We start from the raw sequence: 288358 nt of genomic DNA, 5'->3' as shown, positions 1-288358 counted from the left end.
ATGTGGACAGCATAAGCTCTACAACATAGAAAGTGGTCCAAGTACTACTTTGGACCAACAAGTTGTGCAAAATGAAGGGAAAAGAATAACTTATTGCTTACCTGCAATTCCCAACTGCTTGTAAAACCTGTATTCGAGATGGAGTTGGGGTGCTCTTGATTTGATTGGCTCCTATGAAAATGGACAATAACAAAAACTTTAGTTTTGGCAATCCTCTCAAGTTACACACTGCAATAACCTGGGTTACTGTCATTTAAAACTTCACTTCTAAACCTGAGTAAACAAACACTTCACATCTGTAATTTACAAGTGTGATTATGAAATCTCACTATAGAGCGGAAGTTCAAGTTGTTAACACCACATTGCAGTGATAAATACCCACAGTGTAAAACTACTTTTAGATGCAGTGCTTAGCAACAGACAATTACATCTAATATTTACATGCTTTGAACAGTCACAGAAATGTAATTTATGGTGTATAAACGTTTGTTGCAGGGTTTTTTTGTTTGAGGAAAAATGTCAAAGTGACAAAACACATCAACTGCAATGATGCAGAAACCATTTTAATTATACCATTATAGTCTACAAAGAAAGAATAAATTCCTTCAAGAAAAAAAAAAACGTATAAATGAGAATGGACAAAGCTAGAGCTTAAATGAAAGCCGATCACATGCTATGTCCAATCAACACAAACTCTGCAAATAGAGCAATACATGTGAAATATCGGTTTATGAATACCCAGAATTAATTATAAACTCCAACTAAATTTAAAATCCAGGATATACAAGGTTTGTATTTAACTAGAGTTTTAATTAACCTTGGATTAACCATAACAAGTGTGAGAAGTCTTAGTTTTTTTAAACATTGATTTCGCTTAGCATGAAAGCAATAAACAACAGACAAATAACTGGAGTGGCACCAGGTATGGTGGTTTTGAGTTACAAATATTCAAAAAATCCACTGAATTAGCCTAAAAAGACATCACATTAGCAACATTTGCTGTCAGTGTGAAAGTAAGAAAGCAAACCACAACCAAAAGAGAAGTCACTTTTAAACTAAGAAGCTTTATGTTGATCAACCTGAAGTCATACCTAAATGTTCCATGAAATTAAAATATAATACAAAACATTTATAAGATATAAATCTGATATAAATATCTACATCAGGGATCACCAAACTTGCTCCTGGAGGTCCGGTGTCCTGCAGATTTTAGCTCCAACTCTAATCAAATACACCTGAACAAGCTAATCAAGGTCTTACTTTGTATACTTGAAACACTCAGGCAGGTGTGTTGAGGCAAGTTGGAGCTTAACCTTGCAGGGCACCGGACCTCCAGGAACGAGATTGGTGACCCCTGATCTAAAGCTTGCAGTTTGTCACTTCCACACAAATGGATGATCGGTTTTATTCACATCGCCTCATACTTCAGTTTCTCATCAAATCGTGACCAATCAATGCTTCAAATTTGATGCGCTTGAGCTCAACCACTCTCGCTGGCAGAGCTGTGAGAAAATCTAAACGTGATTGGCTGTTTTTTTTAAAGGGGAGGGGCTACACTATGTCCCGCGCTCTCTTCATATTTCGGTTGAGATTACATCAAATTTCGAATAAAAATGCACATTTCAAAGCACTTCTAAAGACCTTTCATGCTCATGACAATCTAACTAAAATATAAAGCAACCACTGGCAGTTCAGTGACGTTTAGGGGCATGAAAATGTAACATTAAGGCCCCACTACAATAACAGAATAGCATGCAAACAAATCTTAACATACGTGTTAAAGAAATTATGCCATAATCTACGACATTTAATTTTGAAAATCCCAAATTTTGTTGATCATGGTATGTGCTGCGTGTTACAGCTATAAACATGTCAGATTTCTTGTACTTCAAGGGGATGTGCCACCAAGACAGTTGTTTCCAGACGGGCCGTTAAATAACATGGCACACATCTCACAGAAATCCAGACTTCATCCATCAGATGATGACTTGAAGCAAAACCCCAGAAGCATTTTCAATGTTGTGTGCTATAATAATATATATCTCCTCATCCACCACCAGTGTGCAGCATCCACCATATTGTGCCAGACCGCACGTCACACATTGGTGGAGAAGAGACAGAGTGATCAATTCAATTATCATATGGGGATGGTTAGGAGGCCATGATGGACAGAGGCCAGTGGGCAAATTTGGCCAGGATGCCAGGGTTAAACCCCTACTCTTTTTCGAAAGGACATCTTGGGATTTTTCACGACCAGAGAGTCAAGACCTTGGTTTAACGTCTCATCAGAAAGACGGCGCTCACTGAGCAGTATGGATTCCCCTTCTCTATACTGGGGCATTAGGACCCACACAGACCACAGGTTGGGTGCCCCCTGCTGGCCTCACTAACACCACTTACAGCAGCAGCCTAGCTTTTCCATGTGGTCACCCATCCAGGTACTGATAATTGATAAAATGCACATATCATGGTAAAATGCAAATGAATTCATCTAAAAGAAGAGACTTCTGTCATTAATATTTTTCTCAGCATGGATGATTTAGGTTAGGGCTATCTCCAAGTGATCAATACCAGTTGGTCCATTTAGTTGAAAGCTGGTTTTTACATGAATAATGTAAGTGAGAGAATGTTGTGCGTGCAGTTTCAGTTAAGTGCAGGATCCAGGGTTGAGTCATCTGTGGCACCAGCAGCTCTGAGCATGCGGAGGAAAGCGCTACCAAGCAGGAGGCAGAATGGAAGAGCCAAATAAATATATAATTAAGTACAAACAAACAGATTGCATAAAGCCCACAGGATGTATCAGATACTCAGCAGTGGAGAATGAAGAGTACAACAGGTTTACTCTTCCAGCAAGTAACTCTAAAATGAGTAAACGCTGATTTATGGGCAGATCAGGAGCAACATCAAGATACTCTACAGGTAACTGGGTGACACAGCCTTTATGAAGCTTCTTGAAATAGGATATTTGTCTGTGTTAACATTAGAGTGAGTACTAGGGCTGTCAAAAATGTTTGGAATTTCGAATATTCATGAAATTTAGATTATTAAACTTTATGTATGTATGTATGTGTGTGTGTGTACTACCATAGTACCGGTAAACCATGCAACCCTACATCCTAGTCAGAAATAATGTCTAGAATGGCGCTAGAATTCGGACGTCTGACCTGTGAACTCAGGGCAGAACAAAGAACCCTGACCTCAGCAATAAAAATCATTGGACATCACAGATGACGGCTAATTCTGCTTCAGAGAAGTTAGAGCAGAGCTACCTTATGGGTTTGTCTGTGTTTTTCATCTCTGTGTCATGAATGTAGATGTAGTGATTCTGAATGGCAGTTTGCTACTTTACATTCACATAGTGGTACAAACCATACTGTTTGTTGAAGTGTGTTTTCTCAGATTATTGATACACTTAGTTTTAATTGATTCCTAATGTCCCTTACATGCACAAAACAGCTTAAATCAATGTTACGGCATTTCTACAAAGCAACGTTTTTAACATGCATACATCTCACTTGCTGTACTCTTAACAACAAAAGTGTAATGACAATTCACAAAAGTGTGATTAAGGATCTAAGTACAGTGTGGAAAAGTTGACTAAGGAGCTAAATGACATAAGTGACACTCACTTTGCTGATCACACTTCTCTTTCGAAGCAGAACAGCTGGCAACACACGTGCAATACTGACAGAAATTAATTTCAGACTGTGATGTGGTGGCGAGGCTCAAGAGAATTAGAGTATTTACAGAATACATCTCACACACTCAGCGATCAAAACTGAGGCTGGTGTTGCTCATGAACAATGTGGGTGGCTATTAAAATGTCCCTAGATAATGTTCAAATCACTAACTCCTCTTTGAAGCTAATAACTTATTTTTTGTGTATTATGTGTATATTTAATTCAATTCAAGTTTATTTGTATTTGTATGAATGTTTCAAAGCAGCTTTACAAAATATGCACATTATTGCATTACAATCAAAAAAGTTGAAGAGTTATGAAAAGCTAAAAACAATCCAAACCAAACAAAAAAAAAAAAAAACTTACATGGAGGAAAGGCTTTTAATTTATATTCTGCATGGTTTGCACAGCCAAAAACCAGAATAAAAACAGGCATTCTTCTAAACAAGACACTAATCACCATTAATACACTATGACACCTACCAACCATACAACAATCATGCATGCAAGTTTGAGGGTATTCATCCTGAGATATTGCAATGTTTTGAAAGATGTTTCTTATTCACACAAAGGCTTAATTTATTTGATCAAAAACACTGATGAAAGTGTAAATGTTATGGTTAGAGATGGACCGATTGCAATTTTTTGGCTGATTCCAATTTGCGATTTTTTGGTAATTGTGACCTGCCAACACCAATTTTTGATTTTCTACAATATAATAATTATTACATAATATGAAATATCATTTACCAAATAACAAAAAAAAAACTGACAGCATATACAAACCAAAACTTATTACATTTTTTCATATTAAAATTATTAAACACAGATTATTTAAAAATGCTTTAAAATGTAAATAATTTTTAAAAAACAGATTACAGTTTTCCCCAAACAACACTAAAATTGGAATTTTCATTGTTTGTAGCTTTAAATGTTTCTGTTTTTTTCGGTACTGAAATTTTTGCGGGAAATGGACCTTTATAAAATTTCACAACCAATTAGTACCAAAATTGGTACGAAAATTAACACGTGATACAAAACAACACATAAAATACAAATAACAACTTAGCTGTGCGTTTCCTGAAAATAATTAGAATGTAGTTAAGCGGTTAAGGAAAACAAAATCGTCTCTTCCTGATTAACTGCTGCCAAATATCAAAAGTAAAAACAAAATTTGCTGCGGCAGGAGAAGCTGCGTGAATTTTTTCTTTATTTAATAAATGACTTGCACAGAAGACAGTATGCTAACACGCAATGAACGCATCGTGGCATTTGAAGGCGTCAGACGTGGAGCACAGACACCCTTGACCATTCTGGAGGTTATTAATAATTGAATAACGCTAATACTGGCATTTTCGAAAGACCAAAACAACATTTCAGGTGTTTTACTTTGTGAGCAACGTTTCCATCCACCTATTTTTATGCGCATTTTGGATATGCGCATAAAAAAACGGTTGATGGAAGCATTGCTTGTGATTTACAATTTGGTTTAAATTAAAAAAAAATCTATGACTCTTGTCACCAGTACAAGTGATAACATTGTAATAGCAAAAACACACACACACTACAGGCAGCAGCGGAAGTGGACAACAGTGTTTTGGGGAGTAAAAATAACCATAAATGTCCATTTCTTGAAAACGTCACCATTCACGTATCCATGTAAACATAAAAACATCATGCATGTGCGTGGTTCGTGTTTAGGAAGGTTTAGATTAAAAGCAAGTGCACATAAACATACAACAATGGCAGAGCACATGGATTTACTTTAGATTACAACCCAAGCGAAGATCTTACACACACAGCAAATTCTATGTATAAACCAGTGCTCAACCACCGACGGCATGTCGTCACTTTCTTACAGGTACTGTTAACTAACAAGGTGATGACACCAAATACTGGCCTGCCATACATAATACAGCACTTTTGCGGATGTATAACGCAAGAACGCACTGAAAATGTTCTTGTGTAGATGTGATTGTTTGAGTTTTACATCATGCCAGCTTCTATGGCTATTTTCATGGCAAGAAACAGTATACTAGAACCATAGATTATATTATAATCTATCTATCTATCTATCTATCTATCTATCTATCTATCTATCTATATATCTATATATCTATATATATATATATATATATATATATATATATATATGGTCATATATTTTTTTTTTTTACAAAAATTTTTAAGTTTATTTGGTGGGGATGCTCCAATCAGGATGTTTGCAGCCGATAAAGAGTACAGATTTCTTGTCATGGTGATCGGTCGATACAGAGAACCGATTCTGATGCTTCAAGTTTTACAATGCATAAAGCACATTTTCCCTCCAAGTATGATATTTAACTGGAGATCTCTCCTTACCTAAAAGAATAAATGAAGGATATCGTATGTAATCCCTTAAACACGTCTCTTATAACACTTTAGTGCTGATATGTCATTGTCAGAAGAAGCTTTATGGAAAATAATCGATAAAACAGATAAAAAAATTGGTAAGAAAAGACTAACAATGCAAAGTAGAAACATTGTAAATGAGGAAAGACTGAATGTGCACTCGAGATATCTTTACTGCGCTATTCGTCTAACCTAACAAATGTAATGATGAGAACATCATTGTGCCTCTCGCAATCTGTTCTCTTTCTAATTCACTCTCGTCTATATGATTTCCGAATAAAGATAAAAGGTGACCCGTACCGACCAGTACCGTACCGTATCGTACCACTCTGGAAACGGGCCAAAAGAGACCATCACTTGCACGAGTCGCACCAATAAACTCTAGAAACAGAGGCCACACCACATCTGTGTGTATCTCAGCTGCTGTGTTGGGACCGCAGCGATCCCTCCACCCCCCCCAAACATCATTTACCTCCTCACATGTTGTAGCGCTGCTGATGTCTTCCTCTGCGTATTAACCAGTTAACAAACACCTGCGATTGGTTCATGAGATCGACCAGATTGGCAAGTACTGATCGAGTCATAAAATGTGATTATCGGCAGATACTGATCTCCAGCCGATCGATCAGAGCATCCCTAGTATTTGGTTTAACACCATTTAAAAATAGCTTTAAAAAAATGCAGTGAATAAAAAAAAAATCCTCACAGAATTAAAGCCATTGCAATCTAATAAAGCAAGCTTCACAGTTAAAGTGTTGTGTAGATGCGAAACTTTTAAAACATTTTTGGACATGTTCTTGTGTAAATAAAAAGCCCTATTTTCTGTGAGGGACTTACCAGTTTAATGGCCACATATTCATTAGTGTAAAGATTCTTCCCGAGTCGAAGCTCGCCGAAATTCCCACAGCCAATCTTCTTTCCCACCCGAAAATTCGGGCCGACCATAAGCACCCCAGTGTTGTTCCCGGAGCCTCGGCTGCCCCCATGCCCTGTCCTGCTCCCGCCAGTCTTAGACATTCTCTTTCCGTCCTCCGCTTCTCCTTTTCCTCCTCCTCCTCCTCTCTTATCAAAATCCATAAGCTTGTGATACCCCGGCCTCTCCACGATTACTCCACTGCCATAAAATCACAGAGCCACCAAAACAACTAGCAACAGGGGTATGGGGAATGGGATGGAGGAGAGGAATTTAGAGAAAGAGAGAATGGAGGGAATGGCTTATCCACAATATGGCTCTACACATGAACGGCTTTTATTGATGGGGGAATCCAAGGGTGATTCAGGATGAGGACATCATATGGAAATCTTCCTTAAATCCAACCGCAGAGGAGCTCGTTCTTTGGGAGATCCACACATGCGCACGACCCTAGCTGGTGAAAGTGAGGTGCTGTCCAGCGTCGGTTTCCATCCTTTGCACCCCCTCCAGGTGGTTCTGCAGTGATTTGTCAGGCATTCCCTGTGTCCATGGATGAACACACAGCATATCAAAATTGGCGTTGAGAGGAAACGACTGTCACATCAGAAGTACATCTTCCGATATCTGGGGCAGAGAAAAGGCACAATTAGCACTAAATAGATTGCTAGAAGGTACACAGAGAACTCCACTCTCTTGACACCTGTTCTACTACGGTGGTAAGAGAGTGACTGCAAATTTATGTGAAAATTCAGTTATTTATTCACCTTTATGTCTTTTTAAACATGCCTTAAAGTAAGAAGGCTGCTGGTTCGAGTCCCGGATGGGCCAGCTGCCATATCTGTGGAGTTTGCATGTTTTCCCCGTGTTCATGTGGGTTTCCTCCCGGTGCTCCAGTTTCCCCCACAGTCCAAAGACATGCGCTACAGGTGAATGGGGTAAGCTAAATTGTCCATAGTGTATGTGTGTGAATGAGTGTGTATGGGTGTTTCCCAGTGATGGGTTGCAGCTGGAAGGGCATCCGCTATGTAAAACATATGCTAGATAAGTTGGTGGTTCATTCCGCTGTGATGACCTCTGATTAATAAAGGGACTAAGCCGAAAAGAAAATGAATGAATGAATGAATGATGGTCATTAAATAGTGTTGCTGACCTCTGACTTGTCCAGTGTTTGTCAGATGATCTTTTTTTATGTTTCACACCCTCACTGACAGATTCCTTTCTCAGTATCGGCCCTAATAACTTCCAAAAACAAAAGATTTTTATTGATTATTATTATTACAGTATTGAATGAAGCAGAATTCAGTATTATATTTTGTGCAATGCTACATAAAAAAACACACCTACAAATGTCTCAGTACATACATGTAGAGCCTATTTGATATTCTGATATCCATACCAACACACTGACATATTTATAATTATATCATTTTAATTCATATTGGCTGGCAGTGCTCAAAAGCTAATAAACAGGGGGAAGATATCATTTGCTTCACAGGCCAAACTGAAAATGTGGCAAAATCTTACCTTTTTAATTATTTATCATTTTGAGTAGAAGGCACTGGGGAAAAGATTGCCTTAGGTCCTTAGAAGAAATCTTTTTTGTAATTAGGATTAAATATATTTATGAAAGCAAATGAGTGTGAAACATTACACTTTTCACCAAAATGTATGCTGTTTGCAATAATTCAATTCATTCGTTCATTCATTTTTCTTCAGCTTAGTCTCTATTTCAGAGGTCGCCACAGCGGAATGAACCGCCAACTATTCCAGCATATGTTTGACATAGCTGATGCCCTTCCAGCCAATGCCCAGTTCTGGGAAACCCCCATACACACTCATTCACACACACAAACTCATACACTATGGCCAATTTAGTCAATTCACCTATAGTGCATGTCTTTGGACTGTGGGGGAAACACTGAAATGAAAACTAGCCCAGCCAGGACTCAAACCTGCGACATTCTTGCTGTGAGGCGACAGTGCTAACAGCTGAGCAAAATTTGAGACAAAGATATATTAATGATTTTGAATAAACACACCAAAACATCTAAATTAGAGTTCTAAATTAAATGCATGATGCTTTCTTGTATTGGTAATTACAACTTTAAAAATGAATGTGTTGTATATCAGCCAGATTGTCACTCAATGAGTAACACCTTGTAGTTCACTAATAATAAGGCAAAAGTCACTATTCAAATTTATTCTCTCGGTTTCAATCTCTGCAATCACATCATTTAGGCAGCTAAAACCAAAAATTGGGAATTTACGGACACTGATAATGAAAGTTACACAGAAATAAAGACAGAACAGCAGAATGTGGACGACCAAAGTCAACTCTTTAACATTTACACACACACACGTCAATATATAACTGCATTTCTTTTCTGGATTCCGAATGCAGCAGATTAACAAACCTGACATTGTGAATCGTTTGCTGAATTCATAATAAATCAACACTTTTGTGGTAAGATGATGATGAATAACCACATTTATACCACACCAAACACAAATCATTTTGTTTTAAACCCTCAATTTCTCGAATTAAAGACTTTAAATAAAAAGTCAGCTCCACGTTATCAGAATCTCCATGAAACGCACAATTTAGAGTCGGAAGGTTTAAGGGACACGAAACCAGAGACCATCTCCCTACAGGAAATGTTATCTAGCGTTTCTGACTTCCAGCTCTAAAAATACATCCCTCAGGAGCTTGAGATGAAGCCTGAGGTCGTGTGAAGACGAGCAAGAGTCATCCTGGACCCAGTGTCTCAGTTATGTTGTGAGCAGACTCAGAGGGAGGCACCGTGCCAGATGTTACAGATGATGCCTTCCATGGGCTGGTTCTCGAACAGAGAACAATGCTTTGAAAGAAAAAGCATACATAGGAAATTTACTGTTACTTATAAAAAATGTTTGTTGTAAAGATGGGCAGCCCAGTGAGTTATTTTTATAATTTTGATTAATTTATTAATAATTTTTTTTAAGACAACAATATTAAAATTCTAATAGGTCAGGCTGTATTATAACTGATAAACAGACAGACAGTACAACATAAAAGGAATAGTTCAAGCTGAATTTAAAATTGCTCTTAATTTACTCACTCTCAGGCTATTGAAGATGCAGGTAACTAATTTTTTTGACAGTTTTATGGTGAGTTTTATCGGCATATTGACAGTTAAAAAAAATACTAACAACTAGGCATGCATGGGACGATAACTAGTTTCAAGGTTTTCTGTTATACCTTACCTAAGGTAAATGTAAGGTTTTTTTTATGTGTTTTTTAAATGTGTTGTTAAAAAAAATCTGTGTTTTTGAAACTAATAAAGACAGCAGAAGTCAATGATTTATTTAAATTATTTAGCCTGACATGTTTACAGTTACAAAATATGTTAAATGTTTCCTAATATATCATGTATTTTGTTCAATTGGGGGAAAGCTTTCTTAGATTTTTGATCCAGAAATATAAAAAGAACTTATTATAGAGCAGTAATCACAATACCGTGATATTTTTATCCAAGACTATCATACTATCAGAAACTTATACCACCCCATTCCTACAGGTAACACAAAATTAATATACGTGGCTCTTGACAAAACCACCACCTCATAAGACTTTTATAAAACATCTCAAGCTCACTAGTGAGTTTGCCTTCGCATATCAGCTTAAGTATGATGTCACGAGAAGTGCCTTCTGGGTCCAAGCGCTCTATCAAACTGTATAGACAGACTCATCAAATGATAATAATAAACGTTTACAAAGTGATATATTACTTTTGAAAATCACAATTGCAATATATATATCCATGTCTAATATCTAAATGTGATAAAAAATGTTTATAAATTGTTACAATTGTGGTGTAATTTGTGATGCAACAACTCCAGAGACTGATGTGTACAATATGATTTGATATAAAATTCACTATAATGTGTGATATGACTAAAAAGTGGTCATAAATGAATATTTTCTTAATTTTAATGAGTAGCGTCTTGGACCCGGAAATAGTATTCCATACGTCACCGATACATCACGACTTAACAAACGGATAGGACGCTCATGCCCCAGAAAGGTTTTGAATTAATCATTATGATGTTGTAAATAATTTTCAGTTTCTTGCACAGACTTTCTGGTTCACAACAAAAGACCTCAATGTATCACCAGGAGCCGTGAGTATTCATTTGTTTACCCTGTATATACTTTTTTTTGACTCTCAAAGTGCTGATCGCCATTGACTTAAATTAAATGAATCACCAAGGACTGCAGTTTCAGCTATAATGTGCTGTAATGTTCTAGTGATGAAAAAAGCCAACAACAACATTGATGACCTGAGGGTATGGAAGTAATTGGCAAATTTGGCAGACAATCCCTTTATGAAGCATAAAGCAGAAATGCATGACCACGTGTAATGACAAGCACATATTAATTGGTTATGACGTATAAATTTAACAACAGGAAGAAAAGAATTCTGTGATCCATTCGCTGTGATTCATTAAGCGTCAATAAAGCACTTCATCATGATTAGGCATGGGATGATAACCAGTTTCAAGGTTTACTGCAGTTTAGAAATGTCAATGTTTTAAAACAGCTACATTTTTCTGTTATACCGTTCCAATGGTATGTTTTTACATGATTTTTATGCAGTAAAGTACCCTCCACGCTACTGATCAGCCCATGATTGATGAAACATTTGAAATACAAATCTCTTATACACCAACATTCAAGCCAGCTATAGACCAGAAAAGTGCAGTGGCTTAATGTACATCCAAAAGACATCCAGATATACCATAATCAAGTAGTAAAGAAATCGGTGTTTTTGAAACTAATGAAGAGAGCAGAAGTTAACGATTTATTTAAATTATTTAGCCTGGCATGTTTACTGTTACAAACTATTTTAAATGTCTATCTTAAAATAAATATATTGCGTTCAATTAGAGAAAAAAAATGATGTTTTTTACCCAGACATTTAAAAAGTAGTAATCACAATACCGTGATTTTTTTTAATCCAATGTTATCATACTGTCAGAATCATATACCGGGCCATGCCTACGGTGGCCATGAGAGCGTGCTGCAATTTAAGAGTGCAATTTAAGCGTGCGTCAATTACAAAAAAGTACCAGCAAATTAAGAAACGATCTTCATCCGTTGGACAGCACACAATGCTGCAAATCCCCACAACACACACACATTAAAAAACGTGCTGCATTTTCACACAACACAAACATTAATAAAACGCGCTGCATCTCACAACACAAAGGAAATGTTTCAAGTTGACCCAAAAACAAGATGGAAGCTGCTGTGCCCTGCCTATTGGTCGGTGAAGTTGTAGGTGATCTTTGAAAGGTGAGTTTTTTTGTCTGTTTATTTTAATATTGTCTTATATATTTGATTAGTCTAAATAACCATAACCTAAATTGCCAGGTCCATTTCCGTTGTGTTGTGTGAAAATGCAGCGCAATTTATTAATGTTTGTGTTGTTTGAAAATGCAGCTTGTTTTGTAAATGTGTATGCATTGTGAGGATTTGCAGCATATATGCTATCAAACTAATTAAGATCTTTTCTTAATTTGCTGGCGTTTTTTGTAATTGAACGTGTTTTCTTAGATTGCAGCATGTTAAAATCTCTATCGGCCACCGTACATGCCTAATCATGATGCACATATTTTGCGTCGCTATTTAAAATACCCTTTTGTGCTACAGCATACACAATAGGGCCACATAATATATCGTTTCAGCATCGATATCGAAATGTGTGTATCCGCAATGGTCACATCTGCAGAGTTAATATCATACAGGAGCCACAGTTCAAACATACACAATTTGTGGAGTCATTGCAAAGTTTATCCATACATTTATCTGCATGTGTTTTTAAGGCAGTGTGAGAATTTCAAGGCACCTTAAATTTAGGCACATGTTTTTAACTTTAATAAAGATTATATTTATGTGCATATGCAAAAGAGTAGTATAAGGCCAGTATAAGTTTGTGACGGTATGATAACCTTGGAAAAAATATCACAGTTTCACTGTATCAAGGTATTGTGATTACAGCTTTTAAATAAGTTCTTTTTAAACGTCTTGGTAAAAAACAACACATTTGTCCCCATTGAACACAATATACAGCATTTCAAATTATATAATTTTTTCAAATTTATAATTCACATTTAAAATATTTTGGAAGAGTAAACATGTCAGGCTAATAATTAAAATAAATTGTTGACTTCTGCTAGCTTCATTTTAAAAAAATGATTTCTTTAAAACATAAAAAATACAATAAAAACATTTACATACTGTATACCGTAGGAACGGTTTAACAAACTTTTTGCGGTTTTAAAACCTTGACTTTTTCAAACTGCAGTAAACCTTGAAACCGGTTACCATCCCATGCCTTCAATAGATACACCATAGTGTCACTTTACATTTGAATATTCAATTTGTGCCTAAATTGTGCCAGAATTTAATTTGTATCTTTGCTTTACTGTATTTATTAATGCTTGAGATTAGTTTATTATATTTTAGGCAGATGCAAAATCATCAAAATTAATATAAATTTGACTTTAAAAAAATAGACCCATTCATTTAGTATAGAGAAATGTATGCTCGATATTGTAATATGTATCGCAGTAAAACAAAACATTGCAATGTCAGCTTTTTCAATATCGTGCAGCCCTAGTACACAATTTCATAAAGCCATAAACACTATTTACTTACACTCTAATGCTTACAGCATTCATTCCTTCTGCACAACAAGGTAGCAATATTTGAAACAATGATTTAACGTTGTAAAATCTATAAAGTTAGCCCTCCAGCTAAATCTAGCTAATCCATCGTCTCATATCGGATCAGGCCTGATGATCAACATGCATCGACAACAAAACAGTTTCACATAGCCAACAAATGTGATATTAGGCCTGTGCACTCACTGGCGCTCCCTCTGCTTTCAGCAGCTTGCCTTATTTATATTTAAGCGATTATTAATACGCTCGAAAAATTAAAACGCGCTACATTTTAACATATTTATATGTTCAAATATATATCTAATGGGATAACTAGCTGAAAATAAACATGACAAGTGTGCCTGCTGGCCTCATGAAGCTCGACATCAAAGTCTGAGAAAGAAACTTGGGTTACAGATAAAACTCCGAACATATATCAGTACATCGTGTTCCCTTTGTAGGAGCGTATTATACGAACTTAACGGCACCAATAGAGACGTTGGTGTGAATCTTCGAGAACCGAAAGGCTAATGTTGTCAGTTAGCCAGTCAGTTGCCAACTAAGCAGCAAATGAGTGAAGCCACAGCTAGCGCGCTAACTAATGTTAGCCCAAACAAGCTAACGATCTGTGGCCTGCGCTTCAGCGAGCTAATGAGTTATTAAATCCACATAACAACACCAGCGCGGTTATCGACAAAAAACACAGTTCGTTTTCATCTACAACAACCTCATACCTTCGTTAAAGCTTTATTTGTTGACAAGCATATGTATTTTGTTGCCAACCATCAACCGGGCAACTCCTTAATCCCGAACAGTCGAAATTGTTGTAAATTAAGTACGCGGAATATTGCGTAAATCGCTCAAGCAGGAAGGCGTATCAACAGATTAGACACTTTTACCTAGATCTCTGTGGTTTTAGTCGATGACAGTCCCCATTCGGTCGGTTTTAATGCTCATTCCTTGAAGCCATTATCATTTTTCTCCCTCTTCGCTGATGTCTCTTTAAGCCTCTCCGTGCAGCTCTCGCGTTTCCTCCGCTGCCGCCGATCACATTGCTGCCTCTAAGTTGTGAAATTTGCGTAGTTGTGTTTGGAGAATATGGGGTCATAAAATTCCGCGCTCTTCGGAAAAAAAATAATGCGCAGTTTCATTCAACGTAAAACTACGTGAGAAATTGAACCGGATGACGTAGAAACTGGTGTCTTCGGCATCTACAAGCTTGTAATAATAGTTCGTCTAATGTAGATGTAAATTAGAAACATTTGGTATATATTATTTGCCAGCTGAACATGATGGCAATTTACTTTAGAGTAAAATAGTAGAGTATTTCTGAAAATCTAGGCTTACTTTTTCTTAAATATTTTCTTAAATGGCAAAACAGCTATATGCGTTTGAAAAGGCTTTTTATTTTCATTTTCTTATCAACAAATATCACGTACAACAACATAGTCCTAGCGCAACAGGATAGGCTACACTTAAAAAAGTTGATGTTTGCTATTTGTTCAAAATACTTATATAAAACAAGTTGAAACCATTCTTGGGTTTCTTGGGACAACTTAATTGTTTTGTTCAACAATTGTCAACAAAAGTCAACTTAATTTCTTCATGTTGTTCCAACACAAATTGATTTTGTGGAACCCAGCATTTTTTAGTGTATGGATGGTGATCAAATGTGTCAGTTAAATTATAGTTATAGAAATATACATCACATTTCTATAGATGATTACTGTATAATCATTACATAAAAACCATTTGCAAGTGAGTCCAATATTATTCTTGTTCAAGCATTCCTTTTATATGAAAATTAAAGAAAACATTGCAAAAGGGCTATCTTTGCTACTTTACTCTTTTTAGTTATTACCCTGACACTTGCCTGTTCAATTGTTTATAGGATAAATACATTTTTTGTTGTTGAATATTGTCAGTATTAAAATATATATGGACCAAAATAGCTAGGATAAAAATAATTCTATCGTGATGTAAACTGTAATAAAATGTTCTTAATTAAATCATTTAACTCATAGGTCTCAAACTCAATTCCTGGAGGGCCGCAGCTCTGCACAGTTTTGCTCCAACCCTAAGCAAACACAGCTAAACCATCTAATCAAGGTGTTCAAGACTACTAGACACTATTAGATCAGCTGTGTTTGATTAGGGTTGGAGCAAAACTGTGCAGAGCTGCGGCCCTCCAGGAATTGAGTTTGAGACCTATGAATTAATTAATTAAGTAATTCATTCATTTATTCATTCATTCATTCATTCACACAGCGGATGCCCTTCCAGCTGCAAGCCAGCACTGGGAAACATATATTTACTCTCGCATTCGTACACCACCATGTCTTTGGACTGTGGGGTAAGAACCCGGAGGAAACCCACACCAACACGAGGAGAACATGCAAACTCCACACTGAAAATCCAACTGGCCCAGTTGGTACTCAAACCAGTGACCTTCTTGCTGTGAGGCAAGAATTTAATTCAGGCAAGGATAAAAATAAAAGATACATTTTATAGTAGTACTCAATTCAAGCTTGTAGAAATTAAAAGGATAATTCACCCAAAAATGAAAATTCTGCCATTAATTACTCACTCTAACGTCGTTCCAAACCCCTGTAGACTTTCAATCATCGTCTGAACACAAATGAAGGTTATTTAGATGAATTCTGAGTGTTTTTTCATAATCCATAGACAGCAATGACTCAAAAGTAGGACTTAAAAATAACTGACATTGTGATGTTTTGTTTGTCTGCGATATGAATAAGTATAATTTGACAAGACGACAAAACTCTATTTGGAAAGTAGATAATTTGGGATAATTTTAGATTAATGGGGATTATTTTGTATGGGAGTATCTGCATAAAATCTAATAAACACATTACAAGCATAGATGAATACAACAAAGATACAAGTAAAATAAACTATGTTTTATGATTTATGTGGAAGTAATAATGTACAGAATTCAACAATCATGTAAAAAAAAGGTCATCATTGTAAAAATTATGAAATACATTTAATCTTTGTTAAAACGTCAAACTGTATAACTTTTGGTTAAGAACTGATTTGACTACATGCTTTTAAAAAGACTATAAAAGGTTTAGAAGTTGAAACACATAGGCTTGTAGATGTTTTGAATAGTTTGTCAGTGTGATTCATTTTAACTGTTAATAGTTTTTTTGTTTGTTAGACCCATGTGACATGTATACTGCCTAATCTTGGCCAGGACGCTCTTGTAAAAGTGATTTTTAATCTCAATGTGTCTTTCCTGGTAAAATAAAGGTTATAATAATAATAATAATAATAATAATAATATGGCTTGCAGTCTTACGTAGTCACTTAAAACATCCATATAAAAAAATCTTTAACTTTATTAGTTGCAACAAACTATATTATGTTCTGAACTATGGTCACATGTTTTGATAACCCCAACTCGACACTGCAGTTCCTGTGATTTCAGTATTGCAAATTTGCACATTGCGATCTGACCTATATATTTTGCAGTGCTAATTCCAACCCTGAAGTCCAGAAAGCAAGCAAAAACATCCTTAAACCTGACCATTCCTTCAGTCGTTCAATCTGAATGTTATCAAACTACAAGAATCCTTTTGTGCTCACATAAAACAAAAATAAAGATTTTTTCAACTGTTTCTTCTCCTCAGTGTCAGTATATTGCGCACACTGATGTATATAACCCCTAACGCAACACCTAGCACAGTGCTGTCTTGAAGAGTGCTAACTCAAGAGATGAAACCAAGTTAAAGTTGTTATTCTTGTTTTATTTGCACACAAAATTACCCTCATTGCTTCCTTATATTCAGACTGAACCACTGAAGCCATATAATGTTTTGAGGATGTGTTTTGGCTACTTTAACAAGCTGAGACCATTAGTGTCCATGGAGGATAAGCTCTCAGATTTCACCTATATATCTTAATCTGTGTTCCGAAGATGAATTAAAGTCTCAGGCTGTTGGAACAGCATGAGGGTGTATTAAAGCAAATGTAATTTTTTGAGTGAACCAACCCTTTAAAGCTTCAGTTTAAATTGCCTGTTATGTTTACGATGACTCTTTGAGGAAATATCAAAGTAACTCAACGCTTTAAAACCTATTCTCAACTTTCTGATGCTGGTGTTTCTATAATGCACTGATTGTTGCTACTTTCCAATTGTATTTAAACTGTTTTATTGTTGCCTTTGTTTTTTTGGCATTGTAACTTGTGGATTGATGACATTTGGAATACATTTTCTCAATACATTTGTTGTTTGTTGTACAGATTATTATGTTTTTGCACAGGTTGTAACAAGAACTGTTATTGACTTCAATGTAATTAAGTGAAGCACACTTTTAAAAAGCATGATTTTATTCATTGCTACACTGGTTGAGTAAAACCTGCTTCAAAAAGTGTTGAAAAGTACAATTCAATTGACTAAGTACAGCATACTCAACAATGTTACTTTCACAAAACTGACTTCAAGTTGACTTATTCATGTTCATGTTAAATAACAGCAAAATTGCAACAACAAAATTGTACTTAATGTTACTTCATGTTATCGCAGTTATGTTTTGATCACATCAGTTCTTGCAAGTAAATGTAAAATAGCCTATAATGCAAAAACAGTAGAAAAAAGATAGATGTACATGTTTTTAAAGGTGTTGTTTTAGTTAGATGACCTTTCCATTCAAACCTCCAAACTGCTTTTGATCTCAGGGGTGTTTATAGCATGAACTTATCTCATTGTTCATCAGCTGAGCCGCAGACTAGGTAATTTCCTATTGTTTTTGACCTGCAAGTTCCTACGCCATTCTGCAGAGTGCTATTTCAACTCAAACCTCAGTGTTTGGTGGCAGTTCAGCTCCAACATGAAATTTATGAAATTAATTCTGCTGCTGTTTATTCCATCAAACATCAGTGGTGAGTTTCAGAAAAGATTCATGCTTGTTCATGCAGAGCTATATCTGTAATTATTTCTTTCTAGGAGGCTGTCATCTCAACATCAGTGTTAGTGGAGGACGCAAAGTTTGCAATGGTCAAGACTTTAACATCACATGTCAGTTTGATTGCTATGGATATCAGGTAAAACTGATGAAAGGACAACAAGTGGAGTGTAGCATGCAGTCGGTTGATAATAAAGTCACAGTCGCTAAACACATTCAAAGTGCAAATGAGAACAATTCTGGACTATACAGCTGCCAAACCGAGCCGCCTGATTCAATAAGCATAGCTCATGTCACAGTGGAAGGTAAGAGTGAAATTTCTTGGATTTCATTACTCATCTTTATTCATTTTAGAACTTCTTTTTAATTAATATTATTATTATTTTTATTCAGATTGTGTCTTTTCTTCAACATCAACTGTAAATTCAACATCATCCATGCTGACTAATACAACACACCAAAGTCCAGCACTATCAAGTAAGTTTCTCCAGTTAACACATCATCCTAATTCATAATTTGGATAATTTTATACAGTATGTGTAATATGCAGGATAACCTATGAGACATTTTTCTGCCAGCCTCAAATGAAAATATAAGAAGTGATTTTTCCTACAGGGAAAGTGCACTTAAATGCATTTTTCAAACAATACAACTTTATCTTTGAACATGGGTTCATTAATATCAATATTAACTGTCATAACTGTACAATGTTTTAATAAAGCAAAATAAAATACAATAAGAATAATTTAATCTAATTTTGCTAGCACTATAAAGTGTTAAAAAAGCAAAAGTTGTTGTTATTCCTTGATGATTTTACTCACCTTTTTCAATATACACGGTAAAACCCAAAAGTTAAGGAAACTCAAACCATTTGAGGAAACCGATTGCAGCAAACCATTTAAGTTCAAAAACGAACCTAATGAGTACTGTGAAAGTAATCTATTTGAGTAAATGAAGCAATCTGAGAACAGTAAAACCCAATAAATGAGAACTCAAATCAACTGAGTACTGTAAAACCCATTAAGTTACATCAACTCAAACCATTTGAGTTGAAAAACTAATCTATATGGAGTACTGTGAACCTACGCCATTTAAGTTGAAGTAATGAGGTATTTAATTAAGTTTAAGTTCAAAACTCTTTTCAAATGAGTAGAATTGACTTTCAGTAACTTTCAGTCAATTTTAAGAAAACTACACTCATTTCATTTGATAAAGTTGACTGTTGGGTTTTACAGTGTAGTTTTATGCATAATTTCTTTATTATATTTTCATAATATTAATAAAAATAAAAATAAATCATTAAAAATTCACAATATTACTCACACATCACTCAGCTATAACAGAAATAGCCTAAAACAGTGCAGCCTACATTGTACAAAAAATTAATAATAATGAAAAATACATAATTGTTGTATTTACAACAAATATTGTGTGCTACTGACATGACAATAATGATTACAGCCGAATTAAGATCTATAAATGTTAGACATTCTTACAAATATCACTGACCAAAGGGTTTTAACATGCTGCTATAATTCTTTACATATTTGTGCCTGCTTGTAGCCTTGTTAATACCCACATAGCAAAATTTCTCTGGCCCAGATCTGGCCTACACAAGAAAGAAATCAATTTCAAATCAAGCAAAACAAATCTTTTATTTGGTTGTTCGCTTGCATGTCATTGAGAAATTAAACATGGATAACATGGAGAAAATTACTTAAAAAAGGAAAATTCCAACTATGAACTTCGGTTGCCGGTGGGCTTAAATAATCACTGAACGTGGCAAGGAACAAGGAATCAGTTCAATAGAAATGAATTCACAATTAGGAGACTCAGTGGCCAGTTAACAGAGAAGATTGAATAATAATAGATGTGGAATTGCAAACAGACTCCCAGAAAAGACATCTTAATATATCTTAGAATTTTAACTTCTGTGCTATAGTAAATGAATGCTGTGAGCTACACTTTTAGAGCATCTCCACTGTGTGCTGTATGAATGTATGTTTGTCTCTGTGTCTCCATCAGGGATCTTGGTGCCAGTGCTGATGTGGTACTTACTGTTTAAAACATCTTTTTTTCTCATCGGATCAATAACTGCAGCATTGACAATTGTGTGCCAGAGACGCTGAAAAAGACCTGCATTTCTGATTTATATTTACAAAATGTAGTATTTTTTGCAGTGCTGAAATTGTGTCTACACTCTCAGAAACAAAGGTACGCGAGCTGTCACTGGGGTGGTACCTTTTCAAAAGGTACAAATTTGTACCCAAAAGGTCCATATTAATACGTCAAGGGGTACATATTAGTACCTAAAAAGTACAAAAGTGTTCCTCTTGAATTTTTTAGGTACTAATGTATACTTTTGAGGTACCAATATGGACCCTTTAAGTACAAATGTGTACCTCTTAAGAAGGTACCACCGCAATGACAATTCGCGTACCTTTATTTCTGAGAGTGTAGGCAGCTGTGTGCTATTGTTCCCACATGTAAAGTCAGGATATAGGCTATGGAGTGTATCATGTTGGTTCTTGTTAGTAAAATATACAATTTATTTTTCACAAGATAACTTTGTAATCTCTCAGAATTTTGAATGGGTGGATGAATGAATTAATATTTAAGATTATAAATACATAATATTAATACTTTATTATTCTAAAATGAATAGTTAAAAAATTACATTCACAAACTATTTACTCATCATCAAGTAGTTCAAAACCTTTATGAGTTACTTTATGTTGAACACTAAAAAAGAGTTTAAAGAAAGTTGAAAACTGGTAACCATCGACTATAACAGCAATCGGCCTATATGGAAGTCAGTGGTTAGCCTATGTTTTCAGATTTCTTCAAAATATCTTCTTTTGTGTTTAGAAGAAGAAGAAAGAAGCAAACGGATTTGGAACACGTAAAGGGTGAATAAATGATGAGAGAACATTCATTTTTGGGTGAACTAGGCCTGTCCCTTTAATAGCTTGTCTAGGCTGCATGCATGTAACGTTAGAACAAACGGGACTCGTCTTTGACAAAACTTTTGTTTTGAGTGAGTTTTTGTTAAATATAATTTTCTATCCTTCTAAGAAATACAATAAAGCTTTTACACATTTTCAGTGAAAGTTAAATCATTTTAAAATGTAATGCTGTGCTTTGTCATTTAGCCTATGAAATTTAGCGTTTACACTAACTAATGGCGGGATTTGAACACTTGGGGGAGCTCGTGTTTCTTTAAAACCTTGAGTTTTCCAACACAGATTAACAACACCAACAAAACACTTATGAAACGGCTTCTTTCCTGTATAGAAATGGTTTAATTATCATATTACCATATTTATCAGATTATACCTTAGTAGTTATTCACGCAGTTTCCCCCTTAACACACTAAAACATGTATAGTCTAGGGATAGCAGCTAGCATTTTCAGACACTATATGACACAGTACTGTATACAGAATAGGCTACACACCTTCATTATTATATAATTATGTTTGTGAAACCACATAAATACTAATTAATTTAGTAATGCTAATCCCCATTGAGAATAATCAACAAACTAAATATAATTTTAGAGAGCTAAGTTTACTCAAACTGGAAATTTACTCACTATCCTATCTCAGGTGTAACCTTTCTAAAATATTGTTTCTGTTGAACACAAAAGAATATATTATGAAGAGCTGGAAACCTTTAACTTGACTTCCCTAGTAGGCAAAACAAATACTATGAAAGTCAGTTTCTACCTTTTTTCAAAATATCTTCTTGTGTCCCTACTGAAAAAAACAGCTTAAACCAGCCTAGGCTGGTTGGATGGTTTTAGCTGGTCGACCAGCCTGGTTTTAGAGGGGTTTTGGCCATTTCCAGGCTGGTGGCCAGCCATTTCCAGCCTGGTCTTAGCTGACTAGAAAATGACTAGCTTGACCAGCCTAGACAGGCTGGGAGCCCAGCCAAAACTAGCTATGTCCAGCTTAAACCAGGCTGGTCAAGCTGGTCTTTTTCCAGCCTAACCAGCTAAGACCAGGCTGGAAATGGCTGGAAACCAGCCTGGAAATGGCCAAAACCCCTCTAAAACCAGGCTGGTCAACCAGCTAAAACCAGCCAACCAGCCTAGGCTGGTTTAAGCTGGATTTTTCAGCAGGGGTGTTCAACAGAAAGAAACTTTGGTAGTTTGGAATATGTGAAGGATGAGCAAATGATGACAGAAATTTCATTTTGGCTGAACTTTATCCCATTAAGTTACTCTTCAATCTGGCCTATATTACCCTTCACTAGTTTCCCACGGATCACGGAATTCCTGTAATATCATTATGTCATTTTAAAAGGTCTATTCCAGACATTGAAAATTTTTGGTTCATCATTTAAACTTTTACTTCCCATTTAGGCTATCAAAAATATTTTATCAAAACTAATATTTTATTGTTTCACATATTTTTGCCTACTGTTATGATTAGACTATTTTTCACTGTCATTTTAGTCCTTTCCAACTTCTCAACCAAAGATTTCTAATTATTGAAGCTTAAAATGTCAGACTTTTTTTTTTAATTACCAGCAATATTCTGCATTTCTTGTTGTTTTGCTGTGAAAACACACAAATTTACATATTTTAAGTCTTCCTTTTTTGACCTCAAAAACCAATTGGTCTCTGTATTGGTTGAGAGAAAGTGTTTAACCTCCTAAACACATAAAGCCTTCTGAAGCCTTAATAAAAAACACACTTGCTAAAAATCTCTTCAACATTAGCATTAGAAATATCATATTAAAAGGTCTCATTTAAGCAATCGACACAAATGTCCTTGTTCAAAAAGTCCTCGTCTAAATGTGCATTACGATAATGTTTAAAGTGGGTCACACACACTTAAGTGCTGTGCTGTGTCTATAACTTAGGTATCGCACACAGAATGAGCATTTTATATGCATCAATATGATTTTGTTTAGTAAGCAATACAGATGGCATGGAAAGGGAAATTGAACAATGTTATGGCTGATCGAAATCTATGACAGTAAAAAATATGGCAAATTCTTCGAAACTTTCCATAATCTTGCATTAAATTCAGCAGTTGTAGAATTGCAATATTCTGGAGGGACTGCTCAACACAACATCTGCTGTTTTTCTTTTCATTTTAGGTCATAGAAATAATTTCTTTAGTCAGTGAAAGAAAATTTGACATTTGTCTTAGAGTGGAAAATCTGTGAAAATAAGTGCACGTGCACAGAACATTTTCACAGAAATGTTATCTCCATGTTTGTCTGACTGAAGGACTTGCTGATATGCAGACTAGAATATGTGGTTTGTTCAAGCCTCCATATTCATTAACTTGTAACTGCCATGTTCACAATGCACGTGAGCTGTATGTTATGGGATAGCGCAGTGTTTACCACACCTGCAACATCGATAGCTTATACTTTACAAAATGAAGGCATAGTGTGTCTACACACGATGGACAGACGTTCAGATGTAGGCTATTTGTGGGGGACAAGGATAAACGATCATTTAAAGTTGAACCAGAAATTCAGACACCAGATACTATTTTATTTATTTCTTCATACAGTGGAAAAGGAACTGAAGCCGCTGCAATGAGTCTGGGAAAATATTGAAGCTCAGGTTTGCTTGAACCCATTGACGGCAAACAAGAGATTGGGTTAAATGTGAAAGAATTGCACATGCTGCCTTTCTGTAAAATTTATCTCAAATTAAAGATGGGTTTGTTCTTAATAGCTTTTTCATATTTTCTTACCATTACCTAATCTGGTGTGAGAGATATCTGCATATACTGAACAGAAGCTCCTTTGGCAACATGCGGTTCCTTCCCTGCGTTTACCGCTTCATCAAACAGCAATGTTCATGCAGACGATGAGCCCTGACACCCAGCAAAACCAGTTCCTTGAAGAATGAAACATTGAATCACCTGTGAGAGACTAGTGTTGTCCAGTAAGACGCTAGTGATGAGAGACTAGTGTTGTCTGTGAAAAATTAGAGATGCTATGCGAGATTAATGATGTGCTGAATCAAGGGTTTCCACCAAATGAAGGGTCTGGTTATTTTATAGCATCGTATAGCCACAACAATAAGTATTTCCCCATTCTGAATGATTAATATTATAGAAATTAACTGAACTTTGAGAGTTTTTGTTGATTCTCGATTCGTTTTTTTTTGTCCTACAATAAAAAGTACAACAACTGTGTAGTTGAACAATTTTCCATGTTCTTTATTTTGCCCCCCATGGTCAGATGAAAAAGAAAAATGGTACAACCACATGAAAATACAAGAACATACTACACCACTGGTCCCTAAAATAAGTGTAGATTGGTCATATTCATGTAGTTGGGGGTGGGGGAGGGCCCAAACAATGCCCAAAAAAAAAAAAAAAAAAAAAAACTTAAGCAAAAACAAAAATAGCAAAGATCTTTCTCAGAAAGACTTCCCTCAGCATATTTCCAGGGTGGTTTCCATCAGAAATAAATAAAAAAAAAAAAAAAAAAAAAAAAAAACGAACTAACTGCATGTATATGCATTTCATGTCTTACTGTAAGACAAGCCACCAACCAACGAGAGGGGAAAAGTTTGTTTTACTCAAAGTGAGCAAAAGCACTTGGTTCAGTTAATGGCTGATCTGGATATTTGCTGGTGACTATAAATATATAAAAAATATTTAAGAATTGAGAGAAAAAAAAAAAAAAAAAAAAAAAAGACATTAAAGTGTCTACAGTCAACAAGGAACATCAGTAACAATTTAGAATTTTAGCTTTGGTCTTTATCAGCACTCATAGAGGACCAAAACACAAACAAACAACAAAAACACACAAACTTTTAAAAACATTTAAATGCTTTAAAAAAGGAAGATGAAAAATCTCCCTTCCTAACACACACAAATTAAAATTGAAAGGGGGCAAAATAACAGCAGCATGGCACATTGGTGTGTCTGCAGAATTTCTGCACATCTTCTCAGATGTCTGTCTACAAGCACAAAAAAGAGGCTAACAGAGGACTTAAGGTCTTTTGACGGAATGATCACCTTTATTCAAACAGTGAATATGGTCATTGACTGAATGAATGGTGAAAAGGGTGTTGGAAATGCACCTCTGTCAGTTACTTAAAACCCCAATGGCATGGCGATTCAGGACATAAAGGGAGGAAATATGATTGTGCAACCAATTCCTGTTTTCCTGAGAAGCCAAATACAGAAGCTGTGCTGCACTGCTCCATGAAAGTGGCAAACTTTCCAGCACAAGGACAAAACTAAATGTAAGACGCCAGTTCATTTACACAGAATGTGTCTTCCTGCTGTAAGATCTGCTCTGGTTCTTCATTCTGAGGTTTCAGCTCAGCTTTGTTTTGGGCAGAATCAAGTGTCATTACAGTAAAGCGGTGGATTGAAATTTGGTTACATGAGGTTCTTGATAAATAGAATCAGGATTGCAAAACCCCACACAAAATGGCTACCATTTCTGCCCTGAATGACTTGAATAAATCAAATCGCATTCTACTTAAGTTCGAGCAACAGTTGATGCAAAATTAGTCACAGTAGAGGATAAATAAAACCCCCAAAACTGTAGAAATACAATTCATTCAGCTGCTCCTGGGGTCCTGACGTGAGCACAAAAGGCAAACAGCAGAAGTTATTTTTCCTGATGCTTTGAAGGTAAATGATTTAGGTGGGGTACCAAATGAAAGCAGCTTAAATCCTTTGGTTTAAGGTTTTATGTAAACATTGTTATATATTGACAGATTCCTGGGACTCTCAGACGTCAACAAGTCTCTTTCCAGCCACAACAGCCTTTTTACCCAATCAAAACTTTGTTTGCGGGGGCTTTTGAGGTGCTTTAAGTGCTACAAGCATGCGAGTCCTTCCCACATGAGCTTTAGATCCACGAACAAGTGGGCAGAGAGGTCTGAGATCAACATACTGCCTAGTCGAAGATTCATATAGAGGTCGACAGTGGAGATCGAAGGCTGGTGAAGGTCATGATAATCAGGCACAGTCGCCCACGATCACGAGCGGGGCGAGGAGCTGGCGGAGTTCAGCAGCACACACTGGTCCTCTGTGCTGACTGCTGGCGGTCTTTCTGCGGTGGGCCAGCTTGGACCTGGATGGAGGAGACAAGAGCATGGAGCCGGAGCTGCTGGAGAGAAGAGGAGAGGACAGAGACAGATCCTCGCTCTCCTCCCTCTCCGCCAGCTGCCGGTTCATGGCTACGGCCTGCCCCGCAAAGAACGTCAGGTCCTGAGCGCTGCCGCCCCTGAGAGAGCACAATGAAGGTCAGGTGTGTGAATAGTAATCTGCCATTTATGTTTGCTGGAAAAGATTTAAAAGAATATAAGAATGGACTATACATACCTCTGATGTAGTATGGATGCAGAAACAGTGTTGGGTGCACACTAAAGAGAACAACAACAGAGGTCAGCCAAAAGACATGATATGACATGACAGAAAAGTTCCTTTATTGGAAATCGGCAAAATTAAACTCCCATTACACCCAAAATGTGATTAGTTCTTTAAGTAGCCTTCAAACCCTTGAGACTTTCGTTCATTTTTAAAACACAAATGAAGACATTTCAATGAAACCAGATTCATTCCACCACTGAAACCTACATTAACCCCAAACTTTAATGCTTCAATGTGTAAAGTCACTTTTGAATGCATGCTTTAGTTTTACTACAATGACAATTTTTAAAGTGGAGTAGTCTGTGCATTGAGACTATACACAAACAGACTGAACATTTAAATATGCATAAAATAACACTTAAGGATTTGGTGCACAACATATCTGTCAATCATCTGTCAATCTAGTTGCATGATCCATGAAATCTGCAGCTTAATGCATGAAGCAGAGCAAACACTCCGATCAGAATCATATGGTGTCTGTTGTCCAACACAATTTTTTTGTACTGAAAAATGATTTGAACTTGGTTAATTTGGTAAATATAATTTTACAAACAAACTTGGAATGGGTTTGGAACAAAATGAGTGGAAAAAAAAGATAATATTTATTTTTTTAAATATTTAATTTAGTTGAACAAAACATTTAAGAGTAAAATAAATGTCCAAGAGAGGGAAGGAAATCAACATACCCCTTTGACCCATGGGTGCTGCAGGACTTGGGCAGCACTGAGGCGGTCTTTGGCATCCCGTACCAATAGTTTGGTGATGAGGTCTTTGGCTGCAGGGGAGATGTGTGCCCAGTCTTTCTCTGGAAACTCATACTTGCCTTCCTGAATACTCTCAAACAGCATGCTCTGTGGATGCATTGTGATAAATGAGATTAAGGCCCAATCCCAATTCTACCCCTTAGCCCTTACCCCCTTGTTTTGCAAGTGCACGCCAAGGGGTAGGGGTGTCCCAATTCTCTTTAGCTTGAAGGCATAGGGTTAAAGGGAAGGGGTGTACCTGGCAGGCTTGGCAGGGCTCTCCCCAATCCCAGCCACAGTCTGTCCCACAGCGACCCACAAATGGCGGGTATCCACTCAGCATAATGTAGAGGATGACTCCAAGGCTCCACAGGTCACAGCGCTTGTCGTAGATGCTGGCTTCTTCATTAAAGGCCTCCACCACTTCTGGGGCCATGTATTCAGCTGAGCCACACTGTAAAAAAATAAATAAAATAAAAAATAAATCTCAAAGTTGGCATGAAACTAAAATACTCTATTTTTTTTATAGTATATAGTGTGACTAAATGCATCTGACACTTCATTATTTTATAAAAAAGTAAATTTTGCCCTTATAATCTTTGATCAATTACCACAACCTTTCCTCCTCCATTAAAACCACTTTAGAACGGGGCTATCAGTCCTTTATTGCGGAGCTATCAGAGTTAGTCTGGTTTCTGCCTGGTCTTCGAGGTGGGCAGTGATTTGAACAAAGATATTAAAATGAGGTGGTAAATTTTACTAAAGTAGTTATCATCTGGCATCTGAAATCATTCTGCACCAAAGAGTGCCGACGGTGATTCTAGAGTACTGTAACCCTCCAAACGGAGGACAAACTGCTACTCAAATCTTGCTCCATTTTATTAGCAACAACCATTTTTCTACGATCCAATTGTCTCCCAAAAAACTAAAATCATGCAGTCCTACATTTTTTCTCATTTCAGTTTTAATAGGATGCACTTCACAATAGGGGGAAAAGTACATTAAGTCCTCAGACATGCAAGGAAAAGTCCGCAAATCTCCCACGTGGTTTTTTTAAATGCTACAAGTACACCAGTATGTAGATGAGAGGGGAACAATTCAGCCTCTAGTTCTGTTTTCACTTCATGTTTATTACACTCAGTACCATGTTTTATCAGAATGTAACTAAATTGGACAACATGTCCTCATGGCCAATAACAATTTAAAGATGAGCAACCAAAGCTACAACAGAGTTGCCAGCACACCCTCAGCTTGGCCTCCTCTGTTTGTTTTCACCTGCAGAGGCATTATCAAGTTCATTGTTCCCAGTTAAGCTGGGGTGGCCTGATCCGATTCAGACCTGGACGCGTCAGCGGACAACTGTTCCAGCAGAGCCCACAGGCTGCTGCTGCTTCTGTCTGCACTGCGTCATGTGGAAACTAGGCCAAAAGGTTGTTGCTCGAGGGAAAGAGGAAGAGAAAAAAAAAAAAAAAAAAAAAGGATTTAAGCTTCTACACCGGCTGGGGATAAACAAGTCCCAACCCTGCTCGAGTGTTACATAACATACGCATACAAACAGATCCCTGAATGGTGCTCTAATGCTTAATGCAACAGATGAAAACACTCGGTAGGAGTGAACAGAGGAGGTTAGCAGTTTAGCATGACACAGGCGGACAGATTTATTTTTATGAAAGTGCAGTGGTCTGGTAAAAGATGGTTACACAACTACTTTATGAGTCACTGATGCAAACGGAGGAAGCTAAAGATATTACGTCCATGTTTGTGTGCAGGCCAAAGGGGAAAGAGGCGGCGTGTCCTTATTTGACATCCTAAAAATCACCCAGGACTGTCCTTTGACCATGACAGATATATGCCTGAGCCTCAGTAACCTCGTAAGAACACTCCATGTTCTCTCAAATCATCAAATCATTTATTGAAATGTCAGGAACATCACTGTCAAGGAGACACGATAACAGGCTAAAATAGAAAGTCTCATAATGAAACAGACCTATCTTTTATCGTAAGGTCAGGCTGGCTGCTCTTCTGATGCAGTGTATTTGTAATAAGTACAAGCAATTGAAATTGATGCTAATGACAGGTCAGCTGATTATTGGAGCACAATCGAAGGAGTTACTACACAAACAGCTAAAATACTTGTCTCATGTCAAGAAAAGAGCACCACTGTGATTTAACACAGACCAACGATGATCACCGATTGTCAGTTTATTGCCCGGCTGGTCCCACTTTCAGCAAGACTGGGCTTTTACATAACGCTCCTCTGTGCAGGAGGAATCTTATGAGCATCATACAAGGCCTCCTCTGTCTATTATCATGGACAGACCCGTCACACCCTCCCATCGTTAAAAAGGAAAAACAAACAACGCAGACTACAGGGTCAGGATTTGCTTGGCACAAAAGGGTATTGGGGCAGATAACGAAACGGAAAGTTAGCAGTGGCATTGCATCAGTTTCAGTAACATGGTTTATGAAGGGAATGTCATCCTGGCAAGAGAGGACTTCGGTTTTGGCAAAACCAGGGACTTTCCCTGGTCACTATTCTAGCAAGTAAAACCACAGTTGTGGGTGAAAACTTCCTAAGAACAGTTAAGGGGAAATGAATCCGTATTTTAAGGGTAAGTGCCATTTAATTACTCCGAGCAATACAAGATTTAGACTTCCCTTCTTCAGCAGAACATTACAGAGGTTTATTTTAGTGATCCATAATAAGCAAGGTCAACAGCAACCTGCAATTTGAGCAAATAAGTGAATAAAAACCAGTGGCTCCTGACAATACATACATTTATGCACCTACACAATCAATAAGCTACTCCACCATAAATGCACTCTTGGCCATTTGTATAGGCTGTGGATTAAAGGAAATGCTGAAAAATAAATGTTACCGTTTTGTCAGAAGCCACTGGTGTTCATTTTGTTTTGCTGGATTTGGCAGTAGCCATTGACTTACAATTTATGAAACACTGTGACAGTTTCAGCAATTATATTTATAAAAAATAATAATACTAATAAAAAAAAAAAAAAAAACACCTTCAAAGTATGTTAATGTTAAAAAAAAAACAAAAAAAAAACAACAATAATAATAATAGTAATTTAGGTATCTTGAACCTAAATTCAAGCCTACTCCTTTTGCCAAACCTGTTTGAGTTTCTTCTGCACATTACAATAAGTGATTTAAAAAATTGTTAGAAGACCTTCATGCTCATTACTACTGGTACTTATTTATTTATTTTATTTTTTTTAAAGTGGCTCCGTATAAAGATATGGATAATTTGACGGCAAGAAAATGTTTATTTTTGTGTGAACTAGCACATTAATTTTAAAATGAAATAGGAGTTAGCTTGTATGCTCATATTGGAAATTCTAGTATGAAATGTTTCAGGTTACTTTGTAGTAAAAACCATGACATAGTAAATACTTTAATGAAGCATAAAAGCTTTGTTTGAGAACAACTTTAAGTATATTTCTATTTGGGTTACAAATATGAAAAATAAATAAATAAATTGTTTGGAAAATAGGAAAAATATATATATTTTTTAGGTAATCTAAACCTTTAATCTTAACGAAACAGTGCCATGAATTAGGGCTGGGCGATTGGCATAAAATCAAAATCTGGTTTAATTTAACATTTTAATTCTATTTCGATTAATGAACGATTTCATTTATTTATATTATGTTTTTGCCCTTATAGTACACTGACAAGTTTTGGACAGTAAATATGCTTGTATGACAAGTGAGAGATTTTTTTTTTTTTTTTTAAATGGAGGGTGCATTACTTCACACATTGCCTAAAAATGCGACACTGTTCACTGTCGTCACCGCTACCAAACAGTCTAATCACAAAGCTTGCGAAGCATCGTTGTGACGTGCAAGTACATTTTTTGAAATGTGTGCGGGTATGAGAAGGATGCGCCAGACTGTACATGTGCCCTTGGCAGAAGTATAACATCATAATAATATAACAAGTATAAATCATAATATACCGTAAAATAAGTATAATTCAGCCTTAGAGCAGGGTCACGTGACTTTACACACCTTGACCTGGAAAAATTAGATCGATTATAAGTTCTGAATTTCTATTTCGATTACTTGTCAATTAAATCACCCAGCCTTACCATAGATCTGCTCTCAAACATTACTCACTCAAACAAACTCAAACAAGCAGTTATGACCAAAAAAAATAAAATAAATAAATAAAAATAAAATTAAAAAAAAGGTGCAGAGGGAACACCACCCGAGTTCTGACCAACCCCCTTCCCGTTAAAGAGGAAATTCCTCAGAGAGGGGAAAAAAATTAAAAAATGTAGACATCAGGAAGAAAGACCACGCAAAACCACAAAGCTTTTGTCTGAGTGTGCTTCAAAAGCATCTGAAAACCCCAGGGTGTGGCGAGCGAGGGAGGTGAAAAGACCTCCATGAGGAATTGTGTTTATGCTCTCTGGACATGTCGGTATTTACATCTAAAGATCTTTGCCTTTACCCTTCAGACATCAGGAGGGCTGATAAAACAATGTGTACTCTACTGTGCTCCTTAATCTGTAATCTTGACATAATTCAGTGACCTATGGTAATCCTTCTTATAAAAACAGATGTTCAACACTTACAAAACACCGTTACTGGAGATGATCACTTGAAGGTTTATTGGCAGTGGCTTTAAATCAACAACCTTTATCTTTGACGTTATATGGATATCTAGGACAACAGTGCAATGAAGTGGCAATAAAAACAGATTTTAAATCCATGACTAGCTTTAATGATGAAGTCCATTTAAATGTGATTGACATCTCATGGAGAAATAATAATAATAATAATAATAATAATGTTTAATGTGCAGAATTAAAATTTACCAGCTCTGTACCTACAAGTGCCTGTTCTGTAGTTTTTAAATACGTTTTCAAAAGACCCAAGACAGATTTTTTTTGCTAGCTAAAAATGCAATAGTATCAAGAAGCATAAAGTATAAGTCTGCAATATTTTGACAAATTAAAATTCTCATTGATTTTTGAAAAATGTATAAAAATAATCTGTGGTTCAGAGTTACAAAACCAGTCATAAGTGTACATTTTTATGATATGGAGATTCATTAACTTAGGTTGCGCCCAAAACCGCCTCCTACTCAGTAGGTACTGCATTTGTATTTAAATGTACTACTTGGCCGTTAAAAAATATACTATACTATATATACATTCTATACAGTATGAATGGAACTTGGACGTACAACATCAGCCATTTTGTCATGGTCACATCACACCCGCGTGAGTTGCGTCTCTTAACTCCTATTCATGAACTCTTGCAGGGCATTATGGGATAGTGCAGTGTGCATCAAATGCGCACTTCAGAATCCAGGTACTTCTCGCATACTGTTTTTCGAATTTGGACATACTACTCTGCTCACATACTGTTTTTAGTTAACTATATAGTATGGAAGTATGCGATTTCAATGCAGCCTCAGTGCTTCTCAATTGCGGTCCTTGGGGCCCACCCCTGCACATTTTGTATGCCTCTTATTTGATGCACTAGGATCGGTTCATGGATCTCTTTGTTAACGAGCTGATGATCTAAATCAGGTGTTTTAAGAAAGATATACAAAATGTGCAGGAATTGAGAATCATTGCTTTAACAGAAAGCTGACTAAAGCATTCCATAGAAGCTTCATTTGTTAATACAGTACAAAATTTGGCAGAAATTAATTTGAAAACCTGGAATCTTATTTTAGAAAATTGGTCATTTAAAAAAAAAAAAAAAATAAAAAATAAATAAATGCACACACACCCCAAATAACTAGCCTGACATCCTCAAGGGGTTAAACTCACCGGAGTCAAGAGTTCAGGGGTGGAGATGGGAGAGCTGTCACTATTTAACTTGATCCCACTTCCCAAGTCAAAATCACAGATCTTCACTGGAGAAATCTACAAAAGAAATGAAAAACAACCTCGTAAAATGTTATGTAGCAGATGAAGTAGAACAGGCATTGAATACTACTCAACCGATAACCTGGTTGTTCAACAGCACCAAAAATAAAACAAAATAAAAATTACTGTACCCAAAAGATAGTCAAAAATCTGGTCAGAAAAGCAGTGCATGTGTGTTCTCCTCAGATGTCTCATGTCTCCTCATATACAGAGAGAGACTCACCCTGTCACTGTGTTCACAGAGGATGTTCTCTGGCTTTAGGTCTCGATGTGCCATCCCTACAGCAAAGCAAAGACAATATGAGCATATGATATCCATGTATGCGTGCATTGAGACAAGACAATGTTAACACTAAAACAGGTCCTGACCTTTGTTGTGAAGGAAGTCCAGTGCGCTGGCGATGTCCTGCACCACTATGCTGGCTTCCTGCTCATTGAAGTGTTGTCTTCGGTGTATGTGAGTCAAGATCGAACCTGAGAGAATGAATGTATTCATCAAGATTGAGAATCATTTAGATTACTTCCACACACAATAGTTCAACATTTTAGGGAAGGTCATTTTTCCATAAAAGGGCACCTGTGTCTCCACAGTCATATTGGATTGATAAACACAAGTATCTTTTTAAAACTTCCTGATGTTAAATATTAAACTGGGATTAAAATAGGTGTTACAACTTTGTGAACTTTAAAAGTTTTATAAGAACGTTTTCAGAACGGAGCATGTTTGTAACAAAAGACAGTAACATCACCATGTAATTCTTAACCGCTATAAATCACCATGGCCGCATGGTGTCAGTAAATGCACATGTGTGTGTACTGCAAACGGCATTTGTATGGGACTCATTTCAGAAAGGCTTGAATAAACTCCACCGCAAATACATGAAAATCTTACTTGGTATTTTTGACTAATGAGCTGTATATCAGCTTTATCCGTGTCTGTCTTCATCACTGATGGCTGTTTATCTGATGTAATGCAGGAGAAGCAGACACGGAACGGTGGGCGGGGAGAAGCTGCTCATTTACATTTAAAGCCACAGGCTACAGAAACAGCTACAATGTACTCGGACACAAAAATGGGCAAATTCTACATTATATAATAAATAATCTGATGGATAACTTGGGCTGAAACTTTACAGACACATTCTGGAGACACAAAAGGCTTCTTACATCTTGTAAAAGGGGTAAAAAAATAAAATAAATAAAAAACTAATTTGGTGCTCAAAAACACTTACTGATTTTAAAAATAGTATCACAGCTTAACTTTATGAAAACTGATACTTCTCAATCATTTAAAATAAAGAATTGTATAATTGTCAATTAAACTAAACATGCTACTTCCATACACATTTATAAACATTAATATTAAAAGTAAAAACATAACTCACCGCCTCTCAGTTTCTCAAAGACTAAATAAAATTTGTCCTCTTCCTCAAAATATTCTACCAGTTCCAAAATGTTTCTGTCCAGAAAAAAAAACAACAACAACAACAACAACGTTTAGGCACTGTAATATGGCATTTCAAGTTTATTTATTTGACCATAAAATCATTAATGATCAATTTTAATGTTCTACAATTAGAAATGTTAAGATAACTCCAAAATACCCTGAGCGCAAAAAAGTAACAAATAATGGACAGATTATTCAAGCACCTTTAAAATCAATACTTTAGATTGCTAAATTTTAAGCAATTTATAAGTCTACTGTATTGGATTTAGTCTCTCACTGGAATGCTTGTAGGAAAAATCTAACTAATCTGAAATTCAATTAATCAAATCATTTATTTATAATGCACCTTTTTTGGAACAACAAGTGTCCACAAAAAGGCTATACAGGTACAAGTTATACATCTAAAAATTAGTTTAGATGTAAAGAAACATAAGCTCCTATAGTCCACTACTGTTTTTTTTTGTTGTTAATAACATCCTTCAGACGTCAAGGTTTTCACCTAAAAAAAAATCATGTTTGACAAAACTAAAACTTAGTGCCTTTGTAGTGTAAATAAAGTTTCCCCATACCTGTGGCCCTGACACTGGTACAGCATTTCCACCTCCCTGAAGACACGGCTCCGACTGTGGCCTGGCCTCTTCTCAATTATCTGAATAACATTGAAAGATCAACTTAAATGACCCAATATAAACTCAAGGAAGCACACAGAGTCCCGCCATTCAAGGTCAGAACGTTGCGAGTTTGTTTTGACTGGCTTTTTTATTTTTTTACAATCTGGAGACGGTATAATATTGCATTTCAAGCAGAAAAACTCCCAGACATGATCATGTCATATTCAGCTGGAGTCGACAGATCTGCGTGTCCCTTTGTTGATCACCCACACACCGCATGTGTGGGAGATTAGCAGGCACACAGATGACACGCCACTGCCCGTCTACAAAAGAACATCTCGGACCACTGATTCAGCAGGTCAGCACATGGTCATCAAGCTTTAATAGCCAGTGGACAAGACAGATGATCAGGTTTCACAACATACAGGCTGTCCAGACCTTGTGTGCACAAACTAATAGCGGTCCCCTTATTTTAAAGAATAAATAACATTGAAAAGATGAAGTAGAGAACCAAATACCTGTTACTGGGTGCAGAGCAATAATAAGGTAACAGACAACTGGTATACTGTGATACGGGGGTTTAACTAGGAATATTAAAAAAATTTTTTACAAAAATGCTACTGAATATCATATTGCGAATTAAAAATCTGGGATTGATGAGATTTAATTTTTTTATTAAAATATAATTCACCAATACAGCAGTTTTGAATGATAAAAAAAAAATAAATAAATAAATAATAATAATAACAACAAACAACTACTAAGTGTTTGGGGAACACCGTAATTGACTTTCATAGAAGGAGAGAGAAGAAAAAAAAAAAAAAAAAAAAAGGCTGAACAATATGGTTTCAGCATCAAGTTTCGTACTGCAATAATAACATCGGAGGATTTGCAATGTTGAATCAGTATTATTATGGACCAGATTTTGGAAAACACTCATGACTGATGATGAGTTTTTGCAACGTTTAACCATGAAGTTACCAAAACATTTATTATTTGTGTGTTTTTAAATTGTTTAATTCAGTTTAAAAGTATTCAGACAAAAAAATAATAAAAATTTACTATAAGAAAAATTTATTGTATTTATGTATAAATACACTATATGGTGTCATTTTACATTTGATTATTAAATTTGTGCATCTAAAAATTGCTAGGCTTCCAGAATATCATATAGCACTGTATATTTTGTTTGCACAGTGTTATTGCTGTACTATTTTTCCTCAATGTTTGTGATTTGATTATTATAGTTTATGTAGACGCACTTCCTTATATAAATCCCAATTTATCGAAATTATTAATTTTTTCCAAAAAGATATCGGGTAAAATTAAATATTCAATACAGCAATATTTTGTAGAAAATAAAATATTGCAATGTAAATTTTTCATTATCCTGCAGCCCAACTTCCAACATTTATCATCTTGTTCTGTTCAGAAGAAAACATTTTATAAAAACTGGTGAGGAAACTTTAATTTTGGGGCAAACTATCTCTTTTTTTCCCCATAATTCACCATCAGTACAACTAAGTGTTACATGATCACCTAGAAATAATTTTATTATGCTGCTAAAGAACTGATTTGGTGCTCAAGAAATATTTTAAATCAAATGGAGTTAAATTATGAATAAAAGTTCAAAAAGAACAGCAAATACTAAAAGAAACTACTACAAAATGTTTAAATCAATTTGATGCAACTTTCCTAAATAATGGAATTACATTGATCGTTTAGTTCACAAAGTGAAATTTCACCACTTACACACCCCACTACTTGTTTTAAACTGGTTTAAAGTTTCTTAAATTTAACAATAACATTTTGTAAGAATTTTGGGAACTGGTAGCCATTTACTTATACACACGAATATATTCCATTCATGTTCCTACAATGGATGTCAACATTCTTCAAAACATGGAAAAATATTGAAAGAAACATATTTGGAAAAGCGAGTAAATACAATTTTTGCTAGAAATTTTTTAATATACATAATATAAATATGTATAAAAACTATTCATTATATTATCTTGCAGACTTTTCAACAGTCCTCTTAGTCTCTAAGGAGTTTAAGCTTCTAATACTTTAAGAGTCACAAAATTAAGCGGGTTCAAGACAGTCAGGATGTTGGCCGAGGATGTGGATTATGTTAATTGTGGTAAATAAATTAAAAAGTTTCATGCACAGAGTGATCAAGCTTCATTAGCAAATTCTTGTTCTAAATTTCACCTTCCAGTGGAGCAACAGCTCATGGGTATTTAACAATATTCCATAAGATCAGCCATGTGGAGAACCTGCTGGTTTCAATTTTCTGTTCCTTTAGGGAAATTACAGAACATTTGCTATGAAATGCCACCTGACCATGCCACTCGTTTCATTTCCTTTATATATTACCTTTCCATCAACTAGAGGTCAAATAGATGAAACCAGAGGCACTGTGTTGCTTTTCAAAGATTAGATGTCCTGCTTCACAATATAAACAATTGAAAAGAGGAAGTTTCTCCGCTGAGCACGCACTGTGGTCATTTATTTTTGTTGCACAGCTGCAGCAGCACAGTAGCTGGAAGGCCATTGTTCCAGAGAGAAGTACACAACACCACATAACAAAATAACACTGGTCAGAAGAACAGCTCAAACAACTGTTAATCAAAGACAGCATCCAGCATTTCAAACACTGATTTTGTGCCAACTTTCCCAGTATAAACTAACTTTTATTATAGAACACTATACCAAGACAAGTCACATTTAGGTTTGCTTGTATGAGTTTGTCAAACACATCTTGCAAATATTTTTAAAAATATGACTATTATTTGATCAAAATATTTAAATATAAAAACTTAATGGGAAAAAATTGGGTAATATCTAAAGGAGGGGGCAGGGGTCGCACACTGGATGTAACGCAACAGTGCGCACATGACAGTTGAAAGTGTCGCACACCAGACGCGCCGCACATGCAAATGTTATTTAAAGAGCCCATATTATGGGTTTTTGAAAATGCCCTTCCATGTAGTGTGTAACATAGCTCTAAGTGAAGTGAAATATCCAGCTAAGGCTTAAATCTGTAAGTGTACAGTGTTTAAAATTATTGATTCATCTATAAAAGAGTCGACTCATAGTGCTTCAAACGAGTCGTCTTGATAACGAGTCATTAGGTGTTTCGCGATGACGCAGCTACGAAACACAAGTAGTTGGGCGCGCAAACCCGGGAGATTTGAAACCTGCGGCCCCACCCACTAACAGAAAAAAAAAGTCTCACACACACACACACAGAGACACCGGTCGAATGAAGTCACGCTGTGCAGATGGATATTATGGACAGTCTAATCAAAGATGAAACATCAGCAATATAGCCCAGCCTTGAGCAGTTCTGAGTGCTTCTGAAAACTATATGCTTTCAAAGAAGACTTCATCAGTTTGTTAAAGGAAGGATCAGTAAAGACTGTCAGAACATGCATCAGTGCATCATGGATCAGTTTCTACCCCCATTTCACAAGTATAAGTAAGTGCGATTAAAATTATTGCCTCGTTTACTCTAGCTTGCAAATTATGTATTTAGTTGTGTTTTGTTACTTGTAACTGCGTGTGCTGTATCAGGTTAATTCTTTATAGTCTCATATCGCGTGTAAAGCCACGTTGAAAACGCGACGCGTGCCGCTTTGATTACGGATCGTCAGCTGTTTACACACATGCAACGGACAAGTTTCAAAATATTTCAGCTCAATATTATTGTCTCCTCGTGTGTGTCACGCACGGGTATTCGCGGATATAACTGAGCGCCGCGCCCTCTCTATTCAGCCGGTCCTCTATGGACGCGCAGGCCCTGTGTGTGTGTGTGTGTGTGTGTGTGAAAAGAGCAAGAAGACTGTGACCTCCTCGCCAGTTCTTGGACTTTTTGCTCAATAAAATAGTTAGTCGTCAGTATTTTCTAGTCCATCGTCTGTGTTTACATTCACCCACTGGCAGCCAAAATCCACTATGAAGCGTGTGTGCACTGTGACTACTTTTATATTGTAGATTAGCAGCTGGGCATTTCACTCTGCCTCGTGCTGAAGCCTTGTCCATGTCGACCAATCGCAGCAGGCTGTCATCGGTCCAATCAGCGCAGATTAGCTTCGCGCTGAGGAGGGGTTTGAGAACAAATGAATCGCTGAACGATTCATATGGGAGTCGCTGGGATAATTAGGTAAAAATAAATGCAGATTATAAGACCATCAAAGTGTTTTTTGACCTTGCATGCATATTAGACTGTTGTTGGAGACCCTTACAACCTAAATATGACCATATTTCATGTATAATATGGGCTCTTTAATATGAAACCATTCAGATGGCAGTCTGTGGCACGATAGAAATATGAACAGTGTGCAGGGTCATAGCTGGGCACCGCAGACTTGCGTCACCGGTGTGTGTATGCTGAGAGAAATCCATGTTTAGAATTCTAAAATGCATGGCGCTGTGTGGCACGGCACATATGGTGTGCTACCCCCTTAAGGCTTTGAACCACACTGGCACAGAATAAAAATCTAAAACTAAATTTAAATCAAGTTAAACTTTCAATATCTGATCAAATGAGGTTAATTTTGCCTGACAGGATTATTTGGTATAAAAAAATAAATGTTACACTAAAAGAATATAGTTGTGTCTTCTGTACATCTTGGTGAGATGACTAAAATTTTTACATTTCACATTTTAATCTATGTAATACAAAATGCTAAATTGTGTTCATTTCTATTAACATACAAGCATAAACATTTGATAATGCCATTTTAACTTCGGTTGAAGTCCATTTCTTTTACTCCCTGTAATCGGACTGCAGTACTATTGGACTAGCTTAAAAACAATCAGTGCAATGAGGTGTAAAATCAACACTTATTTTAAAACACACTACTAAGTAGTTCACACCCATTTGGGTGCAATATGTTAAAACAGAGAATCTTTAGTAAATGGAGTTTAGCCTGCATGTAGATAAGAAACTGATTATTTGTTAACAGTATGAACACTGATTATAGCTCATTTTGCATTATACTGGATTATCAACTGATACTGACCTTAACTGCGTATTCTTTATTGGTGATCAGATTGATGCAGGTCTGTACAACAGCATAAGCCCCTTCTCCAAGGACCTCATTCTGTAGTTTGTAAACATCTGTAAAGAAAAACAGGGGTAAAGTTTTTACCACAATAGATTGTAAAGCTCAGCTGCAAGCTTGAGGACTGACAAAACAGCTTGCCTTCAAAACGTCCTGAGAAACTGTCAGTTGCTCTGCATCTCTTTTTCTTCTTATTTCTCTTCTTGGCATCAGGGATATCGATGGGCTGGCTGGATGGCATGTCTGTGAGAAAAAAAATACAACAGTTATGATGAACAATGTGTGCCAAGTCTATCACTCTAATCTGCCATGAACTTTGCCTAACACAGAATGAGTTCTTGGGGAGATACGCCTTATCTACCCCCTTCAGAATTTACGTCAACCTTTAAGTCTGATAATAGCAGTCAATATTAATGAAACGGCAGGCAAAACAGCTGTACCAGGCCTTGTTGAGCGCTCCAACGCGAAGGACGACTCAAAATGGGAATCCGAATCTATGAATTCATCTGTCTTGAAAGGGTCTTGCCCCTAGGAACAAGACGACAGGAACATTTCTGTTATCTAATTATTTCATATTCATAAAACTTTATCTACTGAACCAAACCAAGAAACCAACCTTAAAGGAGCGATGGAATCCAGTTACTTCAGTGATCTTGTTTTGCACCATGTTTTCCAAAGCTCAGATGTTGATGTGCAGATTGCGGTCCAAAAATCACAGTGCTTTATTAGTTCTCCTTTAAATCAAATGCTTATCACTTCTGGTCTGATCACCTCAAGGTGGTCGTGCAACAGATAACTCCTGAAAAACAGAGAGAGAGAGAGAGAGAGAGAGAGAGAAACAGGATCATCAGCCTGGCCCTGAACAGATGCTCTTCCACAGGAATAATCTGAAGTCTCGAAGACCGCTCAAATACAGACTTGGTAAACAACCAGACATTTAATTGAGGTAAAGTTGGTTTTATATTCGCACATTCTAAATTTGTCCTCAATAAAATAATTTCAGAAAAATATGGTTTGCAAATTCTAAACCGGAACACACATTAGCAGCTAATAACTATTAAAATACACTGTTCACAGTCAGTTAAATAGGTCGAATGTTGTTTTGAAGTCATTCTTGCATGAAATTTCAGGCAGAATAATCAGTGTCAAGTTTTCCAAGTTTTCACCGTTCAAGATGTACGAAAATAAAACCAACTTTATCTCAACTGACATTAACATGCAAGCTGCATTACATACATGCCATTAAAAAATAATATAAATAATCAACTATGAAATATCAACTAAATAATTTTCAGTGTGTTCACTTCAATCTTATTTTAAAAGTGGTCAGCGTTTTAGGATATATAACGTTAAGCTATCTGACCGAAGAACCTACCTCTGAACTGGCTGTGGTTGCGGTCGGAAAGTAATGGACTGGAGTTTTTATTGCTCAAAAAAAGTTATCAGAAACATTTCATAGGCGAGGGAAAGGGTTTCATCTTACCCCGTTACTAGCCGTGAGGCGCCAGCTTTCACGCCGTTGCTCCAACCCACCGTTTAATTACAGATTGCTACTATGCGTTTGTCAATTGTGAGCTAATCTTGAGAGCACGGCGCATATATAAGCTCTTTTCCCTCACTCCACCCATTCTTTACTCTGCATCCAATCAAAACGATGGCCATGAGAGTCAGAATTAAACCCAGAACGCCATTGGACATTTTAATTACAAGGGTGGAGCATCAAGCGCCTGACGTCTTCAATTCAGAAACAGTGTTGTTCACTGGAGTAAAAAAAAAAAAAGGTAGTTCACTGGAGTTGGAAGGCTAAGCACAAAATAATATGCAAAAATAAAAAAAAATTAAAAAAAATGTAAATGACAAAAATAATCCAAACGAAAATAAAAATATGTTTTTCCACTCTTTTATTTTAGTTTATTTATTATTGTTATTTATTTTTATTTATTTTTGTCATTTACATTTTTGTATATTATTTTGTGTTTAGCCTTCCAACTCCAGCGTTTCATGTGTATTATTTTGAGCGTTTCATGTGTGATACAAAATTTGTGAAGTTGAATGACATTTTATTTTACTTGGATTTTGTATTTCCAATAGAAAAAAAAGCATTTTTTTTTTCACTTTTGTGAATTTTGTGAAAAAACGTTTTTTTTAATGTATCCAAATGTTTTGGTTTGATGTTGAATATCTTATATTTAAACTTACAAAACTAAAAATTCTGTTTTCTTGCAAAGATATTTTTTGATATCAATAATAATAACAAAACTTTGGATCAAAATTTGTTTATTAATTTAATGATTATATTTGAGAAGTACCATACACAAACAAAAATGGTCCAATGATAAGCATAATATTTATTTCTTTAAAACTGATCTTAAGCATTATATCAAAACCCTAAAAGACATTAAAAATAAAAAAAAACATAAGGATGTATGCAATTTTAGAATTATTTTCTTATGCAATTCTTTTGTAATTTATATATATATATTTTTTTGTTTTTTTATTTTCTACTGATTTGTTCCTTTGATGTGAAAAAAATGTAAGCATTGTATTCCTCTTTTTTTTGTTCTTGTTATGCAATAAAAAATAAATAGTTTACTGGAGTTTTGGAAGTTCACAAATAAGTTTTGCATAAAAACAAAATTAAAGAAGTGTCTTAGAAAATACTTCACAGAATTTAACCCGCTGAACATGTTTAGGAAATATTCAAACTTAATATTTCATATATGTGTGAATATTGTGGTCAAGAAAAAGAAACAATATTGCATCTTTTTTCATTGTATTTACTCAAGAATATTTTGGAAATATTTGGAATTGTTTATTAACAAAAAAAGAAGTATAAGATAGAAATGTGTTGATTTGATGTACTGTTTTATTCTGATAATTAGAACTTGAACTGTAAAAGACAACATATTTTTAACTCGTAAAACACCATATATATATATATATATATATATATATATATATATATATATATATATATATATATATATATATATATATATATATATATATATAATTTATTATGTTTGAACTCACCTGACTGCACTAAGCTACAACAATTAAAATACCAGGAGTAACGTTAAAAAGTGATTACAGCTATCTTTAGAAAAACTGATATTTTTATGCAAAATAATTCTGCTGTAAATATGTTTAGGTTGACGAGTTGAAGATTGTTGGGAACTAAGCGTTTTCAACTTTAGGATGTGTGGGTATCTGCAGCCCTCTACTGGTCATTATGGTCAATTAATTCTAAGCATTTCAAAATAAATGCACAACGAAACGTTTAACAAAATAAAAAATAATATAATATAGATGTCTGTTTTGGTAGATCAAACAAATGTAGATATCTGAATAAAATGTTGAAAAAAAAAACAGCTTACCATGCATTGAAGTGATAGTTCACCCAAAAATGAAAATTAGGGAGAGGGGTCTGGATGCAGACCTGGTGCAGTGCAATCTGAGCTGCATCCAATGCTTTCTAATGTGCTCACCTAACCACACCCCTAACCCTACCCGTCACAGTTATGACGCATCTCAGCTTGCATCATAAAGGCTGCATCCAGATACCATTGGAATTAGGCTATATTTTACTTAACGTTTATTGTTCCAGATCTTTTTTGTTTGTTTGGTTAAACACAAAAAAAGATATTTTGAAGAAATTTAAAAACCTGTAACCACTGATTTTTATAGCATTTGTTTTTATTACTATGGAAGTTAGTGGTTACAGTTTTTCAACATTCTTAAAAAATAACTTATTTAATGCTAAAAAAAGGTATGTATTTTTTAATTCGGTTGTGAAAACAGGTTTTTATTTGGTCAAAGAGCATAGAAGCAATGTAAGTTTGTTTTAGTTCAACCAAAGAGGAACATATAACATCAGAGAAACCTTTGTGATTGCCTCTCATTAGTTATTGCACATTAAAAAAAGAGTGCAAGTAAGTATTGTACATGGCATGAGACCATAAGTTGCACAGTACCAAAAAACAAAGATTATACAAGCATTTTTAGCTGTCTTTTTTATTAGTTTCGGTGTTGTGAGAATACATTTTTACAATATTTATTAAAATGTGTTATAAAACTGTAAGCTACAAGCAGTAATTTTTTTATAACTAGGACGTTTAACAAGAATACAAAGATGTACACATCAGTACTGAAAAACCATCTCCAATGTTGTCATCAGTCAACAGCACCACTAGCAGGATAACGTGAATACGTGATCTCGCGATATTGTACAGATGAACGTATCGCACGTAGCAGGGTTGGAAACGGGCTCTAGCTAGATAACCACTTTGTGCAGAATTAACGTATTTTTTTCTTTAAAATAGACTCTTTGCTTCGAGAAATCCATTTATAGTAAGTGTTTTAATCAAAGTGCGTTATACATAATCACCCACATTGCATATATTCTGAGCAGTAATATGAATGTGATGTTGTGTCTGTTAGCTCGTGCGTCTGCTGATTGTTTACATTGATTTATCACTAACGTTAGTTGATTGCGTTTTGCATATACACTGTTATTGATCAATTACTAATTGTTTTAAGTCTCTCGTGATTTCCCTTTCCACACCTAACTGTTACATTAAAGTTTGACAACGTTACGTGCCATTCATGCACTGTATCGTATTTTATCTCGTTTTTAATCTGAAATGTAGCAGCTGTGATATCGAGTTCAGGATTAACTCCTGAAGCAGTCATCATGGAGGGTATGTCAGCATTACTTCGTCTTCGTTTGATGTTTCAGTGTTTATTAAAATTTAATGTCTAAGTATTAATTGTGTCACCAGCCTGCCAAATGTCCTGTTCGTTTTATGGGTGCAAGAGGACCTACAATAATCCAGAAGCACTGAATGCTCATCTTCAGGACCATCAGAAGAACACGGCTCAATCTCTTCCAGGTAAAGGACAAATGAACATGTTAACATTTAATATATTTGATGAGCTAAACACGGTTTGAAATTGCTTAATATCTTATAGAATTTATTTTTATGTGTTAACATTTTGTCACCGGGTATTTGGTTTCTAATGCTGTCTCCTTTACTCTTTAGGGAAAGCTTTCCTGTGTTCTCAAATTGGATGTGACGGCTCATTTAACAACATGCAGCAGCTCATGGAGCATATGAGACACCACTACAAGCCAAATTGCTTTTTTCTGTGAGTTCATGCACATTTGCAATCTAGATTTAATTAATTAATGTTCTTTTACGGCTTAGTCCCTTTATTAATCTGGGGTCGCCACAGCAGAATGAATCGCCAACTTATCCAGCATATTTTTTATGCAGCGGATGCCCTTCCACTGGGAAACACCCATACACTCTCATTCACACGCATACACTACAGACAATTTAGCTTACCCAATTCACCTGTACCACATGTCTTTAGACTGCGGGGGAAACCGGAGCACCCGGAGGAAACCAACACGGGGAGAACATGCAAACTCCACACAGAAATGCCAACTGACCCAGCCAAGGCTTGAACCAGCAACCTTCCTGCTGTAAGGCAATAGCGCTGCCCACTGCACCATCGCGCCGCTACATTTTAGATTTCTTTCTGTCCTAAATATGATGCTTTTAGGAAGTTGCTATTTTCTCTACTCCATTTGTTAAAGAGACCTCTTTTATTTAGAACCATATTCATTTAAAGTCTGTGAAACTGAAGTTGAGATCAATTGTAATTCAATATGTATTGTGATGAATATCAGAATGAAACAGCTCGTTCAATAAGAAAGTTATTCAATAGTTAGGAAAACCTTCCTAGGTAAACAAGAAATGGTTTTGTCCCTAAGAGTTTGAAAATCTGCCCAAAATGACTGTTTTCTATTCTGATATTTTAGTATTTGTGTTTCCTTTTTTTCTAATTTTATCTTTCTCTTTATAAATAATAAATTTAAGTCAAAAAGCATTAAAACATTTGTAAACATAATAGTTTTAATAACAAATTTTTAATAACTGATTTATTTTATCTTTGCCATGATGACAGTAAATAATATTTTACTAGATATTTTTAGCTCTGGAAAATAATAATAATATTTTAGTTTTTAGCTCTGGAACAAATAGAAAAAAAACAGCAACGCCAGTTTTTAATTTGCACAGATTCTATGTCCTGTTTACAAGCACTTGAATCAATGAAAACTGATCATTCTATGATTTTTAGCATAATAGAAAAGTGGACCTTTTAAAGAAAAAAGACTTTGATATTATTTTCTGCTGGATACCTGGACATATGGGATTCATAGGAAAGGAATGTGCAGATCAAGCAAGCAGCTAAGGAAGCCCTACAGTTAGAGATAACAGAATGTAAAACTCCTGTGTCTGATATTAAACCTGTTTAAAATCTGTATATTAATGAGAAATAGCAAAAGGAATGGGATTAATGTAGGAATAACAAATTGTATGACGTTAATCCATATATAAATGAAATAAATAATTATCAGTTTGAAAATAGACATGACCAGGTAGTACATACGAGATGTAGAATTGGACACTCAAGATTCACACATGCATATTTATTGAAAGGGGAAGAAAAAAACGATTTATGACTCGTGTCATAAATATTTTGACAATAAAGCATATTTTAATAGAATATATATTTTTAAATGAGATTAGAGAACGTTTTTATTCGGGAAATATTTTAAGTGAAATGTTTGAAAAGATGTCTTCTGGTGCAATTTTAGAATATTTATCTTTTATCAAACTAAAAGATTGTATATGACTGTTTTCAGTGTTGTTGCTACTTGTATGTTTTTTGTTGCTTTTTTTTTTTTTACAATGTATGTTTGTTAAGAAACTGATATGATTATATATTGTATATTTAGTATATGTTTTATCCATGAATATAGCCAATGCTGTTGATCTAGCATTAAAACCTAAATAAATAAATAAATAAATCTATACAGCTTAAAGTGACATTTAAAGGCTTAACTAAGTTAATTAGGTCAACTAGGCAGGTCAGAGTAATTAGCCAAGTTATTGTATAACGATGGTTTGTTCTGTAGACTATCGAAAAATATATATAGCTTAAAGGGGCTAATAATTTTGACCTTAAAATGTTTTTTAAAAAATTAAAAACTGCTTTTATTCTAGCCGAAATAAAACAAGTAAGACTTTCTCCAGAAGAAAAAAACTATTAGACATTCTGTGAAAATTTCCTTGCTCTGTTAAACATCATTTGAGAAATATAAAAAATGTAAAAAAAAAAATTAAAAGGGGGGCAAATAATTGACAACTGTATATAATATGTATAATGAGGGAGATTCAAATGTTTCTAATTTGAGATTACATATGGTAACTTTAACTTTCCCAGCTCTTCTGTTATAACATAGATCGTTATTTATATGTCCTGTAGGTGTGAGAGCTGCAGGGCCAAGCTGCGTTCCTACCGCACTCTCCTCAAACACCTGCAGACCTGTGCTAAAGTTGCTAAAAACAAGGCTGCAGTAAAGACGGAGCCTGGACCGATACTTGATTCAGACCCCAATGGTGTTTCCCTCACTGACATGATGGATCCATCTGGACCGCTCTTGGCCCCTAATTTGAAAGAGGAGATGGATTCTATGCCACTGCTATCAACAAATTCAACACTGGCAAACATGCCAGTAACCCAGCAGTCTCCAGAAAATGGTGCTTTCATTAACCTTATTTCAGGCCCTGCATCTCTACCTGTTCCAACTCTAAATCCTGCCCCAAGCCAAAACCTTCCCAGCCAACCAGAATCCCCCTACAGCCCCTTTCCACCCACCCTGTCTCCAGTTAACCCAGTCTTCATGGCGGATCAGGGCCTTCAGCAGCAGCAGAGGTCTCCGAGGTCTGGTCCTCCCAGTCTGCCTGCTTCACCACCTCTGCCGTCTTCGCCAGGATCAAACGCCGTCTGGAGGAAGAATCAAGGTGAATGGATCTCATAACACTTTCCTCTGTGAGTGAGGAAAGTCCACTTACAGCCATTATTCACAATGGGTCTCATTCGCTAGTTGTGTATGAACACAAATTTGTGCACAAAATCTAGCTGTGATTTATTAGTAGCTTTCATACTATTATTTGATACAAATGTAAAGCTATGTTAAGATAAAATTATACATATTAAGTAAATTAAAAGTCAAAGGTTTTGTTTTTATATTTTTTCTTGTGCTCAACTGCATTTTTGAGATTGAAGATAGTAAAAACAACAATATTGTAAAATATTATTACTAGAAATATTATTGTTAATGTACTATTAAATTTCAAAAACCAATTCATAATATACACAAATCCAATTCGTAAATTCAAAACACGATTTATAATATACACAAATACAATTAATTTGGCAAAAATATATTTTTTTACTTGTGAATTCACAAATTGTGTGTTGTATTTTTTAATTTACTAATTGGCTTTTGTAAATGTGAATTGTGCTGTGCATGTATGAATTTTATTTCATAAATGTATTATTTTTGAGACTGATCTGGCTCCATAGAAAACAGCAAGTCTTTCATATCATTACAAATGTGTTTTTTGCTGGATAAAAGTACTTTTTTAAAAAACCTTATCTAAACTCAAACTTTTTAATAGTTGTGTATGATGGTTTCCATTGAAATATTAAGCTGAAATATAAAAACTGTTTTCAAAATCAGTTATAATAAATGTTTTTGAGCATCAAATCAACACGTAAGAGTGGTTTCTGAGTGATTATTCGACACTGAATGCTTGTATAATGATGCTAGATAATTTTTTTCACAATTTCTAAATGCTTTTTTTTTAATAATAAGTGCAGCCTTGGTTAGCTTAAGAGATTTATATCATAAAACAAAAAATATGAACGACTACAAAGACATGCGGTCACTCGTTTAGAATAATCTAAACACTTTAACATTAGAATGATGTAGAGAACAAATTATTATGTGTATATGCATGTATAACTAGATATGTATAAAACTTGCCCATTTATTAGTGAATGAGGCCCATTGTTCCTAAAATCATCCAACATTTTAGACCCTGTTCATCTGTGTGTTTTACAGTTTGCTCAACTGATCTCACCTGCTTATCAACAGGTGTGAGTCCTTATGAAAGGGAATTTGTAAGTCACTTGGGGGGGAAATGCCTAAGCCTTGGCCATTGCCTTTTTGAGTGAACTGTGTTTTGTCGTGTTGCACTGTCCTGCCAGACCCGTCCGGGCCCCTTATGCACAGATGGAACTCTCCGAGCAGTCAGACTTTAAATAGAGATGAAGTCCAGGTGAGGCACAGAGAATCCGCACACACATTATTTGAGGGATCAATCAGATCTTCTTCCGTCAAATGATGCTTTTAGATGCTAATCCTCCTCCCCTTCCCCTGCTCTAACCGGGCTCAGTGTTTCCCTGGGGTTGCCATCTAGATGTGTGATTCGGCTAACTCCCATCAGATCCTAAACACATTTGTCCCGGTGCTTCACTAACATGTAATGAGACATTAGAGTGTGTGCTTTCAGGGATGGTGTTCCTCTACTTGTCTTACCCCCCACCCTCCCATTAGCAATTTGCAATAATCAAATGGTGATTTTTCTGGCAAGGGATGGTGCCATTTTATAATGATATGTTGAAATGTTGACATTGCTGGCTATTTCTTTTTGGCCATGTTCAACTGTCTAAACTGGGTCTAATTTTTATTTCAATTGTAGGTGAATATATTGCTATTTTATCCACCCTTTTCACATGTGACGACTGTGTCGCTGAGTTTCGCTTTTGGTTTGGGGAACTTCCATTCAAAAGAACTGAAACAAGTCATCAGGGTTTCTGCGGGGTCTCAAAGTCTTAAAATGTCTTAAATCCCAAAATCAAAATTTTAGGCCTTAAAGGTCTTAAATTCACTGAAATGTTGTCTTGTAGGTCTTAAATAATTTTCAAACTTGTCTCAATTTCGCTTTATCTAAAGCTACCCAACCGATCCAACACACATCAATCTCCAACAGTACATTTCCGTAAAAATTTTTGCAAGAATCTGTTGTGCATACATTTACTTTGAGTTTTTTTAAGTTATGTTAAAAAATAGTATGTACACAACTAGGCTCTGCTTGTTTTGACATGTTATTTACATGTCTTTTGATGAGGCAAGCGTTTAGCACTATACAAGTCTGAAATTTCATTCTTTATGGTCTTAAATTTGATTTGACGAAACCCATAAACCCTGTTTCATTGTCTTTCATAATTGTGCTGCAGATAAACTCTTCTTGTGCTTAACATTAGTCATAGTCTGCTCAAAGTATATCTTGACTTTTATTGTTCAGTAGTTTACGTGTGAGGAGAATATGCTCATCTCATTGTACCCAGTAAAAAGAAATACAAACTTGAACTGATTGTTTACAGTTAACAGTAATTATTCGCATGAATCACGCAAAGCATTATGGGGTGAAAAAGGTGGATATGATGAGTGGATGCTAATGATCACTGGAGTTCGTTTAAAGCTCAAATCAGGCATGCTTTTAATCTGTTTCTTTTAAAGGATAAGTTTGCACAAAAAATGAAAATTGTGTCATTAATTACTCACCCCCATGTCCTTCCAAACCCCTTCGACTTTCGTTCATCTTCAGAACACAAATTACGATATTTTAGATAAGATCTGAGAGCTCTCTCGTCCTCCATAACCTGCAATACAAGCCAAAAATATCCTCAGAACTGACCATATTCCTTCAGTGGTTCAATTGGAATATTATCAAGCTGCAATGATACTTTTGTGTTTGCATAAAACAAAAAGAATGACTTTGGAATAAAGTTTCTTCTCCTCAGTGTCAGTATATTGCGCACGTTCATGAGCACTGTGCCCTGACGTATACCTTGGATGTCCATATGTAACTTCCTGTGTGAAACAAAGCTCAGACGCATCCGAGGTATATTTCAGTGGTGCGACCGAGTGTGACATGCATAAAAAGCACATTTCTCTCATTTTTTGGGAGAACTAACTCTTAATGATGAAGGATTTCTGTTTTTGTCCATCTTCATTCTCAGTTAATATGTTCGCGTTTGAGTTAGTTTTGATTTTAATGACTGCCCATTGATTAAATCTGTCAGGTCAGTCCTTCAACTGCCGGATCCTATGGGAGCACACAAGAGGGCGATACAGTTGCCTACAATGCGGCCACTGCACCCCAGACCGGGGGGAGATGACTGCTCACATTGAGGGCCAGCACAAAAACCCGGGAGGCAAGGCTAACAGCGATCACGGTATGACTTTGTCTACCTCATTTTAAACATTTCAATGAATACATTCATCAAAACACTTTTCAGGTTTAAGAATTTTGCACTGATCTTTGGTCCAGTTTGCAGAATAATGTTGATTCTGTGGTTGCTGGACATCAGGGGTGTGTATTATGTATTGTCTATGATAATATCGCAGTTGTTGTTTTAAAGCAGAGATGCCCAAACTAGGGCCCTCAGGCCAAAGTTGGCCCATGGTAACCTTTGATTTGGCTTGCCATATCATTTGAGAAGAGAGGAAGAATAATGGGGATGGTTTTGAGACTGTCAATTCAAATTTAACGTAACCCTTTGTTTATTTGTTTGTTTTGTTGTTAAAAGCTAACTGATATTGAATGTTTAAATTTAATGGTGTAAATAATTAGATTTTGTTTAAATGTAAATACTGTCTGTCATCCAACAATACAGAGACTTTGGTGAGCAAAGGCAGATTCAGCTTGACTAATGTATTCCGCATTGAAATCCACTGTGTTATAAATGTGATTGTTTTTATTGCAGTAAGTTATCATTTAAAAAGTTATACTACGTTAGTTAATATGATTTAAAGTAATTTAAAGCCCCTCGGCTCTCAGTGATATTTGGTTTTTGTCCCTTCATACGAAAATGTTTTCCTTTTTTTTTAAGGAACGAGACATAAGTGTTGGATCTTCAATTAAGTGTATGTCGCCTAGTTTACCTTAAACCAGGGGTGTCAAACTCCGTTCCTGGAGCGCCGCAGCCCTGCACAGTTCAGTTCCAACACACTTGCCTGTAGGTTTCAAACAAGCCTGAAGGACTCGATTACTTTGGTCAGGTGGGTTTAATCAGGGTTAGAACTAAACTGTGCAGAGCTGCAGCCCTCCACTCGCAGAGTTTGACACCTGTGGCTTAAACTGTAGTCAGATTATTAAAAGATTGTTAGTTCTATGACATTTTGTCAATGCTATTTCAGCTGCTAAGGCCCTTTTGCACCAAGTATGATGATTTGTGATGAGTATAGCCAGGTTCACACCACAGCTATCTTGATAATTGCAAAGAGGAATAAAAATTGTTGAATCCTTTTTCAGAAATGTTATTTTTTTAAATGATGACCATTTAAGAAAATAACACTCAATTATAATCCATCCTGCCTTAAAGACCTGAAGCATGTAAACTGGCTGATTATGCTAATACCATTAATAGTGTGCCTATGCGTTTTTTGTTGCGTTGATATATTTGTGGGAAAAGACAAAATACATTGAGTCGTTTTACTTTCATGCCAAAAATCATTAGAATATAAACTGAAGATTGTCTTCTATGAAGAAGTTTGGTAAATTTTCTTGTGTAAGTATATTTAGTATATTTTTTGTATTTTGATTAGTAATATACAATGCTAAGTAGTTAATTTGGTCAGTTTTAAAGGTAAATTTTTCAATATGTTATTATATACATATTAACATATTATGTTCATTCATTCATATTCTTTTCGGCTTAGTGCCTTTATTAATCAGGGGTCACCACAGCGGAATGAACCGCCAACTTATCCAGCATATGTTTTACGCAGCGGATGACCTTTCAGACAAAACCCAACACTTGAAAACATCCACACATTATTGCATTCACACACATACACTACTTCCAATTTAGCTTATTCAATTTACCTATATTACATGTCTTTGGACTGTGGGGGAAACCGGTGCACCCGGAGGAAACCCACGCAAACATGGGGAGAACATGCAAACTCCACACAGAAATGCCAATTGACCCAGCCGGGGCTTGAACCAGCAACCTTCTTGCTGTGAGGCAATCGGGCAACCCCCTGCGCCACTGTGATGCCAACATATTATATGTTGTGATTTTTTTTTTTAAACCCTCAGATAACATATTTTCAAATAGTTGTACTTCTGCCAAATACTGTCCTATCACAAAAAACATACGTCAATGGAAAGCTTATCTATTCAGCTTTCAGATAATGTGAAAATCTCAATTTACAACAATTCACTCTTGTGACCGGTTTTGTTGTCCAGGGTTGCATTTGATGGTATGAATGGCCGTAAATCCTTTGAAAATACATTGATGTTATCTCACCTGACTGAACTTCATTTGTATTTTACAGATGCAGAGATTGGCACTGCTGCTTTACTGGCGAAAACGTCATTGCACTCTGAGAACTCGACATACACGCAGCTCTAGCATGAATCAAGATGCTAAACCTGCTAATTTGCAAAGAACTTTTGATGTTGTTCTTTATACAGAGACAGAAAAAGGGTTTCCATTTGATCAACAGAGTGGACTTCAGGATTCTCCATGGTCTGGATCTCTCACCATCATTATTCATAAGCGTGATGTGCTGCATGCCTTGTCTTTTGTTAGCATTCAAGTCTAGGCTAAGAAAATGCAATGCTAGTTTTCACTGAATAATATGTAATGACATATGTAATTTCAGTAATGTAATACCTACTTTGTTTTTTATCAGAAGTCTGTATCAACAAGAGATTTTCTTCAAGACAATTACATCATGGCTTCTTGTTATTATGTTATAACATTGTCATATTTACAGTTAATTTGGGTTCAATCAGTAATAAATTATTTTGTTTGTAGACAAGTGTTTCTGTAGTGTTTACAGTTAGCAAATAAAACGTGTCAAGAAAACTTTAAAAACTGTGAAGTTATTTACCATTTTTACAACATCTTACTGGGTGGTGTTTCTTTATTTAATACTGCTTATAATGTTTGAAATTGTGGGTTTAGGTGTAGTTAGTTACTGTAGACAGTGTCGTTTAATGAGCATAATCTTAAAATATGCTTTCAGAACTGCAAGGAAGAGTGACTGAACTTTTCGTAAATATATGCAGTAATGGCTGCCATGCCTTTAATTATTTGCATAGTATATAAGCAGATAATCGTAAAACGTGGAAGAGAATCCCAGAAAGAAAAGGAGCCATTCTGCTTTTATTTTAAAAACTGTCAGTGTCGCGGCCATTTGTTCAAATTGTTCAGTTTCTTCCTTCACACTCCATCAGATGTGTAACAGCGAGGATGCACATTCAATCTACTTCAGCGCTTTTGTAAATAAACTAAAGCGGAACACAGGCAACAATGGAGAACATGGTAATACGACTTCACCGACACTGCCAGACAGCCATTCTAGACAAATATGCATGATTTTAATATTTAAGCGTTGATATTGAAAGACGCTAGGGCCAACGTTTCTGTGAAGATGGTCTGAATGCTAACTTAGCCAGCTAGTCTCTCTTGCGAGGATTAAAAGAAGGAAACCGGCGGAAATTATTTGTGTCTTTCTGTTCATCTTAATCGTGATGATAATGTGCTTAAAGAAACCGGAATGTCCTTTAAAAAACCGGTTTATTTGCATATAGGACAGATGGAATTCGAGTTCCAGCACTCACTAGCTGTCCGGCTAGTCCGGAGTCTGTCTCCTAACCTAGTGAGCTGCCTTCATAGACAGCAGTTTTGGGTATCACATGCGCGCCAACGTTCGAACGCTTCAGACACCTAACATGCTGCCTATGTAGGGTGCTCACTGTGTTTTGAGACGGCGGCTATGAGAACATTCTTCCATTTCAGGGTTTGATGGATGTGTAATGTTAGCTGGTGTAATTATATAACAAAGCTTAGTTTCTAAAAATGTGGAGTGACAGAATTAAATCTGGTCTGTGATCTAGATAAAGCCTCTAATTTGGCATGGGACTATAACTTTGAAATCAAATGTAGTAATGTCTTGACAGTTTCATGTTATGGTTATACACTGGCTCTACAAGAAAAAAAAAAACTAAATAATTACATAAAAAGGTCAGATTGGCTTTGATTTTATTTTCCTAACTGTACTCATGAAGTTGGGTTTGGTTTAAACTATATATTAAACTATAATTGTATTTTATATTATGATGTCATTATTGTAGGTAGTTATTATTAAAAAGTAATTTATAATTATAAATGAAATATATGTACTACTTTATACCACAGAATTAATTGCCACCTGTACATTTTCTCCTGTCTGTAAGATCTATCTATCTATCTATCTATCTATCTATCTATCTATCTATCTATCTATCTATCTATCTATCTATCTATCTATCTATCTATCTATCTATCTATCTATCTATCTATCTATCCTTTAAAATGTAATCGGACTAGGCTTTTCCATGACCACATTTTCTTGGCCATTTGTCAAGGGACCACATGAACAATAAACTTCAAATAAACTTGAATGGAACATTTTTGTCTAGTTGTTTTTGTCTAGTTTTGTTCATGTGGTCCCTTGATAAAATGCCAGCTTAGTCAACACTGACAAGGAATTTATTAACCACTAAACTAGCGCATTCAAGCCTATCAGTAATTTTGTTACTGTACCAAGAAAATCTGTAAATGGTAAACCGTCACGCCCATGATAAATGTCACAGAACTGTAAGTTTCCATCCACAGCTAAACGCAGCTAAACTAAAACAGGTTGATTTCTGGCAGACAAGCTAAATGTAGATCTGACAGTACTGTTGCTTTCTTTTAGTTACATTATTACAGTTTGTGTGTGTGTGTTAGTGTGTGTGTGTGTGTGTGTGTTTGTGTGTGTGTGTGTGTGTGTGTGTGTGTGTGTGTGTGTGTGTGTGTGTGTTTGCATATACACTACCTGACAAAAGTATTGTCACCTATCCAAGTTTTAGGAACAGTAAATAATAATTTGACTTCTAGTTGATCATTTGGTATCAGAAGTGGCTTATATAAAAGGCAAAGACCTCTAGATTACGCTTATTTTACAAAATAAAACATGATCTTGCCTTGATTTTTAATTATTTAATTAGGACAGTAAGGTCTTGTCTCTTAACAGAAAAATTGTACAGTCTAGAATATAAAGTCATGGTGCAGTGGAAAAAGAATTAATATTTTGTCTGACTCCCATGAGCTTGGAGGACTGCATCCATACATCTCTGCAATGACTCAGATAACGTATTAATAAAGTCATCTGGAATGGCAAAGAAAGCGTTCTTGCAGGACTCCCAGAGTTCATCGAGATTTTTTGGATTCATCTTCAATGCCTCTTCCGTCTTACCCCAGACATGCTCAATAATGTTCATATCTGGTTACTGGGCTGGCCAATCCTGTGGCACCATCACCTTCTTTGCTTTCAGGAACTTTGATGTGGAGGCTGAAGTATGAGAAGGAGCGCCATCGTGCTGAAGAATTTGCCCTTTCCGTGGTTTGTAATGTAATGGGCAGCACAAATGTCTTGATACCTCAGGCTCTTGATGTTGCCTCCACTCTGCAGATCTCTCGCACACCCCATACCGAATGTAATCCCAAACCATGATTTTTTTCCTCACCAAACTTCACCGACTAATTTCTGTGAGAATCTTGGGTCCATGCAGGTTCCAACAGGTCTTCTGCAGTATTTGTGAAGATTGGGATGCAGTTCAACAGATGATTTCTAGGAAAAATCTACCTTCTGCCACTTTTCCAAATGATCAAGTAGTAGTCAAGTTATTATTTGTTGCTCTTACAACTGGGATCAACAACAAAACTTTTGTCAGGGATAAATAAATACACAAAGTTGTAGTACTCCTGTTCAGAATATACTGATGGTTGATTGTAGTTTTGTCTTATTTCAGTGCACTGTACAGGTGAAATTGGAGCTGGGACACAGAGCCCAGTTAAGGAAGAAAGTCACTACCGAGGGCTTCACACATGACTGGATGGTGTTTGTTCGGGGCCCGGAGGCGTGTGACATCCAGCACTTTGTGGAGAGAGTTGTCTTCCGCCTTCATGACAGCTTCCCAAAACCTAAGAGAGGCAGGTTATGTTTGAGTCAACTTGATAACATTGTAACTTTATACTCACTGAGGGAGATTTTAAGGTGGCTTTCAATCAGGATTAAAGTATTAGTGCACTTCAAGAAAGAAAATATCCTTACCCTACCCTTGTCATCCTAAATGTTAAAGGGATAGTTCAAAAATGTTACCCAAAAATGTAAATTCCATCACCATTTACTCACCCTCAGGTTGTTCTAAACACAAATAAGTGTCTTTGTTCTGCTGAACACAAAGGATGATATCTGAAAGAATGTCAGTAACCAAACAGATCCCATTTACTGCCATATTTGGAAGATAAATACTATAAGAGTAAATGGGTGGCGAGATCTGTGTGGTTACTGAAATTCTTCCAAATATATTCTGTTGTGCTCAGCAGAACAACGACATGTTTACTGATTAAACGAATAACAGAATTTTTATTTTTGGGTGAACTATTCTGTTAGTTTAAAAGAAATTACGTTTTTCGAGGAAAATATGTCATGATTTTCTCCATAATGGACTTCTTTGCTGCTTAGTAGTTTGAACTCCCAAAGCAGTTTCAAGAAGCTTTAAAATGATCCCAACTGAGGAATAAGGATCTAGCTAAATAATTGATCATTTTAGTAGTAATTTTTTAACCACAAAACTTGCATTCAAAAAATACCAACAGTTTTTTCAGTAGGTAAGACCGTTTAGCAGCCCTTTAGGCTGCATTAAAACTGCACTTTTAATGGTCAAACTACTGAGCACCTTTTTTGTTGGGTAAAGTTACTTTTTAAAAGTAAAATATTACAGTCTACCTAAAAAAGTACTTCCTAATGAAAGTAATGTAAGCATGTTATAATTGCATTTCTTTTAATAAAATAGGGTTAAGATTGTAATACATTACTTTTTAAAGTAACTTCAGAAGAAAACTTTTTAATGTTTTCCTCAAAAACTCAAAACCACACTCTCATTCACTAATCCCTATGTAGTGCATATTAGGGATGCACCGATACTATTTTTTTGGAACCGATCCGATACTAAACTTCTGAGTATCGACCGATACAGATCCGACTCCGATACTGTGCTGTTTATTATTATTTTTTTTTTAAACATAATACAGTTTTTTGTGATAAACTCAAGTAATATATCTTCTTTAGTGAAAATAACAGACATATAGACCTGCTGTATATGACAGACGACACAATCTAAAAACATGATGCTTGCTGTAAACTAGGCTACATTATTTGAGCATTGATTATGACATTGATCTGTTGTGGTTTCCTTTTTTACTATTAAGATTTTCTTTGAAACCTGTTATAGGCTACCAATATTGTCTGAGTCTGGTTTCTCTCAATGTTTTTTTTCTTCACTTTCGGCATTTAGTGAAGTTTTTTTCCCTCTCCGCTGTCGCCACTGGCTTGCATGGTTCGGGATCTGTAGAGCTGCGCATCGTTGGATTTGCTCTTCAGTGTTTGGACTCTCAGTAGTGATTATTAATCCACACTGAACTGAGCTAAACTGAACTGAACTTAAACACTACAAACTGAACTACACTGTTCCACTTTACTATGACCTTTTATGTGAAGCTGCTTTGACACAATCTACATTGTAAAAGCGCTATACAAATAAAGGTGAATTGAATTGAATTGAATATTGACCTTAATCAAAACACAAACTGGTCTGTCAAATAAAATATTGACATAAATAAAATTACAGTGAAATACTCAGAGTAGCCTATATTAGGCTAAATAATTTTCTGTTAGTGACAATCCATATTGCGCCCGTCAGTTTAACTTTTATTAATTTAATCAACTAATTTGACCACAATGAGCCAGGATTTACAAACTATTCGCAGCACTGAAAGCATTCCCCTTGGAATAGTATACTCGGTCGGAGGGATGAGAGAATAGAAACTTTTAATGTTACAGAATAATTTTACGGAGCATGTTGCATCTGCGCAGCCAGTGCATGAATTACGCGCTTGATGCATCACTGAGACACAGCACGCAGCCCTCCTGTATCTGCAGACACTTTCAAAACCGAGCAGCACAAAGGGAAGAAATCAGTGTGTTGAAGATCTGTCCAATGTATTATTGAGCCTTTTCTAATTTAAAGTTTCAGGTAGGCCTACTTTGTGTGTGAAGAGCAGGTAATAACCCTCTTTACTCCAGTGTTGCGAATGCGATCTGCTGGTCTAACAGACACAGAGCAACATGATTAAGAAACAGCAATGAACTCCTTGTTGCAGGTCAAAATGAACCCATTTAATGCAAAACTAAATGCATTTCTCCACTGATTACTTATATTAACAGAAACAATCAGAAGTTTTTTGTGTTGTCTTGAACGCGATACGCAGTTTGAATTGTGAATGAATGGAGAATGATTGACAGGCACAGCGACCACTTGAATATTCATCTGTACTTCACATTAAACTATAGAATGGCTTTAGAACATTTGGGATATAGTAGGCATACATGGCAACTTTCTAGGCCCTTATAATAGGCTATCTTCATGGCTTTGTTGGCTTATATATTACACAGAATATAGCGCATGTGCAAAAACGGATTTGGATCGGTACCAGCTGGCTGATACCCGATCCAGCAAAAATATACGTTATTGAACCGATATCCGATCCAAGTATCGAATCGGTGCATCCCTAGTGAATATGGTAGAAAGAGGGAATGAAAATTAGTGGATTAACACAGATGCTGATATTCTGAGCTGAACGTTAGTCTGTCATGACAATTTTGTCATTAAAAAAATTACATGTTGTCTTTAGCGTAATGAATTTTATGTCTTTGTTAATTTGTCACATATTCATTAAAAACAGAGACACTTGCATACTTGTTTTCCTTTTATTTACATTTAAAAAAAACAACGAAAACACTACTCTTAAATGTATTTGTAAATAAAAATGTGACAGTATATTTAAAAAAAGTCAATTACTTAAATTTTTTTTAAATACCCTACACGTGTGAACATACATTATATAAACAATTTTGCAGTGTTTCCAATCAAGTCGGCACCTTGTGTAATCTTGAATTTAAATGATTTCAATTATTAAACTTAAAGATCCCATTTCCAGTGTTGCTCTCTAATATATTTCTTCTTATTATTAAAATTTCTTTCAATATATTAAATCGAACATTCGTTTTATCGAATGTACATTGGCTGAAATTCTGAGTGAATTGTTGGAAAAAGTAGTGTGAATCTATTCAAAATGGACACCAATAGCTGACACTTAATTTAGTGAAGTATATAGTGGATAGGGAGCAGGTTAAGACTCATTTATAAATTTGTTTACTCATTGCTTTCATTTGTAAATTACTCTTTTTGAACGATTCAGTTGAATGAATGCTTTAATGAATCACTCATTAAGACAAGGAACTGCTACCACCTACTGGCGGTTGTAGTTTCATATTTATTTTTCCATTACAGACTTAAACCAGTCAAGGTAAACGAACAAATCCACACTCAGCAAAACATTAATTGAATTGTTATTGAAAAATCCCTATAAATTTGTCAGAATTGCAAACCTCTACTACTTGGTATGCTTATCTTTTAGTTTTAGCTTCTGATTAACTTGCATTAGATGTGGTTTGATACAAATAACCTGGTGATAATGTTGCACTTTTTGAACTAGCAAACAATATGCCATTTATTATAATAATTAAATATAATTATGTTTGTTTGAGGTGTGTTTCACAAAGTGTACAGCTATTAAACAAAAAGAGTATTGTCATATCTGTGATTTATTTGTCAAAAAATAAATAAAAATCAAAATAATGATCTAGATGAGTCTTTGTTAATGCTAATTTCTCTTATCCCATGTAAAATATAAGCCATTTTTAGACTTCCTAATGAAAAATAATGCAAACACTGCATCTCTGGTGCTTTCAAAATATCTCCCTGTTTGCTTGAGTGGTCTGATATGTCAACCTCTGGCTGAGCCAATGGCGTGATTTTTGTTTGGGGCGGGGCAACCAGATAGTAGCAGTGTTGCGGAAACCTGTTCGGAAAAAATGGTTATTTCTGCAATTCCATTGTGTCAGTAGTGGGAGATGTAGTCTGAATATGTAAATAGTTCATTTTAATAATTTATTCAAGTGTAAATTATAAAAAGAGTAACCATACATCTCTGACAGTATTTCTCTTTTTCTGCAGTTTGTAAAGAGCCCCCATATAAAGTGGAAGAGTCGGGTTATGCTGGTTTCCTCATGCCTATAGAAGTCTATTTCAAAAACAAGGTGAGAACATCTCCTCGTATCTACAGCAGTATCTGCATTGCTTCATCTTTGACACGAAGAACTGGTATTTCAGGCAAACCGCATTAAAAGAGTTGCGCAAAAGCCTTTTTAGATGTGTGTGAGGAAAATATCCAGCTGTGCTGTTCATAAGCGCTTTGTTGCCAGTATTGGAAAAAAACAGATGAAGAGTTTTGCAATTCAGAAAAGGTAAAGGTCAAACAACTAGGTGAATTCAGTATTTGCACTGTGAGCTAGAAGGTTTTAGAAACACACAACGGAAAATTGACATGAAGCTGCTGAAATAAAGAGAACATAAAGGTAAATGGAGTGGAAATGTGTAATCTTGTGTAAATTAATTTATTAAAATGTGTAAATGTGCTTTAACACCTTCCTATTTTTGATAATGTTATCATTTTGTATATTTACTTTTCCAGAATCAGTAGTAAACTATTCTGTGGGGGGTTTCCGTTTTCTTTTATTTCCTCCATTCGACTTTACAGTAAATTCACATTCTGTTAGATTCACAGTTTTATCAGCCCAGGTTAAATATATTCCTGTGTGTAAACCTGAAGATGCTTGTTTCTTCATTGGCAGGAGGAGCCTAAAAAGGTGTGCTTTAATTATGACCTTTTCCTGAACCTGGAGGGGAACCCACCCGTCAACCACCTGCGCTGCGAGAAGCTCACGTTTAACAACCCCACTCACGAGTTTAGACGCAAGCTAGTCAAGGCCGGTGGGGTGAGCTGGACTACATGTGTTTGCTTTTGTTTTTTGTACCTCTATAATCAGCTCTTTTCATTGGACTCTCACTCTCTTTCTCTCTTCATGTTGAGGTGTTTTTCTCATCTCAGGCTATCGTTGTTCCTGAGGGAGCGGAGATGATGCCTCGACCCAGTCCGGATTATCCAATGCTGCCGACTATTCCACTCTCTGCCTTCTCAGACCCCAAGAAGATCAAGTCAAGTCATGCGGTAAAGGTTAGTAATAATGGCATCTGTTGTCAAAAGAAATATTTATTAAATTCATTATTTAAAATACTTTATTTAAAGGTCCTAATGCAATTAAAATAATGTTTTTTTTTAGATTTTAGTATCAATATGCTAGTCTTAAGCTTATCTATAAGCTAGTGTGCTCCACAATAAAAAAATGCATTTAGAAGATATAAACATCCAAAGCTTGCAGTTTGTCATTTCCACCTAAATAGATAATCATTTTCTGACCAATCAAATGCTTTCTAGTATCTACTAGTATGCTCTCTAGTATGTCTTGCCTCTTTCAAGATGCTTCTCATTTACTTTTCATTTAATGCGCTTGATCTCGACAACTCTCACTGGCAGAGCTGTGAGAGAATAAAACTTCTGAATATTTTAAAGGGAAGGAGCTACTATATGTCCTGCCCTGTCATCATGTTTCAGTTGAAATTTCGTCAAACATTGAATAAAAAAATGCACATTCAAAACATCCTATATTTGCTTATGTAAATTATCCAGGTCGATATTCATTTAAAGGCGCTCTATATTGACCTTATTCTTCAATGCGGAAGTGTGCGCATTTTTGCGATTGTTTTAGAACTTCCGATTCAGCTGCCTATGGGAGAAATTACTAGGAATAATAAACGGCAGAAAACGGTCAAACTACATACTCTACAAACAAGTGTTTGCATGACAATACAGACAAAGTAGAATAATATAATAAGAAAATATCAGTTTGCAACACCAAGCAGCAAAACGAGCTGTTTTTAACGTCTAAAAATGAATGGGAGTGAATAAGACCGGATGTCTCAAGCCAAAATGATTCAAATGGCTTCACCCACTCGTACGTGGAGAATAAGGTGAATAGAATACAGAAATCTTTGTTATTAGCGACACCGGGGGATATTAAATGAACTGCAGCCATCCCTGTGACATTGTAATATTTGTAATATTTTTAATTGTCAACAAATGTTTTTGCTTCCAGTGTTTCCAAAATTTCTGTCATAAAAGGTTAGGAAATAATGTCATTTATAAGTGAAAGGAATCATAATTAAATAAATTTGTTAAAATACTTTAACAATTAAAGGGGAATTAAAGGGGTGGTCCACAGTGTATTTTTAAGGCTTGGTTGTGTTTATAAGAAGCAAAGCAATGTTTTCTCATGCTTCACTTGTAGAAATCACGTTATTTTTTATTAAATCTTACTTTGATTATATACAGCTGTTCAGCTAACATGAAAACGACTGTCAAATTTTCCTATTTCCTCCGAAAAACCCGCCCTCAAGAGGCTCTGATTGGTCAGCTGACATAATGTGTTGTGATTCGCGGATTGACTCTGCATCACCACGTCACGCCCCTACAAGCACAAGCGTTAAACAGTCAGTCAGAGCAGCTGTTAGCAGCGTTAACTGCCTGAATTAGACAAAAAATGAAGAGTACACGCCTTAGCACACCTCATGCTCACACCTCAAGCTCTCTAAAATAAAATCTGACAAGTGTCTTTCACATATATTCGGAATAAGCATGTGAAAGTAATGTGAAACATTTACGTATCTTTTGTGAGTTTGTTATTTGAGATGTAGAACGCAGGGAAAACATCTGCATAGAGAGACACTCATAGAGAGACTCTGCAGCGCTGGTTAAGATTGTGGGTGTTTAAAGCGGTTTGACTGATAAATTTGTAGCTAAATTATTAGCGGAGCCAAACAGCATTTCCCGTTGGTTACATCTTTGTTTACATTCTCGCTACAACACACCATTAACGCTAGAAACTGTGCATGTAATTGATCAATTTTAACAAATAAAAACACCAACAGGTTGTGGCTCACAATCCATAGCGTTGTCGGTTGCAGGAGTTTTTAGCCAAATTCAGCACTGAACTGGGAGAGATTCTAGAAGCTCCCCTTTGTTAGCTGGGTTAGCTGTTTATTTATTATAATTCTCTGAAACATAATTAAAATTAAACACTTCAGTCTTTGTGTGATGTCTTTTGGAAGCTCAAATACAGAAACAGAAGAAGCTCTGTGGAAACAGCAACATTTAGACGGCATTTTAGCTTTCTCTGCTATAACATTAAAGTGCATCTGGCCACGCCCCTTCGTTGTGCGGGGTGTATGCGTGTGTTGAATGCACATAACCTGAAGCATTAGTGATCTCACTAACCCGGATGTATTTTTTAGTAGTATCCAAACTTTGTTCGCTGTAGGCTTTGCTAAGCTAACTCTGCAAAAACCAATGTCTCCATTTGCATTGAACTTTGAACGTACAATCACATTCAGAAATGTTGTTTATGTTCACACAGCTACATTACACATCAGCTAAAGTTTAAAATATGATATCGTAGTGGAGCACCCCTTTAAAATGTTTAAGGCATTCAGTGTTGTTTATATTACAGGGTTAATGCGGTCATGGAAAACCTGGAAAAGTTATGGAATTTTGACATGGTAGTTAGTGTCAAGTACTTCAATTTCAGACATATGGATTTAAGGACTGAAGAGTACTAAAAAACAAACACCGGTCCTTAAAAGTGCTTGAATTAAATTTGAAATAAAATTTGTTCATGGTTTTATAAAACAGAATAAAAACACTGAGAAATTCTTAAATTCAAAATCTTCAATTTCAATCTTGTACAATAACACTGACAAATAATGAGCACTTTATCAGTATTTCAGAAATCGCATTTGAATATCACTAGTATTGAATTTAATAAAATTTAATTATTTTTATCATTTTAAGTTCTTTAAACATGACTTTTTGAACCGGTCAACATTTTGGAAAATTACTCTGATATTTTGAGTGTAAATATTAGGTGTAAATATTAGGTGTAAGTGAAATGTTAAGTACAGCAAGGACTTTCATGGCGCTGAATATGCTGGGGTATTAAACTTGATTTAAAATGAATGGTGTTTGAAAAGTCCTTGAATCTGCTGTTCATGAAAGAGTGGGAGAGTGTTCATATGCTGACACGCAATACAAGCTTGTACATTATATCATTTGATAGAAAAACTAAAATCCACAAAGGGGAATTTATTTATTTATTTATTTTTTGTAGGAGTCAAGTAAAGATGGAGGAAGTGGGAGCAGTAAAAACCTTAAAGCCCATAAGGCAACCAAAGAGCAACAAGAGCGCACACGAAAAGACTCTGAGAGCAAAGCCACATCCAGAGAGAGCGACCGAGAGAGCAAATCATCACGAGACCTGTCATCATCCTCTTTTTCCAAGAAATCCACAGACGGCAGAGGAAAAGACGATGTGAAAACGGTGCCCAAAGCTGCCTTCAAAGAGCCCAAACTCACGGTCAGAGAGTCCAAGATGGATGGCATGTCTCCAAAAGGTGGTGGAGGGGTGACTGGTGGAGGGGGTCAAGTAGACACTAGAACCCCAGGCAAACGGCCCTCGTCTGCCACAGAGTCGCCGAAGCTTACTACCAAGAAACAGAAGAGGATTGGCTCCGAGGGCATGAAGGGTGGAGGCTACAGCAGCAGCTCTCCCCGCATTACCTCAACAACACCCTCAAATTATCCAGAGAAGAAAACCACGAAAGATAAAGGTCACTGGACCAAGATGAAAACAGAGGTGGCGGAAGTCAAAAGGCAACCCGAGTCTGATGAATCCAACTCCGAGGATGAAGCCTCTTCCAAATCAGAGGTATGTTTATGTAGTTCCTTTAGTAAATTGTGGTTCTTGATCCGTTACTCGGTGTACATCTGGTTTCAAGATGTGTTTTGTTGATCTGATCACAAGTGGACAATGGGAAAATACAGGTGTACAGATGGAAAACTCAAGGGGTAGATGTAGTCAACAACACATTTGACCAGTTTTGTGCCGTTTTGTGTAGCTTTTTTTCATTGTTTCTTTTCTTGTTCATATGTTGCACTGGCTTATATATCAATATTAGGTTAGATTGAGAGGTTAAAAAAGACCTTCCCTCAAAGAAAACAAAGGCTGTGGTTTCTTTGTGTGGATAAAGGTATGGATTAATGAACTAGGTGTAAACAGGAATATGTCTCCCACACCTAGGCCCTGTTTACATATCGTATTTAGACGCATTTTGTTCAATAGGATTACAAGCACACGGGAGAGACACATTCCAATTCACACCTGGCATTTAAAATGTCTCTTTTATCCACTTTCGACAACCTGTCCTTGGATGGAGGGTCTGTGGAATGGTGTAAGTATAGGTTGCAAAAATATTCTTGTGCAATTTAGACATTACACTGTCAAAAAAGTGCTAAATATTTAATAAATATTTGTACATTTTTTTTTACATTTGTAATTATTGTAAAACATTTACAGTGAAATCATTTAAATATGCATAGTTAATTTACTGAGTAACGTAAGCACAAACAGATTGTATTGTATTTTCTTTCCTCTTAGCTTTCACGTGTATATACATTATTGTCTGCATTTCAATTATTTAAGGAACATTTTAGAACATGTAAATTGCTTTGTATAAAATAAAATGGTAAACAGAGCATAAATACGTTAAATAAAATAGTCGCAGAGCAGTTTTTCAACAACAAAAATCAATGGCTGCTGCTTTTTGGAATGCAAGATGCTCATATTTTTGTAAAAAATCTTATTTTACTTTTTTGTGAAAAAAGCTACATAACTCTAAACTATAGACCAGGGGTGCCCAACCTTTTTAGTATGAAGGGTCAAAAAACAAACTTGATTGAGGGCCTGGGGCTGAAGGTAAATAAATGAAACTGTAATACAAAGTTTCCATGAATAATTTCCTTGTTTATATTAAAATAAATAGATAACATATGATAGGTTATGTTAAATTAGAAATGACAATGTGTATTAAAACCATTAACCCCAACCCTCCCCAAAATTCACCCTCTCTTCTCAGATGGGATGGCAGGCCAAATCAAATGTTACAATGGGCCAATTTTGGCCCGCAGGCCCTAGTTTGGGCATCTCTGCTATAAACAAATTTAATTGTTAGATTTTAAAGGATTACTTTGCTTTTTTCACATCACTTAAGTGATTTTTCAGAGAACTTTATTTTGGTCGGATAGGTATGCTAGTTTTATGAACCCACTGAATTACTTTTAACAGTGTATGAACAGCAGCAGCTTTTATTTCTGTTCTGACAAACCTGCTGCAAAGCTAAGCTGAATGCTTTGTACATAAAAAAGGCAGGACTGGTAGAAGAACCTTAGATTTTTTACATTTATCAAATGTAGGATTATCGACATTAAAGTTCAAATACTTTTTATCTATTGCATAGGGCTGCATGAATCAATTGAATGTGATTTTCATACACATTTTGTCAGTAAAGCCAGTTCTTTAATCAGGAGTAAATGCCCAGCACTTACTTTCAAATGGAGCAGCATTTACTACACAGAGCCGTAATTCACCACAAGCTGTGCAAGTATTCACATATGATTTATTCAGTATAAAAGATAATCATTCTGTGGTTTGACAGCTGATTGTATCACTTTTCAGTGATCTATGGCAGGAGTTCCCAAACATTTCAGCCCGCAACCCCAAAATAACAATGCTAGTGACTCGCAACCCCCAATATCCTCTGAGGTGGTTATAAATATATGAACTGCGCACACAATGGCGCACACAATAGACCCAAATCTATTCCTCGTTTAAACGTGACTGCCGTAAAGGTGTCAGAAACTTTAACCTGGTGCCATAAAATTAATGTGCTGCATCACCCTAGGAGTCACAAAAAAATTGGAAGGCTGATGGCTTTTTATCTGCATGTTGTTTTTTTAATGTAACTATTACCTACATTTTTTTCTTTTGTAGGTTATTGATAACATATGGTAATTCTAATAGTTTAATAAAATGAATTGGATTTTTGAAAATCACCAAGCGTCCCCCCGGGGGGGTCCTGACCTCCACTTTGGGAACCCACTTTTGGCTCTGTTGCTCCTACATCCGAAAGTACTTGAAAATAGCACATTTAATAAAATGGGTTAATACAAACTGTCTTCATAACTTCAATAGAGTGTCTGAAATAAATCTTTCAGTAAGGTTAGTATGCAGTTGTGTGATTTTTAGCCACATTTAATCAATAAAAGCAGTTGAATGGATCTCCTCTTTGCGGCGTATTTGCAGTTTCCGCGGAAGAGCGCCCTCTAGCCTTTGGAGGAGATTTACAACTAATCGCTAAGCTGTTTTTCCCTGACAAGATGTGTATGAGAATCACAGCTTTTGCTAAAATGTAATTTCGATTTAATTTTGATTAATATTGCCTTACTAGTGCACTTCAACAACACACTCCAAAATGTTTAAGAATATAGTAAATAGATGTAGAGTGTTTGATCATATGTGTTTTCGAAATGCTTGAAAGAGGACAAGCTAAAAAGCTTCATTAACACCTGTATTTACACTTGTGATTGGATTAACTAAAATGCATCACCACGGTGTAAACAAAGTTGTACTTAAGCATGCTCTGATCAACCAAATACTCAGTAGTGTGTCTGATCAACCTGAATTGTAGTTAAGCCCAGTGATTTTGTTTATTTAGCAGTCGGCGCCATCCAGTCCATCAAGTTCCAGCTCAAGCTCCAGCTCTGATTCTGACTTTGAGCCGTCGCAGAAGCAAGGCCAAGGTATTGAGTTTAATCATGAGTTGTATTATCAGTAGTGTGCCGGCTCATTACGCTTGATTGAATGCAATGATTGGGTCCAGGGACACTGCGTTCAATGGTGGAGGATATGCACTCTGAGGGCTCTGATGACGACAGCAGCTCTGAGGTTGAGACACCCATGAAGACGAATCCATTCAACCACGACTCACGGTTTGTGCCATACTTTTTGTATTTGATTTAAAGTTTAGACCGCTTGATAACCAAAATCTATAATGCAAGTTGGTGATAAGTACTGTGCTCAGCATATATAAGTACACCCCTCACAAATCTATCTTTTAAATTCATATTTTTAATAGGAAGCTTTACAATATTAGATTAGTCAGTATTGAAGCCAAATCTGGAGCTTATCTAACAAAATAACTTACGATAACGGTCCAAAAACTAGTACAGCCAAATTTCTATGTTATAGAAAAATATTAAATACAAATTTAAAAATAAGGAAAAGTCAAGAGAAGCAAATTTTGTACGTTTTTTGCTTTTGCTTAATTTTTGTTGCAATATTTCGCTTGATTTTAATTGTGTTATCTTTCAGTTTTTAAATATGTTTGGTGACTAAAATATTATTTTAATAAAAATATCTGTTTAATAAATCTGTGTAAATGCACCAAAATACATTGCCTATATTCACTGAGAAATTGATAAATATATTCATTTTCAAAATGGGTGTACTCAATTATGCTGAGCACTGTATTTTATTCACACTACACATATTAGGGCTACATGATATTAAAAATATTTGACATTACAATATTTTTGATATTACAGAATTTTTTCTCTGGAGTATAAATACAGTTGTATTAGACAACCTAAATAGTTCTCTTTGGAAAAGCTTCAACTTATATTGTCAGGGATGATTTTGTATGGGAGTGAAATATAAATATATTTAACGTAATTTATTATATGCATATAATAAACTACAGTCACAAATAAACACAATGGAGCAAATATTAAAGTGAAACAAACAGTACTTTGTGGTTTTCTGGGGAGAGTCTAACAGTATTTAGGTACAGAAAGTGAATAATAAAATGTAAAATAACATTGCATAATATTCATTCATTCATTCATTCATTCATTTTCTTTTTGGATTAGTGCCTTTATTGTTTAGGCGTCGCCACAGCGGAATCAACCGCCATTCATCATATAAATAATTCAACAAAATTATCACACACAGTCACAGGTCTTAAAACACTCTAATATGGTCAAATTATGCGGTGTCTCTACAAATCTCACGTGTTTTGACATGTGGATTCTGGTCAACTAAAATCCCAACTCAACATTGCTTATCTTGCAATGTGACTATTGCAGATACTGATGCCGAAACAATATATTTTGCAGCCCTTATACATATCAATAAAGGAACACATTTTGTTGATAGGCTCGTTTTACAAGTCACCTACGGTTAAAGGGATAGTTCACCCAAAAATGAAATTGTACTTGCTATTTATGCACACTCAAGAGCTTCTTCAAGTCTTTATTAGATTTATATAAAGAAGATATTTTGAAGAAAGATGAAAATCTGTAAGCATTGACTTTCATAGTAGGATAAACAAATACTATAGAAGTCAGTGGTTACAGGTTTCCAACTTTATTCAAAGTATCTTCTTTTGTGTTCAACAGAATATAACAGAAGTCAAACAGGTTTAAAACAAGTCAAAGGAAACAAGTGGGACAAGTAAACCACATTAGTCAACCGTTAGTTTGCTACGAGAGAATGATGTGCAAAAAGAAAGCACTGTCCCTACTCAATATTCTCTTTCCGTTGTAAGTACATACTGAAATGAAAATTTCAGCAAATTCCAGTTTACACTGACTAAATTAATGATAGCTATCAGGGTGTCACTTTCAAGAGCCTTTCAATCAGCATAACTACAAAAAAAAAATCTAAATCACCTATACTCCCTTTATTTTATTTATTTTGTTTACTGGGGCGTCCCACATTAATAAACATAACTGTAAATATGCCACAATTAGCCCGAAAAGATGGTATTTTTCATTTATAGACCTTTGACAGAATATTAAAGGGTCACCCTAAAAACAAAGACAAAACATTAATATGCAAATACAAAAATGGAAAAGAGACAAAGATAATGATTAGTACATGGAAGTCGACTGTCAAGAATATGATATTAATTCTGACAGTGTTGAGTTGTCAATAACCATTTTTTAAAGATGGGACAAACCAAAAGTATGTCGTTTTCTAATTGTGGAGGTGTGGAGTTCCAATCCCTGCAGCTTTGACTGAAAAATACAGACAGAAATGACTTATTTTGAGAGGAATAAAGCCCAATCCCAATTCTATTTTTTTTTTTACCTCTTGGCTCTTGAAACAGAGTATGAAGGGGAAGAGCTTCAAAATTTACCCCTAAGAAAGGGACAGCACTACAGCAGCTGCACACGTCATCATATGTCATCGCGATCTCTTACTTCATATGAGATCGATGATGGCGACCGCTGTAGTTATTCACTGAAGAAATCACTGAAGGCAACGATATCATGCTATCATAAGGAAATAATGTGGCAGTAAGCTCGTAACTGTACTGTGTATTTAAACCGTGGCCATATTCATCTATGTAAACACAAGACAATAACATTAACATTATAGCAGACACTGTCAAAAGCTCATTCTCAGCCTCTAGACTTTTCTCACAGGGTATTTATGTGTCATCGAGTGAAAGATGTGAAATTGTATATTGTGGGACTAGCAGACGGGAGTTATTATTATGGATTATAGATAGTGAAATTTAGCCGGGTTTTTAAATATTTTTTTAATCATGACCGTAAAACACGCACACCATTATGAATGTATTAAAACATATGGTTCTTTGTTGTAAAAATTCTTAATAATGCCAAAAAACCTAACTTGTGCATCACCTGACTCTGTTATGCTGCTGTTGTAGCTGGTGTATTCTGTGAAAATTTTGTACCCTTTGGTTTTGAGTTTGGTCCTGAAAAATCTCTGTTTCAAGGGTTATCTAGCCCCTTAGCCCTGTGCCTTCAAGCTAAAGAGAATTAGGTCTTCAATAAGGGGAAGGCTAAGGGGTAGAATTGACATTGGGCCTAATAAAGTACCCTCTTTCCCCTCCCTTTTGTAGATTATTATCACAATCACATAAAATGGATTGATAGTCCTTTAAGTTCATTCTGAATTTCCTGTTCTCAGTTTGAGCATGGACAGTGAGAGTGATGGTAACGAGGAGTCCCGTCCTCCCAGCCAGGAAGCCCCCTCACCTTCACCCAAACTCAGCTCAGCAAACCTTAAGGTAAGTTCATATTGCATTGCGTTGAAACGTCAGACTGGTTTATGTCTGAAATCGTTGTATCCTTTGTCAGATGTTAGGAAAAAAGAGCCCTGACTCTTGCAACCGCGAGAAGGTAATCAAGAGGGGATACGACAAGGTAGGAACGGTAAATAACTCAATCATACTCATCACCGATTCAACATTTTATTGCACATAAAGCTACAATGTAAGGTTTAAACGAGTGATCTGGTTACAGGCTTATACAGAGGAGCTTATGGACCTCCATCGCAGACTGATGGCTCTCAGAGAGAGGAACATTTTACAGCAGGTAACTATATTTTTTATGTATTTGGCTATATTTTTGGAGATTTATGAATTAGGGGAATATTTTTGTTCCTGGCATGAAAAATGTCAGAAGTTTACTCCTCTAAGAAATTTGTAAAAAGCGTAATAAGCTGAAATTTCTACTTTAAGATTGCATTTAAAATGTGCGATGCATCAATTTTAAAAATAGTTGTCTGTGCTGATTTTTATAGTACAGCTGATACCTCAGAGTAGGTTTTAATCTCACTTTTTCATTAATTAATATGTCATGATATGTTTTGTTTACAGTTTAAACTTTCTTTACTTTCTAGGAAATAAACTCTCATTATTATCTGTTATCTAGTTACCCAGCTGGGGAATATTTTAATGCGTTGTGTAATATCATTGCGGCTGCTACAGCCATGGAACATGGCAGCCTTGATTATTATGTCGGCATAGTTCCTAGCTATATCGGCCTAGTGAATAGCAACTTGTACTAATATCTGTAATTTTAGTACACAATGTAACTACAGAAGAGTTAAGCTTTAAATAGGAAAATTATCAAACCGAAAAAAGATGCTAATGATCTAATCCGATTCAATTATTTTATGCTAAGCTAAGCTAAAAGTCCTCTCGCCAGACCTGGGGATTTGTTGAATGGATTAAAAAACTTTAAAATTCAGGTGACTTCTAAAATGAGAGTATTTCTCAAAAAATCTGAGTGTTTTTTTAAGACCTAAGGTTAGAAACTTTCTGTAATACACCCCCAGAAGTGAATCCTTTTTTTTTTTTTAAGATTTTAAGAGTGCATCTTCTTGCAGAACTACTTACATGTTCTACTTGTCTTAAACACTTTTATCTGCTGTCATCTGGAGTGATGGGGAATATCGATTGACATAGTTGAAGTCAGAATTATTAGCCTCTGTTTAACGGAAAGAAGATTTCTAAACACATTTCTAAACATAATAGTTTTAATAACTCATTTCTAATAACTGATTTATTTTATCTTTGCCATGATGACAGTACATAATATTTGACTAGATATTTTTCAAGACTCTAGTATTTAGCTTAAAGTGCGATTTAAAGGGCACCTATGATGAAAATCATCTTTTGTACGCTGTTTGGACAGAACTGTGTGTAGGTATGGTGTGTCCACAGTCATATTTGAGTGATAGAAACAAAACAAGTCTCTATTTTAAAATTTTCTGATGTTAAAATCCCATTTTGAGGCCCACTGGAACGCGACGTAGGAGTTCAGTTTCCCCGCCCACCGAATTGATTGACCGCCGTGTATTAACATGTCTCTGTAGTAACGCATATAATCAGATCCACAAGACAGGATGTGCGCAAAGCAGTTGGGATTAAAAGATGTTCAGATCTCTGTGATCAGCAGCACCTCAAGAATGAGTTTTACAAGTTTAAAATGTTTTTAAAACAGTGCATGTTTGTAATGAATACAGTAAAATCGCTATGTAATTCATCACCACAGCCGCATGTCAGTACAGTTTTTAAAGAAGACGCTTCAATCCCGGTTCTTGGACTTAAATAAGGTTTATTTTGTACATTAACATAACAGATATCCATACAGCAGGGGATATTAATGTGTGTCCTGTCACATTTGCCATGCAAAGTTGAATGTGTGAGTGTTTGTATGCATGTGCACGCAAACTTACTAATGAGATTGTGTGTGACTCATCGTTGCAGAAAGGCTTGGATTGTCTCCACAACAAATCAAAATAACCGTTGGGAAAGTTTTTTCTGTAGTAAGGGAGATCTGCTTCATTCTTGTCTGTCACTGTGCTGTTTATCTACATAAAGGCTACATGCACCAGAGCAATACAAACAGATCTCTGATATGCACGTGGGAATGGTGGGCGGGGAGAACCAGCTCATTTGCATTAAAGGCACAGGCAACAAAAACAGCTACAATGTCAAAACAGCTCAAATTTCCCTGGATTTAAAAAGGTATAATAAATAATCTGAGAGGTATTTTGAGCTGAAACTTTACAGACACAAAAATCTTGAAAAAGGGTTCAAATAGGTGCCCTTTAAAGGCTTAACTAGGTTAATTAGGCAAGTTAGAGTAATTAGGCAAATCATTGTATAACGATGATTTGTTCTGTAGACTATCGAAAAAAATATTGCTTAATAGCACTAATAATATTGACCTTAAAATGGTTTCAAAACAATTAATCGCTGCTTTTATTCTAGCTGAAATAAAACAAATAAGACTTTCTCCAGAAGAAAAAATATTATAGGAAATACTATGAGAAATTCTTTGCTTTGTTAAATGTCATTTGGGAAATATTTGAAAAGAAAATTCTCAGGAGGGCTAGTAATTCTGACGTCAACTGTATATGACTTATGCATTTGTGTCCTTCAGATTGTTAACCTCATAGAGAAGACCGGCCATTTCAACATCACCAACACAACCTTTGACTTTGACCTATTCTCCTTGGATGAGTCAACTGTACGCAAACTCCAGAGTTACCTGGAAGCCACGTCCACATGACACAAGGAAGCTGCTCGGCCGTGATTTGTGTGAAAGAGAGGCCCCTAAACGATCATGGGGCAAGAAGGAAAGTTATCGAAAGCAACATATAAATGCACAGGAAACAAACAAATGACAAAACGAGCAAACGAACAACAACAAAAACTCTATACTGTAATACAAACAAGCAAACAAAAGAACCAGAGGCTTAACGGGGCGGTTTTCAGGGTTTATCTAATAACAGCACTGCGCATTGCACTAAGAAACAAACTGTTGGCACAATACTGTCCAAAATGGACAAGATCTCGCATAGGAATGGATGATGAGACACCTTGTATTAAAAGTAAGTACATTTCAAAGCTGGTTTTGCACCAAAGCTGTAACACTGGTGGATCCCTCGCTCTGGCTTTAACGCAGGAGCGATGACTGAAAGACTGTGTTCGCTCTCTACCCTGTCACTTTTCTGCTCCATGTATGTCAAATGTGGAAAGAGCCCAACTTGATCAAACTTTATCTGCATACTGTCTGTGTCCGCATAGCTTCGTAGCCCCCCACGTGTTGGATAAAGTACATATTTCCAAGCTTTGGTGATAGACGCTCCCTCATATCAGCTAATGGGGGGGAACTATCAGCCTTTGTAGTGCCTTTTTAAAATATCATGTTTTTAAATTATAATCGTTTGTGAGTCTCTTGTTGGTCCTGGGGCCGTTAACATTGAAATGCCTGAAATCGACACTCTTTTAAAGACGGTTTAATAGCTGTCCCGAGAGAACATGTTATGAGAGAACCATTCTGCATGTGTGATCTTGCGCATTATTGTCTGTTTCTTGATGGTCGGCAACATGAAGTCAGTTTGTTAACCATTTAAGGTTCTAGTTTATTTAAGTACCTGTGCACTTTTCTCTGGTCACTTCAGTGCTTTGTAATTATCTGATTACTATATTTATGATTATGTTCTTTTTTTTACATAGACTTGCAAAAATGTACAGATTTTTGTCAATGTTTTTAATGCATATTATTGATTATTCGATCACTTGAGAGAATATGCACACAGAATGAAGAGGGTGATTTTTCTTTCGTCTGTATTCCAATGGTGCAATTGGGAGAAAAGAGAGTCTTCTGTTCACCTGAAGTATTATACAAGTGAATATGTATTTGTGTCAGATACGTATTGTCTGATGATATTGCTTTTTAAAAAGCATACCCGCTTGACATGTTATTCTTCATTGTCGAATGCCAGTTACCCTTTTTGATTCTCAATAATGTATGGTTGTAAAGTAAACAATGTTTTCAGTGAAACATTTGTGTTACACCATGGTTAAATTGCAGTGGTCTTTGTTTGTGCACGATTAACATGTATACTATAAAACCCAATAAGTTAAGGTAACTCAAACTATTTGAGCAAACCCATTGCAACAAATCATTTGAGTTCAAAAACTAATCCTAATGAGTACTGTGAACTCAATCCATTTAAGTAAATGAAGCAATTGGAGCACAGTAAAAGCTAATAAATAAAGAGAACTCAAACCAACTGAGTACTGTAAAAGCCAATAAGTTAAGGCAACTCAAACCATTTGAGGAAACCGATTGCGACAAATCATTTGAGTTAAAAAGTAATCTACATGAGTACTGTAAACTTACTCCACTTAAGTTATGAGGTATTTAATTAACTCATTACCTTTAACAGAGTTCAAAACTTTTTTCAAATGAGTAGAATTAACTTTCAGTCAATTTTGAGATAACTACACTCTTTTTATTTGATAAAGTTGACTGTTGGGTTTTAGAGTGGATATATAATAAATATGCATGTGACGCTCATAACCTTATACAGATTATACCCTTATACAGCTATTCTCTGGACTTTGAAAATAGAGAAGATGGACATAATATGACGTACAAGCAAAAACACTTCTAAAAGGTATCTTGGTTGTGCTTACGTCTCTGGCAAAAAAAAGAAAGTAGTACAGTGCTCATCGTAACTGAGTATGCTGAGCACTTTATATCCATAATAGGGGAAATAGAATCATTACAGTATTATTTTGTAACTGTTCATTATATAAGCCAGGGGTTTTCAAATTGGTATAAATAAATGTATGGAGTAAAATAAATAATAATGAATAAAAGACTAAAATCAACAAACATTAAAATATGAATTTCAAATAATCTAATGAAAAGAATAACTAACACAAAAATATGTTGACATTTTTTTTGAAAACAATACAGAATTTATAAAATATTTAAATAAAATAATTTAAAATGTGATCAAAATCATGAAACGAGAAGAATAAAAGAAAACACACTGATAAAATTAAGTTTAAATAATCTGATTATTATAATAGTTTTACAATAATAATCCAAAAAGTATGATTAATAATATTCAAATAAACATACAGTACCAGTCAAAAGTTTGGGGTTAGTAGGATTTTTAAATGGTTTAAAATAAGCTTATCCTGCTCACCAAAGCTGCATATATTTAATCAAAAATACAGTACAAGTTGGCGCAATAGCCTAGTGGTTAGCACCTCAGGGCATGCCGAGTTTGAATCCCGGCTTGAGGACATTTCCCTACACCCCCCCCCCCCCCCCCCCTTCTCTCTCTCTCTCCAACTTCGCTTCCCGTCTAAATACTGTCTTATTTAATAAAAGGCAAAAAGGCCAAAAATAAATCTTAAAAAAAAAAATACAATACAATTTGTGAAATCTTATTGCACTATAAAATAACTGTTCAAAAGTAGTTTATCATTAATTTAATCATTTATTCCAGTGATTTAAAGATAAATTTTTAGCTTTTTTACTCCAGTCTTCAGTCACATGATCCTTCAGAAATCACTTTAATATTAGTAATTATTAAGCCTTACTATTATTATTATTATTATTATTAATGTAATAAAAGCAATAATGACTGGAGTAATCATTTCATTTGGAATTACATACAATAATAAAGCAGTTATTTAAATTTTAATACATATTTAACACTTTTTTTTATTTAATAAATGCCGATGAACAGAATAATTTTCTTAAAAAAAAAAAAACTTGGAGAAAAAAAACTGACCCCAAACTTTTGACTAATAATGTATAATCCATACTTTGACAACGCAAGCATTTCCTGCTAATAACGAAATAATTAAATAAACAAACCAAAAACAATTTCACTGTAGCCTAATCTGCAATTGTTGGATGTCAGAAACGTTTTATTTGCTGATGAATATCTTGTTTTTCCACATTTATTCATCGCTTAAAGGTAAAAGCGTCTAATAAAAATGAGCAAATGTAAATATAAACTCTGAAATTCTTCATGCATTCTTAAATCATTTGCATATTTAAAATAATATGTCAGATTGGATGAACTTGCAGTGATTCTTTAGATTCATTGTTTTTTCTTTTTTATTTAAAGAACAGCATATAAAAGTTGAACAGTACAGAAATATACATGCCAGGGGGTAAGTATAAATAACATACTAAAATACAGAATGTACATGTAATAATCAAGTAAATACATTAGAGTTCACAAATTTTTAAAGTGCGTAGGGCTTTCTTATTTAGAGAATCTCTGATACTACTATTATACAAGCATTTCAGTCATCAATCCCTTAAAATTTGGTTTCTTATAAGTAAATTTACATTTATGAATGTAAATTTTGTTAACAACAATCATTCCTTCTTTCATTTTCTTTTCGGCTTAGTCCCTTTATTAATCAGGGGTCACCACAGTGGAATGAACCGCCAACTCATCCAGCATATGTTTTTTGCAGCAGATGCCCTTCCAGGTGCAACCCAACTACCATCTACCTAGGGTAGACTGTAAAGCTAAAAGATACATTTTCCTACAACAATAAGAGAGATTTACAACACTGAAAATTGTTATTAGTAATTTTTTGCACCTCACCCCATTAGTTGACCGAGTATGTACAATGTACAATTTACATCAATCCCACTTTAAAATGTTTGTAAATAATATTTTGCTTGATAAAATCTGTGGAGAAGTTTATAGGATATTTCTTTAATTTTATTTCTAGCATGATATCAGATGGTAACAGCCACATTTTCCCCCAGCAAATAAATTTACCCTTTGGTAAAGACATCCAGTAAGATTTATATATAAGGTACAGTAATGATTTCTTTTTGGAAAAGAGTACGAATAGCTCTATTATTACTCTCTTTTTACTGTTAAACATATTTTGCTAACATAAGATTTAGTAATATCAATTGACGATGTATCAGAAGCATGGTCATAATTAATACCTCCAAATAACATATGAGCACCCACCTGGAGGAATTGAACATAACAGTTGAAAAATCTTGTTGGGTAAATGAGATTTTTTAATGAAAGTGGAAGAGTATTCTTTATTATATAACTGACTAACCAAATTACTTTTTTGTCAAACCATTTTTTTTAAAAGAGAGATTTGCGTTTTTATAAAATGTGTCTATCATTCCACATGGAGAGAAGTAAGGTTCGTGTTACGACAGCAGGACTCGACGACTTTTATTTTGAAATCCAGAACGGGCGCGACTTGTTGACGCTTGATTCCCATTGATGCCAATGGTCGATTTGCCGGGATACGAAACGGATGGCGAGTGTGGGATTCGTGTTTACGGTAAAACTGTTATTTCACATTAGTGACCACAAATTGCAGTTAGGATAACGTGTTTGTGGCCTTCACATTCATACACTTGCAGGATTCCGACCGTTAATGGGCATCTGAGAGAAATGAGCATGTCTCGTTGAAATGACTCATACGATCTCCTGGCTACTAGCAACCGCGACTGTTTTTATTCCTAAAACTCATTTTACATAAAAGTAACAACGATTGTGTGGGCATTTACTAGTCTGTGTTTTAAAATAGAGTACATTTATGTTTTAATGCACGTTATTGATGAATGGTAAACTCGCGAACACATCTAGGAACAAAAGCTGCTAATTTTGGTTTCCTGACAATCGTTAATGTTACAGTAAGCAGCGTTCACAAACATCAACAAGAGATTAAACGCGTTTACATTGCTATTATGTGTCGTTAAATCAATATGTATTACACTATCTTAAACATTTAAAAGATATGTCACTGTTGCCCGAGTGGCCGTTATTCTGGGTAGAAATACCTTCAGTGGGGATTATTTAAATATAATAATAATAATAATAATAATGATAATAATAATTGTGTAATGTTACATATATAATGCACGGAGGGTTAACACTTTGGCCATGCTAGAAAAACTCCTCGGATTGTTTGTGTGTCATTTTTGTGATTTTAGTTTAGTGTGAGCTTTTCACTCAATCTCGTGATATTCTGCAGGCTGTGTGAGCTGGGTCTTTGTTTGAAGTAAAATCATTTATTTTTTGTATTGTACAAACTGCATTTTGTCTTGTTTATCCTCTGCTCTTTCAGGAAGAACGTGAGTGGTCGTGAAGATGAATTCTCAGCAGTATCCTCGTCCAGGACTCCCCTCTGGTCTGGGACAAGGACAAACCACAGGCAGCAACACTGCAGGACTTCCAGGAAGTCAAAAGAGCACAGGTTTATGACACATTTAATTTATTTTAAACAAACTAAACTTTCCATATTAGCTCACTTGTATTGATTATTAATGCTTAGTAAATATTGCTTTTTATATGGTCCGAGACGAGATGTTACATTTGTATGTCCACATTAAATGAATGTTTATTGTGTAAATTGATTTTATAATTTTTTTCATTTCAGATTGAATGCAATTTTAAAACATTGGTGAAATAAAGTTCTGTCTTCGTTGAGCATTGTAGATGTATAGACTGTTTCAATGTGGTCATGTTATTGGCCCATGAACATTTGCTGCTTGTTATCAAACTATTTCATAACTGTAACAAGAGGCAATTCAATCATAATTTTATGTTGAAACAGCTATCATAACATTATTTATCAATATGTGGCTCTTTTTGGATTCTCGAAACCTAAAGAAATTAGAAATGTAAAACAGGAAATGCGTTCGGACCATTGTTTACATTCCTCAAAATGGTCTATATGTAAATATAAAACATATTCTGATCTGTACTAATAAAACTGTATTTTAGACAAATCAGTTAAAACCCTGCTGTTTTAAGGACGGTTGTAAAGTATAAAGATTTAAAGTGACTTTACAAAAAGTGAATTAGTATTTTGGGGCTGCGCTGTGATCCTTAAATAGAGTATTTTACTGTTTCTTTAAATATTTCTTCTTCTAAATAGATCTAATAAAGTATATCTGAAACTTTTTTAGTATATAAATTAATGTTGCATTAAATTAGAAATTAGTGAGAGCCTTTTTAAAAAGCTATTGGATACGTTTTAACCACTTTTCATGTATGGCCAATATACAACCTTTCAGATATTTGAGAACGGGAAGTCTTTCAGAAGTCATTCTAATATGATACTTTACATTCTAATATGATACTTTACTTCAAATAATTGTTTATTATAATCTGTTGGAAACTGTTGAAAGGGCACAGAAACCCCATGAAGTACCATTCTGTTGAAACCCATTTTTGAGTGTTTGCAAAAAAAGTGTTTCTTTAAATGCAAATGAGTTGCTACTCCCCGCCCCTTTCTAAAAGAAGGTCTGAGATGTTGAAACAAAATATTACTTTTATCACAGATCTTCTTTATTGTGAAAGTGTATTATAGTGTATTATCGGCATGCATTTTAAAACCTTGTCAGTTTAAATCCTAATATACAATTTTTTCAAGTGCACAGTGAGTTTCAGAAGTGCACACATGGAAAGCCAGCATGCATGTGTTGTGAGTTTGAATTTTGAGTGTCAAGTACAAGGTTATAAAATCAAACAATCAATCAAAGTTTACAAAGTACTGTAAAAAAGTCATGATTATATTAAGATTGTTTTTAAATGTCACCAGTGTAATATCCAGGTCTTACTGCTGTCCATGCTGTTATTATGAATCAAGATATAAAAAATATTTAAAATAAATGTTTCTGACCCTAAACCTTTAGATTAGAAGAGTAGCTGGAAACTGATCCCTGTTTGAAAACCCTGATATTAATGCATACCAAACATAGTTGACAACAGCATGTGTGTTTGTATTTCCCATTTATTCTTCTATTAGGATTTTATCAGTCCAATCACAAGGTAAATAAATAAACATTGCGTTTTTTCCACTTCCAATTTCCACTAAAAGACTACTCTCTCTACACCAAATATTAAAGGCTTTGTAAGAAAGTGTGGCAAATTAGATTAGATTAGATTCAACTTTATTGTCATTACACATGTACAAGTACAATCCAACGAAAGTTAAACGCAGTTTAGGTCTAACCAGCAGTGCAATAGCAGCAAGTGCAGAATATAGGTATAAGTTATAAAGTGCAGTTATAGAAAACTCCGGTGATATTTACAGATGGATGTACTATGTAACATTGTAGACAGGTTATATTAGCTATAAACAGATTTTACAAAAGATGAATACATGTACAGGTTGCTATTAATAATCAGAGGTATGCAGATAGATATGAACATAATTACAAATGTATATGTATAGTGGGTATGTACAATTCATGATGAATTCGTGCCACTGCGATAAATATCTGTAATTTTAATTGTGCAAATATGAAATAATTTATAATAAATTAGAAATTCATATTTCATGTACCGAAACACACATAATATCATTATCAAAATTATAGTTGCTCTCCACATCCTTTTCCTATGTTTGCTGTTCTGCTTGCTCATTAGCCCTATTATAGCATAGGTTTGTTTTTTCAATCGTACCCATGCATCACACTGAGTGCTTTTACGAAAGTGATATGAAGCTTGATCAAAAAAGGCAAAGGCTGCAGATGAAATCTAAACTAATGCACTCAGATTGAAGCTGAGATGATAAATAATTTATGTTATGAGATTATATTGTCACAGAAATATTGTTATTGTTATTTAAAGACCATTTCATACCACTGATCATATAATGATTGCTTTTAATGTTATTTGTGAACGCGTGTGATTTTGCACAGTCACATTTATTGTAGTGGACTGCAGCATTAAAATAGAGCTTCACTTTTTCTACACCTGCCAGTACTATGCTTTGTAGGAGTTGCCTGAGCTAGATGACAGGGGCTGCACAATCAGCTAAAACATTGCTGACATTCATTTTTATGTAAACATGATGAGCAGTTCCATGCAAATATCAACCTTGCCTTGACTAAATAACCACCAAAATAATAAAACCCTTTCTAAGTTGTTTGTGTAGATGTGTATTTCACAGTACTTTAAAGTAATGATTTTATTTGATTTACTATAGCCTATATATTTTTTTTATTTTATTTAATAATTATTTTTTAGGAGTTTTTACTTTTATTTTTGATAGAATAGTGGAGATTTACAGACAGGAAAGTATGGAGGGAGAGGGAAAGGGCTGGCAAAGGACCTCAAGCCGGGAATCGAACTCTGGTGGCCGCGAGCTTCTCGGTGCCATATGTTGAGGCGCTAACCACTAGGCTATTGGCGCTGACACTATACTGCTGACACTATACTATTGACATTATTCTTTGCGTATGAGTGGGCACAATCATTGGACTCTTTGGTAACTGAACAAACAATGCACAATACATTTACTACAGTATTTGTTCATGTTAGTTAATGTGAATAGAGTTGGTATTGTTAGTTCATGTTATTCACGGTGCATTAACTAATGTTACCAAGCATGAACTTGGATGTTAATAATGCGTTAGTAAGTGTTGAATTATGATTAATAAATGCTATACAAGTGTTTTTCATGATTAGGTAATGTTAGTAAATGCATTAATTAATGAACATTGTAAAGTGTAAATGCAAAAAATGTTCAATATAGGGTATCCGCGGGGTCTTAAGAAGTCTTAAATCTCAAAAGCAAAATTTTAGGCCTTAAGAAATCTACTGAAATGTTGTGTTGTAGGTCTTAAATCTTAATTTTTTATTTATTTATTTATTTATTTATTTTTTTTAAACATAATTTTCCTCTGTACATTTATAGCTACCCAATCTGGCCAATTACATCCATACAATTATCAACAATTTATCTCAATAAAACCTTTAACTTTTTATCTAAAAATGGCATTTAACTACTTTCCTTACAGTAACATTTGCTTAAAAGTTCTCCATTTATTTACTGCTGAAGATACTGACCTGACCCATATTTTTAAAATTATTATATTATTATTATTGTAGACAAAAATAATTGACAGCTATGTTTTGTGCAATTCCTGGTAAGGGTTATAGGGTTTGCGAATAGATATATTTGAAAAATAATTAAAAAATATGAAAACAAAATTATTATTATTGTATTATTAAATGTATTACATTTTAATAATTTTTTGATAAGGCAAGTGAAAATAATTTCTAACTGGCATGTTAAAAAAAATCCTTGGCATTTAGCCCTGTATATGTCTAAAATTTCATTCATAATGGTTTTAAAAAGCCTTAAATGTAACTTTGTGAAACCTGCAGAAAATTTTTTGTTTCGCAGAGAGCCAAACCTTATGCTTTTGATTAATGTTATATCTTTTGGATTGTGCTGTTTAGTTCACAGAATTTTAATAATTATGTTGTAAACACACAGGGCCCTATCATACACCCGGCGCTATAAGGTGCAAGACGTGTTTGCCACGATGTGTTGCTATTTTCAGACCAGTGCAACCCTAGTTTTCCCGTTTTGCGCCACGTTGTTTAAATAGCAAATCTATTTGCACCACTTTGTGGACTCATGGGTGTGCCGGTCTAGAAAGGAGGTGTGTTAAGGTGCATGGTTGGTGTGTTGCTTTTTTGAGGAACTAAAATAGTCTGTGCAATAGACCAGCTGAAAGCAGGTCTAAAGTCCAGCGCAGAGCACGTTAGTTGTGCGCCTTAAACACGTACACATTGCTTAATACACGCAGGATGTACAGCAACACACAAATATCTTTACATTTGAAAAAGAATTAAAACCAGCACTGCCTTCATACCGAGGGGCTTTTTTTCAGTTTATTCATGGCAACTTGCTTTTTTATAATGTTGTTATTATTATTATTAGTAGTAATGGTAGTATTTATTATATGCATATTTATATTTGTTTTATTAAAAACAAGCTTAGATTTGTTCACCTGTAAGAACTTTTTGACCACACTTTGTTATTATTGTTCATTTATCCATTTGCTGGAAATTAGACCTGAATTTAGAAATAGTTTTGAAACAAATCTTTGCACTTAACAAAATAAATTAAATATGTAGGCTATTGGATGTCTTCAGTGGAGTGTGTACAACACTGTTTCCTTATCCAGGAAAGAGAGAAAAAAAAAGTAAAAAGACAGAATGGAGGAGGCTCGTTTTTTATCCTCGCTGCAGATGCTCTTTAACTGTTTTCTCGCTCGTGAAGCATTCAGTTTTTCCACCTACAAAGTTCACCATGTAAATAGCAAATGAGCCATGCTGTGATGCAACTGACTCTTAAAGGGAATGTGAGATGAGACTCTGGTTTATTCTCAAAACACACCCATAACTAATTTGGAGAATAAGCACAACCCTGTTAGACCATGCGCCACTGCGCAAACCGTATTTTTCCATCCTTAAAGCAAAAGTGGATTCGGACAGACCCTTAATGCATTTGCGCCCTGCGCATTAGTCTTTGCGCCTAGAACGTTAAAATGGAGCCCACATACTGTTTTGGTCATATCCATAATTAATGTTTGTTCCCCTCAATTAAAATATAAAACATGTTACAGATTGCTGCTTTTCTCATCTTTTATCTCTGTGGTTAGTTTTTTTTTTTGGAAATTATAAACAGAATGTGTATGTTAACAGTATATTGAAACATCTATCTCAAGTTTTTTCTGCAAATGTCACATCTATAAAGCGGCACCAAAAACTAGAGATTATATCTGTGTGTTGTGCAATAACTCCATTTATTGATTACTGTGATTGGCCTAGAAGCAGTAATGCATCACCGCTGACCACTTGTAATTGGACAACAGAAAGTGCATGTTGATACCAGATGGAAACAGGCATATGACCTAATGTATTTTTTAAACAGGACATGAAGACTCAAATCATGCACCACGTGAGCTGATGTCCAGTGGAGCCACAGTATTCAGAGATGACAAGCAGGAGACGGTAGTGGTGCGACCCTACCCCCAACCCCAAATGCAGCCCCTATCCCATGGAGTAGCCCCGACTCTGCCCCCTCCTCTCCCTCAGCACCTTCCCATTCAGCCAGGCACACCAGTCTCTGTGTCAGCAGCTCCATCCCACCTCCCTCAGGGTCTCTCCCTCGCCTTTACTGAGGGTTCTCTAAAGGTAAACGGGTTTGGGCCCCTTTCATACCTTTTATCTCTTTTGCCTTGTGAAGTTAATTAATTTCTTCATGTAATCAGGCCAATCATTAAGATCAGTTTCTTATTTTCAGTAACATGAGAATTAATATCTCATGACAGACATACAGTAGACACAGAAAGAGAACAAGAATCTTAATTAAAACAATTGTATGCACATACCTAAATATTTAAGTTGTTTCAATATACTAACTGACAAAAGTCTTGTTGTTGATCCCAGTTGCATGAGCAACAAATAATACTTGAAATCTAGTTGATCATTTGTGTCAGAGTGTCAGAAGGTAGATTTTTCCGATCAATCACTTGTTGAACTGCATTCCAGTCATCACAAATACTGCAGAAGACATGTTGGAACCCGCATGAACCCAAGATTCTCACAGAAATCAGTCAAGTTTGGTGAAGGAAAAATCATGGTTTGGTGATTATTCAATATGGGGGAGTGCAAGAGATCTATAGGGGGTATGGCAACATCAACAGCCTGAGGTATCAAGACATTTGTGCTACCCATTTCATTATAAACCACAGGAGAGGGCAAATTCTTCAGCACGATGGCGCTCCTTCTCATACTTCAACCTCCACATCAAAGTTCCTAAAAGCAAAGAAGGTCAAGGTGCTTCAGAATTGGCCAGCCCAGTCACCAGAAGTGAACATTATTGAGCAAGTCCGTGGTAAGATGGAGGAGGCATTAAAGATGAATCCAAAGAATCTTGATGAACTCTGGGAGTCCTGCTAGAACGCTTTCTTTGCCATTCCAGATGCCTTTAATAATAAGTATTTGAGATACATCTGCAGAGATGTATAGATGCAGTCCTCCAAGCTCATGGGAGTCATGGGATACACAATATTAATTCTTTTTCCGCTGCACCATGACTTTATATTCTATACTGTACATTATTTCTGTTAAGTGACAAGACTTTTGTCTGAGCAGAGTCAGACCTTACTGTCCTAATTAAATAGTTAAAAATCAAGGCATGATCATAATTTATTTTGGTAAAATAAGCATAATCTACAGTCATTTGCCTTCAATATACGCCACTTCAGATGCCAAATGATCAACTAGAAGTCAAGTTATTATTTATTGTTCCTAATACTTTGGTTAGGCGACAAGACTTTTGTCAGGTAGTGTACAGTACCTGCATAGTACACTCAATTTGTTTTGGGCAACAAAAGCAAAATGATAATAAGTAACTTTTTTGGGGGGCTACTCAAGAGAAAATAATTAGATATTTTAGTTGTGTATGAAATATTATCAAGTTGCAGCAGCTTTTGAATGTATTTCCCGTCAGTGTAACTCTACCACTGAGTCAATATTTGATGTGGATTTATATCCTGTTGTACAATATATTTAGACTGATGCACCAAAATGGAAAATCATACACTGTTCGCTGTAGCATGATACAATGATATTTCTTCAAAATCGGATTGTAGAGACATTTTAATTGAAAAATCATCCTATTGCTCACCATTAATAAGGAGTATCATTTTCTGTTATGCATCCTGTAAGGTGCATTTATCTATTAATCAGTTGAATTACTGGATAATGCAACACATCGAACTGTTCCAGAACACATGCATTTCACTTAGTGCTGTGTAAAGATTAATCGCATCCAAAATAAAAGTTTTTTTGACATAATAAATGTGCGCTTGCAAGCTTTTTTTTTTTTTTGGCGATTAATCTTTACTCTGCATTAATTACAGTATACCATATCACCAGAGTTAGTCAAAGGTAAGTCAAAGATTTTAACAATGTATTTTATTGGGTGATGTGGTAAACACAGGTCTTTATTTTACCCCCTGTTCCAGGATATCTAAACTCAGAAACCTACATTCACTTATAAGTTTTGTAAGTTTTAATAATATCAGAGGCTTTTTTAAGGTTGTAAATACAAAAGTAATGTGGTTTGGGAAAAAATACAGCAAGATGAAAAGGACATTATATCATTGGATCGGCCAAAAATTTGATAAAAAAATCAAACAAATGTTTGCCTAAATGCTAAATGTCTCTTCTGTTGGCTGCAGTCTGCCCTGAAAGCACCCATGCCAAGCCGTGTGATCGCTCCAGCTCCTGTGTCAACACCAAGCCACCTCACTCTGCCCCCTAAGGTGCCTGGTCATCTCACTGCTACCATGGAGTCCACACAGGCCTCGGGAATCCCTGTGGCCACCATCAGTGGTCAGCAGGTTGGTCGTGTTTTTAGATAATCGAGTCACTTTGACAACCAGTTTTTGAAATAAGGTAAAACCAAGGCTGCATTTATTTGAGATAAAATACAATAATATTGTGAAATTTTATAAATGAAATTTATTTTCATGACTGTTACTGAAAATGATCATGATCATTTGGAAATCATTATAATATGCAGATTTAATGCTGATATTTTAAACTTTGAATTTGTTTTGAATATGCAAATGTTTTTTTTCCTCACAAAATATAAAGCACAACAAAGTGCTTTAATTGTTAATAATATTTAGAATCTTTATTATTAATTCAACATCAATATTAAGTGATCTTAACAAAGTAGTAAATCAGCATATTAGACTAATTTATGATAGATCATGTAAAGGATATTAGCATAGTTTCTACAGGAAGAAAAAGTCCCTTCATACAGTAGTTGAAATGTATTGTTTTATTTGTAATAGTGATTAGGTAAGTGTGAGGTAAGTGAGTGGTGTTGGAGAACAGTTGATTAATATGTCTATGGTAGCAACTGTGTTTTCATTTATTTATTTATTTATTTATTTATGTATTCTTGTCAAAAGGTTTGATGAGGTTTGGTGTGATGCACAGTAGTGGAGAGCCTTTGATGATGATGATAGATTTTTACTGGTGTTTTGATAATTTATGAAATCCTGTCAGAATAATTCTTTCATAAGAGTTTCTCTAAATAAAATGCATGCATTAATGCTTTTCCAGAGTATTTAACTACCCACTTGCTGTGAATCTTGATTTGTTTTTTTTTGTTTAAATAAGGGTCATACTGGTAACCTGCATCACCTAATGACCAATGTGCAGATCATCCGCAGTGGAGCACCTGTTCAGCAGATTGGATCTTCTGCGGCTCCTCAGCATCTTTTTCCCTCCCATTTACCCAGAGGTCAGTATCTAGTATGTTCAAATGCTGTTTCAAGCTATTTTCATCTTTGCACACTGAATGTTCATTGTGTGGTCTCAGGAGCGGCTGCTGCAGCTGTGATGTCAAGCTCCAAAGGAGCCACAGGACTGAGACCAGCTGCCGGTCCCAGCTCTGCCACTGGCCAGCCTACTGTCCAACACATCATCCACCAACCAATCCAGGTTCAGATTTAATTGACTTTTAGTCAGTCTTTTGATTAAAATACCGTTTCATTTTTTTGTCTAAACTTTTTAAAAAACATGTTAAACAAAGCGATGTTAAAAATACATGTTTATTAATGTAATGCATTTCATTTTATGGTTTCAGTTTGTTCTTTATAAAAACTTTTTATTTTTATAAATACATCATCCTATAGAAGTCCCAAGAGGCCATGCATTAAAATATTTCTTCTTTCATTTTCTTTTAAGACTTCTCAATTTAATTTTCTAGTGATCTTGACATATCAAAAGTTGGTTTCTTGAGTTTATGACCTATTTTTTTCTGCGTATTCTAAAGGGGGTCACACACACCACAAGCGCCGCGTTTCAGAATTCTAAACATAGGTTTCTATTAGGGTACACACACCGGTGCCGCAAGTCGCCGGCTGTCCGCAGCACCCAGCTACGACTCAGGACCCTGTCCATATTTCTGCCGCACCACAGAGCTCCATCTGAATAGTTTAATTTTAAATAACATGTGAATGTGCGCTTCTGGTGTGTGATACTTTCAACTGTCATGTGCGCTGCGCGTCCGATATGCGACGCACTTTACAGGATGTCCTGGATATGCACACAGTAGCTTCATATCGCATTATTTGCTGCACTTTTTTATTAAGGTTTTTCTAAACAAATAACATTTACTTCGAATGTTTACATTCACCAAAAAAGAAACGAATAGATAAAAAAATTATAGATAAATAATAATAATAAATAAATAACAGTGACAGCTTAAAAAAGATAATATATTACATTAAAAAAGTGAAAAAAGATTAGATGGATAGATAGATAGATAGATAGATAGATAGATAGATAGATAGATAGATAGATAGATAGATAGATAGATAGATAGATAGATAGATAGATAGATAGATAGATAGATAGATAGATTTTTGCATAGATGATGCATTTTTGCTCATGTGATTATGGATGTTCTGGACGCCCTCATTATTATGCATAAACTCTCGGTTCGCAAGGAGGGTGCAGACACTTGTGTTGCCCCTTCATCATACACAGTCATGAAGTTACATGTGGAAGATTCTGTTTTAAAGGCCAGAGTGTCTATCTGAAAATTTTAGGTTATACATTGGGCAGGTATAAATAAATAATATAATTAGTACATAAATAAAAGCAGAAAAATTAAGTGATTACTAAAAAAACGACCTTCGATATGCCTAGATCATGAGAAAAATAAAAGTTGTGATCATGAGAAAACGAGAGAAAAAATATTTGAATACATGGCCTCTTAGGACTTCCGTATCATCCACGTCATTCAGCATTAAAAGTTTTTACAACTATTGCCGGATTCAATAAAGGTCTGACATTTTGCAGCTAACCTTGTTGCAAATGCATTTATATGAGTTTCTTTTATACATGAAATGTATGGGAGGAGAGTATTTAAATGAATCATGCAACAGTATTTGCGAAGTCTTTTTTTTTTTTTTTTTTTCCTCTTCATTTGCGGGTATTTGTACCTTTACTCTATTTGCAACCTGATCCTCGCAGCTCTTGGTAGATTTATATATTTATAGAAACCAATTGCTTTGCCCATGGTATTAAATCCATGCATTACCGATAGAATTTTTCACTTCCATTGGTGCTCCTCTCACTATAATTTGACCTGTCCAGTAAACATAACCTTTAAACTCTTCAGAATAAAAAGCAATTGTTACTATTCTATGCAGATGCAGTTTCCCCAAAATGTGTCATTCTAGAATAATGAATTCTGCTCTATTCATGCCATCATAGAGTTGTTCAAGTCATATTTTATATCAGTATTTTCATCATATGAGAATATATATGCCAGAAAATTCTAAATATCACACAGGGTTCCCATGCTTCTTGAAAGTACTTGAATTTCAGACCTGAAAAGTACTTAAAAATAAACAGGTCCTTGAATTAAATTTGGAATAAAATATATTTATGGTGTTATTTCAACAATTGTACTGTGCTGCTGTCAAAAACAGAATAAAACTAAATGGGAAATTCTTAATTTAAAAATACTATATTTAAATCTTGCACAAGAACTATGGCAAATAATGCACATTTTATCAATATTTCAGAAACCATGTTGAAATATTACTAGTATTGAATTCAACAAATTTCATTAAAGTTCTTTGAACATGACTGTTTAAAACCGCCTAAGGGCTCTATTCTAAAGATCTAAGCGTAAAGTCTAAACCGCATGACGCAATAGCATTAATGGCGTGTCCAAATCCACCTTTGCTATTTTAAGGACTGAAAAATTGGATTTGGGTTGTGCTTATTCTCTTAATGAGTTATGGGTGTCTTTTAAGCATAACATGCATTAAACTAATCAGACTCTCATCTCCCATTCCCTTTAAGAGTCAGTTGCATCACGCCATAGCGCATTTGCTATTTGCCTCCTCCATCCGGCCTCTTTTTCTTTACTTTACTTTTACTCTTTACTTTACTCCTTTACTTTCATGGAGTAAGGGAATAGTGGAAGCTCACTCCACTGAAGACATCCATCCATATTTAATTTAGTTTGTTAAGTGCAAAGATTTGATTCAAAACTATTTCTAAATTCAATTTCAATGTCCAGAAAACGAATAAATGAACAATAATAACAAAGTGTGGTTATATCTAAACACACGTCCTATTCTTATGCCATATGGTGATGCATACGTCTCCAAAACCTGACAGGTGAACAAAACTAAACTTGTTTTTATTAAAACAAATATAAATATGCATATAATAAATAAAACTGCTAATAATAACAACATTATACAAATGCAAATTGTCACAAATAAACTGAAAAAAGCCTCCAGAGGTGAAGAAGTGGTTTTTATTTGTAGAAAATATTAATTTTTGTAACATTTTATTCCTTAATTTTTTTCATATGTAAAGATATTTGTGTATTGCTGTATATCCTGTGTGTATTAAGCAATGTGTATACGTTTAGACCTGAATTGGCCCATAACTAACGGCTCTGTGCTGGACTTTAGACCAAGTTTTAGTTGGTCAGTGGTGCACTTGTGCCTTAACAATGTGCCTTAACACAACTCCTTTATAGACCAGCATGCCCATGAGTCCACAAAGTGGTGCAAATGGATTTGCTATTAAAACAACATGATGCAAAACGTGAAAATTAGTGTTGGTCTGGTCTGAAAATAACAACACATCGCACCATACATGGTATTGCGCCTGGTTTATGATAGGGTCCTAAATTTTTGAAAATGATACATTCAAAACATCATTATTCTGATATTTTAATGTAAATATTAAGTTTAAGTGAAACGCCAAGTACAGTAAGGACTTTCATGGTGCTACATTTGCTGGTAGAGTGAATTACAAAGATGCTTTATTTGAATGGTGCTTGAATCTGCTGTTTATAAAGTGAAAACCCTGATCACTCTGTCACATTTTAAGCATATTACAATGTAGCATTTCATCTGTATTTGTTTCAGTCTCGGCCTATAGTCACTACATCTACAGCAGTTTTGCCTACTGTTGTGGCTCCAGTGACAGCCACCAGACCTCAGTCTCCGGTTATCACCACAGTAGCTGGAGACATGGTACATGGGTAAGAGACTTCCACTTCAGATAAAAAAAAAAACACAAGCACTGCATTTTTACTGGATTTAGAATAAGAGGTCATCTTAAAATCCATCTGGTTTGGTTTTTTGTAAATTCCAGTCGCTCGGCTGTGGCGATCCACCCTCCACAAGCAACCTTGAGTATCCAGCGCCCGCCACCCTCAAGGGACACGCCAACACGAATCACCCTGCCCTCTCATCCTGCTATTGCTGCTCAGAAAACCCTTCCTCACTCGGTTTCACAGGTTTAAAAACACTCTGCCACTTTTTTTCGGTTTTATTTCATTTATTTATTTCATTTATATATTTATTTATTTTTCTTTTATACAAATTCCAAGTCAAACCTCTTTTCTACTGTTATATTAATGACACAGAAGCCCATTTTCAGCACTGTGACACCCGTTGCTGCTGCAACAGTGGCTCCGATTCAGGTCACCAACACTGCACCATCACCCACTACAACAGGTTAGAGATCAGTATATTCTCTACACATGTGATTCAGTAGCATCTGTGCCCTTCACACAGAACTATAATGTTCACTGATGTATTATAGCGCTAAGGAGCTGATGTTATTTTAATATCTCTTTAAAGGCTCCACCCCCCACACGCAAATATCCAGTAGTAACATTGTCACTATGACGGTGGCCTCTCACTCGTCTCATGCCACAGCAGTGACCACATCCACCATCCCTGTGGGTAAGTTACCTTCAGCGCAGCACAAAATACATTGAAATCTTTTATGAAGTTGTGTTTATTTAGTTAAGCTTTTAAATGTTAATCTCTGATGAAGTTGATTTATTTTGTATATAAAATGTTTGTTTTATTAGTGCTGTCAAATGATTCATCGCAATGAATCGCATCCAAGTTAAGTTTGTATTTGCATAAAATAAATGTGCGTATATTTATGAATAAATAATATACACACTATGAATGCATGAATATAATTACACACCATTCAGAAAATACAAAAATATACAAAAATACAGATATTTACAGGATGTTTCCCAGTACTTGGTTGCAGCTGGAAGGCTGTGTAAAACACTGTGCTGAATAAGTTGGCGTTTTTTTTCTGCTGTGGCCAACCCCTGATGAGTAAAGGGACTAAGCCAAAGGAACATGATTGAATGAAAAATATTACATATACATTTATATATAATTTGTATTTTATATCAATATACATCTGATTATAAACAAGGATTCTATACACCAGGGCTATTCAATTAGTTCATCATGGGGGCCAGTTCATGAAAAGCATCCTAAATGAGGGGCCGGAAAGATATGACTTGCAATATAAGTGATGACACAACATAATATAAGATCCCATGTGCTGTTTTTTTTTTGCTCCTTAAGACGCCTACATTGGCTGTTTCTTCATTAAAATGTTAATATGTTGTGTTTTCAAACTACATAACATCACTGCATTGTACAATGTGTTTTTTTCAAACATATTCAAATTTAGTATTTCAAAGCACAACAAAATCAGTGTATTGCTTAACTAGGCTTCTTCTACATTCAAACACATTCATATGGTTTTAAATTGCGTTACAATTAGGGATGCAACAATTATTTTAGTTGTACGATTATAGTCTGAAGAATAATCATGGTTTCATTAGATTTTTTTTATTTAAACAAAACTTTATTATTAAAGATATGATTATTTAACAAGTACATTGTTACAAAGTATATAAAAAAGATATTCAAAACCCAGCCCTACATAATTATAATTTTTTCTCATTCAAACACAAAACTTACAGGCTGATGGCTTAATAACTACTGTATTTGCACAGTGAAACAGACTTTAGTTGAATGGTAAAAATCTTAACAGATGCTTTAGCAGAAACATGTAGAGCTGTTGTTGAAATCATAACTGTTTTGGTGGCATATCTTTGACATTGTGAGTTCATCTGTGAGGAATTTACACTCTTGCAACATAGCAATATGTTTACATTGTTTTTATGATCAGATTTCCTAGAACACAGGTGTCAAATCCAGTTCCTGGAGGGCCACAGCTCTGCACAGTTTAGTTCCAACCCTGCTTGAACACACTTACCTGTAGGTTTCAAATAAAATAAAGAACCCAATTGTGTTTAATTGGGGATTTGACACTGGATTTAACACCTGTGTCCTAGAAGGTATTGCTTGTAAAATGAAAGAAAGACTTATGTGTTGTTTTTTGCAACTTCTGTTCCACTTAGCTAAAGTGGTTCCGCAGCCTATCACACACACATCACCACGTATTCAGTCTGAATACACAGAAAGAGGGAACCTCATTCCAATCTCTGGCCACCGCTCCTCTCCCAACCCCATCACCATGGAGAACCGCACTGACAACAGGTATAAATCCTCTTCATTCATGTTTCAAATAGTCTACCAATGAGAGTTTACAGTGGCTGTTTGAGTCTATTTTTTTGCTTGTGAAGAACCTTTTGTACACAAAAATCTTGTTATAGATTTAAACTATGAGAGAGGGAGAGAGTGAGTTTAGTCATACCTATACTCATAAGCTGCGTCCCAAATGGCACACTATGCACTTACACACGCACACACTCAACAGCATAGTATACATATGTAGTGTTGGAATTGGAATACTAATTTTTTTTACTAAGCGGAAGTTCAAACTGTTTCCCTGATGACATTTGGCGGTTGCCAAATTAGTGAAATGAATGACCAAACTACCAAATAATACCTGCCATGAGTATAACTAGTATAAGTATTCACCATTGGGAGGTGGTATAATCACATTTGTAGGAGAATATTTCTTTCACAATCCAAAATAAAGTAATTCAACATGAGCACCCGAAAGCCTCACTCCTTCCTCTATGTTTTTAGAGTTTTCAGCGTAAATGCACTACTTACACTATTTATACTACAAAATGGCATGGAATAGTGCATAAGTATACGATTTGGAATGCACTTATAGTCAATCACCTTATTATATAGTGTGGATTGGATAAATCACTAAAGGGTTTGGGTCAGTTGTTTTTTTCATGTAAACACATTTATTAAAGATATTATTTAACAAGTACAGTGTTATAAAAAGTATCCTATACTAAAAAAAGATAATCAGAACCATTATGTAAATAAAATGTAGCAATTTATGACATGCATTTTGAATTTTCTAATATCACACCAGTTGCTGGTTCAAGTTTGCTATTTCCAATGGTGGCACGTCGTACTAGCGTTTTCCATGTGCAGCTAGTTGAAAACATCTCAACTTTTGACAATGCTGTAAGCTCACCACGAGTCATGTGACTAGAACTAACCAAAAAGCTTCATGCTTTGCATGGAATATACACATTTCAGTAATAACGATAGGATAATTACCTCAGACGAACACAGAGCACCCAAACACTGCAGTGGTTTTAAAATTTTCTCCATGAATTAAACTTGTATCAGAGCTACAGCAATGGTTTGTCAGTTTGTCTGAACAATGGTTGATGGTCACCTAGCAAGGACTAGTCAGGTGAGCGCAATTTAATATTGATAGGACTCTGATGGTGGCATTTTATAAGGCTTATATAGAATCCATATGAACTTTTTCAATGATTTGTTGGTTTGCCAAGTAAAACAGAAGAACTCACTGTATAAGGTTTTAAATACCTGCAGCAAAGTATTAGGGGTAAGGGGTATTAGTGTCAGGGTTATCCTATTTGTATGAAAGCCAGGTGTTTAAGAACGCCCATTAAATTACATCTGATATAATCCATCCTCTTTTTGATTCATTTCAAATACGTCCTTCAGGATGTCGGTATAGGGTCCATTTGGGGACCCTATATTTGTTCCTTGTGCGATCGATTTGCTGAATTTTAATGGGAAGAGGAGGCAGTTGCTGTTTTATTAGTACTATAAATGTTGTTTAATGTTTGTCTTAAGTGTGTAGTATGATATGTGTTGTACATCTGTTACGCTGCAGAACAATTCGCCCCAAAAGGGGACAATAAATTTTACAGTAACAGTACAATAGGGTTGGGCGATGTCGACCAATTTGGCATCGTACAATGTCTAATGTGAAACATCGCAATGGACGATGGCATCGTCGTCGTAGGCGGTGGTGAATTAATTAGTTATGAATAATTTATTAATTCATAACAAATTAATTATTTGTATTTCCCAGTGATGGGTTGCGGCTGGAAGGGCATCCGTTGCGTAAAACATGTGCTGGATAATTTGGCGGTTCATTCTGCTGTGGTGACCCCAGATTAATAAAGGGTCTAAGCCAAAAAGAAAATGATTGAATGAATAATTATTTGATGCCTACCGTTTCAACTACCTGACCCGCATGGTCTTTGTTTTACCCATAACCAAATCATAAATAAAAAAGATAAGTAACACACAAATTGCCACCTGTCAATAACCTTTTTCTACGGGACTCTGGCATGAATAGGCAGAGTAATCGGTGTCGTTATAATGGCGTCGACAAACTTGGTTGGTAAAAAAGGTGCACAACCAACAGCAACAACAGTATCTGAGGTTTTCGCTAAAATTACTAAGTACAAGTGTGAAAGCGAAAGCTTGAAGCAGTGTACTGACGCTGTGACATGTTACCTGACAGATTCAAAAGACCGAAGAGTCGTTAGGTATAGTGAAGCTTAATTAAATATCATGCTTAACAACTATAGTGAGATGCAATCCAGTGGTACATCCTTGATAAACTGTCCGACGTGCACTGCTCTCTGGGGTTTTGTGCTCAAAGCACCCCCTGACTGCTGGAGCTTAGACGCGAGTGTTTGCTGCAGCGCATGACAGAGTGTGTGTGTGTGTGTGTGTGTGTGTTTGCATGTGGTCATGTGATGTGCGTTTTCAGTGGTATAGTGTGGAAGGAGGGCTTATCAAAAACGCTAGGTGAAACGCCAGTGTGCACGTGGATCGTTTTTGTTCTAAAATGCCATTTTAAAGCTAAATGTATTCATGTAAATGGGGCCTAAGAGTGTATTTTTTGCGAGCGGGTTGCTGCTGTGATGGGGGCGGAGGATTGCGATGCCTCCTCAGCATCGTGATGTCTGTCGGCCATTGGCGATGGACTATGGCATCGTCTATCGACCCAACCCTACTGTACAGTAACAAATCGCATTGAAAATGGTGAAGGAAGTGACGCACTCATGCTTTCTATGCATTTTGCACATGATATGGAAACAGCCCCTGATAATACACGTTTCTGTGCTGACAATATAATACTACATCTCCACAGACAATCTGTTCCAGTACAGTTTCAGTACTTCCTGCCCACCTACCAGTCTGCACCGTACCCGCTGACCCACACATACACCCCCATCACCAGCTCTGTGTCATCTATACGCCCTTATCCAGGTACTGTGTTGTGCTTAATTAAGTTAATATTACAAAAACATATACAGTTCCCATCGCCATAAAAATTCACTGATATTGGAGAGCTTTAGGTTATTAACACACCTTTATCATGTGGACACAGTGACTGCTCAGGCGCCCAGTGCAGCCATGCCCACCCAAGCTGGTGTAGGAGTCGCATCTGCAGTTCATCTGAACTCAATGCAGCTGATGACAGTTGACCGCATCACTCAGATCAACACTCAAAACATCCAACCGGCTGCCATGACAGCACAGGGCATCCAACCTACACCCATCCAAGCCCAGAGCCTGCATACATCTGCCCAGATCACCACCTCGAGTATCCAGCCTTCACCAGTTAACCAACAACAGCCTCCAACTGAGTCTAAAGCTTCAGGTGAGGAGCCTCAGATCAGCTCTGAGCCTTAATTTAAGATCTGGATATGAGTTCATACTAAACATGTGAAAGAAAAAGGTAGTGATGAATGTCTTTCTGTGTTGTTTTCATTTTAGTTGTACTGGCTGATTGTTCCACACTTGTGGCTAATTCTATGAGCAATGCATTCAGCAACAGTCAGCCTGCCTCCACTCTGGCCCAGACGCACAATCAGAATGCCAACACAGGAACACCATCACTTGTGACGTCTCCTAGACCCAGCATTCTGCGCAAAAAACCTGCCAATGAAGGGTGAGCATGAACTGTAAATCTCAAGTTCAAGTCAAATTTCACCTCCAAATTAAATACTTATTTTGAATAATTCATTTTGGATAAAGAAACCCTTTTCGGGAGTAATTAAGTATTTGTTTTCTTTCTTTGCATTGTGTAATTGTTTTACTCTCAGAATCTTCTTTTTATTATTTAAAAAAAATATTAGATATATACTATAATGCAGTATTAGATGTCAGCAGGATTTGTGATTACAAAAAAATCCCTACCATAATTCCTAAAGTACTACTTTACAATTGTACTTCACACTTTAAATATTTTAAATAAATGTAATTAATACATTTACAATTTCAAAATATGGTCAACTATATTAATTAAAAAGATATTTCAATTAAAATTAATTTAATTACAACTGTTTGGCTTGCATAATTGCCTTTATGATTTGTTAGCATCTGCTCATAGAGATCAGTTTTGTTTATTTTCTACTATTGGAATATTTAGAATTGGCTTTTGTTCATATTTTTACCGATTTTCATTTTACAGTTGGTTTTAGTGTTTGGACTAAGCTTTTATGTTATTTCAAGAGTTCACACTTAGCTGATAATCAATAAAGCGTATTTGGCATGCGGTCCCGGGAGAGACCCCTGAGCTCGTAATATCCTCGAGGCCAGGGCTCCCTCCCGTTAGAAGGGCGAGAGGGGAGTTCGAGCTCAGGTAGGTCTCGAGAACTCCCCTGCTTGTCGCCGCGTGAGAAGTGTAAACTAGGGTTGTTTTCGGTGATAATTTGGTTTAGTCGATTGGCTATGGTTTATGTTTTTGGACAGTGGGAGGAAACCGGGGGACCCGGGGGAAACCCATGCGAACATGGGGAGAACAAGTAAACTTTGCACAGAAACACCAACCAGCCCTACCGGAAAAAGGGGGAGGAAGTAGGGGTGGAAGGGGGGAAGCTTCAAGACGAAGATAACTGGAGTGAAAAACTCTGGTTGTTTATAATGCTTCCGTAATCATCTAATGGGTCAGATTACAGAGCTAATGAGGAGCCAGCAGTGTTGATCATAAGCACGTGATCCTCTCGAAATTAGTTTATAAATGATATGATTATGAATGATAAATGAATGATAAATGAAAATGATGTTTATTAATACTTCGAAGTGCTGCATTCAAATCTGCGTTTGACCGAGAGTGATTTGACAAACAATTAAACAACACAGAAGTACTGGGAGAACAGTTTATAGTTCAGATATAAACACTGACATTTATGGTAAAGATTAAAATCACCGTTAATGGAACTTGATGCTGGTGAATGTTGTAGCAATTACATTGTTTAACCAACAGGTGGCGACAAAAAACCATCAAAATTATGTCACTGAATAGGTTTTCAAAAATGATATACCTATAATGAAATGTTAAGTTTTATGTCTGAATTGTTGAATCATTCATTAAAAGTAAATACGATATGTTGTACAAGAGGTTAAATTTCTATGTTTAGCATTATAAACATCAGTAGCAATGATAATTTTTCGTATAGAATATTTTCCTTTTTTTCAGCTTGTTCTTTCTTGATTTTTATTTTTATTAAAATTACAGGTTCTAAGTTATGTTTGTTGAAACCATTTCTTTTTGCAGTAATATTTTTGTATATATGGAATGCAAATGACATTTGTCTCCTCCCTTTTTTTTCTGATCTGAAAAATGGTTTAATCAGTGACTCAAAAACCACAGTGTAATCCGAACCATGAGATTTGTGATCTGTTACACCACTACTATTTAGCAATCCAAGTTTATGTAATTTTTGCTCTTCAACTTAAAAAAACCTCACCTATTTAGTTATTATTCATTTTGTCATATTATTCTTTATCATATTACTTAATATTAATGTTTTTCTTATGCTTTTGTTGTATTAAAGTGCTGCTGTTAGGAAGAATCTGATCCCAACTCAGCTTGGTGACACTACAGCCCCCAGAATCGATGGACCCATCAGGAGTGCGTCAGGATCACCTCGTCCTGCAGGGTAAGAAGTATACAGATTGATTTCGAGATCTTAAGACCTATTTAACACATTCATCCTGAATCTTAGTAATGCAATATATGCAATAATGTCATCTCTGCTTTAAAAACAATAAAATCTCCAAACTCATTGGCAGAGTGAAGCCCAAACCTGACATCCACATGAGCCTCGCCCCGTCAGTGGCTGCTGCAATAGAGGCATTTCCTAGCCAGGGAACTGAGCAGCAAGCACAACACGTGGGACCACCTCCCTCTCAGCTGGCCTCTCAACCTCTTCCATCCCTCCTGGCATCAGTGACCCCACCTTCCCAACCTGCACCTGCTCTTTCAGCCTTGCCTACAGCCATGGCAGTCACTCCGCCAATCCCCTCAATGACCAATGTAGTGGCTCAACCCATTCAGCCAGCGGCTAGTAATACTTCAGTATGTGCCATCAGCTCCAATCTTCCAGAATTGAATATTAAGCAGGAGCCGGAACCAGTGGATAGTTCAAAACCAGGTGGGATCTTTTGCATTTGATGTCAAGTCTGTAGTGAAAATTATAATTAAGAACAATTTATAAACACACAGAAATGCAACTGTAAAAGGTCTTTGCACACTGAAAGCCAAAGTTTTCGTATGTGTTTTTTTTTTTTTGTCACACACACAAACCCTGCACACCAAGTTAGAAGCATATTAATTAATCCATTAAGCTTTCGTTTGCCTCAGTTACTTTTTTAAAAACTTTATGACATAATCTTTCACAAACCGTTTATCTGAAATTAGTACCTACCATCCTGATTTCCTAGCTGTTCCACAATTACATGCAACAATTGATTTTTGTATGCCATGTCTTAATATTCCAGACTTTGCTTATCATAAAGAGCTTTGTGTTGTGGGACCAAGTGGATTAGTTCCTCCAACACCATTTTGAATTTTGCCTTTCGCTAGAATGGTGGACCTAAATTGTCAAAAAAACATTTCTAAACATCTTTTTGGATCCGAAAAGCAGAAAAAGTTGTACCCGATTAAATTTTTAAGAATGACGAAAGTTTATACGATATATATATACGATATATATATATATACGATATATACGACACGATATAAGGTTGAATTTATTCTTTATCATGCGAAAATTATGGATGAAAATTTCGGATTCAGTGGTCAATAACTTTAATTGTCCCTGACTGTTCTTAGAACTGTTCGACACAACAGTATAGCTGCTTTAGTGATCTGCATTTTTCAGAGAATTTAAATCAGGTTTAGATCCGGACACTGAACTGGCCATTTCATTATTTCAGTGTTTTCAACTTCAAGCAAATGCTTTTACTTTGTAGTGAGGCTCATCGTCCTGCATTAAAATTGCAGGCTGATTGGGTCATGAATGCAGGGAAGGAACCACATGGTGTCTTAAACCTGCATTTACTAAGAGACTCAATTGTAAAGTCAGGACACCAGCTAAAAAACGTTTGTGTAAGATAATAGCAGAGATGGCAAAAGTACACACATCCTTTACTCAAGTAGAAGTACAGATACTCATGTTTAAAACCACTCTGGTAAAAGTTGAAGTACTAATTACACTTTTGTACTCAAGTAAAGAATGGCCTGGCCTGTAATATGTACTTAAGTAAAAAGTATTCAGTACTGTATGTGTTTTAGTTTCACAGTAGTAACTACACCGCACATCATGTATACATCTATACAAAATAACTTGCATTTCTAATTTTGTCAACAACAAATTAGCCAAGCAACATCGTTCTACAATATTGTCCAACAACACTGCTCAAAGTTGCCTGTATCACCACCTGGACACAAGACTTAACTATATGGCTGTTATAAACAACGGCTGCCATACTGTTCATATACTCTAAAACGTAATTCTATAGGCTGCCTATATTTTTGTAATTAATAAATGTCTTAAATTTAACACTCTGTTTTCTCCAAAACACATTTCAGTTTTTTGTACTTTTGATAAAATAAAAAACGTTAACGTATCTGACTACAAATAATTTTTGCAATATGGTAAAGCTGCTTCATTTTCTGAAACGGCAACACTTGCAAGCTCATACGATTTCACTGTTTGTTTGTTTATTGTTTTGTTAGTTTATTTTTAGAGTATTGTGTATATTTTATTTAATGGAAAAGGTTATTAACGCTGATAATACATTTTTGCATCATGTTTTTTCACGGTATAAATTTCTGATCATTTTCATTATAATTGTATTCATATATTACCCCGTATTAATACTTTTGATGTTTTAAAATATTTAATTAACAATCTAACAAATTTAAATTAGACTACAATGTATATAATAAACATGTTAAAACTATAAAAGAATATAAATTCTGTACTAGGAAATATGAACTTAAAGACAAATAAATAAAGGACATAAATCCCAATGCATAACGCAATCATAAAGTATTTCATTAGTTTAGTACTAACTGTACTAACTCTTTCACGGTATTAGATTGAAGAATCAGATGCCTCCAGTGTTCATACTTTCATAGTGTTCGAAAGTGGACAAAAGACTTTTTAATAGCATTTAAATGCCAGATTTGAACAGGAATTTGTCTCTTGTTTACTTGTGATCTGATCAGCCCAAACTCATCTTATTATCTGGTATGTTTACATCGCTGTTTCTCTCTGTCCCATCCATGTTCGTCATTCTTGCCTTTCTCATGGTAAGTTTAAAAACAAGCCCACCTGTGGTGCGTGTTCAGAAGTTGAAAAAGCCACGCACTGCAACACACAGGTGCGCGGCGACGAGAAATGTATTGTTTGATTAAAAAGGTGTTTAAATTGTGCAATGACAAGAAATAACATAGATCATGCGACAAAACACATGAAAAGGAAAGCAACGAGCCGATTCAAAAATGTAAGAAATAGAAAGTACAGATATTTTTGTAACAATGTAAGGAGTACAAACTCAGAAAAAGGAGTACCACTCAGAAAAATAGTGGAGTAAAGTACCGATACCAGAAATATCTACTTAAGTACAGTAACGAAGTATTTGGAGTTAGTTACTTCCCATCTATGGATAATAGCAGATTAACATGAGTGACTGGAAGGTATTTAAAAATGTTCTCCAAGTTTGATCAGTGTTCTTCTTTAAATATCTCATTTACATTTTAAAAACTGTGCTTCAAAATAAATAATATGGTTTATAAAGCTGCTCTTTTACTCCTGATTGGAATAACTTTTCAATAAAACTAAGCAGTTTGAAATATTTGAGAATCTTGTTTATTGCATATAATATTCTGATGACTAAGTTATTTTTAAATTAATCAATTTAGCACTGTGGCTATAGAAATAAATGAGACTGTTGAGGTCTTGCAATCAGTAGCTTAGGCAGCATTCAAATGTTTGCTTGTATTGGGTCTTTAAACCAAACGAGATGATGAAGAGAAATATAATCTTTCAGAAGGGCATATATCTGCAGCTTAACATATGAACCAGCTCCTTCTTTAACTGAGGAAGTGTTTTTTTTTTCCTCATTCTTCTGTGACCTCAGGGCCACAGATGTTGACAGTGCCTCCTACAGACCTCACGCTTGGAGCTTCACCCAGAAAGAAGCCCCGCAAACAACAGCACGTCATCTCCACAGAGGAGAGCGAGATGATGGAGACCAACAGCACAGACGAGGAAAAGTTTCCTCCCAAACCCCTCAGCCAACGAGCTGAGAAACGCAAGTCCCCTCCTAAAGAATACATCGGTAAGATTAATCAACGGTGATTTAACATATTTAATAGAAAATAAGTTGATTATGGGTCACTGGGTCGAAATTGCATTCTTGTGAATAAAAAAAGCAAGTAGGTAATTTGCATGTAATGTATTTGTAATGTGCACAAGTCACATTTTATAATGTCATTCAAAATTATTATTTAAAATAGACTTTATTGACATATTTTAGTTCCCATCACTGCAAATCCTTCAATTTCAATGGTGTTTAGAACAGAAAATAAATAATTCAAGGGTGCTAAATGTTCTTTCACATACATTTAAAGTCAGAATTATTAGCCCCCTTTGAATTTTTTTTTCTTTTTGAAATATTTCCCAAATTATGTTTAACAGAGAAGAAATTTTCACAGTATGTCTGATAATATTTTTTCTTCTGGAGAAAATCTTATTTGTTTTATTTCGGCTAGAATAAAAGCAGTTTTAAATTTTTTAGTTATTAGCCCCTTTAAGCAATATTTTTTCCCGATAGTCTACAGAACAAACCATCGTCATACAATAACTTGCCTGATTACCATAACCTGCCTAATTAACCTAGTTAAGCCTTTAAATGTCTGTGTAAAACAAAACAACAACAAAAACTTTTTTCTCCATTGAACAATATACTTTTTATTTTAGGAAACATATATTTTGCACCAATAAACAGGCTAAATAATTAAAATTATTGACTTCTGCTCTCTTCATTACTTTCAAAAACACAGATTTCTTTACAGCACATTTAAGAAAAAGAAACGGTATAACAGAAAATTTTTTGTTTTAAAACCTTGACTTTGATCGTCCCATGACTAATCCAAATCTGTTTGTGGTTTTGGCGTGTTTTGCTTGCTTGATGCTAAACAGCCTTATACGAGTGGTTTTGGAATACAAGTCACCATCTGTTTTAGATGGCAAAAGAGGGAAAAAGACAGTTCTATTCTAATGAATATGGTGTTAACAGGTTTAATAATCTTAAAGATTATACTTAAAAATAATAATGTTTTTATTCTCTACATCAAAAATGACAAAAAATCAAGTTGTAATGTATATAATGTGGAAAAAAATAACAATTATTAAATTAGTTAACACTTCATTTTAAGTTCCTTCTTGCTTATTACCTGCTTATAATTAAGATATTTACTGTTTCTTAGTAGATAAAAAGTATGATCTTAATCTACATCCTTAATCTTACCCATCCCATCCAGTACCTAAACCCAACTGCTACCTTACTAACTAATAACAAGCAGCAAATTAATACATCGAGCTTAAAGTCTTAGTTAATGGCTTGTTAATATTGAGAATTGTACCTTGAAATAAATTATATTATAATAAATGTAATTATTGAAATCATAGAAGTATGTTATAATTATTATTTTTTAATTTTGTCCTATAAAAATTCATATTTATTTGTACACTTATTGAATCTGTAAGCATGCAGTTGTTTAAAGTGATGATTTATTTTTAAAAATAAGATTTTTATGATTCCCAAGTGAAGCAAAGGCTCTATTTTTGGCTCTGGAATACATTGAAAATGCTGAAGAACACAATTTTATTATTTTTTCTGACTCAAAATCTTGTCTACAAACATTGAATTCTTTTAAACTAGAGAATCCCATTATTATTGGCATTTTTATTAAAGTGAATGAACTACAGAGAAAATTTTCCAATACAGTTTTCTGCTGGATCCCAGGACACGTTGGACTGTTTGGAAGCGAACAAGCTGCCAAAACAGCCCTAGCAGGAAAGATAAAGGAGTGCAAAATCCCACCTTCAGATTTAAAGTCACTAATAAAGGGCTGCATTCTTAACAAATGGCAAGCAGAATGGGATCAGTGCTCAAAAAATCTTTTTGAAATCCAATCTGAAATAGGAAAAAAATCTTTTTTCTTTTTTTTTAACATAAGACATGATGAGATTGTTTACAGAAAATGCCATATCGAATACACAAGACTCACACAAGAATATTTACTCAAAGAAGAAGAACCCCCAAAATGTCAATATTGCAACAGAAACCAAACTGTTAAACATATTTTTGTGGAATGCCCTATTTTTTAATGTTATCAGACAACAATTTTTATCTGGAGAGACTTTAAATGAAATATTTTTAAATGTGAATCCTTCTAAAATTGTCAATTTTTATCAAAAGTAAACCTTTATCTTGTATATTATCATTATTGTTATTTGTATAGTTTATCTTGTACATTATTTGTTGCTGTTGATGACTTAATTGTTAGAATATTTTATAAAATGTGGTAAACTTGATCTTTTTTTTTGCCATGACATAGCCAGAGAAGCTGGTATGACAATAAACTCAAAATTCTCCCTCTATGATTCCCAAGGCTGCATTTATATGATCAAAATACAGTAAAAATGTTATGCAGTTGTGAAATAATACAATATAAATTAACAGTTTAGTTTAAAGGTTTTTCGAAATGCAGTTCATCCTTAATGCTTTAAATCATTTAATGTAAAAAAAATATATATTTTTAACAACCATTTTGTAACCTTGATTGCAATTCAGCATCGCAGTTATTGTTATTATACATCCAGCAATACTTCTTTTCTTTGATTGTTGTCTCTCCTTTCAAAAAAAGAAAAACTTACCTCAGCCGCATATCTTAAGCCTCCCTCCTGCCTTATATCTGTGAAAGTCCATCAACCTTTGTTCCATATAGTACATTATGAAATGGCAACAGTGTCAGTGTCGTAACATCAGTTTGTATAGAGGCCAAATGTATAAGTTCAGGAACAAGATAAAGAGAGAAAAATGAGCCTCATCTTGGGAGATCGTAAATCACTATAGAGATTACTAGCAACTACAGCTGCTCTGATGACAGCAGTTCTGAGCAAAAAATAACAAACTGACTTCCCACTGTTGTGTAAGATGATTTGGTACTGATTTGTGTGTCTGATTGCAGATGAGGAGGGAGTTCGGTATGTTCCCGCCCGAGTTCGCCCTCCGATTACCCTGTTACGCCACTACCGGAACCCCTGGAAAGCAGCATACCATCACTTTCAGAGATACAGTGACGTCCGTATAAAGGGTTTGTCCAGCCTTATCACTTAGTATCTTATTGCCGTTTTTGTGTTTATTCAGTAATAAAGTGTCCTAGGGCTGGGGAACCATTCAGAATTTTTTATTTTTTAATTTATTTGTTTTATTTTTTCCCCAAATTTAAGAAAATTATCAGTAAATGCTTTTTAATTACAGGTTCATGGGTGCATAAAACAGATCCCACCTCTTTATTCAGATTCAATAAGTGGTCATAAACTATATTTACATAGTTAGACATAAGCCTCTTTCACACATGCAGACCTTTGCAGAAAATTACCAGCAATTTTCCAGAAAGATCTGTATGTGTGATCAGGCCGTTTTTGAAAATGCTGCTAAATTCGTTCCGGCAATTTTCCAGAAAGAGAAGATGTAATTTGCTGGAATGCTGCGCTGTGTGAGCACAGAAGTAAGATTGCTGGAAAGAACGCAGTCACGTCTAGAATGCTCTGACGTGAGACGTCTGCTTTAGCCAATCAGAACATTCAGATTTATTCACATTCGTGCTATTTATGAAAATAAAGCCTTTGAATATTTTTCCAGACACATTTAGCTGCTAAAGGTTTAAATAAAAGTGAAACCATCAAAAAAAAGACAGACCTCTTCTGTTTACAAAAACAAGTGCTGCCGCTTAAAGCTCATTTCTGGTTAATGATGTTAGAATTTGCCAGTATTTTGGAATGGATGTGTGAATGTTCTTTTCCGGAAAAATTCCGGAACATCTGTGCCTGTGTGAACACCTTTTTTATTAATTTACCGGTAAAGTCGTTCCGGAAATTTCTGGATATTTACTGGTATCACTGTGTGAAAGGGGCTGTAGACCCACACATATGTAGATATTCAGCCTTTTATTCTTTTATTTGAATTAGGTTGTTGTTGCTTTAAGATACAAGAATAATGTCTTCATGCTGTTTTCACTTCAGATGCAACTGACTGTTTAAATAAATAATCAGCAAAATGGACATTTCAACACAAGTGTGTATTTAATCACAAACATGATGTAAATTTAGCACTTGCATGCTGAGATGACTCTTTCTTCGAGATGTAGTGGGTAGGGCTGGCGGTATAATGGCCTGTATCGTTACTGAGGATTAAATGCTTTTGATTATTGAACACACTTGTGTTTGCTACACCCTCTGCTGACTAACACGACTGATTCACATAGGTGTGCTGGAAACCTTAGACTAGAAAAATGAAAGTAAAATACACATTAAAACATTAAGTTATGTCATAAAATGCTAAGTCTTGTTTGATATATTGTTTTATATATATATATATCAGTATGTCACAAAAGTGAGTACACCTCTCACATTTCTGCAAATGTTTATTTATATCTTTTCCTAGGACAACACTGCAGAAATAACTCTTTGACACAATGAAAAGTAGTCAGTGTGAAGTTCATTTAGCAGTGTAAATTTATTGTCCTCTCAAAATAACTAAAAATACAGCCAATAATAGCTGAACCCCTGGCAACATAAGTGAGTACACCCCTAAGAAAAAAATGTAAATGTTAATTATTTTGTGTGGCCACCATCATTTTCCAGCACGGCTTTAATTCTCCTGGGCATGGAGTTGACCAGAGCTTCACAGGTTGCCACTGGAGTCCTCTTCCACTCCTCCATCACAACATCATGGAGGTGGTGGACATTTGACACCTTGTGCTCCTCCACCTTCCTTTTCAGGATGCCCCAGATGTGTTCTATGGGGTTTAGGTCTAGAGACATGCTTGGCCAGTCCATCACCTTTACCCTGAGCCTCTTTAGCAAGCCAGTGGGCATCTTGGAGGTGTGTTTGGGGTCATTATCTTGCTGGAACACTGCTTTGTGGCCCAGTTTCTCGAGGGAGGGGATCATGCTCTTCTTTAGTTTGTCACAGTACATGTTAGAATTCATGTTTCCCTCAATAAAATGTAGCTCCCTAATGCCAGCAGCCCCACATCATGACACTCCCACCACCATGTGTAACGGTAGGCAAGACACACTTGTCTTTGTACACTTCACCTGGTTGCCGCCCCACACGCTTGACACCATCTGAACCAAAAAGGTTTATCTTGGTCTCATAAGACCAAAGGACATGGTTCCAGTAATCCTGGTCCATAGTTTGCATGTCTGCAGCAAGTTGTTTGCAAGCTTTCTTGTGCATCGTCTTTAGAAGAGGCTTCCTTCTAGGACGACAACCATGCAGACCAATTTGATGCAGTGTGCGGCGTACGGTCTGAGCACTGACAGGCTGACCTCCCATCGCTTCAATCTCTGCAGCAATGCTGGAAGCACTCATCCGTCTGTTTTTCAATGACAATTTTTGGATGTGACGCAGAGAACATGCACTCAACTTCTTTGGCGGACCATGGCGAGGCCTGTTTTGAGAAGAACCTGTCCTCTTAAAGCGCTGGATGGTCTTGGCCACTGTGCTGCAACATATTTTCAGAGTGTTGGCTATCTTCTTATAACCTTGGCCATCTTTATGCAACGCAACAATTCGTTTTTTCAGGTCTTCTGAGAGTTGTTTGCCATGAGGTGCCATGTTGAACTTTGAGTGGCCAGGTTGAGAGAGTGGAAGAGCTTTTATACCAAATTTAACTCACCTGCTATTTGGTGACACCTGGGACAGTGTAACACAAATGAGTCACATGACACAGGGGAAGGAAAATGACTAATTGTGCTCAATTTGTACATTTTTTCTTAGGGGTGTACTCACTTTTGTTGCCAGGGGTTCAGCTATTATTGGCTGTATTTTTAGTTATTTTGAGAGGACAATAAATTTACACTGCTAAACAAATTTTACACTGACTACTTTTCATTGTGTCAAAAAGTCATTTCTGCAATGTTGTCCCACGAAAAGTTATAGATAAATATTTGCAGAAATGTAAGAGGTGTACTCACTTTTGTGATCCGTGGAGCGATCGATTTGAGGTAGCCTGCTATTTTTATTTGACAGAAGAAAAAAAAACATATGATTGGACAAACAGCATATGCCAGTTCTTTAAAGGGTTCAGTCAGTGTTTTCGTTTTGTAATCTAAATTTGCCATTTGAATTAAAAATATTTAGGGAAGGCAGATTTATTTTGTTCTTTTTATTTAGTTTATTCTGTTTTCTATGCTGTTGGAAACACTGCAGCTGTGTGAAGATGTTCTGTTCTGTCGGCTGTTGTTCACATGTTAAAATAAATCCGCATTTTTATTAAATATGAATTTAATATTAATCTGACCAGCTAACCATTAATATTCAGTTAACGCAAAATTAACCAAAATGAGCATCCCCAGTCCTAGTTCCTGCCTGATGAGAAATTCATTCTGAGGTATTCTGGGTTTAATTTTTCACTGTGATGCTGATAAAACTGAGCTCTCTGGAATGTAATACAAATTCGTAAGCTGTTGCCATGGGAACAAAATGCTATGTATGGTCAAAAAAAAAGTAAAAAAAAAAAAAAGTAAAAAAAAAAATATATATATATATATATATATATATATATATATATATATTGCATGTGTAACCCTACACATTACCTAACCCGCTCCAAACTGGGATCGAAATGGTGACTTTCCGCATGGGAGTTGGTTGCTCTTCCAAGGAAGTCTAAAGACCATGGCTTCTAACGTCTGTCGCTAGTGCACTTTTCAGAGGTCAGAGGAGTGAGGTTTACTGGCACAGCACTTCACTAGCTGGCCTCTGCTACACTCACCCCCCTAAACCTCACTCCCATCCAGGTCACGGCACCAATGTAACCCCGCCAGTCCTACTCCACCCAACCCGCTCCGAGCTGGGATGCGACTTTCCGCATCGGAGTCAGTTGCTCTAACAAGGAGGCTAAAGACTATGGCCTCTAGCGTCTGTAATACAGAACATAGAAAAAAACAATTCATGGGTATTGATAATTTATATCATATCAATCACTTACAAAACAACTATTAACTTACATTTTTATTTTGTCCAGCCCTAATTGTGTCATTAGTTGTTCATTAACAACAGCTTGTGTTCTCCAATCAGAGGACAAGAAGGGGAGCATGCAGGATGTGGCCAATCAGAAGGGAGTTGTGTGCAGAGCCCAGGGCTGGAAAATTCACCTCTGTGCAGCTCAGCTGATGCAGCTGGTGAGACTCTCTCTGAGACTTTAGCAGTCACCCAACAATGGACATGTCAAGTTTATGTGGGAGTAATTGGGTTTTGTCTTCTGTCTGCAGTCCAATCTGGAGCATGACGTCTACAGTCGCCTGACGACTCTCCAGGAAGGCTTCGTCCCCAAGAAAAAGGCCGGAGCTGACGATGATCTTCATCGTATAAATGAGCTCATACAGGTTGGAGCCATTGGTCTTTTTAAATACAAATGATAACTTTCAAAATGGGTATTCAGCAATATTAACCCTTTATCAGACCTCCTAGTTTTTCCACGATTTCTTTTGTGATTATTATTTTTTTTGCATTAAAAGTGACGTATTTTTTCGTCTATAATTTCCAGAGATTTGCATACAATTTTGCGATTAAAATATATATATATATACATTTAAAAAATTAGGTAGCCTACTATGATAGGTGGGCAATCTGAAACAATGACACTAATCATAAAAATAAAGCTTCTTTATTTTGGTCTCTTGTCAAGACAAGATCTGAAACGGTAAGGAATAAGCCAAAGGAAGGTTGTGTTACACTTGTTTTTACCCACGATTTTACTTTCTCTCAGATTTCACTCCCCGGAGCATCTGACATCATGTCACACATAAGACATGCGCTAGGGCTTCCCCTGCTGTAATACACCTAAAACACAGATTGCTGTAAAACTCGTCAATAGCAGGGTAAGCGTTTTCTCTCGCTAACTGCAGGGAAAGAGTTAAACAAAATAATTTATAGATTTGACACATCATAATACCAGCTATACATGTAAAGCACAAATAATGTCCTTCAGTTTGGTTATGTCCAGCAGCCATCACCCTGGAACAAATCTCATCTCCACCGGTTTGTTCTATTGCTCCAACTTTCTTTTGCAGTCTGAAGCGCGTCAAACGCACAAAATGCCCAATTCGGGCCACAAGATATCTATATCTCATCTTTGCATTGACTTCACATGTAAATCACTCACGCTTCATCTGCGTCTGCTTACTGCACAAGCTGAACACTCCCCTGTCTCCCATTCCATGTAATGTAAGGATTGTGAGGGAGCAGGTGAGACGTCGTTTTTAGAGAGACACTCAAATACATCACGTGCGTTGCGTATGCAATGTCTATAAGTCATGTAAACCAGTTCATTGCAAACTAAAAAGGTTTCATTTCATTATATGGTTTGAAATGTGATGTTTTATGAGATTATTTACATTTTTTGAGATTGTTTTGCGTTTAATTAAGATTTTTGCAGGAGCGCAAACATTTGTGACTTTTTTGTTGATTTTGCTATGGATTCAGCGATCGCGGAATCGCGAAAAACTAGGGGGTCTTCTTTATTGGGCACACATTTAAATATGAATTGGAAATCCATTGGTACTAGGGGTTATTACAACTTTTATGACTTGTGTATTATGTATATTATTGTATAAAATGTATATTATGATCAATTTCAATGAAGTTACCATATTCAAAAATCAATAGCCATGACACTTTTAGGAGTAAAAAAATATATACAGACAACACAAAATGAATAGTCATATCTTCTGGACGTTAATGGCAAACACATCGTGCATTCTTGGAAATTCGTATGAACTTTGTATGCCGTTCACTTGACGTTTATGCATCACCAAGGACCAAAGTTACAGCTAAAAACTTTTAAGGAAAAAGGCACCATCTTCCATTTTGAATGGCCTGTGAATGAGTGAATATTGGATGGGGGGGGGGGGGGGGGGGGGGTTGAATCAATGATCCGTTTACCTAATTTGGAAATCTGATGCTTTTTGTGCGTGTGCGCGTGTATGCTTGCGCAAAATGCAGTAGAAGTTGATGTAATTCTAATTATCAATGTTTAATATTGCATCTAGATTATTTTAAATCATCACAGCCAAATCTTCAGATATGAAACATAATTTAACGATCCGTTTTAAATATGAGTATTAAATGTTCTGATGCCAAAATTCCCTTGTTACTCAATTAGTTAATTTAGACAAAAGTATTGGACATTTTTTAAGGCAAAGCAAATTTATTCGAATAGTACATTTCATAAACAATGGTAATTCAAAATGCTTTACATAAACATGAGCAAAAAAAAACAAGTATAAAAAATTTAAATCAGCAAAGTATAAAAATTAAAAACAGGTTTTACATATGTTTTAGATTATTATTATTATTATTGTTGTTGTTGTTGTTGTTGTTGTTGTTGTTGTTGTGATGTTATATGAGATTTAAAAAATCAGTTCTTTCATCCAGTCATTAATTTTGTTTTCAAATCACAATGGGACATCAAGTTAGATCCTCACTCACATTGTGTTGTCTGAATCCAGCATTATTGACCCCATTGTTGTTGTTGTAGTATCAATGCTGTTGATGTTAATCTTAATATTTTACTTCACAGGGCAACATGCAGCGCTGCAAACTAGTGATGGACCAGATCACAGAAGCCCGAGACTCCATGTTGAAGGTGTTGGACCATAAAGAGCGCGTCTTGAAGCTGCTCAATAAGAACAGCAGCACTAAGAAGCTCAACAAGCTGAAGCGCAAGGACCGAGCGTGAGACAAACTGACCTGTGCTGGACTGAGTTCAGCACGAACACAGAAAACCTCCTGCTCCAAGACTTCTCGCCTCTCTTTATCTCTACCAGAGATAATTCACATCCAGTCCTGATCCGATGGCAAGACGTCTCTATCTGGCAAGCCCTTCCTTTCCCAGCACACACTGAAGATATAGGAAATGACAGTGTTAAATGAACAACATACATCTTTAACAGTATTTTCACTGAAATATGAACGTCTAAATGTTTCATTTCAATCAAGACACCTTAACTGGGTCACTATTTTAGGGAGGTTTTTGGATGTTGATTCCATTTTAAAGTTATTTAAGCATCCATGGGTGAACTCTCAGTAAAAGCAATGCTGTATAATCTTCACGTTCTAGATTATATTCAACACTATTTCATTTGGGTGCCTTGAATGGTGATCTAGTATTTTGACAGTCATCTGTACTGTATTCAACACCAAATGACAGTATTAGGTAATGGCCGTTCTTCGTACTGGAAGATTTCCATTTTGAGTTGTAGCACTCAAAACGATAAGAACTGAGAAGCCATAATGACACCATCCTCATTGTAGTATACAAAGACTGAAGTATTTTACCACATGTGTATTGTGGGAAACGTTAAAGGTGCTTTGGTGAATGGAGTATTGTGCCTTTCTGTGTGCCTCATGTAACATGGGTTTGGATTGCTGGAAGCGGTTTCTCTGAGGTTTTTCGGAGTCTGAATGTCAGAATCATTTTATGTTCTTGCGTCACTGCCTGTCGATGTGTGAGGATTGTTTTTATGTATCATCAGTCTTAGAAGCGCTGCTCCAGATACTACTCTCTGGATGGGCTCTTTGGTCATTTAAGCATTAACGGTGGTGAGAATCATGTTCAGAATCGCATCACGTCAGAATTAGAGAAGTATGATTGTTGTGTATCTAAGTTAAGCCTAAGTATATAAAAATAAGCCCCCTTCCGTTTTGTTTACTTCCTCAATGAACAATATTATGTTTATTTTTCCAGTTAAGTTGCTTGAAGAAGTGTCATTTGTGGCAAAGACGAAGTGTTGTATGCTGTTTCATTTGGAATGACATTTCATGTTGCACTCCGCTGCTGAAGTACAGTAAAGACACTTTGTACATCTATCTGTGGTGTGTTTGTTTCTAATTTAACTCGGGGAAATCCAAATGTTGATACTGGTGTATGTCCTCCCACCAAAACAAGTCTTCTTCTACTGTCACAGCTGAATTAGATGTTTTAGCCTTTTTTGAAGAAGTAGTTAATAATTTTGTTTAAAAAAAAAGATAGTTGCAAATTGTTCGTTTGTAGCATTAAACACATCTTACAATGTTGTAAATAACTTCTGATTCCAAAGAAATATGGTTCTTTTGATCCATCGAAAAATCAGTTTATATACATACATATATACACATGCACTAACACAGAAACGTGTTTTATATTGATAGTTAATTTTGAAATTAAAACAGCGAACTGTTCGATAAGAGCTACTTTTTTGAGAAAACAGCTGTGATTATGAGGTGAGCACCGATGAAACCGTAGATGGGAAACCCGATTGCTCCTCCATGACATTGGGGTACAAGTGATAGAAGTGTATCTATAGCAAAGAGCTGCAAATAAGCAGATATTATAACAATCTATCGATAAACACACACCTTATTCTCTCACTCTGCACAGCTGTGGTTTGCTGATCAAATGAAAAACAAAAGACGGGGAGGAGCCCAATTCTTCGCTGTTTTCATATCAAATTTAAAGAGGCCTGAGACGATAATTTAGTGTACAGTTTGAGTTAATCGCAAATGTTTTAGGAGGGCTGAGTAGAAATATAGGGGGCCCCCCCCTAAAATAGACCTAGCAACGCCCATGCATTTGGGCCAACACCAATCAAATCACTAACAATACATTTCAAAAAAAGTTTAAAGAAACGCTTGTTTATTAACTCTATTTACTTATTAATGTGGTTAAATTATCTTCTTTACAATAATATCTGTTTTTTAATTTTTTTTAATGTTTTAACTTAGCCATTGAAACATCTTTAACATTTAGCCTTGTGTAAGTCTGAAATTTCATTCATTATGGTCTTAAAAAGGTCTTAAAGTCTAAATAGAATAATAAAGTCTATACAGATAGAACCTGTAGAAACCGTGATTTAAACAATGTTAAATAGCAATAACAGTTTTCACTTAAATAACACTAAACTGTTTATCGCACACCAACTTAATAGGTTTTACGTTTGAAAATAGGTTAACAGTTATTTTTAGACTGCATATCAATAGACTCACTGGGCGTTTTGTTATGTTACTTCAACTGGGTTGGACTTGTTTTGCACTTCTCATTGCCTTAATTCTTCATGACATATAAAAGAGCATAAATGTGTTGGGATTATTGATTTGAGATTGTTGTCTATATTGACATGAGAGCATCACTCAGACCTGTATCAATCATGTGAATTTCCTGTTCCAGCACATCCCAAAGTGATCTGTTGATTAAACTGTAGTGACTGTGGATGCCGCATGAGTTTTGAGAACTCATGATCAAGAAACCAGATTGAGATCTCTGAGCTTTGTGACACTTTTGAGTATGTTATCCTGTTGTATGTAGCCATCACAAAATGGATAGACTGACTGTGGTCATAGACAAACCTCATCTGCAGTAATTCCGAGACGTGTAAATGATTTCCAAATGGGTCAATAGTGAGGAAAAAAATGCTTCCACCATACAAACTGTTTATACAAGGCAACATGGATCCATGTCCTCAAGCCAGTTATACTTTAGTTCTGTCTCCACCATCTTAATATTGCAGTAGAAATCGAGACTCCTCAAATCGGGAAAACTTTTTCCAATCTTTCCTAGTTTGGTGTTGATATCTGATAGGAATGTCACTAGCCTGGGCTCTGTACTATGAAGCAGGATTAGCTGGCTAGCCAGTTAAATTAGTTTACTTTGCAAACATTTGGGGTTTTAGGTAAAATTAAGGCAGATGGATTTTAATCACTCTTTGTTGCAAAAGCAGCCGAGCTGAGCCACCTTCATGGTACCTAAAACCCAATTGGTAACTGGCTAACATGGGCGACGCGGTGGAGCTGTGGGTAGTGCTTTCGCCTCACAGCAAGAAGGTCGCTGGTTCTCCCCATGTTTGGTGGGTTTCCCTCCGGGTGCTCCGGTTTCCCCCACAAGTCCAAAGACATGTGATGTAGGTGAATTAATTAAGCTAAATTGTTCCTAGTATATATGTGTGTGAATGAGTGTGTATGGGTGTTTCCCAGTGATGGATTGCAGCTGGAAATACATCCGCTGCGTAAAACATATGCTGGATAAATTGATGATTCATTTCGCTGTGGCAATCCCTTATTAATAAAGGGACTAAGCCGAAAATAAAATAAATAAATGAATGAATAAATGGCTAATCTGGTCTCATGCTACAGGCCCCTGTTCTTCTGATGTTGTAGCTCATCTACTTCAAGGTTTGACATGTTTTGTGTTCAGAAATGCTTTTCTGTAGATCTCGACTGAAACTAATTCCCTTTCAGTTCAAACGAGCCTACAGTCATTCTCTGACCTCTAACATATTCGCCTAAAGGAAACTAGATATTCTCTTCCTTTCAGATCTGGACATGGTTGTGCGTGAAAGTCTCAGTAGAGCAGCAGTTTCTAAAATACTCTGAAGAGATCATCTGGTACTAACAGCCATGCTGCAATTAAATCACCTTTCTTTCCCCTTCTGATGCTCACAGTGTCAGTTTCCAGTTTAGTAGACTCTCACTCACAACTTTTGGCTTATACCCTTTATCAGGGGTCACCACAGCAGAATGAACTGCCAATTACTTGAGCATGTGTTTTAGTGGGTGTGATTTTGCCAAGTAGGATGCGATTAACATTTATGTTAATCCTGGAACATCATTCTTGAATGTTTGAAAATGTTATCCATACCTAATCCGTATACCCTTAAATCTAACCCTAACTGTGAAATACTTCTAAAATCAAATGGGATTTATAGTTGGCTAATAATGACATTGAAGCACATAACTATAAATTTTACGCAAACTGTAATCTTCTACTTAAATCTGATTGGCTGATTGGAATATTGTTCCAAGATCAACATAGATGTTCATCCAGCAACATGTCTGACTTTGCTTGAATACACACTAAACATGCTGGTAATCACACCCGAACACACACACATACAGCCAGTTTAATTTGCCCGATTCACCAATTCTACATGAGTTGGGGTGTTTGAGAACTCATGCAAAGTCAGGGAAAACATGCAAACTTACAAAAACGCATCCTGGCTCAGCTGAGACTCAAATCAGAGGCCTTCAATCTGTAAGGCGTCAGTGATACTAAGCCACCTTGTGACCCTTAAGCATAGTTTACACCAACGTTCAATTAATCGATTAATCAGTAACCTTAATAATGCGTGATGCATCTACTTCGATGGCACAACAAGGCTTATGCCGTTTAGCTATTAGCCTATTTATCTGTGGAGGACCATGAGTGATAATTAAATAAAATGAAGAATCAGTTGACCAATTTAAAATATAAATGTATAAATTAATGTGTATAAACTAATCACCTTCAAGTGGAATAATTAATAGACATTTTTACATTCGTTTATTTGAATTGTTATATTAAAATGTCACTTAATAAACAATGCATTTTAAAAATATTAAATGTATTAATAAGTAGGCAAATTTAAATTAAGTTTGTTTAAAAGTTGAAATTATATTATATTATATTATATTATATTATATTATATTATATTATATTATATTATATTATATTATATTATATTATATTATATTATATTATATTATATTATATTATATTATACTATATTACTGGGAAACACATACACACTTATCCACACATACACTACGGACAATTTAGCGTACCCAATTCACCTGTACCGCATGTCTTTGGACTGTGGGGAAAACCGGAGCACCCGGAGGAAACCCACGCGAGCGCAGGGAGAACATGCAAACTCCACACAGAAACGACAACTTACCCAGCTGAGGCTCGAACCAGCGACCTTCTTGCTGTGAGGCGACAGCACTAATATATTAGTAATATAATATAATATTATATTATATAATATTATGTTATGTTATATTATATTATGTTATATTATATTATATTATATTACATTACATTATATTATATTACATTATACTATGTTACATTATATTATATTATATTATATTATATTATATTATATTATATTACAGTACATTACATTACATTATATTATATTATATTATATTATATTACATTACATTATATTATATTACATTATACTATGTTACATTATATTATATTATATTATATTATATTACAGTACATTACATTATATTATATTATATTATATTATATTATATTACAGTACATTACATTATATTATATTATATTATATTATATTATATTATATTATATTATATTATATTATATTATATTACATTACATTACATTACATTATATTATATTATATTACATTATATTACATTATACTATGTTACATTATATTATATTATATTATATTATATTATATTATATTATATTATATTATATTATATTACATTACATTACATTACATTATATTATATTACATTATACTATGTTACATTATATTATATTATATTATATTATATTATATTATATTATATTATATTATATTATATTATATTATATTATATTATATTATATTATATTATATTATTCATTCATTTTCTTTTAGGCTTTGTCCCTTCATTAATCTGGGGTCGCCACAGCGGAATGAACCGCCAACTTATCCAACATTTGTTTTATGCAGCGGATGGCCTTCCAGCTGCAACCCATCACTGGGAAACACATACACACTTATCCACACATACACTACGGACAATTTAGCGTACCCAGTTCACCTGTACCTGCACCTGTACGGGAGCGCAGGGAGAACATGCAAACTCCACACAGAAACGACAACTTACCCAGCCGAGGCTCGAACCTTTTTGCAGTGAGGCGACAGCACTAATATATTAGTAATATAATATAATATACTAATATATTACATAATATAATATAATATAATATTATATTATATTATATTATATTATATTGAATTATATTATATTATATTATATTATATTATATTATAATCTATTATATTATATTATATTATATTATATTATATTATATTATATTATATTATATTATATTATATTATATTATGTTATATTATATTATATTATATTATATTATATTATATTATATTATATTATATTATATTATATTATGTTATATTATATTATATTATATTATATTGAATTATATTATATTATATTATATTATATTATATTATATTATAATCTATTATATTATATTATATTATACTCTATTATATTATATTATATTATATTATATTATATTATATTATATTATATTATATTATATTATATTATACTATATTATACTATATTATATAATATGCTTTTCCTAGAATGTAGCATGTTTAGATGAGTAATATTGTTATCAGTTTGCAGGGTGTGACCACATTTAGAGTTGCCATGCACTTCAATTATTGGTTCCTCCTTTGCTAAGTCATTTATTGTTCAAATCATGTTTACATTCAGGTCTTATCTCCATGGAAACCAATAACTAGAACTTAACACGCAACCATTCCTCAAACATAACAATTAATTACGCTTATCTAAGCACCGGCAGTAATACTGAAGCTTTTTTTATGCCGAGCCCTTTATGTTTTAAGACCCATAAAAACTCAGACCTCCAGGAAATAAAAGTGGATTTGTGTTAACCTTAACTGTGTACTTTGTGACCTCGTTTCTGCTCCTGTATGTTTTCATAATCAGTCTGAGAGATGTCATGGTCATTACTAAAACCTTTCCTTAATTTATGCTCTATTGCGATCCAGTATCTGTTCAGAGAGACTTATGTCAGTGAATGTTTCTTTTGGATTCTCCCAGTTTTACTGCTTAACAGCCGATCTGACTCAACTAATAAAGCTGTTCTCTGGTGCCATCTTCCTCTTGCGTGAAAGTCCAAAAGGCACCTGTCATGCGTAGTTAATGGATAGAGGAATTTATTTATTTTTTTGATAAGATTTCAAATTTTAATTCAAAATGAGCTTCAAGTCACTAAGAAACTCTTGTTTTTGAAGTCATTGTCTAACTGATTATTTATTTGCATTTCAGCCGAATAGAAACTTGACTCAAACTGTCTAAAATCTGTCAGTCTGTTGGTGACGTCCATTCAGGAGTTGATGGTGATAATCTGCCCATGATGGAGCAAAGTCTAACGGGTCGTAAAGTGATGAACACTTAGGACACTTCCTTGTTTCTGTCATACAAACGGATGGAAAAATAACGTTTGGACACGTATGTTTTTACATTTTTCTTCTTGCATCTAGTAAAACTGCCATTCATGAGTTTAGTTTTTAGCTCTACAAGTTTTTAATAAGTGTTACATTCACAACTGGTTATTTCTTTGCCTTTTTGGGGGTTTTGATCTGAATTAGATGCCTGTGGTACAAAAGGGGTTGGCAAAATGGTGATGTTAAAAAAGGTGTGTATATATTTATCAACTTTTTGTTTGTTTGCTGTGAAATCGAGCTATTTTTCAGGCTTTGGATTGGTTGTGATTTGTGTTTGGTTTTAAGATGTAAGCTAATATGAATGTGAATCTAGGGGGACCACGTCTGGATTGAGTCCAGCATTGGGGTCCCTATTGGAGGTTATGTGAAGATCTCAGGCAGTGGACAGTATTGCCTTATTGACGATGATGGAAAGGTAAAAGTGATGATTTATACTGTATGAGAAACTATTTTGCCTGAGGCTTTGAGTGAAACATCAAGTAACACACGTGCCATTTTGAATCGCTGGGTTTTGTGTTTGTTGCTGAGTTTTTTCTTAGTTCAAATTACCCTTTTATATTAGAGTCATTTGTTAAAACTGTCCACTAAACTAAAATGACAGCATAATCATATTTTTGCTGGTTTGTGTTCACAGGAACAAGTTGTGAATTTAAGTTGTGATAGTGAAAATATTTCTTTTTATTTTGTTTTATATTGTCTTGTCGTTGGATGGGTATATTTTTGGTAATAGTAAAAACAAAAACAAAAAAAGACTTCTTACAATGTATGCCAAAAATCATTAGAATATTAAGCGAAGATCACGTCCCATGAAGATATTTTGTACATTTGCTATTGTAAATATATCAAAACTCAATTTTTGATTAGTAATATGCATCACCAAACACTTCATTTAGACATCTCTAAAGGCGTCTCAGTATTTTGATTTTTTTGTAATCCACAGATTTTAGATTTTCCGATATTTCAGCCAAATATCCTCATATCTCAACAAAAATATACATCAATTGAAAGCTGCCATATTCAATTTCTCGTTTCAATTTACATAATGTAGTTTTTGCGGTCCATGGTCACATATTCAATTGAAATGTTTGTGAGTCCGTGTAGACCAGGCATGTCCAAGCTCGGTCCTGGAGGGCCGGTGTCCTGCAAAGTTTAGTTCCAACCCCAATCAGACACACCTGGGCTAGCTAATCAAGCACTTACTAGGCTTTCTAGAAACATCCGTGCAGGTGTGTTGAGGCAAGTTGGAGCTAAAATCTGCAGGACACCGGCCCTCCAGGACCGAGTTTGGACACCCCTGGTGTAGACAATCTCACCATTTTACTGTTTCTCCATTTTTCTCACAGTCAAGCAAAATGTGATACTGTATATGGCTCAAAGATATTTAGGTGTTTTTGCATTGAAATAAATCTACAGAATTGTTTTATAAAAATCATATTAATGCAAGTAAAGCGTTTACTTCAAATAGTTTGTTGAAATAAAGGTCCCAGAATTGGTGAATAATGTTCAATGTAATACATATTTAAATAATTAAACAAGATGCTTATTCTGATACTTAAAAATATCTAACAAGCTTAAGTGATTGTAGATTTTATTGTATTTTGAATTATTAAAAATGTCTTGGTGACAAATAGGTAAAACCTGGTGATTTATAGGATGGTGGCAAAGTAAAAAGATTTCAAATGACCAAGATGTAGATTTACTTAGTATTTTCAGATTACATCGTGATACTTAAAGTGAAAGTTCAACCGAAAATTAACATTTACTCACACTCAAGTGCTCATAAACTTTCATGAAGTTTTTTCTCCTGTTGAACATAAAATAAAATATATACTGAAGAATGTTGGAAAAAAAATCAGCAATTAACATAGTAGGATCAAAAAATAGTAGGGAAGTCAATTTTTGTGTTTCCCAAAATTCTTCGGAATATTTCACTTTGTCTTCAACAGAAAAAAGAAAATTAAAAACGGTTTGGAAGAAGTGGAAGATGAGTAAATGATGACAGATTTTTTATTTTTGCTGTGAACTATCCCTTTAAATTGAGTCTTTCAATATGCCATCAAATGAACCTTGTTCTAAATATGCCTGACACTGAGTTTTTTTGCTGTATAAATTATTGTTAACACTGAATTACATTTCTCCTTTGAATCATCGCTAAAATGTGTAAAAGTCATTATTTTATTGCTCAGAAAAAATGTTTTTGTGTATGAGCCACATAAATAACAATAAATATGACATCATTAATAGTGTACCAATCATAATTATTGCAATATGGATTAATAGTTTTTTTTTTAGTAGACATTATAATGTAACATTTTTACAAATCTGAAATGTGCTGCTCAGCATCCCTGTTTCTTTTAGCTTTTTGTTGTTGATATTGTCTGTTGTCTGCACAGTAAATGACATCATTTCTATATACCCATATATATATGTAGCCTTAAACATATTCACTAGACATTTGACAACTAACCCAGCTTTTCCACTACATGCCATTATTGTTCAGTAATGTTTTATCACATCTGGGTATTTTACATTCTCAGTGTCATGACTGTCTAATCAGATGAGTGTGTGTGTTTTTTTTTTTTGCTGGTTCTCCAGGAGCACTCGATCCCAGAGGGGGATCGGGCCGCTCTGAAGCCCATGCACCCCACATCAGTGGAGGGTGTGAATGACATGATTTGCCTGGGAGACCTCAGTGAAGCCGGTTTACTCAGAAACCTGCTCCTGCGCCACAAACAGGGCATTATTTATGTGAGTAAAGTCATTCTTCTCATCATTTTTTTGGCCAAAATAATTCAATGTAGTATTTTATTGTAATTGTAATGATGAAAAATGTGAATGGGTCATACTCATGTAATAATTTTTTATTATGTATGATCAGCTTGAAATAAACTAGACTTTCCTCTTCTTCCTATGTTGTAAAAATGTATAAACTTGTTATTTCTTCCTTTATGGACTCTTATTATTTCTGCCAGGAAAATTAGAAGGATGTTACTTTTATGCATGTTTATGGGAGCCTCTGCTCCATTCTGTTATACATCAAATGAATGAATATAATGCTCAAGATATTGCCCAAAGAGCAGTAATGTTATATAAACAAACGTTTTTAAGTTAAACTTGAGATGTACGGTGGGAGAGCTTGAATACACTGCAAATTAAGAAAAAAAACATGCAAATAAAAAAACACTAACGAATGGACCCTTTTCTCATTTCCGGGTTCTCAGTAGCGAAAGTCATCATAGTTGGGAAAACTTAGAGCGCAGTGAATGGAAGAAAAATAAGTGTTCATGCATTTTTAAAAAAAATTTAATATTAAAACCTTTCAAGGATTTAAGATGCTGATGACCGTTAAATGCGTCATAACAGGCTTGTGAAAAGAGTCCAGCAAGAAAACATCTTCATCAGTTTGACAATACGTGGATATAAATTTTCACAACACATGCAATTAAAGAAACGTAATGTAAATAATGCAGACCACAACTGGAATGTGTTGGGGACCCCAGAAAGTATTTTATTTTGACTAAATTATATTAATAAAACAGATTACATTACCTCTAGAAATGAGATTTTCACTTTTTGTTTGTTGTATTAATATATTAATATAATTAAGTTTTTAAAACTTGTATCTATGTATGTATTGTGTATGTAATGTGTTTTAACATAATTTATTCATAACAAACGTAGGCTATAGGCCACATAGAAGTTGGAACAAAGAAATAAAATAAGTCCTCTGTAACATTGTAACATCTCAGCACTCTAAATAGGCCTAGGTACATACACTTAGCCTTTAAATTGGCCAACAGACCAATAAAAAATAATTATAATAATATAGAATAATAATAATAATAATAAACGTTTTTGTAAAGGAACACTTTTTGAATCCACTGTAGATGGCTTTAGCTCGGTCCTGCACTCATTGATGGTGCATTCAGCAGCACTGAACGACCTTTCAGTGTTGCTGCTACTGGCCGGGATGCATAGCACTACTGATCTGGCTAATTTTGCAAGTTTTTGGTTTGATTGTTTGTTCATCTTCCGCCAGCCAAGAACATCCATTTAATTTTCCATGACAGTGGTTTCAATGTAGCAAATGACTTTGCAAAATTTGCTCTTTTTGACTTCTCCATCATCAGTTGTTTCACCTTTGTAGGGATGGGCTTTTAAACAAGCATTTACATTTTTTTCCCCCTCAATTTGTGTGCTGTCTAGACATATATTGGCTCTGTTCTCGTGGCGATGAATCCCTATGAGATGCTGCCTATCTACACGGCGGACCAGGTACAGCAGTATCATGGACGTAAACTGGGAGAGCTTCCTCCGCATATCTTCGCCATCGCTGACAGCTGTTACTTCAACATGCGCCGCAACAAACGCAACCAGTGCTGCATCATCAGGTACTTATTTGATTTGTAAAAACAGATCATTCATTTTCATAAATCACTTTTGCATGTTTTTTAAAGACATTGTTAACCCAAAAGTGAAAGCCTATTAGCCGTTTACTCATCTTCAAATGGTTCCAAACCTTTAGAATTTTCTTTCTTTTGTTGAACACAACATTTTGAAGAATGTCAGAAGCCTGTAAACATTGACTTCCATTGTAAGTAATATAGTAATATACTATGGAAGTCAATGGTTACCAGTTTCCAACATACTTCAAAATATCTTCTTTTGTGTTCAACATAAAAAAGAAACTCTGAAACAAATGAAGGGTGACTAATTAAAATTTTTGTGAACAATTCCCTTTAAAGAGTTTATATGCATAAAGCAATTTCTATGAACATTAAAAAAAATTTATTAAAAAAACTATTAATTTGTTCTTTCCTTCTGTGCAATCATCATCTAACACTTTATAAATAAATGTTTTTTTTGGCATAAGTGACTAAAATTTATATAAATTTCATATAAATAGCAACTGCTAAAAATGAATGCATGTGTGTTGTGTGACAGTGGAGAATCTGGAGCAGGAAAGACAGAAAGCACAAAGCTGATTCTTCAGTTTTTGGCTGCCGTGAGCGGACAGCACTCCTGGATCGAGCAGCAGATCATACAGGCTAACCCCATCCTGGAGGGTGAGCGCTGAACTTCCTTTTTTACTGGATCATTTCAGTTTTTTTCATAGAAAGCCGGTCTCACTTCTGTGTCTTACAGCCTTCGGAAATGCCAAAACCATTCGTAATGACAACTCCAGTCGCTTTGGGAAATATGTGGAGATCTTCTTTAATAAGGAGGGTGTTATAGAGGGAGCTCACATGGAGCAGTACCTGCTGGAGAAGTCCCGTGTGTGTCATCAAGTGAGACTATGTTTTATGTTATGCACGGAAGACAAACATTAAGAGCCCTTGACTGGCAGTGCGCTTTTATGAGCTTCATCTGAAATTGCTCATAAAAAGTTGAATGTTTGATAAATAATATAGTCTTGGATTTTTATGAATATTCGGTTCAAATGAATGAATATAATAAAATAAATGGTTTTCTATTTTATTTTAAGGCACCGCAGGAAAGGAACTACCACATATTTTACTGTATGTTAGCTGGGATGCAAAGTGATCATAAGAAGACTCTCTCCCTTGGTGATGCATCAGAGTTCAATTACCTGACTGAGGTTTGTGCTTTTGGATTTCTGTTGTGATTTGAAATGAAAAACAAGCTCTGGAATAGTGGTAGCACTGCTCTTTGTGATATTAGAAAGGCATAGCTTGGTCCAGCTGTCAGACATTAGTACTTTCATTTGACTTTTTACAGCGTGAAACGGCAGTGTACAACACATCACTTGGAAGAAAAAAATAGAGTATTTAATTCTTACCTTCATAGTCCGAAAGGTCCATTTAGGGGAAAAAAAACTTGTGTACTTCAAAATGTATCCGGATGCATTCATCCTCATAGCTCAGATGCTGCATTCATGCTGTCAATAACTCCAAATGAGTCCAAATATTTTTTAATATCTCAGATTAAAGGGACAATATGTAATACATTTATATTATCCCAAATGTTTTAAAGAATGTTCAAATCCAGAGAAATAAGTCATTTTAAATAGTGACATGGACCATGTCCTGTACCACCACTTTGATGACATCTTACACCCTTGGTTTACGGTTTGTTTTTTTTAGAAAACAGGGAAAAACCATAGACAGTAAAAGATATGGACACAGTATCCGTTACATCACCCATAGGTTTCTGAAGAACGCAAAAGAAGCTACAAGTAGGCATGGCCAACTGTTGCCATTTCGTTTGCGTGTCATCTCACCAACCGGGGGATACCAAACAAGGGCAAAGAGGTGGAGCTACAGACGCCTGCTAGCATTTTGCTTAGACAGGTTTTTCTTTGGGAGAAACGCTTTATACTTCATTACCTGTGACTCGTTTGTGTTCTGACCACTTGTGCTTGGTTGTACACTATATCAATAAAGTGTTTAGACTTTTAAAAACACTGTTTTAATACATCGAATCACTAAAATTGTGCTTACGATGTTTTTCAACAGGATGAAAATGCGAATTACTTCTAAATACTTAAAATATAGTGTGTGTTAGTAAATGCAAGGCTATTTGTGAAATCCAAGCATAACACTGTATGACAACGTTTCAGATGACTATTCTAGAGCCTACAGCTAATCAATCTGTCTGATTCTGGAGTGCATTACAGGTCTAAAGAAAATTATAATTGATAAATGATCTTAAATAAAGCAAATACATTTATAGATATGGTATATAAGTATATAATTTCACTCATCTGGGAAATGGAGGCAACGTGAATGGTTTGCGAGCGCAATTATGTGCACACAGCATGCCATATTATCTGATAATTGTAATAATTCCAAAAGGCAATTGACTGTGTAAAGCCACATAAAACAAAAAAATATGATGTATATGCCGAGTTCAGCGGCTAATCAGCTGAAGTGATGGCAACCAGCGAGACCTAGCTGTCATTCAAGTGACCACGCCCTTAATTATGCAGACTTAATATAACTTAATATAAACAAAACGGATGAGTTATAAAAAAAATTCACCCCCTCACAGTTGTCATGATGGATAATCATAGCTATATGAAAGAAAATCGTTTTTTGTACCAGGCTGTAAACATCTTTTTTTCTGCTGTAAAGTTGGTCATTTTAACAGTGGGGTCAATAGAAATTTGCTCTATTTTGGAGCCAGGACTCTCGGAGTTTCGATGAATTGCAGTTTCAGTTACTTCTGTATTTGCTCCAAGAGGGAGAGCTGGAGGTTGCCGCTTGGGAAAAACCAAGATGCTGTAATACGTTGTGTGTTTTATTAGACTGCACAGAGCAGCATTATAACAGAAATAAAATGCATATAGTATGATAAAACAGTGTCACTTCTTCCTCAAGTAATCATGATTAGAAAGACTGTGGCGTAATAAAAGCTCTGCTGTTTTCATGACACATTTCTCACATCAGCAATTTCTTCAGCTCTATGGTTTTACTTTGAAGGCTTTCAGCTTTACTCTTCTTCATATTACCATGATAATAAGTTTTGAATACTTTAGCTTTCTGTACTTTTTTAATTACTTCCATGATTTCAAACTCAGTCATAGCATCATCAATATACACCTTCGCGCGCATGTTGCATCTCCTGTTGCCTTAGTAACTAACAGCCAATTGTGTGCCTTATATTCAGAGAGCATCACTCCTGCTCTCTAATTCTAACCGACTCTGACACAAAACAATATTTGACTCTTGTGATATTTGTCTAGGGGGATTGTTTGACTTGTGATGGTCGGGACGATGCTGATGAGTTCGCACGGATTCGTTCCGCTCTGAAGGTCCTCACTTTCTCAGACAGGGACTGCTGGGAAATCTTCAAATTACTCGCTGCCATCCTCCACATGGGCAATATTGACTTTCAGAGTCAGTGTCTCTAGCTTTCCTGTAACAGTAATATCATTGAAACTGTCTTCCCATTAACTGATGTTATTGGATACAATAACCTGACTGACTTCACCTTTTTCAGGCACTATAATGAATAACATGGACAGCTGTGACGTTCTGTCCTCCAGTCACTTCTCTGTAATTGCCAAGTTGTTGGAGGTACGGATAATGATGATCTTAAACACTTTATATTCAAATAATTAGCATGTAATCAGATGTTTGTCTGCAGAAAGTATCTCATATTGTGGTCTCCTGTCACTGTGCAGGTGGATGATGCTGCTCTCGATAAGAGTCTGACCCATCGCTCCTTCATGACAAACAGAGAGATGGTCACTAAACCTCTCAGCTCAGAACAGGCCACAGACACCAGAGATGCCTTCGCCAAGGTGCCCTTTTTGAGGATTTCAAATAAAGAATAAGCTGGCTTGCATTAAAAAGTGTTTTATATTAGGTCTCCTATGTTCACCAAGACTATATTTATTTGAAAACAGTAATTTTATTAAAAGTAAAAATAACTTTCTATTTAAAAATATATGTGTAACACTTTAGATTCTGACAATTCACACTGTTAACTACTGGCTTATTTATTAAGAAATTAACTGTTTAATAATAGTTTTAAAGTATGACTTTATTCTGCATCCCTAATCCTGCCCAAAACCTAAATTAGTTAGTAGTTTATTAAGCTAATGTCTTAGTTAAAGGTCTCGTAAAGTGCTTTGAAATGTGCTTTTTTATTTGATGGGTGGAGCATATGCAACCCAGGCTCATTCTGAGAACGTAGTCCCGGGGACGTTTCTGGAGACCGCGAAATACGTCCCGGGAGGTACGTATTTGTGCAGTTTTTGTTTTCGCGAGTCCGCGAGAGACCGCTGTGCGCGCTTTTTCCCGCGCCGTTCTCGCGTAAACCCGCTAGAGGCCGCTGTCGAACGACCTTCCGCCTGTCTGCCTGGATGACAGAATGATTGACCGTGCGACCGGCCAATCGGCTGACCCACCCTCCTCCGTCCCTAAACCCAACCAACGACGATTCACAAAAGCCGTCCAGAAAAAGAAAAGCCCTCGTCTGATTTTTACCACGTTTTCGGATTTTGACCACATTCTCACCCTGTGACGAACCTGTTCGCTTCATTTTTTGAATATTGTTTTTGTTTTCTTACCTGATTTCTGGAACCGCTCTTCCCCGGACTCGAACCCGGTCGTCGTCGTCGTGGTCAGCCCTCTCTGCGCCTCGAGTCCGCCAGAGTACACGAAGAGCTAACCGGACAAACTGGTTGCAGCGGGAAAGCCCTCCACACGGAGGCGAGCTGCCGGCTGGCCGGCCGGCGAGCGCCGAAGGGAACGGCGTCACACCGCCCCGCAGCGTTCGCTTAAAAAAATGAAATGCAGCCGTACGTACCCCCGGCTACGTATTTCGCGGTGTCCAGAAACATATGGGTGGGGCACCCTTATTCGAGGGTGGGATATAAAGTAGCCCCTCCCCTTTTAAAAACAGCCAATAGTGGTTAGTTTTTATCACAGTTCTGCAAGTGCATCAAATCAAAAGCAAATGTGAAGCGTCTTGAAGGGGGTGGGGCATGTCAGATTCTAGAGAGTGTTTGATTGGTCAAGATTTGATGAGAAACTGAAGTATGATGTGGCAAAAAATCCTTAATCCATTTAGACGGAAGTGACAAACTTTATATAAGTGTTTATATAAGTGTTATAAGTGTTTATATAAGTGTTATAAGTGTTTATATAAGTGTTATATTTTTTAAATGCACATTTTGTCACTGTTTTGGAGCAAACTAGCTAATAGATATCCTTAAAACTTACATACTGATACTAACATCTAAAGAACTTTATTTTAAATTCACAAGACCTTTAATGGTTTGTTAATAATGGTATTGGGACTTAAAATGAAGTGTTACTTAAAATATGTTTTAAAATGTAATTACTTCCAACATGAATTTTACGCTATTCTTCAGTGTAACATGATTTGCTGATTAAGAAGCATTTCTTATTGTTATACATATATAAAATGGTTTAACATTTGTGAAAATGTGATGCACAGTTTAAGTACTATTTGATTGATTGATTGATTGATTGATTGATTGATTGATTGATTGATTGATTGATTGATTGATTGATTGATTGATTGATTGATTGATTGATTGATTGATTGATTGATTGATTGAAAAGAAAAGATGACAAAAACCCCAACATTATTCATGTGAATTAAAAGTCCTCGTCGTTTATTTATCAATATAACATTTCTTTGCAAAACCAAAAAGAAACAAGCAAAATTAAATGAACCGTACCAACAGACAGGCTTTATTGACGCTCATTATTCTCACACATGTCAATTAATATTTGTTGTACTCACTGACAGGCTCTGTACGGAAGGTTGTTTGTTTGGATGTTCACAAAAATTAACAGCGCCATTCACAAACCCCAGACTGATGAGCCCTCTTACACGCGCCAGTCTATTGGTCTGCTTGACATTTTTGGCTTTGAGAATTTCCCTCAAAACAGGTTGGTATCTGGTGACCCAAACAAATTATTCATAAAAAATGGTGTAGGATATCTTTTGCATTCAATTCGATAAATAATTACAAAAAACAGCAAGTGATAAATTGAGTTATAAAATTTGAATGAATCAATTGTTTTTTTCTTGTACACATTCTCTAATAGTCTTTCATTTAGACTTTAAAATAAAATATAAAAAGTTCACAATGTATATTTCATGTAAACTTTTATTAATATCATGTTTTAGAATGTGGTTTTCCCAGATTCACAACACTTGTACTTTAAAATGTAAACTTTTGAAACTCTACAGGTTGTTTATGTGTTTTTGTGTTGTTTTTTATGGTTTGCTTTGGTTATTTTATGGTTGGCTTTGAGCCTTTAACTTTCACTCACCAATTTTTTTTTACTAAATATGCTTTGGTTAAATTGTGTTTCTTTTTTTTTAATGATAACTTATAGACAAAAAGGCTACCAGACAGTTGCCGGTGCCAGTCAAGTGGTTAAGTAACATTTAGAAACCCTAACCATACTTTGAGAATAATTTCTCTTTTCCGCTTTTGTCTTTTAGTTTTGAACAGCTGTGCATCAATTACGCCAATGAGCATCTGCAGCAGTTTTTTGTGAGGCATGTCTTCAAGCTGGAGCAGGACGAGTACAGCAAAGAAGGCATTTCATGGAAGCGCATTACTTTCAATGACAACCAGAAAACCCTGGACCTACTAGCCCTTAAACCTCTTAACATACTGGCTCTGATTGATGAGGAGAGCCATTTCCCTAAGGTGACCTTCATACGCTATATGATAGAGTGATTTATATGCTATGGTAACACTTTATTTTGATGGTCCATTTGAGGTTTAGTAGACTATCTGCCTAATATCTGTTGATACTGCTCCTTTAACAGACATTTAACTGACTAGAAGAAACTTTAGTACAAAGTACAAGTCAACTTACAGTAACCCTAACTCCATCCTAACTAACTGTCTAATGAGAATTAGTTGACATGTAGATTCAATGTAACAAACTGACCATCAAAATAAAGTGTGACCTATGCTACTTATAAGCTATTTATGCCTGCGCTGTCCTGTTTTCAACACAGGGGACAGATGCTACGATGCTAAACAAACTGAGCCAAGAACACAAAGGCAACAAACTTTACATTTCATCCAGGGGCGACCATGGCATACATTTTGGAGTTCAACACTTTGCTGGGTTGGTTTATTATGACTGCGAAGGTACAGTTTATCGATTAATTACTTGGTCATGACATATGTACTGCATTCCCAGCAGGTATTTTATAAATTAAGTAAGTTCTGGTCTAAATGAGCAATGTTTTGGCAGGTTTTCTGGAGAAGAACAGAGATACTGTGAGCATGGACATCTTGGAGCTGATTCGAAAATCTTCCAACAAGTTGCTCAAACAGATCTTTGAGAAAGAGATCAATGTAAACTCGGTGAAGAATTCGAACAAAATGAACAAAGCTGTCATGACGCCAAAGAATTCATTACGAGTAAGAGATATTTACAAAAATCATGTATTCATGCACACAAATATCCTGATAACTTACATTAAGTTCACCTGTTGATTTGTTTTACATGCAAACTAGTAACCCTGCAATGCAATCCCACATAAAAAAATCCTATAATAAGTTTTTAGTGAATACTATAGTGTTTTTATATTATACTGTAGATATTATTGTAGTATCATTTATATAGTTGTAGAAAACTTGATATATGTTTCTATAGTTGTATTAGCAACTATAGAATTACCACACCAGATTAATTAAGTTCTTTACAATATGGTTTAAAAAACACTATGGTAACACTTTATAATAACTACACGCTATTCATCTGTTAAGCATAAGCAAATAGTTAATTCATTATCTGTGAAGTTTTAACTCTACATTAATAGATGTTAGTAAGCAGTTTATAAATACAGCTACACATGCTGTCTTCTTGACTTATAAGCACATGTTTAATGTGCTTAATGATTGTGTTTTCATACTTTATTACTTATTAATTGTTCATTGCTAAAATAAGTATTGCATTATTTACAAATCATTTGTATTTAAGAAAAGCTGGTGCTATTTTAAGAACATTCAGAAAGAGTAAGTTAATGATTATTAAACTATTCAAATCAACATTTATACATCTTATTATCCAGGCATATACTTAATTTGTATGGTAATAAATGCTTTAACTCAACTTCATCCAGTTTTGTGACCTAATCAAAAGTGAGGACTGTTTATGCTTTATAAATCCCTAATAAGTGACAATTAAAGGCTCAGTTTAAACAGGAAAAAAGAAAATTAATGACTTTATTAATTTCTGGTCATTTGAAGATACACAAATGAAGCTGTATCAAATAAAAAATAAATCTTTGCAATCTTATGTAAAATAAAATTATTGTGCAGTTTTAACTTCGCTAAATAAATTTGTAATGTTGTATCATATTGTTAAATTAATATACTGTTGTTGTTTTATCCAATTTTATTTAATTCTATTTATTTGCTAATTGTATTTTGACATTTGTGTTTAAAGTTTGCAGTCATTTTAATTTTTAGATAAGATTGCAAACATTTATTGTTCGTTTGATATTGAGCCTTTAATTGTCATTTATTAGGGATTTATAAAGCATAAATAGTCCTCACTTTACATTAAGTCGCAAAACTGGATAAAGTTGAGTTAATAAAGCATTTATTAACATACATAGTAACCATTACTGATGCCTGAATAATACAATATATAAATGTTGATTTGAATAGTTTATTAGTCATTTACTAGCTCTTTCTGAATGATTCTAAAAGCCACCAGCTATTCTTAAATACAAATGATTTGTAAATAATGCAATACTGAATTTAGTAATGACCAATTAATAAGTAATAAAGTATCATTAATCACATTATACATGTGCTTATAAGTCAAGAAGACAGCATGTGTAGCTGTATTCATAAACTGCTTACTAACATTTATTAATGTAGAGTTAATACTTAACAGATAATGAATTAACTATTTGCTAATACTTAATAGATGATTTGTAGTGAGTAGTTATTATAAAGTGTTACTAACACTATTTTTAAGTACTATTATTTATTATAAATGACTGAGGATTCTTTTCATTTTCATCGTTTATAAGACTTCATTAATGAAAAAAAATCCTGGTAGTGTCATAAAAAAATTATAATTTGTAACTTCATTACCCTTGAAAACAGTCCTTGACTAGGTAACAATGCTGGGTAATATCATTGCACCTGCAGCAGCCAAAGTTTGCAAAATTATAGTTCCTAGCCATATTAACCTAGAAAATACCTAGTCTTAGTTCAAGATGTAGCTAGAAAGTGAAACTTTAAAGTGTCATGAAACCCCCCTCTTTCAGTTCAAGTCTACCTCAGAATGTTTTCCAAAAATTCTCTGAGATGGGCGTGAAGCGCTGCGAGCAGAGGATGAGTGGGCATGGCCCTCAGAGCAGGGGAGAAAGAAGGGCTTTTGTCAGTTGGCTCACCAGCTCAAGATTTTAAAAAATCCAATACAAAATGTGAGGAGACGCATGATTTTTTAGTTTACAAAGTTAAAATGCTAAGAAATAAACAGTAAATAATTGAATGCCGTTACATATACAATAGGCTGTTTGTAATTTCATATAATATATAACCACAGTTTGTTATATCATTATAAAGATAATCATGTTAAACGCTATAAATGAGGAGGACTTCTCTGCTTCTGAATCCTCGGGTCTGAATGCAGATAATGTGGATAGCAGTACAGCCGGTCTCGTTCCATATTTATTCCAACCATGAGCCCTGCTGGTAATCTGGAGGATTTTAAACATGTGCGAACACGGTGTGGTGAGAAATTATGACAACGGCAGCACGGATAGGCGATGTGTCTGAATGGTAACAAACTCAACTGATAAAAGACAAAGTCTGCCATTCTCCAATTTTTGTACAGCTCTCCCGACAAAAAATGCTTGCTGCACACAAACAGGTTGACTGGATCAGTGGCCCGGACAGCATCGCAGGGAAAAACATGCAACACACTCCGTGGATCATGAAAACACATTCAAGCCTTCATGAACGGCTAAATACTGCGTGTCGTGCCCTGTCTCACAGCTTGGCAGGTCTGTGGTCTGTTCAAGTTAGTCTGTCATCAGAAAGCACGTGCAGTCATGAATAATTAAGAAGCAGGGTCTTCTCATTGGATAAGAAAACTCAGCTATGAATAATAATGAGATACCGACGCATCATCAATCCACAAGCAGTTGCTCGTTATGTCATCAATTTTGATACAGCCCAAACAATTATTTTAAACCTGGAAGCTGACAAAAGCTCCAAATGATCAATTTTTTCCCCACAATTAAAGCTCACAGGTGCTAACGTTGTCTTAAATGATGCTCAACACACACACATCTGTTTAAATCTAAAAAAAAAAAGTACTCCAGGGTGTCTTGAACCTTTAAATAGGAAAATTATCAAAACAAATTTTTTTTGTTTGTGAGATACTACTGGTCTAATCTGATTCAATTATTTATTCTAAGCTAAAATTCACCCACCGGACCCGAAGACTGACTGAATGGATTAAAAACGGTCAAATTCAACAGTTTAATTCGAGGAGGGTTGTTAAATAAGCCTTTTCCAAAAAAGGGGAATGTTACCTTAAGGCATTTCTGACCTTACTCCGTAAAGGAAAACCTTATTTACTCGACTTATGAAGAATAATCAGATTAAGAGTGTGCTTATCAATGCACTCAATGAAAATAGCTTCGAGATAAATTCTCTGTTTTGTGTTATACAGCAAGTCAATGAATCAAGGAGGCAGATTTCAACTCTGAGCGGCCAGTTTCGCCAGTCTCTGGACTCTCTGATGAAGGCCCTTTCTCTCTGTCAACCCTTCTTCATACGCTGCTTCAAACCAAATGACAAAAAGATGCCCATGGTATCAATCCACTTCAACATCACTTACATCTTGTGCAGCTGTAAGGGCGCTTTTAAGATGACGTTTTCTCTTTATTTTCCTCATTAGGTTTTTAACAGAGAGCTCTGCATGCAGCAACTTCGCTACTCTGGAATGCTGGAGACCATCAGGATACGCAAGTTGGGATATCCCATCCGACACACCTTCAAGGACTTCCTGCATCGCTACCGTGCACTCCTGAAGTCCATTGACTGCGACCCCAACACTGTATGAGATAATAGGATTATTCTATGAATATGTGAATTCCCAGGGTTGTAGTTGATGACAGTTGCTTAATGCAGTATAATTTTGTCTCTTACACTGTAAACAATTTAATGACAGAAAATATTTTTTATGTTGTTTTAACTTATTTTAATAAGTTAATCAAGTTCCAACTACATTTTTTAAGTTATACAAAGCTTAACATGGGTGCATTTACACAATTTACTAAAAATATTTATGAAAAAATGTTTACAAAAATGTATTAAAATGTGTAAAACTGGTTTGATATGTGCAAATGTGATGCAATTTTATATAGAAACAGTATGCACCTGTGGATCTACAGTCCTTTAGTCCACCACCAATGATTTGGTTGTCAAGTACTTCCACATGATGGGACAATTAAAAAATTAATTAAAATAAATAATAACATTTTTGTAATGTAAATGTAACGTTTTCAAAAGAAATTTACATTTTCAACAATTTTCATTTGTAAGTTTTCAACATTTTTTGTTAAATAATGCCAGTGCAAATGAACAGTTGATGTCAGAATTATTAGCCCCCTGTAAAATTTCCATGCTCTGTTAAACATCGTTTAGGAAATATTTTAAAAAGGAAAAATAATTCAAAGGGGGGCTAATAATTCTGACTTAACTGTAAGTGAACATATACATGTGTAAAAACCCCTTTATTATGTTTGTTCACTATCCATAGAAGTTCTTTAAACATCAACCAATTATTGCATTTTGATTTAAATGTAGATTTGCGGTGAGGGCTGTGATTGGTTGCTAGGAACCAAGTGTATTTGTTAATGCTGCTGCCTTTAATTTAAGTGAAGTGTGTAATTCCTGTGCTACTAGACTTGCTAAAATAATAAGAAATAAAATTGTAAGAAATATAACCATTTTCAAACAGGTTAGCCTGAACACCCTTTCATTTGTTTTTGGCCTGAAATGCAGACAGTCCTGCACCCAAGTCATGCCATTGGCATTGCAAAGTTGATGTGTGTCGGTATCATGCTCAAACTAAGTGTGTTTACACATTTTTGTAGGAATTAGCCTACAGTACAATTGACATGCAATGTTCGTACCAGTGTGGCATGATTTGATAAATAAAATATCTGTTATGTCTTTATCAGGAGCCTGCTGCCAACTGCTGCGCTGCCATCTGCAGAACTTTAATCAAAGACGAAGAGGACTGGAAGATTGGCAAAACCAAAGTCTTCCTCAGGGTACCTCCTGTATAATATTTCTCGAGTGAATTATACATTTACATTTACATTTAGTCATTTAGCAGATGCTTTTATCCAAAGCGACTTACAAATGAGGACAAGGAAACAATTTACACAACTATAAGAGCAGCAGTGAACAAGTGCTATAGACAAGTTTCAGGTGTGTAAAAGTCTAAGAAGCTGAGCATTAGTAATGGAAGTTTTTTTTTTTTTTTTGAGAGAGAGTACAGTTGGTGGTATAGCCAGAGAGGCAGTTGCAGATTAGGAAGGAAAGCGGAGACTAAATAGTTGAGTTTTTGTTCATGAGTTTTATAACATTTTAATGTCAGCTAAAGTGTCAGCATGCACCCTTTGTAATATTAAATCTTCTTTAAAATAGTTTATTTTGGAATTATATTGTACAGGATTGTTTACAAGTTTGAGGTCATTTTGCTTTTTTTAAATAATATTTTTTATTTAGAAACGATGCATTAAATGAATAAAGAGTAACATTAAATAGTACATCTATAATGTATTATAAAAATATATTTATTATAAGTGCTGTCTTTAGAACTATCTATTTGTCAAAGTGTTCTGTAAACATATTAAGCAGCACCTCTTCAGTTTTCTAAATTTGCAAATAAAATTTTAGATGGATTTTAAATAAAAAATCGTCTAAATGTGACCCTAGACACCAAAACCAGTGTATATTTTTAATTCTGATTCTAAAAAAGCTGAATAAAAAAGCTTTCCATTGATGTATGGTTTGTTAAGATATGGCAAAACAGAATCAATATAGAATATAAAATCTGCAATCTGAGAATAAAAAATAAAATCTAAATATTGCCTTTAAAGTTGCCTAAATGATGAGTTTAGCCATGTAAAATTGAGTTTAATATAATCAATGTAGCAGATTTACAAAATATCTTCATGAGACGTTATCTTTACTTAATATTTCAATGATTTTTGGCATTTAAAAAAAATGTGATCAATGGGTCTTTGTGGTCCAGAGTCACATATATTTAATTTATTTTTTAACATGAGTAAATAAGCAAAACATTAATTCAAGAATTGTGTTTTTTTTTTTTTCTGTTTCCCTGTCACAGGGTCATCATGACACTTACCTAGAACTGGAGCGAGAGCAGGAGCTTAACAGGAAGGCTCTCATCATCCAGAGAGTGCTGCTCGCTTATAAAGACAGGTTTGTTGCTCATTGTCTCTGCTCTGTGTCCAAGTGTAACATAGTTGTAGAGTCTCAAGCTGTTCTTCATCCACATACAGAAAAAACTTTATAAACAAAAGGAAGGCAGCTCAGGTTTTGCAGAAGAACTGGCGTGGCTACAAAGAAAAGAGGGACTTTAACACAGTAAGCTTTGCAGGAGCATTTTATTTCTGCCATCAAATAATGTAAAACATGCCTCACACAGTTTCTCTTTTCTTTCTTAGGTCAAGCAGGGATTTGCTCGGCTGCAGGCGAAAGTGCGCAGTCGGAAGCTCCATGAAGAGTACATGCGCAGACGGTCTGCAGCCATCGTTCTGCAAACACAGACCCGTGGCTTACTCGCTAGGAAAGAGCTGAAATCTAAAAAAGAGGCAGTGATTCTGCTGCAGGCACAGACCAGAGGACTGCTGGCCAGGAAAAGCCTCAAGAGAATGAAATCAGAGGTGAATTTAGAGTGGATCAGAACAACTTCTTTGTTGTGTTTTATAGTTGATTATAAAGTATGGAGTAAGCCATTTCTTATGCTCACCAAGCCTGCATTTATTTAAAGGGATAGTTCTCCCTAAAATGGAAATTCATACACTATTTACTCGCCATCAAGTGTTTACAATACCTTTATTACTTTCCTTCTTCTGTTAAATAGAAAAGAAGATATACATTTTTAATTATATATATATATATTTTTAATTGTTTTTGCAGACATAGAAAAACAAGGAACAGACAGACAAACCCATCATGAAACAATAATCTGTGCAAAATGTAAAATAAAGCATGAAACAAGGGAAAATGGTGACAAATATGACCTACAAAAAGACACAGCAATGGATCTAAAGCGAGAGAGAAAAAAAAACGTACAAATCTTCAGAAATTAAACAACACTATTAGTCTTTATGGTATTTTAGAAAAAAAAAAGACTGGATTCCACATTTGATCAAATTTCACAGAGTTCCCAGAAGTTTTATATCTAATTCTTTCCGAATGTAAAGGTTGAGAGTCTCCATAAAATCTGAATCTGGTCAGGAGGTAAAACACAAACAGAAACCGTAGCAAAGAACTGAAATATTTCCAACCAAAAATCTGAATTTAAATTCAGGACCACAAAAGATGTGCTCAGCAGCTTTACACTTGTCGCATGTGGGAGAAACTGAGGCATAGAATTTACTAAGCTTTGTTTTAGAATAGTGAAGTCTGTGTAATACTTTGTGCTGAATAAGGTCGTGTCTAGAATTTATAGAACATGAATAAACAGATGAAAAGGAAGATACTTTAAAGAAAGCTAAAAACCTGTAACCATTTACTTTCATGGTAGGAACTGCTATGGAAAATAACTGATATGGAAGCCAATGGTTACAGGTGTCCAACATTCTTTAAAATATCTTCTTTTCTGTTAAACAGAAGAAAGTCAAACTGGTTTGGAACAAGTAAAGGATGAGTTAATGATGACAGAATTTTCAGTTTTGGATGAACTATTTCTTTAAACAAAACTGCAGTGAAAGCTGTGATATGTAATTATTATGCTTCATTCTTGTAATATTAGCTCTGTATTTTGATCCTTCACTATGTTCTTCTATAATTCACTTAAATCTATGTGAAGCTGCTTTGACAATCTATATTGTGAACGTGCTATACAAATAAAGATGAATTGAATTGAATTGAGTATGCAGATTTGCTGCTCAAGAAACATTTATTACTATTATTTATGATGAAGTATTTCCTAATCTATTTCTTTAGGATACTATTTAGTATTTAGGAGGAACACATTAAATTCATAAAGTTGCAGGAAATATATTAATGATTACACATTCACTAAATAATTACACATTTATTATATTTTTAAATAAATAAAGAAACCTGAAAATAAAGTCTATCATGTTTTGTTTTCCACAAAAGCTTTTATGATTAATACTCTTGTCCTGTCTCAGGAGTTTTTGACTGCGCAAGAAAAACAAGCTCAGGAACTGGCAGCTTTGGAGCTTCAGCAGCGGTTGGAGGAGCTGCTCAGAAAAAACGAAGAAACTGCCAAATCCCAGAATAAAGAAGATGAAGAAATGGTGGAGAATATTTTCAACTTCCTCCCGACTGCAATCGCAGGACAAGAGGGCCCGGCTCCTGAGGGTTTCGAGGTGAGAGTAACTCCTGACAGCAGAATAAGGAAGCAAGACATCAATTTAACGGGAACCAGCATTTCCTTATCGGAATCATTTCGCAAAGTCCAATAAGACACGTAAACTCTGTTAGCATATGTAAGCTTTATTGCCGAAACACAAAGAATGAATTCACAACAAGTATTGCTGATACTATGAAGTGTATGCTGTATACACTGATAATACAATGCCTGGCTGAAAAAAATAGTTGTTTTGGATTTAAGTGAGCTAATATTTACAATCTATTGGATCTTTACAGCAGTGACTAATATGTTTCTGGCTTGGTTTATGTTTGGAAATTGTTTTTTTTTCTTTTTGCTAAGCAACTATGTTATTTGATGGCCATTTTCCATGATGACAATCCCAAGATACATACTGTAGATCTCTGCAGTAGAATCATTTTGACAGTGATTAATTTTCCTCATCTGATTTTTATTATATGTCTGTTCATCATGAAGCAGCTTTGACACAGTCTACGTTGCATAAATCACTATAGAAAAAAAACTTAATAATGCTTTATTTTCACACATTAACTTTCAGATGTGCTGGAAGGGACTTTACAAAGTCACATACAACACTTGATGGAACTAAAATGGTCATTGCAGTTGGTTGTCAATACAATGCCATGATAAATACACATAGTAATTTAGAGATAAAGATGATTGTAAAATAGTCACTATGTGATCCTGACCCCCGCTGTATACAATCTACTCTAGTGCATCTTAAAGACTTTCAGTGGAGTTTTGGTCTGGTAATTTATGTGTGACTTTTTTTTTTTTTTACAATCTTGGCAATGTCATCCTGGAATATAACCATGGCATACATCAGCCAGCATGGTTGTTTAAGAAATAAAAAGCTACACATCGCATTAGTCAAGTTTAAAAGAATTGTAGCTAAACACACACCAAGTCAGACACATATGAATTACCAATAAATTTAATCATAGACTCTTATTTAATTATATAATTAGTTCACCCAAAATAAAAATTTTATTAACAATAACTTACCCTCATGTCGTTCCAAACCCCTGAGACCCTTTTTCATCTTATATATACAAACCAAAATATTTTAGATGAATTCTGAGAGCTCCCTTATCCTTCAGGGACAGCAATGGTCCAGAGATGTTTAAAGTTCAGAAAATGAACCAAAAACATTCAGTGTGGCTTCAGTGGTTCAACTGTAATCATATGAAGCTCCAAGAACACATTTGTGCTCAAAAAATGACTGTAAACATGACTGTTACATATTATAACTATATCTCCTGCATTGTGTGAGGGTGCACATTTACCATGGGCAATTATTATTACTAAGGAATACAGGCAGTTGTGTGTTGCGCAATATGTTCTGTCTGTTGTATTGGCAATAATAAATGCACACCGTGATTTGACATTGAAGATAAAACATTGGCAAACAAAGTTGTTTTTACAGTTTTTTAGCTCACAAAATTGTTTTTGGAGTTTTTTTGTGTGTTTTGGGATTGTTGCTGTCTATGGAGCATCATAGAGCTCTTGGATTTAAAGGTGCAGTATGTAAGTTTGACACCCTGTGGTTGAACTTAGTATTGCATTCCAGGATCATCAACACAAACGCAAGTGCAGGTTGCCAGATTGATGACCAACAGGAGCGAGTCTGACGATCAAGCCTAAAGGCGTACTTAAATCGTGTTCTATATAAAAGCAACGACATGCAGCAGAAGGAATATTTACCATATTAAAAGGAGTTTTCGTTCTAACCAACACCTTGAATTGACATATTAGAAACGGCTTCTATTTCTTGCAGCTGAACAACAGCACAAACTGACAATGATCCCCTCAGGTACACTTCATGTGCTTTATTCAGTGTTAAATGCTAACAATATGAGTTTGAATGCCATTTTACATAAACATTTTTTGCCATACTGAAAGTAGCCTCAGATCTTGAAATTTGAAATTGAACTTCAGAACTGTGACTCAAAATAAAACACTTATCAGTGATTCAGTTTGTACATTTAATGATAACAAAGTTTAATAAGTATTAATTAGATTACAAACCTTACCATTATGTAAGTGAGCGCATATTCTATGCTTCTGAATGGCTGTATTTAAATATCTGTTGTGTTTCATTTGGTGCAAACAGCCAAATTGTTTATCACTGCAAATCTCATCACATAGCATGTTGTTAGGACACGGGGTTACAATGTAACCTGCTTACCTAATGTTTAAGTTCCTAATATTTATATTATTTGCTAATTAATAACCTCATGTGGAACTCCATGTCTCATTTTGGAGTCTGCTACTGTCCACCGGAGGTTTGCATTTCGGTCACGGGCGCATACTTTGAGAGCCTTTCTGAATGAATCAATGAAATGCATAGTTTTCCACTAAGGCAGCCCGGGGTACTGAAATATAATTTGCTAAACTGGCATTGAGCAGGTTAAAAGAACCAAAACAAGGACAGCGTGCTGGCACGTAACTCACATTTTCAAAGCAGAATCACAGACTTCACCATTGTTTTTCAGATAAACAAGTATGTTCACTTGGCATGTTTCTTAAATATCTGCAAACATATTACGGTATTTTTTATGCTTTAGTAAAGTCAAAAACGTACATACAGCACCTTTAAAATGTCCATCTAAAATATCCTTATTTGTGTTCAAAGGATGAATAAATGGTCTCAAAACTGGGTCTCAAAAACATGAGGACGAGTAATTAACAACAGCATTTTCATTCTTTGCTCATTTAATTATCGAAATAAACAATAATAGAATCTTAGGTATTGGCTTCATGTGCATATTGTATGTCTTTCAAAGACATTTAGGAATGCAGTTGCTAACATAAGTATTTTTAGGTTAATACTAACTGTGTGTGATTTGCTTTTGATGTTCTCCTAGGAATTTGAAGCAGAACCGGCAAAATTAGAGGAGGTTGAATTAATCGAGAGCCCTGTGGTGGAGACCAAGGTGATGTCAATTCCAGAAAGCAGTGAAGACCAAGAGAAAGAAGAAGAGGAGGAGGAAGAGGACGATGAGTTCTCTTTCTCGAAATTTGCATCTCTACACTTTCAAGGAGCTTCTACCCACTCGTATATCCAGCAGAGATTACGGCAACCGCTGCTCTACCATGAGGACGAAGGCGATACCCTGGTGAGTAGCGTTAGCATTAGCTTTATGTTCTTCTGTTTTGTGTTGCCTTTTCTTATTTTCCCTCTTCCTCCAGGCCTGTTTGACAGTATGGTGGATTATACTGAGATTTATGGGAGATCTTCCAGAGCCGAAGCAAGAACGTGTTTCTGCTATAGCCGACCCCATTCAGAGGAACCTCGGGCAGAGACAAGCACGGCGACTCAGTAATCTTGTTGGATTAGATCAGGTAAACAACTGAGAAACCATAAAACATTTCCTCTGGACTTGTCAGAAGTTTACTCTTTACTATGGTTTTGGAGTCTTTTTTTTTTTTTTTACCAAAAAGCAATTCTTTTATCAAAAACATTGTAAAGACAGTACATTTATTTAGGTACACAGTCAACACAAAAACAGTCAATTGCATTATTTATTACATAACATAATTACAGTTACATTATGGAATTAATTATGAAACGGTTTCACTATAAACCTAATAGCAAACATAAAACTCAGAGATGTCTATTTTATTTGTTTTCATCTTGAATAGACATTTTATTATATTTCATTTTAGATGGCCTTGAGCAACCAATTAAACACATTTAGTAGTAACTTCTGATAAATGACCGAAATCAGCTTTACCATTACATTATTTATCATTCCATTCCATTATTTACCATGACTTTTTGAATAATTTCAAGGCATGTATTTCTTTATTCTTTTTTATTTTTTACATTTATGTTTCATAAAGACTTTCAAAATGTTCAATAAAATCAATACATACATTAGAATAATACGACAGGATCAAATCAGTATCAACAAAATTCATAGTCTGTTTCTGAAAAGTTGGCATAGTAAAGTGGGATTAAGTATAATTAATAAGAATCATAGGTGACATACATATTTTAAGAATTTTACCTTAGCGCTGAAAATATGGTTGTGTTTGAAAGGTTAGGCAGCTGACTTGTTCCGCAGTGATTCTGGGGACAGCATTTGTACATGAAGGCATCTCATGAAACTGATTTCAGACAGACTTCTGAGACAGCATAGCCATTTATTCATGTACAACAAAATAATTACTACAGGGTGTCCACAGGGTCTTAGAAAGTATTAAAAGTTGATAAAACAATTATGAGAAAATGAATTCCCTCATATAAGGGATTAAAGTCCTAACTGCGTTTTTACGAGGTCTTAAATTTTGTTTGTCCAAAGTGTTTGACCCCAAAAAAAGCAGAAATCTATTTATTTTCCTCCTAATATTAACAACGGCGTGCTCTATCCACACGGGCCGGGGCGTGTCCAGCCAAGCTCCTCCGTCTGGGTGATGTCACATAATTTGCAACAAATTCGGGAAGGTGATGTGATGTCACATGTAGCGAAACCATGGAGCGAAACAGACAGCAAAAATGGGATAATTCAAGTTTGCGTACTCCTGGTTGGAGTGGCCTGTCGCTGAAACAGCGGCATAATTTTATTCCTCAAGCTTTGTTTCTTCTGAGCTTATCTGAGTTCTGTTGCATGGTTGTGCTCCATTAATTTATTTAACTACAACTTTTCATTAACAACTATTTATGTTTAATTTAACTGTTTAAGTTAAAGGTTTGATACTGATTAGAACTTGAAGTTGCGATGAGGTCTTAATGTTCTATATATATAGGTCTTTAAAAAGTCTTAAAAAGGTATTGAAATTATCTTTAGGATTCCTGCATATACCCTGTACTATCTTTTTTTGCTAGGAGTCAAAAGTGGAAAACATTGGTCAAAATGTACATTTACTGTACACACAAAATGGCACCAAAGCAGAACTGTTAGAAATGGAATACATGGGATTGTGTGATATTGAAGGCAGCGAAGGACACATATATGCTGGCTTTCAGATTCAATGAGAAGAAGGACCAGAATTTGCATTCGGATGTGCCTTGATGCCATCCACCCTTGGAATGGTCTCTCTGAGGGCAGCATTTTAAAGCTTTTGAATGGAGCCTGTTTTTATTATACACAGTTAAAGTCAGAATTACAGTATTACAATTACAGCCCTCCTGTGAATCTTTTTTTTCAAATATTTCTCAAGTGCTTTTAACAGAGCAAGGACATTTTCAGTGTTTCCTTTATATATTTTTTTCCTTCGAAGGGAGTCTTTTTTTTAAGCTTGGCTGAAAAAAAAAAAAAGTTTTTAAAGCAATTTTTAAAGTCAATGTCATTAGCCCCTGTAAGAAATATATATTTTTTGAATGGCTACAGAACTGTTATCCAATAACTTGCCTAATTAACATAACTTGCCTAGTTGACCTATTAACCTAGTTAAGCATTTAAATTTCACTTTAAACTGAATATTAGAATCTTGCAAAATTACTTAAAAGATATTAGAAACTGTGAACATTATGAGAACAGAATGGATTAATTATTTTAAAAAAGTGTTGAAAATAGTTTTTCTCAATGTTAAATAGTACTTGGGACATATTGTAAAAATAATTGAATTTCACAGGAGGCCGAATAATTCTGAGTTCAACTGTATAGTTTCAAATGATATAGTTTTGATTGTTTTCGGTAACTAAAATGTGGGTTTTTTTTGGCTTATGTAATTGCAGAAATTTTTAAGAAAGAAAATGAAGCAGCAGAAAGGGGGAGGGAAACGAAAACACTCCGCCATTCCTGAAGAAGAGGTAAAATGTGTTTATTTACTACTCTGGGTACATCACTGAACATTACGCACAGCTACTGTAAGTGTTGGGGTAGTGCATTACATTCCGAGTTACTGTACATAATCAGAGGGATTGGCAGATTGGCACAGATATCACAGCAATAAGGTGCCCAGTTCAAGCCCCGGCAGGAACAGGAGACCTTTTTATATGGAGTTTTCATCTTCTCCCTGTGCAAATTTGGATTTACTCCAGCTTCCTCTCACAACCCAAAGACATGGAGCATAGACAAACTGACTCCAAACTGCCCTTCCTCTGACTTGTGTATCGATTAACCAGTTCTTGCTATTAATATACCCATAAATGCAGAATGGTGTTAAGAAGAAAACAAATCAATAAAAGTGACATAATCAGATTACTTTTGTTTTAAGTAACTAATAAAGTAACACATTGTTTTTTCATTTCCAAAAATCTCTGAGCCTGAGTTACTTTTTCCAAAAAAGTGAGTTTGTTTGAGCTCAGCTTTACAGACATAAGCTTACATTTCCTGAGGTCTATTCAATTCACATTTGATTTTGGTGATAAAGGGCCTTACATTTATCCAAAATATAAGTTTTAAAAAATATTATTTGAAACAACTAAGATCAGGGTTCATATAGTCATGGAAAACCTGAAAAAGTCATGGAATTTTGACATGGCATTTTTCCACGCCTGGAAAAGTTTTGGAAAAACAGAAAAACCCACAAAGTTTTGGAAAAGTCATGGAAAACAGATATCTGTGTACTTGAATATAGGTTATTTACTTATTTTCTGTCCTTGGCCAATCCCATATCACATTATTAGTGTGGTGTAAGCATTATCTAAATCAATTTTGCATAGGTATAAATATAAATTAATATGTATTAATAATAATAATAAATTAATATTAAATATAAAAAAATGAAACTAAATAGATTGTTGCGTGTTTTACAATGTAATCAATTTGAACATGCATTGTTTTTTACCACGCATACGTAGACATTGCATGAAACATTAGGTCGTGAAAATTTACTTGGAAGTCTTGGAAAAAATCATGGAAACGTAATGGAATTATAGTAGAAAAAATGTGTATGTACCCTTTAAGATGAAAACAAACCAGTTGAAAAGATTTAGGCAAAAATTACGTAATGCATTACTTTCCTAAAAAAGTAGCTAAGGAACACCTTATGCTTCTCTTTTTAAAGAAGTAACACAAGAATACTTTATTTCTAAAAGTAACTTTCCCCAACACCGACCACTGACCTGTTAATTCTGATGAAATTTGCAGACAGAAGAAGAACCAAAACCTCAAATGGAGGCTGTTCAGGAGGAGCAGGTTGTGCTGTTTGGAGAGGGACCAACTTTTGATCGTCCAATGACACCCTTGGAGAAACTGCACATTATTGTGGGATACGCCATTGTCCGACCGGACATAAGGTTATCATGATGTCCTTTACGTTCTTCAAATTGTGATTCCATAACAGAATACATGATCTTTATGACCTTATGTATGTTTTTCAGAGATGAAATCTATTGTCAGATCTGCAAGCAGCTGACAGGCAATAAAAACCGCAAAAGTGTAAACAGAGGCTGGATCCTTCTGTCCATCTGTCTTGGTATCTTTTCTCCTACAGACCGGCTCACTAAGGTATGAATTACTGTTTTAAGTTTAGTTCTTTTATTTATGAGCTAATTTATGCACTTATTTGTAATAAACCTGACAAAGTGATCTGGAGCTTGGCATAAGGGGTAACGTTCATTCATTTTGCAATAATGTCCGTTGAATGTTTTATTGAATCGGCTATGTAGAAAATGATACAACCACAGTTTATCACACAGGTCAATTGTAAAACAAATACCAGGCTGTGTTATGTATGTTATGTTATTATGTGTTGTTATGTTGTGTTGGTGTATGATGTTTAAGGCAATGTTTTGTTCTGTGTTATAAATGTAATATCATTGCTGTGTTATGTCCTGTTATTTGGTCATTACATTAGTAGTGTGTTTCCCTCATATCCAATAGATGCAGTTTCGCAATACACTCTTTCAGATGCAGCTTCTTTCCCAACTGTTACATTTAAAGACATACAGTTGAAGTCAATATTATTTGTCCTCGTGGGATTTTTCTTTTTTTTCTTTTTAAATTTTTTTCCAAATGATTTTTAACGAAGTAAGGAACAGTATTTCACAATATTTCCTGTTATATTTTTCTTCTGGAGAAAGTCTTATTTGTTTTATTTGGTCTAGAATAAAAACAGTTTTATTTATTATAGGTCAATATTATTACCCCCCTTAAGCAATATTTTTTCGATCGTCTACAGAACAAACTATCATTATATAATGACTTGCCTAATTAACCTAAATAAACTAGTTAAATCTTAAATTGCACTGAATACTGAATACTAGTAAAGTTGAATACTAGTATCTTGAAAAATATCTAGTTAAATATCATGTATACTGTCATCACAGCAAAGAAAATAAATCAGTTATTAGAAATGAGTTATTAAAACTATTATGTTTAGAAATGTGATGAAATAATCATTGGGGAAATTGGGGAAAAATATACAGGGTGCTAGTAAATCTGACTGTAACAAACATTATGTGGAAGAGGATTTGTGTTCTTTTTACATATACTGGTGTGTATTTGACAGTTGATGTGAAAAAAACGTATTACCTAAATTACCCAAATTACTTAAAATTTAAGCAATATACTTAATGTGACATGCACAATCTGATAGATGGCTTTCGGTGCTTGTGCTTTGTGTCTGTGTGCTCAGAAATGTACATTGCATGTATAAACTGACAAGGCTTTAAATCTTATGCAGATGTTTTGTTTTTTGCTGCTGGAGTATCTGAGGCACGAGCTATAAAAACACCGCCCTTTTCTGGAAAAGGGGTGGAGAAGAGCAGCTCATTTGCATTTAAAGAATGGCATAATAAAAGAGCATTTGAGCTGAACTGTAAAGTCACTTTCAGGGGGCACCGAAGTCTTACATTTAAAATAAGATTAATATAATCCCTCTAACCTGATCTTTTCGCACATGGGAAAGCTAGGTTGCTGCCGGAAGTGGTGTTAGTGAGGCTGACATTTATTCATCGGGTATGACAACCAAAATCCAACGTCTGATAGACATCATAGTGGTCACGTCCACACAACGTCAAGCTGTATCATTAGACATTGATATTTGGTTGACTTTAGGTTGGACGTTGGACAATGATGTCGGCCAGACGTTGGTTTCTGATGTCAACCCGGTTTTAATTTCCAAACAAAATGCAACCTCCCCTGACGCTTGGGTACAACGTTAATCTGACGTCATGTTGATGTCTTGTGCATGTTGGGTCTAGATGACATTTTAGGTCTATGATTTTAATAACTTTTAGATAATTTCTGACATAACGTATCTCATAGGTTTGTTTATTTTGTATTTATGTTGTATATTCATGCTGTTTTGTATTGTTATATGTTGTTTGTTGTTGTTGTGTTTTATTAAGTTATGTATTATATGTAATGTTATGGTTTGTGCCATGATTTATTGAATGTCATTTTTATTTTTGGTCACAGTATCTGCAAAGCTTTATACGCCGTGGGCCAAATGAGTACTCTGCCTACTGTGCAGAGCGGCTGCGGAGGACTCTAGCCAATGGAGAAAGAAATGAGCCACCATGTTGGGTTGAACTACAGGTAGGCAATCCCTATGACTTATATCAAGAAGATTAGCTGTCCTACACTAACTATAACTGACTGTTCTTTCATATATCTGCCAGTCTGTAGAGAATAAGAATCCCATTGGAGTGGCTGTGGGTCTGATGGATGGCAGAAACATCAGCCTCACTGTGGACTCTGCCAGCAGTTCTGCAGAGGTGTGCACTGCCATCATCCAGAAGACAAACCTGCAGGACAGTTTCGGCTTTTCCCTGTATGCCGCAATATATGAGAAGGTGTGTAACATCTGAATGGCTTCCTTTCACCTGCGAAAAGTCACATGTAAAATACATTAGAGATCAAAATGACAGAACAATCTACAGTTTTCTAAATATACTGTACAAGCAGCAGCAAAAGAGCAGTTTTTAATCATATTTATTGAGTTACATATATTCCGGAGCCAGATGTCTGCCAGTTATTGTTGTAGCTATCCACATTCACTCTCTGACTGGTCTACTGGACTATTGCATATTGCTATATCACTCTGGAGCCCAAGACCGGTTACTCACCGAAGATAAGCAGGGCTGAGCCTGGTCAGTACCTGTATAGGAGACCACATAGGAAAACTAGGTTGCTGTTGAAAGAGGTGTTATTGAGGCCAGCAGGGGGCACTCAACCTGTGGTCTATGTGAGTCTTAATGCCCCAGTATAGTGAAGGGGACACTATACTGTCAGTGAGCGCCGTCTTTTGGATGAGACGTTAAACCGAGGTCCTGAATCACTGTGGTTATTAAAAATCCCATGGCACTTCTTGGAAAGAATGGGGTGTAATCCTGGTGTCCTAGCCAAATTCCCTCCATCGACCCTTACCGATCATGACCTTCCAGTAATACCCATCCACCGAATTGGCTCTATCACTGTCTCTCCACTGCACCAATAGCTGGTGTATCGTGAGCACACTGGCCCTTTTGTCATGTGGCTGCCGTTGCATCATCCAAGTGGATGCTGCACACTGGTAGTGGCGTGGAGAGACCTCCCCTCATGATTATTAAGCTCTTTGGGTGTATGGCCATACACGATAAATGCGCTATATAAATATACACATTACATTGATCATTTAACCATTAAACAACCAGTAGACCACAAGTACAGACGCCTGCATAATTTATGTATTAACAGTGAGCGTGAATGATCACATGTCATGCGATTTAGGCTGTATAGTGTACAGATATTGTTTTTCTGAAACACAGTGAAAATGCAAGTAAGGACGAGGAGCATTTTCATTGTAAATGGCACCTGAGGCTCAATCAGCCTGTGCTTTTCTTGCTGGAGAATGAGCCCAACCACAAAATGGGTAACGCAGTTACTTAAAGCTTAAAAACACATTTAAATAATGAAATGGCAGTCCAGAGTTTTGATGTAAACCTCATTTAAAATTTCTGGAAATTCCTTGGTGACGAAGTCATGGCTTAGAAACACACTACAGTCACAGAATTGTGGAAGATCGTAGCAGAGCAGTGTGAGAGACAAGTGACACCAGTGGCTCCTGTTGTACTGGAATCATACAAAATTCCATTGCACTTTCTTATTATTTTTGGCTGCTGTAACCTTCAGAAATCATACCTGCCAACACTCCTGTTTTTCCCGGGAGTCTCCCGTATTTCAAACCCATCAAAATAAAGTGTGACCTAAATGAATTATTAGAATAAATGTATTATTAATTGCAATTAATAAAAATTAATTACAATTAAAAAATATATTAAAAATAATGAGAAAGATGACATTATTTCAGAACAAATCAAGTGTTCTCTAATTTTGATCACCTTTACTTCTATAGTGCTTTGTACAACGTAGACTGTTTCTAAGCAGCTTTATATGGATAAAAGGATAAAAAGTGAGACAACAATATTGGATTTTGTGGAACATTAGGCAGATAGCAGAATAACTCCATCTTGACTGATTATAGGAGCAACAGTACCTTAGTATTGACATGTGCCTCTCTTCTTCAGATGTGGTCTCTTGGCAGTGGCAGTCAGCACATTCTGGACGCCGTGTCTATGTGTGAGCAGGAAGAAAAGAGGCAAGGGCGAGAGGAGCAACACGCTCCCTGGCGCCTCTACTTTCGCAAAGAGATCTTCACACCATGGCATGACTGTTCATCTGACCAAATCAGCACAGAGCTCATCTACCGGCAGATCATCCATGGACTCAAACACGGAGAATATCTGTCTGATAAGGTCAGCTCAGGTTCTGTTCTTTTGTTCTGTTGGTGTAACATGTTTTTATAGTAGGAAGGAGATTTGTAATGTTGTTGTTGACCTTAATCTTCATCTAGGAGGATGATTATGTGCAGCTCGCAGCCAAACATTATTATGTTCAGCACGGCTCTGAAAGCAGTTTGGAAATTGCTCAGAAGATTGTTCGCGAGAGCATGAATATGACAATAATCGAGAACAAGTCTTTGGTCAAACTAGTGCAGATGGTGAATTCTGCACACACACAGGTATGTTTATTTGCTGCTACACACATGCATAGTTGTTCACAATAATCACGCAAAATATTACAAGCAGCACTCTTGTGTAATCACAGGGTCCCTACATAAACACTAACACACCAGTCTACAAAGTGAAATCAGAGACTGTTGAATATGCACGACAGAAGTGGCCAATCCATTTCTCCAAGTTATATGAGGCTCAAGTGATTTCAGGTAAGTTTTCCATTTTTTAAAAATAGTTCATCCCAAAATGAACATTTTGTTGATTGTACTAATATGTTGTTCCAAACCTGCATGACTTTATCTCTTCTGTTAGACACAATAGGAGAGCTTCTGAGGAAAGCCATTGCTGCTCTTTCTTGAATATTCAAGTTAAATCACACAGAGACAGTGCATAAACTGGTGCAAATTATTTTCCAAACATGCAAAGCTGATAAAATTGTATTATTTACTCACAGAAGGCGTCGCAGTGACGCAGTAGGTAGTGCTGTTGCCTCACAGCAAGAAGGTCGCTGGTTCGAACCTCGGCTGGGTTAGTTGGCATTTCTGTGTGGAGTTTGCATGTTCTCCCGGTGTGGGTTTCCTCCGGGTGCTTCCAGGCGGTTTCCCCCACAGTCCAAAGACATGCGGTGTAGGTGAATTGGGAAGGCTAAATTGTCCGTAGTGTATGAGTGTGAGTGAGTGTGTATGGATGTTTCCCAGAAATGGGTTGTGGCTGGAAGGGCATTTGCTGCGTAAAACATGTGCTGGATAAGTTGGCGGTTCATTCCGCTGTGGCGACCCCGGATTAATAAAGGGACTAAGCTGAAAAGAAAATGAATGAATGAATGAATATTTACTCACACTCATGTCATTTCAATCCCCAGAGACTGTCTTTATTTTGGATGAAATCTGGGAGCTCTCTCACCCTCCATAGACAGCAATTGTCACGAGACATTCAAGATCCAGAAAAGGAACCAAAAACATTGTCAAAACGTTCCACGTGGCATCAGTGGTGCCTGTACCTGTAATCATACGAAGCTTCAAAACCACTTTTGCGTACCAAAACCAATACTTTGACAATATTGACAATATTTTTGGTTCATTTAGTGAAAATCTCTGAATAGTTGCTTTATATACACACTCGCAGAAATTAAAGTAAAAGTGCTGTCACTGGGGTGGTAACTTTTCAAAAGGTACACATTTGAACTTAAAGGGTCCGTATTGGTACCTCAAAGGTATATATTAGTTCCTAAAAATTTCAAGAGGTACACTTTTGTACTTTTTAGGTACTAATATGTACCCTTGAGGTATTAATTAGGACCCTTTAGTTCAGGGGTGTCAAACTCAGTTCCTGCAGGGCTACAGCTCTGCACAGTTTAGTTTCAACTCTAATTAAACACACCTGATCTTACTAATTAGGTCTTTCAGGCTTGTTTAAAACCAACAGACAAGTGTGTTGAAGCAGAGTTGGAACTAAACTGTGTAGGGCTGCGGCCCTTCAGGAACTGAGTTTGACACCGCTGCTTTAGTTACAAATGAGTACATTTTGAAAAGGTACCACCCCAGTGACAACTCTCGTATCATTTTTCTGACAGTGTACGAAGGGAGCTCTTGGATTTAATCTAAATTATCTTCATTTATGTTCTGAAAATGAATGAAGGTCTCAGGGGGTTGGAACAATATTAGCCTGAGTAATTATTGACAGAACTTTGTCTTTTGAAGCCAAATGATAGCTATTTTAGGAAGAACAGAGTGAGATTGAAAACACTACTTAAACAGAATCCTTTCACTGACAGAAAAATAGCAGTTTTGTTGTATATCTGTGAAGATAACACTGATAACTGTGAAGTAAGATATCTGTGTATAACACTTTTTTGTGTCCACAGAACAAAAAAAATAATGTCAAAAACATGAAGATTATTATGATACAATTAGACTTTTTTGGTAAAGTATCCCTTTCTTGCGTTGAATTTGTGAACTAACTGTTTGATTTGTGTCCAGGTCCTTCAGTTCCTCAAGACCAGTTTGTAGTTGTGGTGAACTGGAAAGGAGTCTTCTTTCAGGAAGAGACAGAAGGCGAATTCCTGCAGCTCTCGTATCCTGAAGTGTCGAGAATTGAAATAGTGAGGTAAAAAGGCACTTTTTTTCTAATAAACTTCTGTTTTATCAGGAAATTCAGTTTAAATGGCAGTTGTATGTAAGAAAATGTGCACATCTCTTACAAAAAACTAAACAAATTGAACATCACACATCTCATGAAACTGCACAATCAATGTTTCAACACAAGTTAGATTTTAATTAAACAGCTCGGACATTATCCTCAGGCAAGGCATTTGATGTCAACAGATCATTAGTTTCCTACTGTAGAGAATAAATCAGCCCATATATTCATCATATTTTATTTAACCTGTTAGTGGTCTTGATTATTTAGTGTTATATAATAAGTAATATGAAATATGACTGTAAAAAAAGTTACTATGCAGAAACGTAATTTTGTTTAAATTATACAGAAATAAAAATCCACATTATTTGCAATATAAATGCTGCGCACTTTTTTCGTTATCCAAGTGTTGATTATAATATAAAATAAATAATAAAAAACAAACAATTTAATTGAATACTTTGGGCTCTGTTGTTCATTTCAGCCTTTAAAATTATAGTAATAACGCGTAATAGGAAATCCCATTTGATTTAAAGCATTACTGTAGCTCATGTAGATTTTTTAATTATTTAGAAAACTGCAGTTGTTACTAAAACATTACAAATATATAATATAATATAATATAATATAATATAATATAATATAATATAATATAATATAATATAATATAATATAATATAATATAATATAATATAATATAATATAATATATATTTTCCTCCTTGCTGTGACTTCAAATCACTCCTAGCTGAACCACTTTCCTGTTTCTCCCACAGTGAGGACAGGTCTGGTGGGATGGTGTGTTTGACGACTCCAAAGGGGGTGTATGAGCTGAAGATTGTGAAAGGAAAAGAATTAGTGGATCTGGTCAACATGTTCATCTCAGGCCTTAAAGAGAGATCCCTGTACGCTGTGGCAATACAAGACCTCAGCAGACAAGGTGCTTCTTCTGCACTGGTTATATTTTGGCAGTATTTTCTTTGTTTTTTCGACAATTTAGAACCTTAAGAAATAATGTGATGGATTCTGAACTGGTTAACATTTATGTAGCAATAATTTTTCATATGTTTCCCATCTTTATTCAGAGGATCCCACATTGCTGAGCTACAGACGGGGCGATGTGCTGTATATCATAAAGGATGGAGAATATTCTCTTGAAGAAGGCTGGATAAAAGCAAGAAATGAGAGGACAAGTCAAACTGGGGCAGTTTCCTTAGATGCTATTCAGATTCTTCCCATGTTAACCAGGCCTACAGAAGAGACACTGGTAAATAGCATTTTTTTTTTCAGTTTTATACTGACATCTGGAAAACATACTCTTCAGCACTGTTGTTTTATTGGTTTGTCTTGGTAAAAAAATACCAAATTAGAGATAATGTTGTCAGTGTAACCAGTTCTGCGTTGTGTCGTTTTCTTTTTAATGTGGGAATAACCAGAAGGATATCAGTAGTTGTGACGGCTTTTTAATCTCACTCCTGATTATACGAAGCACAGATTTTACAGTGTGTCTTCGCCCTTTGCCCTTAACTCCTCTCTCCCATGTGCAGTCAGTGCAGAAAGGGAAGAGGGCAGAGAGTAGAGCAAAGAATAAATCTCCTAATAATATTAACTTCACAATAAGTGACAAAACACACCTGAGGTAAACAAAAGCACAGATTTTACAGTGTCTTCACTTTTCTCTGTTTAAGGGAAAGTGCAATGCATTTAGCATTCACATGTTTCCATAAAACAAAAATAAATCAAAACCTCAATTAAAGTGGAAACACAAAAATAATTGAACAAATCTATAAATATTATTTAAACATAAAAACTAGCTTTAAAAGTGATTTCTAAAGTAAAGATGATTTAAGATTAGTTAGAGCTTAGCAGACATCCATCTCTCCCATGTGCAGAAAGGGAAGAGGTGGGTGCAAAACAGGAAATTAAAAAACTTAAGCTTTCTAAGTAATTTAAAGGAGAAGACGCACACAATGACAAACACCTCAGGTGTACTTAATAAACACTTTAGGTAAAACACACACTTTAGTTAAAACAGTCATTTTGTGTAATTCTATAAATAAAGTGGACAATAATTTCCATACCTGTTACATCAGTACTGACAGCCTGACATAAAGTAGAGCACCATTATGTTAAGGATGTACAGATTTTGAGTACCAGGTTGTGGAGCTTTTCCTGTCCCATCAACCACTCTCTCCAACTTCGTCGCTGTACTGTCCTATCACAATAAAGGCAGGAAATAAATCTTAAAAAACAGCGCGATAGCACAGTGGTTAGTTTGCCAACATACAGCACATCACTCCGGCGTCCTGAGTTCGAATACCGGCTCGTTCTATCCCCCTCTCTCTCCCACTTAATTTCCTGTCATTCAACTGTCCTGTCAAATAAAGGCAAAATGACAAAAATAAATCTTAAACAAACAAACAAACAAAAACAAAAAAACACTAGAGCTGATGTGTAAAAACAAACAGCATGTGTATTGTTTCATCATCTAGATGGCCCTTATAAACATACCTTTTACAACTTTACATAATATCTATAAACAGTAATTAGAAGTTAATTGAGGAAAACTCATGAAGTGATCCTAATGAATGTGTTACCAATAATTCAAACATGTAAAAAACACTTTCTTAATTCTAGATTGCTTTTAAAGAATTTAAACTGTTTTAAAAAACACCTTTTAATTTTTTTAATTTCCTTTAAAGAATTTAGACTACTATTAAAATTTGAAACTGTCTTAAAAGATTTTTAATTGCAGCTAAATTATTATTAAAGATGGCAGCATGGTGGCTCAGTGGTTAGCACTGTCGCCTCACAGCAAGAAGGTCATTGGTTGGAGTCCCGGCTGCACCAGTTGGCATTTCTGTGTGGAGTTTGCATGTTCTCGCCGTGTTGGCGTGGGTTTCCTCCGGGTGCTCCGGTTTCCCTCACAGTCCAAAGACATGCGCTATAGGGGAACTGAATAAACTAAATTGTCTGTAGTGTATGTGTGTGAATGCATGTTTATGGGTGTTTCCCAGTACTGGGTTGCAGCTGGAATTGCATCCGCTGTGTAAAACATATGCTGTAATAGTTGGTGGTTCATTCAGCTGTGGAGACCTCTGAAATAGAGATTAAGCTGAAGAAAAATGAATGAATGAATAAAAATCTAGCCATCAGCAAGGTTTTACCCTTAGACTGACAAAATATGCTGAGTCTTGTAAATCAAGTCAGACTGTACAGGAACAGAAATATAGATTCATTCTGTCCTCTAGAATTTGCTGAATTTGAGCCCAGCACGGAGGAAGTCAGTGATGCCGGTGTTGCCACAGAAGGAGGAGCTCAGCACAGAGAGAGTGGCCCACATGACGCTCAAGGAGTTCTCCTTTGATTATTTCAGGTAGCACACATTTGGTTTGCAATCATCTTAAGTGATGTAGGATGGATCTACAAAAATGTGCAGCTTGAAATTCACTAGTTATTATAATAAGCCAGAGTTACTTAAAAGATCATGTCATCTATGTGTTACAGGGATCCAGTTAATGAAGGCCGTCGTGGCAAAGGAGGCAAAGAGAAACTGTGGGCCAACAGTAAAGAGCCTCTCAAACAACCACTTATCAGGAATCTGCAAGGCAACTCAGAGCTCTGCCACCTTGCTTCTGACTCCTTCACAGATATCCTTTCCATCAGTTCAATGAATTAACAGAAAACTCAATTTGTTACATATTTAATAAAGCTGTAAATGCTGTATTATTCTAAAGACTGCTCAATGAATGCTTGATGCTCACTATTTTTCTTTAACATAGTCTCCACCTATCCTTAAATATATGGGAGATTATCCAGTCAAGCATGTGCGGACGCCCATAGATCTAACAAACCAGATCTTTGGGCCGGCAACAGCACACGTCGAACTTAGAGATGAAATCTACTGTCAAATAATGAAGCAGATGACCAACAACAGAAATGGGTTTGTCGACTTAGTTATAACTTATTTTTGATCCAGATGTGAAATTGTTGTGAATGCTTGTTAATTGCAGTCTTGTTCGTCTGTTAGGTTGAGTATGGAACGAGGCTGGCAGCTGTTGTGGCTGTGCTGTGGTCTCTTCCCGCCAAGTCAGTTGTTATTGAGGCACGCTCAACGTTTTCTGGAGTCCAGACCCAGAGAGCCGCTGGCTTCTGCCTGCCTGCAGAGGATGCAAGCTATGCTCAGGTACACCTTTAGATAGTCAAATAGTTCACCCCTTAACGCCCTTAAATAGAACTAGCGGAAATTAAACTGACTGTGCTGTTCCCTCGCATCAACTGTGTCTGGTCCAAAAGACTGCATGTGAACAAACCAAACAAACAGAGACTTATTTGAGATGGTGTGTTCTGCGTTTGCATGAGAATTTATCTTTCCATACCTGCAGGTGGTAGTACCTATGATTTCATTTACTGTAGCAACAGGAAACCGTAGCAAACCCTAATCAAAGCAGAGTTTAAGTGCCATATATCTGATCATCTGATAATCTGTATAATTTGCTTATGTTTATTAAATGTGACGAAATGACTGTTGGCTCATTTATGTTTCCTCTTGATTTGCATCATTTGCTTAGTTTCGTCATATCAGGTTGTGTTCTCGCACTCTGTTTCATAGTTGATCAGCAAATCAAAGAGCTTTCTTTCACCAAAAGCCAATGCTGATTCTACATGCTGAATTAGGCAAAAAGATGCAACTTGGAACAAACCAAACAAACGAGCCTGACAGACTTTCACTGATGGTCCGATCCTGCCTAGTGAAGGACTGTCAGCTTGGTGTGTCCAAGACTTAACTGAGCCAACATCAATGAATGAGTGGCAATGAAATCCAACTGTGTTTCCAACTGCTACAAATTTTAAGGAATGAAACTTCTAGGAGCCCAAACTTCCAGGAGCCAGCACTGACCAAAAAATTGGGCACATACTTTGTTCTCTAGATGGCTAAGTATTAATGAAATTATTTACACCTTGCAATGCTCAGATTTTACTGCATAATACTGCTTATGGAAAAGAGCAGGGCGAGCAAAGGAAGGGAAGTTTGAGGAGCCATTGACGACCAACAAAGAGATGGAAGAGTCCATGGCCATGTAGTGAAGGGTTTAGGTATAGGTGTCTCCCTAGTCTGTGAAACTACTTTTTTCTACTCTGGATGACTATGACGTAATGAAAATATTCATAAATGCTCAGATGAAGAGTGAAAAGAGAAAGGTTTTGTAATCCATTCTCTGAATTTGTGGTCTGCATTTTGCACCTCCAAGTGGCTGCGGTGAGGAGTGAATACACACCCGTGGTGGCCAGGAAACAAATAGGGTATCAGTGCTTTGGATAAATGCACCTCAATCATGAGTAATAAAGGTGGAGGAGAACGTTGTTCATTGGCGCCCTCCTGAATTCACTCAACACTCTCGCCAGTAAACGTATTTCATCACTTTTACTCTTGCTGTCCAAGTAGAAAACTAGATCTGACCAAAATGAAGCAAATGTTGCACAATGTTGGCCTGTTTTGTCAGAGACTTTAGGCCCCAACATGAAGTGAACATAAAGGTGAAAGTTGACCTATAATTGCAATGTTTTTGCCTCTTTACAGTATTGAGGGAAGGAAGTTGCCTCCTCACCAGGTGGAAGTAGATGCCATTCAGAATAACAGCACTCAGATCTTCCATAAAGTCCATTTCCCCAATGATACATCTGAAGTAAGGAGTGACATGCTCAGCTTAACCATTGTTTCTTATTATTTTCTTCACTTAAATTAAAAGCTGTCTTTTATTTCAGATATTTGAGGTGACCACCACCACCAGGATCAAAGACTTGTGTCGCAACATTGCCAAAGACCTCCGCCTGTCCTCACCAGAGGGTTACAGCCTGTTTGTGAAAACCTCCACAAAGGTTTTAGATATAATGTTCTTTGTCATTTCTGGAGGTGGTGTTTTAGGTGCTAAACTTTATCACATCTGATATTTTCAGGTAGAGAGTATGAATTCTGAGGAATACTTTTTTGACAACCTCAGGCAACTCACAGATGTTACCAAAAAAGGAAAGAAAGTCAGGGAAGGTGAGCTGTTTAGCTTATTAAATACGGTAATAAACTTATTTATTAAGTTGGACTGTCCCTACAGTATGAATAACATCCTTCATCCTGAACACAGCTACTCCAACTATTGTCCCGTACCTGGTACTCTTCATGAGGAAGCTCTGGTTTAATGTGATCCCAGGGAAAGATATAACTGCTGACTTAATGTTCAACTTTCCTCAGGTATGTTGTCCATCTTATCAACACATACTGTATATTAAGCCAAACACTGTCAACAGTATTCCAACATCAATTTAACCTCCTGTACAGCATAGGAACTATTTATGTAACATAATAGAGTGCTGCAGTAAAGATTTTTTTTTGCCCAACATGGACGTTAGTCTTACCATAATCTTGCATAGACCCCATTCTAGCAACATTGGCAATAAAATCAACTTTAAAAACAAGCAAATCTGTTTGATTTGTTCAGGGTCATGTTTAGAGGCAAGAAAATGTTAACTTGTTGTCTTCCAATAAACCATTCATTGTCTATGTCATGAATTTCACCTACTTTTGAAAATCCAGTGTTTATTCAGGCCCTGCTAACTCAACCAATGAGTGTTTCCTATTTTGTTTGCCTTATGCATCAGTCATGCAGCCAGCAGTCAACAGTCTGACATGCCACGTAAAGCAGATATTAGCACCACCCTGATTCTGTCAAAAACATGTTTATTTGCTGGGGGGTATTATGATATGGGGATGGTTATGGACAAAGATTACACCCCTACTCTTTTAAAGATATCCTGTGATTTTGTAATGACCTGAGTCAGGACCTTGGTTTAACATGCGAAAGAGGGTGCACACTGACAGTATAGCATCCCCTTTAACTATACTGGGGCATTAGGACCCACACAGACCATAGGGTGAGAGCCCGCTGCTGGCAGCTAAGTTTTCCCATGTGGTCTCCCACCAAGTAGCAAACCATGTGCAGCTCTGCTAAGCTTCACTGGGCGACCATGTGAGGGCTGCAGAGAGCTAGCTGTCAACAATAATGAATAAGCTCTGTGACCAATAAACAAACTGTTATACAATCCACAAGTCCTGTCACTTACTGCCACTTTCAGTAATATTAAAAAGCTTTTTAGTCAAGTGTTTCAAATCTGCAAGTTTGAAAAAGCAAATATAAACTTTAAAACCAAATCAGTACGATAACTTTTTCGATTTGACCTGATGATGTTTAAAGTCCCAAAAACTTCTGGAGTCCCATCTAGCTGCTTGTTAAGAACCACCATTATTAAGACATGTAAAGGCTCCAAAAATCACAATTGCGCATAAAACTTATATATTTTACATATAAGAATAGAATGTGAACATATTTTAAGATGGTTTCAATCACAGACCCTACTTTAGGGATTTAATTGTAAGTGCTTTGACTTTGCAAATTATAAAATGAAACAAGTCCAACTAGCTTGAGTTTTAAAATGAGTTAAAAGTCATTCATGACCAAAATGTCTGCCAAATTGTTTTTTTTTTTTACCAGGAATTGCCAAAGTATCTGCGGGGATACCATAGTGTGTCTAAAGAGGACATGATCGCTCTAGGTGGACTGTTGTTTCGGACTCGGGTTGATGCAGATAAGTCTCAGTTTGTCATGATCCCCAGAATGCTGAAAGAACTGGTGCCTGCTGATCAGCAGAAGATCATGACTGCTGAGGACTGGAAAAAGGTGATCCTCAAACCCTTTATTTTCTTAATATATTTTCAAATATATGGTTCTGTATGTTTTGATTTTGATCCAAATCAAAGCTATGTACCTTCTTCGCACTGTGCATTACCTTACAAAAATAAACTATCATTAAAAACAGTTTCTACCAAAATTATATGTAGCACAATTAGCAGCCAAAATGGCGGAAAACAGTGTGAGCTTTTTTGAGAATGAGGATTATTTTGTGTTCAAACCAGACTTTCAGCAACAATAAAACCCTGTCTAGCTAGTAGTACAGTACTGAATTATTTAAAAATGATGCCAGTAGGCAGAAAGTAGCTGGTTGTGGGTGCATTTTGAATTGCATTCAATGACAGTCAAAAGTGTTTTCAGCTACTGGAGAAGCTCGAAACATTTCAGACTACGTTTACACAATCTGAATCAACAATAATGCATCCTAAAACCAGATGTAAGTGGGGCTTACATTAGGAGATTGTAGAGTGTGATTGGGTGTTTTCATCTACCTTTGAAAGAAGATCAAAACTTGTCAGACCATGTTTACACCTGCATCCACTTGGAAATGAATTAACAGCTGTTAACAGTTGTTAACCTGGAGACTTCTCGAAGAGATGTTGCTTCAAAATGCATTAGCAATAAAATACTTTTAGCAGGACTGGACTCAGTGAAAACAGTGAAAATGTAATTTTGGGTTGAGTGAAAAATTATGGTTTCTGATTTTAACCTTTTTTATAAAATTTTCCCTAAAACAAATAATGAACCCTTTAGGCATACTTAAAAACATGACTTTTCCTCAGTGTCATGTGACCACATGAAAAGGGTACTGTTTATGTCCTTACAGTTAACCTCATTATTAAAAATAAAATAACTTGCAATAGCATAGCCTAACATTGTATGTATTTATTATTACTTTACTTGCACTTTGATTTTAAGTAATTTTAAAGTAATTATATTAATTTATTGTCTATTTTATCTTTGAGTCAATGTATTATTTTCCTTGGGCAGAATAAATATTTTGATTGATATTAAAATACATTTTTCATATTCAACCACGTCATAACTACAATTTAAGGGTCATTTTCAAATTTAGCTGGTACAAATTACAGCCATTTTATTGTAGGTTGGTCCAAAGCAAGGTTATACATTGATCTAAGGTAAAAAAAAAAACAGCTTTGTTCTAAAGGGAAAAAATATATGTATTTCTCTATATTAAACAATATTTTTACTTTGTATTAATGTCATTTCTATTTTTGACCACAATAAATATTTTGATGTAGACTTAATTCAGTTTTAAAGTTTAAACCAAAGTTAAATTATACAAAAAAAATTTAAATTACAGTATTTTTAAAAAGTTGGTTGAAAGTGTAATTGTTTTTAGTGTCATATCCTCATGATTAATTGTTTGTGTCTTTGGTTCACAGCACATCATCAGTTCATACAACAAGCAGGCAGGCATGAGTGTAGACGAAGCCAAACTGCAGTTTCTGAAAACAGTCTCACCATGGCCAACCTTTGGATGTGCTTTCTTCGAAGTAAAGGTAACTAACACTAAAACACAAAAAAAAAATCAATCTTACTGCTAATAAAGGAGGCTGTTTTCACAATAATTACTTTTTTTTTACTCACAGCAAACCTCTGAGAAAAATTACCCCAGTGTTATCATGATATCAATCAGCAAACAAGGAATCAGTCTTATCAACACAAAAACAAAGGTACAAATCCAGACATAAAGTAGCCCAGCCATGTCTTAGCACTGTGAATTTTAACAAGAGTTTTGGTTGGATTGCCTGTAGGAGGTGCTCGCGGCGCATCTGTTCAGTAAGATCACATCCTGGTCCAGTGGAAGCACCTATTTTCACATGACCATCGGCAACCTGGTGCAGGGCAATACTCTGCTCTGTGAGACCTCACAGGTAAACACTGTAAAAAAAGAAGAACTATTCCTTCATGTTGTCTCAACACAAACTAATCAAGTTAACTTGATTCTTTTGCCAAATTTAAGTGGATTAAACATAAAACAATTAAGTTGTCACCCAAAAAACTGAAGAATTGTGTTGATTCAGATCATTTTAAATAAGTAGTTTGAACGAGCAGCAAAGTTTTTTTAAAAAAAAACATAGTACAAACACACACACACACACACACACACACACACACACACACACACACACACACACACACACACACACACACACACACACACACACACACACACACACACACACACACACTTGCACAGCTATCTTTCTGGGGACTTCCCTTATATCTAATGATGTATATTTGTACAAACTGTATATTCTCTCCCCCACCCCTGAATACAACCCATTTATGAGTTAGTTTCCTCATGGGGACCAAAAAAGACACCACAATGTCAAAATTGACTGGTATTTCTATATTTGATGGGAAAATCTAATTTTATTTTATTTTTATTTATTTTATTTTTTAGAAAAAGTGGGACAAAGACAGTGTCCTCATAATCCACCTTCTTTTTATAATACCTAAGTTATACCTATGCCATTATACAAGACAAATCACACACGAAAAAACACATACACACATATTTACATTTTGTTTTATACTTCACATGAAGTTAATAAATCAACTAATAAGTTAACTTTGCTTACAAAAATTGAGGAAACTGATTGCCTTAATTTCTAAGTAGTGTATTATTTTGTTAGCATAGCTTCAAACAGTTTGTTAGCATAGCTTTAAACAGTTTGTTAGCATAGCTTTAAACAGTTTGTATTTACAACTTCTTAATAAAGTAAAGTTCAGTACCGTTGACTCAAAATAACTAGTTGGGTTAACTTCTTATTAGTGTTAGTGTTCACATTACAGGAAAAATATTAGGAAACCGATTGCCTTAAAATTATCAAGATGAATGAAACCATTTAAGGAAAGACAAAAACAAATGTCTTGGTCACTCCCAGGGCTGTTTATACGAAGTTGATATTTAGCCGCACCATGTTTCTTAATATCAAATTTTTTCGAGGTGGGTCGTTAGCCCATCCCTCAACCCCCAACCTTGTGGACCAGGACATACACACACATACACTACAGACAGATTAGCTTACCCAGTTCACCTATAACTCCACACAGAAATGCCAGCTGATCCAGCCGGGGCTCGAACCAGCGCTGTGAGGCACCAGCGCTACTTACTGCGCCACCTGTTTCCTCAATTCCCTCAACACCATTCTCCATTCATATTGTAAAGTGAACAAAATTATTCATAATGAGTTAACTGCACTTAATTTTATAAGTGAGAACAGCTATTGCATTTTACAGTGCAGAGACTGACAGCTGGCTTTTAGAAGTAAAAATAATTCTTTATTATATGAAAACCAATATGTTTTTATAAAAGAATAAACCTTTTTAAACAGCTGCTGTGAGCTTTAAGGTTGTTCATTGATTGCATTTGTTTTTGTTGAGCAATAAGTTTATTCAACTTCTTTTTAAATCAATCATGTTCAGTATCTGTATTCATATATAAAAACTCAATTACCCATGATGCTGTATAGATAATTCCATCAGTGAGAAAGTCGCAGTGAGCAAAGTGCACAGAGATATTTATGTCTACAAAAAAGACCTAAATATATACAGCGGGTCAAATAATTATTCAGTTTTTTCTCAGAAATATATATTTCTAAAGCTGCTGTTGACTGTTGACCCACCAGATCTGTAACAATTTCATGTCAGCAGCTCCTTAATATATTTACCAGGAAAAATCATCACGTTCTAAATAAGCGGGTACTTATTTTACCCACACTGTAATAAACCTTTGTAATAACTAGTTGCTACAGATACAATCAACAACGCTAATTGGTTGTTATATTTGTCTATTTGTCTATATACTATTTTTGGTTTGTTTCGTAAGCAGTAGTTCATAGGATTATTGATATTTCCCTAATTAAAGCCATCAGTTCCTTTGCCATTTTGTCCATTTTGTCCATTTGCTTTACTTTGATTCAAATAGCTTGTCATTTCTGATTGTCCTCATGGCTGATCAGTTTGGTTCATGGCTTATAAGTAAGCCCACACGGAATCTGCGCGCGCAGAATTTCACAGATTTTCCGCAGATTTTTAGCCTATCATTAATTCTGTTTATTTACTTGAGTAAATGTGTGTAAATCTTTATTTATTACGTTTTTAATTTAATTTCAGTAATATTATTGACTAATATGAAAATGTTCATCTGATTTATGTACAATGCAGTTTGTACAGTAATAGTTTTTGTCCTTTAGTAGAGATATTATATGAGAGACTTGCTTTGTTTGCCAAATACAGTGGATCTAATTGGATTTGCAATTTAAACATTACATTTTAAAAGGTATTATTTTTCATTTCACATATTAAGGTTTTAGTTATGATACTCCCAAAATAATTCCACAGATATTCGCAGATTTTTACCAAATTCTCCACAGAAATAGCAAAAAACATCTGCAAATTTCGTCTCGCCCTACTTATAAGAGCTTTAACAACATATCTTTTAAATCTCTGTGAGGAAAGCAGATAGAAGAAATATTTCTGCAATCAATGTTGCTGAAAAAGCAATGAAGCCCTTTTAAAAACACTTAATATTTCATGTACTTTTATAATGTACAAACTGTATTTTTTAATCCCTAAACATAACCCTCACAGAAATCATTCTGCATTTGACGTTTTATTTATAAGCTGTTATGGGATAAAAAAAAGCTTACAAATATTTCTATGGTGTGAAACATACTTATGATAATCTCCTCTGTGACTGTTTGTTTCTTGCAGGGTTATAAAATAAGTGACCTCCTGTCATCCTACAAGAATCTGTATGTATCTGTGTCTGGATCATACGCCAGTGGTGCGGCCAGAAATCAGCGATTTGCCTGAATCATCGCCAAGTACAATTTTAATACATGATTATAGCACTTTTATTTTAAATTATTCCCCATAATAATTGTGGAACATAAGATACAATAGGAATAACTGCAGGAAATTAGTTTTCACTTTTTAATATGTAACAATTACAAGTATATACACCCGTCAGTGAATCAGCTGTTGCTTGCTGCTGCTTCTTTATGCATATATATTTTAAATAATTTTTTTTTAGGCTTGACTATTTATTATTGTTTCAATAGTCCACCTTTTCATTGACTTTGCATGGCAACGTTACACCAGGTGGCAGTGTTGTTGCAGTTTAATTCTAATCTGTCTAATATTGCTTTGAACAACCATATTAAAAAATGTAAAATGCAAACATCTAAAAGGCTTCTAGTTTATGTTTATGAATGAGTGATGACTGTTCGTCATTGTAATAATCAATATAATAATATTCCACATTTAATGGGAATGTAATGAGGGAGAAATATACTTCCGTACCACTGATAGTTTGGTTACACACACACACACACACACACACACACACACACACACACACACACACACACACACACACACACACACACACACACACACACACACACACACACACACACATAATCAATCAATCAAAACGATTATAATTTGCAATACACTACATGTACAACTAAAATTGGTTAACAGACCAGACAATGGGAGGTCTCCATTGCTGCATTTATTTGATAAAACAGCAATAATGTGAAATATTATCTCAATTTTAATAACTGTTTTCTATTTAAATGTATTTAAGAATATAATTTATTCCTGTAATACATTTCTGAATTTATTTTAGCATCATTTTAGTCAATATATACTTTTTTTTTTATCAGAAACATTTCTTATGACATACGTTTGATCATTTTTATGTATCCTTAAAAAACTTAATTTCACCGCTCTGTTAAATTAGTAAAAGTTTTTATTAGTTCCACTTCTTTAAAACCTCCTTGTTTCTTCTGTTGAGTACAAACGATATTTCGAAGAATGTTAAAGAAACTTGTAACCTGCTGCGCATCAATGACTTGGCTCTTCAGTGTTTGGACTTTAAGCAGTGAAATTTAAACAGTGGTGGAAAGAGTTCTGAAAAAAAATACTCAAGTAAAAGTACCATTACTTGCCTAAAAATGTAGTGCAAATAGAGTAAAAAGTATCTGTTGTAAATATTACTCAAAGTATTAGTAAAAAGTAGCCCTTTTAAAAGGTATTGAGTATTATGCTGTTAAAAACTGATGCGTTTACATGTAATTTGTCAGTGTGTAAACGTAACATTCTGTAGTGCATTTAGTTATTGCCCAACAGGCACACAACATCATAAGACGTTTTTATTAGGTTAGATTTAGGTTGTGACGTCCAAAATTCAACGTCTAGCCAGCATCTAGAACAACGTTATTTTGATGTCTAATAATGACGTCAAATGACGTTGATGTTTGGTCGATTTTAGGTTGTTAGAAAGTAGCGAAAATCCATCGTCGACCCAACATCTAAAACCAACATCATATTGAAGTCAAATACTGACATTTTTTCATCAGGTATGGCAACCAAAATCCAACGTCTGATAAATGTCAATAGTGGTAACGTCCACACAACATCAAGCTGTTACATCATTAGACATTGATATTTGGTTAGTTTTAAGTTGGACGTTGGACATTGACGTTGGCCTGTCGTTGAGTTCTGATGTCAACTCGATTTTCATTTCCAAAAAAATGCAACGTCCCCATGACGTTGGGGTACAACGTCAATCTGTCGTCATGTTGACGACTTGTGCCTGCTGGGAGGTTACGGTCATTTCGGTCATCATACAGTAAACATCTTTCATCTTGTCCTCAGTGACATGCATCTAAACAGTCTCTGGGTCAATGCGTGTAAAGACTTTGGACATCTTCTTAGACACTTTAAATGCTTCCAAAGAGTTTGCTGCAATTATAAATCACCCGTGTCTTGAGGTAGTTCATTATGATGCTATTTACCTTCTGTGTACGATTTGATTGAACTCGTAGGACTGATTTTTCTAATCCCCATAGACAAGAAAAAATAAAGTAGTGACTGCAGGTTGAAGGAAAGTAGTGGAGTAAAAGTACAGATACAGCTCTAAAATGTACTCAAGGGTAAGTAAAAGTACACATCTTTAAAACTACTTAGTAAATTGCAATTCCTGAGAAAAAGTACTCAATTACAGTAATTTGAGTATTTGTAATTAGTTACTTTACATCACTGAATTTAACAACAGTGAACTGAACTAAACTGAACTTCAACTCTGAAAACTGAACCGACACAGTTTCAATTTACAAGAACTTTGTTAAGCTGCATTGACACTATCTACATTGTAAAAGCGCTGTAGAAATAAACATGAATTAAATTGAATTGTAACCACTGACTTCCATAGTATAGTTTTTCTACTACACTGTCAGAAATAAAGGTATGCAAGTTGTCACTGGGGTGGAACATTTTTAAAAGGTACACATTTGTACTTAAAGGGTCCATATTGGTACCATCATTATAAAATAACTTGCCTAATTACCCTAACCTGCCTAGTTAACCTAATTAACCTAGTTAAGCCTTTAAATGTCACTTTAAGCTGTATAGAAGTGTCTTGAATAATATCTAGTCAAATATTATTTACTGTCATCATGGCAAAGATAAAATAAATCAGTTATTAGAAATGAGTTATTAAAACTATTATGTTTAGAAACGTGTTGAAAAATCTTCTCTCCGTTAAACAGAAATTGGGGAAAAAATAAACAGGGGGCTAATAGTTCTGACTTCAACTGTATACTGTATATACACACACAGAACAAGAACAAACATTGGCTCATACTGTCGACATACAAAAGACAATATAAAAGAAAACAAAAAAAGAAAAGAGACTAAACACACATCTCATAGTCACAAAACATGCAATCAAAACTAGAGAGGGTGTATAACTTAAACCTCAGAGGGGTCTTGGGATGTAGGTTTGTCAAACACATCAAGAAATTGACCCCAAGTAGCTAAAAAAAAAACAATTATGGAGGTAGTCCTTAAAAATCTCTATTTGTTTCAAATAGAGTTTCTCTAATTGAATAACAGATCTCATGTAAGAAATCCAGTTCTGGAATGAGGGGCGTAAAGGTGATTTCCAATTATTAAGCATTAGTCTTTTATCCAAGACCATGCCTTGCGTTAAAAACTTAAAAACTTGCATTGTTTGAGGGAGAGAAGATGTGTTTTGTGAGAAGCCAAAGATGGCAGGTTTGGCATTTGGTAGAAAAGGTCTGCTACTTTGGAGTACCAGTCAAATATGTGTGTCCAGAATCTGTTCAATAAGTGATGTTTTATAAACAAATTTCAGGAGGAACACAATCAGTCTTCGACGAGGCTAATTCATCACACACACAATCATTCTATTATCCAATCAGCTCAAAAGCAAACCCCTATAAATAGTCAAACACATCATACCTCTGTTTTCTTTTGACTTCAGCATCCCTCCACCACCCAAACTCCACACTATTAAACCAGATACCTATTTAAATCTGAGGGGGGAGCATTCTGGAGCTGGGCTGGACACTGCGTCTCTCTTTATCCTAATAAGGGGAATAACACGAGTTAGGGTGTCTTCCCGAGCTCAGAGCCCTCTCCTCGGACAGCACACCAAATACGCATATTCTATTCAGTCAATTATTTGTGAGTGTGAACTCATGAACTTGTGAAGGGACAGAACCAAAAGGCGAGAGCAACCGTGCCCTCTGCTGTCTTGCATCTACCGCACATTGGTGAGACAGAAGGAAAGATGTTATGGAGCTTGGATTTAGTGTCGTGTAGACGATGTATGACCTTGAATTGAATCAGTTGGTGTGTGCAGTTGACAGAACATGACTGTATTGAAGCCAAACAATTGTCCCATGTATCTGCAAAGAGTTTGATCCCCAAATCTTTTCCCCAGGCAACTTTAAATCTCCTAGGCCACTTTTACACTGTCAGGTCTTAATGCCCAATTCTGATTTGTTGCCTATATCTGATTTTGTCAGTTTTGAACGTTCTTTTAATTGTGACCCATATCTGATTCATGTGTTCATGTGATTAATCTGATTTATGACAATGTACATGCGTAAAGGTGGGTTCTAGCATCTGCGCCACACTAGCCACAATGGAAGAAATTGTCTTGAAATATGCAAAGTTCGCCCAACTTTAAAATGATTTTGAGGCGGAGGAGGAGGGAACGGGCCGTCATCACACCTTGCGCCTATGGTTTAGATATGGTGTCCTCCACCATTTAAAGGAATTTGTGGGTATGAGAGAGATCTCAGGTCTGGTGGGAGCAAATTGTGGTGGGCCTTAATGAGTAGTAGTGGGTTCGAAATTTTAGGACGAGCATACACACACTCTTCCTTCTACGTCGTTAAACTGTGCAGAAGTACCACATTGTCGCAAGTATAACTAGAGAAGTAAAGTTCGTATACAAACTTTATGGTGGCTTGGAATGCCTCGGCTGAAAGTTTGAAGTATAGCTTTGAAGTTTAAGAGGTTTTAAGTAGTTTAAGAGGTTTGAAACAGTTATAACTACATATAGGTTAGCATGTTTTTAGTATGGATTGCCATATTTCTTGCTAGGCAGTTGATATGGTGTTCTGAGTGGTTGCTAGGTGCTTGCCAAGGCGTTGCTACTCAGTTGTTTGGTTGTTCTATGTGGTTGCTAAGGTGTTGCTAGGCAGTTGCTTGATGTTGCTAGGCGGTTACTAGGGGGTTTAGAGTGGATGATGGGTGGTTGCTAAGGTGTTCTTAGTGGTTGCTTGGCAGTTGCGAAGGCATTGCTAGATGGTTGCTAAGGTGTTGCTATGCAGTTGCTAAGATGTTGCTAGGTGGTTGCTAGGGTGTTCTGAGTGGTTGCTAGGTGGTTGCTAATTTTGTATGTTTCTAGTATGAATAGTATGTTAGTAAGTTTGTTAGTATGTTTCTAGTATGGATAAGTATATTGTTAGCATAAATTGGTATGTTGTTAGTGTGTTCAATGTAAAGTCATTGGCAGTTTTTTACAATGGAAGTCTATGAGACAGTTGCTAGGGTGCTGTAAGTGGTTGTTAGGGTGAGGCTAGTAAGTTAAAAGTTCATCAGTGATTGGCAGATTGGTAGTCTAAGTGAAATAAGCTTAACATTGAGATGAGATTTTATTGAGAGGTGTGCGCCAGCAATGCTCACGGCCACGGTGACTTTTCAGAATTTTCCAGGACAGTTTTTGGAAAACCCTTAGTCGGATCAGTTATAAGATAAGATATAGCAACTTATTTCAGACCAGTTTGGAGGTTTGGTGTAAGTTTGGTGGTTGTAGTTTGAACAGTCTAGGAGGAGGTGCGTTCTTAAAATAGTCTAAGAAGAAGAAGAAGATAGAAGAATAATAAGTTTATGTAGTATAACAGTATGTTGGCTTACTCAAGCCACCATAATGATGCACAAAACGGAATGCCTCAATAAATCTGATCTGCCTGTTTACATGATAGTCGCATTGTCACATGTCCCATTTAAGTCTGATTTATTTCCACATATGAAGGAGGCCTGAAACTGATCTCTGAATATCTGAAAGCATGCGTTTTTTTCGTGCTTACACGATCATAGAACAGATCCGATCTCTGTGACATATTAGCAAAAAAATCTGAATTGGGTCACATTTAACTGGCAGTGTAAACAGGGCCATAGAGGATACTGTAAAACAACTTTCAAATAAACACAAATTTAGAAATAAGATGTCTAGAATCAGGTGGGTGCATAAAGATATCATAAAACACATGTTCTGAACTGTTTTGGTTTTCAAAATAACAAATAATGTCCTTAAGGTGCAAATGACCACTCATATTAACCTTGGAAAAGCAATATTAGCTTAAATCATTCCAAAACAATGATGATAACAATGATGCATGAAAAAAAAAAAACAAGTGACAAATGTCTTCACACTCATTTTTACAATATTTAAACAAGTGTGTATACATTAAAGTGCACCTCCTTTATTTTGTTAGTACATAAGTAATACAAAACTTATATGGTAATAACCATGTTTTCCTCCATTGGATGTTACCAATTATAACAATACGGCTAGGAGTGTGTATTAATGTGACAGTTCAGTGATGTAATGTGATGCCAGGCCATGTAGAGCTTAAAAAAACCTAGAATCTTTCCATTGCACAATAGTTTCTTTATAATGGAAAAAGACTCTTTACACTCTCTTAAAAATGCTTGTTTCAACAACTGTTCACTGAATGGTCCTTTTGAGGAATCACTACAGAAAGCCATTTAATTAATAGTGTATGGTTAATTACTTCTTAAAGCATTTTATTTCCAACTGCATAAACTTCTGAATCCCCAGAAACATGTGCTGGCTTCTGGGATTTTTTTCTTGCTGCTTAATTCTTCCACTAAACCAAAAATATCTCTCTCAAGCCCTGGCCTCTTGACCAGCAATTCAGCCTTTCCATAAAACTGAAAGAAAGCCTTGTGCTAAAACTGGAAAATCCAGCACGAAAACTCCACAGCAATCATTATAATAGAGTGTAGAGCACGGCTTTTGGCCCTGACGCACACTTCACCATGTGCTCACTATTACCAAATAATAACACAGCAGCCTGGAGAAGTCAAAAACACAACACTGCTTTGTGGGAGAGGGAAAAAAAACCAAAATGTTTTGTTCATGTCATGCCTAAAACTGAAATGTATCCATTCTTTTGCCCTCAGCCTCATGTTTTTGATATTATAATGTCATTGAGTATCATTGAACCAGACTGAAAAGCTGAAACCTGCACTTCGAAGCTCCTTTACTCTTTAAACCTTGATAAAATAAATCTGTTTGTGGTACTGTAAAACATTGCTTCACATTTTACAGTATTACTGGCAATCTTGGTTGCCAGAAATACTGTAAAATTCACAAGTGCACTGTAAAAATATTATTAATTTACAGTGTGCCTGTAAGTTTAACAGTTATATTGATGATTTTTCAGTATTACTGGTAATTTTTACAGTTTAAACAGATAAATTTACAAGCATACTGTAAATTAACAATTACAACTGTGCTGTAGTTATACAAACCAAAATTGCCAGCAATACTGTAAATTTTACAGCAATTTTTTACAGTGTGCTCAATTATGAACATTACTTCATCCGTACACTCACCGGCCACTTTATTAGGTACACCTTATTAGTGCCGAAGTTGACCGTCTTTTGCCTTCAGGACTGCCTTGATCCTTTGTGGCATTGATTCAGCAAGGTACTGGAAATATTCCGCAGAGATTTTGGTCCATATTGACATGACAGCATCACGCAGTTGCTGCAGATTTGTCGGCTGCACATCCATGATGCGAATCTCTCGTTCCACCACATCCCAAAGGTGCTCTATTGGATTGAGATCTGGTGACCGTGGAGGCCATTTGAGGACAGTGAACCTGGACATGTTCAGCAACAATACTCAGGTAGGCTATGGCATTGACATAATGCTCAATTGGTACTAATGAGCCCAAAGTGTGCCAAGAAAGTATCCCTCACACCATTACACCACCACCAGCCTTAACCGTTGATACAAGGCAGGATGGAACCATGCTTTCATGTTGTTCTGAACCTAACATCCGAATATTACAGCAGAAATCCAGACTCATCAGACCAGGCAACATTTTTCCAATCTTCTATTGTCCAATTTTGTGAGCCTGTGCAAATTGTAGCCTTAGCTTTCTGTTCTTAGCAGACAGGAGTGGCACCCGGTGTGGTCTTCTGCTGCTGTAGCCCATCTATCTCAAAGTTGGATGTGTTGTACATTCAGAGATGCTCTTCTGCATACCTCGAGTGGTTATTTGAGTTACTGTTGCGTTTCTATAAGCTTGAACCAGTCTGGCCATTCTCCTCTGACCTCTGGCATCAACAAGGCATTTGCGCCCACAGAACTGCTGCTCACTGGATATTTTCTCTTTTTCAGACCATTCTCTGTAAACTCTAGGGATGACTGTGCGTGAAAATCCTAGTAGATCAGCAGTTTCTGAAATACTCAGATCAGCCCGTGTAGTACCAACAACCATGCTACGTTCAAAGTCACTTAAATCGCCTTTCTTCCGCATTCTAATGCTCGGTTTGAACTGCAGCAGATCCTCTTGACCATGTCTCCATGCCTAAATGTATTGAGTTGCTGCCATATGATTGGTCTGATTAGAAATTGTTGGACAGGTGTACCTAATAAAGTGGCCAGTAAGTAAACTTATTGCATGGATTCTTTTATCTTCAACATTAATATAGGCTCTTTACATGCTCTCTATGTATATAAAATGATTTTTGTACATTTTATTGTATGGAAACAGCAAAATGAGATGTTATGCATGTACAGTATATATTATCTTATATATTATCTAATATTAATAATACAAAAAAAAACATTTCGACTTAAATATGAAAGAAATGTCATCATGTTTATCGGATAAAACCAAAATGACATTTTACTTAAGCACTTTTGTAAAATAAATAAATAATTAAAAACTAACATGTAATTTATTCATGTTAAGACAAAATAAACAATATAATCAAACAATAATAATGTAATAATGATAATTAATGATAACAGTAATCAGCTATTGTATGTGATGTATATGTATTTTATTGATATTATATTTACAATAAAGTTCCATCAGTTAATAATAGTTGTGTTTACTAATATGAATGAAGAATGTACATTACATTTATTATTCATTCATTTTCTTCTCGGCTTAGTCCCTTTATTAATCTGGGGTCGCCATAGCGGAATGAACCGCCAACTTATCCAGCAAAGGTTTTACGCAGCGGATGTCCTTCCAGCTGCAACCCAGTACTGGGAAACATCCATACACACCCATACACCAATTTAGCTTAGTCAATTCACCTATAGCACATGTCTTTGGACTTGTGCTGGTTCGAACCAGCAACCTTCTTGCTGTTAGTCGATTGTACTGCCCACTACACCACTGTGCAGCCCTTAAATTTTTTATAGTATTTTTCAAACTTTGCTAACATTAATGAATATAATAGATCGATGTTCATATTTGTTAAGTCTCGATGCATGTAAACAAACACAACTTTAAATTTTAATAATGCATTAGTAAATGTTTGTCAGTAAATTATACTAATATTAAATTATTATGAAGTTTATTAGTATTAGTAAATGAATAAATGCTGTACCAGTATTGTTCATTCTTTAATTTATGTTAGTAAATAAATTATTTAGCATTAACTAATCAGAATCAGAATCAGAAAGAGCTTTATTGCCAGGTATGTTCACACATACGAGGAATTTGTTTTTGTGACAGAGCTTCTACAGTGCAACAGGATAACAGAGACAGGACAAAAAACAGATTATATATATATTTTAAAAAATAGAAGTAAGTAGTGAGTGCAAATATACAGATTGACAAGTGTATGTACATGTTTATTACTATATACAACGTTATATGTGCAGCTGTTATGTGCAAATTGGCATGTAAAGTGTGTTGTTAAATAAGTGTATGTTGTAAAGTGTGATGTTTCCCTCCATATAGTTCATCATAGTTTAAAAGCCTCTGCATTAATTATGTAAACCTTTCTAATGTGCATTACTTTATTACTCAGTATCATTAAAAGTGAGTGGACTCAGTCTGATTTGTTGTGGGACAGGCAGTTTTTTTTCCAGTGTATTCTTATGTGTGATACTACTCACGCCAGAATTAATTGATCAGCAGTGCTTTAATGCATTCCTCCTAAACAAAGGACCCGGCAAAGGCAATGGTGGCCAAGTGCTGAGACTTGAAAACAGCAGCTCTGAAAAATGCAGCCATGACCGTGACTAGCATTTAAAATGTTGTCATTCGTACAACCATGAAAAAACAAACATCACAGTAAAGCCTCGGTGTGGCTTCTTGTAGTTTTACTGCTCTCGGTCTCTCATAAGGTTTGTGGTGTAGAACAAATATGAAGGGAAGGCTGCTTTAAATCATTCCCCTTGCAGCGTGTTTCTGATCCATCAGTCAGAGAGAGTCCAAACTGAAGGTTATTCCATCCAGTCATCAATCAATGCTGAAACGCATGCGGCTGAAGTAATCAATCTACTCTCTGAGCACACAACACGTCCCAACAACATGTGTCAGACACTGAACAGGACAGCCTCTTATTTAATAAAGCTGAGCAAATTCATCAAAATAAAAGCCTTAGTTCATTCCATAATGAAAATTGTGTCATTCACTCAGCCTTGTGTCTTTGCCTCATCTTCAGAAGATAATTTTAACAATTTTGTCACTCCACTGAAAGTCTATTCACCCTAAACTCTTACACTTCAAAAAAAAGTGGAAAAAGTGTAAGTCTAAAATAAATCCACCTGAATTGAGCAGTTTGAAGAGAAACAATATTTTTCTTTTGATTAACAGAAGTTTTATGCTTATATAAACATAAAAAGCTCAATCATACCAGCTTGACATGCAAGAATGAACCTCACTGCTTTTTGCTCTTCAAGTTTCCATGACAAAATTTGAATACTACACTACCTGACAAAAGTCTTGTCGCCTATCCAAGTTTTAGGAACAGTAAATAATAACTTGACTTCTAGTTGATCATTTGGCATCAGAAGTGGCTTATACAGTATGGAAGGCAAAGACCTCTTGATTACACTTACTTTACCAAAATAAAATATGATCATGCCTTGATTTTTAATTATTTAATTAGGACAGTAAGGTCTGACTTTGCTTCGACAAAAGTCTTGTTACTTAACAGAAATAATGTACAGTATGGAATATAAAGTCATGCTGCAGTGAAAAAAGAATGAATAATATTTATGACTCCCATAAGCTTGGAGGACTGCATCCATACATCTCTGCAATGACTCAGATAACTTATTAATAAAGTAATCTGGGATGGCAAAGAAAGCGTTCTTGCAGGACTCCCAGAGTTCATCAAGATTTTTGGGATTCATCTTCAATGCCTCCTCCATCTTTCCCCAGACATGCTCAATAACGTTCATATCTGGTGACTGGGCTGGCCAATCCTAGAGCACAACGAGCACTATTCTGCTGAAGAATTTGCCCTCTCCTGTGGTTTAAATTATTCACAGTGTATGTGTGTTAATGAGAGTGTATGTTTCTCAGTGATGGGTTGCAGCTGGAAGGGCATCCGCTGAATAAAACATATGCTGGATAAGTTGGAGGTTCAATCCGCTTTGGCAACCCCTGATTAATAAAGGGACTAAGCTGAAAACAAAATGAATGAATAAAAATATTTCTTTTACTGTACATATACTTTTTGTAAAGTTTCTTTGTTGGTATTTAACACAATAATGACTTTGGATCTAATGAAGTTTGGGGGGGAAAGTCATTTCTCAGCCAAATGTCATATGCAATATCTTTCATGATTAATTCAATTAATTACTAACATTTTGTGTAATAAATTAGATTAAAAACCATTTAATTGCTTGTTTTTGTTCCAAAGATGAACAAACTCCCTCTAAATTCAGAACAACATGAAGGTGAGTAAAGGACGAAAGGATTTTTAAACACTTTAATAGGGTTCTCAATATTATTTCTTTCAGCTGACCCAAAATCTACCTAACATCTAAACTTTTTCAACTACATCAGTGTTCCCAACCACTATAATTCAGATTTGTAAAGCAGATTTCATGCGCACTCACTCAAACAAATATAAAATCACATTTGCTGGCGTTCCACATTTCAGGCTTTAGGAATGTGACCTTGAATTGCTCCATGGCCCTCCATTTTGTTCCTTGAGGAGAAAAAAAAAAAAAACAAGGTTAAAAAATGTCAAGTGCTTCTCAAAAGTCGAAGGAATGTTGGCAGCATTTTTGTCTGTGAGGAGGAAAAGGCCTCCACTGCACATATAAACAAGATGGATTGCAGTGTATCGCATGTTTCCTGGTTCCCATACAGACTCTAACAACCATAAAAACGCTAAACCTTTTCATTCCAAACAAGAGGATTTGCTCTGCTTACATAAGCTCACCTGGAGCCAAGTTTGTTCTTGTGCTGGTATGAAGGTCCAGTGCCACAGTGTCGTCATTGCATTTGACTGTTAAAATGTGATTTGGTGGAAGACAGTTTATTGCAAATATTGGAAGCATATGTGAATAATGTCAATGAAGACGAGGGCCATGAACTCTTCCACATGATGGAGTGCTGTTGCTGCTGTTGCTGCTTTTTCTGTTATCAGGATGAATGGCAATGCTGTTAGGATTTATAAACTGTGCTTAAAATGTTCCGATACTGAGTCTGAGACATGAATATCCATCACTGTATGTAATATTTCTAATGTTATGTATATATATATATATAGTTGAAGTCAGAATTATTAGTCCCCCTTTTAATTTTTTTTTCTTTTTTTTTAATATTTGCCAAATGATTAACAGAGCAAGGAAATTTTCACAGTATGTGTGATAATATTTTGTCTTCAGGAGAAAGTCTTATTTGTTTTAGTTCGGCTAGAATAAAAGCAGTTTTTAAAAAAAATCTAATTTAAGGTCAAAATTATTAGCCTTTTAAGCTAATTTTTTATTTAATAGTCTACAGCAGCGGTTCCCAACAGGGAGGTCGCGGCCCACAAGGGGGCTTAAGTGAGTTTTGTGGGGGATCGCGTCATATTTAAAAAAAAAAATCTTAGCAGTGGACAATTAGAATGATCATGTTGCGTTAGTTCATTTTATCCCTTAGCTCAGTGGTCCTCAACCACCGGTCCGTGGATCAATTGTTACCAACCTGCGCAAGAAATCATTCATTATTTGCGTTTTATTTATTATCTGAGTCTGACCGATCTTTTATTTTGAAAAGTCTTTTATTTTGAAAAATTAGCTCGCCTACGTCTCGGTCACTTGAACACCAAAATTTAACCCACAAGTAGCGAAATGAGTAGAAACAGACGTCTTTAGAAAGTTTCGTTGCTAAGGGAAAAAGGCGAAGTGAAGGACCAGCGAACTGCCACGGAATAGATTCGCAACCCACTTGTCAACAAGCGATTTGCGCGCACAAGCGATGAACCCCGGGCCGCGACGCGAGCGCACCGCGAGTCACGTGACAAGAATTGACAGATCATCTTCAACATGTATGGAATATTCACGTTTTGGTAAGACTAATTTTCAATTTTCTCAGACAAACACGGAACACCCAAACACTGCAATGCTCTGACTTTCTCCATACATAAAACGTGTATCAGGGCGACAGCAATGTTTTGTCAGTTTGTGATCCTCTGAGAAAACGGGTTGATGGTCGCAAATGAAACCTATGAAACACCCAAATGGTTTTTTCCCTTATACATCATTGTGAATACTGATATTTTTGTTATTGAATTTTAAATAGGGCCAATTTAAAGACCAATGGTTTACATTTTTCAGTTACAAATGGCCTACTGATGTTTTGCTATTATATTTTACATTAGGCTATTATTCATTCATTCATTATCTTTTCGGCTTAGTCCCTTTATTAATCTGGGGTCACCACAGCGGAATGATCCACTAACTTATCCAGCACATGTTTTACGCAGCGAATGCCCTTCTAGCTGCAACCCATCTCTGGGAAACATTAGGCTATTATTTGTGCATAAACATATCTAGATATAGTAATAAACATACCATTTGTTTGAAAACAAATTTTTTTTGTCATCATTACTGCAAACCTATATGAGCGATTATATCATTAAATGTGGAGGGGGGCCTTACAATATTTTCTGAGGAAAAAGGAGGTCTCAGGCAAAAAAAGCTTGGGAACCACTGGTCTACAAAACAAACCATCATTATACAGTAACTTGCCTAATTACCCTAACCTGCCTAGTTAACCTAATTAACCTAGTTAAGCCTTTAAAATGTCACTTTGAGCTGTATAGAAGTGTCTTGAAAAATATCTAGTAAAATATTATTTACTGTCATCATGGCAAAGATAAAATAAATCAGTTATTAGAAATGAGTTATTAAAATTATTATGTTTAAAAATGTGTTGAAAAACTCTTCTCTCCATTAAACAGAAATTGGGGAAAAATAAACAGGGGGGCTAATAATTCTGACTTCAACTGTGTGTATGTGTATATACATGTATACATATATATACACACACACACACACACACACACACACACACAACAGTTGTCTGGTTCTTGAATCTGATTGGCTGATAGCCATGATATATTAAAGTAATATCAGCACTTGTACAGCCTCTTCACCCTTGTGTATTACTCCACCCACACGTGTGGCAGCAAGCAGAGGACTACAGTTTGACAAATATTGCGGCTGTTGGGCAACATAATGTACTTTTGGATTCTTTTTTAGGCAAGAATGTAGTTGTTTAGATTGTACCTATGCAGTTTATTTATAAGGATAGTGCCTATTTTAAATATTCGTAGTTTTGGAGATTTAGCACATTGGCGGCCATCAGCCTGTCATACTGAGCAGAGCAAAGACGATTGACGTTCTGTCACAAGATAGTGACAGAGACCGTATAATAAGTCCTTAAGGGGAGAAAAACTCAGCGTAATTTAAAACTACAGCTGATCAAATCATTATAAAAAGGAAAGTGACATTCTTAGTCGATCTCTCTCTATTGTATGCTGTAGTGCTGTATTTATAGCATAGTAATCTGGTCGTGTTTGTTGTGCTTTGTCTTTTTCAGGGTTAATTATGGTGATCTCCTGTTTGCAACAGAGAAATACTGGGAAATTTCTGTAGACTGATGGCATTTCATGCCGTTTAGCCTTATAATCTTAAAATGTCAGCAAAATTACCTGTTTTGTCATCACTTTAGACATTATGCAGGAGAATCATTCAAATACTAGCTCTAAAGTGACGTTGGTGAAGTAGCAACGGTTTCTGCTGTTCTAACGTCAGCTGCAGATGTGAATGAATGGCGAAAAAGTAGTTCCTCTTAAAAAAGAGTTTTTGAGATTCTCCGTGTTTGGTTTTCTTTTTTTATATACATGATCATTGAAAAAATGCAATATACATACAATTGAAGTCAGAATCATTTGCCCCCCTTTGAATTTATTTATTTATTTTTTATATTTCCCAAATGACGTTTAACAGAGCAAGGAAAGTTTCACAGTATGTCTGATAATATTTTTTTTCTTCTGGAGAAAGTCTAATTTGTTTTATTTCGGCTAGTTTTAAATTTAAGCTATTTTTTTTTGATAGTCTACAGAACAAACCATCACTATACAATAACTTGCCTAATTACCCTAACCTGCCTAGTTAACCTAATTAACCAAGTTAAGCCTTTAAATGTAACTTTAAGCTGTATAGAAGTGTTTTGAAAATATCTAGTAAAATATTATTTACTGTCATCATGGCAAAGATAAAATAAATCAGTTATTAGAAATGAGTTATTAAAACTATTATGTTTAGAAATGTGTTGAAAAAATCTTCTCTCCATTAAACAGAAATTGGGGGAAAAATAAACAGGGCTAATAATTCTGACTTCAACTGTATATAAACTTTGCTCAAAAATGTAATAAATCCAGCATGTTGGTCCTTATTGACAGAGATTCAAGCTCTGTATTTGAAAGGGAATGTGCTGAAACTGTCCTTTAAAAGTTCTTAAAAGGAATTCAACAATTCAATGACTCATTTGTAATATAATTTTATCTACCATTCTCCTCTTATTGACAGAGCTGGGTAAGTTACTTCAAAAAATGTAATTTCTAATCACATCATTAAATTTGTATTTGACTGAAATGTATTCTAATTACTCTGTAAGCAATTTAATTACTTTATTGAACGCTTCTTAAATTTCCAACACAGAAATTTTACTCTTAGTTCTTTAAATACAGAGTAAAAGTAAAACAGTGCCTTGGCTTTATTTAAAAAAAGTTAACACTTAAAACATGTTAAACAATAAGTTTCAAAACTAAACCTGTCCTACCTACATAATAATACATCCGGGAATTTGTTTATAAAGCCTTTAAGATTGATCATCGAACACTATCATCTCTACAAACACAGACCACTTTTACAATACAAAAAAACAAACATTACACACTACCGTCAATACATCTATTATAACTTAAATATCCTAATTAAACTATAGTCTTATCCAGGCTTAGTCATAGTTCTGTCTGTGAATATATTCTAAATTAATTATATTTGTATAGATACATAAAATTCTATTTCTAGACATACAGCAGAGCCATAGGTAGATTCCAGAATGAGTGTCCATGGTAAGGGTGTGAGATATAAACAGGCTCTCACATCTCCGATATTGAAACACATTTTCAAACAGAATAGGATTATAGAAATGAACTACTTTGGATTCTAAACAACTACATTCTTCCCTAAAATCTCTTTCAATTTGTCAAACCAAACATTATTCAGACACCCTTTTTAACTTCTGAATAGAGGACACTCTAGTTCATTCATGTAAGAGAGGATAGCACAATTTAGTAAACTTAAATACATTTTAGAGTAAAAGGTTTACCTGTTGGATAAGTAAAACTTTTCAAGTATTGGAAACATGTTTACTATGGTAGTAATGTCTTTGATTATGATCTTTATTGTTCACTATTGTTAAAAATAAGACCTGAATTCCTAAGATACTTTCAATAATCTTTAATAATAATCTTTTGTGTGTGAAATACCAGATAGTGAAGTTCCTACAATGCTTTAGCTTACTTTCCAATGATGATATCAAAATGTTTTACATTTTTTGGTCCCATTACGACCTAATTACTGATAAACATTGTGAATCTCCCACTGACTTCATCAGTTCAGCTAAATATAAAGTATAATTAAAATAATAAACAAAACCTTCATTACTGAATTCGCTCAGACACTTTATTTTAACTGCCATCTGCGATTAAGTCATTAATTGGTTCATTTACGAGGTATAAATTATGCTTCAAAAAGTGTTAAAATGCAAGTAAAAAAAATCTATTTGGTGTTTTTTCAGTTGATAATCCTTCTTTATTTTAATAAACATTTTGATTATAGTTTAAAAAAGCTAATAATAACTATGAACAATACTTATCACTGCATTTATCAACATTTAAACATTTATTTACATAAAATGTTTCATCATCCGATTGTATTAGTTCACTGTGCATTATTAAAGAACCAAAAATTATAATTCTTTCATTATTTACTCCTTCACTTGTTTCAAACCTATGGGAGAAATGGATTTCTATAGTTTTGTTTTTTTCTACTGTGGACGTGGATGGTTACAGGCTCTCAACACTCTACAAAAAATCTTCTTTTGTATTCAACAGAAGAAAGAACCTCATAAAGGTTTGGAACCATTTGAGGGAGAGTAAATAGAGAGTAGTTTTTGATTTTTGGGTGAAATATCCCTTTATTTAATAATAATATCTCCAAAAGTTTTCTAATTTAGGGCAAATCCAGAATGTGTGCATTAAAGTACCCTCAGCAGCCTGGCATCTATTACACGAAGAGCTAACACCAGGAAACATTTGAGCTAGTTTAACTTTAGATATATGAGCTCTGTGTACTATTTTAATCTGAAGAAGAGAATGTCGAGCACAAATGGATTGTTTTATTTTAAATTTAATATAAAGTTAACATTTTACTAATAAGAGTTTTTAAAGTGATTATATGTCTTTGGACTGAAGGGACATTCTCAAACCTTCAATTCTTCAAACCTTCACAAAAGCTTTTTTTTTAAACTCCATGATTTATGATCTATAAACTGGCAAGTTTTCACACCGCTGATCACCAGCATGCTTTGAGACGTGTGTAAACAACAGATTTACAGTAAGATCATGCCCAAAAAACTTCCTCATAAGTATTGCGAGACTGAAATGCCTCTCATTACTGTGCAAAAGATCAGTTTGCTACAGTTAAAAACTCGTACAGTTGCATCTTTGTTGGGAACAATACTGATGTCGTCAGCACCATGTGACTACACCAAGGAAGTAATTCAGTAGTATTGAGTAAAACAGGAGGCCAGATAGGTTAGTCAGTTTTGGGTAAGTCAGCTTTAAGCAGGCTATCCATTGTTATCTATGAAAGGCAGAATGTTTGTCTGAATACTTCAGAAGTCGGAGTGTAGAACGTGGATAAAGGTGAGCCTGAGGGAAATAGTTTTCTGTGGTGAAACATGAGTGCTGGAATGTCCCTCACAGGCATTCATGTGTAGTTACTCATCTTTCTCAGAATGTATGTGCAAGAAAAAAAAAACAGAAATAACTCAACAAGGAATGTGTCAAACTGGAGGGGAAACCAGAAGATGGGACTTGCTATAACCAACGAAAATCTCTCAAGGGCTTCACAAAGGCCACGTTTACACTGCAGCAGAATACGATTGGCAGCCCTTTAGGGATTGTTCACCCAAAAATGAAATGCTCCTCCCTGTTTACTCACATTCAAGTTGTTCCAATCCTTTTAGAAAGATTAGATCATTTCTAATATAAAAGCCTCAACATTTCCTTCTTCTGTTGTAAACAAATCAAGATACTTTGAAGAATGTTGGGATAAAAAGTAGTCACTGACATCAATAGGAACAAAATATACTATGGAATTCGGTGGCGTTTTTTCCCCCAACATTCTTCAGTATAACTTCTTTTGTGTTCAACAGAATAAAGAAAGTCAAAGGTTTAGAACAAGTTGAGGAGTAAACGATGACACAATGTTCATTTTGGGCGAACGTTGCCTTTGTGAAATTTAAGCTTACTACTACTAATAATACACTGTAAAAAATGCTGAATTCCACACAATCGATTTTTGTTTGGACAACATGAAGGAAATAAGTTAAATTATTAGTTTTTACAAATTTAAGTGGATTGAACAAAGTGAAGTTTCACAAATTAATTTCAAGAGGAGCGTGTGATATAATTGATCACAGCTGGACTTCCATCTGTAATCATTAGTAAGCCAATCGCATTAATCCAAATTCACTATAAATAGCCTGTCTAGTATTACTCTCTTATCTTCATTTTTTGAATAATCCCCCATCCACCCCATCTCCCCCTTTTTCCTCCTTTACCAGGGGGAGCTCTCCCCTTACATGCTCACCGATCAGGCCGGAACCCTGAGCTCAATTATCTCCGAGCTCAGGGTTCTCTGCCAGGACAGTATGCCAAACCTGCTAATAGCGTCAAGCAATATCTAAGTTTGAACTCTTGAAAACTGTTAGTTTCGTCATTGGGCTAATAGATGGACTTTTACTTAATGATCGTTTAAAATAGGTAAACCATAGTATTCGCTGTAAAATGTTGTTATTCAAGTGGTAATCTGTCAAAAAAGCATTGTTATTACACTTTTGACGGTCATTTTTTTAAAATAAAAAGAGTCCTGCATTTAACTCATTAAAATGGGTAAATTTATCTACAGTTTGGTCAATTGAGAAGTAACAATCCCATTCTATAAACAAGGCTGACATACATAATTAATAAATTATATATTACAGCATTTATTATTATGTTTGCTTTAGACCTAAACATTTGATTAAATAAAATACAAAATACGCAAATAACAATAAGGTGTTAGCTAACGGTATTACGTTACGATTGTTTCAAAAACATAAATATTAAATCAATCCCCATAAAAGATCGTTCCATTTTTTTTCACTTAAATCTCAAACTATTTTAAAACTAGAGGCTGCACTTTGTTGTGACATAATGGAAAATTCTAATATGTTTCCAAGATGGCCGATGCATCAACTAATGGGGAACGTCCAAATCTTCCAAACGCAAACTACATGAGAACACACCTTTGAAAGTTACACAAGTACATGCAATTCAAGCTGTATTAATCTGTTAATTTAGTTCATATTTAGTACTGTAAATACACTGTTAACAACAAATGCTTTTGTTACGTCACCTACGTTACTTTTTTTAATTAAGTTTAATTAATATTTTTGGTCAGTTTGTTTCGATGTGAGTTGAGATGACTAGAAAAGTAAAAAAACAAACAAAAAAACTAAAACAAAGTCCAAGGCACTCGAAAAATGTGACAAATTTTATAAAAATTTTATTTATATAATTTTTCCACATTTTTTGTGCATCTTGGACTTTTTTTTGGCTCTTTGTTTCGATGAATCCCTTACCCAAAGAGCTCTGATCCATTAATCAAGCTACCCCTAAACAATTTTCATTTGATATTGGATTGGAAAAGTTTAAATGATTCAACTAAAAAAATTTAAGGCAGCAAGAACTATTTAAAGACTCTTGAATTTAAAGCATGTAGATAGTTTAATAGTAATAAATGTATGTCTCCTCTATATGTGGCATATGTATACGTTTATGTTTTTAGCATGCACTGCTGTGCGAATGGCATATTTGCAGACAAATCGACAGTCCCACACGTGTATATATTAATAGCTTTATTGTAAAGGTGGCCTATGAAATGCTTCAGAACATTCACATCTTTTTTGGATTAAATAAAAGAGGTCAACCCTTGACTGTGTGTTTTGAACACACAACTTTACTGAAATGCTCTTTGGCATCAGTTCCTCAGCTTTACATTCCAATGCGGCTCAAAATAATCATACAAAAAATATATATTACTATTTACTTTGAAATGACACCTTGACCAGCAAATGCGCCATTAAGAGCAAGGACATTTTAAAAAAACAATATACAGAAGCGTAATACAGTTGTTTTTCCTATTGACAGAGTTCTGTTAGACTCTCGGGTCTACGTCATATTATTGTCCCGCACAACGTGACAATGTTAAGCATGCCTGATCATAGAAATGAAATGCACTGTAAAAGAATAACTTCGCTGAAGGGCGTAGCAGCCATAAATAGAAAAACATGAGAAAAATGTAACCATTTATGACAATCAATAAAGGTGGGGTGGAAAAGATACATGTGAGCGCCTCGGCCTGGAAGTCAATGGCACTGGAATGTGGTGAAGCTACCACAGGTCCTTTCAGAGGAGAGACAATGCAACAATGAGGACATTTTAGGAGCTTGTTCCTGCCTTCCAGTGCAGGACTGTAGTTAATACCAAATATTGCAGGATTCTCACCAGCAGCTAAAGTCTCGGTTTGTCAAAACATATCAGACTGGAGATGTAGTTTTAAGAGAGAAGCTCAGCTCCTCTCTAACATGAGATTTTTGAGCAGCTCTGTTATGTAGCTGGACTCTTTCTTCACAACGGCATCTTGATGTGGTGTCATTTAATCTCCCTCATTGAGTCACTCAATGGTTATCTTGCAAGTCCAAGTGTTCAGATGAAGATCTCCACTGCTTCTGCTGACACATCATCCAGGCCCTTGAAAAGGTCCACAGCAGATGGTGCTTTTTGGATGTTATCTGTGACACAAATAAACCAGTGCAACTTTCAGATTTCAGAAAACTGTCTCTTGTTACATGGCTTGCTTAAATTGTAGTTCACCCCCCCAAAAATCTTTAATAGTTACTGATTACTCAATAGCCTCATGTGGTTGCAATCATTTGAGACCTTTTTTCATCTTAAAAAGACAAATGTAGATATTTTAGATGGAATCCGGGAGCTCTCTCATCCTGCATAGACAGCAAGGCTGTGTTACAAGTCATAAAAAGGAACCAAAAACATTGTCAAAACATTGCATGTGACTTCAGTGGTTCAACTGTAATCATATGAAGCTCCAAGAACACTTCTGTGCGGCAAAAATCTGTAAAAACGATGCCTATGTCTCTCACATCAGGGCAGCATGTTTACGAAGAGCACTACAATGTTTTTGTGTTGCAGTGCTGATCCTAAGTAGGAAACTTTACTAGGAAGAGAAGATATAGGCGAACAAAATCATCAGTTTTTTGCTGCACAAATGTGTTCTTGGAGCTTTGTATGCTTACAGTTGAACCACTGAAGTCACAGAATGTTTTGAAAATGTTTTTGGTTCCTTTTCTGGACCTTGAACATCTTTAGATTTGTCTGTGGAGGATAAGAGAGCTCCAGGATTTCATCTCAAATATCTTCATTTGTCTTCTGAAGATGAATGACGGTAAATAACAATAGAATTTTCATTTTTGGGTGAAGTAAACATTGACTCTTTACTGTTTAATATCTTTACATATATGCGAAAAAAAAGCTGAAGTCTACTCACTGGGCTTGGGCTCTGTGTGAGGGGTTTGATCTGTTGTGTGTGCCAAGGCCTCTACCGGGGCATGCGAGGAATGTAACGTACCAGCCGCCTGGTCATTGAAATGGCTCCTTTCTGGAAATAAATTGATTAGTTAGTATCAGTTAGTTACAATTTTAACAAATTCTACCAGTGAGAACTATAGAAATATACCAGTAAACAGTAATGCTAATTTTAGTCAGACACTATCTTAACTAGTAAAAGTGACGTTAATTAGACAATAACTTTTATAAATAAAAGCAAACTAGCTATCAACAATAGTGACAATCAGGAACATTGTTAGTCAAACGGTAATGTTAGCAAGCAATTAGCTCTTGTGCTAACAAAGTAAATCTTAATAATTTAGTAAATATTAGTACTAGTGGGGATTAGCATGCTAATGCTAATGTTAGTCAGGCACCAATTCAACTAGTAAATGCTAACTACCAAAATAAATTCTAACTAATTCTACCAGTCACTCATTAGAAATATACCAGTAAAGAGTAATGATAATTAAAGTCAGACACTAACTTAACTGGTAAAAGTGACGTTAATTAGACAATAACAATAATTAGTCAGTGCTAATGCCAATGTTACCCTACTGAAAAAAACAGCTTAAACCAGCCTAGGCTGGTTGGCTGGTTTTAGCTGGTCGACCAGCCTGGTTTTAAAAGCGTTTTGACCATTTCCAGGCTGGTTTTCAGCCATTTCCAGCCTGGTCTAAGCTGGTCAGGCTTTAAGATGACCAGCTAAAACCAGCTTGACCAGCCTAGTTAGGCTGGGAGCCCAGCCAAAACCAGCTATGTCCAGCTTAAACCAAATTTATCTAGTAAAAGCAAATTAGCTATCAACAATAGTGACAACCAGAAACATTGTCAAACGGGAATGTTAGCAAGCAATTAGCTCTTGTGCTAACAAAGTAAATCTTAATAATTTAGTAAATATTAGTACTAGTGGGCATAGGCACGCTAATGCTAATGTTAGTCAGGCACTAATTTAACTAGTAAATGATAACTACCAAAATAAATTTGTTAGTCTGACCCTAACTTGGCTAGTAAAAAATTGGCTTGTAAATGCTAGCAGTGAATGTTTATTCTAATGTATGTAAAACACTAACTTGGCTAGTAAACACACACAAACACTAATGCTAATGCTGGCATTCAGACACTGACCTTTGCCCTGGGCAGTGTGTGCAGGTGTTGAATGAGAGCTGGTGATGGAGAAGTCAGCAGTAGCTGGTTGGAGGGCACCTGACTGTCCCTTCTGCTCTTGCTGAAGCTTCTGCTTCAGGATGCTAATCACTGTGTCCTTCTCTAGGATTTGGGCATACAGGGCACGTATCCTAAAAATGAAAGTAACCATGAGTATGATGAACAATCTTAAAATACAAATTGCTTCAATAAACACAATCAAAAAGTAATTTCCCAGCTAACAATTTTACGTTCTAAAAACATTCCCTTAACGTTCCCAATAAGTTATACAACATTAATTCTTGAATGTTCTTAGAAAGTTACTCCAAACATTTTCATAAAGTTTCAGTCTCATGTTATATTAATCTTCTCAGAACGTTTTTAAAGCATTATTAGGACATTCCATCTGCATTATATTAATGTTCTAAGCATGAGTCAAAAACATTCCTAGTAAGTTCTACAATCGCTATTGTGCGAGGTTCGTAGAATGTTCAAAATCTCCAGTATTAACTGGAACTGGAGTTTTTGGTTATAATAATGTTATTCAAAACATTTTCATAATGTTTCATTCTCGTGTTATATTAATGTTCTCAAAACATTGTTTAAAACATTATTAGAACATTCCATTCATATTATATTAATGTTCTAATAAGGTTTTTCCATCAACGTTACAAGAATGTTTCTAAACCATTATTTTAATAATGTGCAAACATTTACAGAAACTAAGGAATGTTCTGAGAAAGTTCTCTTTCAGCTGGTTTTACTGAGGGCAGTTCTCTGACCTGTTTTCTACCTCCTGGTTCCTGTACTCAGTTGATGGGAGCTCCTCAATGAAGGAATGGCAGGGTGAATGGTTAATGATGGTTGTGTCTCTATGAAGTTTAGGAAGGAATATCAATTAGAAAGTGGTTCAAAAAACCTCTAAATAATGTGACAGTGGTCTGATAGTTTACCTCTGAGCTGCAGCAGTGGCAGCAGCATCCATAGCAAACTCCCTCATGGTCTTTTCCTCCAGGTATTTCTGCTCCCAGCGTGTCTTATCGGCCTCAAGGGACAGAATGCGCTCCTCTTTCTCCCGCAGATTCTCCTGCAGTGTGAACACATTCACGTGGGATGTTCCTCCGACTGGCTGAGACTGCCGCTTTTGGACAAAGAAGATCAAAGCGTGAGCTTGTTTTGATGTAAGTCTTGAGCTATTCTTAGCTTTGCTGGCAGGAAGAGTTTAAAAACAAAGCAGTGTTTTGTCTCAGTACCTGCTGATTTCGGAGGCTCCGCAGTTCCTGCTCTAGCCGTGTCCTTAGGCGCATTTCCAACCCTTCTCTCTTCTCACAGGTGGCTTGGAGCTGAGTCAGAGCCCCCTGCAGACGTTCCACCTTCTCCACATACGCTCTCTTCCTCTGCAGCTCTGTCCACAGCTGCTGACTGCGGGCCTGTGTGGATTTCAGTGTGCTCTCCAAGGCCTCGCTCCTGCGTTGATGCTTCTCTGCTTCGTTTCGCAGATGCTGGACCTCCTGTTCCAGACACGCACACCTCAGCTTCTGCTCTTCATCTGTCAGACAATAAGATAAACAAGAGATTTGAGAATTCAATTCATAGATGAGCGGAGCAGATTTTTAGAGAGCTAAAGGAATGCAGTTTGTGGTTTATATAAGGATGTTTGTGGATGTTTGTTTTTGGGAGGCATTTCAATGTTATCTGTTTTGTTTATATTAAACTGATTTGTACTGTATTGATTAATAATAAAAGCCTTTGGTTAGTTAGAAATATTGGAACATATTTTATTTAATAACTTCTGAAACAGTGCCTCTTAAAACATAAAAAAAGTTTTAAATGTTAAAAAATTCTGAAAAAATAAAACTTATAAAATAATCTTTAGTATATTGAGAAATAATAAAGCAATTGAGCTATTTTAAAATTGAATAATTTTTGTATAATAAATATTTGATGAAAACTAGAAAGTTAATAGTTTTGCCTAAAAAATTATTTAACACAAAAATAATACACTTACAAAAGTATATTACAAAATGACATGAATGAATGAATGAAAGAATGAATATATTATATTATATTATATTATATTATATTATTCATTCATTCATTCATTCATTTTCTTTTCGGCTTAGTCCCTTTATTAATCTGGGGTTGCCACAGCGGAATGAACCGCCAACTTATCCAGCATTTGTTTTATGCAGCGGATGCCCTTCCAGCTGCAACCAATCACTGGGAAACACATACACACGTATTCACACACTCACATACACTACGGACAATTTAGCCTACCCAATTCACCTGTACCACATGTCTTTGGACAGTGGGGGAAACCGGAGCACCCGGAGGAAACCCACGCGAACGCATGGAGAACATGCAAACTCCGCGCAGAAATGCCAACTGACCCAGCCGAGGCTCGAACCAGCGACCTTCTTGCTGTATTATATTATATTATATTATATTATATTATATTATATTATATTATATTATTACATTTTGTATTATTACAGAATTTTAAATGCAATACTTGAATAACTTGAATGCAATCTCTGCTGCATTTTCATCAGATAAAAGAATAATCCAAATGCGGAAGTGTTTTCAGTGCGTAAGAAATTGTGTCCAGTCATAACGGACTTAGTAATTTCAATGAGGACGTGAGAAAGAGTCTGAAGGAATGTTTCTGCAGTCCAACACCACTCCCCATTGACTTCCTGCTCATAACAAGAGGAATTCAATCACAAAAAAGTCCGGAGCGCCTCATTTACGCAAGCGCTTGAGGAATGCAGAGGCAGCGACCCACTCTCCCTTTGACCCACATCTCAGAGCTTCAGAGTATTACCTAAAACCTTGTCTCTTCCCAAAATCAGCAAACATGAAGTGCAAGGCAGCAAGGAGTTTTATTAATTGTCAATGTGCAGCAGACGAGGGTGCTGACAGTGTTTGGCAGAAGTTAACTGACCCCAGGCATAAAGCAGAGGTCAAATCTGACATTTAATCCTCTTTTCAGATCGTTACATGACTGGAATTCCTGAACTGGAATGCTCTAATTGGAAACATGCTCCCTCTTAAAGCAAAACGACTCGACAGATCCAGAGCGACTCTGGATTAAAAAGCATAGAGGTTGTCAAACTCACTCTGCAGATGGAGCTTCTCTATAGCGTGTTGGTTCTGGTCAGCAGCTTCAGCTTGTTTGGCCGCTTGAACGCTTGAATGCTGTAGCCGCTTGATCTCCGCCATCAGCTTATTTCTTAGCGCTTGCTCCAGAGCTTCTCTTTTAGCACAGCCCTTCATCAAAGTGTCATAGGCCTCGGAGATCCTTTGGATTTCTTGTTCCAGCTGTGGAAAAATATAAAAATGGCATGTCAATGTGTGTCGACCTGACAATGATGGTCTTAGAAATACTCAAATGTGGTTCTGGGTTGTGGTTAAAAACAGAGAAGGTGTTCAGGAGTGCCAGATGGAAAGACCAGGATGGCGTTAAGCATGACTCCATCATCCCAGGCATGTTTACACAAGGCAGTGGCCTGATGGGTAAACGCTCAAACCTGTGCAATTATCATTCTTTCAGTATGAAGCAGCTTAACTGCACTGATGTAATCTAATGGAAACACTTCACTGCCTTCTGGAGTTTGGCCAAAGCAAATGAAAAGCTATGAAACGGTCTTTTAATTGGATTCCTATATCCCTGGTCATTTAACAGTTGTCATCACTCACTTATACTGCATACAGAATAAGTGAAAATGTACAGTTCTGAATCTTGATGCTGATTGGTCAGTAGCTGTGTTTTATTTAGGATAACTACACACAATACAGTGCTCAGCATAAATGACTACACCCCGTTTTGAAAATGAATATGTTCAAAACAGATTTATTCAACAGATATATTTATTAAAATAATATTTTAGTGACCAAACCTATTTAGAAAAAAATTACAAGTTGCAACATTTCAATAAAATTGTATATATTTTTTGTTTCTCTTGATTTTTGCAATATTTGAAAATGTTATTTAATATTTTTCCTTAATATATTAATTTGGGCTACTAATTTTTGAACCATTATTGTCAGTTATTTTGTTAGATTAGCTCCAGATTTGGATTTAGTACTGACTTAACTAATGTATAAGCACAAATATAATGTTGTAAAGCCTCCTATAGAAAATATGAATTTAAATGAGAGTTTTGTGAGGGGTGTACTCCTATATGCTGAGCACTGTAAATGCAGTGTCAAAACTCTTCAATGTGTTTCCATTGATTATAGCACCAAGTAAAAGCTGTTTATCATTTATTAAATGAAGTATGAGGGATGCACTTATTCCTGTCAAAGAAAGTCTTCTCATGCAGGAGAAATGTTCATCTGTGTGGAAGCCTACAGTTTGTGAAGTGCAACGGAATAATATTTAAGCATATTTTGTGTAGCTATGGTACATTATGTTCATTGAGTTATGCTAATGCTCTGTACGGGCTGAGATAACAGGTCTGGATTCATCCATAACACACATTGTCTTATGCTGAGATATAAGATGATGTATGAGCGAAAAAGAAAAGACAATTTTGGATAAGTCATTAAGCCTAAGAACATTGTATTGCTGTTTACTCTCACTGTCAGGAATGATTTTTCTGGTAAACAGATGGTATTAACCAATTTTACTCTAAAAAGAAACCTATAAATACTAATATTTTGGTTTTAATATTTGTGTTGTGTGGTAACCATTTTATATTTTCAATAAGTCATATCGTGTCAAATAATGCACTTCAGCCATGACTTTATTCACAATATATCCATAACACTCATTCACTGCTATCTTAAAAAATAACTCTATTGTTTTAAAAAACAATCATTATTACTCACTTTATGTATGTAAGTAAAGTATGTGATGCAAAACTTTCAGGGAAACATCTACACATTGTCATCTGATTAAACCAGAGATGCCCAAAGTAGAGCCCGTTGGCCAAAGTTTGCCCATTGTAACCCTTGATTTGCCCCACCATCCCATCTGAGATGAGAGTGAGAATGATGAGGGAAAATGCCTTTAACAAAGAGATCGTCATTTCTAATTTAACATAACATTCTTTTGTTTGTTTGTTTTATTGCTGAGCTACAAAAGAGCAAACTGAAATGAAATATTTTAATTAAATATGGTAAATGAATCTGATTTGTAAAAATGTGAATACCGTCACTTGATGGAGAGAGAACTATGCAGAAGACATCGGCGAGCAAATCAAGGCAAAAACTAGTGTCATTCTGTTATAAATGAGATTGTTTTTGTTTATTATAAAATGTAAAAAAATATACTGCATTAGTTAGTATAAAGCAATGTTTTTTAATATTTAAATATTATTAAATAAATTAGGACATCACCCATGGCAACTATATTTACCTTCGGCTCACTAGCCTCAATCAAGTTTGGCTTTTGACTCTTTGTAAGAAAAAATGTGGGCACCCCTGGATTAAACTCTTTATATATTATGACCTTTGTTTACAGCTGAGTCAATGTACCTTCTGAATTTTGAGGGCCTTCTCAGTCTGTCCCTCCAGCTCTTGTCTGAGTCTCTTGTTCTCGTTCATGAGCATTTCCAGTTGACTGCGACTGCAAGCGTTGACCTCCCTGCCAGCAGGGGGAGACGTGGAGAGTCGGTGGCAAACCTCTGGAGTTGGAAGTCTGAAGTGATAAAAAAAATCAGGTTAGATAAAAAAAAACCCAACGATGTTCAGTTTATCTAAGTACGCTAGTACAGACATATGACAAACTACATCAACATGTCTCGTATTGCATACTCAGCCATAACATCGACTGTTAGTCATGATGACACATCCGACAAAGTTCGTCAGAGCTGCAGGAAATGCATAAAGTGTGTTACCAAATCCAATGAGTGAACTGTACCTGTTGTGCTGGGAATGAAATGGTGGTGGCGCTTTGAAGCCGTTTTCAAACTCCGCTGAAAAGGGGTATTCGGTATAAGGAGCCAGTTTGCTGTACTCCATTCCTTGCGGGTTATATTGTAAGTGCTGGTTTGCATGGTATCCATTGATTTGAGGGTAGCTGGCAGAACATGGCATTTTACCACTCTCCATTGAAAAATGCAGAACCCGGTCACTGATTGACCGTACATGGCCTTGCTTCATATCCCAGGTGTCTTGCTCCTCACAAGGCTTCTGGACAGTCACACTGCCCTGTAGTGAGCAGACCCGGTGTGGGAGGCACCACTGGGAGGCCAAATATTGAGAATGTGCCTTGGCTTGTTCATACGTGGGCAGCTCCTCTTGGTGGTGTGGGTATGTGGTGTAGTTCTCCGAGTGCTGGTAGTCTACCTGGTGCTCCTGACCCTGCGGTTCTTGGCGGGTCGATAGCTGAGGAGACTGGGGCTCGTCCTGACTGAGGCTCTCAGATGAAGACTGTGAGGAAGACGCTGCTCCTCCTCCTCGCCGCAGGGCCTGCTGCTGGATGGCCAGGAGTGTGTGGGCATCTGTAGGGTTTCCATAGCGAAGCTGCTCTTGGATCAGTCTGTGCAGGACAGTGCCAGATGCTTCTTCACCTCTCATTTTATTTGACGAAGATGAGTATTTATGATCTGAGCTGAACCTGCTGAGTGAAAAGAATGTAAACAAAAAATCTAATTAATCCACTTAATATTTATAATAACACATATAATTATGAATAAACAAACAAACATACAAATAAAAAAGTGATGTAATATTTATTTCCATATTTTAAGATAAAGCAGAATAAGATATGCAGCAGTATACAAATGTTTTGTTATGTTAAATGAAATACTATATTTATTTATTTTAAACAATAAAACATTAACTAAATACTTTATATGACAAAATTAACTCAATAAACTTCCATTAATAAAGCTTGTTAGCCTTGTTTATGGTTGGGAAAGGTAGATCCACTTTGCACAGTATAGAAAATAATAACAATAATAATAGAAACTATTATTATTATTAATAATAATAACATTATTATTTATTAATCATACCACAACAGTAAAATCAATGACATTATTAATAAGAAGAATACTAAATGTTTGCGTTATAAATAATTAAATTATTTTTAAACATACTAATAATATATAATTTATTCATTAATTTTCCTTCGGCTTAGTCCCTTATTTAATAATACATAATCGATATTATTATTCATATGCATTGTACACACAGACACACATAAATTACACAAATGTATTATACATTTAACATAACTATAGCATTTGAAATAAATTAATATATAACAGCATATCCAAAATATGGACAAAACTGTGCAAATTCAATGTATTTATCATAAACATTACAGTCAAATTCATATCATAGTTTTCATCCCAACAGAAAGTCGCGCGCTCACAGAAGCTCGAGTGTGAAATGTCCATTACTGTAACACGCCGTCAGCGAATTAAACGCTTCAAACACGCAAAAAATTTCGTCTAACTTTACCAAAACAACAACAATTTGTTTTAAGAGCGATTCGAATGAATCGGTGTTTCATTTGAAGCGTTATATATTAAAGTTTACTGTCGATTGAGGCACTGAGTTCGCTGCGTTTGACGATTAAACTAAATGTCTATAAAAACGATTATCTTACCAACCAACACTTTCATTCCACGCGGATTCTGTTAATGGCATGTGTAATAATCCGAGTAATCCAACTAAAGTCTACTTCTGTGTGTGTTTTATCTCCTCGTCGTGTTGTTGGTGCGCGCTCTGCTTTGGTTATGAGCTGTAGGCGCGCGCTCGGCTCTCATAAATAACTGAGCGCGCCTGGAATGATCGGAATGTGTGAGCTCAGGGATCAAAAGTGAAAAGAGAGAAAAAAAAGGCATTTAACACAGCAGCTGCAGTTCCCTGTCAGCCCACCAGGGCTTTAACAGCAGCCATGAGCTCTCAGGTTGTCACTACAGTCAGTGCTGTAATTTAAGAAAGCAGTCCATGGCAACATAAAGCTCTGTGTTATTATTAATACACAGAGGGAGTGATGATGTCACCTTTATAGAGAAAAGATGTCAAAAGGTCTGAGCCAATGTGAAAGGTATGCAGACGTGTTGACACAAGATATGAATGCAAATAACATGAGCTAGATCAACCTTTGTGTATTTAAGAGCATATGGTGTTTACAGGGTTTACCTTTCCTTTCTCTTTAAACATTACAGACTCACTGCAGTTTATTTGATTTTATATTTAACATCCTTCTGTTTTGATTCAGTGGTTTCATAATGACTGTGAGCATCTGAAAAGCTTCAAGTTCTTGCTTTCACTCGACAGCTCTGCTCTTTATCGGTTCCGTCAGCTTTGTTGGCCATATTCAAGCATTGCATAACTTTCTTCCTGGTTACTAGTTATTCAGTTAATTTTGTTCAGCAAAGAGAAAATACAATGTGGCACACCTGATGAAAAGTACTATAGTAATTTTAGTGAATACTATAGTGTTTTTGAACCATACTATGGTAAAGAATGTCAATAAATCTGCTGTGGTCATTTTATAGTTGCTGTGTTAATTAGGCATAGGCTGATAAAAGATTCTGATGGTATGATAATAACCTTGGATAAAAATATCATGGTGGGGCAACACGGTGGCTCAGTGGTTAGCACTGTCACCTCACAGCAAGAAGGTCGCTGGTTCGAGTCCTGGCTGAACCAGTTGGCATTTCTGAGTGGAGTTTGCATGTTCTCCCCGTGTTGGCATGGGTTTCCTCCGGGTGTTCTGCTTTTCCCCTACAGTCCAAAGACATGCGGTACAGATGAATTTAATAAACAAAATTGGTTGTAGTTTATGTGTGTGAATGTAAGAGTGTATGGATGTTTCCCAGTACTGGGTTGCAGCTGGCAGAGCTGCTTGAAACATATGATGGATAAGTTGGCGGTTCATTCCACTGTGGCGGTCCACTGATAAATAAAGGGACTAAGCTGAAGGAAAATGAATGAATGAAATATATCATGGTATCACGGTATTGATGATCTAAAATATCTTCTTTTTGAAATGTCTGGGTAAAAAACAACACCCTTTCCCCCCTTTTGAACACAGTATATTTTATTTTAAGAAACATTTTAAATATCTTGGAGCAGCACATGTCAGGCTAAATACTTAAAATAAGTCATTGACTTCTGTTGTCTTCATTTGTTTCAGAAACAGAACTTGAAAAGGCATCTTTGGATATCTTTTTTCCCTTGGATATAAATAAGCCACTGCACTGTTCAGGTCCAGAGCATGCTTGGATGTTGGTGTGTAAGCAATTAGTTTTTTAAATGTTTCCTGAATTATGGGCTGACCCAAATGTGGGACACTTTTCTGCTGGAGATACTGTTATGTAAAAAATGTACACATACCGTAGTAATGGTATCACAGAAAGTTTTATTTGAAAATTTTTTTTAGATGTTACTTTCAGTCTGTTTTATGTATATTGATTGGCTAGTGTGCTCCAAAACAGTGACAAATTTTATATTTTGAACATATAAAACAAATATAAACATGTAAAGCTTGCAGTTTGTCACTTCTGCCTAAATCGGTCTATGATTTTTGGTATGACATGGTATATCTTTGCCCAATGCTATGCCAATAATATCTCTCCTATAGTCCAAAAGCAGTGGCCAGCAGGAAACAGTGTGGGAACACCCTGTTATAGCAGACAGGGTGGTAACGTTTCTTCCTCGCCCTGTGGTTGCGTTTGAATGCACAGGTTGCTCCTGACCAAAACCATAATAAATGATGAAGGGTGTAATTCCTCAGAGTGAGCCAGCAGGAATGTGTGATCAGTCAGGCTGAACTGTACATTGAGATCAAGCAGCAGATTTCCAATGAATAACACCTAAATTAACCAGGAAAACTGTATTTACTCCTGTGTTTTGATATTGAGCAATCCGCCATGCACATTCCCCTCATGATCAGACTGATACCTGGTTATTTCCAGCTAAGTCTCAGACAGTGACTCAATGGGAAACGGGCATGTGCCTTCTTGACTGCAGGTGTGAATGAAGGAAGTACTCAACGACAAGTCTGTGCAAATCAGTGAAAACTCTTCCTTAAAGTCATTCCTGGAAGCCAATGGCAAGACTTCAAAGCACGTTTATATTTTGACATTCAGTGTATTTGCTTTGTTTTCCCCCCAACAGCCTCATCGGGGAGCCAAACTGGAATATCTCCATTCCTTCAGCCTCTGTCCTGATATCTCACAGTTATAAAGCGCAATGTGGAATTTTTTTTAGAGAAATCACAAGACTTGGAATAGAAGAAGAGTGAAAGAAGAAAGTTAAACTCAGCACCACAGGGATCAGATGTGGTTGTCTGGGTCGTGCAAAGCAGGCTGTTGGTATGTAGCACTAGAGAGGATGCTCTATACTCATCACAATCCAGCCTTTATTGGCTGCTACTGGCCTGGAATATTTTCATGGCACATTTGTGATTTAAGATGCGATTGAAGCATGAGACCGCCTTCAATGGACTGGGTTGTTTACCGGCCAGTTCTGCTCCAGGCCATTTCTAGATAAAAAGAAGAAAAGTCCATTAAGACAAGCCTTTTGTATCAGCATAAATATAAAGCAATCTTCAAACAAAACCCACCGGAATGCTCCTTTTTTATTAATATGAACATGCTGTGTGTAAATACATTTTAATTTGATAAATGATCCAACTCAAGTTCACATTTACATCTTACAGTGTGCGTATGGATAACTCTGCGAAAGTTAAGTAAATGGGTCAAGTTAGGACAGTTAGAAAAAGTCATCAGCCTGATATGAAACAAAAATGTAGTTTTGAAAAAGCTTATCTGCTTAATCTTACATTGCTGGACATAATTTAGAGAGCACTTCAAAGTTATCATGGGTACGCTGGAATTGCTGATAATAGGTCTGTGTTTTGAGTAAATATAGTAAATCTCCTGAAATAGATAAAAATTATCTCTTTTAACAAAGAAAGTAAGCAAGAGGATTGGTTAGTATGCGAAACGGAAATGAAATCTTTATAGATTACACAAATATTACCATTTTACACAACTTTTACCATCTAATTCATCTTTATTTCTGTAAAGCTTTTACAATGTAGATTGTGTCAAAGCAGCTTAACATGAAAGTCCTAGTAAATTGAAAATCTGTCAGTCCAGTTTTCAGATTTAAAGTTCAATTTAGTTTAGTTCCATGTGGTTTAAATTTCATTGCTGAATATCCAAATACTGAAGAGCAAATCCATCGATGCAAGTCCTAAACAAGCAAGCCAGTGGCAAGGCGCATACTTCACTAATTGGCGAAGTGAAGGAAAAAAACCTTGAGGGAAACCACGCTTAGTTGGGAATGACCATTTCTCCTCTGGCTAAACTTCTTGTGCAGAGCTGCAGTCTAGGAGCTGGAGAACGCTGGACGTCCATTGTGGAGAACTGTAGGTGTGAGTAGGTCACCGGCGGGTGTTCAGGCTGTCCCACAGGATCAATGCGGAGACTGGTCTGTCACTGGGGTCTTTCAGGAATCAGTCTCACGCTCTCCACTCCTCCATGACCACCACAGCATCAGTTCAGGATACGGCCTGGTCCAGGATTATGGATACCTTGGCATCATTTCTTCACAGGTATTCACTGATAAACAGAGAGTCCAGATGCAACAACATACATGTCTTATCTGAAATTTTCTTCTAAGATAAGAATTTTTCTCAGCCTCCTATGTTTATGTTAAGTTATTTCACTTTAAAGGCAATGAAAATAATCTATTCTATGCCATAAAAGTCAAATTACTGAACCTACACACAGGAGGCTGAGAAAAAAATGATCATTTTAGAAGAACATTTCGGACAGCACTTAGATTCTGTTGTATCTGAACTGTTCAGATGTACTTATTACAAACATGTATAAATATTTGTGATAATTCTAAAGTTTTTTATGCTTTAATTTAATAAAAACTTGTTGACTAATTGGTAAAACAGTGATTTGACAGATTCTGGAGCTGCACAGGTACAGATGAAGTAAGAATTATGAGCCCGCCTGAATTATTAGCCCCCCTGTTTTGTTTTGTTTTCGGAGAGAATATTTTTTCAACACATTTCTAAACATAATAGTGTTAATAACTCATTTCTTATAACTGATTTATTTTATCTTTGCCATGATGACAGTAAATAATATTTTACTAGATATTTTTCAAGACACTTCTATACAGCTTAAAGTGACATTTAAAGGCTTAACTAGGTTAATTAGGTTAACTAGGCAAGTTAGGGTAATTAGGCAAGTTATTGGTTATGGTTTGTTCTGTAGAAAAAATATAGCTTAAAGGGGCTAATAATTTTGACCTTAAAATAGGTATTAAAAAATTTAAAACTGCTTTTATTCTAGCCGAAATAAAACAAGTAAACAAGAAAAAATATTATCAGACATACTGTGAGAATTTCCTTGCTCTGTTAAACATCATTTGGGAAATATTTAAAAAAGGAAAAAAAAAATCAAAGGGGGGCTAATAATTCTGACTTCAACTGTATACTTAAATAGAGTCTTTTAAGGCTGAGAAAAAATAATAATTTTAGAAGAACATTTCAGAAAGCACTTAGATCTTTTTGTATCTGAACTGTTCAAATGTACTTTTATAAAACATTTATAAATATTTGTGATAATACTAAAGTTTATATGCTTTAAATTAATAAAAATTTGTTGACTGATTGGTGAAACAGTTTGTCAGATTCTGTAGTTGCACAATGATCCTTAAATAGTGTCTTTTAAATTGTCATCAAATTATACTTGTTAAATACAAGACTTGTTTGTTATAATTGAATAAATCCTCACTTATGTTAAAAAACGTATCTGCTTAATCATGCATTGCTGGAAATAATCTAGAGAGCTTCAAAGTTCAAAGTTATTATTGGTTCTCTGGAACTGCCAATAATAGGTATGTGTTTTAAGTAAATTGTACATCTGCCATTTCCCGAAATAGATCAAATGTTTTTTATAAACAATAAAAGAAAGAAGCAAATCTTAAAACAGTGATAAACTCTAAATTTTGCAGTATGCACATTTCAGAAGATCAAATGCAATTTGAAAAAAAAACTAAAACTTACATTACTAATGCTTTGCTTCTTAGATTTTACACACCTAAAACTTGCCTACAGCACTTATTTACTGTTGCTCTTATAGTTGTGTAAATTGCTTCCTTGTCCTTATTTGTAAGTCGCTTTGGATAAAAGCATCTGCTAAATGACTAAATGTAAATGTAAATATATGACATACTGTAAGTATTCAAGTCAAGCCAGTAATTAAAAAAGTTCAGCTTTATCAATCTGAATGATTTCACCCCGATTTAACCAATAAAATTCATGGACCAGATCCAAACAATACAGAGATAATGCTTTTCTTATTCTGTTGTAGAATATGGAGTGTCTTGAAGTAACACATACAACCCAAATAGTATTATATTGTCTAAAAGAAATCGCACATCTTTATGATGAAATGTACTAAATTAGTGCAAGAACACAATCTATAAAGACACTGACAGGAGTCTAAAGAACGTAAATGCTCATGCTTATTTTAAGGTACAAGTCTTGCCATTAATAAACCATTACTTTTGCTTCAATAACTCATAATTTGCTGCTTATTAATAGTTATTAAGATATCATTGTTAGGTTTAGGTATTGAGTAGGATTAGGGATGTATGATAAGATCATGCAGAAAGTATTCTTTATAAGTACTAATAAAGAGCTAACATCTTCATAATAGGCAGATAATATGCCACTGGTGAACTTAAACTAAAGTGTTACCCAATAAATTAATTCAAGCCAAAATTCAGGCCAAAATGGGTCACAAATAAGCAAAGCTGCTAATGATAAAGTGCAGGTAATGAACTAATTACACAAGCAAAATTGGGTCAAGCATGAGCATTAAATAATAGTGCAAGGTTTAAACTGATTACTTCAAACCTAAAAAAAATGGTGTAATCATCTATCAGCATGTCTTTGTGTAAATGGGATGTTTTGTAGCCTTTCTCACAGTGTCATCAGTCATAATAAACCTAATTGACATCATTCCTCAGATTCTTCTCATGACTCACTGCTGACAAGCCGTAAATGAGGAATGAGCGGCAAAGCGGTTGTGCATTCCTCGCATACTGTAGGTATTCACCTTTTCTTGCAAATGACGACTTGACTTGACTAAACTGACTTGTTTAAAAATAAATTAAAAACAGGAACTTTCTATAATTGCAAAATCGGTAAAAGCAATGCATGATATGGGAAGTGGTGATATGGTAATACAACACAATTACAGATGGTGTTGGTGCAGATCCCCTAAATAATTTTCGCCTGGATCAGGAGAATGCCGTTTATTCATGTGAGTCTCCGCTTTAACCGGCTGTGAGCCCCTGAGCAAATAACTGCCCCCACCACTGCTGATCCAGCACATAGTTCACACTCAGCGCTTTTGACCACCAAGGTGATGGAGGACATGGGGAAGGAGGATGTATATATGCATATATACATTAACCCTAAAACTTTATAGACAGTTAGGTAACATTTGAGAAAACTGAACATTATTAGCACAAACAAACAAAAATATGGGTTTAAGTATCAGACTGTCAGGTTAACTTTAATGGTTTATTAACATAATTACACTGTAATAAATTCCATAAATTTGGTGGCAAAAACCTGAAACCTTGTTTTAAGGTAAACTACTGTATTTCACTAATGTACACTGTTAAAAATTATAGGTTCCACATGGGGATGCTCCGATCGATCAGTAAGAGATTGGTTTTGGCCGATAATTACCTTTAATGACATGATCTGTATTCGCTAATCTGGCCAATCTCATGAACCGATCGCAAGTGTTTGTTTATGAGTTTACAAGTAGAGGAAGACACACGTGTGCATATACTGTAGGTGGGTCATGTATCAGCAGCACTACAATCATTTTAATCTGTTTCATCTATTATTTTCTGTAATGTCTACACTAAATTGTTATACATGTTTAAGAGATTATATGCAAATTAGTTCTCTTTTGTAAGTAGAAAACCCCAAAATCAAATTTAGAGGGAAAATGTGCTTTATGTAATGGCAAAGTTATATGAAGCTTTAATCATCAGAATCTGTACTCTGTATTGGCCAATGACCATGACTCGGAATCGGTACAGAGTATCGGGTGGAAAAATCTTGATCGAAGCATCCCTAGTTCCACACATTTAGTCATTTAGCAGACTAAATGTGTGGAACTAGGGATGCTTCGATCAAAATCAAGACACAATTAGGGGAGCGCGGGGCACAATGTAACGCGGGGTAAAATGTAACACAGAGTTTTAAGGTACATTGCATCTGGACAGTATTCATAGAGCTTCACTGTTTCCACATTTTCTTATGTTACAGCCTTATTCTAAAATGGATTAAATTCATTTATTTCCTAAACATTCTACACACAATACCCCATAATGACAAAATGAATTTTTTTTTTTTAATTGTTGCAAATTTATAAAAATAAAAAAAAAGCTGAAAAATCACATGTACAGAAGTATTCACAGCCTTTGCCGTGAAGCTCTAAATTGAGCTCAGGTATATTCTGTTTCCACTGATCATTCTTGAGAATTTTTAAAAGCTTAATTTCAGGTCACCTGTGGTAAATTCAGTTGATTGGACATGATTTGAAAAGGCATACACCTGTCTATATAAGGTCACAGGGTTGACAGTGCATGTCAAAGCACAAACCAAGCATGAAGACAAAGGAATTGTCTGTAGGGATTGTCTCGAGGCACAAGGCTGGGGAAGGTTACAGAAAAATTTCTGCTGCTCTGAAAGTTCCAATGAGCACAGCGGCCTCCATCATCCATAAGTGAAAGATGATTGGAACCAACTCTTCCTAGAGCTGGCCGACCACCTAAGCTGAGTGATCAGGGGAAAATGGTCTTAGTCAGGGAGGTGATCAATAACCTGATGGTCACTTTGTCTGAGCTCCAGCGTTCTTCTGTTGAGAGAGGAGAACCTAACAGAAGGACAACCATCTGTGCAGAATCCACCAATCAGGCCTGTATGGTAGAGTGGCCAGACTGAAGCCACTCCCCGCCTGGAATTTGCCAAAAGGCATCTGAAGGACTCTCAGACCATAAGAAACAAGATTCTCTGGTCTGATGAGACTAAAATTTTACTCTTTGGAGTAAATGCCAGGCGTTACGTTTGGAGAAGACCAGGCACCGCTCATCACCAGGCTAATACCATCCCTACAGTGAAGCATGGTGGTGGCACCACTTGCTGAGGGGATGTTTTTCAGCAGCAAGAACTGGAAGACTAATCAGGATAGAGGGAAAGATGAATGCAGCAATGTACAGAGACGTCCTGAATGAAAATAAGCTTCAGTGTGCTCTTGACCTCAGAATAAATTTGCAACAATTTCCAAAAAACTTTTTTCACATTGTCATTATAGGGTATTGTGTGAAGAATTTAGGTAAACTTAATGAATTTAATCTATTTTGGAATAAGGCTGTAACATAAAAAATGTGGAAAAAGTGAAGCGCTATGAATACTTTTCAGATGCACTGTATTTGCTCAGGGTTAATCATGGCATGTTTCCGAGTTTTTCAACAGTGACTGCAGACATCTTCCTGTCAATTATTGAAAAAGTTCAGCGAAAATTGGATGAGAAACACAGGAGAAACCATTTTTTTGCCACATAAAAGCATTTTTTATTATACTATATTTTATTTATATATATATATATATATATATATATATATATATATATATATATATATATATATATATATATATATATATATATATATATATATATATATATATATATATATATATATATTTTTTTTTTCGTACATTGTTGTGATTACCGTCTTCTAGGCTAAAGGATGGAACCATTTTGAAAGATGTAAAAAAACACAGTGACTGCTAGCCAGTTTTGAGGAAAACATGACACAGTGAGCTTAGTTGTTACAATTCAATTCAATTCAATTCATCTTCACTTCTATAGATCTTTTACAATGTAGAATGTGTCAAAGCAGCTTCACATAGAATATTACAGTAAATTGTTACTTTGTAAGTTTCAGTCCAGTTTTCAGTGTTGAAGTTTAGTTCAGTTCAGTGTGGTTTAATTTTCACTGCTGAGAGTTCAAACACTGAAGAGCAAATCCATCGATGCGCAGCTCCAGGAGTCCCAAACCATGAAAGTCATGGTGACAGCAGCAAGAAAAAAAACTTCACCAATTGGAGAAAGTAAATGATTAAAAAAACCTCAAGAGAAACCAGGCTCAGATGGGCATGACCATTTCTTCTGTGGCCAAACGTCTTGTGCAGAGATGCAGTCTAGGCGCTGGAGGCTGGAGAACGCCGTCTGGTGTACAGGCTGGCCCTTCAATGCAATCAATGCGAGGACTCGTCTGTCACTGGAGTGTTACAAATAAGCCACACACTGTTGGACTCCAATTAAACTAACAAAAATTTTTGGAATTTTGAGTGCAATATTTTTATATAAATATATTTATATTTTTTATTTATTTCCAATAATGCAAATAAATGCATTGTATAATAATGAATAATAATGCAAATAAATCCAAATGTGTTTATCCAATTGATAAATAAACATGCTGTGCTATGTAGAATAAAAAAAATAGTTAAGTACTGAGGAAATATACTATTTAAAGTAAACTGGATTTAAATTAATTGTGTGAAATCTGACTTTTTAAGCACATGTTAAAACTAACCCTCTTTCTGTTACAACTTGCCCCGCAGGTGTGGTAAATAGTAACATTTTTACTCCTGGCACTTTTGTCAATACGGCACAGAAACCATACTGTAGGTGATTGTACTTTCAGTGCTTATTTGTAGGAGAGGCTTGTGTGTTGTTGATAACAAATAGGGTTTGTCTAACCACAATAATTTGATCATTATTTGGCCACAACCAAAAAGTGTAACTTTGTGCCCCGCTCTCCCCTAATTCATGTTTTCTCAACACAAATTGGTTAAGTTACTTTTTAATGTTTTTACACATTTAGGTGGATTGAACATGAAACAATTAAGTTGTACCAAAAAAACTCAAAAGAATTGTGTTGTTTTAACTCAATACTAAATAAGTAGTTTGAACTTGAACATGCAGCAAATTTTTTTTTGGGTGTATAGTGGTTGGTAAACACCAATGTTTTGAGGTACTAACATCTACACGCCATACCTTTATTACAAAGACAAAAACACAACCATGAGCATGTGGCAATGGGAAAGTCACAAACAGCTTTTCCCACAAGTAGAGAAACATACTATACTGTATGATCAGTGTCAATCACACAACTGCTAAACACCATCATGGTAACACACATAAAATCAAATGAATGCAATAAACGTTATGTACCAAAATTAGATGTAGTAAGCAACTCTGATGTACAAAGCTGATGAGAGATAAACTAAAAAATAAACACAGCCAAAATGTAGTGAATAAACGACTTAAACTGATCGATATTTTAGTGGGTGTCTGCAGTTACTGGTGAAAAAATAGTTACCTTTTGACCTAGATACACTATAAAACAATTTTTTTTAAAAGTGTAAGGCCAATTGAATTTTTGTTTAAAAAATAATGTTTATCCTTTTAATTCAATGTTATATATATTTTTTTATTTATATTTATGCCATCTTGTTATATTTAACAGTACTTGGATGCTGATAAGATAATGAAGGCAAACAACACAAGTGTGTGTGTGTGTGTGTGTGTGGTGCGTGCGTGCGTGCGTGTGTGCGTGTGTGTGTGTGCGTGTGTGTTTCTGGAAGGTCATATAAGAAACTGCTTAAGGTAAACCAGACTTTAGTTATAAAACTTGATCAGGGATCTCAGTTGTTTTGCACTTACACACAAGCCTTTTTGTACTTCAAAGCACCACAAATCAGTTCCTTTATGGCTGTGAACCTGTCAGCTGAGTGACCTAAAATAGTAGCACGCTGAAAAAGTCATTATGTGTGGAAGGAACACAAGCAAGCTATTTTTACCATTGTGGTAGAATGTCCTTAAACACAGTTCAAGTCATTTGAACTGACTGCATTATAATGTGTGGGATTATACCAACGTCCACTTTGAATCTATAGAGAATCCAGTATAATTGTAAAGTGATCAATCTGATCCAGAACTGGGCTAAATATAGTTTACGAGCAGGGGGGGTTGTTTTCGTCTGGTAATTATTTGAATCTGGAGTATATTGTGTTAGTAAGTGGAGTTTGACTTATTTCCAAAACATTTAACCCAGCTTTTTTTCATTGGAGAGATGCTGTTGAACTGGATGAAGTTATGTGAGCAAAGTTTCTGTTTACATGGAGCTAGCCTAGTTCTCTGTGTCCCATTACACTTTAATGGATAAAAAGCACAAGTACAGCCTATTTGGCTGATATTGACTTCAGTGGGCCATTACAGGGTTACATAGAAGTGAAGCAAGTGTAATTTGGCTTGTTCCAGAAGAATCCTTTGGAAAAAGGCTTGATATAATACATTATATCAGTCCCGGTTGGGCCAGTTGGCATTTCTGTGTGGAGTTTGCATTTTCTCCCCATGTTCACGTGGATTTTCTCCGGATGCTCCAATTTCCCCCACAGTCCAAAAACATGCGCTATAGGTGAATAAACGAAACTAAACTGGGCATAGTGTGTGTGTGTGTGTGTGTGTGTGCGTGTGTGTGTGTGTGTGTGTGTGTGTGTGTGTGTGTGTGTGTGTGTGTGTGTGTGTGTGTGTGTGTGTGTATGTTTCCCAGTACTGGGTTACAGATGGAAAGGCATCCGCTGTGTAAAACATATGCTGGAAAAGTTGGTGGTTCATTCCACTGTGGTGAACCCTGATGAATAAAGGGACTGAGCCGAAGGAAAATTAAGGAATACAGTAAGACAAACCTGCAATAACCTGTTTAATTATTGCAATATAACCTGGTTTGTCAAATTGTGTTATGCAATAGTTTACCTCCATCATTTGGTTAGAGTTGTGAGACTTCTGGTGAGTTTTCCATTTCATTTCACAATACAGGCTTTGTTATTCACAATCACAATATATTCACAATTGCAAGGAATAAATTCAGAACAGCTAAAAAGCCTAAAACTGCATCATAGTCACAGTATAAAATTAGAAACTGAAATAAAAGTTGCAATTCTGTGAAAAAGTTTTTGTATAAACGTTTTTAATCTGGAGTGTATATATTGCTGTTCAGACTTGTTTGTGTGAATTGTGACCTATTGTATAATCCAAAAGGAAAAAAGTCCAAATTATAAGATTTGCTTCAACACTTTCATAATTTTCCTGAAATTTTAGAGAAACAATAATTCTCTTTAAATATTTCTGTAAGTTAAAGCCTGTATTTCACAAGGTCGCACTTACATATAAGAAAAAATCAAGAATGTGAGATATTACAATTTCAATATTAAAACGTTTAATTTTTTTAAAATGAAAAAGACAGTCTGAGGTAACATAAAAGGCAAAATTATTTATTATTTAGGTACACTGTAAAAATTTTATTTTTTTAATGTAACTTTATGTTTTTTTTCCCAGCATCTGTGGTGAATGTGGTAAATTACAGAAATTTACGGTAAAATAAGAGCTGTTAAATTACAGAAATTTAACAGAAATTAAAATTTAAGAAAATTTCTGTAATTTAACGACTGTTATTTTACGGTAAATTTCTGTAATAAAATAAAATTTTTAATTTTTTTTTTTTACAGTGTATAAAATAGTATTTATTATTTACAGTTTCTAAAACAACATATTTTAGAGACAATTACCTTTAAATTGAAAACTCATTCACCTTCATATTATAATAACAACTTAATTTATAACTAATTAAATAATAATATTCTTACAGAGTTCTAACATGATTTCATAGGCTTAATAATATAGTGCAGGCGTTATATTAACTACTTTTATGGTACATTTAAACCATTATGTTCCCAGTGGGTACCTTAATGTCAAAACACACGTCAAAAATGCAAATTGAATTGATTGATGTCAATTGAATACCTTGATGTCAAAACAACATCAAATTGAAGACTTACTCTTACTTCCAAGGCCATTTTATATCGAAATCGATATTTAGCTGCACCATGTTGGTGTTTCATACACATATACACTACGGACAATTTAGGTTACCCAATTCATGTAAAGCACATGTTTTTGGACTTGTGGGTAAAACTGGAGCACCCGGAAAAAACCACCAGAACACGGGGAGAACATGCAAACTCCACACAGAAAGGCCAACTGGCCCAGCCGGGGTTCGAACCAACGACTTTATTGCTGTGAGGTGACGTCGCTAACCACTGTGCCACCGTGCCACCATTCAAATTGACCTCTGGGGTCAAAAAATACTTCAAAAATTGATCACATGATTATGGGACAGTTAATTTATTTCATGTTTTTTAACACCAGTGTTAGATGTCAATGTGATGTCCTTTTGAAATCCACATACTGTAGCTTACGTTCATAGTGACGATGAATGATGAATAAAACATTTCTTATATCATATTACTGTTTGTTCAATTCAACAACGTCATCATCTTGTGCAGAGCTGCAGTCTCAGCGGCGGAGGCTGGAAGCTGGCCTCAGCGAAGACTCGTCTGTCTCTGGAGCGTCACAGGAATCAGTCTCATGTTCCACTCCTCCATGACCACCACAGTAGCTGCTCAGGGTACGGCCTGGTCCAGGATATGGAAACCTTGGGATCATCTCGTCGTTGGTCTTGGATCGAATCAGTGACTCTGCATAGTCTGAGGGCCTTGGGAAGAGTATCCCCAGGTGGAAATGGAGAATAAAGAGAATAATTAGCGTAGCTGCTGTTCATAGTGTATATAAACAAGATGCAGAACCTGTGTGGAAGCCCGCTAAGTGGTGCATTGAGTGTATGCTTTACTAAACAGATAGGTCTTTAATCTAGTTTTGAATTGGGAGAGTGTGTCTGAGCCTCGGACGTTATCAGGAAGGCTATTCCAGAGTTTAGGAGCTATAAATGAGAAGGCTTGACCTCCTTTACTCGACTTTGCTATTCTAGGTACTACCAGAAGCCCTGAGTTTTGAGATCTTAAAAAGCGAATTGGATTGTAGTGAGACAGAAGATTGGTTAGATAAACAGGAGCTAGATTATTTAAAGTTTTGTGGTCATTTAGTGTAGTATTTAAAGCTTTTTGTTTGTGTCATTATTTTGGTGGTCACAAGGGCATCAATAAGTGGATGTCAAGGTTCAAAACACACATCATAAAAAAGCAAATCGATTTGATGTCATGCTTGACGTCATTTTGATGTCCTTTTGAATCAAGGTGCCCGCTGGATTGTTTATCCATAATATTGGAAAGACTGAAAAGTAAATTCCTCAATATTTTTTGTTGTTGCTCCACTCAAAAGTATTGAAACAAGTTTAGAATGACATGGAGCGTGTTTGATTTTCATTCTTGCATGAGATTTTCCTTCAGTCCTCATCATATGTTTTAGGATGATCCTCTTGATCTTCTTTACAATAATAGGAGCTGTTTGAAACATCAAAGCACTCAAATGACAATGCAAATGTTTAGTAAAGGCTGGCACTAGTATGTGTTTTGAGTAATAGTGTGTTTGGTGAGCAAAAAGCGTGGGAATTATGGGAGGAATGTGAAGGGCATGACCAACAGCATATCGCAGGAAACTCACAGAGAGAGAAAAGGCTAACAAAACATCTACTTAAAAAAAGACCATAATAACATCTGCGCCTTTCAGAGATTACCACAAATCACCAGTGTCAAATCATTCTCTTGAACTGTAATGAACACACGCCAAGACAGTGACTTATAAAAACAGCTCAAAAGCAAATAAGAAAATAATTCCTCGCTCTATTAGGAGCGAGCCAAATAGTTGGTGTCAAAAAGCAACTAACAGAGCTCACGGCTTATCTCAAACAAACACATTACAAGTATGTGGAGAAATGGCAAGCATGCGGTTCCTGATAATACGCTGTTTGTTTTTGCATTATTGTGGTACCATTCCCTTGAAGGTATGCTGAATACGTGCCTCTTAACCTTTTATGGGTCAATTGACATTCCACCGTGATGGCTTGCACAAGATTTGTCCGAATATGAGATAGAAGCCAGTTCAAACTGGGATTGTTGGGTGTTGAAACTAATCTTCACTTTCACAATCCAACAGACGGGGCTTTCTAGCAAATTCGAAACAGGTGAATGACTTGACATTATTTAAGGACTTGCTCCAGCAAATGGAGGTCCAGGGGCAGCAGCGCTTTGCTTTTATTTGGAGCAGTTTGGGTTTTCTATGCTGCTGTGCCTTGAATCTGCCAATAATTATCTTTCCAGCTGGAAGACATGTGCAAAACTGTGCTGTACTGCACTATTAATTATGAATGAGAAGAGGCCATACTGGGTGAATCTGAGTGAGAGGCTTGAGCAATCTGTGAGAAAACTCTTTTTAAGGTTTGAGGTCATGCCCTGTTTTCAAGTGGATGGTCCTGGAATGTACACATGCATCAGGGAAGCTGTTTTAGAGTGACAAAGCTGAATCACGATGAGTTTGAGTTGGAACCCAAACAATCCTGGAGTGAATCTGCAAAGGGTTGCCGATAAGACTGACAACAGATTGATTTCCATTCTAGATTTATGGAAAACCTTTGCTAGTTTTTCATTCATTCATTTTCTTTTCAGCTTATCCCCTTTATTCATCAGGGGTCGCCACAGCGGAATGAACCGCCAACTTATCCAGCACATGTTTTACGCAGCAGATGCCCTTCCAGCCGCAATCCATTACTGGGAAACACCCATACACTCCCATTCACACACTGTAAATGTTTTCTGTTGTTTTCACAGTGTTATACTGCATTTCTCAACAATTTCTTACTGTATAAGCTGTGCACAGTGTGTTACTGTATTGTTGTTTTCACAAAATAATAATGTATTCTCAACATTTCCATACTATGGAAAATAATTTAACATATTTTTTAGCATGCCATTTTTAAAACTGGGAATTTGGGTTAAAAAATAAACTAATAAATAGATAATTCAATGTTTGATTAATACAAAATTACATTTCAGGCACGTAATATTAAGGGTACGTGTCCACCTTAGTGTTTTTGCACTGCAGAAATGCGAGCGATGTTATAAAAACACTCAGCTGTGAGCGCTTCTTCTGCTCAGTGTTGAAATTGACAACAGAAAATAATGATCAGCTCTGGAAAAAAATGCTACAGTGGACAGTTTCCCTTACAAAATACTCTAGAAATGTCATAAAAAAAAATTGTTAAATATACTATGAATGTGTGTGGTTTGATGTTGTCACAGTCAAGCCAAGTTCCCCCCACTCTCAGTCACCACAATCACTGTCACCTGAATACTAATCTCAGCCCCGCACCTGTACGTCATTCCCTTTCACCATGCCAGCACCATATGAACCCTCACCAACCCTCATGGTGTCTGGCCTTGTTGCTACTTTGAAGGCCTCCGCTCTCTCACGGTCAGTGTCTATATTAATTCTCCAAGTTAACTTACCTCTCGTATTGTTTGATCCTCAATGTCTGCATCTCTGCTTCACAGTGTGTTTTCTCATGGTCTCTAGTCTGGTTGTTGTACCTGTGTGACCGGCTCCTCTGCATCCCCTCCAGTCCCTCCTATTGCTGTTTTGCAAAGCATCTACAAGTAGTTCTGTTTACTCTGCCATCCATTATTATAAACTGTGGTTAATACTTGCATCTCTGGTTCCCATCTCCTTTTGTGACAGAAAAAGAGAACTCATGTTGTGCCCACTGACTTTAAAAAGACTCAAGATGGACGCCATATGAGTCATCCATTGCAGAAAAATGAACCCAAATATTCCAAAGATGGGGACTTGCACTCATTTTTAGTTTTACTTTTTATCCTTTAGAGACTACAAGAGCAAAAATAATCAATGATGAACTTTTCATACCATTACTACATTTGTATTATCAAGAAACGTTATGTTTTCTTATATTAAACTGGTGCATTCACAAATATTAACCATTCAGAACAAGACAAGAAATAATGAAAACAAGACGCATGGAAAAATTAGGGAGGAAAAAAGACACTTTATTGAAGTAATTTTATACTAAGCATGCTCAAGTAACTTAATTAAATACTTTTCCATGGTATAAATTCTGCAATCCTGGATAATTCTGCAAAAAAAAAAGTAGCAATAACATTTGCTTACTAGTGTGTAAAATATCATTAGGTACTAAACAAACTTCAGTGACCCCTCATTCGGTTAAACCTTCATTAAAGTTTACTGTGACTCATTTTGTCAGTAAGAAAAAATACAATTATGGAAAAAGTCCCCAATTTCCTCCCCAATTAATTTATTGGTGACTTTCACTAGAGAAGCTGGCGATCATGTCACATCCCATAGTTAGAGTATCAAACAACTAGCTAAAGCCAAACAAGAAAAACAAATACTTAAACACATGCATCAGCATGAACTAAAATCTAAAATAAAATAAATCATTCAAAGACTTACGCTAGGTGTATGTAATGCATCTCATAGGTGACTTATACTTTCAAAAAGGTGAATTGTCTTTGAAAGGTGAGGAGATTGCATCTGTATGTTGTTTAACCCATTAGCATTTCTTTAACTAAGCACTTGGTGTACCAAGGGCAGTACACTAACGCTTACAGGTTAAAGTATAATTGGATTTTTTAAAATTTAGCTCACATTGTGTACATTGAGAATGCACAGTTTATGACCTACTGCAGGCAACATCTAGAGGGCGATAAATATGTTTTGGCTTCTCATTTCAGAAGCCAAATTCAAATTGTGACCTTCAATGTTGGTTATGAAACTTTTGACGACTACTCTCCTGTGGCCTTATGTAATAGTAAAGAGGCTATTGGTCACGCACTGAGCAAATCCATGCAAATGTCAACCTTGCCATGAAAAAAATTTGTTCAAATAGCAAACCCCTTTCTAAGTTGTTTGCTTACATTTTACAGTACACTCTCAGAAATAAAGATGCAAAATTTGTCACTGGTGCTTTTCAAAAGGTACTTTTTTATTCCTAACAGGTCCTTGCATATTAATACTTAAACACATTACAAAATTGTACCTTATAGCACCTTAAAGGTACAAAAGTGAACCTTAAAGATATGAATGTACAGCTGTAAAGTACAAAAACGTACATTTTGATAAGGTACAGCCCCAGTGACAGATAACTTAGTTATACTGTAAAAATACTCAAAAATGTCTCTGTGAACTTTTTCAAACCATTTTACTTGACTTACCAAAGTCACATAAGTGCCAATTTTACATCTTTACATCTGTAAGGTAAAGATGTTGCATGCTTAAAGCTTTTTCCACTTAAATGCAAAAATGTAAGATTAAATAAAAGAAATGATTTTGTTCTATATCGAGCCAACCTTGATTATTATTATTTCTTTTGTTTCATTGTGCAGTTAAATTCAAAAATTCAAAATGAAATGAAATTTAATTCAATTCACATGTATATTTCCTTCATTTAGCATATTACACAGGTTTAGAGATTAATATTTTTCTGATCCCTTAACTCTGTGGTTCGTCTTTTTGGATGCACTGTTAACATATACATAGTGAACGTTTTTACTGCAGGCGTCACATCTAGTTTATGCTTAATTTAACCATCGTGAACTCATGATATGTTACTTTGAGGGGCACATCATCATTAAAACTTTCTTAACTACTTCTTATGCACGTTTGTCTAGTGCGTTTACACTGAATAACAATAGAAAAATGTGTAATTTTTATTATACTCATGCTAATTTATGTTAGCAACTACTCAAAACACTTAGCAACCACCTAGCAACGCCTTAGCAACCACCTAGCAACTACTCAGAATACCCTAGCAACCACCTAGCAACACCTTAGCAACCACTCAGAACACCCTAGCAACCACCTAGCAACACCTTAGCAACCACCTAGCAACTACTCAGAATACCCTAGCAACCGCCTAGCAACACCTTAGCAACCACTCAGAACAACCTAGCAACCACCTAGCAACACATTAGCAACCACCTAGCAACACCTTAGCAACCACCTAGCAACGCCTTACCAACCACTCAGAACACCCAAGCAACCGCCTAGCAACACCTTAGCAACCATCTAGCAACACCTTAGCAACCACTCAGAACATTTTAGCAACCATCTAGAACACCTTAGCAACCACCATTTAGAACACATTAGCAATCGCCTAACAATGCCTTAGCAACCGTCTAGCAACTTCTCAAAACACTTAGCAACCACCTAGCAACGCCTTAGCAACCACTCAAAATACCCTAGCAACCGCCTAGCAACACCTTAGCAACCACTCAGGACACCCTAGCAACACCTTAGCAACCACTCAGAACACTCTAGTAACCATTTAGCAACACCTTAGCAACCCATCAGAACCCCCTTTCAACCGCCTATCAAGAAACATGCCAATCCATACTAGAAACATGCTAACCTATATAATGTTATCTATCTATGCCGACTGTTTTAAACTTCTTAACTACTTCAATCATTCATTTTCTGTTCAGCTTAGTCTCTTTATTAATCAGGGGTCGCCACAGCAGAATGAACCGCCAACTCATCCAGCATATGTTATTACGCAGCGGATGCCCTTTAAGCCGCAACCTAGCACTGGGAAACAACCATACACACTCATTCACACACATACACTACGGACAACTTAGCTTAGCCCTTAGCCCAATTCACCTGTACCACATGTTTTGGACTTGTGGGGGAAACAGGAGCACCCGGAGGATACCCACACGAACACGGGGAGAACATACAAACTCCACACAGAAATGCCAACTGACCCCGCTGAGACTCGAATCAGCGACCTTCTTGCTGTGAGGCGATTGTGCTACCCACTGCACCACCCTGCTGCCCTACTTCAATTATTTAAACTTTAAAGCTACTTCAAACTTTCAGACGAGGCTTTCTCAAGCCACCATATAGTTTGTCTATGAACTTTACTTTTCTAGTTGTAAATTGTTACCCTATTTTCTATTTCAGATCAGATATGACCTATTCTCAAATCGACTCTTCATAAAAGAAAATACCTGGTATTATTTTCAGTTTAAACACTCTCTGTACTTGTCATTTGGCCAGCAGCTAAGAAAGATCACAGTCCAGGTTCAGTTGCAAACTGAATGTGAACATTCTTTTAAATCTCCATTTGGCACCAGATTCAGACTTTACAAATCAAGGATACAGCATGACAGATATAGAATGTCTCTGAGATCTAAAATCCCTCCTGAACACCTAGACTCACACATCATAAAGCTGAAGCATCTTGGCACTGCAGGAGATAAACCAGAACCAGCCTTCGGTGTATCCTGCAGTCTGTCTCCTTGATGCATGCTGTCTGTACTGCCAAATGTCTTCTCATATAAAAACATTTTCCTTCACGCTCTGCTGAGATTTAGGGTCCGCCGTAATACATTCCCCGCTCCTTATTTGTTGGGCCTTAAAGAACAGGCATCCATAGCAACCCTGCAACATTCCAGCAGCAGCGTCTGGCCCTCGGCCTGTCACAACACCATCTGCACCCACACACACTTTAAAGGTGGAGGTGCAAGAAAACCTCCATAAAGAGACTTTGCATAAATTCCCACTACACGGATCACTTCGTTGTTTTCATACCAATACTTAAGAAAGCAAACGAGAAGGTTTGTTTTGTGCTGACATACATTATGCTTTGACATTAACAACTGCACATTTCCAGGAGTCCCACATGCTTCTCATTAACATTCCAAGTGCTCTCTCGCTCTTCCTTTCTCTCTCTCTCTCTCTCTCTCTCTCTCTCTCTTTCCCACTCTCTTTTGTCTCCCGAGGAGGCCAAAAAGGAAAACTGACAGTGCTGCTGGCTCTGGACCATGCATTCCACAGGATATGTCAAAAGAGTGCAGAAGGCCCGCTCAGGGGGGCCATTTATATACACACACATGCACACACACACTGGTTTCCATGTTTTATGGGTCTTCACATTTATAAATGGTATATTTTTTATGTGCATTATTTATAAGATGTTTTCTTGATAGGGACTAAACAAAATCTCACAAGTTAATATTGGTATACTTGTGAAAATACTTGGTCCCCATAGTGTTAGCAATACCTGGGTCCCACACATACAGTTGAAGTCAGAATTATTAGCCCCCCTTTGAATTTTTCTTCTTTTTTAAATATTTCCCAAATGATGTTTAACAGAGCAAGGAAATTTTCACAGTATGTCTGATCATATTTTTTCTTCTAGAGAAAGTCTTATTTGTTTTATTTTGGCTAGAATAAAAGCAGTTTTTAAGTTTATTAAAAAAACATTTTAAGGTCAAAATTATTAGCCCCTTTAAGCTATATATTCTTTCTACTGTCTACAGAACAAACCATCGTTATACAATAACTTACCTAATTACCCTAACCTGCCAAGTTAACCTAGTTAGGCCTTTAAATGTCACTTTAAGCTGTATAGAAGTGTCTTGAAAAAAATCTAGTAAAACATTATTTACTATCATCATGGCAAAAATAAAATAAATCAGTTATTAAATATGAGTTATTAAAACTATTATGTTTAGAAATGTGTTGAAAAAATCTGATCTTTGTTGAACAGAAATTGAGGGGAAAAATTAAACGGGTTAATAATCCTGACTTCAACTGTATATAAAGAAGAGTGTTGAATTAATGCATGTTTAATAAAAACATGATCTCCATGTTTACTAGGTAAAACAGAAATCACTTCATCAATGTTTGCACTGACAAAAATATTTTTTTTGTTTGTTTGTTTCTAGTCTAAATATAAATAAATGATTAAATTAAGATACATTTTCTTGACAAGTAACAAACATTGCTTTGTTTTCATAAATAATACATCCAAAAATTGTTTTGGTTCAAATAGCGCTTTCTAAGTTGTTTGTCTAGACTTGCATTCTACAATACACTCTCAGAAATAAATCTGTCTCTAGTGCATTGCCTTTTTAAAAGCTACTTTCTTGTTCCAAACAGGTCCTTGAAGGTGCATGTTATTACGTAAAAAGTACACATCTGTACTTCATAGCACCTTAAAGCTAATGTGAAGCTACAAAAATGGACCTTTTGAAAAGGTCCCAGTGATTGGGCGTATTGTAAAATATTCAAAAATGTCTCTGTGAACGTTTTAATTTAGTATTATTTCTTTAGTTTCATTGTGCAGTTTAATTCACAGAATTTATACTGTAAACTTTCAAATACTGCAAGAAACAAATATTGTCTTCTTTTGAGAAATAATACATCCAAATTAAGTGAGCTTTTCTAAAACAATAGAAATAATCTGCCAATGGTGTGGGTAAAAAAATCTTACACTGTAAAGAAATGCTGGGTTCCACACAACATCCGGTTTCCAATATTATCTAAAACAGAGGAATTCTCAGTTTTTTAGGCCAAGGACCCCACTATAGATGTCAGTCAGGGTTTTTAATGACAGGAATGAAAACATCAGGGACAGAAGTGCAATGTTTGTTCAAAGAATTGCACTGCTGACGCCAATTGTTCCACTTTTAAAAACAAAAGACAGAAGGCAGAAACTACATTAAACACACTTGAAGGTTGTGTGTTTTAAAAATAGGAACTTTATACTGAACAAGCCATTGTCACGATTTTAGGATTATAACCTCATTCAGAAATATGATAAATGGAAATACATGCAAATTACATATGTAACATACATTTGGTTAAATGTCATATATGATAAAATATAGCAAAAATGTTTATATTACACACACACACACACACACATTGGAATTAGATTTACAAATATATACATAAATGCGCAAATATATTATTTATGATTTTATACATGTGTTAATATATGGCTGTCTATGAACATACTGTTCTATACTTACTTTCTCCCAGGGCTGTTTATATCGAAGTTGATATTTAGCCACACCATGTTGATGTTTCGTAACGTCTAATTTTTACGAGGTGAACGCTCAACCTCAAGGACCAGTACATACACTACGAACAATTTAGCTAACTCAATTCACCTATAGCAAATGTCTTTGGACTGTGGGGGAAACTGGAGCACCTGGAGGAAACCCATGCAAACAAAGGGAGAACATGCAAACTCCACACAGAAACGCCAATTGACCCAGCCGGGACTCGAACCAGCAACATTCTTGCTGTGAGGCGACAGCACTACTCACTTCACCACTGTGCTGCCAAAGAACATACTACATGAAAAAATATATGTGTAAAGGTAATATTTTGAAGTATATGTTGCATATATGTCATATATATTAAATATGTGAAATCCAAATATGAACTTTTATGTCATATAAGTAATTTGCATATATTTTTTTTATATCACATATTTATATATGAACCTCACCTCTCCTCTGTATTTGTGTATATTCAATATGGCCTCTACAGTTTTCACTGTTGAATTTTAACAAGAACTGATAACCTGTGAGGTCAGAGGTTGTTAATATGTTTTATATGCTTTTGTTGAACCTTTTTTGCATGAATTACAAACAACTTTGTTTAATAGCATAATTTGCGCAGAAATACTACAATATTTAAAGCTGTTAAAAAAAATCCCACCAATCCGAGTGAACAAAGAGCAGCAAAATAAATCTGTAGCTCCATCCACTCAGATGAGACTCTTTTCCTTTAAATCAAAGTATGTACTTTTGTGATTTATGTTATAGCTGATTGGTTTGGTTTATGGCTTATAAAACAAAATAGAGACATATAATATTCTTCATGTACAAAAATAACAGATCACCCCAAACCATTGCTTATGAAAAAGTATACAGGCACTAATGAACTTTCTATGGCAGAATAAAATACTGAGAAATTATCATTTTCCCAAGTGCTGTTTAAAGAGAGGAACACATTTATTAACATAATACTTTTAATAACTTATTTCGAATAACTCTTTTTATTTGTCTTTTCCATAATAAATAATAAGCAAGCATTTTCCAGAAAAAAAATCATAATAGGAAAATGTTCTTGCTCTGTGAAACATCACTTGGGAAATATGTGGAAAATAATTAAAATTTCACAAGAGTGCTAATCAATTTGTCTTTAAAGACACTTTATCGATGCAGGTGCATTTAATAGACTCTTTTAATATGTATTCACCTTTTTTGTTCTAAAAATGTCAGACTTTTTTGCATATAATCCAACACTGAATGACATTAGATGGCAGTCTTCAGTAAATCAAGGTAAACATGTATGGTATTAAATATTTTTTGGCTTAGATAAAAATAAACAGAACACATTCTAGGGACAAAGCTGTATTGTTGTTTTAATGGTTGTTTACCCACATACACTTAAATTCAAATTCAATTTTGTCTCACATTATAATGTTGGACACAAAAGGAATCATAAAACTGAACATATTTGTTTAATTTTAGCTTGAAAATTAGTTTGAGTCCAAAAAATAACTAGCACACACATAGTAGCAACAACCTTTTGAGATCTAGACTGTACAAACATAAAACAATTGTAACTCTGAATAAAGAAATGGATAAACCAGTACATTCATTTTCTTCAAATTATTTCTAATTTTATAATGTTTTCTATTCTTCAAGACAGTCCATCTAAAACCAAGAATAAACCTGATACTGACATCTGAAGCACAGCCGGGATGAATCTGTGAAGTTCACTGGAAATAGCCTTGGGTCTCAGAAAGAGGACGTGAAATATTGTGGAAAGCCCACTGCAGGATCCCATCTATAGAGCTCTGCATTCATCAACACAAATAAACTGTCAGCTAAGTCATCCAGGAGTGCGTTTCCCAAACAAATACATAACTACCATAGAACAATACATCGTTTGGGAAATGACAACATTTGGTATGTTATGACAAGTGTTTCCCAAAACCATTGATGCTCTTTTGCAGATCTATATAATTTGAATCATATTAGTTAAAATGTACAGTAAAACGACCATAATGACGGTATAAATGGTGTGGAGTAACTTTATAGAGCAAATCCTTAATTATTATTTTATTTTTTAAAGGTCTACTTTTACAATTTTGACAAACTCAAACCACTGCAGAAATGTCATATATGCCTTATAGCCTACAGTACAGATACATTTTTAAAAATAATATAAATTAAAACCATTTACATACTATATACAGTTGAAGTCAGAATTATTTGCCCCCCTTTGAATTTTTTTTTTCTTTTTTAAATATTTCCCAAATGATGTTTAACAGAGCAAGGAAATTGTCACAGTATATCTGATAATGTAGAAGGAAGTCTTATTTGTTTTATTTCTGATAGAATAAAAGCAATTTAAAATTTTTTAAAAACCATTTTAAGGTCAAAAGTATAAGCCCCTTTAAGCATTTTTTTCCCGATAGTCTACAGAACAAACCATCATTATACAATAACTTGGCTATTTACCCGAACCTGCCTGGTTAACCTAATTAACCTAGTTCAGCCTTTAAATGTCACTTTAAGCTGTATAGAAGTGTCTTGAAAAATATTTAATAAAATATTATTTACTGTCATCATGGCAAAGATAAAATAAATCAGTTATTAGAAATGAGTTATTAAAACTATTATGTTTAGAAATGTGTTGAAAAATCTTCTCTCCATTAAACAGAAATTGGGGAAAAAAATAAACAGGGGGGCTAATAATTCAGGGTGGGGGGGGGGGTGGCTAATAATAATAACTTCAACTGTATGTTTGTTTTCATCAGTTTGGGAGAGGTAAGGGAGATTTCAGCTTGCAAATCGTATCAAGACACCTATACAGTAGCTTTTGTCATTAACCACGGCTGTGTTCAAAATGGCATAAATGACTTCAAAGTGCACTACGAAAGGAGTTTAATTAAAGAAGACAAATTAAAACAAATCTGTAAAAAATAACTTTGAAAGCAAATCACATTACATTTGAAAGAGACAGCTTCAAATAAAGAGACAAAGACAAGATCATATCAAGCCATGGCTGTGTTCAAAACGATAATGATTTCCCCAAAATGACGGGAGTTCAATATGCACAGATAGTGTTTTTCATCCAACGATAAATGAATTATGTGAATTATTTATGAATTTTCAATTTCATAAAGTTACTTTTACAGCATTGATGTTGTAATTTAATTTAATTATAATTAGTTAAATAGACTTAACCATTCTTTTAGTTTTTTCAAGTGTTAAACGAGATGAAAGATCATGTAAACGCTAGTCAGTAGCAGCAGGCTAGTGCACAAACCCCATTGAAAATACTGGAGTAAAATAAATTTCCATATATTGCCATAAGATTTGGCGGGGAAAATTGGAATTTAAGACAGGGATTCTTCTTCGGTCTGAGACCCACTTTATACCGTATATCAATCAGTGAAGTAAAGATCACAGATTTGTAAAGAATTCAGATCTTAAATGTGGCAATTTTGTAATGGTGCGACAGCTCACCGGAAGCTCTTGGGCTGGCTGAATGAAAATTAAATGTTTGTGTGCATATACCCCCATCGTCAATCTGAAGAACTATACTTTTAAAGCAAATCACATGTGAAAGAGAGACAACAAGTGTTTTTAAATCATTCAAAGTGGATGTTGAAAGGTTCAAAAGGAATTGTCCATACGGGAAATAACTCTTTTAACTACAGCTTTAGAGGTATAGTTGCAACTGTGCAAGATTTCGGCAGTCTTTGCGAATGTTCATTGGAACGATGCATTTGGGAAACACCAAATCACTGAACATCGTTTTTTACGACGGAACTTGCGATCTTAGTTGTCTAATGATAGTTTTGGGAAACGCACCCCAAGTGTTTCCACTGTTTGCATTTATGAATTTATTGGTAAAGTGTTAAGAAACTTCTGCTCACCTCCCCCATCATTGAGTCCATCTCGTCTCTGTTGAGCAGCTGCTCTGATGGCGTTAAGCCCTGATCACTCATATGTTGACTCAACTGAAAATATAAAAGACCATTAACATTTCTTAGGTCAGGAGGGCAAAAGGTGTTGTTTAAGTGTGTATGGAATACCTGAAGACTCCTACATGTTGATGAATTGTCATTTTCAGGGCCCCAAGATCTGGAGCAATTCCTACATCTTGTCCTTCCACTTAATTGACAGAAATGGGAGAAGATAGAGAGAGTGTGTGAGCTTTATAGCATGATACAACTTACAATTATTGTATTCTTAATGGCAGTACAGTACGATCAGTACTTTGGGAAGTTGCAGAGGGCGTGATAAGTCTGCAGGCACTGAGGGCAGGTGATCAGCTCTCCTCGGGTGAGATAGCAGATGCCACACGCCATCCTGATCCCAACTCTTTCACCATCTGAAGACTAACACAGCTTTCAGCTTTATTCAAAATAGCATCTTTAGTTTTCAGCAGAATTCAGGCACTCATAAAGGTTTTGAACCAGCTGAGGGTATTCTGAGTGGGTAATTTTTACATTTTTACTTTTAATTTTAATACTTTTACCTTTAATGACGTTTTGTAGCTAAAACAATACAGATGAGCTTTTCCTCAAGCAATACTACTGGTAAGGAAATATCTGAAACACTTAATCACCATACAAGGTGCGTGGACAAAATGCAAATAATGTAATCTATTGTAATAAAGGAGAACATCTTATTAAAATAAAATAAATACCAACACGTTTCGGCTTAAAGGCCTTCCTCAGGGCACAAAAAAACAATACCTCAAGCAATATTATAAAGAAAAATAGAAGGATAAATATAGCAATGAATATATTAGCATCCACTAAAATACACACACTAATACATTTCTACAGTAATTTAGTATATAGAGTAGCAAGTTTGACCCTATTCTGACTCTTTTTTTAATGTAAAATTATTGGATTTCATGATTGGATTAGATTCAGTTATTTTGAGGGTGTGTAAAATGTAGACAATTTTTTGTCCTCCAAGAAAACAGTAAATGTAGTAACATTATTATGATGTTAAGAATACTAGCTATTCAAATAAAATACAGAAAAAAATTATTCAGTAAGTGACTTGAATTGGAAGATGACCAGCTTAAACATGAGTAAAATCTGAATGAGGAATAATTTCACCCTCAAGCAAAATTCCTGATTCCTTCATGCACAAATTCCTAAAAGAGCAATGCTAAATGTGAGCACAACTTTATTCAAATGTAACACACTCAACAAATGCTGGTTTGTTTCATTTCAAATTTGATTAAAACATGACAAGCTAATTGATATGTTGAAAAGTGTATATAAAAATAGTCGACAGCTGGGATTTGATCATATATTTTCCATAGTTTTGGGATATCCATGAATCATATAGCATAATAATAATAGTTACTGTAGGGTGATCAAATGCAGTGCAAAAATATGCATAAATAAATAGTTTTCTGTATTTTGTGATTAATGTTTTGCATTATGGGACTTTGATATTTCCTATAACAACTTTTGATGTTGACTTTATTAATATTTTTATTAGTATAAAGTGATATATTGTCCAGGTCGGTGTTGTAAATTACAGTACAAACACCTGGTAAATAAACTTACTGTACTTGTTTCTGTTATTTTACAGACTTAATTCTCTATATTTTATTTCTTAAACAAAAAATAGTTTCAAACTAATAAAATGTCAATAAAAGTCACTGTTAAAATGCACAGTGGAATTTTCAGCATTTAAAGTTGACAGAGCAGAGATCAAGTCCTGCAATTCATAACCGTAAAAATACAAGAAAAAATCCTGTGAATCACAAAATATGTAACCTTTGGCGGATATTTTTGACACTGTGATTCAGATGGTCATGTTACCTGGAGGCCCATGGTTTGAGCGCTGCTGCCTGCTGAGACTGTGGAGAGTGAAGTAGAGGACAGAGAGGAGAAGAAGGAGAAATCCACAGCAGAGCCAGAGCTTGTCTCTGTTGCTGGAGGCTGTAAGAAAAGCAGAGGTACTTTAACAATCAGTCATTATATGTTATCAGTTTTTCTTCATAGTTACTGCTTGACCAAAATAAAAGTACAAAAAGGGCATACATACATTATTATTATTATATTTAGCTTTGATTATGCTGACATTAATCATGGCTATGCTTTGAGATCCGTATGCCATACCACACAAAAACATACAAACTTTCCAACAGATTTATTTTGTCATTCTTACCTGCATCTGTGTGTATGTCCTGTCTTTCACTCTGTTGCGTTGGCAAAGCTGACAGCGCCATGTACCCCTGAAATAAAAAAATATATACATGCAGAAAATGTTTCAGCAAATATGTCAGCAGGGCTTTTTGATTTGATCATGGACCTTGTTCAAGGTGGTTTTTTAAACATTTTAACAAACAGAAACAGGAAAAAAAACCCAGAAATAATAATAATAATAATAATAATAATAATAATAATAATAATAATAATAATAATAATAATAATAATAATAATAATAATAATAATAAGTCAAATAGCATTTCATACATTCATTTTCTTTGTGGCTTAGTCCCTTTTTTAATCTGGGGTTGCCACAGTGGAATGAACCACCAACTTATCCAGCATATGTTTTACACAGCGGATGCCTTTCCAGCTGCAACCCGTCACTGGGAACAAATATAATTTCTTAATACTAAATTGTTGCATTTCATTTATTTTGATACAACTGTATTGATTTTATAATACATGTTTATTTTTATGTGGCTGGTAGGACATCCACTGTGTAAAAAATATGCCGGAATAGTTAGCAGTTCATTCCGCTCTGGAAACCCCTGATAAATAAGGGACTAAGTTGAAGGAAAATGCATCGTTATATTCTAATAATTAATGGGTGACGCAATGGCGCAGTAGGTAGTGCTGTCGCCTCACAGCAAGAAGGTCGCTGGTTTGAGCCTCGGCTAAGTCAGTAGGCGTTTCTGTGTGGAGTTTACATTTTCTGCGTAAAACATTTGCTGGATAAGTTGGCGGTTCATTCCGCTGTGGCGACCCTGGATTAATAAAGAGACTAAGCCAAAAAGAAAATGAATGAATGAATGAATAATCATTTAATTATTCTTTAATTAGTTTTGGAAGTTTGCTAAGGCCCCCTGGTGGTTTCTGGCTCCCTGGTTGAGGACAACTCATACTGTATATAGTGTAAAAAATGTAAAAAAAATCATTAAAAGCTGTAAATAACCCATTTTAGTATTTGGACACTAATATTTTTTTAAATTTACCATTTAAAATGAAAACTCATGATGTAAAATATCATGTATGTTGTCATATAAACAGACATACTATGCAGAAATTCTGTATTATTTCATGCTAGGGCTGCACGATATTGGAATAATCTGACATTGCGATATTTTGTTTTGCTGCAATATATACTGCAATATGAATATAATGTCATCGGATGATTTGAATATCTCCATTTGAAAAGATTTCATTAATTTAGATCGACTGAGATGATCCAAGTCTTTTTCTATGCAGTGCAAAAATTATAATAAATAACAAGCAAAAATAAATCAATTAATAAATAAACAGTGCTTTTTGGTTTTCTGGGGAGTCAAACAATATTAAAGTACAGAAATTGAACAATCAAATGTAAAATAACATGACCATTATTGTATAAATATTTAAAAAATAATAATATTCAATAATATCTTTTTCTCTTTAACTGTGTGACTATTGCGGATACACACATTGCGATATTGATGCTCAAACGATATATTGTTCAGCCCTATTTCATGAGACTCCTTAGTATATCCGTGAAACAATATACTAATATTTCAGAATATCATTCAAAGGCTAATTATTTGTAAACACACATTCACACACAAAATATGGACATTTGGACAATAGTGTTTCTTGACAGTGTGATCATTGACCACTTGCGCATATTCTTATACTTCTACTCTACCATGTGGTTTCCGAGTCTGACAGTTTCCCGGAGTTAAAGACAGTAATGCAGTAGGTCTCATATATGAAATAGAGCACAGTTCTACTGTAGGTTCTAGTGGTCCCACATGAATACGCTGTACCTGGGTATGGAAGTGAGGGGAGGCACCAGACAGGTGAGATGAAAGGCACGAGGACACCCGTCACAGCAGATGAGCTCGCCACCGTCTTTACACATCGCACACTCATCATCATTGTGCTCTACCTGAACACATCAACAGTTCACTGTAAAAAATGCTTGGCTCCACACAGTCGATTTGAGTTGGGACAACATAAAGGAATTAAGTTAACTTATAAGCGTTTACAAATTTAAGTAGAGTGAACATAAATCCCCCCCCCCCCCCCCCCCAAAAAAAAAAACAAAACAAAAAAAAACTCAAGAATTGTGTTGTTTCAGCCAATTTTAAATAAGTAGTCTGAACAGACAACAAATGTCATTTTTTCATCTCATTTTTTTTTTCATAATTTTCTTCAGGTTAACAATGAAACAACTACTGTAGGTCTATGTAATAATTTCACTTAAGTTGGCCATAAATGAACCATCAAATTTGAACCATTAAAACCAGAATATCTGAATGGTTTCTAATAAATTTTGAGTCCTATTGCATAGGATTTGTTGGACTTACATTACATTGGTTGGACTTAAAAGCGATTAGTTGACTTTACTTAAAAAAGAGAGTGAACCCGTTACCTTATAATTATTAATTATACAAACTACAATGTAAAAAGTGATTGTTTACTTTATTTTAAAGTGAGTAAGCCCATTGCCTTAAAAGTGACAAGTTGACTTTACTTTAAAAAATGAGTAAACCCGTTGTAACTTTGGATAGGTGACTAAGTTGATTTACAGTTGAAGTCAGAATTGTTGGCCCCCCTGAATTATTCGCCCCCCTGTTTATTTTTCCCCAATTTCTGTTTAACAGAGAGAATATTTTTTCACATTTCTAAACATAATAGTTTTAATAACTCATTTCTAATAACTGGTTTATTTTATCTTTGCCATGATGACAGTACATAATATTTGACTGGATATTTTTCAAGACACTTCTATACAGCTTAAAGTCACATTAAAAGGCTTAACTACAGTAGGTTAATTAGGTTAACTAGGCAGGTTAGGGTAATTAGGCAAGTTTTAGTATAACAATGGTTTGTTCTGTAGACTATCGAAAAAACATTGACCTTAAAATGTTTTTTAAAAAAAATAAAAGCTGCTTTTATTCTAGCCAAAATAAAACAAATAAGACTTTCTCCAGAAGAAAAAATATTATCAAACATACTGTGAAAATTTCCTTGCTGTTAAACATAATTTGGGAAATATTTAAAAAAGAAAAAAAAATTCAAAGGGGGGCAAATATTTCCGACTTCAACTGTATGTATTGTACATCATTTTAAAATTCTAAAAAGTCATAGGTTTACTGACTTTAAGTAAAATCAACTTGTTGCTTTTTAATTTAACGGGTTTACTCAATTTCTTAAAGTAAAGTAACTAATCGCTTTTTACAGTGCAGTTTACATTAATATTCATTATAACCTTTAAAAATAAATAAATAAAACAAAAATTGTGCGTTTATGAATGTGCTTGGCGACGCAGTGGCGCAGTAGGAAGTGCTGTCACCTCACAGCAAGAAGATCGCTGGTTCGAGCCTCAGCTGGGTCAGTTGGCGTTTCTGTGTGGAGTTTGCATGTTCTCCCTGCGTTTGCGTGGGTTTCCTCCGGGTGCTCCGGTTTCCCCCACAGTCCAAAGACCTGCGGTGTAGGTGAATTGGGTAAGCTAAATTGTATGTAGTGTTTGAGTGTGAATAAGTGTGTATGGATATTTCCCAGAGATGGGTTGCGGCTTGAAGGGCATCCGCTGCGTAAAACATATGCCGGATAAGTTGGCGGTTCATTCTGTTGTGGCGACCCCAGATTAATAAAGGGTCTAAGCCAAAATGAATAAATGAATGAATGAATAAATGTGCTTTACACAGTGAGCTAGCACAATAAGCTAATCCTGCTCACCAAGGCTGCATTTATTTAAACAAAAATACAGTACAAATGGTAAAATTGTGAAATGTTATTGCACTATAAAATAACTGTTCAAAAGTTGTTTATCATTTAATTTAATAATTTATTCCAGTGATATTATAGGTGAAGTTTCAGCTTCATTACTACAGTCTTCAGAGTCACATGATCCTTCAGAAATTGCTCTAATATTAATTATGATTATTATTATTATTATTATTATTATTATTATTATTATTAATGGTAGTAGTAATAAAAGAAATAATGATTGGAGTAATAATTTTATTTGAAACTGACCCCAAACTTTTGACCGGTTGTTTAAATGTAAATGTAAAACCTTTCTAAAGTCTTTCTTTTCAGCAAGGTTATTAATAAGGTCATTTGCATTGCATATTGCTTTGTAAACTGGGATAACTGCTTGTTTATTTAAAAAAAAACTAAGCTATCAGTGCATGTAAATGTTTCGAGTTAGTCTGGATCACCTACTGTCATGCCTCTGCTGCTTGGCTCTCTCTGCTGGTGACTGGAGGTGTGTGCAGTCTGCGTCTGCTGTGCTCCAGCTGTCTCATCCAGTTTGCCAGAAGAGTAGAATTCTCCTCCAACCTTGATGCATTTTTTGGCTCCTCCTACAGGAGAGAGAGAGATAGAGCTGCTGAGACATCTGTGCTGCCAAAAGTGTTTACACAAGCTTATATTATTTTAAAACACACACACACACACACGCTAAAGCATTAGCTTTGTAGAGGCGTTTGTCTCAGCGTGTCAGTGGTGTATTAGTGTATTCATCTCACCAGACTCAATGACTTGCTGGATGAGAATCTCCTCCACTTTCCCACAGCCGTCAGGAAGATCACCTGCAGATACCGTCACAGCCCTCTGGACTGAGGTGGACACTGCCTGGACCCCTGTGTTTATTCATGTACAGTCTTGATCATCTGCTATAATACATTGTCATCTTAATGACACATGTTAAACAGAAGTCGTGTGATTACCATTTCCCACTGAGACCTGGGAATGTGCTGCTCCATCTGTCTTCTTCATTAGCTTGCCTTTGCTTCCTGGAGCAAAAAAGATATTGAGGTATCGTGACAGTCTTGTTTTCTGAGCAGAAGTGTACGTTCACCATGCTTCTTCAGTCTGATGTATGTTTGTTTTCAATTTGCTGCATATTAAAAGGATGTTGGAAGGATTCAAACACTGCCCTAAGCAATTTGAATGGTTTACTTTCCAGAGTGAGGAGGTGAAGGATGTAGGTCTTTTGGAAGATATTCAGTGTAAAGTGCAATTTAAAGGCTTACGTAGGTAGGTTAATAATGTTAAGCAAGATTTATTAGGCAAGTTTTAAGACAACAGTATTTTTGTTCTGTAGCCATTCAAAAAATAAAAACAGTAAAAGGGCCTAATAATATTGACCTCAGTAATATTTAAATAGTTTAAAAAAATGTTTACTACAGCTAAACTTAAATAAATAATACTTTCTCCAAAAGAAACTCTTTCCTTTCTTTGTTAAATGGCACTTGGGATATAATTAAATGAAAAATAATGAAAATTGTACTAAAGGCTAACAATTTTGTCTTCAGCTGTTCTGTATGCACACACCCTGGGTATGTACATATATAATAAAATCCTATGTACAGTTAGGTCCATAAATATTGGTACATCGACACAATTCTACGATTTTTGGCTTTATACACCAACACAACTGAAATGAAACAAACAAGATGTGCTTTAACTGCAGACTGTCAGCTTTAATTTGAGGGTATTTACATCCAAATCAGGTGAACGATGTAGGAATTACAATAGTTTGCATACGTGCCTCCCACTTGTTAAGGGTCCAAAAGTAATTAGACAATTGGCCTCTAAGCTCTTCCATGGCCAGGTGTGTGTTATTCCCTCATTATCCCAATTACAATGAGCAGATAAAAGGTCCAGAGTTCATTTCAATTGTGGTATTTGCATTTGGAATCTGTTGCTGTCAACTCTCAAGATGAGATCCAAAGTGCTGTCACTATCAGTGAAGCAAGCCATCATTAGGCTGAAAAAACATAAACCCATCCGACCCAGATAGCATACAAATGTGGACCACTTTAGGCAGTTATGCGGCACTGGTGGTATTCCTTCGGCCCAGACAAAATAAATGTGAGCCTGAAGTGGCCAACCTGTACAATGGCAAAGGAGGGCCAAAGATTCAAATTCATATATAGCCATTTAAGGCAAAGAGCTGGCACTTACGGCAAAACGTAATCTGAACGTGAGCCTATTGTGGCCCATGTGGAAAATTATAAATTTGGCCCAAATGATGGAGGACAAATGTGGGCCACAGTTGGCAAAAATGTGGCATAGTCATTTACGGGTAATCTGGGTCTAAACCTAAAGTGGCTCACACGTTTAAGTGCAAATGTGGGCCAGTTATCTTAAGATATGTGGGCCACTTTTGGCAAATATTTGGCACAGTAAGCTCTGGCTATTGCGGCTGTGAGCCAACTGTGGCCCAGAGAAAATATGGCAAATGTGGCCCAGTTATTTTAAAGCATATGTGAGCCAGTTTGGCAAATATTCGGCACAGTAAACTCTGGCTAATGCAGCCGTTAGCCTATAGTGGCCCAGAGAAGATATGGAAAATGTGGGCCAGTTATCTTAAATCATTTGAGGGCCACTTTTGGAAAATATTCGGCACAGTAAGCTAAGGCTAATGTAGATTTGAGCCTAAAGTGGCCCAGAGAAGATATGGCAAATGTGGCCCAGTTATCTTAAAACATATGTGATTATACATAGACACAAACACATAGACTAAAGTCACCATCATGGAGAAAAGTGTTTGCTTTAGGTGGGCTCCTAGCCCTGAACCTCTTAATAAAAATTTTCTTTTGGGCTGCTGTAACTTTTAAGAACTTTGCTTGAAAAGTTTAATTACAACAAACAAGCCCAAAAAAAAAAAAATCAATAAGCTATATAATAATAATAATAATAATAATAATAATAATAATAATAATAATAATAATAATAATAAATTCTTTCATTTATATAGTACTTTTCTGGGTACTTAAGGCACTTTACAGATGTTGGGGGACATTGGGGTGTTGGATGTTGGTGTACAGCAGCTATTCTGCACCAGACCACACACTACACACACACACCAGCTTATTGGTAAAGTGATGAAGCCAATTATGATTAGGAGGCTGTGACTGACAGCCTGTGGGGAAATTTGGCCAGGATACAGGGGTTTTACAACTGTACAACCACAAAAAGAGGTTTTATCTGAAAGATGGACATTATAAAGTCCCTTTCACTATACTGGGGCATTAGGACTAACACAGACTGCAGTTTGAGCACCCCCTGCTGGCCTTACTAATACCTCTTCAGGAAGCAACCTAGTTTTTCCATGTGGTTTTTCCATCCAGCTACTGAATAAGCGCAAAACTGCTTAGTTTTAGTAGGTCAATTGTAATCGTTTGTTTTGGTTCAACTTGGAATTTCCCACAACAATCGACCATCAGTCCACAACCATCACAGAGCCCTGGGGATCAGAGAGAGGCCCCCCTCCAGAAACAGCTATTTTAACAAAATCAGTTTTGACCTCATGAATCACACCTAATATAATTGGCACTGTAGCATTTAATGAAAAGTTAAAATTAAGTTTAAACTCTGTCACAAGTAAGAGTAAAAACAATCAAGGTGTATTATCAGGAGTCTGTATACCAGAGCTGGATGTTAAGGATTTCTTGCTGTGGTGGTGATGTGTCCGGTGGGTCAGCTGTTTATCAGAAACCCCTCTCTTCTTGCCGGACTGACTGCGGGCCTGCAGCTCAAGCTTGGGGTTCCCATTGTGTCTGACCGCCTGCTTTAACCCTGACAAATCAGATTAGCATCACTTAAACCCAGATCATCCCCCAACCCCCACACTGTTTATTTGCAAGAGCTTTGTACTGTACCTTTGGGGAGGTTCATAAACACTGTTTCCAGTTTGGGGTAACACTCCTTGTTGTACTCTTTACAGAGATTTCTCCAGAAGGCCTGAAGGATTGTAGTGTCCTGGTCCAGCAGCAAAGTGAGCAGCCAGTAGACAGCTTTGTGAATCCCGTCCTTTTTCTTTCGCTCTAAAGTCTCCTAATGTGTCAGTTGATAATAGTATTGGTTTATTGTTTTCTTAATTCCCAATTCCTCAAAATACAACAAACTAAAACTGAACATATAATTATTATTTTTTCCCTGCTGAAAACCAAATGGTAACAATTTAGTTTAAGTACCAATTCTCATTATTGTATAGTTTTGTTTCTATGTATGCATGTGTATCACATATACATAATACTGTATGTCAAACAAAACTTTTAGTTTGGATGCAATTAATCACCATGCATGCATTTTTTCCCACTAATTAATATCATTATAAATTGTATGACAAAACTATAAAAAAAATATGTTTGTTTTATTTTCAGCAGGGTTTTTCTGCATGTTGACCTGAAATAGTGTTTTTGTATGTGCAGTAAATGTTCACCCTCAAGATCTGTTCGGAGATGATGTTGTGATCTGCCAGTCCATACAGCAGTGGGAAAGGGTCATGAATTGCCATCGCGATCTCAGTGCGACATGCTCGAAGCTGTGAGCGCAGGTCAGACTCTCCAAAACTGTCCACCTTAGACATGCTTCTACTCAGAGTACTGGAGGAGTCCTGCTGTATAAAGCACAACTACAATCACCCTCAACTTCTGACTATGATATTTAATAAGCACTAAACCTTTATTGAAGTGTTGTTAAATTGAATTCAGTTGGTTTATCATGGGGGTTAATGATACAAATCAGGGGTCTTCAGGTTGTTAGATCATTGACAAAACACCCTCATGTTACGCACTATATTATATAAAACAATCGCGTTTTTAATAGGAATCATAATAATGAGACGTCCCATTTTGGAGTCTACATCTAATTACATTTGCAAAAGTGGTTTTATGTACATAGAATTATCATATTAAATGCAGTAGTGTCTACAATTAACTTTTTTGAAACTTAAAGAGCCCCTATTATGCATTATAAGAGGTCATATTTTGGTTTTGGGGGTCTCCAACAACAGGCTGACATGCATGCAAGGTCAAAAAAAAACTTTCATTGTCTTATAATATGCATTAATTTTTACCTAATTATCCCAGCGACTCCCATATGATTGGTCCTATGACCCAGTCTGTTGTGATTGGTCGACTGGTTTCAGCGCAAGATGGAGAGAAATGCCTCACACGGTTATGAAGTAGCACACAGAGTATGTGAGAGCCCAATGCAGGAATGCAATAAAGCAATGCAGCTAAACACCAGCCTATTCCTCTACTCTTAAACCTAAACCCAAGTAATAACAATGACACATTCAGTATTAATTCACACTGTGGCAAAAGTTGAACTATTTTGAAAACTGACCGCACCGCACGAGTGAGAAACAGCTGATGGTGGCTATAGCAACAAACAGCAGAGGATCACGAGTTCAGAAACGCATTTAAATAGGTAAAGGAAGAAACACGTGTCACGTTTTCAACTTGGTTTTGGATGTAATATGTGAATATCCCCAAAATGATTTAACCTTATTGTATCAAAAACCTGAAAAATGACAGGAACAAACACAGCACTAGCTTGGCTATACTGTGATGTTGTTGTGAAAATGAACTTTAACTCTTTATTCCCCACAGCTGAATCTCCATCTGTCAGTCCTCCGCACTCTGCTAGTGTCTGAAGGGAAAGGCACGTTCACGTTTTACTGGACCCGGCACTTCATATTTGGTGATGTACCATATTGACGTCGATGTGTTCAGGCAAAACATACGAACCCAACATGATTCATTTATTTGACTCTGAGTCGACTATTTCATTAAAGAATCAATAGTTTTAAACACTTTCAGATTTAAACCTCAGCTGGATGTTTTCATTCACTTAGAGCTTTGTTGCACACTGCATGGAAGGTCGTTTTCAAAAACCCATAATTGAGCTCTTTAAATATGAGTGAAATAACGCTCCATCACCATTTAGCAAAACAAACACGTTTATCATCTAAAAATGAAACAACACTTAATCTAACCTGTCCTTAATATCATGCTAAAATTGATCTCATTTTAAATGATTAAAACATTTTGCTGACAAATGGCTAAAACCAAAGTCGTTAAAAGGTTAGTATAAAGAATTCAAATGAGAATTGAGTATTTTAAAACTGCCATATGTGATCCTTAAGAGTATTTTAATGTGGCATCAAATTCTAAAATGCCTGGGAGGATTTACAGTAGACTATTGTTAGATTTTAATAATTGTCAGTAAATTATGGCAAAATGTATGATAATCATTATTTATTGCTAAGGAAAGATTTACAGTAAATAAACCAACAAACAGGACACATTCTAACATTCAAAAAGCTTTCATTGTTTAAATGCTCAATAATAATTTCATTATCATTTTTTTTCAATCCATGTAAATACGAATATGTATTTACATAATCTATAGAGTGTTATATGAGATGAGGTTTACATTGCAAGCTTTTAAAATGATCATGAGTTCATTTATACAGAAACATATTTGCTCATGTGCATGTAGATTAGTTTAGTCAGTACTAAAGTCAAATCGGGATCCAATCTAACAAAATAACTCATAACGGCCCAAAAATTAGTAGGCCAAATTTATATGTTAGTGAAAAATATTAAATTAAAACGTTAAAAAGAGCAAAAATCAAGAGAAACAAAAAATATAAACAATTTTGTTGACATTTTGTAGTTTCTGTAAATGTTTTTTGCAATATTTCGCATGGATTTAAATGTATTATCTTTCTATTTCTAAAGATGTTTGGTGACTAAAATATTATTTTAATAAATCTATCTGTTTAATAAATGTTTTTTTTAAATGCACCAAAATATATTATCTTTATTCCCTGAGAAATGGATGAAAATATTCATTTTTAAAATAAAGTGTTCTCATTTATGATGAGCATATATAGTGTTGTTTTTGGATTTTACCGTTTTTCTTACATTCAAAGAGTAATCAACAGTAAATATCAGTTTTGGTGCAGACCCCCGAGTACCTCGGACCCCTAAACTAGACGATTAAACACTATCAGCTATCAAGAAACCTTTAGAGATAACTGAACACATTGATTTTCTTGTCTGATTGGAAACAAAGTATAAAAGATTAACATGGTACTTACAACAGATGCTGGTGATGAGGACTAGAGATAGTTGTAATCTATATGCTGCGTTCCTTTTATTTGCTGTGATTGACATGGCTTATGTGTGACCGCTGGATATAAAGAGCTCTTGTGGTCTTGGCCTCCAGGGTGCATCGATTCACAAGACCTTTAGTCCTTCTCTGATAAGTGATGACATTGAATTTCAATTTACAGTTAAAACACTGTACAGGTTGGTCAAAAATACCTGGCCCTCACTTGTCCGCATTTCTGCTCATTGGTGCGGTGCGGCTTGGAAAGTCCACAGTTGGGCAAAAACGATTTCTCAATCATGTGAGCATCTACTTTTAGTCACCTGTCTCTCCCGAGGAGTACAGTTTCCATACCAAGGGGAATCCCAGTATCTGTGCCCTGCAAGAAATGCACTTGAGGTGGATTAGGTATTAATGCAGCAATTGTAATGTTTTGTGGGAATAAATCTTCCAGCACGCTTCAGCTGCAATTTATTTTAGCTTTAAATAAAATCAAGAACATAACATTGTCTTAAATCTTCATGAAAAAATGAGACAGGAGAATAAGATGAAGAGTGCATCCAAAATATTAAAGTATCATCATTTACTAACCCTTATTGTGATTCTAACCTGCAAGATTTATTTTGGACACAGAGTAAGATTTAGGATGAAACCTGAGCTATTTCCACTGCAATGATAAAGAATCAAAACACTTTTTCATGGCATGTTTTTAGCTTGTCTGCGTGTGCCCCTTTTGTGTGTCCCTTGTATACCTCAAGTTGTTAACATTATTTATACTAAATTGCTGCTTGAAAATATGGTACCAAATGTTCTTTAATTGCTGAAGCTTTTTTAATGATATTGTATTACTACAATATTGACTTAAGCTGCATTTTTTAAATACGTTTAACAGATTTAATAATAAAAAATGAATTTCTTCACTGTATATAAATGTTTAAAAAAGATTTGATTGCAAAAGTATTATAAACTGCAGCATGTAACACTTTACAATCAGGTCTCATTAGTATATTTTAGTCAACAGTCAGAAAAAATCTCATTTATTATGGTTACTATGTAATGTTAGTTTACAAACACAGCAAGAATTTTAAAAATTGTATTATTATTATTATTATTATATTATTATTATTATTATTAACTCTATTTACATTCAAAAAAATGAATCAATATGAAGTTTATCATTAACTGTTTGTAACCTTTTGATTTTATTTGTCATTTTTTTAATGTATGTTCTCAGATTTTTTATAGTCAGTCTAAATCTGTTAAAATCAAATACTATTAGATTTAATCAGTTAAAAGATATGAATATTCTATAAATACATCTATCTGTAGAAAAGCCAGATTTAATTAGTTAATTTCTATGAGATTGGTTTACTTAATATCCAGGGGCATAATTGACCCAGTTTTTAAAACACATTGGATTTAATAATATTATTACATAAATATTGTTTTTATTGGTTTCATTTATGTTTAACTAACAAATATCAATCATATAAAGTTTATTATGAATTAAATTAAATATAATTATGAAAAGTATGTACATTACTGGTCAAAAGTTTGGGGTCAGTAGGATTTTTAAATGTTTTAAAATGAGCTTCTCCTGCTCACCAAGACTGCATTTATTTAATCAAAAATACAGAACAAATAGTAAAATTGTGAAATGTTATTGCACTATAAAATAGCTGTTCAAATATAGTTTATTATTTTAAAAAGATTATTTATTCCAGTGATTTTAATGATGTATTTTCAGCTTCATTACTCCAGTCTTCAGAATCACATGATCCTTCAGAAATCATTCATTCTTCTTTACGGCTTAGACCCTTTATTAATTTGGGGTCGCCACAGCAGAATGAACCGCCAACTTATCCAGCATATGTTTTACACAGCGGATGTCCTTCCAGCTGCAACATATCACTGGGAAACATCCATACACACTCATTCGCACACATACATTGGAGACAATTTAGCCAACCCAGTTCACCTATACCACATGTTTTTGGACTCCGGAGCACCCGGAGAAAACCCACGTAAACATGGGGAGAACATACAAACTCCACACAGAAACGTCAACTGACCCAGCTGAGGCTCTAACCACTGACCTTCCTGCTGTGAGATGAACGTGCGCCACTGTGCAGCCTCCTTCAGAAATCCCTCTTATAATAATTATTGTTATTAATATTATTATTATTACTAATGTAATAGTTATACAAGCAGCAATGACTGAAGTAATAACTTCATTTGAAACTACATACAACAAGAAAGCAGTTATTTAATATTTTAATAAATATTTAACAATTAATTGTTTTTTTTTTTTATTTAATAAATGCCGCCTTGATGAACAGAATAATTTTCTTAAAAAAAGACATAAAAAAAAATTAAAATTGACCCTAAACTTTTGACCATTAGTGTAATCCAAATGGAAGGAAATTTATTTGCAGAATACATGAATCTTAATTATTATGCCTAAATATTATCTGAGCGTACTAAAACAATCATGACTTTTGACTAATTATTAGGCATAAACTATGAAATGATGTTTTTAAATAATTTTTGTAGTTCTTGAGTTTGTTTACATTAATGTTTTACAAAGTCTTCCTGTACGGTGTTAACGAACAAAGGGCCTATAAATATTCAGTCAATATCTCATAGGCCAGATTAACATGTGCAAATGTTTGTTTAAAATTAAAATTGCCTATTAAGTCTTCAAGAATTTGGTGGTGATTAAAGGCAGTCTAAACGTTGGGCAGCATGGTATGTTAGTGATTAGCATTATCGCCTCACAGCAAGAAGGTCAATGGTTTGAGTCTTGGCTGGGGCAGGAGACATTTTTGAGTTTGCATATTGCATGTGAACGTTGAATCTTATGACAATTCGTAACTTTTTGATTTAGTGGCTAATTCATTTGAATTCGTACCATCTCATTCGTACAATTTAGTACGATTTGCTAAATCCCCCAATGATGGTTGGGTTTAGGGGTGGGGTTGGGAGCCTCGCCTCCTTTTTAAAATCTGAACTCATACGAATTCGTACGAATTAGCCACTAAACTGACAAAACGTCAAATAGTTACGTTTCTTCATGAGATCAGGCTGGAATGTTTGTATGGTATAGCTGTGTTGAGTAAACAAAATTAGCCTACATAATGAATGTGTTTAAATGAGATTCCCGGTGCTCGGGTTAATTTGATAAACTCTCTGTATTTGTGTATTTTTTGTTATGTTTGCCTTTTAAATTGAGAAGTTGAAGTTGTAAATATGATTTATAAATGGTCATTTAATTGTGTCAAATGATTTTGTAATTGTTGGAATGTATTTGTTTACAGGATGGCTGACCCTGTTAATATTGATAATGGTATGATCCCTTTAATAAGAGAGCCAGGTTTGGTTTTGTTTGAGAGTTGTTGTGTTTTGGTTTAGGGACCTTTTTTAACCAACCCTTCAAGGTACACACTTGCATTAGATAATTTACTGACACAACTCTGATAAATAGTAATAAGCAATTAAAATAATAATGATAGCCTATGGATAAATGGTCGACCCGGTGGTGCGTTTCCGAAAACCATTGTTAGCCAACTAAGGTCGCAAGTTACAAACATAGTTTGTTGATTTGGCGTTTCCCAAATCCATCGTTTTATAGAACATTTGCTAACTGAGTCGCAAACTTGTATGCTTTCAACTACACCTCTGGAGCTGTAGTCAGAAACATAGTTCCTGGCTTTGTTCTATTCCCAGTTATCTGCTCTATGCCTTATTCATTTAGAACATTCTAACATTTAAACTTGGAATTATTAAAAAAAAAAACATTAAGGTCATCTCTCTTAGGTGTAATTTGCTTTCAAAGTATTTTTAAACTTCATGTTTACAATTGCACTCCCTTCACAGTGCACTTTGAAAACATTGATGTCATTTTGAACACAGCCATGGCTCATGATGAAAGCTAAAGTAGACCTATTATTTAAACGCGGAATTTATGTTACATCTCCAAAGCTTGTGAAAACAAAATATATAGCATACGTTAATGCTTTTAATTTATAGTAGGCTATTTATTAAGTACTGTACTGTTTATGACATGGGCCTGTTGGTGAGAACATTTCTGCAGTGGTTTGCATGAGTCAAATTGTAAAAGTACATATTTAAAAAAAATTATAAACAATATCCTACTTAATAATAATATTAATAATAATAATAATCATCATCATCATTATTAATATTAGTATTTAAGTAGGTTTTTCTTCATTTCCTAATAAATAATATTAAATTTCATTTCTTAATAAATAGCCTCATTATTTATTTATTTATATGATTTATATATGATATTGTGTTAGCTTTTGTAAATGATTTCATGTTTTAGAATAGAATATGTAATGTTCTCAATAATATTTGTAAAGGAAACATAGGTCCTATATGTGCCATTTACATAGATTTCAATTAATATGGAAAACAAGTGCATGTTTTTACCAAAACTAATATTGGATTTTAAACACGTGTGTGTGGAAAACAATATCATTTGCACAAAGAAATGATGGGGTTCTTCTCTAAAGAAGTAGTTACCACCCCGTTTAGAGCATCATTATGGGCGTTTTACGTTATAACTAACGTGGTTCAAACGATGGATCTGCGACAGAGAAACTACGGGTTTTAGGAAACACTCGTCACTACATCGTTCCTTTCCCAAATGATGCATCGTACTATGATAGTTCAGCCGTGAGTTATGTCGTTGTTTGGGAAACGCACTCCTGGTGGTTACGATGACTGTTCACCTAAAACTCTATTTTGATCTTTATTGACATGTATTTGATTTCTTTGTATGGCAAAGAGTTTTTTCCTTCGATTTTAAAAAACGCATTTTAGAAGAATTCTGACATACACAAAAACACAGCTAAAAGCATTATCACATATTAATATCACATATAAACATTAGTACACAGTGTGGTATTAAGACATGAATTTTATTGATTTTTTTTTCAGACAGATGTCATGCTCATAAATGTCCTTACAGAGTGAATAAAGAGCCAACTACACTGCTCTACACAACCCTATGGCAACAACTTTGACAGATTCAATCCCTTCCCGCAATCAGCGGCGACTTCCTGTTCTTACACACAACCTTCCTCTTCTGCAACTCGGACCGCTGTGAACTGGCTAGATGGCGTGAACACGACTATTTAATCACCAATCAACATCATAAATCCGTCAGCTGTCTGGCCGACCGGTCTGTGACCACCTTTCAATAACGTATGTGTTCTCAAGGTAGCCGTACAATGAAAGCTTTGCATTGTGATGCCACAATAACAGAAGGCACAACTAGTGTACAAAAAGTGAAAGTTGACAAAGCAAAGGCTAAACAGAGGCTTGAGAAATGTGAAAGATGACATACTTCGTGCCCCGTCAATGCAAAACCTCCCCGCAATGAATATCAGCGGCTCTCTTCCAACACCAAACAATTCAGTCACAGTTATTCCTCATGTCCAGTTTTCTTTGAATTAATAGAGTTATTGGCACCGGAAAGAAACTCGCACTAACGTTAAATATATTATAAATACCTAATATATCCTAAATGAATCTCTATACAATCAGTGGTGTTAATCAGTGCATTTATGTAAACAATTCAAAAGTAAAACGACAAATAAAACTTTAAATATTAAAGATACTATGTTTCTCCAGAGGTTTGTAAACAACTCACTTTTCTTGAACGTACTGTTGCAATAAAAGCAGAAGTGGACTTCAGGCGGGTACATTCTCTCAGCTCAGTGCTGTTTTAATAAAAAGGTCTTGGTGTTTCGGGATTCTCTGAGATGAAAGTGTTCACTTACAGCTAACGTTTTCAATCTTAATCTACACATCCATTCGACATGTGCGGGAGACTATGAGAGCTTCACTACACAGCATATATGACGTGGATACGACAATCATATGTCTCATTCCTTACTTCAGGATGTGGTGAACCATACGTTTCCTTGTCATAACCTAGAACAAAGTGCATGTATTTGAAATGAAAATCTGTTGTTTCCTAAGGCTCAAAACTTGTCTTTCTTGCTCAAACGAATGATCTCCTTCTAACTGGATGCAAATAAAAATAATATATATAATATAATATTGAAAAAAAAATAGTTAAATCAACCCACATATCTATAGGGTTACATCAGGAATGATAATGGATGAGCGAAACCGTATAAGGCAACAGCAAAATGCCCAAATCATAAGTAATACTACCAGTGTATGGCTACAGGTGAGATCGAGAAAATAAAAGTGAAGCCCTTGTCGTATTAAAAAAAATAAGAAGAAGGAAACAGAAACGTTTGTACAGGTAAACATAAACCACCACTAAATGATGAATGTTCACAATAATATAAATACTATATACAATACAGTACCGCCTGGCGGATCTTAAGTGTATACATGAAGCTAGCAGGAAAATCCATTGGTACTTTGCAACAGTGCCGCGGCACTTTTAAAGGTTAGCCGGGTTAATACACACACCTCTGGTGGAGGCCGGTACTGGATTAGCATGTAGGATGTACCGTATACACAGACCCACACTAAGACTTTAAACAGACTTCTCTCTTCTTTTTTTTTTTTTTAGCCTTTTAGTTTTATCATTAATTCGGAGATTTCATTATTATTAATGTGTTTGGACCAAAAGGACATGACAGATTCTAAAAGTTGTCTCACATGCATGCTATAGACGAAAGACAGTTACTCTGCCGTCCGCCTCAAATCTTAAACATATTTTTTTGTGAAGGCATCATTTAGTGCTTTTTTTTGTAATGTACAAAAATACAAAACATAACAACCGATAACTCACTCTGAATGTTTGTTTGTTTTTTTGTCCGAAGATGGTACACATGCCACTTCCCGTCTTATATGATTCTGTAAGCTATAGTCACTTTGATTTACTTATGATATTATTTTGGCAATTGAACAGACAGTGTTGACTTTTTTTTTGTTGTTCTTGCAACTGAGGAGTATAATTTTAGACCCATTCAGAGAGATGTAAAAAGCCTATATCCGATCATAAAGTTCAACTGGACGTGGACCCATAGGAAGCAACAGAACAAGCGTGTGGTGTTAATGAAGGTCCAGACCACTTTCTACTAACAGGAGCAGCCGCTTTCAGTGGCCGGAGGATCCGGCTGTTTGTCCAGCTTAATGTCAATCACTGGGAGAGAGTTGTGTGTCAAGGAAATCAGAAAAATTGTGTACAGTGTTTATCATTAAATAACATACAGTTGAATACAGTTGAATTGTGAATTATTAACCCCCCTGAATTATTAGCCCCTGTTTATTTTTTTTCCCAATTTCTGTTTAACGGAGAGCAGATTTTTTCAACACATTTTTAAACATAATAGTTTTATAACTCATTTCTAATAACTGATTTATTTGATCTTTGCCATGATGACAGTAAATAATATTTGACTAGATATTCTTCAAGACACTTCTACACAGCTTGATGTGACATTTAAAGGCTTAACTAGGTTACTTCGGTTAACTAGGCAGGTTAGGGTAATTAGGCAAGTTATTTTATAATGATGGTTTGTTCTGTAGACTATCAAAAAAATTCTAGCTTAAAGGGGCTAATAATTTTGACCAATGGGCTTAAAATGGTTAAAAAAAAATTAAAAACTGCTTTTATTCTAGCCTAAATAAAGCAAACAAGACTTTCTCGAGAAGAAAAAATATTATCAAATATTATATTTCCTTGCTCTGTTAAACATAATTTGGGAAATATTTAAAAAGTGAAAAAAAAATTCAAAGGGGAGCTTTATCAATATTGGTTCCCATTAAAACTATTATTGGGATCATTTGAATCAGTGATTTGTTAACTAGAGACTCACTCTGATCAGATCATTTGAAGCAATGAATAATTAACTGGAAACACATTCTGACCAGAGCATATGAATGAGTAAGATATTAACTATAGCAGAGATGCCCAAACTAGGGCCCGTGGGCCAAAATTGGCCCATGGTAACCTTTGATTTAGCCCATCTGAGAGGAGAGGGAGAACGGCAGGTATTTATTAATTTATATAGATTTAACAGATATTGATTTTATTGGTAAGCTACAAAACAAGCTAACTGAAATTAAATGTTGTAGATGAATGAGTTTTTTTGCTTTATTCGTAAATACAGTAACTTGACAGATTGAGAACAATGGACAGACATCGACAACTTGACTACTGTATACAGCATTGAACTCCATTGTGTTACAACATGATTTTTTTTTTATTGTAATACATTTATTATAAGATATAATTATTAGGTAATATGATTAAAGTAATGTTTGCTATTTATTTTTAAGTATTATGAAATAAATTAGAAAATTATTGCAACTTTAATGTAATACTGTATGCTATATTTACCTTCAGCCCACAACTCTTAACCAAGCTTGGTTTTTGACCCTTCATAAGAAAATGTTTGAGCACCTCTGAACTAAAGACTCAATCAACAGATATTTTGTATGTGTGAATTGTTAACTGGAGACTTGCTCTGACCAGATCACATGAAGCAGACAATTTATTAACTGGAGGCTCATTCTGGCTGGTTCATTTGAATCATTGATTTGTTAAATGGAGACTCACTCTGGCCGAATCATTTGTATGAGTGAATTGTTAACTGGAGACTCGCCTTGACTAGACAGTTTAAATCTGTAAGTCATTAACTGAAGACTTGTTCTGAATGAATCATTTGAAATAGTGAGTCGAGAACTGAAGATTCTCTGACCAGAATATTTAGAGCAGTGAATCGTTAATTGGAAACACATTCATCCAAGATCATTCGAATGAGTGAATTATTAACAAGAGACTCACTCTAACCAAATCATATGAAGCGGATCATTTGTTAACTGGAGACTCACTCTGACCAAATCTTTTGAATGAGTGAATTGTTAGCTAGAGACTCAATTAACATTTATTCTGAATCTGTGAATTGTTGAGACTTGCTCTGACCGGATCATATGAAGCAGAAAATTTATTAGCTGGAGGCTCACTCAGGCTGGTTCATTTGAATCATTGATTTGTTAAATGGAGACTCACTCTGGCTGAATCATTTGAATGAGTGAATTGTTAACTAGAGAGAGTGAGTAAATAGTTTGAATTAGTGAAATATTAACTACAGACTCACTCATCAGATCATTTGGATAGATGAATTGTTAAATGGAGACTCATTCTGACTGGGTTATTTGAATCAGTGAGCTGTTAACTTTAAAATAAATGCAATAGGATGACTCATAAAATAATTGTTTGTGTAATCTGTTAACTGAATTAACAGGTTAACTGAAAAGAATCAGCTTGTTGATGAATCTTCAATCATGTATTTACTTCAATCATGTCTTTAAGTGGGTGACGATTTCTCCAGTTCAAAATAACGAGAAACAACGAGAAACAACATATTTAGTAAAATGTACTAATGGAGCAATATTTTACAATTTTAGAATATAATGTAGTAAAAGTAAAATCTTATCAAACTAAACAATTTCAGATACAGCACATATACTGTACTTCATTTCTGTTTAATAACATAAACTACTGATCAATGTATTTTCACATTGCTAATTTTGATTGTTCGTTCATACATTAACCAATGCTGACAACTAGGGATTTGACTAGTATAAAAATATATAGTTTAAGCAGCCTTTAATGTATTTCCAAACATTGAAACGAATACTGATAAATACTGCACATGTATTGATGATTGTTAGTTCATTTCAACTAAGGTTGACAAATATAACCTTATTGTAAAATGGCTTGCTTTTGTCTCTGCATACTAAGTTTGGACATATCTTGGAAAATAACACATACAATATCTCTTTTAAGCAACATAGACTCATTCTGAAAGCGTAGCCCTATATACACTTCTGGAGATCGTAAATTATATAGCCAGAAGTACGTACTGTAAGGCTGCATTTCGTCTTTAAAATGAAGGCTTAGTCCGGCGAGGAACGATTCCAGAAAGTGGGTAAGACAAAAGCAGAAAACAAAAATTAAAATAAACAAGTAAATAACAGGTTGAGAATGTGGTAAAATCTGAAAATGTGGTAAAAATCAGGCAAGAGCTTTTCTTTTTCTGGATTGCTTTTAAAAACTGTCGATTGGGTTTAGGGAAGGGGGTGGGCAGGTCAATTGGTGCTTTTGAAAACACTATTGGTTGGTTTAGGGAAGGAGAAGGGTGGGTCAGTCGATCGATCAGTCAGTCATTTAGTCAGTTACTCAGTCGACAGCAGCCTCTGATGGATTTACGCAAGAACAGCGCGCTAGAATGGCACTCAAGAGAAAAATTTAAGATCTCAAAAGCGTACACAGTGGTCTCTGGGGGATTTTGCGAAAACAAAAACTGCTAAAAAAGTAGCTCCTGGGACGTATTTGGCGCTCTCCAGAAATGTATATAGCAGTGTGTTTATAGCAGTGTGTGCTTTTAAGTATCAAGCAGTAAAGGATACTTCCTTCTTTGTTATTATCATCCAAGCTTTCCATTCCAGGCAAAGCAGCGGCCACTCGCCGAAACAACTGTTAAACCAAACAGAGGGAAAATAAAATCAGACCGAGACTTTTTTTTTTCCAGAGTAATGGTAAAGCCCTATGGGCAACAGCTCAGTGGCTAAATCAAATCTTTTTAGAGCTTTCCATGTGTCATGTTTCAGGGCACGAGCTCGATTAAATTACTCTATTGGATCAAGTCCATTTGCCATCGAACCGACAATGTAGCGCTCTTAGACTCACCTGTTTAACATTACTGCCGGTCTTTGCACTAGTCTCGATAAACATCACATTCAGCTCCTTGGCCCGCTGCTCCCCCTCCTCTATAGTGATTTGCCTATCAGAGCAAATACCCCCATTATGTGTTACAATTTAGTGTGAACTTATTGTATAACTTAAAAAAAATACAAAAAATATTATGTTAATATTACAAATGACTCCACCTCTTTTCCTCTAGATCTGTTTTATTGCCCACCAGCATGATAATGACATCACTTCCCCTCTCTGTTCTGACATCATCAATCCATTTAGAGGTTAGCTGGAATGAATTGATATCTGGGGGAAGAGAAGGAAAATTCTAATTGGAGCCTGAGGCGTTTTGTTAAATGCACATTTACACAACTGAAACATAAAAGCAGTTGGTTTTATGTTGTGTGTGTGTGTGTGTGTGTGTGTGTGTGGCTCACTTGTGATATCATACACCACCACAGCCACTGTGGAGTCTCTAATGTAGCTCGGGATAAGACTCCTAAAACGCTCCTGCCCTGCAGTGTCCCATAGCTGTAACCTCACCTGCAAAAATACACAAGACATTTTAATAACTGCAGACATGTACTGTAAATTAAACACAATGCAGCTGAATTTGATTAGTTTAAGGGCGTCTTACAGTTCGGTCCTCCAGATACATGGTTTTTGATAAAAAGTCAATGCCAATAGTTGCCTGTAATGGTAAAATGATTCAATGTAAGATTAAAAAAATGAACAACCATATCGGAAAAACTACATAGCGTCTGCACTGAAATACAATATTATACCTGATAAGTGTTGTCAAAACTGTCATACATGAACCTTGTTATCAGCGATGTCTTCCCAACTGTAAAATAAACCAAAACAAAACAGGAAATCACATGCACTGAAGTGACTAATGACTTGTTTGTCCTGACACAACCCTAAACATTAGGATCTACAGTAATAATTGAATTACTTTTCCCAGTACTGGGTTGCAGCTGGAAGGGCATCGGCTGTGTAAAACATATGCTGGATAAGTTGGGACTTGATGAATAAACCCAGCAAGCACACAACATAAGAGGTTAATATTCGGTTAGATTTAGGTCATGACGTCAGGTGACCAAAATTCAACGTCTAGGCAGCGTCTAAGCACAACGTTATTTTGACGTCCAATAACGTTGATATTTGGATGATTTTAGGTTGTGTTGGAAAGTGACCAAAATCCAACGTCTGATAGATGTCGTAGTGGTAACATCCACACAACGTCAAGGTATAACATGATTTGACATTGATATTTGGTTGATTTTAGGTTGATTTTAGGTTGGACATTAGACAATGGTGTCCGCCTGATGTTGGGTTCTGAAAGGAAAATCGTCAACCCGATTTTCCTTTCCAAAAAAAATCCAAAGTCCCCATGATGTTGGGGTACGTTGGGGTACAATGTCAATATGACATCATGTTGACATCCTGTGCCTGCAGGGAAGGGACTAAGCCATAGGAAAATTAATGAATGAATAATTGAATTACTCGACCATACTGCAAAATATCCTCAAAACAAAGCACCATCTTAACTTGCGTCCTTCATAAAGCAGCATGTTTTCTTACGGGACCACATCACACAGGGAATGTCAATGGAGTTCACTGTCATTTACTGATGTGAAAAATGCAGCAGTGCATGAAGTCACTGTGACAGCAAAATTTTTGAGGACACATTTTATACACTAGAGGACTGCTCTGTTCAGGTCGGTCTGGTCGGGCCTGTTTGTCAGGCTGAGGCAAGATACTAAAATCATCAATTGCCACAATGCTGATAGTTATGCTGGAGCTCATAGAACGAGAGGGAATAATAGTGCCTTTCTTCTGCGGCTTCACTGAAAGGACGATGGTTGCTCTGCTGATGTCTTGAAACAAGATCATACAAATCTGACCAGCAGTGAACTTCAGTACCATGGACAGCAGAACACAAGTGGTCTTCTGACTTTAAAAGGGACAGTTCACTTAAACTGTCCTCGCTTCCTCATTCGCATATTGCTCCAAACCTGTATGTCTTCATTTCTTTAGTCATTATGTGGAAAAAAAAAAGGTGGATAAAGAGTGAAGCTGCCATTCTAACGTCTCATTTTGGGTTTCACAAATCAAGAAAAGACTGACATTATTTACTATTTATTTATTTTGTGCGAGAAATATTTTTAAGCAGATATCCTCCACACGACCATTTGTCATTAGCAATGGTTTTATGATTTCAGTTGGATGAAGGTGTGTGCTGATGGAGAAAATAGGTAATTTAAGCAATATCGTCTTAAATTTAATTAAAAATTAGTAAAATCACAAATGTAACACTGTTATATTGTATTAAGGCCCCTCTTACTAACTGGCTCTCCATTTTTTCTATACAAACAAACCTTGAATGGTCAAGACATAACCACTGTATTAAAAGCTATAAGTATTACTATGAAATGTACAGTCAATACATGCATACTCCAGACGAAATATATCTCCAGTACACGTGAACTTTACGGTGACGCCATGTTTAGTGTTATTATATTCCACGTTTGCATGTCCAGTCACCAAATGACAGACATGATCTCAAATGTCCGTCTGATTACGTCTTCACAAACAACGACAGTGCCACACATAAGACCATCATCCAGCAAAATGAACAAACCACGATATCCATTGCCGTTTCTAGACTGATCTTACGAATGCTCAGGGAATGATGCGTGAGGTTTTTATTTTTGCTCGGCTGAAGAATCCCACAGACACTGACTGCCAACCTGGGTGTGTCTCCAGTAGACACACGGGAAATGCAAAGCCTCTGCGCCTTTCTGTTTCGTGACACACTGAATCACTGGATGTTTACAGAAAGGCGCATATAAATAAAGCTATTTTAATCTCTTTCGATTGAATAGCTTTACATATATCATTCGTTTTGAGTGATTTACAATGCGCTAGAAGAAGAGCGATCAATAATATTATCAGACCTCCTGCCTCCACTGGCAAATGCAAGTGACAACCACAACAGAGTTGTTGAAATAACGATTATATGACGTTATATTCACAGATGGGTGTTCGGTAGTGTAATGACGCGGCATAGCTATACATTTCCATGACTAATCAAAAATTAAACATATGCAACCGATTTGTTTGACGGGGAGCGTTAACATCGCTTGAAATAACACCACGAACAAACACAAACACAAGACGGCTCGACAACATACTAATGTACTTCATGCATGTGTTGAAAGGTTAATGGGTTCGTCTAAACCCAGTCGTGGCAAACCCAAATACTCACCGCTTTGCTCCCCTAAAAAAACAAGTTTGAATTTCCGTAAAGGGTTCCCAAAGTCACTTCCCATGGACATGATTGCTTTAATGACACAGTTGTTATGGATTAATATGTACAGGTGGCACCAGTCTTGCAAGAATGCAGATGGATAATCTTCGGTCGCGAATCGATGGATATTGCAGTACTGCTCCGCGATGTCAATTCTCCGGCTCAGTGCGCATGCGCAGAGTCGGCGATACGCCCGTCTGATATCACTACTGTGTTTACGGAAACGTCCCTCGTAAACTCTGCTCGCGCACCAAACCGCAGGCCACGCATCCGTGCACCAATGTTTGCATGTCTAAGTGCAACACATCTCTTATGTACTTTAAACGCCTTTTGTGTCTTTTGTAGATACTTGTAGACTGCGTCTAGACTTAGCTTTCCGTATGTGTACAAGTGAGTACATGATGTGAATAATAATTGACAGGAAGGTTTTAAGCAAAATGTTGCAAACCCTTTATGCACATATAGTAAGACAAAATACATTAAACATAAATTACTTCCTACGTTAGACTAAATATATACAATTATAGACGAAATGTATAGAAGGAAATGTATTGTAGCCTATTAAAATCCTGTATACAGTGATTTAGTTTAGAAGCATATATATTAAACCTAACCGTTTATTATAGTATTAAAAATCGTATACACAGTAATAAAGTAGAAGCATATTGAACCTGGTCGTTTATTGTATCAAAAACTGTAAATGCAGTAATACATATAAAGCATAAATAAGGAGAATGATTTTATCTACTGGCTTTGATTTGTTGGGTAAGAAAATGCAGGGAGAGACAGCATCATTTGTAGATTCATAGCTGTGTTTTAACATTTAATAAAATTATATTACCTTGTAATTACAATTACATTCTAGGGGACATTCTATCAGAAACGTACATTATCTGTACCTGAAATAAAAACATAAACACAGTGAATAAAAATTATTTCATCCCAAACATTTCTAAAATGGACTGATGGTTGATTTCTGTGAGTTGTTCTGTAAAGGAATATGTCATTCATTTGGTTTTCAGGTTTTTTCTTTATTAAAAACACTTTACAAATTTACAAACCCTGTCATTGTCCTTGTCCTCAGCCCAATTGAACCTATAGTTTTAATAGATTTGTTATGCTAATAACTGTTATTTAGAAAAAAATCTTCAGCAATAGCAAAGTTTAAGTTATCATGCACATCAATTGACTAAAAACATGAAATTATAAATAAATTTGATAAATAAATACTACAAAAATATAATACAAATAAATTTACAATTGTCCCCATATTTCAGACTGGAATATATTTAACATAAAATGCGTGCAAAACACCTTTAAGGCTACGACTCAAGGAAATGACATCATTTGATGGAGAAGTTGACGGTGATCAAGGATTCTATCATTGAACTGTATGATTTTTTGAGGAAGACAAGGTCAGGCCCTGTTACATTTTTTTATGAGTGAAAATGTACGTTTCTGGTAGAACGTCCCTTCAGACAATGGCCCTAATATTTGTGTTGGATCATAGTGCCCTGGAAACTTTGGTGGATGTAATATACCCTGACAAGTCCATTTGTCTGCAGATTTCTTTGACATGGATTCTCTGACATCCTCAACTCTGACTCAAACACAAAAACATCCCTCTTGTTTAATTGTATACAGCTGAATGATAGTCTCTTGATATAGCAACACGGGAGAGTCTGTTGTCAGAAAGGATTTAAATACACAAAGAAATGTTTACCTTATTGTACTGTAATACAAACATGCAGACTCAGGATTGTTAAAATAAACAACAGGATGTTCATATTTATACTTTTCTATATCTGTTTTGTACTGTATCGGGACTTTCATATCCATGAAGCGGTTTTTTCAGCAGTTTGATATCAAATAAGAGTGGTATTTTCAGGCCAAAAGATTAGCATTAGCATCCCAGAGCAAAAGTATTTTCCTTAGCTTGATTTAAGGTTACCTTGTTTGTGTATTCCGATACCAAGCTCTCTGAAGACGTTGCTCCCAATATATCTTGCTTCGTAAATGTATTAAGTGATTTGCTGCTTGTGTATACAATAGATGTCTTATCCCAAGTGTATGTCCATTGTTCTTCTCGTTTGGACTATACCTTGTAGCGTTTCTGTTATATAATGAGTGTTATACTCAATCCTATACATGTTTCATCAGTCCCTCAGGGTGGTCTGAACAGCCCTGCTGGATACACACGTGCACACACACATGCATCCACACACAGAGCTGTAAATGTATTTATTCATTTATTAATTTTCCTTCTGCTTAGTCCCTTTATTCATCAGGTGTTGCCACAGCGGAATGAACCGCCAACTTGCCCAGCATATGTTGCATACAGCGGATGCCCTTCTAGCTGCAACCCAGCACTGGGAAACATCCATACACGCTCATTCACACACATACACTACGGCCACTTTAGTTTATTCAATTCACCTGTAGTGCATGTCTTTAGACTTTGGGGGGAAACTGGAGCACCCAGAGCACGAACAAAGTGAGAACATGCAAACTCCACACAGAAATACCAACTGAGTCAAATCTGAGCAAAAAAGTGTATAGAAGTTTAGGAAAAGGTAGGAAAAGACTCAAAAGTAATTATTCTCATAAAATAGCACTTTTCAATTATCGGTTTATTCATAAAAGAAAGGGCAGACATCAAAACTTATGTAACACACATAGCTGTAAACATTTTTGGCCAGATTCTTAACAGATAATCATGGTATTCTTTATATATGGTATGTTTTGCCTGACACAAAGTTGACATTAGTTTATCTATATTCAAAATGCTTGAAAATAATTAGAAATTATTTTGTATTCGCAATAATTAGCTGTTTCTTAATTCCAAGAATGCTGAGAGCGGATTTGCTGTCTTGTGGAGACCGGTCTTGCCAAGTTACCTCAGAAGAACTCAGGAGACCACAAGAACAGACAACTCGTCCTGTGAGAAATGAGATGCTGCTTTCTTTCTGATGGTCACATGACCTTTACATGTTATTAACGGAAAATTATTTAAACATTACAGCATTCATACAATGATTTATTGCTTTTTTCTTCATCAATGTACATAACATGCACAAAACCCTTACAAATATACCTTGCACAATACAAATAAAACAGATTTTAATACGAATTTCAGCAAATAAACAGCCTTAATGTTTATGCCTTTATTAAGATTTTCATGGTAATGTTTACTTTCACCGTTTCGTTTAGGGAAACTCCTGAGATGAATAAGTTTTATTTCTGAACTTTAGTAATAAATCTATATAAAATGCTGCGCTTCCCACTTCCTTTATTCAGCTGCAATGACTTCTGGAACTTCTTGAGCGAGTTCGGTGCTCAAGTCTGCATCGGTGCATCCTCGATACCAAGAACACATCTGGGAACTTTCACGCATCCTCCGTTCTTCCGTCTTGAGTTTTGGAACTGAACTTTGGCGGTTGATGATGACGATAAACGAGGACGCAAAATCGCTGTAGAACGCATATTGAGAAACAGCCAATATCTCAAACGTATAGAGCTTTAATGCATCATATTAACCAATTCAAAAATCTCAAAAGTTAAACAACTCTGCTTCTTTCTCCTTCCAGAAGGTGAAACTTCGGTCGATATATTTGCAAATTTCATCATTATTAAACATTGAGAAATCATTGCTTCCATCTCCATTGAGATGTCTTTCATCGTTTGGTGTGATATTCTCAATGATGACTTGCGGTACTGCATGGGAATCATTCACAGGTTCTTTAGAAATCCCATTTTCTTTTTTCCCAAAATATTGTGCTTTGATGTCCTCAAAACCATCTTTCCACTCACGTCTCCCAGCTTCAATGTCCCTGAGGACGGCCCGATGGAAGTCTCGGACCGTCTCCCAGGGAAAATTCCCAACATGGTCGAACACCTCAAAGCACAACAGGTGTCTCATCTTGCGCTCTTCAGCTGTGAGGTCCTGTTCGAGAATGTGAAAATAACCGAGCATGAACAGGTCAAGGGTCAGGCTGTCGTAAGCAACCAGAGCGCCGTCCACTCGAGGAAGGAACTGCTCGGGCGAATAGGTGACGCGCTTCCTCTGGAGACTCCGGATCTGTCGTGATGGGACGCCTGAGGTGACCCGTTTCCAGTTGCCAATCATCTTATCTATTGCAGTTCTTTGCCTATAGAGATGATACAGTGATCTAGTTCCTGGCTTGGAGACTGGAGCTGTTATTTCTTCTCCTGTACGAGTGCCAAGCTCCTGTTTCATCTTGGCCCGCAGTGATATTGCATATGCAGACCTTTTCCAGTGGCTCAAAAACAAGACAACGATACGCTCCTTCCGCAAACAGGTGGTCTCCATTACTTTTGCTGCATCTCTGCCTGGTGCCTGTTGGCATTTTATGGCACTGTCATGAAGGTGATTTATGTCGGTGCTTTGGATTGTCCCCATGGGCGGCTCACTTCCATTTGTCGACAGTTTTTGCTGCCTTGTGTCGGATGTGTTGTTTATAAGGCCAGAAAATGGGTAGATGTTTCCTATTTGACTCTCAAAATTGGACCTCAGGTTTCTGACAGAAACTCCTGACTGCTGGATCTCCAGTTCCACCTTCTGCCTTCGTCCTCGGATTGAACTTTGCCTCTCCGGCTGATATGTAAAAACTGAAGCCAGATCTGTGTTTGGCATCTTATAGATCCCATCCTCGCCATTTGTTTCGGAGAGGTTTGTCAGAAGCAAAGACATGCTCTTTACTATATTTGAGATACGGTTGTACCACACAGGAAGAGGCAGAGATTCCTCCATGTTTGGGAGCTGGGGGCACTGTGTGTTGACAGTGATATTAACGATGGGAGCAGGAAGGATGGCCCTGAGCTCTTCCGCCAGCCGGGCAAGCTCTAGTTCATAGGCCTGACATCGTTTCTGAAGGGAGATTGTTTCAATCTGTCCCTCCAAGTAGACCAGGTCATCCTCAGTGAGCAGCTCTCCAAAGGGCCCCAAAATCACATTGTGGACTTGGGAATACCTCCAGCCATCCACCTCAATGTGTTTGCCGCTGATTTCCTGCTTTAGAAGAAACAGTTGTTATTGTCCGATTGTGTGACAGTAAATATAGCAGAGATTATACAGATTAATGTGAGAGAGGTTTGACTAGTTTACTTTTCTGCTGTGGTCATCTTCATCTTGAAGTCGAGCCTGAAGCTTGCGCACCATAACCTGCCTCTTCCATTCAGCTATGGGCCTGCCGTTCTCATCATGAGTCGGGATCAGAGAATCAATGTCAGCAATATTTGCCTCCAGTGTCACAAGCGGAACAATGTCGTTGTCTCCTTTCTGTGGATAGATTTATACAATTATATTTTAATACAGACTCATGCAAACAATGCTACTGTATCTGCAGTGGTGTAAAGTAACAAATTACAAATACTTAAATTACTGTAAGTAGTCTCCTCAGAAATTGTAATAGAAGTAAAGTAAATCGCGTCATACTAAACTACCTCAAATCATGGGCAATTTATAATTGCTGCAAACTGTTTGGAAGCATTAAAAGTGCTTAAGAAGATGACCAAATTCTTTACATGCATTGACCCAGAGACTATTCAGATGCATGTCCCTGATGAGAAGATGACTGATGTTTACTGTATGATGGCCATACGAAATGGCCTTAAACACCCAGCAGGCTCAAGGCAACATAATGATGTCAAATTGACATTGTACCCCTGCATCTTGGGGATGTTGCATCTTGTTTGGAAATGAAAATCGGGTTGATGTCAGAACCCAACGTCAGCCGATATCAATGTCCAACATCCAACCTAAAATCAACGTCTAATGATGTTACAGCTGGATGTTGTTTGGGCGTTACCACTATGACGTCTATCAGATTTTGGTTGCCATACCTGATGAATAAATGTAATTATTTGACATCAGTATGACATGGTTTTAAGATGTTGGCTTGATTTTGGATTATGGTTGCTTTCTAACACAACCTAAAATCAAACAGACATCAACTTCATTTGACGTCATTATTGGACGTCAAAAAAGCGTTGTCCTTAGGCACTGGCTAGACATTGAATTTTGGTCACCTGACGTCACAACCTAAATCTAACCTAATATTAATGTCTTATGATGTTGTGTGCCTGATGGGCAATAACTAAATGCACTACAGAATGTTACGTTTACACACATCCACAAATTACAAGTAAATGCATCATCTTTTCACAGTGTAATACTCACTACTCTTGAGTACTTTTGAAAGGTCTTTTTACTCATACTTTGAGTATTATATACAACAGATACTCAGTAGTCTACTTGCACTAAATTTTTAGGCAAGTAATGGTACTTTTACTTAAGTATGAAGAGTCACTTTCAACAACATGTCATATGTGTGCATTTATAATGGAAATTATTAAGAGCTCAAGTTAACGTCAAGAATATGTGGTTGTGTATCTTTAATTCTACTTTAAAAGTTGCTTAAATATTTACTTCAATTTTCTCACAAAACAAACATTCATGATCTTCAGGTTCATGCAGACTTTAAGTTTTTATACAGCACATTTAAAATATGGTTCTTTCTAGAACCATATAATAAAAGGGTTCTGCTATAGTTACAAGCCAAAAATCCTAATTTGGTACTGTTTTGGTACTGTTTAGACATGGGGTGAGCAAACTCAGTCCTGGAGGGCCGGTTCCTGCAGAGTTTGTCTGCCAGCCATTGAGGACATCCAGAAGAAACGCTGTCTGCGCGGTTCTTAAGGACACCTCTCACCCTGCTCACAGACTGTTTTCTCTCCTGCCTTCCGGCAGGCGCTTCAGGCTCCCCCGGACAAAAACCAGCAGACTGAGGAACAGCTTTTTCCCCAGAGCTGTCTCCCTTTTGAACTCTGCCCCTCACTGACTCGTTTGCCCCCCAATACACCCCCCACACTCCTCTAACTTATACTCCTCACAATCACTGCACTGTTTAACATTTGCACATTTAAATTTGCACATATTCATTACATTACATTGCACTGATTCACTTATTTGAACTGTACATACCCTCTGCACATGGACATTTCTAATTATGTACACACCCTAATTATGTACACACCCTAATTATGTACACACCTAATTATGTACACACACTAAGTATGTACACAGTGGGTACACACCCACTGTACATATACATTTGTAATTGTTTATCTATCTGCACACTTCTGATTATTAATAGCCACCTGTACATATATTCATTTATTGTAAATCTGTTCATAGCTAATACAACCTGTATATAATGTTCATAGTACATTCATCTGTAAATATCACCATAGTTTTTCTATAACTGCACTTTACAAGTTATACCTATATCCTGCACTTGCTGCTATTGCACTGCTGGTTAGACCTAAACTGCATTTCGTTGCCTTGTACTTGTACATGTGTAATGACAATAAAGGTGAATCTAATCTAATCTAATCTAAACTATAAATCAAACACACCTGCCTATAGATTTCTAGTGATCTTGAAGACACTGCTTGGCATGTTCAGGCGGTGTTTGATTAGTGTTGAAGCAAAACTCTGCAGGACACCGACCCTCCAGGACCGAGTTTGGCCAACCCTGGTTTAGAACCACTTTTATTTCAGTCTGAATTCTAAGGTTACTCTTTCTGGAGTTCTAGTGGAAACAGTCTTTTGATTCAGAGGCTGAGCATGTCATTACAATCAAATGACAAATTATGAAGAAACTCATCTACTTTGGAAAAATGTGCACTATATGAACACAAAAGTAAGTAATATTGTGTGATTTCATTTTGACATTTTCATGTTGAGATTATCACATACTTGTACATTCATTGTTTGTCCAGTGAAGACCGCCGTGATCCCTGCTTGTCTCAGCGACCTCATGGACTTATGAGATAACATGGCCTCCTCTTCCTCAAGATGCTTCCTCATGTTAAATGAAGTTACAACTGTAAACCAAACACAAATATACATTTCCTTTGGATTAAGGAAATCACACATTTGATCTGTGAAGGTTTCAGATCAGCATTGTCATGCACTCATACCTGTAGAGGCCACTTGCATGTGTTGAATGGTTCCAGCTCCAGCTTTCTTAGCCTGTGACGAATCCAATAATGTAGATGAAGTTTCCAGACATGCTATAGAAGGACGAGGCTGAGGAGAAACTTCATTCACCGGCTGCTAGGAACACCAAAACAGCCCAAGCCATTAAGAGCAAGTGTGTCCTGTCATGTTTGCTTAATATCAGTTTAGAATTAAAAATCATCACCTTGCAGATTTCCATCTTGCTTTTGTGTTTCAAGTCCTCAATGTCCTGGTAGGGGTCGGTTGAGCTAAACAAGGTCCTTTCTTCCTCTATGAGAACAATGTCTGGAGACTGCTGGAGAAATAAGAGAATGCAGTGTTTTATGTCATATACAAAAAACATTCACAGTGAGCGATGCAGGTTTTAAAGGCAGTACAGGTATGTAAGTTTGACAGTGCCTGACTATCGAGTTTAAACTCGGATTTAAGTCGGGTTCTAAATAAAAGCATCGGCATGCTATAGAAGGAATTTTTTCATATTAAAAGGAGTTTTTGTAGTAACCAACACCTGGAATTTATATTTTAGAAATGGCTTCTGTTTTTTGCAGCTGAACAACAGAAAACTGACAACAATCACCTCAGGTACACCTCATGTGCTTTATTCAGTGTTAAAGGCCAATAATGTGAGTTTTACATGACATTTATTGCCAAACTACTGAAAGCAGAAGCAGGTAGTTCACCTCAGATCGTAAAAATAAAATAAACCATTTAAAATTTAACTTTAGGACTCTGAAATAATGCAAACTAACACAGCGATTCACCATCTACCTTTAATAATATTAAAGAGGTTTAAAATATATTAATCAGAAGGGGGTGGGGGTTACAATGTAACTTGCTCACCTAATGTTTACATTCATAATATGTAACGTGAATCATGTGCTGCGTCCCAATTCGCATACTATCCATCCTAAATAATATTTGAAAGTAGAATTAGTATGTCCCAAATCGTAGTATGTTGAAAAGAGTACGCCAAAGTTTCTACTTACTATTCTACTTACTGTTCTTACTATTTCCGGTAAAAACTCGAAGTGTAGAAGCGTCCATACTCTAACCGCTGATATTGCCCACAATACATTGTGCGTAGGGCGTGAATTCGATTAGAACTACAAACGCGGGTGAAAAGTGTAAACAAAATACAAACATGATGGATGTACGAGACCAACCGTCAAGTAGAAAGGCTTCGGTAAAGATGTTTGTATGACTGTAATTAATATCTAGCCCACTGGAACATATTTTAATCGTGTTTTCTGTGTTATATTTAATCTACAACAACAATACTGAATTTATATAAAGACGTGTTTGGACATTAACGTCTGAATGCAGAATTATCCAAACACCTGAGGAGATTTCTCTGCATGAAAGACTCGTGAATGGGAGATTAACCTGCTGCTGCTGCTGCTGCTTCTCCAATAAGGTAGGAAATTAAATATGAAAGAAATGTGGATGATGTGTGGATGATTGACAGGGCTCGTAACTAAGCAACACAACGATCTGTTAACGAGGAAGTAGTATGTCCCAAAAGCTTGCAAACTCTTCTGTTACACACTCAAATCTGTTTACTTTTCCTTCACAAAAAAGTACATACTTTTAGGGTGTAGTATAAGTATACGAATTGGGACGCAGCATATGTCTCATTTTGGAGTCTGCTACTGTCCACCGGAGGTCACATTTCAGTCACGAACGCATACTTTGAGAGCCTTTCTGAATGAACAAATGAATGAAATATGTCGTGTCGTGAAATATGTAACCTGGGGTGCTGACTTATCCTCAAAGAAATTTTTTTTCTTTTTTTTTTGTTTTTTCTGTGATTTCCTACATCCTTTGGGTTTAAAAAAAATTCTACAATTTAGAGTTTTTTACATTTTGTTTTAATTTTTATTTTTACAGCATGTCCACTGAAGTGGACCACAGGACCATTTTAGTTTGAAAAAAAAAAAAAATTCTAATGCTTTGCTTCTTAGACTTTACACACCTGAAACTTGTCTATAGCACTTGTTCACTGCTGCTCTTATAGTTGTGTAAATTGCTTCCTTGTCCTCATTTGTATGTCGCTTTGGATAAAAGCGTCTGCTAAATAACTTAATGTAAATGTCAATGAAACGACCGCCAAGCTCAGACAACAAAACTGTACAGGAAATGGCTGTTAAGGGATATTAATCCAACATTAATGTAACAAAAACAAAACAAAAGCCATTTTTCCATTTGAATTGAAATTCCTGAAACAGTTTAGTCTGAAAGAGAGCCGAACTAAAAAAAAGAACAAAGAAGAAGTGATGCTAATCCAAAACAATTTGAACATAAAAACGATTTAAAACTGATTGTCATTCTCTAATTGTCTGTAATTCTCTAATTGTCTGATTGTCAGACTCTAAGTCAGAGTCTCCATCAACTATCTTATAAAGCATCCTCTCTGCTTCAGTTCTGCCCCCTACAACATGCAGTCATTAATTACATTGAGATGGTCTTGGTGTCCACTATAGTGGACATTTAAGAAAGGATGAAATTTTGAAACACAAACAAGTTAACAGCTTTGAAAGCTAAATGTATTGTTCCTGAAACTTTAATAAAAATATATATATGTAAAGATATTAGTAAATAACATTTAAAAAGCTAAATTTTACATATCTCTCTCCTTCCCATAAAATGTGCTTGTTTGTATGCCGGCCATTTTGGATGCAGTGTAAGAAGTGGTTACTAGCATGCCAGCCAATCAAATGACATATCACTAGAAAGCCCAGGATGTCCTCTGAACAGTACAACAGGACTTGACAGAGTAGCCCAAAAACTTCTAAGAAAATCCATGAAAACACAATGTCCACTACAGAGGACACAAGTCAATGGTCGGGGTCTCAGGTGGATATAATTGGCTAAACTGGCATTGGGCGGGTTAAATGACCAAAACAAAGATAGTTGTTCCGGCATGTAACAGACATTTTCAAGCAGAATATCTGACTTCAGCATTGTTTTTTCAGATAAAAAAGAATGTTCACTTAGCATGTTTCTTAAATATCTGCAAACATATTACGGTATTTTTATGCTTTAGAAAAGTCAAAAACTTCCATACTGTACAGCACCTTTAAAGTACCATGTACACCCTGATCTGTTTTGAAGCCCCCTGTGAGGGGAAAAAAGTCATGAGAAAAGTGAAAGAGGAGCTCTGACTGTTTAGTATAGCAGACCTCCCTGTTAGTTAGCAAAGGAAAACTGCCTATAGAGTTCAGTCATCTGATCGGACGGTTCAAATGACCCATACCTGCAACTGCAGTGATTGACTTCTCTTATGGCCACTTGTGGACTCTGATCTTGCTTTCAAAGCTCAGTGACTATCAACTGTAAAATTTACTGTTTTATAGGTAATCATGTTGTGCTGGTCTAATGTTAGGTCGTAAGATTTTTTAGAAAGAAAGTAGCAGTTAAAATGCATTAATTTATAATTAGGGTAAAAATGCTGGGTTTCACACAATTTCGATATGTTCCAACACAAATTGATTAAGTTAACTTAATCATTCATTCATTCATTTTCTGTTCAGGTTAGTCCATTTATTAATCAGGGGTCACCACACCGGAATGAACCGCCAAGTTAACTTAATCGTTTTAACAAATTTTAATGAACCAAGCATAAAACAATTAATTTGTCCCTCCAAAAAAATTTCAAATTGTGTTGTTTCAACTCATTTTAAATAAGTCAGTTGAACAAGCAGGAAAAGAAAAAAAAATTTGAGTGATTAAATAGTTAACAAATATAGTTACAATATTTTTATTCAAAATACACAATGTTCTGTAGAACTTTCTCTTGATTAATGAATCCTGAAATCATACACACATGGACAGAGGGAAAAAAGGGAAAGTGTGAAAGTACAGTAGCAAATTTGTATACATTTTTATGATTTCATTTGTATGAAACCATAAACACTTTTAAAGGAGGCGTACCTCCAAACTACCCCAAACCTACTCCTCTTTGGGGATAAGCAAATCATACTAAACAATATGATGGAAATCATAGAAATTAATAAGAATAAGCAACTAAATCAAAAGTTGAGATTGGTATAACCACTTTTAGCACTCACAATAAAATAGTAAATGAATGAAAAAAGGTGCCATGTTTTCAGACACTTTTATATTAATTTAGATAACAATATAATACCAATGATTTAACGTCAGAAGAGTAAAAGGCTAACCAATATTTGGTCAAATAACCCAGAATATTTGGTTTGTTATTCTGACCAATTGCCATTGATTAATTTGATAATTATAAGAAACGTTATCAGACCTTTATGAAACACTACAAATGTTAATATTTAACTCAAACACATAATAAGCTTTCCAGCAAATCCTGAGAATTTTCAAGCAGACTCTTAACTTTCTTCATAACTATATGTTAAATACAAAACAATTTCAAATACAAAACAAGTAACCACATGCTATAGATTACGCATTCGCTTCACTAAAAATTTCCTGTAAAAAATTTACAGTAACTTACTGGCAGCAGTTTACCAATAACTTACTGTAAATCAATTACAGCAAAAAAAACTATCTACATTATATACAGCTGCATTTATCTTGATGTATATGTATTTGCAGAATTGTATGTATATATTTAATGTAAAATATACAATAATTTTCACAATGCAACTTCAAAATACTGTAATATACCACATAACTGTCCTACAGTAAAATACAGTTCATATTATGGTTAAATATTTAAAACATTTTAATATGTGTAATAAATGTATAATAAAAAAATGACATGACCAGATGTTTTTCTTTTTTGATGAGAATATTTTTTCTCTCTCTTATTTTTACTATTATACAAAAGCTTCTTTTGATATTTACAAAATAGTAATCGGACATTCATTTTAAACCTTCAGACAATAATTACAGAGAATGACCAAGATAAACCGTGTATGATTCCACAAACCAAGAAGCAAAACTTGCTATAATTATTCTGAAGGTCACTCTCTAGCCATCCTACATATTTTACATCATGCAGCAAAGCCATGAAAAGTTGCTCAATTACAACAAAGAAAGAACGGTTCTTACATAACAGCTGACTATCAATTATTTTTTTAAATAGAAAAAAAATAGATAAACATCATGAGTCCTATGTTTATAAAGCAATCTGAAATCACTTACAGTCGTCCACCGGAGTGTAAAGTGAGAGCAGGCAGAGTCACATCAGTGCTCCAGCCATCAGTGCCAAAAGCTTAAGGATCAGCACACTAACAGTCAGCTCAGACAGGAGGTCTTCATAGTAAAGTATGAATAATTCACTGGTGGGATTAGGTGAACTGTTGTTCTTTACAACTTTAAAGGTCTGAACGCTGCCACAGCTTACTCAGCACACATTTACACTTGTGGGTGTATTTTTGTGACATAAGAACACAAACTTAAAGTGGTGAACAGTAACTGCGTAAGTATTTTTACTTCACTGCTGTGCTTAATTACATATTTTAAGTATTTGTACACTGTAAAAAATGCTGGAATACACACAGTCGATTTGTGTTGAGACAACGTGAAGGAATTAACTTATTGTAACACTTTATTTTGATGGTCCATTTGAGTATTAGTAGACTGTCTGCTTAATATCTGTTAATAATGCTCCTTCAACAGACATTTAACTAACTATAAGAAACTTTGCAAGTACATGTCAACTTACAGTAACCCCAACCCCAACCTAACAGTCTAATCTAATGAGAATTAATTGGCATTTATGCAATGTAACTTAAATTCAACACACGGACCATTAAAATGTACTGTACACAAGCAACTTATTATTTTTTTTACAAATTTAAGTGGACTGAACATAAACAATTAAGTTGTCCCCCCCAAAAAAACTCAAGAATTGTCTTTTCAGCTCATTTTAATTTGAACAAACAACAAACGTCATATTTTAGAGTGTACCTTTTCAGAGAATTTTTATTATTTGAGGAAACTTTTACTTCACAACATTCCAAAATAAAATATTGTACTTTTTAACTTTCTGAATGGAGTAAAAAGTTATTTTGAAGGGGCAAAAGAGGTGTTTAATTCATGAAAAAAGCCTAATTAGATCAGTTAACCTTAAAATGATTCACAAATTGCACTGAACAATTCATTTGTGAATTAGACTTATATCTGTGAATGAGTTGACAGCCTATTAATTCAAATGATTCATTCAGAGTGAGTCTCCAGGAAATGAATCCCTGATTCAAATGATGTGTCATTTATAAACGTGATGTACGCACAAAACTGGATAAAATGTACGTATGATCCTTCCCACACAAATGTTACAACCAACAAACCTGAAGTGAGAATATGCACAGCTGTCAGACATAACTCTAAGTAAACATATTTAACTTAAATATAGGGTTAATTGAACCACTTTAAATCATCACGTGAGCCATAATCATTAATATAAATTACAATTTATTCTGGCTATGTTCACTTCTATGTTTTATAAATTAAATCCTTTTTCAGTGTGAGTCTAGGGTTAAAAAAAAAAACTCACTTATTAAAATGATCCATTCAGAGTGAGTCTCCAGTAAATGATTCACCGATTTTACAAGCTTTATACACTCCATACTTCTACTGGAGTAAGATTGTATTGAGGTATCTGTTCAGTAGACTTAATGAAGTGATTAATTTGCGTTATTCGTCCACCACTGCAAATGACTGTAATTAAATGATTCTATAATATACTGACAGGTACGACAGGAATTATGTTGTCTTACATTGTCCCCATTTTTCAAGTGGCTCATCAATCATTCAGAAGTCTTTTAGAAAGTAAAAGTGCACTATTTCCTGTGAGGGTTGGGTTTAGGGGTTGAGGTAGAAAAATATTTTGTGTAGTATAAAACAAGTGGAAACCTATGAAATGTCTTCACCGTTCACACACAAAAAACTGTGTGTGTGTGTGTTTTAGTCACTAAAAACTGTGCTGCTCTGAATGTCTTGTAATGTTGTTAGAGAAAGACTTTAATTCCACTGAAGGGCAAAGATCACAGAACAGGGCTTGATGGCGAATCGATATGGTGTGTGAACAGACAGTTCTAATCTCTGAGGCGTCACATTAGTATCAAAGCGTAACTAATTTGATGTTACGCAAATTTAAATGAGCTGCACTTAATACCTCATTGTCACGGGCACCTGAAGCGAGCGAGGAGCACACATCACTTACACACACCATTACATATGCAGGACCAACCGATCCGATCACACTTCACGCACATTCTGTTGCTAGCATTTCATGTCGAATTTACAATATTATATTTATTCATTCATTCCTTCATTTTTTTTTCCGCTTAGTGCCTTTATTAATCAGGGGTCGCCACAGTGGAATGAACCGCCAACTTATCCAGCATATGTTTTACGCAGCGGACACCCTTCCAGCTTCAATCCATCACTGGAAACATCCATACACACTCATTCACACACATACACTATGGTCAATCTAGCTTACCCAATTGACCTGTACCGCATGTCTTTGGACTTGTGGGAGAAACTGGAGCTCCCAGAAGAAACCCATGCTAACGCGGGGAGAACATGCAAACTCCACACAGAAATACCGACTGACCCAGCCGAGGCTCGAACCAGCAACCTTCTTGCTGTGATTGTGCCACCCACTGCGCCACCGTGACAGCCACATTATTAAATATTATATTACTTTATATTATATTATTATCATTATATATGATTGTCATTAGACTGCCTTTGACTTCGATCATGGCATGCATTCACCGTATGGTTTCAAAATGTTTCTGCGATCCAGGATTAAATAAATTTTTCACCAAGATCTTGTAATGATGATAGGAGATGGAGTCGGACTGCACAAAGTCTTCTCCAGCACATCCCAAAGATTCTCAATAGGGTTCAAGTGTGGACACTGATGATCTCTCATGATCTCTCATGCTCCCTGAAATACTCTTGATGAATATAGCCTGATGAATATCAGAGTATGTAATCTTGGCCATGCCATCAGGGAAGAAAAAAAATGTATGGATGGACCTGGTCATTCAGTATACAGCAAGTCAGCTAAACTCATTCTTTGGGCACATAACATTGCTGAATCTAGACCAATTGCAGCATCCCAATATCACAGCACTGGCCCTACAGGCTTGTATGCACTAGGGATGTTCTGTAATCACTTCATCACAGCAAATTAAAGCCTTTTGGGGCTTTTTTTCAATTAGCCTCAGTCATGTGGTTTCTTAAGGCTTGCACAGATGTTTAGTCTCAATCCCTTGGGCAATAATGGGTTGGACAGTTCTTTACACAGGTGTAATAGTTTTTAGCAATCTCCTTAGCTGTTTTCTTTGCTAGATGCATGCCAATAATTTGTCCATTCTAAAACATCTTTTCCATGACCATAAGAAGTTCAGACATGGTTGTTTAGGAAATGAGAAGCTATTCTCTGCATCAGTTAGGGTTAAATAACTTGTTTTTTTTAACTTATATTAAAAAATAAAGCCTATTACGTATTTGTTTGGTTAAATACAGGTGGTTTTGTATTATATTATATTATATTATATTATATTATATTATATTATATTATATTATATTATATTATATTATATTATATTATATTATATTTGTTTAATTAGAAAAATTATTCATTTATTTCTTAAATTTGTTGTTGATTTTTTAAAATATGTATATTAAAACTACCAGTTCTAGTTTGCATTAACTCTGGCCTTTTCTTTATTAGCTTTTTGTGCTGCTAATTAAACTGATATCATGTAATTACTCCTCCAGTAAACAATAATTATTGTCAAGATCCCCGCAGCGCTGCACACACTCTCCTTTGGGGAGACCTGACACACAAAAAACCAGCTGTCAGGTATGATCACAAACAAACCAAACTTCAACACACACAGACTAAACAGCGATTCTCTCTCTCAGTGACTTCATGATGGCCTAACTGAACACGAGTGAGTAAAACAGCCACTGACTGCGATTATGTGCCTCTGTCACCTGAGTCTGGGGATCTGGTATCCTTTTGGCCCCTGGGGCTCTGGAGCTCACACTGAGAGGGCCGCGATAGTGATAGTTGATCGGCTCTTCATGAGCCAACCAGACAGTACTTAGTGTCTTGCTAATTAGCTTGTCCCAGCATAACGTTTTAATACGCTGTCGTAGTTATGCTATCAAAAGAAAGGATGACGCTTGCATACTTTCCACTTCATTTATCAAACAGTGACATATGTGATGCCCTTCTAGCGATGGAAGGAACAGAGGAAACAGAGCTGAAACACTTCACTAATATTGCCACACTTGGTAAATAGGAGCAAAGAAGGCTGTGAATTGGAAAAGAAAATGTTTAACCTTTTGAACTTTAGCTTGAAATAAGTGCATAATGTTTTTGTTTTTACATAATGTATGTGTGTTTGATGTATATTTTATAAAAGTATATATATATATATATATATATATATATATATATATATATATATATATATATATATATATATATATATATATATATATATATATATATATATATATATATTATATATATATATATATATACATATATATACATATATATATATATATATATATATATATATATACATATATACACATATATATATATACACATATACATATATATATATATATATATATATATATATATACATACATATATATATATATATATATATATATATATATATATATATATATATATATATATATATATATATATATATATATATATATATATATATATATATATATATATATAAAGATATATTCAGTTAAAGTCAGAATTTTTTGACCCCTTTGAATTTTTTTTTTCCTTTTTTAAATGTTTCCCAATGATGTTTAAATGATGTTAATGTCTGACAATATTTTGTCTTCAGGAGATAGTCTTATTTGTTTTATTTAGTTTTTATTTTGTTTTTAATTTGTTAAAAACCATTTTAAGATCAAAATTATTAGCCCCTTTAAGCTAACTTTTTTTTTAGATAGTCTACAGAACAAACCATCGTTATACAATAACTTGCCTAATTACTCTAACCTGCCTAGTTAACCTAATTAGCCTAGTTAAGCCTTTAAATGTCACTTTAAGCTGTATAGAAGTGTCTTGAAAAATATCTTGTCAAATATTATGTACTGTCATCATGGCAAAGATAAAACAAATCAGTTATTAGAAATGAGTTATTAAAACTATTATGTTTAGAAATGTGCTGAAAAAAAATCTTCTCTCCGTTAAACAGAAATTGGGGAAAAAAATCATTCAGGGGAGGTATATATATATATATATCACACGTGTCTGCTTAATATCTGTTCATACTGCTCCTTCAACAGACATTTAAGTCTACTTATAATCTAATGAGAATTAGTTGCCATTTAGATGCATTGTAACTTACATTCAACAAATGAACCATCAAAATAAAGAGTGACCATAATAAATATAAAGAGTATACATAGATATAATATGTAAATATAAATATACCTAAATAACTCATTAAGAACAAACACTGTCTTGTAAACACAACACAGTTTTTTAAAAAAATCAAATATCGGTTTAATATAACAGTAATTGACATCCCTATAAATTTAAATATTCTCATTCCCAGTTTAGTATACCTGTGTTACCAGTGAGAGTCCTGCTCCGCATACTCCACACCACCAGAGGGAGCCATCACCCGAATTTTAAACAGGTACGATTAGGACAACATTCACATACCTGGACAATCCCCCACCCACAGTCATAACACATTACTTACTCACATATAAGCACTGCACATGCACATGTGCCATGTTTTGATTTGCCATGTTTTTTTTACCCTGCACTGAAAAAAAGATTTCTGCAAACAACTGTTGCAAACAATTTATATAGGCTGAATTTAAACAAACTTGCAGAATTGTTTGTTTAAATTCAGCCCATATATTTAGTGAATCCAATGAATCATCTTTGAATAATTTTTTAGTGTAACTGTTTTTTAGCTTTTAGCTAAGGCCTTTTATCTTAATTTAAACATCTACAACTAAACACTTCAGAAAAGTTAAACATTGTATGAATCAAAACACGAAACAAAACGCTTCAAATGAGACCCTATTGGAATATTTCGATAACAATTTACAGTAAGGCTGTATTAGTTATTTAGTAGTTAACATGAACTAATGGGGAACAATGACCTTGTTCAGAATTGCAGAATTGTTGTGAATGTTTACTTAACCATATTCTTATCCATCTTCACAGTAACAGCCTAATTAGTTAATGTTTACTCATACATAGGCTACACTAATGTATTTGACAATGGATTAGATCACATGACCTAACAATCTGTTCAGCAATACTAAATCTTTGTTAACGTAACTTACAAATACAGTAATGTGTTAGTCAATGCATATATTTAATTAACATGAACAAATAACAAACTCAGGATCAGTATCACACAATCCAGACATATGCTATTTTAAGATGGAGCATTAACAAAACATGCAGTATTAATGGATATAAAACATCTAAATAAATGTACTTAAATTGAAGTATTACAGTTATTGAGTGTAGAAAATGTTTTATCTTCTCCCAAATACAAATATGACTTTTAGTATGAAAAGTATAGACAGTAACCATAATTTATTTTTCCTCTGTGCTTTTTCTATATTTATTTCAATATTATTTTTTATTCATTATTTTACTATTAAATGAGACAATGTCTGCCCGTTTTTATACAAATTCACATACTGTTCAAATTATTTAATTTTATTTTATTTTAATTAACAAAATTATTAACCGCTCTGTGAAATGTAATTTTTATATTTTATTTATTATATTGTGTTTTTCTTCAGGAGAAAGTCTCATCTCTTTTAGTTTAGCTGGAATAGCTCTTGCCAGACCTGGAGATCAGCTGAATGTAATCAGAAATGGTAAAACTCGACTGTTTACCTCTCAGGAGTAGTATAATAAGTATTTTTTATTAGTGAAGTGTTACTTTAGTTCTAAGGAAAGTACTGATTATCTTACTTGAGCTCCAGCATCACGCAGGAAGTTGGCACAGTCATGATAGCCATTGTATTCTGCCAGGTGGAGTGCAGTAAACCCGTCAGAGTCTCTCTCCAGCGGACTGATGTGATTATTCAGCAGCACTCGACAGCACTGAGGGAACCACACATTACAGCTGTCATTCAAGACCTCAGTCAAAGCACATCAGTCACTACTTAAACTCTATAATCCTGTGAGTGGCCGTGATAAGCATAAGTGATTTGTGAACAGAATGAATACAGCAGAAACCTCCAGTTCTCCATTCTCTGCTGCGTCATGCAGAGGTGTCCCGCCCCAGTGGTCTTTCAGGACCTTCACTCCCATCAGTAAAAGACGCTCCACGATGCGATGGTGGCCCTCGCTAGCGGCGAAGTGTAGCGCTGTAGCTCCATCCTTATCCTGACAGGACAGATCCAGGTCTGTGAAGGAGGCCTGAATATCCGTATCAGAGACAGAGACGGTGATAAATTCTTAAAGAGATAAGAGTTTTTAAAATGTTTAAATAATAATGTTCCAATGCTCCAGATCTAATCTGTAGGCAATACAATAGTAAAACATTTATATTACTTTCTAATTTTAGGCTAACAGGTAAAGCATTTCACAATTTGGTTCCCTTAAGAGAGAAAACAGATTGACTGGAAAAAAAAAAAGTTGCACAAGTTACACTTTGGAACAAGACAGTCAATCTGCTTTCTCTGTTAAGGGAACCAAAGTGTGAAATGAATTACCAGTTAGCCTAAAATTAGAAAGTAACATAAATGTTTTAGTACTGTACTTAAAAAGTGGTTAACAACAAAACAGCAGTGTTTACACAAATTACACATTTTTTTTATGTTACAGCCTTATTCCAAAATGGATTAAATTAATTTATTTCCTCAAAATTCTACACACAATACCCCATAATGACAATGTGACATTTTTTTTTGAAACTGTTAAAAACTGAAAAAAAAAAAAAAAAAAAACACACACATGTATAAAGTATTCACAGCCTTTGCTCAATACTTTGTTGATGCACCTTTGGCAGCAATTACAGCCTTAAGTCTTTTTGAAGATGATGTCACAAGCTTGGCACACCTGTCTTTAGAAAATTTTGCCCATTCTTCTTTGCAGTTACCTCTCAAGCTCTTTCAGGTTGGATGGGAAGCAACAGTGTACAGCCAATTTCAGATCTCTCCAAAGATGTTCAATAGGATTTATATCTGGCCTCTGGCTGGGCCACTCAAAGACATTCACTGAGTTGTTGTGAAGCCCCTACGTTGAAATTTTGGCTGTATGCTTTTGCACTGTCAACCCTGAGACCTTATATAGACAGGTGTATGCCATTTCAGATCATGTCCAATCAACTGAATTTACCACAGGTGAACTCCAATTAAGCTGCTGAAACATTTCAAGAATGATCAGTGGAAACAGAATGTACTTGAGCTCAATTTAGAGCTTCACGGCAAAGGCTGTGAATACTTTATACATGTAATTTTTCAGCTTTTTTATTTTTAATAAATTTACAACAATTTCAAAAACTCTTTTTTTCACATTGTCATTATGGGCTATTGTGTGTAGAATTTTGAGGAAATAAATTAATTTAATACTTTTTAGTATAAGGCTGTAACATAAAAAAGTGGAAAAAGTGAAGCGCTATGAATACTTTCCAGATGCAATGCACTTTACTATTAGTTTGTATGATCATGCCGCCTTTGCTTTTGCCTTATAGCAATTTTATGTAATGAGTTATTATGTTTATGTGTTTTTAATGTGTTTTAATGTTTATAATAGTGTATATGTATCTATTTTATTTATATTTTATGCCAAGCCTCCCGTGAACAGGTGTAGCAAGTCTTCTAAAACAAGAGCTCGAACAAAAAGGTAAACTGAACAATTTTGGAAAAACAGATAGTATAGTAGTTCAATAGTATTTTATTTTATTTATTCCTACTACACTGTAAATAAATGCAGGGTTCCACACAATTAATTTATGTTGTCCCAACACAAATTGTGCAAGTCAACTTAAAAAATTTTAATAAATTGAAAATAAAACAGGGGCAGCGCGATGGCAAGTGGGTAGCACAATCGCCTCACAGCAAGAAGGTTGCTGGTTCCAGCCCCGGCTGGGCCAATTGGCATTTCTCTGTGGTTTGCATGTTCTCATCGTGTTCGTGTGGGTTTCCTCTGAGTGCTCCGGTTTCCCCAAGTCCAAAGACATGTGGTATAGGTGAATTAAATAAGCTAAATTGACTGTAGTGTATGTGTGTGAATGAGTGTGTATGGGTGTTTCCCAGTGATGGGTTGCTGCTGGAAGGGCATCCACTGCCTAAAATATATGCTGGATAAGTTGGCGGTTCATTCTGCTGTGGAAACCGGTTGAACTGAAATTAAAAAAAGTTGAACTGAAATTAAAATCTGAAATACACTCCGGTTTGTTTTCAGGTAAATTCTCAGATTACTGTCTGAGGCATTGGGCATTCTGGTTGTTGTCAAAACTAGAGTGGCGTGGCTAAGTATCTTAACCATCAGTGTCGGACAAGCTTCTTGAAAAATGTAGTGAGCTATGCTATTAGCTCCTCTACTTACAATGTAGCTTAACTACACTAAAAGCTACACCTTGGGAAAGGTAGCAAGCTAAGCTTAAAGCTACATTGCAAAAGTAGCTAAGCTACATCTAAGCTATTTTTACAATTTTCATTTTTAAATCGAAGCAACTTAAATCCAAGTCAACCATATCTTAGTGATCAATAAAACTGTCAATGAAACATATGAGGCAGAATAGTTCAGTTCAGTTATTTACTGTAAATAATATGCTGTACTAAACAGAAACACATTATAGTATATAACACCTTAAACAAAAAATCCAATAAAACCATATTTATTTATATATATATACTAAAATATATTTTTTTTTGAGCACAGCATCAGAAGTTAAGTTATTGTATCGTAACATGTAATTCTCAAGGTATGGTCACGAGGAATCCTGCTTCAGAAATAACTCCTCTCCCTCAGTCATCTTTCCATCAATTAAGTTTCACCAGAGGTGGCAGTAACACACCAAAAACTTTGTTGTAAAACAGGAAGAAGAAGGAATCATCATTCTCGACATCATATAGATTTACTTTCATCAGCTAGACACCGGCCTCACAGCTCCGTTAATGTTGGTGCTGTCACTTATTGATCCGCGATCGGTAAATATAGCTTGTATGGACACTACTGCGCTACTTGACTAATAAAATAGCTTCGCTACTGAAAAGCTATTTGATTTAGAAAGTAACGACTCTACCGAAGCGCTACTGAGAAATATAGTTAAGCTAGCTATTGCCCAACACTGCTAACCATGCCATTCTAGTTTTGACAACAACCAGAAATGATGAGGAGGAGGAGTCTGTTAAGTTAAAATAACTATACCGAAATAATTTTTACAATCTTTCTGAAAGAAGTGCCCACTTTTCTACATCTAATCACCTCACAGTATTAAAACAAGCCACGCCCACTGTTTTCTCATTTAATATTTCATTTCTCTAATAACTGCATCACAATATGAAAAAAAAATGGTTACAGCTTCCGGTTCATGCAGACTTTAACACTCAGATATATTCAATAATACCAGAGAGAAATCATCAGAGCGAGTGTAGCTGCTAAACTCACCAGCCAGACCACCAGTGCATAATGTCCCATGTGGGCAGCTGCATGTAACACACTCATGCCATCTTTGGCCTGAACATGGACGTTGGCACTGCAGTCTTTCACTAGGTATTCGACCACATGCAGATGCCCCTCCTGACAGGCCAGATACAGTGGAGTGGCTCCGGTTCCTGTCTGACAGTCCACACACCTGCATACAAAATAAACATCAAAACCATACTAAACAGCTAAGACACCATATGAACAATGAACAATTTGAACAATTTCCCAATAATCATCAGCGCATATAAAAATTTTTTATATCTTTGGAAGATTTAAAATTTGGAAAATAAAACCTCTGATGAACAACAACAACCTATAACATTTTAATTAATTAGGCACTGCTAACTAAATACACTACTTCTATATTTATATATATATATATATATATATATATATATATATATATATATATATATATATATATATATATATATATATATATATATATATATATATATATATATATGTATATATATTATCTCTTTTTTGTCCTGTCTCTGTAATTCTGTTGCACTGTAGAAGCTCTGTCACGAAAACAAATTCCTCATATGTGTGAACATACCTGGCAATAAAGCTCTTTCTGATTCTGATTCTGAACTATACAGCAGAAGTCTGATCAGTTTTTTGGTTTGGAGCCTTCATTTGAGTCAAAGACTATAGAATACACAAGACGTGTCACTCATATGGATTTGAATGGAGAAAAGTGTAAAGGTCAATATGGCGAATGAAGCCCCGTCTACTAGAACAGGAGCCAATTATTGATTGCTATGGACTGACGATTCTCTGGGGGAATGGCTCAGACCAAACGTGAGTTTCTGCAGATTTTGTGTAATTCAAATGTTTACAAATAAACTAAAGAGACAGTTGTTTTTCAATTTTATTAGCGATTCCTATAGTGAAATTTAATCTTAAGCGTGGCAAGCAATTTTGGAGAGTTTGATGTTTCCCTATGCAAATAGAATGCCCGAGCATGCTGCCCGGGAGGCATTTCAAAGATGGCCACCAAGTGAAATGACTTGCTTTAAAGGTGCTGTATGTAAGTTTTTGACTCTTCAAAAGCATAAAAATACCATTTTATATGTTTGCAGATAAATAAGAAACATGCTCAGTGAACATTCTTGTTTATCTGAAAAACAATGCTGAAGTCAGATATTATGCTTTGAAAATGTGCATTACGTGCCAGAATTATGTCTTTGTTTTGGTACCTTTTACCCGCCCAATGCCAGTTTAGCCAATAATATTTCAGCACCCCGGGTTGCCTTGGTAGAATAACCGCGTATTTCATTAATTCTTTCAGAGAGGCTCTCAATGCATGCGTCTGTGACCCGCGACTTCAGGTGGACAGTAGCAGACTCAGAAATGAGACGCAGATTCAGAGTTCAACATGAGGTGCTTATTAATTAGCAAATAATATAAATATTACTAGCGTAAACATTGTACATTACATTGTAACTGCGTGTCCTAAAAACATGCTATGTGAGGGGATTTGCAGTGATAAGCAATTTGGCTGTTTGCCCCAGACTAAACACAAAAGAAATTTAAATTCAACCATTCAGAAGCACAGCATAGTGGACTCACAAAACAGTACATACTGAATCACTGAAGTTAAATTTCAAACGGTTTAATTTATTTCTACGTTCTGAGATGAACGATCTGCTGCTGCTTTCAGTAGTATGGCAATAAATGTCATGTAAAATGGCATTCAACTTACATTATTAGCATTTTACACTGAATAAAGCAGATGAGGTGCACCTGAAGTGATCATTGTTAGTTTATCCTGTTGTTCACCTGTGAGTAACAAAAGTTGTTTATAATATATCAATTCGAGGTGTTGGTTAGAACAAAAAGTCCTTTTAAAAATGGAGAATATTGCTTTTATCGTGTGCCATTGCTTTTATTTAGAACACGACATAAATCAGCCTTTAGTCACTCGCTCCTGTTGGTCGTCAGTCTGGCGTCACCCTTGCGTTCGTTTTGAGCCAGGAATGCAATACCTACTTCAACCACTGGGTGTCAAACTTACATACTGCACCTTTAAAGGGACTTTACTAGAGGTGTCAATATTAGTGGAGTATTTCAGCTGTTTCCTTTGTCCCGACAGCTAAAGCCTAACTAAATGTGGGTCTTCAACAAGATAATGATCCAAAGCACAACAGCAAATCTACAATAGAACTAAAACTGAAAAAAAAGCCTAGTTGTTACAATATTCCAGTCAAAGTCCAGAGCTTATCCTGACTGAAAGCATTGCAAAATTCAGTGATTTGCTGAATTTTAATGGAAAGAGGTAGCCGTTGTTTATTTTTACTGTTAATGTTTTGTGGTGTTTGTCTTATGTGTGTGATGTGATATATCAAAACTCTGCAAAACAAATCACCCCAAAATGGGGCACTAAATTTACAATAACAGAAACAGTAAAAAGTAAATAAAAATCCTCCAGAATGATCTGAGAGGCTGAAGCTCATACAAAATACTATTAATTTAAGTCGGTACTCTAAACGTGAATCAATATCATATCCCTGCGGGGACCTTGATGTCAAAACACATCAAAAAGACGTCAAAAATGCAAATGGATTTGATGTCAGTTGACTACCTTGATGTCAAAACAACATCAAATTGACATCTAACACTGGCAAAATCATGCCAAAAATCGATGTTCACTGTGTCCTTTCAGTCAGATACGTAGACATTATTTGATTGCATATAAAAGTAGCTATTGAGAGATATAAGCTCTGCTGCATCATTAAGTATGAATTGGTGTCTGTGCAGATAAACAGTAAACACACACATACACACACACAAAGGTGGTGACATGTGGTAGGCAAGAGGCTCCTCATGTATTATAGAGGATGGAGCCCAGATGGTGGGCTTGACATGTGTCAGATGACCTTTCCCCAGCCTCCCCGAAGAACACAAGCTCAAGAAATGGCAACGTGACTCTAAGCTGCTGCCTGTGTGTAATCATGACTCATGGTTTGGTAAACACATAAACACACACTACAGTCACATGAGCACATGGGAGCATCTAACAATAGAAAACCAAACTAAATTAGATGTTTTACTACAGTAGAGGGCCTGTAGCAAACGGTTTCACAAATAATGTAGCTTTTCCAGGAATGAGTAGCCAAGTAGTGACAGAATTACTGTATGAAACAGTCCAGTTTCTATGGAAGAAATCATGCAATGGTTTGTCAAAATATGGCATAATGTGTCGAAATTAATGAGCATTAATTATGCGATAAAGTTCAGATTTATAAGATGCTAAGATATTATGATATAAAAAATTGAAATTTTAATACTGGGGCTGCACAAAATATATAAAAATCATAATAACAGTACTATTACAATGATTTTGTATTGCAGGGAGGTGCGATTAATGAAATTTATTTTACGTGCCAAGCAGATGGGGCCTTATGTTTTTACCTACCTCCACAGTAGGTGGACCTAGAGCTGAAAATAAATACTAATGGCAACAGCCAATAGGAGTCAGAATATCTTCAATCATTCATAGTGTTTTAAAGTTTAATGTTTACACCTTGAGTTTTTTATAATATTAAAAATTGAATTAGATTTTAATTAGATCAGAAACAAATAAATAAACTGCTTAGTTTAGTATGATCATTACATAATTAAAAAAAGATAATAAATATTGGATTTCTGAAGTGCACATCAAATGTTATTGCACAAGAAATATCGCAAACACTTAGCAACAATATTGCACACAGCATATTTTCCCTGTATTCTGTTGCCCTAATAGATATTGAATCAATTATAAGATATTAACATAAAATGAAATTATGAGATATTAAATCAACGTTGAGATAAAATTTAACATTTTGTTTAAAATACTATGACTTATTTTTGACTCAGAATCTTAAAATTTATTTATGCCTTCCTTTAAATATATATATATATATATATATATATATATATATATATATATATATATATATATATATATATATATATATACATACTTATTTATAGAGCAGTTCTGTCTAGTTCTTTAATCTGATTGGCTGATAGCCGTGCAATATTCTTCAAATCTTCGAAATATAGCCCGCTTACGTCCTTTCCTCTCAAGGCCTGATGCTGAAAGACTCATCCATACTTTTATCATATCTCACATGGATTTTTGCCATTCTCTGTTTGGAGGGTTACCAGCTAATTCTCTCAAGATTTTACAATACATCCAAAATTCTGCTGCACATGTGTTGACATACATCATCACGGTCTCACATCACTCCTGACTTCACTGGCTGCTCGTCAAGTCTCGTATTCATTTTAAGACATTGATTTTAACATATAAAGCGGTTCATGGTTCTGCTCCAGGTTACATATGTGACTTGATATCCATATTCATTTCTGCCTCTCACTGTCTACACTCTGCCTCGGGTTCTGCGCTGTTTCAGCCTCACTGCAAACTCCACATCCATAGGAGGTAGGACATTCTCTTTCCGTGGACCCAAACTGTGGAATGCTCTTCCTACTAACATTAGGAATGCTGGTTCATAGGACTGTTTCAAGAAGCTACTTAAAACTCATCTTTTTAGGACTGTTTTTAATTTGTGATTTCACTTTTATTCTTACTGTGATTTTTTTGTATTTTTTATTGTTTTACTGTGCTTTGTTTTTTTACTTTGTTGTAAGGGCTTTGGGTTTTAGAAAAGCGCAATATAAATAAAATGTATTATTATTATTATTATTAAATAACAGTACTCATCTCGCCTCTTACCCTTTACCCTTGTGTGTTACTCCACCCACATACAGCAACAAGCAGAGGACACGCTACAGTTTGACAAATATTGTTTTTGGTTTTCCAAAAGGTTACTAAAAGTTACTAAATTCAAAATTTGGAAAAATATTGTTTAGTTTATTGAAAACAATTAAATTAATAGAAGACCCGGTAGTGTAAATGTTTTTTTCTTTTTCTTTTGCTTGTGTTTGTGTGTCTATTCTGATTAATTTAAATTTATTTGTATTATTATCTTATTGATTTGATTATTATTTGTGCTCTGTTCTGTCAATGTAGATAAAGTTGTTGATCAAATTTTGTAATAATTTTTTTTTTAAGTTTGAAAAATATTGCTGCTGTTGGACAACATAATATACTTTTGAGGCTTTTTTAGTTGAGATTAGTTGTTTAGATTGCAACTAAGCAGTTTATTTATAAGGATAGTGCCTATTTTAAATATTTATAAATTCGGAGCATTGGATTTAGCGCATCAGCCGCCATCAGACTGTCAGAGCAGACCAAAGAAAGTGGCGGTTGACGTTCTGCCACAAGATGGCAACAGAAACCGCAAGATAAGCCTTTAAGGGAGAAAACCAGCATTTCACTATAGAAATCACTATAAATCAGGTAAGTGACATTCTAAGTCGATCTCTCTTTTGTATTGCTGTATTTATACCACAGAAACTTGTAGTGTTTGCTTTGCTCTGGCTTTTTCTGGGATAAATATTGTGAAATTTCGATTGCAACAGAGAAATACTGGAAAATCTCTGTAGACTGATGGCATTTCATGCCGTTCAGCCTTATATTTTTAAAATGTGAGCAAAATCACCTGTTTTTTCATCACTTTAGACATTATGCTAGAGAATCATTCAAATACTAGCTCTAAAGTGATGTTGGTGAAGTAGCAATGGTTTCTACTGTTCTGATGTCAGCTGCAGATGTAAATGAGTGGCGGAAGAAAGTAGTTCTTTGTACGAAGGAGATTTTGAGACTCCATGTTTGATTTTCTTTTTTATATACATGATTGTGCCATCGAACTGTTGTATAAATGTGATATTACACTCGTAGCATTGCAATATGGCTGAAAATCACTGGTGGGGGCACTAAAATATTCCTACTACAGCCTGCAACCTCGTGCCAATACATGCCTCCCACCAGTGCCAATATACTGTACATCCACATTGCACTGCTACTCATGTGATATTGCTCATACATAAATAAGATATATACACATCAAGATATACCAAATGTCTTAGCTTTCTTATTTACTCATACTCGTTTACTTCTTATTTACCCTTGTGTCAGTCAAAACCCTAGTGACAGACCCCTTGATCAGTACGGAAAGACCCCTTGATCAGTACGAAAAGCAAAACGAAGTAGATGCTAATGGTCTAATCTGATTCAATGATCTATGCTAAGCTAAGCTAAATGTGCTCCTGCTAGACCCGGAGTTCCTCTGAATGGATTCAAAACTGGGAAAACTTAACTGTTTAACTCTAGGAGACTTGTGAAATGAGCTCATTTCCCAAAAAATGTCCCTTTAAGGATAGTGGCCCTCCAGAATTGAATAGTCTGCTCCTATTTTAACTTGACTTGACTAAAAGTACACTTGTGACTTGAAATTTACTTAAAAAGTGACTGAATGAGTGTAGGCCTCACCGTGGAGAGCTAGACATGAGCATTTTGAGGGACGTGAGGTCTCCGCTGGTTGCAGCGTAATGGACTGGTCGAGCTCCGCAGTCGGTCTCTGCCTCTGTGTTTCCTCCTTCAAACAACAGCCACTGCACTGCCTCCGCATGGCCAAACCTGGCAGCCAGATGCAGAGCTGTCGCTCCCTCACCATCACGATCCTGTGGACCAAAACAAAGACACATGTCAGCATGCAATACCCAGTTTGAATAGCTCTGAATTATGAGCATAGTAAGTAGCCCATCACAACAACCTTTTGATACACTGATGAGCTATTATGCTGTCAGTGATATTAATAAAAGAGATGCTTCTTTGCTTACAGTGTCCATCCATCATCTATGACCTGTGTAATTGACAGTGACACAGCAGACCGTACTCAAGAATGTCATCAATTCAGCTGTCAAATGTAATTTTTCTCTAGATATATCACACTGCTCACCTCAATCCCACACTTCTCCTGATTCAGCAGCCACTGCAGCTCTCGGATATGCCCGGTGGCAGCAGCATCATGGGCGGCCGTCGCTCCATTCTTCGTTCGAGTGTTGCATTGGAAATGACCTTCATGTACCAGAAACTCCAAGCAGTCCAGTTGCCCATTTCGGGCAGCATGGTGAACAGGTGACGCTCCTTGGGGATCAGTGATGTTTGGACTGAGGCATCCAGACACATGCAGGGCCCTCAGAGCCTCCACATCCCCCTCTCGAGCAGCCTGAATGGCTTTATGGAGAACCATGTTAGACCTAGAGCGGTCAGAACAAAAGTGGCAGGGGTCCTTGGGCTGCACCCAGCTTTCTGTCTCTCTCGCTCGCTCTCTAAAAAGATACCTGAGCTTGCTGACAGATGTGCATGGGAGAGATGAAGGGGGTGGATAAGCACCGAGCCAGAAATGTAACGAGAGCCTTCATGTGAAAATATACATCTGCTGTTATTCCCAGATCCAGTAACAATGTGTTACTTTGAAAAGTTAGAAAGACAATGGAAGATATTTTCAACTAAAATGCCTAATTGTTGTTCACAAATGATGTAAGAATAATCATGTTTTAAATTGGTAAATAAATACAGTACAGTAAGAGGTTTGAATGCAGATCTGATACAACACTAACTTAAACTATTGTACCATTGTACATCATTTAGATCTAAGATGTCTAAATCAGGGCTCACAAGCCAAATTTTGGCCTAGATTATTTTTTAATGAGCTAAAAATCCCATAGATTCTTGAACTAGTTAGCTTTGGCTTTGACACATGATGTGAAGATTCATTCATTTATTCATTTTCTTTTCAACTTTGTTCCTTTATTAATCTGGGGTCACCACAGCGGAATGAACCACCAACTTATCCAGCATGTTTTACGCAGTGGATGCCCTTCCAGCTGCAACCCATCACTGGGAAACATCCATACACACTCATTCACACACATACACCATGGCCAATTTAGCTTACTCAATCACCTATACCACATGTCTTTGGACTGTGGGGGAAACCAAAGCACCTGGAGGAAACCCACACAATCACGGGGAGAACATGCAAACTCCGAGCTAGGAGGCTCAAACCAGCGACCTTCTTGCTGTGAGGCAATCGTGCTACCCATTGCACCACCAAGATGCCCTGGTGTGAAGATAGCATGTACAATTTACAAAGTATTATCCCAGAACATTAAAAAAAAAAAGATGTCTAATAGAGATCTAAACACAGACGTCTATGTGACTCAAATTGATGTCTAACAATATTACACAAACAGACCAGACAAATGCAGCCTTAATTTCGCCATGGTGTCTGTTTGGATGTCAATTAGACATCTTTTAAACACACGCACACAAAATTCTTGCTGGCATGCCATAACCACCCTCAATTAGTAGTTTGTTTTTATGCTCTCCTTTTGATGTTCTGTTAACTTTGCAAGTGCATATCTAACATATTAACAAATTGGGAATAACTAACTCAAACTGACAGTGCATTCTGCAATATTCCACAAACAGTGCCTTATAATGACAATGTGGAAGAAGTTTGTTTGAAATCTTTGCAGATTTAAAAGCTCAGGAGCATCCATTTTTCCACTGATCATCGTTAAGGTGTTTCTGTAACTTGACATTGTCCACTTGTGGTAAATTCAGTTTAATGGACATGATTGGGACATGCACATATCTGTCTCTACACGGTTTCACATTTAACAGAGCAAATCAAGTCAAGCCATGAAGTACAAGCAGTTCTTTGTAGAGACAATTATATCAAGGCAACTCTGCAGAAATCCACCAATCAGACCTTCTCAGTAAAAGGCCTGTATGGAATTTGTTAAGACAGGGCGAGCAACAAAATACTCTGATCTGAGAAGCAAAGATTGAACTCACCTGGCCAATAATCAATTCAATTCAATTCGTCTTTATTTCTGTAGCGCTTTTACAATGTAGATTGTGTCAAAGCCGCTTAACATAGAAGTTCTAGTAAATTGAAACTGTGTCAGTCCAGTTTTCAGAGTTAAAGTTCAGTTCAGTGTGGTTTAATTTTCACTGCTGAAAGTCCAAACACTGAAGAGCAAATCCATCAATGCGCAGCTCCCCAAGTCCCAACCAAGCAAGCCAGTGGTGAGGAACAAACTTCACCAATTGACAAAGTGAAAAAAAAAAAATTATTACAGTAAAGCATAATGGCTGCAGCATCTTGCTGTAGTTATGTTTTTCAATGGAAAATCTGGGGAACAAGTCAGGATTGAGGGAAAAACTAATGCAGCAACGTACAGATGAATGTAGTGATGTACATCATTGCTTCAGAGCTCTCTGGACCTCAGATTGGGGTGACGGTTCATCTTACAGCAAAAATAACAAGGTGATGGCTATGGGACACTTTTCTGAATGTCCTGGAGTGGCCCAGCCAGAGTCCAGAACCCAATTGATTGGGGAATGACGTTCCCCATCAAACATAACAGAACTTTACATGTACTGTAAGGAAGAATGGGGAAAACTGCCGGTTCGATCCAAGCTCGGAGAGGGTTGGGGGGTGTAGGACCGGCAGGGTTACGGTGGTGCCATGACCTGGATGGGAGTGAGGTTTAGGGGGGTGAGTGTAGCAGAGGCCAGCAAGTGAAGCACTGTGCAGGTAAACCTCACTTTTCTAAATCCCGAAAAGGTGCTCTGGTGACAGACGCTAGAGGCCATGATCTTTAGGTTCCTTGTTAGAGCAACTGACTCCCATGCGCAGAGTTGCCGGTGTGATCCCAGACTGGAGCGGGTTTGGTTTTGTAGGACCGGTGGGGTTACATTGGTGCCATGATGCGGATTGGAGTGAGGTTTGGAGGGTGAGTGTAACAGAGGCCAGCTAGTAAAGTGCTGTGCAGGTAAACCTCACTCGTCTGAACCCAAAAAGGTGCTATATATAAACAAACTTCATTCGTGTTGTCTTTACGGGATATTCTTCTTAGAATTTTAAGAAAAATTAAAGACATTTAAAGAACATGAAACAAACGACTCACTGAAAAAACATGTAAAATTTTATCAATCATGCATTTGCAAAATTAAAAATAAATGTAATATCAAAATCAAGTTTCAGCTGCTTTACAGTATTACCATATAGTCAACCCAGGCTCATTCTGAAAACCTAGTCCTGCATACGTTTCTGGAGACTGCGAAATACATCACAGGCGGTACATATTTTTGAAGTTTTTGTTTTCTCTTTTTCATATCTCAAATTTCTCTTGCGAGTGCCGTCCCAGCCTGTTTTTCTTGCATAAACCCACCAGAGGCCGCAGTTGACTGACTGTTTGATTGACCAACCAATCGACTGACCCACACTCCTCCTTCCCTAAACCCAACCAATTTTATTGATTGACCCACCCACCCACTTCCCTAAACCCAACCAACAATGTACAAAACCAATCCAGAAAAAGAAAAGCCCTGGTCTGATT

General features: G+C 35.6%; 10 protein-coding genes across 21 annotated transcripts in view; 4 read left to right on the top strand and 6 right to left on the bottom strand.

Annotated features, from left to right (window-relative positions):
• The window catches only part of csnk1g2a (casein kinase 1, gamma 2a), a 38491-nt gene extending 23777 nt beyond the window's left edge, over positions 1-14714 (bottom strand). For both annotated transcript variants that reach the window (XM_056475173.1, XM_056475179.1), the window contains exons 1-3: positions 14589-14714; positions 6909-7608; positions 102-171 (exon numbers count right to left, since the gene is read on the bottom strand). In XM_056475173.1, the coding sequence (XP_056331148.1) occupies positions 102-171; positions 6909-7148 (310 nt within the window). In that variant the 5' untranslated portion in view covers positions 7149-7608; positions 14589-14714. The remainder of the gene's footprint in view (positions 1-101; positions 172-6908; positions 7609-14588) is intronic.
• A 10880-nt stretch (positions 14715-25594) lies between these two features.
• mknk2a (MAPK interacting serine/threonine kinase 2a) lies at positions 25595-42239 on the bottom strand. The gene is made up of 14 exons (XM_056475163.1): positions 42140-42239; positions 41381-41563; positions 41205-41292; positions 40906-41007; positions 40723-40820; positions 35651-35730; positions 35020-35093; positions 34004-34108; positions 33858-33913; positions 33536-33631; positions 27988-28182; positions 27672-27836; positions 26938-26978; positions 25595-26839 (listed from the first exon to the last, which is right to left on the bottom strand). The coding sequence occupies exons 2-14, from the start codon at positions 41429-41431 to the stop codon at positions 26572-26574; spliced, it is 1419 nt and encodes a 472-aa protein (XP_056331138.1). The 5' UTR covers positions 41432-41563; positions 42140-42239; the 3' UTR covers positions 25595-26571.
• Positions 42240-44996: 2757 nt separating this feature from the next.
• On the top strand, positions 44997-54547 carry znf414 (zinc finger protein 414). Of its 3 annotated transcripts, XR_008839120.1 has the most exons (8): positions 44997-45114; positions 45414-45464; positions 45546-45656; positions 45807-45912; positions 48103-48641; positions 49894-49964; positions 51775-51927; positions 54035-54547. XR_008839120.1 is itself a non-coding variant. In XM_056475148.1 (7 exons), exons 2-7 carry the CDS (start codon positions 45458-45460, stop codon positions 54109-54111), a joined length of 993 nt encoding a protein of 330 aa, XP_056331123.1. In that variant the 5' UTR covers positions 44997-45114; positions 45417-45457; the 3' UTR covers positions 54112-54546. The 3 variants fall into 3 exon arrangements, 2 of the variants coding, with proteins under 2 accessions (XP_056331123.1, XP_056331116.1); XM_056475148.1 differs by lacking the exon at positions 49894-49964 and having other exon boundaries at positions 45417-45464; positions 54035-54546; XM_056475141.1 differs by lacking the exon at positions 49894-49964 and having other exon boundaries at positions 54035-54546.
• A 376-nt stretch (positions 54548-54923) lies between these two features.
• mllt1b (MLLT1 super elongation complex subunit b) lies at positions 54924-76893 on the top strand. 7 transcript variants are annotated; one of them, XM_056475130.1, is made up of 12 exons: positions 54924-55029; positions 57543-57723; positions 61872-61954; positions 62549-62692; positions 62806-62931; positions 65978-66574; positions 69423-69504; positions 69585-69693; positions 72704-72803; positions 72874-72939; positions 73039-73110; positions 75469-76893. In XM_056475130.1, exons 1-12 carry the CDS (start codon positions 55018-55020, stop codon positions 75595-75597), a joined length of 1701 nt encoding a protein of 566 aa, XP_056331105.1. In that variant the 5' UTR covers positions 54924-55017; the 3' UTR covers positions 75598-76893. The 7 variants fall into 7 exon arrangements, with proteins under 7 accessions (XP_056331105.1, XP_056331089.1, XP_056331081.1 ...); XM_056475114.1 differs by having other exon boundaries at positions 69420-69504; positions 72874-72948; XM_056475106.1 differs by having other exon boundaries at positions 62788-62931.
• A 3191-nt stretch (positions 76894-80084) lies between these two features.
• sap130b (Sin3A-associated protein b) lies at positions 80085-116268 on the top strand. The gene is made up of 21 exons (XM_056475072.1): positions 80085-80174; positions 80964-81092; positions 86577-86839; positions 88894-89055; positions 89846-89969; positions 90048-90169; positions 93634-93749; positions 93863-94007; positions 94137-94227; positions 94354-94458; positions 95958-96096; positions 98951-99069; positions 99191-99463; positions 99580-99754; positions 101643-101747; positions 101881-102242; positions 105238-105438; positions 108356-108481; positions 112477-112580; positions 112671-112784; positions 114980-116268. The coding sequence occupies exons 2-21, from the start codon at positions 80987-80989 to the stop codon at positions 115136-115138; spliced, it is 3111 nt and encodes a 1036-aa protein (XP_056331047.1). The 5' UTR covers positions 80085-80174; positions 80964-80986; the 3' UTR covers positions 115139-116268.
• A 6123-nt stretch (positions 116269-122391) lies between these two features.
• Positions 122392-169630, top strand: myo7bb (myosin VIIBb). Its single transcript, XM_056475058.1, has 48 exons — positions 122392-122508; positions 122649-122695; positions 122818-122919; positions 125100-125252; positions 126711-126895; positions 127449-127570; positions 127650-127792; positions 127990-128103; positions 130210-130363; positions 130467-130543; positions 130651-130770; positions 132753-132895; positions 133458-133668; positions 133986-134121; positions 134228-134397; positions 137678-137818; positions 137906-138064; positions 139194-139286; positions 140372-140466; positions 140547-140631; positions 140712-140930; positions 142410-142610; positions 145501-145752; positions 145826-145978; positions 148317-148391; positions 149674-149822; positions 149907-150033; positions 151948-152067; positions 152151-152324; positions 154038-154265; positions 154364-154531; positions 154618-154735; positions 156506-156632; positions 157441-157604; positions 157750-157931; positions 159916-160040; positions 160172-160314; positions 160454-160607; positions 160695-160850; positions 162246-162351; positions 162431-162544; positions 162623-162710; positions 162805-162911; positions 164209-164394; positions 165813-165929; positions 166020-166103; positions 166185-166304; positions 169153-169630. The coding sequence occupies exons 2-48, from the start codon at positions 122678-122680 to the stop codon at positions 169252-169254; spliced, it is 6480 nt and encodes a 2159-aa protein (XP_056331033.1). The 5' UTR covers positions 122392-122508; positions 122649-122677; the 3' UTR covers positions 169255-169630.
• A 19885-nt stretch (positions 169631-189515) lies between these two features.
• amotl2b (angiomotin like 2b) lies at positions 189516-200143 on the bottom strand. 3 transcript variants are annotated; one of them, XM_056475031.1, is made up of 10 exons: positions 200012-200143; positions 198314-199015; positions 197929-198091; positions 195567-195768; positions 193698-193993; positions 193398-193585; positions 193227-193316; positions 192427-192596; positions 191240-191350; positions 189516-190466 (listed from the first exon to the last, which is right to left on the bottom strand). In XM_056475031.1, exons 1-10 carry the CDS (start codon positions 200050-200052, stop codon positions 190381-190383), a joined length of 2049 nt encoding a protein of 682 aa, XP_056331006.1. In that variant the 5' UTR covers positions 200053-200143; the 3' UTR covers positions 189516-190380. The 3 variants fall into 3 exon arrangements, with proteins under 3 accessions (XP_056331006.1, XP_056331013.1, XP_056331022.1); XM_056475038.1 differs by having other exon boundaries at positions 198314-199012; XM_056475047.1 differs by having other exon boundaries at positions 200016-200116.
• Positions 200144-224763: 24620 nt separating this feature from the next.
• On the bottom strand, positions 224764-237793 carry aire (autoimmune regulator). The gene is made up of 13 exons (XM_056466443.1): positions 237647-237793; positions 237084-237258; positions 236851-237000; positions 234144-234209; positions 233943-234056; positions 233638-233777; positions 231231-231352; positions 229391-229457; positions 229042-229161; positions 227468-227589; positions 227284-227362; positions 227125-227208; positions 224764-225033 (listed from the first exon to the last, which is right to left on the bottom strand). The coding sequence occupies exons 1-13, from the start codon at positions 237791-237793 to the stop codon at positions 224953-224955; spliced, it is 1467 nt and encodes a 488-aa protein (XP_056322418.1). The 3' UTR covers positions 224764-224952.
• Positions 237794-245251: 7458 nt separating this feature from the next.
• Positions 245252-254535, bottom strand: rab6bb (RAB6B, member RAS oncogene family b). Its single transcript, XM_056475019.1, has 8 exons — positions 254313-254535; positions 251827-251885; positions 251679-251732; positions 251479-251584; positions 251236-251347; positions 251036-251129; positions 250756-250822; positions 245252-247480 (listed from the first exon to the last, which is right to left on the bottom strand). Exons 1-8 carry the CDS (start codon positions 254380-254382, stop codon positions 247416-247418), a joined length of 627 nt encoding a protein of 208 aa, XP_056330994.1. The 5' UTR covers positions 254383-254535; the 3' UTR covers positions 245252-247415.
• A 3303-nt stretch (positions 254536-257838) lies between these two features.
• On the bottom strand, positions 257839-285195 carry espnlb (espin like b). The gene is made up of 10 exons (XM_056466431.1): positions 284902-285195; positions 284433-284623; positions 278003-278189; positions 274622-274804; positions 274355-274486; positions 262583-262693; positions 262359-262491; positions 262135-262262; positions 259480-259653; positions 257839-259386 (listed from the first exon to the last, which is right to left on the bottom strand). Exons 1-10 carry the CDS (start codon positions 285193-285195, stop codon positions 257905-257907), a joined length of 3015 nt encoding a protein of 1004 aa, XP_056322406.1. The 3' UTR covers positions 257839-257904.
• Between the last annotated feature and the right edge of the window lie 3163 nt (positions 285196-288358).

Source organism: Danio aesculapii, chromosome 2 (assembly GCF_903798145.1).
Source record: "Danio aesculapii chromosome 2, fDanAes4.1, whole genome shotgun sequence".
Lineage (NCBI taxonomy): Eukaryota > Metazoa > Chordata > Actinopteri > Cypriniformes > Danionidae > Danio > Danio aesculapii.
Note: the sequence above shows the minus strand (reverse complement) of the source record. Positions and strands in the feature narration are given on the sequence as shown.

Coding starts and splice junctions, on each gene's coding strand:
- mknk2a (XM_056475163.1), bottom strand. CDS start 41,431: ATGGTGCAAAACAAGATCACTGAAGTAACTGGATTCCATCGCTCCTTT. Junction 33,914..34,003: donor GGACTTCCTTCACAACAAAG/GTCAGGACCTGT, acceptor GCTTTGCTGTAG/GGATGGCACATCGAGACCTA. Junction 27,837..27,987: donor AGCCCTGCCAAGCCTGCCAG/GTACACCCCTTC, acceptor ATGCATCCACAG/AGCATGCTGTTTGAGAGTAT.
- znf414 (XM_056475148.1), top strand. Junction 45,657..45,806: donor CACGGCTCAATCTCTTCCAG/GTAAAGGACAAA, acceptor TTTACTCTTTAG/GGAAAGCTTTCCTGTGTTCT. Junction 48,642..51,774: donor CGTCTGGAGGAAGAATCAAG/GTGAATGGATCT, acceptor TAAATCTGTCAG/GTCAGTCCTTCAACTGCCGG.
- mllt1b (XM_056475083.1), top strand. Junction 62,693..62,787: donor AGCTAGTCAAGGCCGGTGGG/GTGAGCTGGACT, acceptor CTTCATGTTGAG/GTGTTTTTCTCATCTCAGGC. Junction 73,111..75,468: donor AGAGGAACATTTTACAGCAG/GTAACTATATTT, acceptor TGTGTCCTTCAG/ATTGTTAACCTCATAGAGAA.
- sap130b (XM_056475072.1), top strand. CDS start 80,987: ATGAATTCTCAGCAGTATCCTCGTCCAGGACTCCCCTCTGGTCTGGGA. Junction 81,093..86,576: donor AGGAAGTCAAAAGAGCACAG/GTTTATGACACA, acceptor TTTTTTAAACAG/GACATGAAGACTCAAATCAT. Junction 112,785..114,979: donor GTATAAATGAGCTCATACAG/GTTGGAGCCATT, acceptor TTTACTTCACAG/GGCAACATGCAGCGCTGCAA.
- myo7bb (XM_056475058.1), top strand. Junction 160,608..160,694: donor ATGACCAACAACAGAAATGG/GTTTGTCGACTT, acceptor TTCGTCTGTTAG/GTTGAGTATGGAACGAGGCT. Junction 164,395..165,812: donor CTGCTGAGGACTGGAAAAAG/GTGATCCTCAAA, acceptor TTTGGTTCACAG/CACATCATCAGTTCATACAA.
- amotl2b (XM_056475031.1), bottom strand. CDS start 200,052: ATGCCATTAACAGAATCCGCGTGGAATGAAAGTGTTGGTTG. Junction 195,769..197,928: donor AGGCCCTCAAAATTCAGAAG/GTACATTGACTC, acceptor ATTTTTCCACAG/CTGGAACAAGAAATCCAAAG. Junction 191,351..192,426: donor ACACACTGCCCAGGGCAAAG/GTCAGTGTCTGA, acceptor ATTTATTTCCAG/AAAGGAGCCATTTCAATGAC.
- aire (XM_056466443.1), bottom strand. CDS start 237,793: ATGTCTAAGGTGGACAGTTTTGGAGAGTCTGACCTGCGCTCACAGCTT. Junction 233,778..233,942: donor CCAGCAAGTCATTGAGTCTG/GTGAGATGAATA, acceptor TCTCTCCTGTAG/GAGGAGCCAAAAAATGCATC. Junction 231,353..233,637: donor CAAGCAGCAGAGGCATGACA/GTAGGTGATCCA, acceptor TGATGTGTTCAG/GTAGAGCACAATGATGATGA.
- rab6bb (XM_056475019.1), bottom strand. CDS start 254,382: ATGTCCATGGGAAGTGACTTTGGGAACCCTTTACGGAAATTCAAACTT. Junction 251,130..251,235: donor ACAGATCTAGAGGAAAAGAG/GTGGAGTCATTT, acceptor TTGCTCTGATAG/GCAAATCACTATAGAGGAGG. Junction 247,481..250,755: donor TGATAATAACAAAGAAGGAA/GTATCCTTTACT, acceptor ACTCTCTCCCAG/TGATTGACATTAAGCTGGAC.
- espnlb (XM_056466431.1), bottom strand. CDS start 285,195: ATGGTTCTCCATAAAGCCATTCAGGCTGCTCGAGAGGGGGATGTGGAG. Junction 274,487..274,621: donor CAGAGAATGGAGAACTGGAG/GTTTCTGCTGTA, acceptor TGGTTCCCTCAG/TGCTGTCGAGTGCTGCTGAA. Junction 262,694..274,354: donor TGCGTGATGCTGGAGCTCAA/GTAAGATAATCA, acceptor TTATTTCTCCAG/CAGTCTCCAGACATTGTTCT.